This window comes from Bos taurus, chromosome 25, assembly GCF_002263795.3.
Source record: "Bos taurus isolate L1 Dominette 01449 registration number 42190680 breed Hereford chromosome 25, ARS-UCD2.0, whole genome shotgun sequence".
Lineage (NCBI taxonomy): Eukaryota > Metazoa > Chordata > Mammalia > Artiodactyla > Bovidae > Bos > Bos taurus.
The window spans coordinates 38,552,044-38,784,175 of record NC_037352.1 but is presented as its reverse complement, the minus strand read 5'-3'; the positions used below and the strand labels follow the sequence as shown (position 1 = coordinate 38,784,175).

At 48.1% G+C, this 232,132-nt stretch overlaps 5 protein-coding genes, 1 long non-coding RNA gene and 1 other non-coding gene across 18 annotated transcripts; 3 read left to right on the top strand and 4 right to left on the bottom strand.

Moving 5' to 3' along the window:
- Positions 1 to 19,173: 19,173 nt before the first annotated feature.
- Positions 19,174 to 19,889, bottom strand: LOC100196899 (uncharacterized; the record flags this gene model as incomplete). Its single annotated transcript, NM_001143747.1, is given in 2 exon segments — positions 19,174 to 19,639; positions 19,739 to 19,889. A coding segment is annotated over 1 exon segment (357 nt). The 5' UTR covers positions 19,590 to 19,639; positions 19,739 to 19,889.
- Positions 19,890 to 22,316: 2,427 nt separating this feature from the next.
- On the bottom strand, positions 22,317 to 22,389 carry TRNAG-UCC (transfer RNA glycine (anticodon UCC)). Its single transcript has one exon. It is a non-coding gene; the product is annotated as a tRNA-Gly (tRNA).
- A 3,959-nt stretch (positions 22,390 to 26,348) lies between these two features.
- On the top strand, positions 26,349 to 35,825 carry FSCN1 (fascin actin-bundling protein 1). The gene is given in 5 exon segments (NM_001035045.1): positions 26,349 to 27,302; positions 33,401 to 33,557; positions 33,644 to 33,765; positions 34,033 to 34,200; positions 34,512 to 35,825. Coding segments are annotated over 5 exon segments (1,482 nt in total). The 5' UTR covers positions 26,349 to 26,470; the 3' UTR covers positions 34,715 to 35,825.
- Positions 35,826 to 46,980: 11,155 nt separating this feature from the next.
- On the bottom strand, positions 46,981 to 167,675 carry RNF216 (ring finger protein 216). Of its 9 annotated transcripts, XM_059881385.1 has the most exons (19): positions 167,517 to 167,675; positions 161,532 to 161,641; positions 160,274 to 160,377; positions 158,533 to 158,654; positions 152,044 to 152,174; positions 147,924 to 148,778; positions 146,908 to 146,984; positions 141,313 to 141,415; positions 139,504 to 139,668; positions 134,213 to 134,327; positions 130,163 to 130,302; positions 126,668 to 126,718; positions 125,612 to 125,749; positions 124,248 to 124,396; positions 123,675 to 123,753; positions 69,343 to 69,440; positions 62,265 to 62,487; positions 50,535 to 50,604; positions 46,981 to 49,840 (listed from the first exon to the last, which is right to left on the bottom strand). In XM_059881385.1, exons 4-19 carry the CDS (start codon positions 158,597 to 158,599, stop codon positions 49,521 to 49,523), a joined length of 2,781 nt encoding a protein of 926 aa, XP_059737368.1. In that variant the 5' UTR covers positions 158,600 to 158,654; positions 160,274 to 160,377; positions 161,532 to 161,641; positions 167,517 to 167,675; the 3' UTR covers positions 46,981 to 49,520. The 9 variants fall into 9 exon arrangements, with proteins under 9 accessions (XP_059737368.1, XP_059737369.1, XP_059737367.1 ...); XM_059881386.1 differs by lacking the exon at positions 160,274 to 160,377; XM_059881384.1 differs by lacking the exon at positions 161,532 to 161,641 and having other exon boundaries at positions 160,260 to 160,377.
- Positions 167,676 to 183,972: 16,297 nt separating this feature from the next.
- Positions 183,973 to 205,294, top strand: LOC101906717 (zinc finger protein 182). Of its 4 annotated transcripts, none has more exons than XM_059881622.1 (6): positions 183,973 to 184,521; positions 193,854 to 193,982; positions 196,782 to 196,824; positions 199,115 to 199,241; positions 199,663 to 199,758; positions 201,353 to 205,294. In XM_059881622.1, exons 3-6 carry the CDS (start codon positions 196,816 to 196,818, stop codon positions 201,934 to 201,936), a joined length of 816 nt encoding a protein of 271 aa, XP_059737605.1. In that variant the 5' UTR covers positions 183,973 to 184,521; positions 193,854 to 193,982; positions 196,782 to 196,815; the 3' UTR covers positions 201,937 to 205,294. The 4 variants fall into 4 exon arrangements, with proteins under 4 accessions (XP_059737605.1, XP_059737606.1, XP_059737604.1 ...); XM_059881623.1 differs by lacking the exon at positions 183,973 to 184,521 and adding an exon at positions 188,516 to 189,702; XM_059881621.1 differs by lacking the exons at positions 183,973 to 184,521; positions 193,854 to 193,982 and adding an exon at positions 194,033 to 195,338.
- A 2,735-nt stretch (positions 205,295 to 208,029) lies between these two features.
- On the bottom strand, positions 208,030 to 209,007 carry OR10AH1 (olfactory receptor family 10 subfamily AH member 1). The gene has a single exon (XM_002698157.3). The coding sequence runs from the start codon at positions 209,005 to 209,007 to the stop codon at positions 208,030 to 208,032; it is 978 nt and encodes a 325-aa protein (XP_002698203.1).
- Positions 209,008 to 216,566: 7,559 nt separating this feature from the next.
- Positions 216,567 to 224,149, top strand: LOC132343882 (uncharacterized). The gene is made up of 2 exons (XR_009492892.1): positions 216,567 to 217,024; positions 221,803 to 224,149. It is a non-coding gene; the product is annotated as an uncharacterized lncRNA (long non-coding RNA).
- Positions 224,150 to 232,132: the final 7,983 nt, after the last annotated feature.

Here is a 232,132-nt window from a genome sequence, read left to right as displayed (position 1 = left end):
AACTGAGGTCTGGAGAGTACCGGGAACGCCCACCTCTCATGCCCACGAATGCACCATGGAACTGAGCACCCTGAGTCTGGACACCCAGGTAGATGCAGATGAGGCTGAGAATGTGGGTTTATTAGTCTTCCCACTGGTGAAAGCAGCCCCTCCTCCAGCATCTGATGAATCCAGCCTTCTCTGGCTGGAAGGTGCTCCAACACCCTCACCTGAACGGACCCCTGTTACAGGCTTTAGCTCCACCATCCCTGTGGCCTTCGGCCCCAGAACCAGGGTCTGATTTCAGCACGCCCCAGGGGCTCAGTGGTCAAAGTTGACCCCAGAGGAAACAGCTTACACTCCAAGAGAAAGACAGATGTTGCTAGTTTCCATCAACAGGAAGCTTGGGCTCCATGGAGATGGGCTCTACCAGTGTCTGCAGAGACGACACAGGGGGACTGCGCCACTGGACTGGGCTGGATTTACGGACGTGAGTGTGCATCCCAGAGTCAGGATGTAACGAGTCAGCTGGTGCAGCTCAAAGGGCCTCCAACAATTTGCTTGGTCTGTTGTCTGAAGTTAAATCCCATCCCATCAGTGGTCTACATTCATTTAGGCAGGCATGAGAGAATTTCCCAGGCATGATGGGAGGAAGAATCAGAAGAAAGTGATTCAGCACGTGTGACTTGCATGCCTCTGAGAAATACATCAGCAAGGCAATGCTAGCGTGCCCGGGCTCCAGCAACCATCCTCTCTGGGCTGCCGTGAGGGGGCGGCGCTCCACTGCCATGGGCTTCTGATCCCAGGGGCTGATGCCATCCTGAAGGGCAGAGTCCAAGCACCGGCCCTTAAGTGCTAGAGTTAAGTTGGGAAAGTGACACAGAGGTGGGGCTATTTCCAGAAAGTTCTGGCCTGCAGGAATTTTGGATGGCAGCTAATGGATCGTGGTGTCCTTAGGAATGAAGTAGATTTGCCACATACTAACTGATCACTTGCGTTACAAAATTGGAAAACTGGAGATCTGCTGGGCAGAAATCCCACTGGAGTCCATACACCCTAGAGTTTCTAGGGTTGAGGCATGTAAGTATTCAACATATAATAAAGAAATACCTTTGTTGGTCACTGTATCACACATTTGTACTTTCAACTTGTGCTTGCCAGGGCTAAGTCGTTCAGTCGTGTCCGACTCTGTGTGACCCTATGGCCTGTGGCCCGCCAGGCTCCTCTGTCCATGGGATTCTCCAGAGAAGAATACTGGAGTGCGTTGCCACCCCCTCCTCCAGAGGATCTTCCCAACCTAGGGATCGAACCTGTGTCTCTTATATCTCCTGCGCTGTCAGGGAGGTTCTTTACCACCAGCGCCACCTGGGAAGCCCCTCAACTTGTTGACAACTGCTATTGCTACAGTATCCTTTTTTCATTTCTTTGTAATTCTACGCATTTTATTTTATGCATTGAAAGGCATGATTCTTATTGTCTGTGAACGGATAAATGGATCAACAAAATGGGTGTGGTATATATATATATCTATAAATATAAAATAGAATATGATTCTGCTTTTTAAAGGGAAAGAAATTCTGACATATGCCACAAGGCAGATGAACCTTGAGGACATTATGCCAAGTGATTAAAACAATCACAAAAAGACAAAAACTGTACGATTTCACTGACCTGAAACAGCTACATAGTCAAACAGAAACAGAAAGTAGAAGCGTGGTTAGCAGGGTCTGGGGCTCGGGGGCCAGGGTGAAAAGGGGAATTTATTGAGTATAGAGTTTCAGGTTTGCAAAACGAAAAACTTCTGGAAAGTTGTTTCGCAAGTGTGAATGTCTTACTGCTAGGAAGCTGCAGTTAAAATGGGCTCAGTCAGTTCAGTCACTCAGTTGTGTCCGACTCTTTGCAACCCCATGGACTGCAGCACACCAGGCCTCCCTGTCCATCACCAACTCCTGGAATTTACTCAAGCTCATGTCCATTGAGTTGGTGACGCCATCCAACTACCTCATCCTTTGTCGTCCCCTTCTCCTGCCTTCAATTTTTCCCAGCATCAGGGTCTTTTCAAATGAGTTAGCTCTTCGCATTAGGTGGCCAAAGTATTGGAGTTTCAGCTTCAACATCAGTCCTTCCAATGAATATTCAGGACTGATTTCCTTTAGCATGGACTGGTTGGATCTCCTTGCTGTCCAAGGGACTCTCAAGAGTCTTCTCCAAGACCACAGTTCAAAAGCATCAATTCTATTATTATTATTTTTTTAAAGCATCAATTCTTCGGTGCTCAGCTTTCTTATAGTCCAACTCTCACATCCGTACATGACTACTGGAAAAACCATAGCCTTGACTAGACGGACCTTTGTTGGCAAAGTAACGTCTCTGCTTTTTAATATGCTGTCTAGGTTGGTCGTAACTTTCTTTTAGTTTCATGGCTGCAGTCACCATTTGCAGTGATTTAGGAGCCCCAAAAAATAAAGTCTGCCACTGTTTCCACTGTTGGAAATGGGCTAGGAAAAGGCACATGTTATGTGTATATTACCAGTTTAAAAAACACAGGATGCAATAAACACAACAGGAACCCTTAAAATACTTATTGTTGTTTTTTTTAAAGCATGATTCTGAGAAGGATCGCCTCAGTATCCTCAGATGCTAACAGCATCCGCGTGGGTGAAAGGTTAAGAGCCCCCGCGCCTCCAATTGGAGGATCCCGACAGGAATTCCGGAGCAACCAGGGATTCTGGGAATGGTAGTTCACAGCCCCCAGCTGGAGCCTCGCGGAGAAGGGTGGGCTTGGAGCTGGGAGACAAAAGCTCCGAGACCGACATCGCGTGGGCGGGGGGTTCGCGGGATGCACGCTCGGCGTGCCCGGCCCCCACGCTGCCCGCCGGTCTCACATGTTCACACGCGCACACACCTGTCCAATTGCACCGTGCGGCACGTGGCGCTCCCGGGTTGCATTCGCACACCTTTTCCAATACAGGTGCCCATGCGAACGTGTGCAGGTCAAGGCTCACAGATGCTTCCTCGCTCTTCCCGGAGACATCCCCGCTGAAGCAGGGGCCTCGGCAGTGACCGGGGAGGGCTGGGGCGAGGGGTGGGGGTGATGCGCAGGAAGAGTGTGCCAGGCAGAGAGAACAGAGGGTGCAAAGGCCCCGAGGCAAGAGGCTGCGTGGCCAGCGGGATGGCTGGGGGAGAACGCAGGGCAGGAGGGAGGCTCGGCCTTGCTGGCCAAAGAGGGGCGTTTCGACAGGCCAGAGGCCGGGTTTCGCAGGTGAGCGCCCGGCCGCTGCCTAGTGAATTGAATGACATTTATTGTTCTCCGCGTGGGCGCAGCGGCGGCCTCGGAAGTGACTCAGCGGAATTCCTGGGCGCTGGGGGTGGGCGGGAGGGATGCTCCGAATAGGCTGGGGAGGGGGTGTTGCCCGCACAGATGCCCCACCCCCGAGCTCTGGCCGCACCCCCTCCGGAGTTCTCCACCCGCCCCCGCACCCACACCCCCGCTTTGGGCTTCTGGAGGGACCCGCGGGAGCCGAGGAAAGGGGGGTAGCGGTGGGCGTACAGCCCGAGGGTTCAGAGAGAGAGGGAGGGAGCGGGGAGACCGGGCGGGGCCTTCTCCGCATCCTCGGGGATCCCTCATCCTTGAGCCCAGACTTGGGTGGAGGTGGGCATCCTGGAAGGAACCCTGGGGTGAGTGGGGGGAGACGGCTCTCTTTTCAGCCCCGGAGGCCCAGGCCTTTGGCGGGGAGCTGAGCTGGCCCAGTCCGGACTCCCTGAGTGACTCAGCCGGATCAGGGCCTCTCTGGGACTAACTTCTTCCCTGTATAAAGGGGACCATTCAGTAAGCACGCTCCAGCTGGTCCTCGGTCGCTAAGTCGCGTTCCATCATAAAGTCGCACTTGGCATTTGGGTGGGTGCGGGGAGGGGGCCAGGGCAGGCTGAGATAAGGTCTGAGCACTGGGCTGGGGGCCCTGGTGCAAGTATTCTAAGAACTGAGCCTCAGTTTTCCGATGCATAAAACGGGTATATATAACACCCCCAAGAATGAGACTTGTTGGAGGAAGCTGCACACGGTCCACCACCCCGGGTGGCCGGACTGAGAAGGTGAATAAGAGTACTTAATGGCGCAGCTCCAACTTGCCCTCCTTAGAGAAGGCTACCACCACCACCAAGACAAAATGTACGGCCTGTTCCCTCCTAGGGACCTCCTCCCTCGCCAGCCCCCAAGAACCCCACTGCCCTCTCCACCGCCCTACCGGGCTGCGGGCCGCCTGGCGGCCTCCAGGTGGCGCTGGAAACGCGCCTGCCACGCCAAGCTGGGAGGGGCTGGAGGTATCCTTGGGAAGAGGGGCGCTCGGGAGGCCACCCCAGGCCCACGGAGAAGCCCTTTGGATACCCACCCTCTGACCCCGCTAGAAGTACTGCTTTCAAAAAATGCAAAATAAGAGTAAATACACATATGTATTTATGTGGTCAATTTACAACGGAACAGGCCTCATCGTGAATTGGGGTCTGGAGCCGCTGACAGATAATTGATAAGGATGCTTTTCGAAACAGGGCGGTTTAAATAGGGCCTGGAAAGGTGAGTAGGATGTGGAGTGGAGGGGAGGGCGAATTCTAGGCTGGAAGGTGGGACTGGTTCCAACAAGTACAGAATTTTTACAGGAGTTCATTTCCCGGTAAGAGGGTGGAATTTCGCAAGTGGAGTCTAATGGGGGTGGATGATGGTCTAGCCTCACCCAGCTTGGGACTGGCCACGGTTTGTCTCAGACTGGCCTCGGGGACATGGAAGGTGGTGACCCATCAGCGTGGTATCCTGGCGCCACTGGCATTGCACTCTGATGAACAGATACTGAGAAGTCACCCTGGGGACACAACCAGCCGGTCTTCCCCCAACCGCACATCATCCGTAGCTCTCCAGGGCCCTTGAGACAAAATCTGGGGCCTCAGCTTGAAACTGTCTGCCAACGGCCACTGGACATTTCCTGGCAGATGGAGACCAGGAACTGGGTCTGTGGGGTGCCGGACCAGGGGCAGCCTCCCAGCTTATTGGGTCAGAAAGGCATAGAAAGGGACTTTCCTGGTGGCCCAGTGGCTAAGACTCCATGCCCTCTCAATGCAGAGGCCCGAGGTTCGATCCCTGTTGGGGAGCTGGATCCCACATGCTGCAACTAAGAGGTCCTGCATGCCGAAACTAAGGATTAGTGTGGCCATGAGAGAAGGACAGGCATAGATGAGGAGGTCTTAGCACAGGTGCTAGGGCAGGCCGGCAGCGACTCTGGCCTCGGAGTAGTGTGTGTAGGGGGGTGGTGAGCACTGAGAAAGAACCAGGCCTTGACCGCTGCCCACCACCCCCCCCCCACACCGTGCGCAGACTTGATCAAGGTCAGGAGGTAGAATGGCCCTGTGCTGGTAGGCAGGTGTCAAAGTATGATTTCCAAAAAGCTAAGATCATGACTCTCATACAATTAGAAAATGAACATTTGTGAAAGATTTCCTTCAACTCACTGATGAGGGAACAGTAAGGTGGTAACATCGACACAAAGAGCATTTGTGGACCTGGGGTTTATATAGTCACTTAAAAAAAATACTAGGAGATTCCTAAATTCCTGGCTTCCCTAGTGGCCCAGTGGTAAAGAATTGGCCTGCCAGTATCGGCAGGAGACATGGGTTCGATCCCTGGTCTGGGAGGATTCCACACACCCCGGAGCAGCTAGCCTCGTAGGTACCACTACTGATCCTGGACCGTAGAGCCCGGAGGGGCAGCTACTGATGGCCCTGCACCTAGAGTCTGTGCTCTGCAAAGAGAAGCCACCCTAATGGGAAGGTCAGGCCCCGCAACCAGAGAGTAGCCCCCAGTCTCTGCAACTAGGGAAAAGCCCGTGCAACAATATGCAAATACATTTTAAAAAAAGATTCCAAAATTTGATTTCACAAACCACCGAAACATGACTAGCGTCCTAGGAGTAACCTTTGGTGTTATCTTTTGTCTCAGACACAAATCTACAAGTTAACCTGTAACTTCACCAAGTTTGAGCCCTTATGATTAAAAGTAAATAGCAAGGCAAACAGAAGTTTGCTAGAGAATCAGTTAACCCTCGGGTGGGCTCCTTACACACAACGCAGTCCTGCTCCGAGCCTCATTTTTAGGTCTCAGATAATCTTTCCGCCACAGGAGAGATGGGTACTCAGCTGGGCCCTGGCACATACCAACACTGGGAACAGTTTTCACTCTTTCTTGCCTCAGTTTCCTTAACCAAAGGGTTGGACCACATCTTCTTGCTCTGACAATCTCCTCCATCCCCCAAGATTGATTTTACCTTCCAAATATATACCCAAGACCCCCACTCCAGTCCATTCCCACCTGTACAGTAGCCCCAGTTCAGTTTAGTTCAGTCGCTATCATGTCCGACTCTTTGTGACCCCATGGACTGCAGCACTTCCCTGTCCATCACCAACTCTCGGAGCTTGCTCAAACTCATGTCCATCGAGTCGGTGATGCCAAACGATCATCTCATCCTCTGTTGTCCCCTTTGCCTCCTGCCTTCAGGCTTTCCCAGCATCAGGGTCTTTTCAGTCAGATCTTCACATCAGGTGGCCAAAGTATTGGAGTTTCAGCTTTAGCATCAGTCCTTCCAATGAATATTCAGTACTGATTTCCTTTAGGATGGGCTGGTTGGATCTCTCTGCAGTCCAAGGGACTCTCAAGAGTTAAATAGCCCCACTCTGGTCCAAATGTCTTAGGGACCCCGGGAAGGTAGTGATGATTGAGTTCAGAAGGACTTGAAGCAGCCATAGTCTCCAGCTCCTCCAAGGTGCTGTGTGATTTCAGGGCAATTTGGCCCCTCTCTGGGCTTCCAAGTTTCCAGTGGGGCAGAGGGCAGGGTTGAGGTGGACCTGTGGTTGCTTCTGCCTGCTGTTGGGAATTTGGGAATACCCCTCCCCAACCCACCTCCCCCTTTCAACTGGATGCCATTCAACTGAAATGGATTCAGCCCCTGGGGAAGAAAGAACTGATAAGCAACTAGTGGTCAAGAGCTTGGAAAGGACTTGTGATCTCCTAAGAGAATAAGATTCCCAGGTGGCTCATTGGGAAAGAATCTGCCTGCCAGTGAAGGAGATATGGGTTCAGTGGGTTCAATCCTTGGATAGGGAAGATCCCCTGGAGGAGGAAATGGCTCCAGTATCACACACATCTAGCACAATCAGCACTCAAAAAGGATTCAGGAAAGCCCCAATTCTGGTCCTAGTTTTGCCACTGCTCTCCTGAGTGAACTGAGGACATTAGCCACTGTGACCCTCAGTCTCCCTACCTGTAAAATGAGAATTAATTATCTCCCCAGGGTTGATGGGCTAACATGTCAGTGAACATCTTCACATTGCAAGAAATGGAAAATCCCAATGCATCTTTTCTAGAACAGCAAATATGGCTTCCGTAGCCATCTAGAGGTAATGGGATGTCAGGGATGGTATGATCGGGGCTCTGGCTCAACTTCTGACTCTCTAAGCATTGTCTTCTCCCCTGTGGGTCAGCTCTGCCTACAGGATGGCCAAATGCTTGCTGCAGGTCCAAGTGGCACATCCATAGGGCACAGTGACTTGGGGCAGATGGCAGTGCTCTGGGCCAGGGTGCCAAGCGTACCCTGGGGTCGCTCCACATTGAGCAACTGAAGTCGGGCCCATCCCTGAAGCAATGACTGTGGATGGGGAGGTCACCGGGTGGCCCCGGGCTCAGGAATCTAGAGGAAGAGCAGAGTGGAAAGAAAACCTGTGCGCGGCGCATGCATGCTTAGTCCTGTCACGGACTGTCGCCGCCAGGCTTCACTCTCCATGGGATGATCCCGACAAGAATCCTGGAGTAGGTTGCCATTTCCTTTTCCCGAGATCTTCCTGACCCAGGGATCTACCCGGGTCTCCTGCATTGCAGGCAGATTCTTTACCATCTGAGCCACCAAGAAAACCCTCGGCTGTCCTTAAAAAGAAGGGGAGGGTTGGATGTGGGGTAGGAGCCCTGGGAAGCATAGTGGAGGCGGAAAGGAGAGACTGACAAGGAAATCTTCAGGCGGGTTGAGGATGCGGCCATCCACCCAGCCTTGGGGTCTGTCTGGTTGGGAAGGGGCTGCAGTAGCTGAGGTGTGGAGGGTGGAGGACGGAAGGGGCTTTGGATGAGGGTGCTGCTGGAGGGGGGACTCCGGAAACCACACCCAAAAGGAAGGCGGTCAGGCCCTGCCAGGAGCCTCCAAGCTCCCCGCACCTCCAGCTGCGCGAACTGCCGCCTCCGCCAGCAGGAAGCGAGCAGGGGAGGGGAGGCTGTGTGCGGAAGGGGCTGGGAAGGGCGGTCCCGGGACTCGGCCGGGGCGGGAAGCGATCTGGAAGCGGGAGTTGCCAAGGGAGGAAGGACCCGGGGCGGGGGGCGGGGTGAGGGACGCGGGGTCCCCTAGGGTGGGCAGGGACTGTCTCCGCAGCACCTCACGGACCCGGGGGCGCCCCCTTCCTAGTCGCGCCCAGAGTCGGGGGCTCCCCCATCGCCTGCGGCGGCGCCTCTGCTCACCCTGATCCCACCGCTGGATCCCAGGTCCCCTTCCCCCCCGCACTGCCCCCTCTCCTGGACCCTCCTTTTCCCCGGGGGCGCCCTGCGGCCTCAGCAGGACCCCCAAAGGACCCTCAACTACGGCCCCAGGCAGGAGCCCCGCCCCGTTTCCCTCATGGCCACGCCCACGCCCCGGCCACGGCCTCGCCATTGGCTTCCCAGAGCTGCGGCCTCCCCGGATTGGTCCGTCTTCGCTAGGCCACGCCCCCTCCCGCACAAAGACAGGGGCCGGCTCAGCCCATCCCCACCGCAAGACCCCAAGGAATTTGGGGGGCTGGGTCCCCAGGCTCCGAGCCCAGCCTCACCCTGATCTCGGCGGCCCGCATGAGTCACACCCTAGGTGTTGTAATAATAACTGCGGTCGAGGTTGTTGTGAACCTCAGATGTGCAGACTTGGGGGTTCCACCTTGGGGAAAACCTGGGTCTCCTTACCCAGACCTCGCACCCCCTCAGCCCCCAAGCCTGGCTCCGTCCCCGCCTAGGAGCTTACCCTCTAAGCCCCGTCCTTCTGCTGTTTCGTCCCGTTGTGCTGGGGTGGGGATGGGTGGACTCAGTGATCACCGGTTACTTGATTATGAAGCGGATACGATTGAGGAAACTGAAGTTCAGAGAGGGTAGGTCACCTGCCTCAAGTCACACAGCAGTCAAGAGTAGCCAGGGAATAATAATGAGGTGTGGGAAGAGAGGGAGAAGCCTGTGGATGGTGTGATCATCTGTGCTTCCTCCCCACATACCTAAGACTCAGCAGTTAAGTCACCAGGAGGGTCTTCAGGATGAGACAAGGATGACCACAGCCAGGCAGGCAGCCTGCAGGCTGGAGGAGGCAGTTATATTTTATTTGCTTTTTAGGGTCAGAACACGAGCCATTTTAATGCAGCTCTCGGAAGAACTCCAGGTTCTTTGGACACAACTTTCTTTTCTTTTCGTTGGCTGAGCCAACACAGCCTATGGGGGTCTTAGTTCCCCTCCCCTCTATGTGTCAAATCTGCGCCTTCTGCAGTGGGAGCACAGAGTCGGAACCACTGGACTGCCAGGGAAGTCCTAGAATTTTATTTTTTTATCAGTGATTTACTTGCTCCCAAGGAATAGCACCATCCAGCTGATACATAAGGCAAGCCATAAACGCAAATCACATATGTAATTTTAGATTTTTTTGTCTGGAGAAGGGGATTTTAATAAGGAAACTTGGCAGTGGTGTCTAGAGAGCATGTACAGGCTTTGTTCCCACCTCAAGGCAATGGCACCCCACTCCAGTACTCTTGCCTGGAAAATCCCATGAAGGAAGGAGCCTGGTAGGCTGCAGTTCATGGGGTCGCTAGGAGTCCGGCACGACTGAGCAACTTCACTTTCACTTTTCACTTTCATGCATTGGAGAAGGAAATGGCAGCCCACTCCAGTGTTCTTGCCTGGAGAATCCCAGGGACAGTGGAGCCTGGTGGGCTGCCGTCTATGGGGTTGCACAGAGTCGGACACGACTGAAGCGACTTAGCAGCAGCAGCAGCTACCTCCCAGGCAAGTTTAATCTCCTTGAAACTTGCCTTATCTGTAAAATGGGATGATAAGCCCTGAGGATGAGAAGAAACCCTGCCCGGTGCCAGGCACATTCTCGGGGTTGGGTGTGCAGTATCTGCGGGACTGTGAAGAGTGAGGGCCCAGAGTCCACAGAACGCCAGTGGGAATCCTGGAGGAGCAGCTGCCTCGGCTCAAGAGTTCCGAGGGAGCAGCTGATGGGGCCTGTGGGTCTCAGGCTATGGGACTGCTGGAGCCAGGAGGGCAGGGCGGGGTGAGTGTCCAGGCTGCCCCAGGAAGGATGGGTGTGGGGGGACATTCAGGGCATGCCAGGCAGGGACAGACGGCATGGAGCCTCCCTGTGCCCAGCAGGGACCAGCAGAGGGTGTGGGTGGGCGTCAGGACCTCAGACTTCCTGAAAGCACCTTAAACTCTTTCAGAGCCCTAGGTACTCCTGTAGTTCTGGGTGAGGTGAGGCGGGTGGTGGGAACACTGGCCAGGACCCTTAGGTTCAGGCTGGACGCATGTGGCATATCTCCAGGGGAGGGGTCAGGGCTGTCCCTGTGTCCCCAGCCCATGGGTGGCCTTGTTCTCCTGGAGGACCCTCCTCCTGTTTTCTCTGCTTCCCTGGCTTGTCTCCAGGGCCTCTCCATGCTCTCTCCTGAACACAAAAATCCAAATCCCCTGGCACCTCCACGGTCAATGCAGGGCATAGTCACCACTCTGCCACCCAGCTTCAGGCCCCCACTCCTGCACACCCCACATGGGAGCCGTGGAAGCCCACTGTGCTCTGCCACGGCCAGTGGCTTTAGGACTCATTTGTTCCAGAAGGGAAATGAAAGAAGGGCCAAAGGGGAGAGGAAGGAAGATGTCTTCTCTTTTTCTCGCTGTAACTGGAAAACTCCTAAGTGTGCACTTTTTAAAAATTATTTATTTATTTATTTATTATTGGCTGCTCTGGGTCTTCATTTCTGCCCAGGCTTTTCTCTAGCTGGAGCGAGCGGGGGCTACTTGCTAGCTGTGGTGTGTGGGCTGCTCCCTGTGGGGGCTTCTCTTGTTGCCAAGCTCGGGCTCTAGGGCGCACAGGCTTCAGCAATTGCGGCTCGTGGGCTCAGTAGTTGTGGTTTCCGGGCTCTAGAGCACTGCCTCCGTAGTTGGGGCCCACAGGCTTAGCTGCTCTGTGGCAGATGGGATCGTTCTGGACCAGGGATCGAACTTGTGTCTCCTGTACTGGCAGGTGGATTCTTTACCAGTGTGCTACCAGGGAATCCCCAAGTGTGCGGTTTTTAAGGGACACAATTCCTTTCCGTTTAACGTGAGGCAGAGTCCTCCCCACTCATCGTCAGGTGGACCTGCTGCCCTGGGAGGGGGCCTGGGGCTTCCAGGAGCAGCTTTGGGTCGGAGTCTGGTGGGGAAGCTGGACAGGGCACTGGGGGAGGGAGGTGGGAGGGGGTGGCAGGGGCCTCTGGGCGTCTCCTCTTGCTTTTCTTCCAGGACAATGGCTGCCAGCAGAGGGAGATAAGGGGCTTGATTGGGTCCCGGTGGAATCACAGCCTCCTGCTGCTGCCTGGAGGAGGAGAGCTTCCCCGAGGATGCCCCGCCCCCAGCCTCCAGGGCCTCTGATCCCCGTCACTCTGCACCTTCACTGAAGGGCCCTGTCCTGAGTCCCGGACTCAGTCACTCAAGGACAATGTCTTTCTGTCTTTCCTTCCATCTTCCCCCACCCCCTTTCTCTGTCTTTCTTCAAATGCAGAGTGCATCTACCTTCAGTCTGCATCCGTGGAGAAGTTTGTCTGGCCAGGATGGGTGGGGGTCGTCTAGGTGCAGCTCAGCCAAGCGGAGGTGGGCCAGATGGCTTAGTCTGGAGGGGAAAGAGAACCTAAACTTTCTCAGTAACTCTTATACTGATTATATATTGAAATAGCCATATCTGGGGCATACTCCTGGGTTAAATCGGAGAAGGCAACGGCACCCCACTCCAGTACTCTTGCCTGGAAAATCCCATGGACGGAGGAGCCTGGTGGGCTGCAGTCCATGGGGTCGCAAAGAGTCGGACACGACTGAGCGACTTCACTTTCACTTTTCACTTTCATGCATTGGAGAAGTACATGGCAACCCACTCCAGTGTTCTTGGCTGGAGAATCCCAGGGACAGGGGAGCCTGGTGGGTTGCCATATATGGGGTCACACAGAGTCGGACACGACTGAAGCGACTTAGCAGCATGGGTTAAATAGGGCTTCCCTGGTGGCTCAGAGGTTAAAGCGTCCGCCTCCAATGCGGGAGACCTGGGTTCGATCCCTGGGTCGGGAAGATCCCCTGGAGAAGGAAATGGTAACCCACTCCAGTATTCTTGCCTGGAGAATCCCATGGATGGAGAAGCCTGGTGGGCTACAGTCCACGGGGTCACAAAGAGTCGGAGATGACTGAGCAACTTCACTATACTAAACACTTCACTATACGTGGGTTGAATGGGGCTTCCCTTGGTGGCTCAGGCCCCGCTCCAGCATTCTGGCCTGGAGAATCCCATGGACTGTATGTATGGTCCACAGGGTCACAAAGAGTCGGACACTACTGAGGGGCTTCCACTTCATGGGTTAAATAAAACACTATTAAAATCAATTTCCTGGGTTTATTTTTACCATTTTAAGGAGCTACTGGAACATTTAAACTTACATCTGTGACTGATACAGAACATTTCCAGCTCCCAGAAGCCTCCTGGAGTGCCCCCTGGCCAGCACCTCCCCGACTGCTTTGACTGTTCTTGAACTTGATAAAAGGAGTCACTCTTTCCTATCTGTGGGGTCCTCCATGGACTACCCAAGTGGTGCTAGTGGTAAAGAACCCACCTGCCAATGCAGGAGACGTTAATATGTGGGTTCGATCCCTGGGTTGGGAAGATCCCCTAGAGGAGGCATCCCACTCCAGTATTCTTGTCTGGAGAATCCCATGGACAGAGCACCCTGGCAGGCTACAGACCATGGGGTCACAGAGAGGCAAAGAGTCGGACACAACATGCACACACGGGGAACTGAGCAAACCAGACTCTGGACAGGGCCGCCACAACAGCCGGGTCCCTGCCTTGGGCAGCTCGCAAATGGTGGGAATGATGCCGGGGAGTCCAGTCCGAGGGGCTGCACCTGAGCGAGGCCCACATCTGGACTGGGCTGGCTCAAACTGTGACCCTCACCTGCAAATTCATGTCCACCCGGAACCGCAGAATGTGACCTTGTGTGCAAGTAGGGTCTTTGCAGGAGTCATTAGTTAAGGATCTCGGGTGAGATGATCCTGGGATGTGGGTGTTTTTATACGAGAAGGGGAAAGGGAGGGGACGTCCCTGGTGGTCCAGCGGCTAAGGCTCCGTGTTCCCAGTGCAGGGGGCCTGGGTTCAGTCCCTGGTCAGGGAACTAGATCCCACATGCCTGCAACTAAGAGTTTGCCGCAACTAAAGATCCTGCCAGCCTCAACTAAGACCCAGTAGAGCCAAATAAATATGTATACAAATAGATATTAAGAAAGAGAGAGAAAGGAGAGGGAGATGAGATTGGGGGACCCAGAGAGACACCAGGAGGGAGGTCCTGTGAAGACCGAGGCCAAGGACACCTGGGCCCACCAGGGCCGGAAAAAGCGGGCAGGAGTGCCGCCTGGAGCCTCGCACAGCCTGCAGGCACCTCGATTTCTGCCGTCTGGCCTCCAGAACTGTGAGAGAATAAATTTCTGCTGTTTCAAGCCAGCTGCAGCCCCAGGAAACCCTGCACGGAGCCTGTGGGGGCCCTTGGAGCAGCTTTCGGGAACAGAGGGGAAACTGAGGCTCCGGGAGGGCAAGCGAGTGAGGTCTCCACACAGAGCACAGGTTTGGGACCCACCCTGACTAGCTGGGCATCAAGTCCCTGCCCCTCTCTGAGCCCCAGCTTCCTTTTCGTTGAAGGGCTCTGCTGAAGGTGGACAGAGGCTCTGCGTAGGGCTGGGGGGCACCAGGGATGGCAGGGAGGGGTCCCCTATGAGCTTGACTTCTTGGCGACACAGATGCTGCAAGAATCTGCCGTCAGCAGCGCCCCAGGTGCCCAGAGGCAGCGGTTTCTAAGGCATTCCTTGGTCAGGATTTTTGCCTTGCACAAGTTTTATCAGAAAATCCGTAACGAGGCCAGAGATCAGGCTGGGGACACTGCAGTCCTGCGGCCACCGCAGGACGCGGCCAGAGCTGCCGGAAGGGAAGTGGACCCTGCGGGCATTTCCCCGCCTCTGCACCCCACACTCCACCTTCCCTTCAGCTGCCTTCCGGCCTCACGGGGTGGGGGCGGGAGTGGTGGGAGTCCAGGACAGGGGAGGAGTCGGTGGGAGGAACTGTGGGGTCCCCTGCAGTGTGGAGAGGCTGGGGCTGGGGGAGCCTGGATTTGGGGGGCTTGTGATCCCCCCACCCGGGGCCTGCCTGGGCCTGCTGGTGCTGTACCCTCCCAGCCCCTCAGATGGTGGCAAAGTTCTTCCCCCCAAAACAGAAACTGCTTTCTGAGTACATCTGCTCGGTCCTCGTGATCCTCAGGATGTGGGGCTCCTTCCCTCCATCTTCCCCCAGGCGTCAACAGAAGCACTCCCACTCAAACCTTTCATGGCTCCCCAGTGCCCTCAGGATAAACCCTGAGCACCTACCTGCAGGGGCCAGCCTCTCCCACACCCTATCCCCTCCCCTGCACCCCAGACTGAGCCCCAACTGGACCCTGAACTCCTCGATCCCTGCTGCCTCCCATGGACAAGTATCTTTTTCAGAATATTCCCTGATAACCCTGTGAGGTGGGTGGTATTGTACCCATTTCACAGAGGACAATGCTGAGGCTCCAGCGAGAAAGTATGTTACAGGATGAGCGAGGCCCTGCACCCCAGTGGCCGCAGCTGCCCATGGCCCCACTTGGATGCTGTTGTCCCACCTGTGTGCTGGCCTCTAGTTCTATTCTTGGCCGTGCTTCATGTGGAATATTAGTTCCCCTGGTTCAGTTGCTAAGTCGTGCCTGACTCTGCGACGCCACGGACTGCAGCACCCCAGGCTCCCCTGTCCTTCACTGTCTCCCAGAGTTTGCTCAAACTCATGTGCACTGAGTCGGTGATGCCATCTAAACATCTTGACTTCTGCGCCTCCTTCTCCTCCTGCCCTCAATCTTTCCCTACCTGAACCCACACTTCCTGCTGCAGAAGCATGGAGTCTTAACCACTGGACTGCCGGGGAAGTCCCAAGTATCCGAATTTCATCCCTTTTTAAGGATGAATCCTATTTCATTGTAAGGATGAGTCTCACTGTGTTCACTACTCGCCTGTCAGTGAACACTTGGGCTCCTTCCACTTTTTGGCTACTGTGAATAAATGCTGCTGTGAACACAGGTGTGCAAATGTCTGTTCAGAGCCCTGCCTTCAGTTCTTCCGGGCTTTTACCCAGAAGTCGAATTGCTGCACTGAATGGTCTTTCTCTCTCAATGGGCGTGGATTTGGAGAGAAATGTTAGCTTGGCTAAGAGAAATGAAGGAGGGTCTGTGGGAGGGCCTGGGAAAAGTTTTCTTCCGTTTACAAAAGCAGCCCTCTACCTACAGCTGCTGGAGTCAGGGAGTCTGGAGTCTGTGAATGTGCATGAGAACACAATCACATCCTGATGGTCAGCGACTGAATTCAGCATTTCCCTCCTTTATGGGGGTGAGCAGCAAACTCCAGGAGGCCCTGTGGGTTTGCCACCTAGGCTTTCAGAACATACTACATCTATTGCAGAAATTCCAGAATGTCATTTGGACTCAGATAACGGTATTCTAAAGTCTACCCCTAGTTACTATTTAATGTATTAAAAGGAGGCACGTATTAGCACTTCACCATTAAACAACAGGGTTGACAATATAATGCAATTGGTTTCCTTTGTAATCCCATGTATTTTGTCTCATATGCTTAAAAACATGACACTGAGAAGGCGTTTGTCAAAAACCTGGCTTAGATAACACTGGGGAAATGTGATGTCCGGAGCCCTGGTAGCCATTCTGTGACTCTGAGGGGCTTAACCAGAGGGTAAAGCTGACTCAGGATGGCAGTGTGAGGACTACGGGAAGTTCCAGGGTCCTTTCCCAGTTATTATCAGAATTAAGCAACCCAGGAAACTCCCCTCTTCAGGGCTTCTTATATCTTACCATAAATACTGGCCTTGTTATTTAGCCAGTTGAGTCCTTTTTTAAATTTTTTTCTTTTTTCACTGCACCATGGTGGCTTGTTGGGGGCTAAGTTCCCCAACCAGCAGTTCAACCCGGGCCACAGCAGTGAAAGCCCAGAATCCTAACCACTAGACCAGTGGGAAATTCCCAGTTTTCTTTTCTTCTTCTTTTTTTTTTTTTTTGGCCTTGAAGATTTCATGACCGAAGAGGGGTGTGTCCTAAAGAGTCCTGGAAGGGCCTAGTGAAAACTGGGCCTGCACAGAGCCTTGTGTGAATTAGAAGGATGTGCTCCTCTAGGGGGATAAAACATACCCTGACCAGGGGCTTTGACCATTGGCAAAGAGAACAACCTCTTTTCCTTCAGGCTGACACGGCTTGTCTAGGGGGCCTTGAGCTGGCTGTCCCCCAACCTCAGCCTTTGTGCAGCTGTACACGGAGGCCCTGGGAGAAGACCCCAGTGGTGGAGAGCTGGTGGGCTTCGTGGAGGGCAGCGCCTGCAGAATTCAGACTCCCAGGCACTCTTGAGGGGGAGCCTCAGGCCGCATCCCTGCTGGCAACTCCCCGCCCCTGCCCTTCCCTTCCCGCAAACTGCCTTGCAGCTGTGCTCCTCACTCAGGCCCCAAGACTGCCCTCGTCCCCATCCCAGGACCCCCACCATACCCCGGACCCTTGTAAAGGGTCCTGGACAGGCAGTGGGTCGGGCAGAGAGGGGCTATTAGGACCCCTGAGCCAGGCAGGTAGTGGAAGATTCCCCCCTCCCCGTAGGAGGGTTCAGAATTCCCCAGACGTCCTGAAAGGCCATGTAGGCCCCACTCCGGCTCTTTCTGGGAAGCAGTGGGAGGGCCAGGGACTGGGTGCCCACTTACAGAACCATCGGGGTCTGGAGTCTGGGAGGGTCCGCAGGCCAGGGGAGCACTGAGCTGAGAGAGGCCCGGGCTGCAGGGAGAGTGAGCGAGGGTGCAGGCTGTGGTCTAGGCCTCCAGCCCTCCTGCCTCTGGGTCCCTCCATGATGCCCGGGGCTGCCTGGCAGCTGACGGGCCTCAGGGGTGCGTTTGTCAGGGGTGTGTGCAGGGCCTGACAGGGGCACCGCAGCCGTGGCACTGGGGAGGGCGGGGGACGAGGGCGGAAGAGCCAAGGCACCCCGACACCTGGCCAAGGCACTGGACACCTGCCGCCTCGTCTGCTGACCCCTGGGACATCACTCCAAGCCCCAGACTCTGTTCTGGCTTCCCAGGAGGGCTGCCCCAGAAGTGCCCGGACCTGCCTTTTTGACATGTAGATGAAGCACAGTGAAGCAACATGCAAGGTTCCTTGGTGACCCGAGCCTCAGGCTCCCTTATCAGACAGAGCAGATTCCAGAACACTTCCCTCGCTGCCAAAGATGCCTGCTCTGACCCCTGGGATGCCTGGACCTGTGTGAACAGTGTCAGAGTTCCTCTCCACCCCTGAGCGCTCAGGGAAGGAGCCAGGAGCCTCCCCAGAGGAAGTGGGGGACGTTTGAGGTGGGTCTTTCCCATAAGCAGGGGGCTTGGCAGGTGGAGAAGAGAGACAGGAGGAGAGGGAGGCAGGAGACTTGAACAGAGTGGTGGGCCCCCCGAGGGCTCCGAGCACTGGGAGTGGGGAGACGGCCAGCTTCGCCCTGGAGGCAGCCGCCGGGCCCCCCGGCTGGATGGACCGGAGGCAACAGGGGTGGGGATCGAGGCTGCTGTCCCCGTGGAGGTGCTTGTTGCTCTTTCGCTCCCCAGCAGCAGAAAGCAATCAGAGGTGCTTCCCTGGTGACTCAGTGGATAAGAGTCCATCTGCCAACGCAGGAGACACAGGTTCTATTCCCGGTCTCGGAAGACCCCACATGCTGGGGAGCAACTAGGCTCACGGGCCACAACTATTGAACCTGTGCGATCTAGAGCCTGTGCTCTGCAAGGGAACCAACTGCAATGAGAAGCCCACACCCCACAGGAGAGTAGTCCCTCTCGCTGCAACTACAGAAAAATCCGTGTAGCAATGAAGAGCCAGCTTACCCGGAAAAAAAAAAAAGTCAGCATCATGCTCAGAGCCCACTAGGAGAGTCAGCATCATGCTCAGAGCCCACTAGGAGAGGGAGGCGAGGTGACCGTGGTGCCCCTGGACTTATGGACGCGGTGTAGCAAGGGTTCCATGCAGTTTCAGGGAGGACAGATGATCAGGCCACTCAGCAGACGGGCCTGAGGCCAGGTTTCAGGGGCGCCGGCGGAGGGGTTAGGGGAGCCCTGGAGGGTGGGCACAGGCTGTCGGAAGTAGGAGTGGGGCAGCAGCCAGGTGTGGGGGGGAGGCTGAGGCCTGGCGCGGCCGGGGAAGCGGCCCTGCTCCTGGCAAGGATGTCTTGGCAGGAGACAGCTTCTGCCCAGGATGCTAATGCCCTCTTAATTAGCCAGGCCCTTGCCAAGCTCACTCCTCCACAGCCTCACTTTGCAAAGCACACTCGGGCCTCAGAACCCGTCCAGCACCTGCCATACCTCGGACGGATGGGCCAGGTGCGGCCTCTGAGCTGCCCGCTGAGGCCAGTCCAGGCTTTCCCCTCGGGGTGTCATCGTCCAGATGACAGAAATAGAAATGCTTTGCAGGGACACGTGTTCAGAAAGACACGGGGAGGTCAGCCTGTGGACCTTTGCTCCAGCTGACCTGGCTCCACTCTGCTGAATTCCTATTCACCCAGCCTGGCCACTGCTTCCTCCTGGGGGCCCTCCTAGATTTCACAGTGAACTCTGAGATTCCCCACTCCCCAGGACAGCGTACCGCGTGGGTCAGGCCCTGGGCACCCCACCTCGGGTTTGGTTCCTGATTTACATAGGTTACAGGTTAGGACCAGGAAGCGGGTATTACAAACCTCTTGTCACATCCGACAAGATAATCAATACTCCGTTGTAAAGCAAGTATCCTTCAGTTAATAATAAATTAAAAAAAAGAAAAATCTGACAAGAGCCACGGCCTGGGCCCCTGAGAACTGCGTGTCCCTGCTAAAAGCTGACACCGAGCCTCTCTGTCCTGCCTAGTCCAGGCCTCCTTTTGCCGACTGGTAACGTGAGGGCCCTGAGCCCAGATCGGCAGAGGCGTTCCTGCAGACGGGGTGATGGGTGACGGTTGGTGCTGCCCTCCTTGGCTCTGACTCGCCGGTGCTGGGGGTGTAGCCCATGGCCCTGGAAGGCACAGCTGTCCGAGTCCCGCCCCGGAATCGCTTCCTCCCACTGAGGGCACCCGAGAGGGAGGCAGGCCGTACCAGGCTGCCTCGAGGGGCCACAGGGTGGAACAACAAAGACGTCATTCACGGGCTTGGGTCCTGAGGCGGGCGTCCACGCGGGCTGGGCCGTGGACATCTGTGTGTCTGCAATGCGGATGGCACTTCTAGGCCCAGGGCCCCACTCACCTTGTTCAGAGAGAAGGGAGGGTGAGGCTTGGAGAGCATGGGGACCCCCCCAACCCTGAATGATGCTGGCAGGAAACTCCCAGGACGTCACAGCCTGACCTCTTGCTGACGCGGAACTGAAGCTTCAGGGGTTGTGATCTGCCCAGTGCTGCCCCCAAGACCTCCATCCCTGGTCCCTGGACCACAGTCAGGACCTCGGGTAGGGCCCAGGCCTCGAAAGCCGGCAACACCCTGGGCAGGCGTGATGAGAGGTTTCTAGCATCTCGTGGGGATCCCGGGAGGCAAGGAGAGGGTGTGAGACTGCAGAGCTGGTGCGAAAGGGAGAGCCCCAGGAAGGAAGGAGGGGCAGGGCGGGAGACAGCCTGAGGCCTGATTTGACCCCTCCCAGCTTCGTGATTCGCTTGTGTGCTTGTTCCTCGCTAAGACTAATTTTTTAAAATGGAGGTAAAGATCACATAACATAAAATTAACTGTTTTAAAGCACGTGATTCTGGGACTTCCCTGGCGCTCCAGTGGCTAAGACTCTGTGCTTCCACTCCAGGGGCCATGGATTTGATCCCTGGTCGGGGAACTAAGATCCCACATGTTGCGAGGCGCAGCCAATAAATAAATAAAAATTTAATAATAATAATAAGAAAAAAAGCATACAGTCATTGTGGCCTTTTGTTGTTGTTGAGGTTGAGTCATGTCCGACTCTTTTGCAAACCCTGTGGACGGCAGCCCACCAGGTTCCTCTGTCCGTGGGATTCTCCAGGCAAGAATACTGGAGTGGGTTGCTGTTTCCTTCTCCAGGGCATCTTCACCACTCAGGGATCGAACCCGCATCTCCTGCATTGGCAGGTGGATTCTTTACCACTGAGCCACCAGGGGAGCCCCGCTGTGGCCTTTGGCACAATCAAAATCTTGTGCACCCGCCACCTCTACTTAGTTCCAAAACACTGTGGTCCCCCTGAAAGGAACCCCGTCCCCATGAAGCAGTCACCCCCACCCTACACTGGCAGAGGTGTAATGCTTGCCCCCTCACCAGATACTACACCTGATCTTAGCCAAAAGGCCGAGAAGCCAGTCAGTCTTAAAGGAAATCCACCCTGAATACTCACTGGAAGGACTGATGCTGAAGCTGAAGCTCCAAAACTTTGACTACCTGATGCAAAGAGCTGACTCACCGGAAAAGACCCTGATGCTGAGAAAGATTGAAGGCAGGAGGAGAAGGGGGCGACTGAGGATGAGATGGTTGCATGGCACCACCGACTCGATGGACATGAGTTTGAGCAAACTCTGGGAGATGGTGAAGGACAGGGAAGTCTGGTGTGCTGCAGTCCATGGGGTCACAGAATCGGACACGACTGAGCCACCGAATGGCAACAACTCCCACCAGAGACCAGTGCCAGGGGCCTCAGGAGTGGTGGGCGCCAGGGCCCGGGTCTCCAGCCAGGTCTCAGGAGACTTGGGGCTTGGCAAGATTTCCTCGAGGAGAAGCCAAGGGGAGCCCAAGGTGCTGGAGGCCCCCGGGCAGCACAGCGCAGCCCTGGCCCAGGTGAGAGGGCCCAGCGCTGGTACAGGTTGGGGCCCAGCCCGTCCAGGGAGGCATTCGCCCTGGGGATTAAGCCTGAAGCCTCAGGCCTACAGAACAGCCTGGTAGGAATCTGAGGCCCTTCCACACGCCAGAGAGAACAGGTAGATAAAGCCCTGAGGGTGGAGGGGGTGGTGCGCCAAGACAAGAAACACCTCCTATCTAAACATCTACCTGTTGGCTCTCCATCACTACCTACAGAGCACGTTCCTGAACAAACGTAGACAGAGGACCGGCAGGGTGAGTTTCAAACACGACGAAACAGCACACGCAGGACAAGGACTAAGGCAGAGGCAAAGTTCCAGGATCAGAATGTCTGGGTCTATTATTGCTGCGGAAACGTTCAGGTGGACATAAGATTCCTAGTATGGCATCCCTTCTGCGGCCTCCCTGCCGGCACCATCAGTATATCCTCTCTATCCCCGCCTCCACCACCATGATTTTTTGGGAGAGAGGGGACTGAGAGAGGGGTATTTTATTTTTATTCTTAGTATGCCTGTCTAAAACTTTAATTTTTTGGTTTCTTTGGCTGCGCTGGGTTTTCATGGCCCCAGGCGGGCTTTCTCTAGTTGGTGGACAGGGGCCCGCTGCTTGTTTTGGTGTGCACGCTTCTCCTGGCGGTGGTTTTTCTTGTTGCAGAGCACGGGCTGTAGACGCAAGGGCTTCAGTAGCTGTGGCTCCCAGGCTCTCGAGCACAGGCTCGGTAGCTATGGTGCATGGGCTTAGTTGCTCCATGGCATCCGGGATCCTCCCAGACCAGGGATTGAACCCGCGTCACCTGCATTGGCAGGCGGATTCTTATCCACTGCACCACCAGGGAAGCCCTGCCTAAAACTTTTTATTATGGGCGTGTCCAAACATTTATTCAAGTAGAGACTCGGGAATTCCCTGGAGGTCCAATGTTTGGGACTCTCCGCTTGCCCTGCTGAGGGCCTGGGTTTGATCCCTGGTCAGAGCCAGGTTGAGTGGGCCAAAAACAAAGAGAGAGAGACTCACGTAAGTCATCCCCACACACCCATCACCCTGTCTGGAAGAGTTTTAGGCAAAACCCAGGCAGCGTGTCATTTCATAGGGAATGTTTTGTCGCGGCTTGTGGGATCTTACTTCCCTGACCAGGGATCGAACCTGGGCCCTCGGCGGTGGAATCGCTGAGTCCTGACCACTGGACCATCAGGGAAGTCCCTTCTCCTGTGACTTCTGTGGGGGGGATGCACCGGGCATGGGACAGCCCCTTCCTGTCCGTGGTGTGTAGGCACAGAAATTCTCCGAGGCTGTCAGGTGGGGAGGAGTCCGAGTCTCTGTGACTCGGGGACCTGGGCTCAGGCTGGGCCGAGCAGCCCCTCCTGGTGGCCTCGTTTTCCTCCCCAGACCAGGCAGGAGGGCGCCCGGTGGCCAGCCTGGGAGCAGCCCCAGCCAAAGCACGTCCGTTCTCCCCAGGCCATGCCCTCGTTCCAGGCAGTTCAGGTGGCTCCTGGGTTCCCGGGGGGCCCAGGGACACAGTGTCCGTGTTCCTGTCCTTCCCCAGAGGGACCTGAGGTGGAGCCTGCGGACAGGACCGTGTGGCCGCTCTGGACACAGAGGCTCCCATTGTAACCGGCACTCGGGGAAGGCGAGAGGAGGAAATGTGGGTGCAGAGCAGACAAGCAGTTTTGAAAATGCTCTTCGGCTAAACTGACCTAAGATTTTCTTGCTACATTGACATTTCAGCAATAACGAATAAGAATAATTTAAAAAAACCCGACTGATTCACGTTCTTGTACAGTGGATAGTAACATTCCATTGTAAAGCAATTATCCTTCAATTAGAAAAATCCTGTGATAAACCATAATGGAAAAGAATATTTAAAAAAGAAAATATATATATGTACGACTGAATCACTTTGCTGTACAACAGGAACTAACATTGTAAATTAACTGTACTTCAATTCAAAAAACAAAAACCCTGAGATGCTTTCCCTTCTCCTCATCTAAGGGGCTTCCCTGGTGGCTCAGTGGTAAAGAATCTGACTGCAATGTAGGAGATACAGGTTCGACCCCTGGGTCAGGAAGATCCCCTGGAGAAGGGTATGGCAACCTGTCCAGTATTCTTCCCTGGAGAATCCCGTGGATGGAGGAGCCTGGTGGGCTGCAGTCCATGGGGTCACAAAAGAGTCGGACACGACTGAGAGACTAAACGACAACAAATAGGCTTGAGACCCACTGGAGTGTGGGTTTACACAGTTTTGTAAAGCTATTATCCTACAATTTAAAAAAAATCTGAGTTTGCTTGTCTTTGAAGTTCAAGGAGAAGACAACAGTCTAACAGCAGTTATGCAGGTAATGGGGTGGGAGTGGAGAGAGGTGGAGGACAAAGGCCTTTTTAGATTTGGGGATATCTGAACTATGTGAATGTGTTGTCTATTCAGAAAAAATTAAATAATAATCACTCAGCTCCAGACCTGTTGAAATTAACCTCAATTCTTCATATATTGACCCCTCCCCACTCCTCCCATCCCCAGTCTCAGGACTAACTAACCTGATTCCCCGATGCCTCAGTCTCTAATCTGTTCACTTGACCTGCCTGCCTTTGTCCACGGGGAAAACCAAGGTTCCCTTTCCATGTCTCATCCTCCGCATTGCTCTATCTGATGCTAATTTATTCAGCAAACTGGCACAAGGCTTGTGCTCCTGGCCAAGTGATCCTAAAGCTGTGCTCCACCATCACTCTGACTATACGACTAGGGTCCTGGGAATTCCTGGGGGTCTTAGGGGGCTGGAGGGAGTCTGGCCCGTCTGTGTCCCCAGGACCAGCTGGCGTTTATGAGCGCTCACCATGTGCCAGGCACTGTCATCTAGGTGCCTGGTGTGTGGAGTCACCAACTTGTCCCCATCTGCCCAAGACCTTCCTGGTTCGAAAACTGAGTGCCACGTCCCAGGAACCCCTTGGTCCCATTCATGTGTGTGAGCTCCTGTCCTCTAGGCTTCTTCCCGGGACAGATGCTATCATGATGCCCATTTTAGAGATGGAAAAACTGAGGACCAGGATGTGCATTCGACTGCAGGAAGCCCAGTGCAAGAAGCCAGGGCTACCACCCAGCTGGGCTCTCCAGTCTTTGTACCCATCAAAAGCATAACCTGGGAAGCCTGGACCTACTCCCACCCCTGGCCTGACTGAGAGGCAGGAGCCCCCAACTCCAGCCCCACAGCAGGAGCATCTCAGCAGATCCCAGTCCTCTCTGTCAGCACGGGACTGCTGCCCCCAGCCTTCAGTTATTTGGCATCCTCTCTTATGAGCCATGGCAGCTGGCCAGAGAGTTGGCCCTAACTAGAGAGTCTTGGGGATAGCAATGGGTTCTGAGGGTGGCCAGGGACAGGGTCTGATTTCCAAGTCCTCAGGGACCTTCAGACCACCTTGAGATGAGGGATTTGCATCTCTTCTGTAAAAGGCGAAACAGGCTCAGAGAGGTCAAGTAACTTGACCACAGTCACACAGCCAGGGAGACCCTGGGTTTCAAGCCTATTTGTCATTGTTTAGTCACTGAAAGTCGTATCTGACTCTTTGCGACCTCATGGACTGTAGCCTGCCAGGCTCCTGTCCACGGGATTCTCCAGGCAAGAATACTGGAGTGCGTTGCCATTTCCTCCTCCAGGGGATCTTCCCGACCCAGGGATCAAACCCACAGACTCGGGTTCACCTGCATTGGTAGGTGGATCCTTTATCACCGAGCCACCAGGGAAGCACCTATCAGACGACTTCAAAATGAGAAACTTGGCTTCTCAGCTCTCCAGAGCTTTGTGGGAGGGGGTGCTATGGGCAGTGACTGTCTAGGGCTCAAGGCCCTACCGGTTAACCTACCTGATCTACAATAACAGGAAGGTAACACGGAATTAACAGGAAGATAAAAGCCCCTGGAGGAAGCTGCCTGGGGAGAGGCAGCGGCACAGACCAACCAGCTGGGGAGCTAGTTCAGGGCCCTCTGCCTTTAGCCTCGAGACCTTGTGGGCAGCCTGTGGTCACGCTGGCATTCCAGGGGCTTGCCTGGCATGTGGGGAATGTCCCAGCAAAAGTCTTGGCCTTTGGAGATGCTCAGAAAAGGGAAGTGCTCCTCTCCAGGGTGGGGGTGGGGATGGGCATCTGTAGGAATTATCCCCTCCTGGGTACCAGGCTCAGAGTCCAGTGCAGTGGGACCTGGGGGTGGGTACAGAGTGGGAGGCGTGCTGGCCCCTGGGGTTCCAGATGCGGGTTGCCCCCCTTAGGGCTGTGCTTCCTGAGTCCTAGCACATCTCTTACCTGCTCCATAAAAGGGCTCACTACTCACTCTATAGCGAAGAACAGGGATGTCTGGCGTCCCGCAGCCTATGGGGTGGCAAAGAGTTGGACACGACTCAGTGATGGAACAGCAACTTGCTCTATGCCTGTGAACCTCACCAGAACCCTGTGACCTCTGCAGCCTCGGGATGGGAACGCTGTCACTACTCCGGAGACTGATTTGGGCCAGTGGGGCTGGGTGCCTGGACCCCCAGGAAGGAGGGTGCCTTTCTGGTCAGTGTTCTGGGAGGGACGCTTCGGGGAACCACAGACCCCGCTTTGGAGGCTGCAGAGCCTGGGTTGGGTGAGTTGGGGTCGGCAGACCCCTTCCCAGCTCTTGGCCTGCGCCCACCCTTCCGCCCACAGGCACTTAGAGGGTCCCCTCTCTGCTCCTTCAAGGCTCTGCGCTAAGTCCACCTCCTCCAGGAGCCTCCGGAGCGCTCCGCTAGTACTGATGAGCTCCGTGGTTTCCGACGTCTCTAATGCACAACCTCTAATCTGACTCGGGCCTTCCTCCCGACTGGGCTTGGGGTTGGGGGGCCTCCGAGGGGTCCCCTGCTCTGTGGGAGCCCTCAGGCTGCGGCGCCGCGAGGGTGGGGCTTTGGTATTGGGGGAAAGGGGGCGGTGGCCCCAAGTGGGGGGTACTGCAGAGGCCGGCGGTGCAGAAGGAGGGGCCGCTGCGAGCGCAGCTGCCGCCAGCGCCCCTCCAGGCCCCGCGCGCCACTCACTGGCTACGCCGGCGCGTCCCCGGCTCTGCTAGCCCCCGGGAAGGGGCGGGACGGGGGCGGGGCCTGGCGGCGCTGACGTCACCCCGCCTATAAAGGGGCTCGGGCGCCGCGAGCCGGCTTTGTAAAGCCGCTGCTGAGGTTGCGCGCACGGCCTCTGCTGCCGCCGAACAAAGGAGCAGGGCACCGCCGCCGGGACCCGCCACCGACCGCCCGGGCCGCGCCGGCCCGCCGCCAGCCGCCACCATGACCGCCAACGGCACGGCCGAGGCCCTGCAGATCCAGTTCGGTCTCATCAACTGCAGCAACAAGTACCTGACAGCCGAGACGTTCGGGTTCAAGGTGAACGCCTCGGCCAGCAGCCTGAAGAAGAAGCAGATCTGGACGCTGGAGCAGCCGCCCGACGAGGCGGGCAGCGCCGCCGTGTGCCTCCGCAGCCACCTGGGCCGCTACCTGGCGGCCGACAAGGACGGCAACGTGACCTGTGAGCACGAGGCGCCGGGCGCCGACTGCCGTTTTCTCATCGTGGCGCACGACGACGGCCGCTGGTCGCTGCAGTCCGAGGTGCACCGGCGCTATTTCGGCGGCACCGAGGACCGCCTGTCGTGCTTCGCTCAGACCGTGTCGCCGGCCGAGAAGTGGAGCGTGCACATCGCTATGCACCCGCAGGTCAACATCTACAGCCTGGCCCGCAAGCGCTACGCGCACCTGGGCGCGCGGCCGGCCGACGAAATCTCGGTGGACCGCGACGTGCCCTGGGGCGTCGACTCGCTCATCACGCTGGCCTTCCAGGATCAGCGCTACAGCTTGCAAACGGCCGACCACCGCTTCCTGCGCCACGACGGGCGCCTAGTGGCGCACCCTGAGCCCGCCACCGGCTACACGCTGGAGTTCCGCTCCGGCAAGGTGGCCTTTCGCGACTGCGAGGGCCGCTACCTGGCGCCGTCGGGGCCCAGCGGCACGCTCAAGGCGGGCAAGGCCACCAAGGTGGGCAAGGACGAGCTCTTCGCCCTGGAGCAGAGCTGCGCCCAGGTCGTGCTGCAGGCGGCCAACGAGAGGAACGTGTCCACGCGCCAGGGTGAGTGGGGATGCCGTCCCTCGCTTCTTCCGGGCCTTGCACAAAGCGCATCCCACCCCACCCCCGTCCCCACCGCCTCCCGCCCTTCCTCGCCCGCGGCAATCCCGAGCGACGCCCGGTCCGCCCCAGCTAGGCGTGCAGGCCACCCTACCCGGCCGCAGGGCGTGCGCTCCGACCCCGAGGAAGGGGCGAGGGGTGGGGCTTTGCCCATCCTTGGGGGCCGTGGCGCGGCCCCCACTCCGCCTTGGGCTTGGGGCTCCCTAGGCCGCTCTTAGGCCCCGCCCCGGGTGCCACCCTCGCACCCCTTGCTCAGTCTGTGTCTTCCCGACTCGTGCGGATCCCTCGGCTCCGTGGGCCCAGCCCTGGGGGAGGCGACGCCCCTCGCCCGGTGCCTCGTGCCCTTCCCCCCGTTAGTGAGTCTTCAGTTCCAGGGCGGAGCGAGGGGTCGCCCCCCGCGCAGGGCGCTCCCGCACTCCCTAAGGGCCGCCTTTGGCGGGTGGGATGGGGGTCCTTTGGTCTCCGCAGGGTGCGCGTTCACCTCCCCCGGGGCTGGGCCTCTCTCCACCCACTCTGGCTGCTGGGAGGGGTTGGCCTCTGCTGGAGGGGGGCGCCCCGAGTGTCTGCCCTTCCCCCCCAGCCCCTCCTCCCGCGTCCGCCCCGCGCTTGAGGCCGCGGCCTTTGTGAGCAGGGGGCGGGCTCCTCGACAGGGCCCTCCCTCGCCCCCTTTGTCCTGCTCGGTCTCTGCGGATGAGAAAACCAGATGAGGCTGGGCGGGGAGGGAGTCGGCTTTCTGTGGGTCCCCCCTGCTGGGAACCCCCCGCGCCGCCTCCCGGGCCGGGTGCTCCGTCCGAAGCCGCCCCAGGAGGCGGCCTCCCTGCTCGCGCCCAGGTCCAGGGCGGCGTGGTGGGGGTGGCTGCCCGCCAGGCACCCCGCCCTGCGGCTCCCGGCCGGTGCGCTTTCCTTCGTGGGTGCCCGAGAGCGGTCCCAGCTTGAACCGGGAGACCCCAGCCCGGCACCCTCGGAAAGCGCCCCCCCTCGAGTAAACCCACCCCCTAAGACTCCAGCCTGGAACAGCTGGCTGCAACTCGACGCGTCCTTTCCCGGGGCCTCCCGTTGGCCTGGCCATTTCCTACCGGCCTGCGCGCCAGAATGAGCCCCCTCTTTCCCGGCTCAGATTCTACCCCAGGCGGCTTCTCTTCCTTCTGGCGCCCTCGCCCCTTCTTTGGTCCAGAAGGCAGTCTGTTTCTTCCTCCCAGGGGAACCTCTGGGTGTCTTGCTCCCCCCAGACAGGAAGTTGGACCCTGGCCTCTGGAGATAGCTGGGTGGGAACCCCAGGCAATGGCCCCACTTTTCTCCTGATGACCACCCTCCTGAGGTCCGCACTCTGCCCAGGTGGTTGCAGCCCCGTGGCAGCTCCACCCGAAGTTGCCGGCTGCGGACTGAAGTGGGCCAAGCTTCTTCCATCCTGCAGATGGGCGGGTTTAGGCCCAAAGAGGAGAAGCCCTGTGCCCAAGGTCACACATAAGTATGCAGCAGGCAGAACTGGGTTTGAGTCCAGAAAGGGCCCTCATCTGGACCCCCTGATGCCTCCCAGCCTCTGGGGACCACAGGGTCTCCCCTCTCCAGTCTCACACAGCACTAGGTGGGGCAGGACTCCTCACCTACTCCGCAAACACTGAGCCCCTAGCGAGTGAGGCATGCTGAGGCCTGAGTGGTGAGTAAGTGAGCACGTCCCGGCGCCTTCCTTGCTGGGCGCTGTGTCCTCATTGGGACATGAGCCCCATCTTGGGCAACAGAGGTGTCTGGGACTCCAGGTGGTCCATGAGGGCCCTGGGTTAGATGGGAGAGGTCCCTTTCCGGGGAGGACATTTGACCTGACCTGAGGATGAACAGAAGGGGGGCTGTATCAGGTGTGTGGGACAGTGTTGAGGACACAGAGCACAGCTTGTGCACAGGCCCCGAGGCAGAGAGGAGCAGAAAGCCCAGTGCTGGCCGAGAAGCAGCTTGTGAGGTTGGTCCACGGGACTGGATCAGCCAGCAGGGCTGCAGGACCCGGAGTGGGTGCTTATCAGTGAAGGATGCTCTGTGCTTGCCAGCTGCATCCCACCCCTTCCCTGGGAAAAACGTGCCAGGAGGCCCCTGGGCCTGGAAGGGGCAGAGAGAGCCTGGGGTATTTTTGGCAGGTACCAGGTGGCGAGCCTGGACAGACACCCTCTCCTTTGAGTGAGGCTCGCTGGGGGCGTCATGCTGTGATTCAGGCCGATGGGGCAAGAGGAGCTGCCGGAAATTGCAGCTGGAGAGCCAGGGCTCATCTGTGTGTTTAAAGGGGAGGGAGCTCTGGGGGCCAAGATTGGGGCTGCCTTGGCTTCAGGTTCTGGGGTCCGTTCTGACGTCGGGTCTACCTGGCGGGATGGAGGGTGATGGGGGGCTCGGGGCCGCGCAGGGTTGGGGGGCGTGCCTGCAGAGGCCATTTTAGACAGGCCTGCGTGGCAGGGAGGCGGGGGAGGCTCCTCCAGACACATGTTGGGAAACGCGGGCCAGGAAGGAGGAGCCTCCTGGGTTTTGCCGGTGGGGGATGTGAGTCATCCCAGCAGCCAGGGCCCGGTGCGGGTGGGGTGCTTCCTGCTGAAGCTGCAAGCTGCTCTCCGGCCTCAGTCTCCCCATCTGTAAAGGGCTCCACCTGGGCACGTTCTTTGTGGCTAGACCGTATTTCTGGGACGGGGTCATCGCAGCCACTGTTAGAGGCAAGGTCGGCCACCAGGGCTTGGGGGTCCTGAGAGCTGCTGTGACAAAGCAGATGGCATACATCCACCCCAGGTCCTGGGAAGTGGGGTCACTGTGACCACACAGGCAGGGCCGCTGAGTGAGCTGTATTCAAGCTTCTTTGGTGCCTACCTGCCCTGGGCTTTGCTTCCCTGGTGGCTCAGATGGTAAGGTATCTATCTGCCTTTAGTGAGGGAGACTTGGGTTTGATCCCTGGGTCAGGAAGATCCCCTGGAGAAGGGCATGGCAACCCACTCCAATATTCTTCCCTGGAGAATCCCATGGGCAGAGGAGCCTGGCGGGCTACAGTCCATGGTGGGTTGCAAAGAGCTGGACATGATTGAGCGACTAACATCTACACACACTGCCCTGGGCTCCAGCCAGACCCTGATCTCATAGCCCCTTTGCCTCTGACCAGCTGTGCCCTGGGGTCTCCGTGCTCAGGAAGTGCCCAGCCCCAGCGCTCGCAGGTGAGGCTGGCTGGCTGGCTGAGGAAGGGCTGGACAAGCCAGGCTTTGTAGGATGTGTAAGAGTTCTCTTGATAAGGCAGGTCACGTTGGCCCCAGGGAACAGCTCGTGTAAGGATGGAGTAGGGATTTAAGGTGGTTAGGTAGTGGCAAGAGTTGACAGCAAGGAGGAGAAGTGAAGTGAAGCCACAGAAGCTTCTGGGCTCCCTCCCTTAAACTGAATGGGGGTGGTGGAGAGCGCCTGATTTTTGACCACCCAGGGGACTTGGGGACTGCTAAGGCTGCAGGGGGATGAGACCATGGGGTGTGCTGCAGGCTGGTCTGTGCAGGATGGCCCCGGGGCTGGAGACTGGGAAAGCCATGATGGACGGGGCGGGGCCCGGCGTCTCCGGGGTGGGAGGATGTGCCTGTGGGCTCTGGTGAGCCCCCGCATCCCTCTCCTTACTTCCCGGGGCTCCAGTGGGCCTGTGACTCACGCTTTCTGTGCTGCTGTTGATGAAAAGAAAAATCCCAAAGAAAACCCTGTTCCCATAGTAACTCAGCTCTAATTAGAGACTCCAAGGCCGAGTGGGGCCTTTCCCATCAGGGCATGGCCTTGGAGCCAAGAGGGGCCCCCCTGGATGGAGTGGACACTACCCCCAGCCCCTCCTGTGGGGGCAGAATACCCCATGTCTACTTGGCATCGGGCCCCTCCATGCTCTCAATCTCCTGGCAGGACGGAGAGACACCGAGCCGGGTTGACAGAGGGAAACTGAGGCTGGAGGGGTGTGCTGCTCACGCAAGGCGCCTGGGCCCCACTTTGAGTACCTTGCTCGCTGGCCTAGGCCTGTTGATCCACACCAGTTCCAGGACTGGACACAGCCAGGCTGGACGGGGTCTGAGTAGCTGAGTAGACGGCGGTGGTCGTCGTGCGGCCCGGGGCAGGGACCCACCGCTCCAGTCTTGCTTTATGCACCCCAGGGTTGGGAGGGGAGTTGCTGGGAGGAGCAGGGGTTCAGGGCTGGCTGAGCGCTCGGGACCTGAAGTCTCCTGGAGAAGGGCCCCCAGGTGTGTCTGGCCTGAGCCTGGTGCAAGCCTTGTGTACCTGCAGGGCCGCATACCAGCAGGTAGGCTGGCAAGCGCAGGCGGGCTGACTGCCATTTAACGGCCCTCCCCTGCCCGCCTTGCCCTTCTCCCTGGGGAGCCCCCTCTGCCTTTTCTGCTGCCGAGGTGTGCCCGGCGGGGCGTCTCCCCTGTTCTTTCTTTGCCATCAGCCAGCCTCCTATGCGTGGGGTACATGGTGCCCTGTGGCCCATCAGGTGGGGTGGGGCAGGCTGGCTGGACGGGTCTGAGCCAGTGGCCCCAGGACGGCCCACCTCTTGGGGCCTGGGAGCCCCAGCAGGCGCAGCCCTCGCTGCTCCTCGCCTGGTGCTCCGCGGGGGGTGTTGTGGTGGATGGAGTCAGCCCAACCCCCGGGCCTGAGTAGACAGCTGATCCCTGACACTGGGGCTCAGGCGACCCTGGGGGCTGGGGGGTCGAGCCCAGCGGTGGTGAGGGTCTATTCAGGGTGACCCGTGGAGGCTGCGGCCACCAGTCCAGAGAGGGGAGGGAAGGTTGGGGGACAGGGCTTGGTACGAGGCTGGAGTTTGCCCCCTTCTCCCGAGAGCCCGGGGACCCCTAGCTTTTTCTCTGGGTGACCTTGGGCAAGGGCACTATTTCTCTGTCTCCCTCTCTCTTGTGAGGCAAGGTGGTGCTGACATGGGACACGAGACCTGGTCAGCACAGGGCTGACACCTGTCAGGCCCTCTGGGTGGAGCCTGGAGAACCAAGAAGGGGTCCTGGGCCAGGGGCGCGGCGCCAGCCCCCAGCCTTTGCCACCCGCCAGCCTCCTCTCATCTGAAGGGGTGCCTGCCACCAGCCCCGGCTTCATAAAGGCCTGGAGGCCCCTCACCCGACAGTGAGGCTCTTAGGCCCGTGGTGCTTGGGGACCTGAACTTGTGGTTGTGACCAAAGGTCGCACTGCAGGTTTTAGCTGGAGGAGTCCGCACGGGTGTGCAAAAGCAATGGGGCTGCAGCTTGTGGGAACAAAACCTCGGAAGCCACCCCTTTCACAGATGATTTCAGGATGTGGACACACGTGAAGGTGTTAGGCAGGTCGTGTGCAAATCGCGATCTGCCACCTGCGTGCACTTTAAGGTCAAGAAAACGCATGTGTGAACGCAGGGGAAGCGTTAGGAGGCTGTGGTTGCCCAGCGTTCACAGGGGCTCTCCGGGGGTGCGGTGCGCGTTGCGGGTGTGTGACTGCACTTTCAGAGGAGTTTTCTAGATTTCCTGAAAGGAGCGTGTGCAATTGCTCTTTGAACTTTTACACGTACACAGAAGCAGGAGGGAACAATGAACCGCCGAGTAGCAACCCCCCAGCTGCCTTCCCAGCTCCCTGGGCCTCCATTCATTGTTTTTGCTTGTACTTCCGGTAGAACTCAGACATCCGGGCATTTGCCTGTGTCTCTATAAACAGCAAGGCATCCTCTTACATATTGACAACGTGATTAGCAGTAATTAACCCTTCCCCTCTAACCCCGGGCCACGTTCAGATTCTCCCTGTTGGCTCTACAGTATCTTCTTGCATCTGGTTTGTTGAAGAGTTCTATGTCTGTAATCAGAGAAAGTGATGTGTAAGTGGACCTAGCAGGCTCTGGTCCTTAACTGGTCCGGACCGGGGTCCTGGGTTCTCCCTCTGATGTGGAGGCCAAGGGGTCTGAGCCGTGCAGTGGGTTCTCAGTAGTCCCCCCGCCCCCCACTGTACTGGTGTGTGAGGGCAGGGCTGAGGGTCAGCCAGAACTGGGGGGTGCGGGGGTCCCTGGTCCTAGCTGGAGGCTCTCCCCGCAGGTATGGACCTGTCGGCCAATCAGGACGAAGAGACTGACCAAGAGACCTTCCAACTGGAGATCGACCGCGACACCAAAAAATGCGCCTTCCGCACCCACTCGGGCAAGTACTGGACGCTGACAACCACCGGGGGTGTGCAGTCCACCGCATCCACCAAGTGAGTGCCCGCTGCCCGTGCTCGCCCAGACCGGCCCTTCCCAGGGGGCACCTCTCCTGACCCTGTCCCCCACCCCCCTACCCCAGGGACGCCAGATGCTACTTTGACATCGAGTGGCGTGATCGGAGGATTATTCTGCGTGCATCCAATGGCAAATTCGTGACGGCCAAGAAGAACGGCCAGCTGGCGGCCTCCGTGGAGACGGCAGGTAGCCACCTTGGGCACACCTCAAGCCGCAGTTCCCTGGGGCGGGGTCTCGCTGTGCCATGGTCACTTACCAACCCCACTGGAAGCCCGCCCTGTGCCAAGTGTCCTCCCAGGCCGCCCTCACCCCGCCTCCCCTAGGGCTGGCGTGCTGTGTGACCCCAGGCTCTTGCTGTCCCTCTCTGAGCCACACACACCCTGGGCGTCGCACCCCCCCGGCCCCCGCCCGGATCCCCCTGAGGCTCACTGCCTTTCCCACCTCTTGGGACAGGGGACTCGGAGCTCTTCCTCATGAAGCTGATCAATCGGCCCATCATTGTGTTCCGCGGGGAGCACGGCTTCATCGGCTGTCGCAAGGTCACGGGCACCCTGGATGCCAACCGCTCCAACTATGACGTCTTCCAGCTGGAGTTCCGAGACGGTGCCTACAACATCAAAGGCAGGTGCCCCTGTGGGCGGGACTGGGTGGGGCACCTCCCCCCCCCCCGCCTCTGCACCCCACTTGACCCTCTGACATGGCTTGGGCCATTCCAGGCCCCATGTGGGAGCTCGAGCTGGTGGGGAGCCCCTTCCTTCCGCTCTCGTGGGTATAGGAGGGAGACCACACTAGACAGAGGGCTCTGGGAGGGGCTCCGTCCATCCACGTGGGTGGACAGGGCAGACCCCAGCCACACTCTGGGAGCCGTGATTGGAGGGTGGGGGGCAGAGCGCGAGGCAGGGCCTGACAGGGTCCCCCCTGTGCCCCTGCAGACTCCACGGGCAAGTACTGGATGGTGGGCAATGACTCGTCGGTGACCAGCAGCAGCGACAGCCCGGTGGACTTCTTCCTGGAGTTCTGCGACTACAACAAGGTGGCCATCAAGGTGGGGGGGCACTACCTGAAGGGGGACCACGCGGGGGTCCTGAAGGCCTGCGCCGACACCATCGACCCCACCACGCTGTGGGAGTACTAGGCCTGCGCCCCTGGCCCCCTCCCTGCCCCGCCCCCGCCCCACACTAACTCTCTTCTCCTGGGGGCTCTGCTGCGGGTGGCGAGCCCCTTGCCTTTCAAACTGGAAACCCAGAGCAAACGGTGCCCTCACCGGTCATCCCCTGGGCAGGTCGGCACTCTGACCTGGCCCTGGGCGGGCTGTCCCGGCCCCCTGCCCTCTCTTCTGCGCCCTGGGCAAGGCTGGAACTTCTCTCTCCTGACCTCAGACAACTCTGAGCCTTATTTCCCCAAAGAGGCCATGGAGGAGTGGGGGAGCTGGGAGGCCTTCCCGAGCCCCCGCCCCCCTGGAATGGCAGGGTGCGTAACTGGAATCTCCTGTCCCCTCCTGATCCTCCCCCACACCCCCAGGAGCCATGCTCTTGCCCCAGGCCTGTCGGTGGCCTCCCCTTGCAACCGGACAGGTCAGGGCCGGCTCCTGCCCCTGCACACCCTGCTGTGATCCCGGGTCCCTGCCCCTGTCTCTCTTTGCTTTCCCTCTGGCCTGACTGGAAGCAGAAAATGACCAAATCAGTATTTTTTTTTTAATGAAATGTTATTGCTGGAGGAGCCCCAGGCAAGCCTGGTTGTAGCCATGAGTGGGCTTGAGGGGGTCTTGAGACAGAGGACTCTTCTGGCCTCTGCGCCCTCTCCTCCCACTAGTGGTGGGGCAGGCGGGGTGCCTCCCCAAATCCAAACTCCCCCACCTTCCCAGAGGGTTTCTCCAGCCCCACCCTCCCGAGTGCCCACCCCAGGGCCGGGTCTCACCTGGTGGTGCTAGGCCCCTCACCGCCTCACCCAGGGCCCCGTGTGGTCGGTGCTCCTTGTCTGACCAGACTCCTGGGTCTCAGCGGGATGAAGCTGGGCATCGCCCTCAGCTGGGAGCCCCCTGGAAGCCCCCACTGCCCCCCACCCCCGCCCATGGCTCCCAGCCCCTCCCCTGCCGGCTCCCCTCCCTTCCGGTTAGTGTCCACCATGCATCTCACTCTGGGTGTCTTGGTCTTTTATTTTTTGTAAGTGTCATTTGTATAACTCTAAACGCCCATGATAGTAGCTTCAGACTGGAAAGAGCAAAATAAAATAACGCAAGTCTGCAACCCGGAGGCTGTGTGTGTGTGCTCGCGCGTGCGCGTTGGGATGAAGGCAGACAGGAGGTGTGGGCCCGGGAACCCGACTCCTGCACGTTTAGGGGTTAGAGGTCAAGCCCACACAAACCAGCACACCTGAGCAGGTGTGCCTTGATTAGAGCGTGGAGGCCTGGGCTGCCCCCTTTCCATACTGAAGAGGCCTCCAGTGCGTCCATCCACAGCCCCAGACCGCAGGCTCCCACGGAGGTGGGGAGCGGCCCTGAGAGGAGTCAGTTGGGTGGACTAGGCTTGAGGTCCAGGGTGGGTGCCTGGATCAGATATCGCCTGTGCCCAGTTTGCGGAGGGACAGAGCCACTTCTCTGTCTGGCAGATAAGAAGCCCAGGAAGTTTCCGGCCTCGAGGGGTCACCTGGGTCCCAAGTCCACCCTGCCCTTCTTGGTCCCTGGCCGACCACGTGGCTAGCCCTGCGGGGACCTCCAGAGAGACAGATGCTGGGCGGGCCCTCCTGTACAGTCCCTCCTGTTACCCAGAGCCTGCCTGTTCCCATCTTACAGAGGGGCAGACTGAGGCTCAGAGCAGCAAGGCGCAGCCTTAGGAGTGGAATGGGTACCCCACGGGTCCAACTGGCAGGCGGCGGCTGAAGATGGACTTGGGCCTGCGGCCGTCTCGCGGGGGCGGGGGGGGGGGGCCTGAGCGGTCAGCGGAAGCGCTGATTGGCTGCCGATGACGAAACTGGGATGCCTGCGCTGTGATTGGTGGCCCCTGGGGGCGGGAGTCTCGAGATTGACAAGGACAGATGGCGGCCACAAAGGGATGGTGAGCTCCCAGCGGGGTCCTGGCGACCAACCCCCACCGCTGTTCAAGCCAGGCTGGAAGCCAGAAAAGTCTCGGTGACGTGGAAGGAACAGATGAGGATTCCAGAGCCAAGCTCTTACAGACCGTTGGGGGTGGGGGTCCCCAGTTGGGCAGTGGAGCGAGGTGGAGGTGTTCCCCGCGGTGCCCGAGGAGAGGGCTGCTCAGGAGCGGAATGACCTGTCCTGGAGAGATTCCACGGACCCCTGCCCGCATCCTCTGAGCCAGGCCTAGGGGCTGGTTCTAAATTCCACGCATTCTGCAAAAATGAGCACCGGCTGCGCATTCTGCAAAAATGAGCACCGGCTGCGCGCGTTCCAGGGGCTGTTCCCCTCCCCCCCATCTCTGCAAACGAGGTGCAAACTCTGGTGGCAGAGGCGATCACACCTAGGGAGGAGCGGGGCCTAACCTAGTACCTGGGACGGAAGAGCGGCCAGGCCAGGGAACCACAGCGCACGCAAAGGTCAGGAGTTGTGGCTGAGACCTGGCTGGGTCTCGAGGAGGAGTGGATCTGCTCGAGTGAGGCCGTTGTCTCCAGGCCCCGTGGAGGCAATAGGATGCTATGGGAAGGAGGCAGACACTCCCGTGGCGCACAGGAGCACCTGTGCTGACCGGAAAGTGCGCCCACCCCCCCCCCACCTCCGCCCCCATCAGAACTGGCTCTGGGGCCCCACGTCAGATTCCGGGGTGCAGTTCTTCCTCCAGCCAGAAGCATGTTTGCCTCCTCAGCGATTTCCGTTTCACAGGTCCCGGACCGCAGGACCCTGCACACACAGGCACACGGACCTGTGTACGCGAGTGGGTGTGTGCACACAGGAATACATGCAGGCACGTACAAGAGCCCAGTGCACACAACACAGACGCACACAGACACAGACATGCACACACACAGGCACACAGACCCGCCCCCACTCAGCCCACAGGCTGCCACCCTCTGTCCCTGGGGACTCCTTGCCCCACTTCTCCTAGACCCTGACTGGCAGCTCCTCCCACCTCCAGTTGGGTAGGGGGCCAGCAGGTCCCCAGAGTTCTGAGGGTGGGTTCCCCCCAAGCCTGCCGTGGAGGATGAGCAGGAGTCCAGCCTCCCATTGCTCAGATAGGGAAACAGGCCTAGAGAGTGCCCAGCGAGTCTGGGCAGGTGCAGCCGGTGCTCCAAGCTACTCCACTGGGGTCGATTGTGAGCCCAAACGAAGAACATGCAGTTGAACTTGTAAGGAAGGAAGAAGCAAAGAGAGACAAGCTTTCTTCCCTTCCGTGAGTCCTTCCCTGGCAGGGGCAGGACTGCTGGAGGCCAGGCGGGGCAGCTGGGGGCAGCTGTGGTTCCTAAGATGCAGCCTGGCCAGAAAAAAGTGGGATTTTTTTTTCACAGACAGCCATTCACATCCTTTTGGGGTGGGTCTTCCAGTCCCGCTGGGGGCTCCAGCCCCGGGAGGACCCAGGTGGGTCCCTCAGAGTTTCCCAGGGGCATCTCACAGGACACTTCAAGCCCAGCCCCCTGTGCTCCCCAGCTCAGGCTCTTTCCCTGTTCTTCTCCGGGGAGACCTCGTTGGAGGACACGCAGACCTAGCTGGGCCCCTCTTCCTCCAGGGACACATCGGCTTCTGCCAGAATTGGGGAGGGCTCCAAAACACACTGAAGTGTAGAGTGGGTGATGCTACAAAGAGACCCACCCCTCTGGACTCCCTGGGGACCCTCTGGCCTCAGTTTCCCTCCTTCCAGGGACAGCAAGACTGATGGGGGAGGGGCTCCGAGACCCCTGGGGCAGCAAGAGGAGAAGGGGACAGATGGGGGCTCCGGGCAGAAGGAGGCCCAGAGAAGGGGCCCAGGCCTGCCCAGCAGGGGTGGGGCGGAGCTGAGCAATTGGCCTGAAGCCCCAGCCGGTTCGTGTGGGCCCCTGAGCTTAGCCAAGAGGAGGCCGAGCCTCCCTGAGGTGTGAATAATTAAGACCAAAGCTGCAGGAGATGGGGGAGGGGACCCTGCACCCCTCTCCCTGCCCCCACCCCCACCAGACAGGGACGACCCCCAGAAGGGGAGGGAGACACACCTGCCAGGAACCTGGGGCTGGGCAGGCTGGTCAGAAAGAGCTACATCCCTATCACAGTTGTTGCTTTAAGAATTAAGAGGAGCCGGCAAGGGGATCTGGTTTGCTTGTTCTCACTTCCCCTTGCCGCAGCAGTGCCCCAGTAAGAAAGCCTTGCCTGAAAAAAGAATTAAGAGAATAGGGGGCTTCCCTGGTGGTCCAGTGGCCAAGACTCTGTGCTCCCAGTACAGGGGGCCGGGTTTCAATCCTTGGTCAGAGAACTGAATTCCGCACGCTGAGAATTAAGAGTTTGCATGCGGTGCTAATAGATCCTGAAGGCCGAAATGAAGATCAAATTTCCCACATGCTGAACTAAGACCCCGTGCAGCCAAAGAAATAAATACTAAAAAAAAAAAAAAAAGGTATGGTATCTATGTATATATACACACATACATGCAATGGAATACTGCTCAGTCATAAAAGGGAATGAAATCTTGCCTTTTGTGACAACATGGCTGGATCTAGAGGGTATGCTGCTAAGTGAAATAAGTCAAACAAAGACAAATATTGTAGTAACAAGACAAAAACAGACTCACAGACACAAAAAGCAAACAGGTGGTTGCCAGAATGGAGGACTTGGGGCGGGGGATGAGTGAGTGAAATCGGGGAAGGGGACTTAGAGGTACAGATATCCGGGTACAGAATCAGTAGTTCACAAGGACGCAATACACAACATACGGGGTGTAGTTAATACTGTAACACCCCAGTGTGGTGGGTGACACATGGTGACGACTTATCCTGGTAGTGACTGTAGCATTTAGTACATCTCTGAGTAACACTCACTATGAATATGTGTAGCCTACACTATGCCGTGCCCCTGAAACCAACATAACAGTGTAAGTCAGTGATGCTTCAGTAAAGAACCAACAAATGGAACAGGTATGTCCAGATACTGAAACTCATGGGATCGGTTCCCCCAGAAACAAAGGAACACGGGCGTCCAGGCCAAGTGGCTTCTTTGGGAGGTGACCCCAGGATGAGGAGAGACGGGGACGAGAAGGAGAGCAATGCTGCACCGCGGGCGCCGGGCTCCGAGCCCCACTGGGCGGTTCAGGAGAGCAGGGCAGCGCACCGCAGGCAGAGCCGTCCCCGACGAGCAGGGCGCGGGCCTGTCAGCCCCGCGCCTCCCCATCCTGGTGGGCTGCTTTCCAGAGCTGAGGTTCACAGGCAGCACCCCTGTGACGGGGGAGCCGAGGGATATGTTATGTCCTTATTATCATGACCCCCCACTGTATTTATTTTATTCCAATTAATTAACCAAATAACTTTTAACTGTGGTAAGATACATTAGCATAAAGGGAGCTTCCCCCGTGGCTCAGGGGTAATGAATCTGCCTGCCAATGCAGGAGACGTAGGTTCGACACCTGAGTTGGGAAGATCCCCTGGAGGAGCAAACGGCAAGCCACTCCAGTATCCTTGCCTGGAGAATCCCATGGACAGAGGAGCCCGGCGGGCTACAGTCCATGGGGTCACCAAAGAGTCAGACACGAGTTAGCAGCTAAACAACAGTAGCATAAAATCTACCGTCGTAACCGTTCCTAATGGTTCAGTAGAGCCGTCTTTATCCGCACTGTCGGACCATCATCAAATCGCCACCATCGTCTCCAGAACTCGCTCCACCTTGTAAAACGGACGCTCTGTCCCCACTGAACACTGGCTCCCGGTCTCCCAGCCCCTGGCCCCCACCCCTGCCCAGTCTGTCTCCATGAACGTGACACTCAGGACCTCACCCAAGTGGAGGCCTACAGCGCTTGTGCTCTTGTGGTGAGCTTATTTCACTTCGCATAATGGTCCCAAGGGTCACCCACGCGGTAGCAAGTGCCAGAATTTCTTTTTTAAGGCTGAATACTGGGGCTTCCCTGGTGGTCCAGTGGTTAAGAATTTGCCTTGTAATGAAAGGGACACGGTTTCGATCCCTGGTCCGGGAAGATCCCACATGCTGCGGCAGAGCAACTAAGCCCGTGTACCTTAACTAAAGAGTAGCCCCTGCTTGCTGCACCTAAAGAAAAGCCCAGCCCGAGCAGCAACGAAGACTCAGCACAGCCAAAAAAATAAAAAGACTGAATCCTGTTCAGTTGTATTGATACGCCACATCCGTCCACGAGCGTTTTGGCGGCTTCCATTTATTAGCTCTTGTGAATAATGCTGCTGTGAACGCAAGCGTACAAGGCCCTGCTTTCCATTCTTTTGGGTACAGACCCAGAAGTGGACCTGCTGGGTCATGTGGCCATTCCAATTTTAAGGTTTTGAAAAACTGCCATAACGTCTCGCACAGCAGCTGCACCATTTTCATCCCCAGCAACGGTGTACGAGGGTTGTGTTTCATTTTCCAACGCAGAGCATCGGACGTGTCCACTGCCCCTCCCCTCGCTGTCCCCGAACAGATGCCAGTGTTCCTTATCTGCGCAGACAGACCTCCCTCTGTCCTGTCGCGTAGCCTCGTCACGTCCCGTCTTATCTACCTTGGCCCCTGCTCACCGACCTTCACATCGTATCTCGTGTATCATGACTGGCACAGACACTGCTGAACGGAACAGTGGCAGGAGCCTGTTTACAAGTGCCCGGGCTAGATTCCTGGAAGGATAATTCCTGGGTCACTTGACATTCTGATCGATGCGGTCTGATGGCCTCCCCCTGAGACCCTCCCCACAGTCCCTGCCCGGCAGAGGGTGAGTGTTTCTTCACACCCTCCCCAACCTGGACGGAATCGCTCTTGAAGCTTCTGGCCAAGCGGAGAGGTGAGGAGCAGGGTGCAGTGTGCCCTGGGGAGTCTGTGCTCACCGGGAGTGCAGGGGTCTGCCCAGGGGGCTCCTGCCTGCTGGGTTTCCTTGTTCCCCAAAACGCCACTGGCCGATATGAGGGCTGTATGTAAAAGCCTCCCACCCCTCCAGGGCTCCAGATGACGTCTCATCAAAGCACTGGTACCAGGGAGTCCCTGGGTTCCTGTGGCTCCCGAGGTGCCCGTGGGGGCTCAGAAGCGGCTGGGGTACGGCCAGTTCCCCCGACTCACCCGGCCCGAGGCCCTCCTCACAAAGGCCGTCGTCCCTGAGGGTGTAGGGTGGGCCCTGGCTGGCCGTCTTCCTCTTTTCTCTGTGTTTCTTTGTTCGGAATAGTTTCTATTGCTGTCTTCAAGTTCAGTAACAGTTTGTTTTGACCCCCTGCAGCATCTAATCTGTTATGAATTTCACCCGAGGTATTTTTAAAAAGATAAAACATTGCCTAGTTTCACCTTTATTAAGTTTTTAAATTAATCCGTTTTGGGGGCCGTGCTGGGTCTTCGTTGCTCTGCGGGCTTTTCTCTAGTTGCGGCGGGAGGGGGCTATTCCTTGCCGTGGTGCTCACGCTTTGCGTTGCAGTGGCTTCTCTTTTGTGGGGCCCAGGCTCCAGGGCACGGGCTCAGCAGCTGTGGCTCACGGGCTTGACTGCCCCACGGCCTGTGGGATCTTCCTGGACCAGGGATTGAACCCGTGTCTCTTGGATCTCCTGTACTGGCAGGCAGGTGTGCTGCTTTACCACGAGCGCCACCTGGGAAGCCCTTCTTCCCTTTATGACCAAATACTATCCTGTCTGGACAGGCCCCATTTTGTTTGTCTGTTCATCAGACAGTGGACATTGGATTTGGATGGTTTCCACTTTTGGGCTATTTATGAATAATGCTAAATTATTGTTGTGTGAAACACATTCTAGGCAAACATATCTGTAAACTTAAAACTCCAGCTCTTGATACCTGGGCTGTTAGGACACCTGTAAAACCCCAGCCCTTTAGAGTGGGGAGGGCTTTTCAGGCTACCCAGCCAACCTCTCGCACCCCCTGAGCCCACCCGAGTTTACAGACGGGGAAACTGACACTCCAGCTGGCAGATGATCTGCCCACCGTTCCAGTTCAAAGAACACTCACTCACAAACCAGTCAGTCCTAAAGGAAATCGGCCCTGAATATTCACTGGAGAGACTGATGCTGAAGCTGAAGCTCCTATACTTTGACCATCTGATGCGAAGAACTAATTCACTGGGAAAGATCCTGATGCTGGGAAAAACTGAGGGCAGGAGAAGGGAGTGACAGAGGAGGACATGGTTGGATGGCATCACCGATTCAGTAGAGTTTGAGTGAAGGCAGGGACATGGTGAAGGACAGGGAAGCCCGGCGTGCTGCAATCCATGGGGTTGCAGAGTCGGACATGACTTGGAGGCTGAACCACCACAGAGAACAATGCAGGTAAGCTCTGTGAGGCTCCTGTGGGTCAGAGTGCATCTTCACACACGCTGTCTCATTGGATGCCCTACCTCCCCCTTCTGAGGTGGGTCTTTTTATCCTCGTTTCACAGATTTCTTCTTCCAGCAGTTATTTCCTGAACACTCCAGACTGTGAATGAATCCCAGACAGCCAGCACCTCAGCAGAAGAGAGGTCTATGTCCCAGAGGCAGGAAACGGCGGAGCTGGGTAGGAACATCCAGCTTCGAGGTCGCCCTGGGCTTCCTTTTTGGCCTTCCTCCCCATCAGGAGGGAGAGGAAGGAGATGTCTGTGGGGGCGGTGTGGGTGCCCCGGAGGGCTGAGGCTGTGTGCCCCAGAGGGCTGAGGCTGGGAACGGGCTAGGCCCCCAGCATGCCTGGGACAGGGCAGCCGGGCCTCCAGCAGGTCGCAGAGAACTGCCTCTGCCTGTAGAGCGTCCTTCCCTTGAGCTGCGGGCACGTCTCCACCTTCCAGACACACTGACCCTCCTAACTCGTGCCTGTCCACCCGTGAGGTCAAGCTGCCTTTGAAGATAAGGGCGCGGACACCTGGTGGAGACGTGTTTCAGAGCCCTAACTCTTGGCTGTGCTAGTGGTCACTTTGCTTGCGTTCCAATTTGTATTTTCTATTTGTTTTTATATCATGTGTGTTTTGGGTAATTTGAGATCGCTCAGTTGTGTCCGACTCTGCGACCCCATGGACTATACAGTCCCTGGGCCAGAATACTGGAGTGGGTAGCCTTTCCCGTCTCCAGGGGATCTTCCCAACCCAGGGATTGAACCCAGGTCTCTTGCATTGCAGGTGGATTCTTTACCAGCTGAGCCAGAAGGAAGCCCTTCTTTTGGGTAAGTGGCCTTAAACTTGGTAGAAAGGAGGAAAGAGGGAGAGACAGAGACAGAGAGACAAAGAGGGAAACAGAGGGGACCAGACTTGGGGCTGACACAGGGAGGGCAGACAGAGAAGGCTGCGGCCACTGTACCCCGAGAGGCGCCTCTTGCAGCTGAGGTGGGGCGGGGACGAGGCTTGTTTTGGGGTGCCTGGGGCGAGGTGGTTGATGTGCACTGGGCCCTGGAGAGCCTTTGACAGCCCCCGCCGGCCGTGCTGGGGGGAAGCGGGGGCCGCCTCGGGGCTGCCGGCTCAGCCAAACCGCAGGCGGGCTCAGAGCTGCCCCTGGGCCGGCAGCGCGGACGGGGCGGGAGCCCTGCGCGGTGCTCGTCGCTTCGTTCGCTGCTCCGGGCGGTTTCCTGTGGCTGCTGCGGCGGGGGCAGCTGGTCCTGGGCTGGGAGGAGCTCCACTGGGCCCTGTTCAGGGCTTGGAGGGAAGGGGGAGGGACAGCTCCCAGGAACCAGAGGCCAGAGAGGGGGCTCGGCCCGGAGCTCCTCCCTTTCCCTCTCCTCCCCCGTCACCGCTCCCCTTCATTTCCTCCGGCTTCCAGGCTGCCCTCCACCGCCTTGCAAGCGAGCAACGCTGGGTGCTGTGCGGCACCGCCCCCGCCCCAGCCCCGTCTCAGCCAGTTGCCCACCCTGCACGCACAGCCCCGGCCCCGCGCCAGGTCCTACACGTGCTACTGCCTCCACTAGGCCCCGCGCTGATGAACGGACTGAAAATACAGAGCCCCTGGGGGGCAGCCCGCCTGTCCCGTGATGCGGAGGAGGGGCCAGCCCAGGGGGCCCTTCTGGGGCCTCTTGCCTGGAGGCTCCTCCCCGTCACCTCCCCAGCCCCTGGCGGCTCCTGCTGTGCCCCTCTTTCCCACAGTCTGCTATTTTAGTGGCATGTCTTCTGTCACCCGTGCTGGGGGAGCCTGACAGCCCAAGACCCAGTTGGGTGGCACCTTCCTGAAGCCCGGCCCAGGCCTGTCCCCCGTTAGTGGTGTACACACAGGTGCCCACTAGGTGTAGGGCCCAGGGCATGGCCTCCATGCCACAATGGTTTTGACTGTCACCTTCTAAGGCCAACCCCAGCCCAGCCCAAATGTGCTGATCCCAACCAAGAGGGATGACACAGATGGGGTTTAAACATGATCATTACCCACCAGGGGTCATGGGAACAGTGGGCCAGCCAGCTGGGCACAACCAGCCTCCGGGAGACAGACTTTAAATGTCCAAAGAGAACCCGAACAGAGCCTGCGGCAGGAGGTTATAAAAGAGTGAGCTAATTAAAAGCCACCTTCAGGAAGTCTTTGCTCATACCTGTTCCTGCTCCTGGTAGACAGAAAATCTGCACATCTGGTTTACTAGTTTTGTGAAATACACTAGGTATATATCATAGGAAAAAACACACTGGGAGGAAACTTATCAAAACCAACACAATACTGCAAATCAACTAGACTTCAATACCTAACCCCATCGCCCAACCCCTGTCCCAACCTTGATTCACAGCTCCACTGCTAGAAATGTGTCTACTGCGACATCAAAGGGAGTGTCCACTGAGGTGATGTGTGCAGGAAATGGGAAGCACCCAGATTTTCCTTAATGGGGGAATTGCTGGATCACTTGTGGCAAATCCATACACAGAAATACCACAGAAGGCATAAAAGGCACAGGTTAGAGCTATCTGGACCCACACACCTGGAGGGCACGCCATGATGGTGAAGAAAGTGAACTGCAGCCAGAGGTATGGAACCACTTTTGCGATGACAAAGGCCCGGAGCGCTGATAAGCAGGTGCCTGCAGAGACATGGAGGGTGAGCAGGGTGAAGAGGGGGAATGTGACTCTGGTGGCCTGAAGGGAGGATGGAAAAGAGACAACTGTGGACTGGGAGAGAAAACAGGACGTATCTACCGATGGGAGCCGTAGAGCAGTCTAGGATAGTGCTGCTGCTGCTGCTGCTAAGTCGCTTCAGTCGTGTCCAACTCTGTGTGACCCCATAGATGGCAGCCCACCAGGCTCCCCCGTCCCTGGGATTCTCCAGGCAAGAACACTGGAGTGGGTTGCCATTTTCTTCTCCAATGCATGGAAGTGAAAAGTCAAAGTGAAGTCGCTCAGTCGTGTCCAACTCTTAGCGACCCCATGGACTGCAGCCCACCAGGCTCCTCCGTCCATGGGATTTTCCAGGCAAGAGTACTAGATGGTGCTGCAAATATGTAAATATGGAACGTGTACAGGAACGAGACCTAGATGGCATAAGTAAACTTAAAAAAAATATATACCAATTTAGAAGCTGGGAATGCAGATTAAGTTTTGTCTAGGATTTACTTCAGTACGCCTTTTTCAGATGTGCAAAAAAAAACAAAAAACAAAAAAACAAAACACCATTCAGTAAAAAGTTGTGAATGGGGACAAGGATAGCGTGGTCTATTGACGTTCTGAACTGGATTTGAGCCCGAGCGTGCAGTGCCCGCCCGTGACTCAGTGGCCTCCAGGCCTGGCAAACATGGCAAGCGTTAAGGGGCCATAACAGCGGCTCTTGCCTTCTCAAGACTGGCCTTCTCTCTGAGTGAGGTTTCTCCCCTCTGCATCCACTTCCCAGGCCGACTCAGTGGCCTGCTTGCAGAGACCTGGAAGACGGACTGACCATGCTTTGTCAAAGGTGATTCTGTGCTGAAAAGCACACAGCGACTCCCCTGGTGGCCCAGCGCCGAAGGCTCCATGCTCGCTCCCAGTGCGGCAGGCCTGGATCTGATCCCTGGTCAGGGAACTAGACCCCACATGCCGCAACCAAGAGTTTGTATGCCACAACTGAGCCCGGGGCAGCCAGATAAACAGTAAAACCGGACAAAAGTACCCCCTGTGCCCCACCTGACCTGGGCAGCTCCCCAGGCAGGGTGAGTGTGATGGATCGCCAGACCTCCCTCCTGGGCAGGCCAGGCCCCTCGGGGGAAGCTCTGGAATCAGATCCTGCAGCTCTTGTGCAGCCTCCCGACCTCTGCTCTGGGAGAACAGTTAGGTGAGGCGTTATCTGTCCCAGGAATCCATGGGCTTTCTGTCCCAGCAGCCCTGGTAACTTTGCAGGGGGTGGTAGGGCCTGATTGTGCCGTGTGCGGAGAAAAGAAACCAGAGAGCAGTCTGCACAAACATCTATTTACAAAAAAAAACAAGTTACATATAATACAAGCTTTTTACACACAGTAGTTTAAACAATTATGTATTTTTACTACCAGAAAGAAAAAAAAATGTAATAAACTAATCATTTTTGCTGTTTTTATACAATGTGACTGGTCATGCACACTTGTTTTAAAACTTTTTGCTAAGTGCAAATACTAGATTCCTCTCTCCAGTTTTAAGGCAAGAACAGGACTGCCACTGGGCAGTCTTTCGCTCCGGGGAGCAAGCCCAGCAGCCCAGAGGGGAAGGTGCTGGCTGCCTCCAGGACTGCTGTCCCCAGACAGGGGCTCATCTCTGCGGGTGTCCCGGCGTTAGTGTCTTGAGGCCACTGACTGTCTTGTCAGATGAGGATGTCCCGTCTCTCCCCCCACCCCATCACTAGGACAGACCACTTCTCCAGGAGACCGAGACCCAGGTGCTGTCTCCAGGACATGTGGACACACAGGCTCATTTCACAGACACGCGGGGACTTACGCTTGGTGACGGCGCTGTGGCCGCTGGCCTGCCAGCCACTCCACACGCTGGCTGGAAGAGGAACACTGGAAATTGGGTGCCCTGGGCTCAGAGAGGAAGGAGTGGTTCCCTAGCTGCCCTGTGTGGCTAAGAACTGCCAGAACTCATCTCAGAAGACGAGCCTTGGGATTGGCCTTGAGGGGACCATCACTCTGGTCTCCCTGTGCCGGGTGCCTCTACGCGCAGGGCCTAGGGCAGTCACCGGGCCGGCGCTGGGCACACACCTGCCTGAGGTCTCTGTCCTTGCCGCTGCCCCAGGCCCTCCGTGGAGCCATGAACCCCGGGCCACAGGGCCATGGTGGAGGCTGGCTCCCTCGCTGGATGGTGAATTGGGTCAGAGACCTAGCAGGTTCTGCTGGGCTGGGCTGAGACTGTCACCAGCTGAGCAGGCAGACAGCACCTGGGGACACCTGTTGGCAGCTCCTGGCTCTCAGAGCCCTCCTGTGGGGAGCAGGGGGGCGGAACGTGTCTTCCAGGCACAGGGAGAAACCCTGCAGCTGCACCTGAGGGGCGGGGGGCAGGGGCAGGGTTGGGCAGGGAGGGCCCCCTGGCAGCAGATAGCTGGTGTGGCCTCTCCTCAAGCACCCGCACCCCTCAAGCCCAGATCCGGAGAAAAGAGCAAGGACGCACAACTCAGCCTCATCTCTCCAGCTTAATCTCTGAAAAACAGCTGAGGCTGGTGGCAGAGGGTGCCCAGACATGGAGCATGTCCACTGCACTGAGGTCTGTGTGTGTGAGCTCTGGGAGCCCACAGCCATCGGAGTGTCACCCAGAGAACGGAGGCTAACACTGGGGCCAGGCAGGTTCATCCCCAGGGGGGTACGGCTCTGCAGGCGGGATGGAGTGTGGTGACATGCTGCAAAGCGTGTGCTGGGGCGCAGCTGACACCTGGCTGGGGCTGGACAGCCAAAGTCCACGCGCGGCATGGCAGGGGCTCCCAAACGAGTCCTGACTTCAGGACAGGTCCCCTGGCCCTGGGGACAGCCAGCGCCGCCGCCACACCTTTGGGGGAGAACCTGGGGTGGCAAACACAGCTCCAAGCAGAGCCACCTGGCTGTCACAGCTAGCTCAGAAAGGCCCTGTGTTTGGCGAAGATTCCGGGAACCCCACCGTCAGCTGCCAGGCATTCGGTAGGTAATAGGGATTGAGGGAAACTTGAGTAGGCCACGGAAAACTGGAAAAGTGAAAACTGAGTGGACAGCAAATGTTTCTTCAGATAAAACACAAACATCCCATTGCATGAAGTGGCTCCCTGTGGTCTCATCCGATGGCCAAGAGGGGAGACCCTGGAACCCCTGTGGCAGTGGGGGCCTGAGGGACACAGTCCACAGCTCCCCCCGCCGAGTGGTGTTCCCAGGCTTGTGAACATCACTCAGTCACCCCCTCACTAGGAGCAGCTGGTCAGGGCGGTGGGGCACACCTCACGCTGGGCAGGCCTCGGAGCAGGGGATGGGAGAACCAGGCTTGCTGGACCCAGGTCCAATCTCGTGGCTCTCCAAACTGCGCTGTTACGTCACTTTATTATGGGTCACACTGCTGTGGTGAGGAAGGCTTACATGGTTTTAACTGAGAGACTTCTGTTGTCTGCCAGGGGCTGGGGATGGAGGCAAATATTTCCCTGCATCTATTCCCACAGGGATATGAGTGACAGATGGGTGCCCTGTGGCCAGGGCCCCCACCTGGAAGCTAGAATGGCAGGACTCTTCAGGAAGATGGTTTCGCTGCCCCTGATCTCTGCCCAGGGAGTGCCAGACCAATCCTCATGGGCACCCACAGGGTACCACCACCAGCTGGTCGCTCTTGAAGGAGCTGTGGCCCTTCCCAGGAAGAAACTCTGCCCACCCTTCTGCAAGCCAAGTCCACCACCCCTACTGGGCAGGCCTGGCACAGCCATGGGCCTGGGCCGGGGTGGGAGGGAGCATCTACATCCAGCCTCCACTGCCAGGCACTCGACGGGGCTCCCTGGAGGGGCGGGGCCCAGGCATCAGAAGCGATGCCGAGGCTGGGGGCCAAAGTGCATGGGCAGGTTGTGTTCCAGGGGCAGGTGGATGGGGGCAAATTCGTAGTTGACGCGCATATTGGGCAGGGGCGGCACGTAGGGTGCCGGGATGGGGCCCATGTTGAGGGGGAAGTTGTTGAACACGGGCCGGACGGGCGGCAGGGGGAAGGGTGGGTGCACGAAGGCGTAGGCGGGTATCTGCGGCTGGTGCAGGTTCTGGGGCACGGGCCTCGGCAGGGCCTCGGTCCTTTGCACTTTCTCAGGGGGCTTCTCCAAGGGGGGGCCGATGCGTTTGAAGGTGTTCTCTGAAAAGGAGGTGAGATTTAGTCGACAGAAGGGTTAACCTCACTGCGTGCAGACCTGCTGGGGACCCAGCAGAACTGCTAGAGGTCAGGCCACGCACCGCCGACCTGCCTTCTTCCTGGTGGACATAGGAGTGATGGCCAGGCCAGACTAAGGCCGACTGAAGTCCCCAAGGCAGCATGCACGCACGGGTGCAGCCCCCACCCTTCTCAGCAGTCACCAAGGACAAAAGCACATGTTCCTGCGAGCATCACAGCCCACAGGAGTCTTCTTAGGGGAAGGTGGCTCAGATCAGCTCAGAAAGGGTGGAGCGGGTGTGGGAGCCTCTCTCTGAGCCAGCGCCTAGGTGGCCACTGACAGGAGCTCCATCGCGTTCCTCCAGCCTCAGAGGGGTCTCCTGTCTTTTTCAGTTGGCTGTGGCTCCTGTTTGCTTCCTAAAGTTCAATCTCACCAGCTAGGACCTACCTCCCAGCCTTCACGGAGCTGCTAACACTGCCTCTAAACTCTCGGGACCTTTCCCAGAGGGAGCTGGACTTGTGGGTGGGGTAGACTGGGGCCTGCCTGAAGGACAGCCCTCCCTGGGCGTTCCCTGGCGGGTAGGGGGCCGGGATTCCCACAGAGGCAAGCAGTGGGCGTCCTCCCCTCCCCGTGGATACGAACTGCCTGGGCGCAGGGCCTGTCCTGGGGAGAACTTGCCTCCATTCTTTCTTTTCTGTTCCTCTTCGGCCTCCTTCTGGATTTCCTCAATTAGCTTCTCATCATCTTCCTAGAAGAAAAGCAACTGATGACAAGTTTGCCCTCAGCCAGCTCCATGCAGGGCTCAGGCCCTACTGGGACATGCAGGAGGCCATGGGTCTGCACACCCCTCGTTCCCAGGTCTCCAAGAACCTTCTTCCTTCAGCACCAGATGGTGTTCCCGTGAGGCTGGGAGAGAGAGCGGGCCTGTGCAGGGCGGGTGGCCGTCTAGGGGCCGGGTTGAGAGCCTGCTCCGTTCACTCAGCTCAGGGTTAAGAACTTCCAGGCAGAGGGCTACCCAAAGGCTTGGGATGGGCTGAGTCTGGAGTAGGCAGGGCCTGAGGAGCTTTAGATCTTGAGTCTACAAGCTCTGGGCACAGACACCCTTCTGAGTAGAGCCTGCAAGTCTTGCAGACTCCCTGAACTGGGCTGGACAGTTCACTGGCCTGCTGACCCTGAAGCTGGCGGTCAGCTCCTAGTCAGTGGTGGGTGACAGACGGAGCAACATCCTGCCCACAGAGCACTGGCTGGGCCACGAGGAAGGCACAGCAGTTTAGGAAGTCCCGGACAGACTCATGCTCGGGAGGCCTGCTTTGCTAATGGGTGACTCAGATGTGGATGGTCCCAGCCTGGGCACAGGCAGACATGTGGGCTTCACCAGGGACACTTCGGGGTCCCTGCCACGTATGGTTCCCTCACCTCCACCTGGCCCAGGCCTGTCCTGTGCAACGTGCTGGGGTTCGACCCGCTCCTCAGCGGCCCTGCAGAAAGGCTAGGGGCTGAGAGGACACTCACAAGACCCATCAATATGGCGCATGTCTTTGCTGCCAGCCACAGGGCTGCTGCTGCACTGGCACGGCCACGGAGGGTGCAGGACTCAAGCCCACCCCGGGAACTGGGGCTGGACAAGGAGCAGAGCAGATGCTGCAGTCAGAAGCTGACAAAACCGAGTGGCAGGTAGGCGTGCTCCGTCTCCTAGGGTCCAGCAGCAGCCTCTCCAAGAGTCCAGGGCAGGCGGGCTGGGCAGAAGTAAGAAGGGCAGGGGTGCCCAATATGGGGGTGGGGAAGTCTGCTGGACTCAAGTGCTGCCCTAGACGAGGCACGAGGCAAGGCCTGGTGAAGTCTGGGCTGGAAAACTGTCAGTGATAGCTGGATTTTCCACTCCGACTAGACATTGCCTGACATCACCTGCGGAACTCTGCAGATGTGAATGGGGGGATGTGAAGAACACGTGGAACCCCTGGACCACAGGAGAGCTTGGCAGTCTCAGCATGGAGCCGGGCCGTGGGCAGTTACTAAGGTCACAGCAAAGATGGTCACACTGACTTCAGACAGTGACGGCCCTGCCATGATCCTGGAGTCATGAGGGTCACTCGCTCAGTGTGCATCGGACACCTACTCCACAAAAAATCCTAAGAGGTCACCCAGCCTCTTTGCGAACACCCCAGGTGAGGAAACTTACTGCCTTGGAGTAACTGCTCAGCCAATCAACACAAAGAGCTCCACGAGCACAGCAGGTGTTGGTGGGTGCAGACTGAAGGTCTCCATGTGAAGGTCAAGATAAATCCTACTTATCTAGGCTAGGAGCTGGCCAACACCTGCATTTTGTTGCCAGTGGCCAGCCTAGGAAGAAAGGTTAAGAAAAGAGTGATCTAGAAGAATGGAACGTGGGAGAGCTGTTGCTCTGCCCTGCCCTGCCCTGAGAGAGCTGGGCCCGCACATTCCTGAACGCCTGAGTCCCTGCATCTCTTCTGTGAAGTGGGCTGCTCTAGGGACTGCACGGGCTTAGCGTGTAAGACCCAGCACCGCACAGGCACGCCTCACTGAGGGGACGAAAGTTGCCCGAAACGCCAGGGGTGAGATTTCAGAAAGATGGGAAGTCTCAGAAACCCCCCAAAGAGCTACTTTGATGGTTCCCTGATCCTGACGTCTGACTTGAAAACGTGGCGGGTGTAGGAATTCTTTCAGTCGGGAGTGTGTACTGAGCGTGCTGGATGCACAGCTCAGAATCAGGGAGACCTGGCCCCTTCCCCAGGGAGCATATATGGTTGTGCTGCAAACAGTTCCAGCTGGCATTCCACTGTGGTCTTCTCCATGGGCTTAAAGAGGACTTTCACAGCACTGAGGACCGACCCCTGAGCCCTGCCCCCTCTTCCTCCTCAGAGTCTCATTTGTCAGGATGAGGAATGAAGGGTGAGGGGTGCTTTGTGAGTGGACTCCATGCCTCTTACAGCACTGTAAATGGGATGGATGAGCAGGGCACCTGCCGCATTTTTATCAACACCAAGTTTCCTGTGATAAATCCAAATGCTCCTGGTAAAAGTTCGCCCCTGAATAAATAGGTGGGTGGGAGGCACTTGCACAGCAAGTGCGAGCCAAGCTTCCTAAGTCAGGTCTGCCAGCTCCGGACGACGGAGCGGCCTAGGCCCCGCGCTGGCCCAGACTGCTGGGCCGGCACCGAGCCCCTCCAGAGGGTGGGGACAGAGCCTGCCAGGCTAAGCTCGGCACCCTCCAGGAGGACCTGGGCCTCCTCCCTTCCTACCTTTGCGCCGGTAACTCTCCCGATTGGTCAGTGGACTTAGGACCGTTTGTCCTCAAGTTCTGGCATTCATTCCCTGGTTAGGCAGTGCTCTTCAGAGTCTAAATACAGTCTGCATTTCACCAGAAAATGTCAGCACTCAACTATTTTGAGCAGTGATTGTTACCATAAATAATAAGTAAATTAAATTGTCAGTTATACCTAGAATATGGGTTAGGCGTTTCAGATTTCAACTTTCTCCAACTGGTTGGAGTCACAGGGCACTATGTCTAGAAACTAAGAACTCAAACACTTTTTTTTTTTTTTAAAGAAAAAAATTACGTTTTCAGCCAAGTACGTTAGACTCTAAGGGGGAAGATTTTTTACTTCATCTGGGGTGGAATTCCCTTCCACAAACAGTTTCCTTTGAGCCCTTAAAATTCCTCAAGAGTGAAGGCAGGCTGAATTGTACACTTTAAAAATGTACTTTTATACATATTTTACCACAACTTAAAAAATTAATAATGTTAAAGGAGAGAGAAGGCAGTTCGGGGTTGATTCTGATTCTTAACAGGTGAAGAATGGCCCTCATCAGAACACTCCTGGGTTTGGGTAAGCAACATGTGAGGCTACTGAGGCTTTTCTAGACATGAGCTCCCTTGGGAAACACACAGGCGCCCTACGTGTCATCATTCACAGTGATCAAGGACACTGGTGAAGAAGGCTTGGCATTCTGCAAAGCTAGTACACACCTAGGCTGCTGGAAACTGGGAACAATGGGAGGAAAAAAGATGCTGAGAGGGCTGGGGGTGCGTGTGTGGGCTGGATCACAGCATGAACTGCCCTCCAGCCCCCCACAGGGGCTGAGTCACTTACAGGAAATCCAGGTGGGATGGAGGGCTCGCTCACTCACCCCGTCCCCCGCAGCTAGGGAATTTTATCTTACAATAGCATTGGCTTCCTAACAGAAAAGCAGCTGGCGTGATGGAAGAACTCCAGCTTCGAGGTTCCACACACCTTGGCCTGGGGACCCCTCTAGAAGACCCAGCAGGACCCAGGCGGGGGTCTAATCATTTCCATAGCAGGTTTACTGTGAGAAGTAAGTGGATGGACAGGGAGGCCTGGCGTGCTGCGATTCATGGGGTCGCAAAGAGTCGGACAAGACTGAGCGACTGATCTGATCTGATCTGAAGGACAGTGACATAAGGGCATTAATACTTACTGAGTGCTTACTATGTGTCAGCTCCTATTCTAAGCACTTCATGAACATTTCTTAACAATGCCAGAAGTTTGGTACTACTGAGTAATGCCTATACTACAAATAAGGAAACTGAGGCACACACAGTCACTTTTGAATCCAGGCCTTGCAATCTCAAAGCCTGAGCTCTCAAGCACTTAAACCACCCATGTTTGAACAAAAGCTTCTGGAACACTGGGACTGGAGGCAGTGTGACTGCCTGCCCTAAGAACTATCAGAGGTGATTATTTTTAGGCCCTGCTTTGTTCTACAAAGAGTGTCTTGTCTCTTGCCCTCTTTGAAATATAAGAGAGTTCCTTCTCTTTGGGATGGACATAACTCTGAAATCTTCTTTCTCTACTAAATAAAAGGGAACAGGGCAAAATAAAATACCTCTATTCAAGGAGGTGAACAACCAGGACAGCAGAGAGGAGACTCTTCCCTGAAAATTCTGATTTTTCTTGAGGTCTGCTTACCCAGGAGTGCATGTGACACCACTTGAAACATCAGGTCTCTGACTGGCCTCTGAGACCCTCTCACCCACAGCAGGAGCCGGGAGCTCAGGGAGCCCACAAGCCAGGAACCGAACATGCAGGCCAGGCTCCACCACCAAGGCCACAGGACTCACTGGCTCGAGGTAATGGAGTCGCTCACTGCTCCTGACCGGGGTGCTATTCCAGGCCATCTCTGCATGTCCTTGCCTTGCTGACACAGTTCCTCATGAGCCCACCAAGTTACCTGTATACCTTGGGGTCCCATGGGATTTTCTCCTTATGCCACAAAAAGCCAGGGTTTTGATTCTTACACATTAAAGCAATCTTAGGAACAAGAGTTTAAAAAAACACAAGTAAACTCACCAAGTTATCTCAGCAGAGATAACTCCTTGGAAGATTTTGGCCTAATTACCGCTGTTTCTGTACCCATATCTCACATGCAAAACCTGAGGTTCCCTTCTAGAAGGCCTCATGCTGCACGCTCGGGTCCCACTTGCCTGTGTGTGTGCTGCTCTCGCTCACACGCGCCTGCACGCCATGTGTCTCTCCCGGCCACGAGGAAACAGGCTCTGCAATGCAGTTACAGGCTGAAGGTCACCGTGTTAAGCGGTGAGGAGTGAGACTGGGACCGGGGCAGGGCCTGGCTGCTCCTCCTGGGCTTCCTGTCCCCAGGGGGCCCAGGCAGATCCGGACTCTGCAAGCAGGCAGGGGCTGAAGCCTTCTGAGCGAGCGGTCAGTGCTGCTCTGACTGCTCTGCCCCTAGTGGAGGTGGAGGCTGAATCACGCCCCCTCGAGGCCTAAGTGCCCCTCCACACCCTGACTGCCTCGGTCACTGGGGAACTGCGGGAGGAACAGACTGCACTGCCCACATCACCACACTGGACACCTCAACAGGTCCCAGTGAGTGGCGATCCAAGGCAACATGCTCACCCCAGCATTCCTCTCCATGGCCTTTGGCTCACGGCCTAAGATGGACCCTGTAGGCCTTCTCTGCCTTCTTTCTGCCCCCTCCTAACCTTGGTGAAACCTTTCAAACAGATCCACAGAATGGGCACGTAAGCAAGTCTCAGACTGAGTGTAACGAAACAGCAGGCTTGAGCAGAAGTGAGTCCACAGCACTTCCATCACTACTCATGGCCACACTGGGGGAGCCCACACGCCTCCCCACCCCCCGGCCCAAGAGCAATGAGGACAGGGAGGAGAACACGTCTGGTGCTCACGATGGGCCGGCGCACCCCAACACAATGCCGAGGACAAAGGGTCAAAGCAGAGAGGGATACAGCATCTCACCGCCCAGAAGATCTGGAAGAACACTTTATGTAAAGAAACGAGCGGCTGCATCTTAACAGGGGGAGAGTTTTGTTTCCTTCCGCTGAATTCGTCTGAGCTCAGCAAGATACAGAAACGCTGGCCTAACCCGGAAGACTCTGACACGCCTGCTTCACATGGTGGCTGGGGAGTGAGGCGAGCCAGAGCATTCGGGGGCTGGCAGTGGGCGGCCTCTCCCAGTACCAACTCGGCATGCTGGCAGCCGGCACAAGTGAGGGAGAAAAGCAGACAGGCTTTCATGAAGAAAAACCACCGCAAAGCCCAATTCCTTAAAATGTGTCCCCCAACAATGAAGCCCCACAGCTCTGCCCATGGAGCAGGGCCTGGATGGGAGAAGATGAAGAGAAATTGCAACTGGTTAAAGGGAAGAAGAGAAAGTTTCCACCCATGATATTGACAACAATCGCCACCACAGGCTGAAGGTTCGTGAAACAGATGTCTGAGCACTTAGTGTGTAGCTGTTCTTGTGAAGCTTTTAAACGTTCTTTTGAGCCTGTTTCCTTCAACATGTCTGGGCACCAGGGCTGGCCACCCACTTGCCTGCTGCCAGCCTCCTGTGACCACGAAGGGAGGGTGGTGACTTTTCTTCTTCACTTTTTTCCCCTTAAAGAGGGGACTGAGAATTGCAAGTCAACTGCTGCCATTTTGGGAGTGGGGTTGGGGCTGGGATCTAGGTCATGTGTGGCCACAGCTGTTGTTAATAAACTTGCAATGATTTCATAAAAGGCTTCCAAAGAGCTGAGGATTTAGTTTCAAATTATTCCCAGATCGGCTGCAGCTCGCCAAGCAACACCAGACCCTAACCCCCCAGCGCCAGCTGTCCCCCCACAACAGGAAACTGGGGGAGGAGGGTGCACTGCGGCCGGGGCAGCACGTGCTGTGCAGCTGGGGTCTGGAGAGGCAACGAAGGGGCGCCGGGGAGGAGCGCAGGCTGGACGGCTCTTGGCTGGTTCTGTGAAGACTCCTTGGGGCACAGGGGCCTGGAACCCAAACCTTTCTGTCGACGCTCCCTGGCTGGAACCTGGAGGCGCATGGAAGGTGGCCACGCTGTGACTCCTGTCAGGCTCCAGGACGCAGCCTGGGGCCCGCTGGTGTGTGCTGAACGTCACACAGGCCCACAGGCCATGTCGAATGGACTGAGCCACACTGCTTGCCTCCTTGGTGCCGTCCTTGAGTCACATCTGAACTGACTGGGCACACTGTCGAGGCCCCTTTCTGCATCTGCAACTTGCTCGGTGAGGGCCTGCCCCTCTATGCAGGCCTGCCTCTTCACTGGGCTCAGGGACCCGTGGGCCGCTCCTGGCCAGCTCCTATACTTGTGACCTCGCGCGGGACTGCGGAGACTTTAGGACTGGAAGGAGCTAACATCTGCCTGAAGACCTGGGCTTGCATCCTGGTTTTACCAAGTGACTCGAATCCTGTTCCTCATTTGTAGGATAAGAAAGTGGTCCCGCCCCCATGCTGTGATAGAAGCCATTGTATTTAGACATGAGGTTCACCTTACCATCTTGTTTCTTCTACAGAAGGTACATTTTAAAAGTTCAGGGAAAAAACACTGAAACTAACAATTAGTTACCGACTTGAAGTCTGGAGTATCTTTCTGAAGATATTCTCTAAAAGGGTCTCCACCTTTCGCTCCCTGATCCTCTGAAATACTTTCCCCTCCTCTTCTTTCCCCAGGCCACTCAAACAAGAGTCTCAAAGAAGCCCAGTGCCCTCAGTGCCCCTGACCCATCAGGAAGGCAGATGCTGGTCCAGGCTGGACGGTACTGGAGCCAACTGAGGGCAGAGGGCCGGTGGGTAGCTTTGTTTAAGATGTGGAGAGAATAGAAGACCTGAGATCAACACGGGCCACTTTTTTTTTGTTTGTTTTTTAAGTCTGGCTGCACCACGCAGCTTCCAAGATCTTCATTCCCCAACCATGGAGTGAAGCTGGGCCCTTGGCAGTGGGAGTGTGGAGCGCTAACCACCAGGTTTCCCCATGCCACATTTTACTGACATAATCTTCTGCAAGTTTCTACATTTATACAACTGGGATGATACAGCTGCCTTAGAGCATAGTCACAGAATTAAATATATTAACACATATTAACGTCAGGTTCAATCCACTGCAGGTTTAGGAAAAATAAATAAGTCTCCTGACCAAATGGCTAGGCGATAATGGTGCCAAATTGTAAACTGGTTGTAAAAGCCCTAGGGTTTTATTTGAACTGAACATGCCTCAAATTCTTATATTTAAAAAACAAAGAAGTTGTAGAGAACAATTCTGTGCAGTTTCTGGTAGCCAAAACCCAAGATAAAACCAACTTTGTTTTGTATTTAAAGAGAAAATGCTCTTATGAATTTTGTCCCACTTCTAGAATCCAGCCTGCTAGGTGACTGCTCTGAACACAGCTTCTAGTAACAGTAAGGTGTAACTCGTTAACCCCACTAGGTTACCACTCACGGACAAGAAAAAAGCTCATCTGGGTCCAGTAAAGTCCCAGGGCAACCCATCCCCCACTGCAAAATAATGTCTGTTCATTTACAGGTTGTGATCTGTCTGTGCATTCTGACCCCTAAACTAGAAAACTGTAGTTTGTCGTGACTGGCTTGCTTCTGTTACTTTTTTCCTTCCTAAAAAAACATCTTGTTTTACAAGACTCTTGGTTGAATGTTTTGAGCTTATTTTCAACAACTAACAGATAACTGACAGCTCTCTAATATGGAGTTAGTTCAGTTCCCAAGCAATCCGCAGTCATTAAGGACAGAAACTCAACTTCCCTCCAAACCACGAAGGGATAACTCCCTCACGGACAAACGAGAGATTCTTCCTGGCCTTGCTGGTTAATTAAGCCAGAGAGAAGGGTGGATGACAGGGCATGCTTTGTTTCCCTGGACTTCTGAATGGCTTTGTGTTCCCAGAAGCCCCAACAGATGCTCGGGTGGAATTCAATCGGTCTCCTGGTGAGAATCAAGGAGACGGGGCTGATCCCAGTTTTGATGGGAACAGGACAAGTGGAACAAAATCTCTGGCTGTGGCTGCCCGAGGAAATCGCAGGGATTTATGTTGGCCTGACCTTCCTTTCGAACTTTATACTTTGAGCAAATACAGAACCTTTCTCAGGGTAGAAGACGACAGTTCAACAAGAAAACACAGGGAAGTTGCATCTGTGGGCCGAACAAGGCAACAGAAGGAAACCTTTATAATCAACTCCACGTGTGGGAAGAAAAGATGTGGCGGGAGAAGGAAGAATGAGAAGGAGCAGAAAGGAAAGCAGGGCTGAGAGGAGGCCAGACCGCCTGCCGCTCACCCTCCTGCACATGGCCACTCCCACACTGCTCTTTGTTTCCGGAGAGGAGAGCAGCCTAGGAAATGCTTCCTAGGAGCTCCAGCTGAAGAAAAAGACCCGATTTCTTCACCAAGTTCCTAGAGATGAGCAGGCACCCAGCTGCTGGCTGGCTGGGACCCAGGAAGCAAGTCAGCCAACGGCCAGGTCTGGGGCGGGGAGTTTTGCTACAAGGCAGCGTGGGGCCCCCTGGAGAGCACTGCACAGAGCATCCCACTGTGCCTGCACCTCCCCCCACTCAACCAGCAACAGGAGGGTGACTGTCTAGCTCCAAAGTCACCCCTTAGGTCGATTACTTTCTCAGCGACAGGAGGGCAGGCTTGCTAAGGGTCTTGCTGGGTCACGGGGCTGTGGAGTGAGAGTGGCTCCTGGGTTCCTCAGCCTGGTTTTCCACCCGGGAAGGAGACTATTCCTGCTGTGCGGACACGGGATTTTCAAGAGAACTCAGTGCTTTTCTGAGCCTGTGGGGAGCTCTGAGGACGAGGCCGCCTGCCTGGCCTGCCTGTGGCTTCCAGCAGGGGCTGGCCCAACACCCCAGCACCTTTTCTTACTAGAGCTGGTGGAGATGTTCTACACCAGGGGCTAACAAGTCTTTTATCTCTGACTTATACAGTCCTAGCTTGAACAGTGTTTTAGATTTGGACTGATGGTCAATCTTTGGTGCCCATCTCTCCGCACGCCCCATTCCCCACATCCTGCTGTCCCGTAGTCCTGGCCTGCTCAACATTCACCGTCAGTTACGTACTTGCCCCGGGGCTAACTTGGGTCTGTGACCCCATCTACTCGCTATGTGTGTTCATGTAAGTCTTTCCACGTTTTTCTCTCTCCCTCTCTCCATGTTATATATAGATACATGGCATCACTTTCTACAGCTATATACCGTATTGGGCTATTCACCACTGTACTTAGACAGGAGGGAGAGAGAAACATCTGTCATGTCTAAGCCACTGCTATTTCTGGGCTTTCTCTTACCCACATCCAAACTGATCCTTATTACTATAGGGACATTTACTGTTTCTAACTCAGTCATATTACTCTTTACATATTAACAATATATGTATCTACATAATTTATGTGTGACAACTATTTCCTCCAGTTTTTTATTTATCTTTACCTTTGTTTATGGTGTCTTTTGCCAAAGAGGATTTGTGTTTCTCAGCCTGGCCTTGAGGCAGTGCTAAGAAGGACCTTGCCTTCTCCGAGACTGTAAGTCATCTCTCCTGTGTCCTTGGAGCATCTTCAGATGGCTTGCCCAGTGCCCTCCAAACAGCTACTGGATGTTTCCCTGTCCACAGAGCAGCCAGCATGACCTTTACCACTTAAACTAGGCCGAGTCACTTGTGTCCTTCGGGCCTGTGACAGCTCCCGCCAGCCACTCGGTGAGACCCGCGGGCTGCTTCAGCGCCCACCTCTCTCACCTTCCTCCCCTCGTTCACCACCTGCAAGCCACACTGGCCTTCTCTGTTCCACAACAGGCTGGCTTTGTTTGACTTCTTTGGCTTGCGTGCAGGTCTCACTGCAGACGCTGCCTCTCAGAGAGGTCTGCCGAGATGACTTCCTGCTCCTGCTCCTGACACTCTCTGCCACATCACTCTATGACTCTTCCTGCACTGCACCAACCACGGGAAGGGGTTTCGTTTTAAACTTAATAAGACTGTAAACTCCATGAAGACTAGTCCTAGCAATACTGAGTAGTTACAAATGAAAGAATGGATGAATCTATCATTTCTGTAAGGATCTGAATGAAACTTTTATCACTTCAAATTCTCCTGGGGCTATTCCTGTCTCTGCTGTCTCCCTTTGATCTATCTGCCTATTCCTGCATTAGTCTACATGACTTTGATTAGTGCAGCTTCATAGTAAAAATTAAGTCTCATTTTCAAAATTATAGGTAATTGCCTTTCCCTTCTCCAAGGGACCTTCCCAACCCAGGTCTCCTACACTGCAGGTGGATTCTTTACCAGCTGAGCCAGAAGGGAAGCCCAAGTATAATGGAGTGGGTATTCTATCCCTTCTCCAGCAGATCTTTCAAACCCAGCAATTGAACCAGGGTCTCCTGCATTACAGGTGGATTCTTTACCAACTGAGCTATTAGGGAAGCACTTTATACAAGGTAAATGCTATATAAATAGTTGCTGGCACGTGGCAAATTCAAATTTTGCTTTTTGGAACTTTCTGGAATTTTTTTTTCCTTGAATGTTTTCGATACATGGTTGTTGAATCCACAGACGTAGAACCTGTAGATATGAAGGCCGACTGCATTTGTCTTTTTATCATCCAAAGGTATCATATAGTAAACTATTATCAATAGCTATTAATACTGAACCATTTCTGAACATCTGGAACAATCTTTCCTGGTCATGGTTTCTATTTGGTGACATTTTATTTATATTCATAAGTGAGATAAACCTGTAGCTTTCTTTTTCAGGGTTACCTCTGAGAGGTTTTGGTATCAGCATTTGGCTGGCTTTATACAAATACATGTAAAACATTCCTTATTTTTCTATGCTCAAAAATATTTGCTCAAAAATATTTTGAATGGCATATGAAAGTCTATTCTGTAAAGGATCAAAAGAACTTGCTTATGAACTATAGGGGAGTGCTGCTCTCTGCAGAGTAGCTTTTAGCTACTTTTTCAGTTTTCAGGTATTGTTATCAGTCTGTGCAGTTCCCTATCTTTTCAGGGGTCAAAATGCACTAGGTATGTGTAAGACCTCTTTTTGTTGTATCACAGTATTGATACTTGCCCCCTACAAAGTGACAGGCAGCCGTTTGTTCACTTACAGTGGGGTCGGTCCAGAGAGAGCATCGGGAACACTCCTGGCAGGGGGCTCCTGGGGAGCGAGGGTGCTGGCAGAAGTGGTCGTAGCCATTGATGGACACGCGGCAGAGGTAGCACATCTGGGCACCGCAGCGGCAGGACATGCGGTTGCAGCCTTCAGATTTGATGAGGCTGGTCCCACACTTGTGGCATTTCCTAATGCGGGCAGCAGTCATTTTTTCTTCACTTAAAAAAAAAAAAAGGAAGAAACATGATTGGAGAGAGCAGCAAAGATGAAAGAAAAATATGGCTGTTAAAGTATTTCTTTTCATAGATAATGACTGCTTGGCTCTTCTGGTGACATGCAAAGGGTGAAAAGAATCTACGTTTTGGAGTCTCAGAACTGGCTTCGCTTTTTCAGTTGGATGACCCTGAGTAAATTATTTAACTGCTTGGAGACTCAGTTTCCTTGTTTTTATAGTGTTCTGAAAGAGGATCACAGATAAGAACAAAGCACCCAGGGCACAGTGCCTGGTACTGGGTGTTTGGAGGATGATTATTCTGTTTGTTACAGGCGTCCCTAACAGGCTTAAAATAGAAAAAAACTCAGGGTCTTCCTAAAGAATGTTTTTTATATACACAAAGCTGGATAATGGAGAGCCAGTAAACCTTAGTTATACACACCTTGTATTTTTAAATACCTGACATTGGGCCAGGGTAGACATACCTGGGGGCCAGCCAATAGCCACTTTATGACTTCCTCCTGTTGGCAGAGCCCGCCTCCTCTGACAAACTGGCATGTTGGAATCCTATATTCCCAGGTCCCTTGCAGCTAGGCGATGGGCACGCATATGACTCAATCCTGGCCAATGCGAAGCTTGTGGGGAGGCTACTTGCTTTCAGAGGCACTTTAACTGTTATCTACAGTCAAAATGACAGGTCTTGGCTCTTTTTCAATAGCTGGCACTGCTGAATTAGTTATTTCTTACGGTGCTGTTCCTAACTCTAAAATAACACGTGCCAACTTTGCCTGTAATGCTCATGTGTCTGTCTTCCTCTGCTGCACTGAATTCCTGAAGGTAGAGGGCAGAGGCTGTGCTGCCTGTACCCAGCTGGCATGAAGAATTACAGTCCTGATGGGAAGGAGCCAAAGGTGTCCCTGCTGAGACCAAGAAGGGCACGAAGGAGCCCAAGGGTGCACAGCCCTGAAGGACTCATCCCGCTGCTCGAGCACATCTCTCCTCTCCAAGTACGAACCCAGAGTGGTAACCAGGGAACTGCCTCAGTGTAAGGACCATAACTGTCTGGGGATGAGTTCTGATCCACTCTCTCCCTCCCAGAGCTAAGACAATGCAACCTTCTCCCTTCCATCACTCCCCGTTTTTCTGCTAATAAGGAGCAGCAGCCAGGTGAGCATGGGGCAGGCAAGCGTTTTTAAACACCGATGTTCAGAAGACTATTGTGGTATGCTCCTCAAAAGCCAGATCATGTGTTTAAACAAAGAAAAAAATGCATTAGGAAATTGGCTGCTATTCACTGAGGTCTAATTTCTGAATGGTCCAAAATGAAGGCAGAACTCTGGCTTGAAAGAATTTAAATCCAGTTCAAGTTACAGAAGAACAAATGAGTTCTCAGTTTTGCTGAACAGGAAACAAGGTCAAGGAGACAAGGTTTTTAAAAAATGAATTTATTACTGTCAACATGGTATACATGTTCACGATTTCAGGGAGCTCAGCAACTGTGAACACATTTCTCAATCCTCCATGGTAAGACTCACAAGGTTCTGATGAAAAGGTCTGCCATCTGAAAAGCTGTGACCACGACACAACTGCAATTTTCTACAAAGCAGGAGCTTTCTGTGTAAGCACACCCTGGAGACTGCGGGCTGGCCTTAAGCCGCTGCGCTCTAGCGGCCTGGGACTGGCTCACTTCTTACCTGGGCAGCTCCTCAGGCTGTAGTGTGGGAGAGCAGTGGCTCAAGAGTACACTATCCTTTCTAGGAAGAAAGCACAGGCCTGGTCTGTCACCAAGCTGTGAGTCATCAATGTGAAATAATACTGGGTGTGGTGGTGGGGGGAAGTCAAGGCAGTTCTAAATGGATGGAGGAATATAAAGAACACATACAACTCAACATTGTTGTGATGTTCAAACAGCTGTTCACACTGCAGGAGTATTTATTCAAATCCGTTTCTGCGGAACAATAGTACTAGATGCGACCGGAATGACCTTGTCCCAAAAAAGGACTGCTCTTAAGGGATGTAGTGACCACCTATCCAGTAATGTGAAAGTGCAAAATGGCACTGGGGAGAAATCACAGTTTTTTGGGAGGAGGGTGATTTGGCAAGTCAATTCTAAACTAGGCAGGAAGCAAACAGGCCCACAGGATGTGATCGTTTGCAGGAAAGGAAGTGAGGCCTGAGCTGCAGCTGTGTGTGCTGACCTTGTGTCCAAACAGGAAGGCCCACTGCCCCGCTCTACACAGCCAATCAAGAGTCCACGATCCCTTGCTTATCTGTTCTCACCACTACCGAAAAACACTGGGAGCGCCTTCTGGGCACTGTCTATTCCTTGTGGCACATGCTATTTGAAATCTTAAATGGCTTTGCTTCATGAGCATGTGTATGTATTTTTTTGGTGATGACGTGACAAAAAATTAACCATTTTATCCAGTTTAAGGTATACAATTCAAGGACATCCAGTATACTCCCAGTGTTGCACACCCATCACCCTTCTCTGGTTCCAGAACACTTTCATTATCCCCCAAGGAAGCTTGGGACCTATGGAGCAGTCACTCTTCCCAACCCCCTTTTCCACTGCAACCATTAATGTGCTTTCTGTCTCCAGTGGGTTTGCCTATTCTGCACAGAGGCAAATATTCGGATGCCTATGAGTACTTTATATACATGGAATCACGTTAAGATGTGGCGTTCTGAGACTGGCTTCTTCCACTTAGCCTGTTTTGAAAGCTCATCCATGGTGTAGCCAAGTATCTTCTCTCCCTTTCTATGGCTGAATAATATTCTGCTGCTGCTGCTGCTAAGTCACTTCAGTTGTGTCGGACTCTGTGCGACCCCATAGACGGCAGCCCACCAGGCTCCCCCGTCCCTGGGATTCTCTGCAGTGGGTTGCCGTTTCCTTCTCCAATGCATGAACGTGAAAAGTGAAAGTGAAGTCGCTCAGTCCTGTCTGACTCTTCTCGACCCCATGGACTGCAGCCTGCCAGGCTCCTCCATCCATGGGATTTTCCAGGCAAGAGTACTGGAGTGGGGTGCCACTGCCTTCTCCGGAATAATACTCTACTCTATGGCTATAATACACTTGGTTGGCCATTCATCAGTTGGACATCTGGGCTGCTTCCTTCATTTGGCTAACACCAAGAGTGCTGCTACCAACACTTTTGTACAAGTTTTGCTGGAGCACCTGCCTCACCTCATGCCACTTACTATGCTGTATCTTATGACTCAGCAATAAACCGCTCATTACGCCCTGTGTGCACCCTGCTGTTTCTTACTTCTGACAGTAGGCGACTGGGGTCCCTTGGGTCTCTGGTCCCTGGCGTAACGGCTATGGGGGGCGGGTGGCAGAGAAGTAGAAGCCCCTGGAGCACCCTTTCCCCACAAAAGGCGACACCAGATTCCTGTGACCATCTTTGAGACTGGCGCCACCATCAAAAGCTTCAAAGACATAGGGCTGTTGATTCCCAACATATCTCCTTTACTCCTCTGACTGGCCTGTACCGAGGAACAGGTCCTGGAGAACACTGCACAGGCCTGACCGGGTAATAGCTCTCACTGCAGCTGCTGTTCCAGATGTCACCAGAGCAAACAAACAGAACCTCTGGCAACTGGTATGCAGCTATTGATCCGGAAAATGCTTTTATTTTCTGTCCAATAAGCCGAGAACACCAGAAGCAGTTGGTAAGAACCTTGATCATCTGTCACCCAACAGGTAACACACTAGACCACCATTCTAATGACATACAACTAGAACCCAGGGAACAGGAAGCAGCAGGCACTCTAGTTTACTTTAATATGGTATATGCATGCCAGAAAATGGGAGATAAACCCCTTAAAAATACAGATATCTCTAATTTCTATGAATCTCTGGTGGTCTGGAGGTCAAGTGTGTATCTATCAGGCTATTATTCCTCCCAAAGCTAACCACACATTGCTGTATTTTGTATTCCCACCATGAAGAAAGAAGTCAGACATCTGGGAGGCCTTTCTGCATTTTGGAATTAACATGTATCACATCTGGATATGTGGTTCTGATCCACTTACTCCTGAGACAAAAGGCCAGGTTTAAGCAGTGCCTAAACCAAGAGAAGCCTTCCAAGCTACATTCCAAGTGTCTATAGCAGACGAACATGCTGAATGGAGCTGGTAGCAGGAATTGAAAGGAAAGTCAGAATAGGGGCTATGCTTTCAAAAAGTAACCAACTCTGGGAATTCTCTGGTGGTCCAGAGGTTAGGACTTGGTACTTTTACTGTGGGAGCCTGGGTGATCACTGGTTGGGGAACTAAGATCCCAAAAGCCACACAGTGGGACCAAACAAAAAGTAACCAACTCTAAGAAACATCTCTGGGTCTGTGACTGAGTCTTGGAGTAGTTCAAATGCCCGATCAGGGGGCCATCAAGAACCAATTTATTGAGCTGGGCAAAACTCCATCACCAAGTGCAAGCAGAATACATACAACCAGGCCTGAGCAGGCCTTGAATGCAAGAAGCTGTCTGTTTATGTGCTTTGTCAAATTTATAAATCAGGGCCTTCTACTTAAAAAACAACAACAAAGAGCTAATACTTATGGAAAGCATCATGTGGCACGATCCATCATGGACGCTTTAATCTGTACAACTCTACAAGTAGGTATGATTATGCTCTATACCTTACAGGTAAGAAAATTTTTAAACTTAATTTAATTGGAGGATAATTACTTTACCATACTGTGGTGGTTTTAGCCACACATCAACATGCATCGGCCACAGGTATACATGTGTCCCGCATCCTGAACTCCCCACCCCGTCCCATCCCTCTGGGTTGTCCCAGAGCACTGGCTTTGGGTGCTTGCTTCATGCACTGAATTTGCACTGGTCAACAGATAAGGAAATTTTTAGGCACAGAAAAATTTAAAACTTTGCTCCAGGCTCTTAACTACAGGTAACCCCAATCTGATCACATGACTCCTTAAGAGCAGAGTAAGTTTATCACTGGTCAGACAAAGATGGAAAGATGGACAAAAGAATCAGAGAGACATGAGAAGAATTCCACCGCCCTTGGCTGGCTTTGAAGACAGAGGAAGAAGGCCATGAGCCAAGGAATGTGAGAGCTTCCAGAAGCAGAGAATAACCTTCTATTCACTGCTGCTGAGAAAATGAGAACCTCAGTCCTATACCCTCAAAGAACTGTATCCAGTCACCTGGATACTTCAGGATATTCTTCTCAATTTCAAGTTCAATAACCTTACATTTGGAAAGTCCCTTTTGCCATGTAAGGTAACATATCCACAGGTTTACAGATTTCACAAATTAGGGAGACATGGGACACTTCTGAGGAACATTATTCCACCCACTAAACTTGTGGCAAACAGCAAAGCCAGGGAGCTCCTTGCCTGGATTCCAGTTCCTGCTCTGCCAGTCACTGCTGCGTAAGCGTGTTTACTTGGGCTCTCTGTGCCTCAGCTGTTGTCATTCGTAAAATGAGGATCAGATCAAATCAGATAAGTTGCTCAGTCGTGTCCGACTCTCTGCGCCCCATGAATCACAGCACGCCAGGCCTCCCTGTCCATCACCAACTCCCGGAGTTCACTCATACTTATGTCCATCGAGTCAGTGATGCCATCCAGCCATCTCATCCTCTGTCGTCCCCTTCTCCTCCTGCCCCTAATCCCTCCCAGCAGCAGAGTCTTTTCCAATGAGTCAACTCTTCACATGAGGTGGCCAAAGTACTGGAGTTTCAGCTTTAGCGTCATTCCTTCCAAAGAAATCCCAGGGCTGATCTCCTTCAGAATGGACTGGTTGGATCTCCTTGCAGTCCAAGGGACTCTCAAGAGTCTTCTCCAACACCACAGTTCAAAAGCATCAATTCTTCGGTGCTCAGCCTTCTTCACAGTCCAACTCTCACATCCATACATGACCACTGGAAAAACCATAGCCTTGACTAGACGGACCTTTGTTGGCAAAGTAACGTCTCTGCTTTTCAATATGCTATCTAGGTTGGTCATAACTTTCCTTCCAAGGAGTAAGCGTCTTTTAGTTTCATGGCTGCAATCACCATCTGCAGTGATTTTGGAACCCCACAAAATAAAGTCTGACACTGTTTCCACTGTTTCCCCATCTATTTCCCATGAAGTGATGGGACTAGATGCCATGATCTTCGTTTTTTGAATGTTGAGCTTTAAGCCATAACAGTACCCATCTCTGGTGGAGACTTGGAGATTGTTAACTGCCCTAAACAGCCATTTCCCCCTTCATTTTCTTGGTTACAAAACCCACTCCTTACCCTTCAAATTCAAGCTGGACCAAAAAATCAGCCAGCTAGAGACTACATATGGAGTCTGCCTTGGGGCCCGACTGTGAGCATGCGGTTCAGTCTAGAGCAACAGGGTATGAGCAGAAATAATGTTTCTGTCTCTCTCCTCTCCTATGGGCTGGAGTGCAAATATGGTTGCAACTTAGTCACAACCATGGAGGTGAGAACACTCCTCTAGGGAATGACGAAGTGATGAGATAAAGAGAACGAGGTTTTTGAAAGACCTCATGGGACAGATGCGCTCTATCGGCCTGGCAGGGCTGGACTATTATGAGAGAGAAACAGACATCTGTATTACGTAAGTCAATGCATTTATAAAGTTAGTATCTGTAAAGTGCCCAGATACATAAGGAGCACTATACAGCAATGGTTCTGACTGACGGCATTATGTTGCATTCTAGAGGTTGTAATGGGGTTAGGTTGCCCCCTTGAGCTTATTCTAGACTGAAGTAGCTTGAGAGCCTGTTTTTTCACACAGCATTTACTGCCCGCCATGCCCCGCCCCCCCACAAAGACAGGTTAATGGGGGAGTTGAGAATCAGTCAGTAGGCTCCCCAAACCATGTTACTCACATAGATGTTCGGTACTTGATGTCATCTTTTTCAGCCAGCTCCTCACAAGTGAGGCCGTTGTGCTCTTTCCAGAGTCCTTGACACTTCCTACAGGTTTCCTGGGGATAAAGGAGAGACACAAAGACAGCTCTTGGTGAAGAGATACCATATAAGTTTCCATTCAACAACAGGGAATGTGAAACAAGCTTCACTTGTCTTGAATTCTTTTGGAGGATCGCTCTCCCTTTCAGCAGGGATATTTCTTAAGACATCTCTCAACAGAAGAAGAATCATTAGAAGGAACCATGAGGAAATTTCTCTCTCTTTAGATCAAAATACAGCACTGCTCCCATCACCCAATTTGTATAAGGCTTTCTAAAAATTCCAAGAGTCGCTTGAAAAAAACATAAATCTAAAAGGATAGATTTATGTGGTCTTGGGCTTTTAAAATTAAAATGCTGTGAGCTGTTTGAGGGCTGGTTCCACCCACTATTCCAGCATTGGTCTGGCAGACACTACTTGTGTTAAAACTGAACCGAAGGACAACCTAGATTAGGATCACTAGGGGTTGTTAAGGGAAACATCCCCTCAGCCACCCCTCACTCAAAAAACATGGCTATCATCCTCCATAGCATAACTTCATTTATAAATAAAAATTTTAAAAAGTATTACTTTTTATTTGAGGACCCATCACAATTTACAAAATATTCTCATATACGCTGGAAACTATCTTACATCAACAACAAGAATTTAAAGAAACATGAATCAAATGTAATTTCCATAAATGGAAATCACCACCGTAATAAGTACAATGAAGGAAAAGATGGTGTTATCAGCTTTGTTTGGCCTGGGGGCCAGCGAAGGCTTGAGGAAGTGGAGCCTGAGATTAGGAAGATGAGTCAAAGAAAGCAAAAGGAGAATAGCATTCCAGACAGAGGAACAGTGAGAGAAAGATGCTGGCAGAGGAAGTTGGGTAAGTTTGGTCCCTGAAGCTGGACTGCAGATACTGAAAATAGGCCTGGCGAGGCCCACTGAAGCCTGTCTGTGTGAGGCTTTGCCAGTTCAGTTCAGTTGCTCAGTCGCGTCCAACTCTTTGCAACCCCATGAATTGCAGCACGCCAGGCCTCCCTGTCCATCACCAACTCCCGGAGTTTACTCTTAAGTCACGTCCGTCAAGTCGGTGATGCCATCCAGCCATCTCATCCTCTGTCGTCCCGTTCTCCTCCTGCCCCCAATCCCTCCCAGCATCAGAGTCTTTTCCAATGAGTCAACTCTTCGCATGAGGTGGCCAAAGTATTGGTTTCAGCTTTAGCATCATTCCTTCCAATGAACACCCAGGACTGATCTCCTTTAGGATGGACTGGTTGGACCTCCTTGGAGTCCAAGGGACTCTCAACACCACAGTTTAAAAGCATCAATTCTTCAGTGCTCAGCTTTCTTCACAGTCCAACTCTCACATCCATACATGACCACAGGAAAAACCACAGCCTTGACTAGATGGACCTTTGTTGGCAAAGTAATGTCTCTGCTTTTCAATATGCTATCTAGGTTGGTCATAACTTTCCTTCCAAGGAGTAAGCGTCTTTTAATTTCATGGCTGCAGTCACCATCTGCAGTGATTTTGGAACCCCCCAAAATAAAGTCTGACACTGTTCCCACTGTTTCCCCATCTATTTCCCATGAAGTGATGGGGCCGGATGCCATGATCTTAGTTTTCTGAATGTTGAGCTTTAAGCCAACTTTTTCACTCTCCTCTTTCACTTTCATCAAGAGGCTTTTGAGTTCCTCTTCACCTTCTGCCATACGGGTGGTGTTATCTGCATATCTGAGGTTACTGATATTTCTCCCGGCAATCTTGATTCCAGCTTGTGCTTCTTCAAGCCTAGTGTTTCTCATGATGTACTCTGCATATAAGTTAAATAAACAGGGTGACAATATACAGCCTTGATGTACTCCTTATCCTATTTGGAACCAGTCTGTTGTTCCATGTCCAGTTCTAACTGTTGCTTCCTGACCTGCATATAGGCTTCTCAAGAGGCAGGTCAGGTGGTCTGGTATTCCCATCTCTTTCAGAATTGTCCACAGTTTATTGTGATCCACACAGTCAAAGGCTTTGGCATAGTCAATGAAGCAGAAATAGATGTTTTTCTGGAACTCTCTTGCTTTTTTGATGATCCAGCAGATGTTGGCAATTTGATCTCTGGTTCCTCTGCCTTTTCTAAAACCAGCTTGAACATCAGGAAGTGCACGGTTCACATTATTGCTGAAGCCTGGCTTGGAGAATTTTGAGCATTACTTTACTAGTGTGTGAGATGAGTTCAATTGTGCAGTAGTTTGAGCATTCTTTGCCATTGCCTTTCTTTGGGATTGAAATGAAAACTGACCTTTTCCAGTCCTGTGGCCACTGCTGAGTTTTCCAAATTTGGTGGCATATTGAGTGCAGTACTTTCACAGCATCATCTTTCAGGATTTGAAAGAGCTCAACTGGAATTCCATCACCTCCAGTAGCTTTGTTCGTAGTGATGCTTCTGCCTTGTCATACTGAACAGTATGACAAGGCAAAACAATAGGATACTGAAAGAGGAACTCCCCAGGTTGGTAGGTGCCCAATATGCTACTGGAGATCAGTGGAGAAATAACTCCAGGAAGAATGAAGGGATGGAGCCAAACAAAAACAATACCCAGCTGTGGATGTGACTGGTGATAGTTCTAGCAAGGTCAGATGCTGTAAAGAGCAATATTGCATAGGAATTTGGAATGTTAGGTCCATGAATCAAGGCAAATTGGAAGTGGTCAAACAGGAGATGGCAAGCATGAACGTCAACATTCTTAGGAATCAGCAAACTAAAATGGACTGGAATGGGTGAATTTAACTCAGATGACCATTATATCTACTACTATGGGCAGGAATCCCGTAGAAGAAATGGAGTAGCCATCATGGTTAACAAAAGAGTCAGAGATTGGATGCAATCTCAAAAATGATAGAATGATCTCTATTCATTTCCAAGGCAAACCATTCAATATCACGGTAATCTAAGCCTATGCCCCAACCAGAAATGCTGAAGAAGCTGAAGTTGAACGGTTCTATGAAGACCTACAAGACCTTTTAGAACTAACACCCAAAAAAGATGTCCTTTTCATTATAGGGGACTGGAATGCAAAAGTAGGAAGTCAAGAAACACTTGTAGTAACGGGCAAATTTGGCCTCGGAGTACGGAATGAAGCAGGGCAAAGGCTAATAGAGTTCTGCCAAGAGAACGCATTGGTCATAGCAAAAACCCTCTTCCAACAACACAAGAGAAGACTCTACCCATGGACATCACCAGATGGTCAACACTGAATCAGACTGATTATATTCTTTGCAGCCAAAGATGGAGAAGCTCTATACAGTCAGCAAAAACAAGACCAGGAGCTGACTGTGGCTCAGATCATGAACTCATTATTGCCAAATTCAGACTTAAATTGAATAAAGTAGGAAAACCACTAGACCATTCAGGTATGACCTAAATCAAATCCCTTATGATTATACAGTGGAAGTGAGAAATAGATTTAAGGGACTAGATCTGATAGACAGGGTACCTGATGAACTATGGATGGAGGTTTGTGACATTGTACAGGAGACAGGGATCAAGACCATTCCCATGGAAAAGAAATGCAAAAAAGCAAAATGGCTGTCTGAGGAGGCCTTACAAATAGCTGTGAAAAGAAGAGAAGCGAAAAGCAAAGGAGAAAAGGAAAGATATAAACATCTGAATGCAGAGTTCCAAAGAATAGCAAGGAGAGATAAAGATAAGAAAGCCTTCCTCAGCGATCAATGCAAAGAAACAGAGGACAACTAAATGGGAAAGACTAGAGATCTCTTCAAGAAAATTAGAGATACCAAGGGAACATTTCATGCAAAGATGGGCTTGATAAGGGACAGAAATGGTAGGGACCTAACAGAAGCAGAAGATATTAAGAAGAGATGGCAAGAATACACAGAAGAACTGTACAAAAAAGAGCTTCACGACCCAGATAATCACCATGGTGTGGTCACTCACCTAGAGCCAGACATCCTGGAATGTGAAGTCAAGTGAGACTTTGTAGGACATGATTATTGGTCTGATTTTTATCCTAAGAGTGCTAGGAGGAGTCAAAGGTGTCAAGCATGGAAGTAACACAAGCAGGTTGCTGATTTTAAAAGATAATTCTGTGTAATAGCATTTCTATATCAAAAAAGGTGGTGGTGGGAGAATATAGTGATATACAAAAATCAGCCTGAAAGGATACCCAAGAACTGGTAGTACTGATTATCCTGAGTGGCTGGAAAGTGGGCTGTGGGCTCCTTGAATCATATATTACATAAATGCACTACCTAATTGAAACATAAAAAATTTTAAAAAGAAACAGAATGGACTGCATGAAGAACTGAGAACCTGAATAGCTCTTTCTCATAAAAAGGCTTCAATCAACGGGATGGGGTGGGGGTGGGGTTGAGAGGAGCTGGTCAGAGATTGTCTGTTAAATGTTGTTGCTTCCAACGGGTCCTGATGCTGTCTGGTCTACTACCTACATCTGTCAGCAAACAGAAACTAAGTCGGTAGTGACTTCATTATTATACACCCAAACATAAAGCAGCACAAAACCCATTTTTAAAAGACCTTGTGTCTGACTATTCTAGGAAACTGGAGGATAAACAACTGCTGGAGAACAGATGAGCTGGTATCTAGACCCTAACCTTCAAACAATACCAACCTAGCCACCCACCAGGAACAACAGCTTGAAAACAATGCATAGCATCCAGAGTGTGCTTTCCAGCACTCCTGGTGACCCAGTTATTAGTTCATGGGACCTTCTTCACAGGGAAGAACCCACCTTCTAGGTGAGGCACAGGTCCACAACAGTAAGGTGACTCGGCCAAGCTGAGTCAGCTGTGAGTGAGGGGTCACCGAGAAGCCACTGCTCACTTCCAACATCACAGTGGCTCTTCTGTGGGTCCATGCGTGGATTTTCAGGCATGTTCTTCTCACTGAAGGGATCAGGGGTCTCAACGAATAAAACGAAATGTCTTTTGAAGAGACTAGAAACCCACAGTTAAAATATGGCAAGCAAACAGCAGGCTGGGTGGATTTTACATTTGGAGCTTTCTCTGATGTTTCTTCACAACGTACCCTCTCTTCTAAGCACAGTGTGCGTTTTACTAAGAGGTAATCCTCTGAAGTACAGATAGGCTTTGTTCCTAAATGCAACAAATGCTTAAACAGTATTAGAAGGAATGTTCTGGAACACTTCTAATGTGAAGATAGTCAATTCTTCAAAGTAAGGTTAATGAAAGTCCCAAGGACCATTTGTAAGGCAGAGTACACAGCCGACAAGGAACTTCAAAACACGCAGGACGTGCACATCCTGGCTCTCAAATCTAATCAGGGAGACTCTCCATCACCCTTGTGCATTTCCGATCAGGAGGAAGCAGCTGAATTCATCACCATCGCAAACACACAGAAAAGTCAGCTCCTTCCTTTTTGATGAGGAAGGCATGCACATACTGGTTACCTCGTTAAGGAGCAGCTACCAGTCCGTGTTCCTAATGGTATCAGGGAGATTTCTGGTTAAGCTTTTATGCTGCCCTTTAGCGCTTAAGATGCCTCAAGGTGATGTGCCTATTCATTAAGGTCTTAACTCTGCACTATAAAGAAAGCACTCAATGGCTCCTGTTCATCCATTTTCTGCTGCTTAAATGTTTAATGGGTAAGGCAGAAGATCACGTTTAGTTTCAGATGACCCTGTCAGGGAGCTGACATTTCTTCATAGAAACAGCTTTCTCAAAGGTAGCAGACGGTGTCCCAGGTCATCATCTACATGTAGCAGGGCCTCCTGCTGCTGGCAAAGAACCTGAGAGAGGAGACCAAGGGTGACAAGGGTCCAAGTCACCACTCAGCGCTCTGTGCTCGCCCTGGCCCCAGGCCTGCTCTCAAGTTGCTGCGTTCCTTGTCACTCTGCATCTTACCTGCCTGACTCCAGCTCTGTCTCAGAAGCGGAACAGAGTATAAGCTGCTCCCTTACTTCTGAATTGTTCCTTCAGGGAAACTTCCAGACTTACTCTCCTGGGGAGAGATGTCGCAAGCATAAGATATGGGGCATGGGGCATGGGGCTGTGGCCAATTCAAATAGAATCTCTGAATTCCAGGTCTCTGCTCTGCCATCTCAGGTACTCAAAAAATGATGGGGCTGTAAATCCTCAGAACTCTTAAACAAAAGCTGAGGCCCAGGCATGTGGCCATTCACAGATGCTCGGCATACTCTAGAAGCCACAGGGCTGTGGGCATTCAGGCCACATGTGTCTTCCAGTTGTCAAAGTCACTGGTTCTCCCCACCTCAAGACCCAAGTGACACACGGATAATACTAGCCAAATCCAGTCAGAGTTTCATAGTAAGACAGAAAAGCAGACAACGAGATGGATGCTAGAACCCTGGGAATCAATCAAGCTTGGCAAGGTCAAAGCTCGGGCACAACCAGTGGGCTTTCCTTCCTGTCACTAAGGGGATTTGCGAAGTTCTATTTTCTCTATGGTAAGGATGCCGAGGAAGTTAGATACATGAGCAAACCAAGTACAGCACAGTGGAGCTAAGTACAATAGTGTACACACGTGTGCGTGTGCACACACACAAGCACGTGAGAGACGGCAGAGTAGGGGGAGGGGTGAAGTCAGACAAGGATTCTCTGAGGAGCTGGCATCTTCATGGGACTGAATAAAACCAGTATTATGAGTGATGAGAACACACAGGCAACTAATATCCCTTTGGATTGACATCTTTTAGTGAGTCGCCCTTCCCAGCTACAACAGCCTAAAGTATGGAAGATGTGTGAACCAGGGACTTCCCTGGTAGTCCAGTGGTTAGGACCCCATGCTTTCACTTTTGAGGCCATGGGTTCAATCTCTGGTCAGGGAACTAAGATCCCATAAGCTGCACTGCACGGCTAAAAAAAAAAAAAGTAGAACCAGACTCTCAAGCATTTCAACTATCAAACATATTCAGGGTGCTAATATTTTAATAAGCATGAAAGCTTTTATCATTAAATTAAAACAAATTTTAAACTAAAATTATTTAAAAGTATTTATTTCATCCTACCCTTTAAAACTTTCTATATTTATATTTTGCAATGTATGTTACAACAGTAGTACAAACACACAACTTATAAATAAATAAACACACACTCTGGGGGGAATTCTGCTGTATACATTTCTTTTCCCCCGACAGAGAGAGCAATCACAAAGAGCAATCACAAAATCATACATCTACTGCTCTAGAGCTCGGACAGTCATGGAAAAAGGGAACTAGACAGGGCAGCAATCTGCCTGGGCTTGCATTTCCAAAAGCTCTGACAGACTGAAGAGCCTGAGACAAGAGGCAGGAAGACAGTTAAGCAGAAACTGGAAGAGTCTGCAGGACTGGGTTGCTGGAAACATGGACTTGGATCAAGTGTTGCAGAAGGAGAAGCAGATCTGAGTGAGGGTGGGTGGTAGAGGTGAGAATACAAGTTTAATTTTAGACTAGCTTATTTATTCACTCTCAATATTTGCTGAATTTTTATCATTTGTCAAGGGCTATATCAGATGCTGGGCATATAGCAATAAGCAAGTCAGACTTCTTGGGGTTTATGTTCTGGTGAAGAAAACATTAAACGAACAGGATATATAGCTACAACTGTGGTAGGAACATTTTAGAGGAAAAGCACTGGGTGCTGTAAAGCAGGAGAGTTAAGAATCAGCCCAGGGACGAGGGAAGCCTCTCTGAGGATATGGTGTTGAAGCCGAGCCCTCAGGGATGAACAGAGTGAGCGGATTTGGGGGAAGGGTGCTCTAGGCAGAGGGAGGAGCAGGGGTGAGGGCTCTGGCGTGGGGGCGGGGGACGGCCTGTCTCATCTGCGGGGCTGAGGGAGCTGGCATTAGCTGGAGCCCAAGGGGGAGAGCTGAGAGTGGACAGTGGTCAACCCTGGTGCAGCTGCTGAAGCAGGAGGGAGGCATTTGAAAAGCCAGGCTGATGGGTGGGAAGCACAATGATCTAATTTACATTTTTAAAAGACCATTCTGGCTGCTCATGGCGGCAGGAGGGATGCCTTGCTAGGCAGCAGGACCCTGCAGGGACACCCCCCCACCCATACTCCACCCCCCACCCCCGCCCAGCACATACAGGACAAGGGCCCTATAAACAACTTGGAGAACAAGCCCTAGAGTCTGGATTCAGTTCTGGGCCTAACTTCTTCCACTGCTGCTGCTGCTGGTAAGTCACTTCAATTGTGTCCGACTCTGTGCGACCCCACAGACACCAGCCCACCAGGCTCCGCAGTCCCTGGGATTCTCCAGGCAAGAACACTGGAGTGGGTTGCCATTTCCTTCTCCAATGCAGGAAAGTGAAAAGTGAAAAGTGAAGTCGCTCAGTCGTGTCCGACTCTTAGCGACCCCATGGACTGCAGCCCACCAGGCTCCTCCGTCCATGGGATTCTCCAGGCAAGAGTACTGGAGTGGGGTGCCATCGCCTTCTGTGAACTTGTTCCACAGCCCTCTGCAACTTTGTTCCTTAGCCCAGTGGGGCCAGCAATCAGCCTGCAGCAGTGAGGCTGATCTGTGACTGGCAAATGGCTACATGTCTATCATTTCTGATCAGGAATAAGAGGGCCAGTTTCCCTACATGATTTCAGAAAGGGACTTGACTTTACAAAGGAGATTGTTTTTTCAGCTTTGGCTCTTTAGATGCATTTCTTGTTGAAATGTCATCTGTATGGTAGGGACCATCTTTAAAAAGCATCTCGAACTCAGATATCCCACTCAGTTTCCCTGGCTCAAGGTTTCAGACTTATCTTCCAGTACAGGCTGTTCACATACACGTTTTATTCAGTCTTCACAGCAATACTACTTGGCCATTATCCGCCCCCGCCTTTTTCTTTTGGTTAAGTAAATGAGAAAAGGAAGAGAAAACAGAAGAGAGGCAAATTAACTTGCTCATAAGGTTATCGAGCTATGGACTCAAGTCTGCTCAAATCCATTTGTGCTTCCCCTCTACTCTCACTGCCTCCTGGCATGGTGTTGCGAGCAAGAACAGGTCATTGCTCACTGGAAACCCAAGGGCACGAGGGTATGAGACCAGCTCTGAGGTTACAATGGGCATCTTATGTAGGGGAAACCGCAGAGGAAGGGTCAGCGAGGTCATGTAGAACCCTGGGCATCAGGGCACCGAGGTGTGGACACCCAGCTGCAGCTGCACAGGATGCCTGCTTCCCCCGTTTCCTGGAGAGCTGGGAAGGACCCATGAAGAGGCAGGATGGACTAGGAATAAACCTGAGGACATGGTTTCTTAATAATAATGACAGGAATCTGCGAACCACAGGGCAGTCCCTGGCTGGACACGTGAGGAAGCAGCTGCTCCTGCCGCTTTCTGCCAGCTTCACGTCTCAAAGTGTGTCTTGAGATTCCCATTAGATGTACACACATGAGCCTTCCACACCAGAACCAACTACCAACGACCTGGTCCTTCCCTCAACCAGCCCCAGGGCCTTTCCTTACAAATACCTGCCACTCACTTCCCCAAAGGTGGCCAGGACCAGGACAGGTGAAGACCTGCTGCTGACTGTGGCTGAGACCATGACCATCACAATGCTGTTCTGGAGCACTCTGCACTGAGAGGGGTAAGGACACCTCCCCTTTCCCTCCTTCGCCTGAGATCTGCCACGTGGATCAGCACTGTTCTCAGCAAGCCATCGGTGAACAAACGAAGTCCCTGCCCTCCTAGAGTCTACATTCTGGGGGTGGGGGGGGGTGGTGGGAGTGGGCGGACCACCAAACAGATAAAATGTCCACTCTTTCAGAAGACAAGGAACATCTGGGGAACTAAAGCCAGGTGAGGGTCAGGAGTGCGGGGAGGTGTGCAGAGGCGGCGCTGCAGCTCACAGCCGAAGGGCATCTGCTGGAGGAGGGGAAGCAGGACGGGGCAGGAGAGATGCTTAGACAAGCAGCTGTCCAGAGCACGCCTGTTCTGAGCCAGCACTCAGGCTAGCACGCTGGCCTCCTGCCAGGGCTCCACGCCTGACACTTCAGCCTTGCAAAGCTCTGCCGAGGTGTCCTTTCTCTGCTGGCAACACCTACTCATCAGCTCTCATTTCAAATACTAGGGGTTCTGGGAAACCTAACTGACTCAGTCAGAAGCTGGTACTTTTTCTCTGTACTCCCAGAGCCCTTGGCTCCAACGCTATTACAACGCCTTTAATAGTGCCTCGTGATTATCTGATTACATCACATCTCCAAGAGGTCAGGCACTCCTTGAAGGCATAGTCTATGCCCTGCTAATCACTACAGACAGGCTTGGAGTGGAGGGTCCATCTATTCAAAAAAGGTCATCCCCTGAGTGCCTGCTATGTGCCACACGGGGATCCACTGGTGACTAGGCCAGCAGAAATTCCTGATTGAAAGGAGCCTATCTTCTTCCATACTATGTCTCAATTATCTTCAGATTTCTAGGGCCTTGCACTAGGTCTGACATACACAAGGGGCTGAATGGATGAAAAATTACAGAGATGATGGTGGGCAGACAAAGCACATTCCTCTCCATAAAGAGTTACAAATGTAGCTAGCCTACCCTGTTCTGGGGGCTTCTGCATTTTACGTGGGAAAAGGCACATGAAACCTCCAGGTAAACTGATCTCTTCTCCAAAGAACTCTATCACATCTTTTTCTTTAAAATTACACAAAATGTGGTGATAGTTTTACGACAAAGTCAAGTTACATGTGGGACAACTTCAAGTTAGTCCATCAAAGTTTATGCCTTAAGGATATGGGTTATCCTTTCCCACTGCATTCTTTTCTTTGCTCCTTAAAACCTTTCCCCAACCTAATGCACAAAACTTACAGATAGGTTATTATCAAGAAGTTAATGGCCAAATGCCTGCAGAAGGTGCTTGAGAAAGTACTGCATGTATTTAAAGTAAGATATTCTTGGTCAATTTTCTCCTATAGCTTCAATATGTGGAAACAGATCTCTCTTCATTTCCAATGAAAGGGTCTTCATACTGCCTGTGAGAGCCTCTAGTTTAGAGCAATTAGGACTCAAATCACAGTCAGTCAGGCTCTTCCCAGGGGGTCTGGAAGGTCAGTGACCACCTGAGGTCAGATCACAGGTTCCTCCTGCCCACCCCTCACCCCAACAAGACAAGTCCAGCCTGCCTGGGCCTAATTTTCTTAACGATGAACAAAATTCAAACATTAATTCTTTTGGTGATGTCTTGTAATTACTGGATTACATCATGCCTCTACAAGAAGCCAAGCTCTCCTAGAAGATGTCTCTCTATCCTTCAAATTGAATAATCTGAGACAGAAGAACCTTTTGATTTTTGAATGTAGAAATTAAAATCTGGGTGTGGCCAGGCAACAGCTCTGGGCAACATTACTGCAGAATGGGCGTCTCTGGGCAAGATTCCATAGTGCTCCTTTTTTTTGATGGACACACACACACACACACACACACACAACTATGGGAATTTTAAAAAATGTGTGCACTGGATGCACACCCTACCACTTCTATGCAGAGAATGAGATTCTGAAAAAAGAAATCTCCCAATCTCATTCCTGCAGCTTAGAAGGAAGCCAAACACCCCTTTTCTTCGGATTCACCAAGATCAGGTGACAATCAGACCAGGCGGTTCATATCTGGTTTCTGTGCTGCTGCTGACCCCTAGGGACAGGAAGCTGTAAAGGCGCGGAGACTTGTGGAGATAGCTGGGCTGTCTGGAGAGCGCCGGGTGTGCTCAGTTGGGTCCGACTCTGCAACCCCATGGACGGTAATCCACCAAGCTCCTGTTTGTGGAATTTTCCAGGCAAGAATACCAGAGTGGGGTTGCCAATTCCTTCTCCAGGGGATCTTCCCTAGGAGAGGGTAACATAAACCCTGACTGGGAAAGGCCATTATGCCAAGGCCATGGCTGTCTGCTTTTTACTGTACTACGCAGCCAGGACTTCTAAGAAATGGTGGGATGTAATGTAAATGTAAATTACTCCCGGGTGTCCAGGAATAATAGAAGTCCAATTTTACCTTTATTGAAATAACCACAAAAATATCAATTTCCTCATATCATTAATAGTTATTCACGTATGACTTTCTCTAGAATGTCCACTTAACAGAACCCTGGGGACAATATAAGCAACACCCATGGCAATGCCAGCCGCTAAGTCACTTCAGTCGTGTCCGACTCTGTGCGACCCCATAGACGGCAGCCCACCAGGCTCCCCCGTCCCTGGGATTCTCTGCAGTGGGTTGCCGTTCCCTTCTCCAATGCATGAAAGTGAAAAGTGAAAGTGAAGTCGTTCAGTCGTGTCCGACTCTTCGTAACCCCATGGACTACAGCCTACCAGGCTCCTCCGTCCATGGGATTTTCCAGGCAAGGGTACTGGAGTGGGGTGCCATTGCCAGCAGGTGCATACTAATATACTCTGATGACTACTCTCAGTAATGGGGAATAAAATGGACAAATACCAGTCGCCCACCTTTCCAGAAGTTACTGAGGGAAAGGTCAACATATGTCATATAAGTAAAACACACAGTGAGACAAGATTATAGGTGCTCAGGAGGAAAATACGGTGCTGGGTTGCAGAAAGGGCTGCTATTCATAATTTGAAAGTGGGTGGCGGGGGAAGGCTTCTCTGAGAAGGTGTATTTAAGCAAAGACCTAAGAGAGAAGAGAAAGTAGGCTTTGTGATGTCTAGGGGAAGGAATTCCAGGCCATGGGAACAGCAAGGAGGGAGGTGGAAAGGCCAGTGAGCTGAAAGAAGGGCGGGGTGTCTGGGGCCCGTCAGATAGTGATAAGGACTCTGGCACGCACCCAGAGTAAAAAGGTTAAAGAGTGTTCTCTGAAAAAGGACTTAAGTGAGTGGAGTCCTCAAACCCCCTCCACTGGCCCCCTCCCTTGGCAAGCTCACAGGTCTTGGAGCCACACCTCCACCTGGGCCCCAGGTCTCTCAGGCCTCATGCTGTGCTCACAGCTTTGAAAGGGCGGGCGGGCAGAGGCTGTGAAAGGCAAGTCTGGGGAACCAGCTACTCACAGCTATGATTCATACAACAATGGACTAGAACCCATTGGTGGGTTATGAAATTATTTTAGTAAAATACAGTAAGTGGATTTTAAAAAACAAAAACTAGAACAGAAAAGATACAAGAGTGCATTCCATATACCAGGGTATTTATTTTGTAAAACTATTGCTTTAGTTATACATATTCATGTTTATGTATGCATTGATTTTATGGTAAAATACATTCCTACTATAAATCACAGTCAAAACAATCTGAAAGCCATCAACTTAGGATTCAGTCAGTCATTTATCCATTCAAACACCAAAAAGCTTCTTTAGAGGATGACTTACAGATGCACTGTAAACCAGAAAAGCAGAGAAACCAGGCCCCGCCACGCAAGCCTGAGCAGGAATGAAGGCCACCTGGGCACCTCTCCCCCCGAGTCTGGTCCAGCTGCAGGCGGGGAGGTGTACGCAGCTGGGCTTCAGGACCAGGCAGAGGCGGCGCCGGAAGGTCTGAGCACAGGAGGAAGGAGGGGCCTCAGGCCCAGGCCGCTCAGCGGAAGGGCCGAGTCTGAGGTGGGTGCGGTTCCAGGGGGCACTGTGTACAGCTGGCAGCGGTCCCAGCACCAGGGGCAGGACTCAGGGTTCACAACACCTTTGGTGGACACTGGGCAGGATGGCTCACAAAGGTCTCTGATCCCGGCCTTCTGCCTGAGGAGCAGAAGCTTCCAAAGAGGGAGGCCCTGCAGGACCCTCGCTGTGGCCTGTGTCTCCTGAAGGCAGCTTGGCTGCTCCTTGAGCCTGTACCGCCCCCTCCTTCCCACCCCACAGAGGTTCACATGCTAGCAGAGGAGCCCATGAGCTGAATATAATTGTAATAAAATGAACAGTCATCCCCAAAGAGGCCTGGACTGACAGCTGTGCTGCACAGGTCAGTCAGGCTCTCTAAGACAGGGAAGGCGTTGACTGGAAGCCACACCTTCTCAGATGTTAAACCTAACAGAAGAGAATGCAGACAAATACCTGCTCTTTCGTGAGGAGAGGATTTCTTAAACACATCCCGCAAAGCGTACACTACAAAGGCGCACTTAGTGAACTGAGTAGTTTCATCCTAGGGAAGACACCACAGACAGGGTAACAGATGCGTGACTGACTAGGAGAAGATATCTGGAACACTTAAAACTGAAAGCAGATTAATATCTAGAGCGTACAGAGAACTGGCAAAAATTGGGAAGTAAAGAAATAAATCTGATATAAAAATGGGTTAAAGATATGAGAACGGAGAAGTGCAACTTTAAAAGTTACCAAAGATAGATGACCAACAGGCACATGAAAAGATGCTCAACATCACTATTAGAGAAATGCAGATCAAAATTACAACGAGGTATCACCTCACACCGGTCACAATGACCATCATCAACAAGTCTACAAATAATAAACGGTGGAGAGGGTGTGGACAAAAGGGAACCTTCCTACACTGTTGGAGGGAAGGTAAATTGATACAGTCTCTATGGGGAACAGGATGGGGGTTTCTCAAAAAACTAAAAAAATAGCTATCACATGATCCAGCAATCTCACTCTTGGGCATACATCCAGAAAAGACAGGAACTTTTACTTTGAAAAGATACACGCACCCCCAAGGTTCACAGCAGCACTACTCACAAAAGCCAAGGCATGGACGTGACCTAAGTGTCCGCCGGCAGATGGGCTGATAAAGAAGTGGTGCGCACACATATATACGATGGAATACTACTCAGCCATAAAAAGAATGAAGTAATGCCATCTGCAGCAACATGAATGAGAAGTGCCATTTTCACTTTTTAACCATTTGGGATGAACCTCTTAAGAGTGAAGAGGACACAATTCACCCTTTTGTTGGTAACTCGCATTATGGTCTCAGTGTATGCCAGTCGCTCTGAGCTGTTACCAGCAAAGCCACAGGCGTCTACCACAGCCATCCCTACCCTACCCAAGGGCTGCTGGGCCCTTGGAGTCCTCACGTTTCTTTTGGCCAGATGGTTTTTTTCCTTACTGCTGTTTCTATGACTGCCCCACGTACTCCTCCTTTCTCCCCTTCTATGGTTAAGGAGCTGAAGACTAGATAACGAAGCATTGCAGAACTGAGTCTCATGTAAAAATAGATTAATCTGAAGGTCAATCTCCAGGATGAGCCCTGGAGGACAGAGCATGCAGGCTGGGATGTTAACTATCTTGGAGGCTTCAAAGGCTATTCTGATCAGCTCCTGCCACTATTTCAGTATGGAAGATGAAAAAAGGCAGCAGTGGGAAATTCTTCTCAAAAATGGTAATGATTATGAAATTTGCCCTGGCTTGACCTTACGGTCCTTTACCAGCCAGATAATCCTTGCCTACTGGGCCAACACTGTATGGCGAGTGGTACCCTCAGTCCCCAGAGACAGGTGCGAAGGGCTGCAGGGATACCAGGTCAACCCCCCTGACTCCGTGTTCAGTTTCCCTGAGGATGGAGCTTCCAGACCATACAGACCAACACTGGTCTTTAGATACCAGGGTGAAGAAGAAAAGTTCCCACGTCTTCTCGTTTTACCAGACAAGCTTCTCTGACCAGGACATCTTTAGTCAGTTCTCATTAACAGGCTTTCTCACAAAACCCAACCCATGAGATTAGTGCAGTTGGAAAACAGGTATGTTACAATCTTTTTAGATCTAGCATGCAGGTCTCATCATAGTCATCTGAATATTTTACGATCCATGGTTTATGAGAAGTTGTCAGTGTACTCTTATAAAACCCTTGTCAAGAAAACAAGACCTAAAAAGAAAGACATTAGAGAGACGTAGTATCTGCAACTCTAACAACAAATGATGTTTCCTGATGGGATTAATCAAGTGGAGTCTGGATTTATCTATATTCCCATATTTGATGAACTAGCAAATGGGGACATTATTGTAATCATGCTGTTTTTCCCCCAGGACTCAAGAAGAATGGAGTTATTCCTGAAGAAAACAGAAGAGATTTAGATTTTATGTGGTGGATTTGGGGAGTTCTTGGTGGTGTGGTTTGAACTCGTTAGGCTAGGAGCTTGGGGAGAGTTGGGGCTGGAGTCCAGATGTGGAAGGCTCTGGCATGCAGAAGGAATTTAAGACAGCCTGGATGAGGTCACCCCGGGCAAGTGGGGACAAACACGAAGGGGCAGAGGTCAGAGTCCCGGGGTGCTCCAGGGGTGGAGTCCTGGGCAGAGAGAGGGAAACAGGAAGCTTCTGAGTGGTGGGGCCTTTAAGGTGAGTAGACTGGGTTTCTTAAATGGAAAGATGACGGATGAAAGAGTGGGTAAGACTGCTATGCTTGGGGGGCTGGCAGTCGCTCTTTCGGGCTAGTTGACAGCATCACAGCCAGCTCTCTCTATCGGAGTATCGACACACATCCTACTTGCGTTTCTCTCTGGTGAAGTCTTGCACAATTCCTGACAGAATTTCTGGCCTTCTGTAGTCCTACAGGGATAGGAATCCAAAGCCCTGTAGTGTCAGGCTTCCTGGAACCAAGAACTGGCTCAACTCTGAGCCCCATTCACCACTAGATAACACTCAGATAACTCCTGGCTCACATTCTGTTCATTATTGATGCCTTAGCACTGCATCACTCACATAACGTTAAGACCCCACATTGGTAGCAGCGTCCTGGCTGCTACAAACTTTAGCTCCAATTTACAGCAAAGGACTCCTCGTGGATACCCACAGCAGTACCAGCACTACTGTCCAGCACAGCTGGGTTGAAGGCCGGCAGTCAGGCCTCAGAGTGTATGAGGAAGGAGGAACAGCCTCCACACAGCTGTTCCAACTGGCAGTTATAGCTCCTCTGACCATTGCTGGTAACGAGATTGGTAATGATTTCTGGAAAAGCTGGGAGGAGAACAGGTTCCTGGAGGGGCGGCGGGGGTAGGGTGGGGACAGCCAGAGCGCATCGGAGAGGACAGGGAGCGACAACTCCTGGGCCGACTCCTTCCGGGGCCGCCACCTCCCCGCACACCCTCTGCACATCGGCATCGCTCCATTTTCTTGCTCACCTCTCTGCTGACCCCTCAGTCCCACTCTTTCTCCAGTGGCGCTCACTTCCCCTCGCAGAGGTGGGCTTTTATAAGGAAGCAGAGGTCACGCATGAGCGTTCCCCTGTGGAGGCTGCTGTCCCCTTGAATGTGGCCCCCACTCACTCCTTTTTGGACCCCTTGGGACAATGAAGTCTCTCTAGTTTCCTTTTTCTTCCTTTTCCCTGAGACAGACACACAGACTTGCTCTATTGGAGATTTTATGGCTTGCCATGCTGGGCAGACAGACTGGAGAAAAAAAATGACATACAGGAAGTTATTTCAGAAACTCCAGTAAAAAAGAAAATGATGTGGTTTCAGGTATACTTCCAGGCTGGTAACTGTAAAGTCCCATTGGATTTTCCTCCACTTTTAAAGCTCAAGGCCAGCCCCACCTGTCGCCCCAGGTGAAAGGAATAAAGACAACAGCGTAGCAGAACGTCTGGAGAATAAAAGGAAGCGTCTGTTGCTATTTACTGCGATGGGCAGTCTCTTCTCAAATACGACCACTCTTCAGATCTCCCTGGAGGAGCACAAGGATTCACAAGCAAATGCAACACCTCCGGTGGGTGCCTGGCCTGCACAGGCTCTCCTACGGCTGACCCCCAGTGGGGCTCCACTTCTCCCTGGCTCCTCTCCCCTTTGCCATGTGTGTTTCTAAGTCTCTGGTTATTAGAGAGCGTCAGCGCATCCGAATGCTCCTCGGGGCTTGTTTTCTCCATCAGCACGTAGTCAGTCAGCACAATTCAGTCGCTCAGTCGTGTCCGACTCTTTGTGACCCCATGAACTGCAGCATGCCAGGTCTCTCTGGTCTATCACCAACTCCTGGAGCTTATTCAAACTCATGTCCATTGAGTCGGTGATGCTGTCCAACCATCTCATCCTCTGTCGTCCCCTTCTCCTTCTGCCCCCAATCCCTCCCAGCATCAGGGTCTTTTCCAATGAGTCAACTCTTTGCATGAGGTGGCCAAAGTACTGGAGTTTCAGCTTTAGCATCATTGCTTCCAGAGAACACCCAGTACTGATCTCCTGTAGGATGGACTGGTTGGGTCTCCTTGCAGTCCAAGGGACTCTCAAGAGTCTTCTCCAGCACCACAGTTCAAAAGCATCAATTCTTCAGCGCTCAGCTTTCTTTATAGTCCAACTTTCACATCCATACATGACTACTGGAAAAACCATAGCTTTGACTAGACGGACCTTTGTAGGCAAAGTAATGTCTCTGCTTTTTAATATGCTGTCTAGGTTGGTCATAGCTTTTCTTCCACAGAACAAGCACCTTCTAATTTCATGGCTGCAGTCACCATTGGCAGTGATTGTGGAGCCCAAAGTCACAGCACATACCTGTGGGTATGTCTCTTTTTTTGTTCCTAAGGTTTGCAGGGCAGATTCTATGCTGACATCATCCACTTAAAAAATTTACTAAGTACCCACTGGGGGCCAAGCAGAGGGCAAAGTAGCATCAGCAGTGCTTGCTTGAAGTTATCAAACTGTGTTCTCTTTAGGCATCACAGTCTGCCTAAACCCTCCTCTGTGGACCCTGCAGTACTCTGCCTGCGCTACACCTGACCACAAAACTCTTCTCTTTAGAGCTCGGGGTCTTCCTTCTTCACTGCCCAGGGAGAGGATGGACATTTATAAACATCTCATGTGCCCACAGCCATACGGTCAGCTCCTTGAAAAGGGATAGGAATCAATGGCACCACATACTCGCAAAGGTTTTTGGAATGATTTTCTTCCAAAGAACCCAGAGTTTTCCCAAATTCTGTACATCCTAAAGAGACAGAAGGCTCACTGTTTTCCTGAAAAGGAAGGAGCAAACAGTGGTAAACAGATGAAAGGGCGCTGTCACCTCTGATCTCCATGGGCATTTTCGCATTCCCTCTTCCGGTTCTGCTATCAACCAGGGGTGCGATCAGGGCTGCTTGATTCGGAGGAAGCAGGTTAAGAAAGCCCAGAGGGACATGGCGTGCTGACGTGCTGCTGGTGCTGGAAGGAAGGCTCTCTCCTCAGACACAGCTGGAGGCAGTCACCCCGCCCTTCTTTACTGGTTCACACAGCAGGCCTGCACGGAGGGTCTGCTGCTGGGCTAGGCGCTTCTCACACTCTCATTAAAAACAACCAAACAAATCCCCCCCTCAGAGGAAACAGCTCGAGTGGGCTTTCAACCTTTCCCTCCTTGCTCCTAAGTGCGACAGAAAGGAAGGCCTCTCTTGGGCCCAAGCAACATGACTGAATACAAGCATCAGAAACAGGAGGAAGAAACGTCACTCGACACAAGGTCACTCGACACAAGGTCGTGGTGAAAAATGCAAGTGGAAGAGTTCCAACTCACGAGGCACGGGAACAGGAAAACGAGACCTGTCTCGATGCAGAAACAACCAGCTCGGTCTCCCTCCCAATGCTGCACACCCTCCACACTCCCACTTCACATGCTTTGGCCACTCCAGTTGTGGTGTGAATTCTTTCAAATATTTCTGTTACAGCAAACAGTAGAACACTATGTGTTTGGTTAGCACGCCAACCATCTAATGTCTCCAGGCACTGTTATCCTTAGACCCCTACTGACATGCCCACATGGCTCTTTATTCAAACTGAAAACTAGTCCTCTCCCTTAGGAACAAGAGCAGTTTAATCAATGATTTTTAGTTCTGTGGGACAGAATACTATAAAGGACATCAGAGAACACTTTAATGCAGACGAGTGGCTAGATGGCTTCCTCAGGGGATGGTTACCCAGTTACTTGCTCCCCAGAGGAGCAGCAGCACCGTCTTTCCTGGGAGCGTGTCAGAAAGGCAGAACGTCAGGCTCCACTCAAGACTTACCAAGCAGATCTGCGTTTTGACAGGGTTACTAAGTGATGCGAATACACAGTAAAGTCTGAGAAGGCCGGACCTCTCATTACACAGGTCTTGGTTTTGCTGATTCTTTTGATACTTCTGCTCAGACAAGAAAGTATCAGGTAATCTGAGTTCTTTAGGAGATCAGTTTTCACCACTGGCAACTTTTAGGGAAGCTGACTATATACATTATCCATTCTTTTCAACGTGGCTATGGAGAGTAGCACAGTATACTCCATGCTCATGAGATTATCACTTAGTCTTGTCGAGTGAAAGGCCATCAATACATGTAACAGCAGGGGACCAAACCGCATGAGAGAGTGAGATGAGGGCGGGGCCAGCAGTGAGGCCTGCAGGCCTTTATGTCTGTAAATCAGGGTCTGAAAGTATCACATTTGCTAAATATTCTGCTGAAAACGAGATGGTGAGCAGTGCATTTTGGGAAGCACCGTGCAAACACACGCTGCTGGTGCAGGCTCCCCAGGGCCGCATGTAAGCCACCCGCACCGAGCACACACTCGCCTGACCACAGAGGCTGGGTGCTGGTGCAGAGAAGGACCCAGCCAGCGGGCAGGCAGGCGCACCTGACGCCATGTCGAGGGAGCCGCCCAGAAGAGACATTCAGAACCAGGGGAGAGTGCGGAGCTGACTGCCGATGAAGACAAACGGCCCTTTCTTTTCTTGCTTATTCTTGGACTAAAACGTTCAGCGCAGTTCGTCACTCCAGTATAAGCAGACCTTAGGACGCCGCTATCTGTGTGATCGGAGGGACTTAATCGATGGTGTTTCCTCACCGTCTGCCCCCGAAGCATGCTGAACCACCACCCCCGCTGTTCATTCGTTTTCTTCATGTTCAAAAACCCAAAGGTGACCTCTGTGGGCAAAAGTGCAACTAAGGTCTTGAAATGGGTCTCGTAACACAGTATGTTGCAAATGTGACTTCCCTCGCAACTTTTTCAAGCTGTCTTTAGATTTTATCCATGGCCGCAACTCTCAGTTCCAGTTACGTGGCATACCGAAGGGGAACCTGTACTGCTGGCCATATAAGGAGCCCGTCCAGACTTCCCTGAAGGCAAGACGAGCCCAGCCCAGGAAGGGAGAGTGGAAGGTCACCCAGTAGGAAGCATGTCCCTTACCCTCCTTTATGCCCCTTCCCTAGAAAGGCTACAGTGATTGTGTGAACACCTGGCCCTGCAGAGAGCTGCCAGAGTGGTGCACTGGTGTTACCAGCATCTTTGTTTTTCATTCTTAATTCCTTCCGTACAGCAACTACTCAAAACAACAACAGATGGACAGCAGGATAAAACTTCAGCAGAAGCCGTTTGCCTTTTGTCAGGCTTCCAAGCTCCGCTCCACTGGGGCTCAGCAGTAACTGCCCTGTGTGCCTGGATAAATGCCGGACAACCTGGAAACACTGCGGGCGTGCCTGCTGAAGCTCTGAGACCTGTCTGTGACTTACTGGGAGCCCAGTTATAACCACTCCAGTTTTATATGGCTTGCTCAACTGAATCACACAGGCTAAAAAGGACACATTTTTGGGGGCAGCTATTACTGACTGAATTCTGTTTCCTCCTACATTTAGATGTTGAAGTCCTGACTCCCAGTAGTTCAGAATCTATCTAGAGCAGGCCTTCCGAGTGGCTGAACCGAGGCCCTCACGGCCGACCCTGAGCCAGCCTGACTGGAGTGCTCACGGCAGAAGGCTGTGTGGACACAGGGCGGAGGCGGTGTCTGCAAGCCACAGGGAGAGGCCGAGACCAAACGTGCCAACACCTCCATCTTGATCTTTTGTTATGGCAACCCCTGCAAATTAACAAAGTGGCTTTCAATGGTGATCAAACATTAGGTTGCGGTGGATCCAGAGAGGTTCAGACCTTTGTGCACACACTGCTGCCCTTCGACCTTCTTTGTACACGTGGAGACTCTAAGTCATGCTTTTGGGGGAACAGAAGGGAACAGGCTGTGGAGACTGTGACTAAGTCCCAAAAGACGGAGAGTGCCACCAATTTATTTTCCATTCGGATGAACATGTGACTTCCCAGAAGTCAGGCCTCTAAGTACAGTTGGCTTTGGCGGGGTAACAATCCTTTCTTTTGGGCCATGCTGCGTGGCTTGAATGACCTCGGTTCCCCAACGAGGGACTGAACCTGAGCGGCAGCCTGCTCTGGTGCTGTCAGTATCTTTTTCATTCTTAATTCCTTCTAGTAACCACTCACCACTCAAAACAGTAAAGGGCCCCGCAGTGAAAGCACCGAGTCCCGACCACTGCACCACCAGGGAAGCCCCACCAATCTCGTAGTTGTATCAGTTACTTCTGTCTTTACTAATGATCTCACTTCGCAAAATGGTCAGGTTGAAGAGTTGTTTGCTGCACTTAGAAAGGAGCAAAGCAACCAGCCTCAAAATATACTACCTCCCAAGGCAAAGCATGAGGAGAGAGCTTATGCTACTGACCAATTTCAACAGAAGAAAGACATGCAGGAAAGGAACCGGGTGAGGTCACCCTGAGCCAGGGCCATTCACGGAAGGCCTCCTAAGGTACATCTGAAGAGTCACGGGGACTGTGGAGGTTTTACACAGGGAGACAACATGGCCAAGTTTGTTTGGTATGACAACCACTCTGGTGCAGGTACGGAGCAGAGACCAGAAGCAGAGACTTCTGAGGAGGCTACTGTGCTGATCCAGGCAACAGTGCAGGGTGGAGGAGAGCAGTAGAGAGAACTTGGTGACAGGCTGCCAGGAGAGCTGGGAAGGTGGTCCAGACGGGAGGTGAGAGGACCTTCGTGAGTGAAGTTCTCTCTCTGGATTCTATCTGACCTCTGGGGATCTCTTGGTCAGAAAATCTACAGGACAGCTGAGACTTCCTGGGTCTCAGCCCAAGAAGCTGCATTTATAGGTCTGTTCTGTCTTGAAAGGCACGGTGTATGGGGGTACCTATCAGCCTCTACCCGCTTGCAATGGGACAGGGACATGCACGCACAGTGTGGCCGTCTGCTCTGCTCTGCGTGGGCTCCCCGAGACCAGTCTCCTGAACACTCTGCACTGAGAGAGATGCCTTCTCGCCACCACCAAACTCCACCTGTGGGCAGCACTGCATTTGGGGCCAGCCTTACCTGAGTGGGCTTCCCTTGTAGCTCAGTCAGTAAAGAATCTGCCTGCAGTGCAGGAGACCCGGGTTCGATTCCTGGGTTGGGAAGATCCCCTGGAGAAGGAAATGGCAACCCACTCCAGTATCCTTGCCTGGAAAATCTCATGGACAGAGGAGCCTGGTGGGCTGCGGTCACAAAGAATCAGGCATGACTGAGCGACTAACATTTACTTACTTACCTACCTGAGTGGGGGAAGCAGGCTGAAGTTAGAGAGGTTACTGAGATTCTCCTGTGGAGCCCCAGAGTATATAAAGGCCTCTGCATGCTTACCTGCCTACCTGACTGACTATATATGGTAATTCACGTGGAAAGGATCCACAGAGCAGGGTGGACTGGAGAGGGCTTTATGGAGACAGCAGGACAAGAAGGGAAGAAAATGGTCCAGGGGGAGGTTCAGGTAAAAGCATATGTATGAACAGAGGCAGGTAGGTGGGGGACCTGGTCTGGCTTGTGAGAAATCAGGAGGAAGAGGCTCGACTTCTTTCTTCTGAAAGAGCGTCAAAAGCCCGGGCTCTAGAAGCGCTGCACGTTCTGCCTGGGTGACCTGAGGAAAAGCAAGGCTGACAGCACTGTGAGGCAGATGGGAGGACAAGCCAGGGGCTGAGTGCAGGAGGCCAAGGCTACAGACCAGAGACCAAGTCCAGACCAAGCGAAACGGGGAGAGAGCAGATTCTGAAGAAATTCTTCCATATGGCTAGGTTTAGAGAAAAAAAAAAAAAAAAAAAAACCCCAAATAACCCTAAGTCATCACAGGCTACGAGAAAAATCTGCCAGACAAGGAATCCTTGGGAAGACTGTTCAAAAAAAGGCTGACACCCACTTGCAGGAGCACAAAGAAGGGAGCCTTGAATGCAGTGTGGATGTAAGACGGCTCACGTCTGAACATGGTAGCTTCATGTGTAATAGCAAAACTCCCACAATTTAACTGAAAGGTGAGCATTTTAAAATAACAGCGCCTCTCGAACACTTGGCTACAGCACGCTTATGAAGCAGCTGTTATGGGCTGGTCACCACACTGGGTGCTTCCCGCCCAGCAGCTTGTCAATCCTGGGCCCTGCACAGACGTGAGGGAGTCACAGACAGGAGCCGAGGCTCCTGCAAGGGGAGTGGCTTTTCTGGGCTCTACCTTCGCGGATTGGAGGAGAGAAGCAGGCCCGCACAGATCATAAAGCACACAGCACCACCTCTATCTCAAAGAAATTCCTTTCCCCCAGTTTCATACCTTAAAAATTTATGCAAACTTAAACACAAAACAAAGCGGACAGGAAAAGTGTTGATAGCAGGTGCAAAAAAATGAGTACGACTCCAAGTCAAGACGAGCCCTGTCAGGACCTTGCCGCAGCGCCTGCAGCAGGGCCAGTGGCCGCTTCCCGGCAGCCTTCGTGTGTGTGGAGCGAACCTCGGTCTGCTCCAGACCTCGGCCCAGTCCCATCTGCCTGTTTGCACGGCCACCACAGCACCAACAGTGCTCTGGGGACCCAAAGAGAGCCCCGGACACCCTGAGAAGCCACAAAAGGGGAACAGGTGCACAGTAGGCATGAGCAGGCTTGCGCCGGAAAAAGCTGGTCTAATCTAAGTCCTTATTCTTATGGAAGAAGGGCACTTCAGGCCTAACAACTAGGGAAGAAATAAAAGACGCACACAGTGTACTGTGACAGCCAGGATGTGCAGAAAAGCCTCTAGCCTTCCTCGCGCTCTGGTTCAAAGTCCTTCCCCTCCCGCTATTGTCCTGTGCTATTATTCCAAGGCTGACCTTGGGTCTACGGCAGGTGTGCACCCAGCTGGGAAGCTCCAAAGTGGACCAGTGAATGCCGGATATACTCTCATTTGAGGCCCATGTTTCCAGGGGGTAGGGGTTATTGTTTCTTAAAGACAAAGCCAGACAAAAGCAAGCCAAAACAAACCAGATCCTGTGCAAAGATCTTCCTAAGAAAACCTAACTAGCAGCCTAGTCTAAATAAAACACTGACACCTCTCTCTCTCTCATACACACACATGCGTGGAGCCCGCCGCCCAAGTTTCAGGGCACTCTGATGTTACCTAGATGGTGTAAGAAGCTAAAAACGATCGTATTTTGTATTGGTATTATTTCCTAACTGTCAAGGTGTTCATTTCAGGGCAAACATATTTTATTTAGAGACATACTATTAATCTGGCTCAGGGGTGAGGGAAAGAATGAAACGTAACATCCAGGCCACAATTCAAAGGTCCACATACAGGGAACTCCCTGGCGGTCCAGTGGAATGCCCTGCTCTCACTGCCAAGGGCTCAGGTTCGATCCCCAGTCAGGGAACTAAGATCCCACATGCTGCGTGGCATGTCTGGAAAAGAAAAAGGTCCATATACAATTTTTGGTAGATTGTAACAACAACAAGCACTTATAAAGACACTGTTCTAAGCATTTTTTACTACACCTACAGCCAGGATCCAATAACCAGTCTGGAATCTGGCCACTCAATTGCTCCCACTGAGGGCTTCTTAGAGCCAAACAGCTTCACCCTCTGCCGGGTGTGTCTGGTCACTTCACTCTGCGTCCACTGTCCCAGAGAGCCGTTCAAGGCTTCCCAGGAAAGGGTCAGCCCAGAGCGAGGGCCACACATGCAGAGGCCATGCAGGTTCCTGCAACAGCTGCTGCTGCTAAGTCGCTTCAGTCAGAAACCAATACAAATCAGAGCGGGGGAAGCCACACTGTGAAGGGGTTAGATAAACTGCTTCCCATTCCCTTCCAGGTTCCCGCAGGAGCCAGTGGGTTCCTCTTTTACACACAATGGCACACCACACAAGCCTCTGCCCCACCATCAGAGCAAGACTACACGTGTTCCCGACTATCAGGTCACCGGATTCTGTACTGGTACTTCTGAAATTACTGGCTCTAACCTGATTCCAAAACTGCTGGAGTTTATTTCAGAGATGGGCCTGCCAGTCTGGGCTGGCCTCCGGGAGGCCCGAATCTAGGCTTTATCTGTGAGGCTCGGTAGCCCTCTGCTGGCTGCATGCTGTTAATTGTTGGTTCCTCACCCAACCAGTGAGAAAACGGCCCTCAAAAACATTCTCATGTCTCTGCCATCTACAAGGCTTTAGATTTACTGAAAACATCCACAGACACAAAAAATAGGCAATACAACTTTCTGTCATCTGAGCTTGTGCAGCGTAAATATTGTTATCCACATTTCATAAGCAAAATCTACAGAACATTAAGGCTTGAGCTCAGGAAGGGAACGCATACGTGGCCGAGGAGCCGCCCGAGCAGCACTGCAGCCCTCACCGAGGCATCCAGTTCATCCCCTTCTGCAGCTGAGCGGCGGGAGAAGCACACAGGCTCCCCACACAGCCTGCTGGTCAAGAGACTGGCTCTGGGCAGATCTGGGTGGTTTGCCCAGGCCATTCACTCAGTGGTGATGGGAGGCTAGAGGCTCACCTGCCAGCTTCAGTCTCCTGTCTATGAAGGGGCCAGAGCAGAGTTACAGGCCTGAATGAGATGCTGCCCCTGCAGCACCCAACAGTCGACTGATTGATGTTTCAGCTGCTGCTTGGCCATCACTAACGTCACAACTGTCACAGCCTGGCCTCCAGGCCTCCTGCCCTCCCAGCACAGCTTGAGGAAAACCCCGGCTCCTAGCAGGAGCTGGAGAGGCCCCTCATAGAGACGGTGCAGAGCCTACTGCTGGTCACCAGGTTACAGGCGAGAGCTGGCTTCTCTCCCTTGAAAGGTGAAGGGAAACTGGGATAACAGAGTAACGAGTACATAAAAGAACTGAAACGGAGGTCTGCAGCCACTGTTGAGCACACAGACGATGACGCAGGTGAGCAGAGGGTGACCCCCGGAGATGACAGGGGTGGTGTTGCTGGCTTCCAGTTACTTTCCAGTAACCATGACCAGAATTGGAATGGCCCTTGGAAAAGCAAAAGGGAAATTTACGGGAGCCACAAGTACAGCACATTGAAAAGATCAGTGAGTAAAGCTGCCAAATCTAAGAGTAGGAGAGCTGGGAAACAGTGCCGTGAACAACAGTAACAGCTAACATGCATTGAGTGCCTATGGGCTAACTGAACACCTTACTCAAATCAAGCCACTCAGTCCTCAGAGCCAGTCTCCTAGCAGGGGGCTATTCTCCTCCCCATTCTTCACAGTAGGGGAAACTGAGGCCAGGGATGAGGCGGGCTGTGTAAGGCCACAGACTAGTTAGTGGAGGGGCTGGGATGTGAACACAGACACTGCTATTCCAGTTGCCCTGATGAAGAGTGCTAAACGAACAGCCTGGCGGCTGTGGGCAAATTCTTCAGGCCCAGATTGGGGCAGCACAGAGAATATGCTATATCAACAAATGGTCTAAGTTTATCAATACACTGAAGAGACGTATTTGTTGGAACAGACCTTGGAACAGACCGTCGGAAAGTCAGAACCTGGGTGAGGCCTCCCAGTACCAGAGAGCCCCTGGACAGACCAAAGTGCCTCCCGTTCCCAGGAGCCGACATCTTCACCAGATGCAGAGTTATCTGATAAGGTTTCGCTCCAGGCGCTGGGGCAACAGACCACAGAATCAAATCACTGAAGTCAAGCAAGTGAAAGAACATTCCTGTCCTGGAATCTGCAGTGGAATGTGCTGCTGCAGGATACAATTTTAAGAAAAAAAGAAAGGAGAAAAGCCACTGAGAGAACCAGAGTATCTGTGTGAGTGAGTGCATTTTAAACAACCCGTCTCATGGGACTAGGAACAGGAGCGTATTTAGAACAGCCCCTGGTAAGACAGAATCTGAGCAGCTAGACCACCTCACGAAGAGCCAGCCCTCCCATGACACTGGGGTCCGCAGAGCCAGAACCCCCAACGCCCACACGGCGGGCTGGCCCACTCACAGCCTGCAGCCCCGGTAGGCAGCGCGGCGGCTCCGCCGTCGCCCGAGGACGCCAGCAGCTGCTGGGACTGCACCGTGCCGGCCCCCGCCCCGTGCTTCTCACCTGCACGCCTCTTCTCCAACTGCTGCCGGAATCATCTTCTGGAAAGCGTGATTTGACCACGTCACCCCCATTTCCCACCCTGGATGGGCCTCCTACTGTCACCAGGAAGAGGCCCCCACTCTCCACAGGGACTGTCCCCTCCTCAGCTGGCTCCTCACCTGCCACCGCCCCACCCCTCCCTCAGAAACACACCTCAAATACACCGCGTCCTCTGCTGGGAGGCCTCTCCCCACCCCTCTGCCCTTGCTCCCCAGCAGCCTTCCAGGTGCAATCCTCAAGTCCCTTCTAGAACGTCTGCTCTCCACCCCCCACCCCCCGCAGCAGACAGAGCTGGGCAGGACCTGCAGGCAGGCTCCGCGGGGCCTGGCTCTCCTGGGGCTCTGATGGCTTCTCTAGGCAACAGGACGACACATTCACCATTTCCACCTGGAGGTCTAAAAGGCACTACAGACATGCCTGAAACACGAATTTTGATCCCCTTGTCTCCCCAGAGTCGTGCTTAATCCCTTCTGTATCACTGAGGGACACCACCACCCATGAAGTGCCCAAGGAAAACACCCTGGATCCTTTTTCTTCACCCCCCACACTCACGCCACCAGCCAGTCCTCTCTGTGTGTCCAGAGTCACTGCCAGCCTGGCCCATGGAAGGAGCTTGCATTCGCACCCCCACAAGCCCTGAGGGTCCCAGCCTGCCCGCCCACAACATACAGAAGCTTCACTGCTCTGCCTCTCCCCACCCCTCAGTTCGGCCAGTTCTCCCCAGCCCTCTGCTCCCCAGGTTGGCACTCTCCTGCTAGAACATGGGGACTGTAACCAAAGCGTGTGCGGCCACTCTGGGGCATGGAGAGCCAGCTCAGCCATGACCGGAGCTCTAGATGTTTCCTGTTACCACGGCTAAAGCAGACCCTATCTTTGCTGTTTAGCAGATCTACTATTATCTGAATTCTAATCCTGTTTTATCTCCCACTCTTTATCTAGAGTATTTTAGGAAAAAACACAAACTATTGTTAGCTTAATTCTGAAACAGAAAGGCTTCAAACGAGTGTCACATTTCATAGCTCGGATCACCATGTCCAATGGCTTCCCTGGTGGCTCAGACAGTGAAGAATCTGCCCGAAAGTGGGAGACTGGGTTCAATCCCTAGGTCAGGAAGATCCCCTGGAAAAGGAAATGGCTACCCACTCCAGTATTCTTGTTTGGAGAATCCCATGGACAGAGGAGCCGGCAGGTTACAGTCCATGGGGTTGCAAAGAGTTGGACACGACTGAGTGACTGACACTTTCAATTTCACAATGGCTTTTAAGCTTCTGATAGGAAAACCGCTAGCCCTGCTCCAGTGCACACGTCTCTCTAATGGCCAGGAAGCATCCTCAGCACCAAGGGCAGGTGTCCTCTTCCCTCCTCAAGCCCACCAGCTGACCGCGTCCAGAGCCGTTCTGTCCTTTCACTCAGAAAGCATCAGGAACAAACCCTGCGTGTCGACCTGGGGCAGTCTTCTGTCTGGCGCATGGGTCCAGGCCTCACTGGTCACAAGTGACATCTGCCACAGACAGCACTGCCCAGCTCTGGCCCTCAGCCCCCGGCCCTGGCACCCAATCCGATGTTACCACCCCATCCTGATTTTACAATTGGACAGGAGGGGAAAACATCAACCTCAAAAGCGAGTTCAGAGCTGAGACAGAATATGTGTGGCCTCAAAGGGTGGTGGCTCAGGACTCTTCTAAAGGGTGCTACTGAGGAGACCAAGGGAGACAAACTTCCTGAGGTAACAGCAGCCACGAGGGCACATGTTCGCCCACCCTCACGAAGCCTGCAGGGGCACACCCCTCTGTAGTGGCTCCTCTCCCACTGCTTCTTTACCCCACAGCTGCTCTCCTCATGGCAGGACAATCAAGAAATGCCTGCACTACAGTGGGGCACAACTGCCCACTCAGAGAAGGACACTGCGACCGGAGTGGGCACCAGGCTGCCAGAAGCGTGCGAGCGCGCCCTGCTTTCCTAAACTGTGAAGCTGGGAGATTCTGTACCTATGTGCTGGCCCACACTTGCTTCTGCTCAAATCTGGACTCCCAAAATGCCTGTTCTGTTTCAAAATCCTCCGGATTTCAAGTGACCCCCCCCACTCAAACCCGGGGCCTGTGCCTTGGCTGCAGAGCGCAAGGGGAGGGAGGGGCACTAGTGGTATCTTAACAGCTATTCCAACGGGCTCCCAAGCAGCCTGTGAGCAAACGGTACCTCACAAACAGGAAGGAGAAACAGACTTTACTTTTGTAGGGTCCCTCCTTTAACAAATCGAATGATCTGCCTCATTATTATTACTTTTTGAGGTGGTTAAAGAAGGAAAAGTGGGCGCTGCTTTCCATCCACAGACTCAGGCTGCCTGGGGCGGGCCCTTACCCCACTGCCTGCGCACCAGGCGGCCAGGCTGCTGAGATGAGCCCGCCCTGGGTGAAGTTAGCCTCTGCCGGCCAGGCCTGTGCCAGCCAGGCCTCTGCCAGCCCTCCACCGGGCCCTCAGTTGCTCACGCCACACTCTGCTGCTTCCAGGAGGAGCCAGACAGAACAGAAAGAGAGGCGCGGCTTTGGGGGCTGGGCTCTGGGTTCAGGCACCGGGGATGCTCCCCCGATTGTCCTCCACTGCAGATGTGCAGACTAGGTGGGAAGGGTGGGAAGGGGGCCCACTGGTGGAGGTGGCCCGATAGGGAACAGGATACAGTGCCCTTGAACAGCTGCCCCCACTCTGTGCCCCGCTGGGTCCTGGACCTCCTCCGCCTCCAGGACTAGATGGATAAATGTGACTGAAGTTAGGAGAGGGCGACTCCCTCCCACTGATCCCCGTCTCTTCTGTGGGCCTGGGCCTACTCTTCTCCTTGAGGCAGGCCACCAAGGTTGAAGGAACCAGGGTGCAAGAGAGGATTTTTAAGTCTGGGAGAGCAGGGCTGCAGAAACTGTTCTGTTACTGCATTTTCCCGGACACAAGGGAGGCACATTAAACATTATTACTTGGAAAATGCAGCGAGATACAAGATGAATCTCATACAGGCAGATTCTATCACTTTTCCTCTTTCCACCCTGAATGAAAAGGACAAAGCGATGAGCTGAAAACGAGAGGGGAGGGTGTATAGTGGGAGGGAAATAAAAAGCCAAACGCTGAACCTGACAGAAATCATGGTTGAGCCACTCTCCCCTCACAGTCATATCCAAATGGCAAGTCACCAAGGCTGCAAACGTCTATCTCAGGAGTAATTAAACCAAATTAATCTTAGGAAAAGAGCTTTAAATGTTCAAAGCCCCATTAATTCTCATGCCTTGTAATTAAATATGTATGTTAAGAAGGCTTGGACAAAAGCAAAACATTTTCAAATGTGAATTCTTTATGTTCACAGATAGCATTATAATGCATTCTGATCACTGATCTTGCAGAAACCATGTAAAAAGCTTAGTGAAGCGCACACTGTAAACATGGCACAGAGAACGCGGACAATCTCAGTCCATACTGAGCTTTCGAAAATGTGTCTTGATAAACACCTTCACTTTTAAGGCTCCACACAAGTTACTCAATGATAATCTCCACTTGGCTTTTTAACTCTCCCTGATCCTTGCCCCCTCTGCTCCTGAGGCGCGGCCCTCAAATGCATCTTGGAAAAGCCCTCGGCTTCTGCTGCACTGGGATCTGCTTTATTTCCTTGTTCGTGTCAATCTCTCAGGGTTAACCTTCTCTTAGATCATCAACCATGAAAGAGCTGGGTCACCCTGACATGCTGTGTGTCTTGAAGGGAAGGTATCAAATCCTGCATTTCTAAAACTCTCAAGAACACTACTGCTGCCACATGGTCTCTCAACAGCTCTTGACACTCCTTTGTCAAAGTGCTCTTGCCTCACAGAACTTCGAGTGCTTCTCACAACCTCACTACTTCAAAGGAGGTGGGAAAGGGATTACTCGTCAATTTTTTTGATGAGAAGAGTCAGAGTAAATGATCTGCTGACAGACAGTAAGCAGTTTAGAGTCTGAATGTTATCAGTTTTCTTATTATGTGCTACTGGTCAGGATTGCCAGTGCCTCCAGTTAAGGCTGTCACAAGGTAGACCATAACACCCACAAAAAACTGCTCCCGTGATTTGTCTACACTGCTTGGTTCTGTTAGTACTGGAGTTATCAATTATTTTTTTTTAAAGCAATGTGAGTTGGTGTTATGGACTGAATGTTTGTGTGTCCCCATATAATTCACACATTGCAATCCTAATTCCAACGTGACGGCATTAGGAGGTAGGACCTTCGGAAGGCCTTGAGGGTGGAGCACTCATGGATGGGATTCATTCCAAGGAGAGGCAGGAGAACTTGCCCCCTCTGCTCTTCCTCATGTCATGATATATTGACAAGAGGGCCCTCATTTGAACTGAACCTGCCAAGGCCTTGATCTTAAGACTTTCCAGCCTCCATTACTATGTGAAGTAAACATCTATTGTTTAAGCCACCCAGTCTGTGCTAATGTGTTAGAGCAGCCTGAGCGAAGACGGCTGAGTTTGGAAAATTTATCGACAAAGTTTTCAAAGACAGGGATGTTTGTGCTAAAGGAATTTTACCTACAGAAGATCTTAAAAGATAAAAGCAGAAGCCCTGATTATTCTAACTGGATCCATGACCATGGTCAACTGAATGTATTTGTCAGGACTGCTGCTAAGTCACTTCAGTCGTCTCCGACTCTGTGCGACCCCAGAGACGGCAGCCCACCAGGCTCCCCCGTCCCTGGGATTCTCCAGGCAAGAACACTGGAGTGGGTTGCCATTTCCTTCTCCAATGCATGACAGTGAAAAGTGAAAGTGAAGTCGCTCAGTCGTGTCCAACCCTCAGCGACCCCATGGACTGCAGCCCTTCAGGCTCCTCCGTCCGTGGGATTTTCCAGGCAAGAGCACTGGAGTGGGGTGCCATTGCCTTCTCCAACTATCAGGTTCCAAATCAAAACCAGAAATTAAAGGAAGAGGCAGAGCTTTCAAACACGAAGGAAAGGATATACTCATATCTAAGTTTTGGACAAAGATAATGTGGAGAGACTGTTATACTGACACCAGTGGATCTAACTGACATTTTAAAGCTTCTTCTAGGTCCAAAAGTCTGTGTGAAGCTCCTCTCCCACTTGAAAGATCCTGAGGTAAGTAGATCTCATTCCAGGAGAAATCCAAATGATTCAGTACTATCATTTCAGAGAAAAATGAAGTAAAGAAATCAGATGCCCCAAATGAGGGAGAATTCATAACAGTAAAAACCTCGTCTTTTGTTTATTTCCTAATGAGGGGAGGGAGAAGATAATCGAACCTACCTACATTGTCAAGATTAAGGGTGCTGTCTCGGAATTTTACTAACATCCCTTCCTTTGATCCTCAGATAGCCCAGAGTGTCATCATATCCACTCACACGTGAGGAAACCAAGTCACTAAGAGAATGAAGGGCCTGTCTAGACCACCTAGGTTATGCCCAGAACTCTCACGATATTTAATATTACATTTAACTTACTATCATACTCTTTCCCCTGTTTTCTAGCAAGAAAAAAAAACAAAAAAAAAAACCAGCTGTTCTGACCATTTTACTTATGTCTGATGAAAGGTACTAGCTTTTGGAAAGGAAACCAAAGAGATGATTGGAGCAGTAAATAAACATCAGAAAAACGGGTCTGTTCAGTAACAAAGTCTTTGTATTCTGTGTATTGATTCTGTTCCCGAGACAACTTAAAACATTTAATGTCAGAAGTTTTTGCCTAATGAATTTCACTTACTTCTACCAGCGAAGACCAGATACAACTCTAGGTCTAGCAGATGGAGGGAGCACTTCAGTTCAGATGAAGAAGATGGCATTTTACTACCTAAACGGCACAAAGCCCTGCCAGGTTTTCCTGGAAGAGCCACGAGAGTAAACAGAAGGCACTTCCGCTCCGAGTCCTGGATTCCTCCAGCTGACCTGTGAGGACATCAGGCTTTCTATTCTGCTGTTAAAGTACAGAACTGTGTAAAACCAAAATTAATTCAACAAAGATTGTCTTCTTTCAATTATTTTTATCATCTATTAGAGAGAACAAGCAGAATAAGAATGTATGAAAAGTACAAACAGACAGTAAACAAGTAGGGTAAAAATTGTGTGTCATACAACACGTTCAGACATTCAGAATAGAAAAGAGAGAGAAGCAGGAGCTAGCCGACTGGGTCATTCCAAACAGACTGAAGATCAAGGGGAAAAGTGTTCAGCTAAAACTCAGAATTCCATCCTGGAGTAGTTTTTGTTTTTTAAATCTCTGTGGACAATGGTTAAAGAAAAAAAAAAACACGTACGTGCTGAGAAACACAAAAAGGCATAATGAGTGCACGCCTGAGTTTTAGCACAGGGAAAAAGCTTAAATTGCACCCAAAAAGTACCTTGCTTTTTGTACTCGATAGCGTAATTCTTGGAGAGATTTCCTGATCTGTACTAATAGGTTTTTCCTTATTTTAATTTTTTGGAATGGGTTGCAAAATTTTGTTGCTCACTCTTTCTAGGGGTGGGCCAAGTCTCAATTTATCTATCTTACTTTATTATCAACAAAAGGGTTGCTTTTGATAAAGTATGACTCAGGCTCCTAAATGAAGATAACAGCCAACATTACTATGCAAATCACTGCCTTTTAATCTTTTTTTTTTCCCCCTGCTCTGCAAGGCTGGCAGGATCTTAGTTCCCTGACCAGGGACTGAACTCAGGCCTGGGCAGTAAAAGTGCTAAGTCCTAATCACTGGACCGCCAGGGAACTCCCAGATTACTGCTTCTTAAAGTAAAATTTGAAGAAACTCCAAAATCAAGAGTTGACTGAGAGAAGAGAAAAACAAGTGAAAACATTTTAAGAACTGGATTAAAGAAACAACCCTTCTTCCTCAAGTGGGTCTGCCATGGCTCCACAAAACAAAAGTCAAGACCTTAGGACAAAACACCACCACCAGGAGCCCGAGGACCCACTGGGGGTGCCAGGGCCGGGGAGAGGAAAGAGTGCCTGCCCTCCCATTCAGCCCTGCTTCAGCATTTTGCTGGTGTGTGTGATATGGGAAAAACGACAGGACTCACTTTCAGTTTTGAGAATCATGACTCACTCTCCCTACATCCTCTCGATTCTGGCCATATTTACAGTAATATAAAAGAAAAGAGAGGCAGCCCACGAGGCAGGGAACATAGAAGCCCACATCCTTTCAGTTCTACCATCAAACGATTAACAATTCCTCCCCTTTATGAAGCAGTTTTCTTTTCAGGAAAAGTATAAGCTTTGTGTCCTCTCAAAATGGTTTTCCCCCTCCCCCACTCTCCAGAAAAAAAAGAAAAATGAAGAAAAAAAAAATTCAACAATTAAAAAATATTATTTCAAATCAGTTTTTCTTTTCCCCTGGACTCAACTCAGGGCTGTTGATAGCACTCTTCAGTAAAATAATTTAGATGTAAAGAGTTCAAGAAAATGAGGCCCATGCTTGCAGAGTTCAATCGCATCAGTTTACTCATATCTTTAAAGTCCCTTTCTACTTCCTGCTCCAAGAGGACATGGGCAGTGCTTTCCAGAAGATGGACAGGCTTCTGATCAGAGACCAGGTTGATAAGGTTCCCCAGGCAACACAAAGGTGGCTCCAGCAGCATGAAGTTCTCTCCGGGAAGCAACCACGGGAGGACATGCCGCCCTTGCCTCTCAGAAGCCACTACACCAGCTCACATGGGCCTGTCCACCAAACACATCCTCCACGTGGGCAGGGCTGCTGTTACTGTCCCCTGCTCCACAGGGAGGAAGGACGCGCACTCGGAAAGGGTGGGGGTGTGTGGGGACTGGGGAGAAGCGCCCTGCTGCCGCCTTCTCTGGCTGCTGATGCTCTGCCGCCCAACAGTTTGAACGTTAGGTGAGTGCAAGTGCTCACTGCCAAGCTCACGTCTTCCAACAACACAGATGTGTCTCACTCACCACAGAGTGTGGATCTGGGGGCTGGCAGAGACTTGACTCAGGTAAGTAAACTCGGGCCCGGAGGGGAAGGCCTGATGCCAGCACACGTCTCGGCACCCCCTGCAATGCCTCTTCTGCCACCTGAACGCAGTCCCATCTGGCTCACAACGCAGCGCGCAAAGAACCTGCCTTCAAAGGGGTTCTGCCATAATGAGTTCTGGATGCTCCTAAGTTCTGAGAGAAATGAACCCTGTTCTCTGACCCTGCACACAGACAGTGAGACTGGGGTGACCCATTGATGAGATGTGAAGAGCACCTCCCCACCCACCGACAGGGTCTCTGCTGGGTCGGCTTCTGGTGAAGACCCATCTCCACCCTGAACAAACAAGCACAGACACCAAGCAATTCTGCCTGACAGCAGTATTTTATTGTTACGACACCGTCTCGTGACCCACTTCACTCCCTGCTCCTTACTTCTCGGTTATAAGCAGTAATCAGTAATGTCAGTGCTCTGGCTAGATTGCTCCAGGCCCATTAATAATGCACAAGCAGGAACAGGATGAATGTGTAAGTGTACAACAGAGGTTTCAAGGTTAAAAGCAGTAATGGAGAGAGCTGGCAGGAGGCAGGTGGTATTGGTAGAAGAGGAAGGCACGCGCGCGCTCGTGTGTGAGAGAGAGAGACAGAGAGAGAGGGAAAGAGAGGGAAGGAGGGAGGCAGGGAGGGAGGAAGAGAAAGGAGGAGGGAGGGGTGGGGAGTCAGTCTTAAATCTGTTTTTTAAAACGCCCAGCTCCCCTCCAGGGGCAGTGTGTACAGTGAAGCACAACTTCCCAGGGCCCTTCATCAAGCCGAGCGCCGCCTCTCCTCTCGCCTCTCCTCTCGCCTCTCCTCTCCTCGAGTGGACACAGCCTGACCGCCTGGTGGGGAGGGAGTCAGTCTTGTTAGGTCTCAGGCACTGAAGAGCTACTACTGTATGAAACAGGTCAGAGGAAACGGTACCAGTATCTTTCAAATGTATGTTTGGTGTTTTAAACGACTTCTCTCACAAAAGGCAGTGCTTGCTTGTTCAGCCGAACTAGTACCTTCGCAATGAAGCCTACACAGGAAAGTCAAGACCAGTGACGCTGGGCCCTCCTTCAGTGCCCGAGACAAGATGATGCTATAGCTGCATCCCCTTCTCTGCACATCTCTACTCACCAATACCACATCCAGCATTCCTATCCAGAGCTTTGTATCAGAACTGAATAACAGCAAATACGCCTGCATATCATGCCTGGGCAAGGATGAGCCTGGCTATTTGAAAAATATCTGCCTGGGAGATGGGGGCAGGGCCCTGAGGCCAGGTAGACAGTCAGCCCTGAGGCCAGGTAGACAGTCAGCTGTGACTCCTGCGCTGTTCGTATCTACTTGACCTTCTAAGTTGAGACAGCCCTTCACTTCTTGCTCACCAACCAAAACTGAACTGCTTTACTTACTAGGAAAGTAACAACTTCATCTGCTGGTTTCACAACCAAAACCAGACATTTTAAAAGCTGGTCCCAGTGATGCTTGGGTGAATCAGATCCCATCCTTACTTGTTAGTCAGAAATAGTCTCTGTGGGAAAAGGAAGCAGTTGGAAGCAGTCTTGAATCATAATTACTGAAAGCTGTATTTATACCCATGGGGCTCTAACTTCTGTGCCAAGGTTTTCTCACTGTGCTAGAGACAGGGCTCCTGCAGAAAGGCCAGTGAGAAGAAAGGCAGAGCTGTCAGAGTTCTAGCTCTTTCCACTGGCTACAAAATTGCATCAGTCACCTACAACCTGAGGCAAAAAGCTCCCCTTCTGAGGGTGGTGAAGTCAGCCCTCCCAGGGATCCAGGAGGAAGGTCGAAAGGTTTGAAAGTGGGCAAGTATATTTTCAAATTCATGTTTATCATTTTGTTCCCCCTCAAGTTCCCTAAAAGCAAAAAAAAAGAAAAAAAAAAAACTTTTTGTTTTAGAAGTTCAGAGATGACTAGGTTGATGAAAAAACAATTATTTTTTTAATTGGAAAAGTAACACATGCACAGTACTCCCTCTTCCCTTCAGAGAAAGGCTTCCCTAAAGCAATTCCCTGCAACCAATTTCTTATCTCTCCTTTCACACAGACCATCTGCACATGACCACGTACAACTCCTCTTCCTCCTCCTCCCATTTGAGATCCAAATATAAGCGTACAATATCCACTGTTATACAGTTTGTTCTTTCTTTTTTAAACTTAATACATCTTGCTGATAGCTTCAGATTTGCACAACTAGACCCATGTCATTCTCCTTAATGCTATGGTGTCCTGGCTCACAAGTCAAATCTGGTCTGTTGCCTCTTGTTGTAAATATGATCTTAACTAGATCACAGTCCTGTTCGTTTGTTCACGTACTGTCTATGGCTATGTGAAGCTACAAAGGCAAAGCTGAGCATCTGTGACTGGTCCAAAATTCCTAAAATGTTTAATATTTACTATCTTGCCCTTTATATTAAAAAAAAAAAAGCCTGCCCACCTCTGGTGTATGTCCTTGTATGAACACGCACACGTGGTCTGTTCTGTTTCCTGCTGATGAACACGCAAGTGGAAAATGGGTGTCCTTAAGAATGAAACTGACCTGTCAGTGCTGGGAGGCACTAAGGCGGAGCAGGAGGGCAGAGCGGGACCTGGCTAGGGGGCCGGCGTGAAGAAGCAGGCTCAAAGAGGCACCTGCAGGGCAAGCCTAGCCTCCCAAAGTGTGACTTCTTCTTTTTAGAGGAAGTAAGGGGCAAACTGCAGGTCTCTTGATAAAAGGAAATCCCCCTTTGCTGTGTCAAAGCTACTCCCTGTGTCTGTGTTTTTCTTAGTTAGGCAAGGCCGCCTGAAGCATACTCTGACCAAATTAGGAAGCAAGCAGGCTGATGTCTCTGAGCCGGTCACCACATGGCCAGGACGCCCAGGCATGCGTAGACAGTGATGGGTGGGGAAGGGGAGACTCAGTCCAAGAGAGAAGTGCTGCTTGCTTGAGACATCAGCCTATCAAAATTACACTTAATAAGAATTAGTAATTGTTCTTGAAGATGAAATCCACTTCCTGCTTCTCATAAAAAAACAAGGGCTTCCAAGGTTTCTACAAGGAAAGACAGTGTGAGATGCACAGTAGAGAGGAATTCTGTGCAGAATTGTCCTGTTTACTCCAAGGGCAGTGAAGGTCTTGAGAGGCATCAAGGAAAAATACCAATTAGCTCTCTGATAGATTAATAGGATACTCAATTTTACACTACGGAGAAAAAAAGAACTTAGGAAGGTCATACGAAGAAAGACTTGTGTAAATTTCCATTTGAAGACCATTACCTCCTGGAAGGACAAGGTTTTAAACTAGTCCTACGCTTCCCAACGAGGTTGAGGGATGCGATGCTGAACCGTTCACACTGAGCTTGTTTCTGCCACCTCCATTCAGTGATATTCTCCTTCAGGAATGACTTTTGAGTTAACCTCTGGTTCTGAGCCAATGAGCTCAGAATCTACTCTGACCACCAGCACTATCTGGGCAATAAAATTTAACCTTGAAAATCCTTGCTTTCCTCCCAAATTTTCAGACCAGCAAAATTTTTGGACATGATTTTTATTCCCTTAGGAATGTGCTCAGCTCAGTCCCAGCACTCGCTATGAAATCAGATGTGCAGTTAAGAGTTAAGGTAAGTTTAAATGATGAAACAAACCTCAGTTCTCCTCTACAAGAAAATCTTTAAGGGAGCCAGGCTGAAAGATGCGGACACTGCTCCTGACTCAGCCGGAGAACAATGCCCTCTCTGGGGCAGCGGCTGCTCCCCTCGGAGAAGGCAGAGGCCCCGAACAGCCGTCCGCGCGGGTGGCCGTGCACTGGCGCAGGGCTCCTGTTGAAACACTGCTTTCTGTGCTGCCGCTCAGTTTGTGTCAAGCTGGCATCTGGGTTCCTTTGCCAGGTTGTACGGGGCAGGAAATTCGCAATCACTATCTCTGGAGCGCTCCGTATGTTGTCAAAACTGCTAAGCGTTTGCTTTCTATCTACCCTTTACCAACTCTGCACATTTAATTACAATCACCTAAAGGATCCATGAATTTTACTTATGAATTTAAAGGATACATGAGTTGACACTACACAGGTATTTGTCTGAAACCCTGGTTGACTGACATACAAACCCATCAACCAGGAACTGTGTTTCTGTTAGTCAAGATTTCTGTGACTCACCTGAGTCAAACCGTGCACCAGTGGACCGCTGAGGACACAGAGGGATTAGAGCGGTCCCTGACAAGGAGTTCCCATGTAACTCCAAGACGACGATTTGATTGCTTTCTCAGGCTGTGTGAACCGCCTGCTTCACATGCACAGTGAAGATGCCTGGGCTGTACGACTCCCCTCTACCCCTCATAAATCCCGCGTCTACAGTTACAGATGGAGAGAAGCAAATGCCAGTAGGAGAGTCACCTGGGCAGGCCCAGTGCTGTCCCCTCGACAGGGCTGGAACCACACCCTTGTTCCAGACGAGTGTGAGTGTGATGGCACCCAGGGGGCTGGCAGGCCCTCCACGCCCTGCTCCCTGCGATGGAAGCTGCTGCTCAGCAGCCTGGCCTACGCAGGGACGTGGGCCGGGCCACCGAGCCGCTGCGCCTCCCGTGGCGCGGTCCTCCCCCAGCACGTCTTCTGCTTTCTCACTGCAGAAGGCACATGGCTCTACGCGAGCTTCATTGCCCTTTTATGGTAGAAAAATGAATTGCCTGCCCAGCAGTGGAGCTGAGAGATGACAGAACGGAAAGTTGTCATTTGTTGTGGTTTTGGCAGCAAGCAAGTGTTCTCCTCTCAGCCACCCCTGGATGGACAGTGCACGCCTGGCATTCGGCAAGGGAAAAGCACAGCCCCAGCCACACAGCGCCCCAGCGAGAGCCTAGCCTGCACAGCGACACACTTACTGAGGAACGGCATCAAGCCTCATTTTTATGAAAATGCACCTTTTACAAAACAAGGCATCAAAAGGTTTGTGTTTTTGAGTCCCAGGAAACATGGTTCCAATCAGATCACATCTGAGGAACAGACCTCACTTCCTTGTACAACGAGGATGTGGGCCTGGAGCTGGGCAGCGAAGTGACCTCATTCTGGAGGAGGGGCTGTGGCTCTCCCTGCAGCCCAGCCAACCTGGGCCCTGTCTCCTGGATGGCTCAGGGGGACAGGGGAGGTACCATCAGCCCCAGATAAACGCAGCTCCTGGGAAAACACACCGATATCCAAGTCCCTGTGGTAATAACAGCAGTTGGTACCACAGGGCCGTAAATAGTTTGCATTTCTGTCAGGAGGCCCACAGGAAAAAAGCAGGCCTCCCAACAGCTGGGAAAACACGCTGTAAGAGGAAAATTTGGCAAATCTCTGTATGCACATCAGAGTTAGGGAAATCAGGCCCATCTGAGTGAGAAATTAAGCTTAATCCAACATGCTTTCGGCTGGAAAACAAGTCTTTTTAAATGTGTGGGGGAAAAACTCTGATGGTTACGTGGTTTCTTCCACGTTTAAAAAGCACCCAGGACTAAAAACAGCAAACACGCCAGTGTGGAGACACCGCAGAGCAGCAGCAGCTGCTGAAGGACGCGCCTGGCCTCTCGTTGGGCCCCCTTCCCAACACCCCTTCGACCCATGGGGGGCTGTGCACTGGGGAAGCCCCACCGCAGGGAGGAGCCTCCGGGACAACTGGGCTGATCGCGTCCACTGCTGGCCCTGAGCAGGCACCTCCACCGTCCCTCCTGCCCGCTGCTGCCCCTCCCCGGCAGCCCCCGATCAGCCCTCAGAAGACCGTGTTTCTTCAGGCCATCCAACCCCACTGAGACCTCCTGGAGAAGGAAGCACAAGCACTCGAGGCACTACGTAAACAAAGCAGCCTCGGGACTGAAGGGCCTGTTAACTTAGGGCCGTGGGAGCACCGTGTGACCCAGGCCTTGGGTCACCATGTCACCAGAAACGCCACTTTACGATAACACCGTTGACAAGACTGCCCAGATCCCCTAACGATCTGTACTTCAGCCCTCCCCACCTCCCACTCCCTCCCTCATGGCGCTCAAGGTCCACCCTTCTGGCACTGTGATCACTAACATCCGGGCTGTCAACAGCTCCCTGGAGTGCCCAGAACCAGACCCACTGTCCCCACTCTGCCCTGCGAAGCCCTCGCAATCTGGGGTCTGCATCTCTTCCCAGTCCACGTCCTCCTGTTCCGTCACACCGCCTGCTGGCTGGCCACTCACGTTGCTTCGCTCACGTCAGAGGCCCGGTCCCCTGCTCCACCCACTAGGCCGCAGTCAGGCCGAGACCCTGCTCCTGCACAAGCGTTTCCTGATGGTGTGCTCACCCAACTCTGGGAGCAGCTGCCGTCACAGCTCCCATCCTCGCGGGGCTGGCCTCCCCTGCTCAGAGCTCAGGAGGGCTGTGGCTGCCCCTGTTGCGTTTCTTCAGGCCTGGCAGCGCTCAGTCAGTATCTGAATGACCAGATCTGACCAGAGCCCCACAGGGCAGAGTCCCACCTGCCCTGCCACAAGTCTAGGCTGAGGGGGTGGCTCACAAACGTGTTAAGAGAAGAGGGAAAAAATGCCAGAGACGATTAGGGGCAAGACCCTGTGGGGGCTTCTGCATGGTGACCAGACAAAAGTTTTTAAGAAGGACTGAATCCAGAGAAAGAGAGGGAAGGACCCACAAGGGTGCCACCTGGAAAAAAAAGACCCAAGCTGGCAGAGATAAGGTCAGGTCAGAGCGGGTGCTGGCCTCGGAGAGAATTAAAAGGCCAGAGGGCTGTGGTAACAACACAGGGAGCAACAGATGTTTTTAGCAGCAAAATGTGACAGAAGAGGGGAGAGAAAGGCAAAAGGACAAGCTGTTGTCAAAGACAAGAGGAAAAAAACCGTGATCTGTTTCACTCTCTTTGGGCTAAAATGTGGATCAGCTTATCAGACATAGGGAGCTTCTGAAACTTAAAATGCTTTGCATATTCATGCTTCTGATGGGAAATAAAACTGAAAAGTGCTTTTATGGGGCTACAGGGATCTGGTCTGAGAAATTCTCTTAGCCTACTTCTCTTTGAAAACCAAATGTCAATGCCAGTTTGAAAGTCCTCAGTATTCTAGAAATCAGAGCCTCTGGACTGGAAGGACACTCAAAAGGTCATCTGGTCTCCCTCCTGGCCTCAAGAGTGGACTGCAGGTTGCAAGGCATCCCAGAGGAAGAGAATCTGTTGAGGGCTGTGCCTGAGCCTCTGGCAGGGCTCTGCACCAGGCCCCAGGACCCTATTTCACTGGTTACGGGATGGCCCAGTAACCGATTCAGGATTCCTGACAGGCAGCTCAAGTCTGTTTTCCCAGGGAGGCTGGAAAACATCAGGGTTCCACCAGGTGTACAGAAGAATCTCACACCTACAGAGAAACCCCACACACGCAACCCTCACTCCTCGGGGATGATGAGCCCTTTAATCTTCCCACAAACAGCTGCTGACATTGTCCTGTTATGTCACGAATTGTCCTCATCTCTTAAGGAAGTGACTACGCCATGAAATAGAACACTTCAGTGAAGGGTCTCACCCGTTTCCAAGAGTGAGGTACCCTCAAAGCAGCAAAGCAAAGTAGGTCAGAGCACAGACACAGAATTCAAACCCATCTAGATTTCTATTGTTTTTCAAATCGCCTTGTTATGAAAAAACAGAAATACACACAACCATAAATAATATAATGAACCGCATGTATCCATCACTCGTGTTTATAAACTACTAGCTCGTGACCTATCTTGGCTCCCCTAAACTCTGTCTGCTCTGCCATTCTCCCTCTTCCAGTACAATTTCCAAGCAAATCACAGACTATACATCACTTCATTTATAAATATTTCAGTTTGTATCTCTAAAAGACAAGGACTCTTAAAAAAACCAACCTATCATACCAAAAGCACACCTAAAAACACACAAATAATGGTAAGAAAACCCCAGATTTGATTCCTGATGTCGACACCTGCTGGCTACATGACTTTGAGGGGACCAGGGGCAGAAAGCCCCTCAAACCCAGCAGGAGCTCTACTGGCAGGCACCAGGACTTCTGCGGTCTCAACACTGATGCTTCGGGGGCTTCCCTGGTGGCTCAGGTGGTAAAGAATCCGCCTGCAATGCGGGAGACCTGGGTTCAATCCCTGGGTTGGGAAGATCCCCTGGAGAAGGGAAAGGCTACCCACTCCAGTATCCTGGCCTGGAGAAGTCCATGGACAGTACAGTCCGCCGTCACCTCAAGGAGCCCTGGCAGGACGGGCTCTGACCCTCAGCAGGGCAGTGCACCAGCTTTCGCCTGGGCTCCTCCCACTGACCTCGGCGGACTGCCCTTGGTTTCCTAGCGCTGCTCTGAGTTATCAACGTGGTTCCCAGTCCATCTTCTCAAGGGACACTAGCATGTAATACAGACGCAGAGCACACAGCTGCCATGCGGCTTCCAGAGACGGCAGAGCTGGCTCCTTAGCCTGTTACACCGGAGACGAAGGGCAGTGGGTGACGTGGGTCTGCGTGGTCGATCCCACCTGGCCTCTGGGGACAAGAGAGGTCCTTCTCATTCTCGGTATGTTTGTCTCAAAGTCAGGGAGGACACTGAAGAGTAAAAGACCATTTACATTCTCTGCGAGCACAGAGCAATCAGAAAATGACCTTGAATTCAACAGTAAACACAAGAAATTCCACCCAGAGGCAGCTTCAGCAGAGGCTCCATTCTGATTTTGCCTGAACATCCCTCTCTGCTGCCTCGTCCCTTGCCTACATTCCTTCTCCCTGACACAGACACCCAGGAGGGTACGGGGTGTTTTCCTGCTTGTGTTATTACCATAGCAACAATTTCTCTTCCACCTGGAAGGCTGGAAGCCCTGCAGCGCTCTGTGCTGAGAATGCAAAGGGGGGACACGACCGCTCTGCACTCCAACACATATGCAACCCCCTCCCTTCTCAAGGACATCACGACGAGGATCACTAAAATTAAGATGCTGACAGCCAGTAACACACAATGAGTGTAAAGACAAAAAGGAGGCAAGGGACTCTATAAAAGGGTATTTTGTAGATTATCAATTCTTGAAGAATTTTTAACAGGAGGCCTTTTTTTAAAAAAAAACACATGAGATTTCTAAAGGCTCTGACTTGAAATGCATCTTTCCTTTGATGAGGCCACAGGCACAGAAAAATGCATTAAGTGATATTAGCAAAATGTCTGAAAGCACTAAACAAGTACTGTGGTTTCCAGCAAGAGAGGCACTTGAGAGCTTCTGATGCCCAAACGGTGCCTGAACAGAGGGAGGCTGTTAGCAGTCTGATAAGCAATGGCCAAAGGCGGCCAGAAAATCCACGAAAAAGGGTCAGAGTTTCTATTTAATGAAGTGCGCAAACAAACCTGTTAATCCACAGCATCTTTTTAAGTACCACAGTGTATTTTAGTAGAGACCAAAACAACCATAGACAGACAAGGAGCTGTGTCTTCTGCTAAAGGACAGTAAGAGGAAAGGCAAGCAGCCCCCACCTCCAGGCCTGCCGGCCGCATTGCACGTGGGGGTGACGGCCAAGACACAAAGGGCAGCGCACTCCTACAAAGACCATGACCGACGACTGGGCCATGGAGGCGAACCACGATTGTTAAAAATCTTCCCTCTGCGACTAACTGAGTTCTCCAGCAAAACGTACTATCTGTTTTGTCTCCAGGCCTTTCCCACACTCAACTCTTTGAATATCGTTCCCTGGGAGGCCAATCCTTCTGAACAGGGATAAACAAAAAATCAACAAGAAACCTGAAGGGAGGGGACCCGGCAGTGGAGCGGCTGAGACACAGAGGGCAAACCCACGAGCAGCCTGCTTCAAGGCACAGCTCTCCCCAGGGCGGAACGGGGCTCTCCTCTCAACCTCAATGCTGTGGGCTCAAGCGACAGCAGTCATTTGACAGAACAGACTGGTCAGCAAAAAATTTAGCTTCAAAAACCTATCCCCTCTCCACTGTGGCATGCTAGTAAGAAATGAAATTTTATGAGTACATGATTTGAAAAATTAAGTGGTGGTGTTCAGTCGCTACATCGTGTCTGACTCTTAGCGACCCCATGGCCTGCAGCCCACCAGGCTTCTCTGTCCTCCACTATCTCCCAGAGTTTGCTCAAATTCATGTCCATGGAGTCAGTGATGCTATCGGAGGTAAGTGAGGAGTCCTCTTTTGGCCCTCTGACGGGACTTTACAACTGTCCCCATTAGGAGAACTTTGTGATTCTGCGGTAGCAGGTTCTACAAACCTGGGGGAGGAAGCGCCTCCTGTCTAGGAGTTCCTTTGCTCACCTGAGTCTGCCCGTCACCTGCACACACTCGGCATCAGTCTCCGCCTTCCCTGAAGGGCAGCGGCTGCTTTACTGAGACAAGTGACGGCCAGCGGGGCAAGCACCTCAGTTACATTGTGTCGTTTAATGCAAACCAACCCCCCCCACCCCCACCAGGCCCCAGGTACAGATTTATATAGAGATACAACTGACAGCCATTTACAAAAGCTCCATCAAACAGGTGCAACTGTTCTCATTTTACAGATAAAGGAAATGTGGCTCAGGGAGATGACATATCTACCTAGGTCATGATGCCGAAAAGAGGAAGAGCCCGGATTAACCAAGAGAGGTTTAAGAGCAAAAGCCTCGTGTTAACCACTCCTCCAGACTGTCTGCTTAGCTGCCTCATGAACAAAGGCTAGGGCACCCAGCAAAGGACTGGCCCTGGAGCAGGGCGTGGAAGAACACTTCTCATGCAACTGTTTCAAAAAGAACTCTCAAAACAGAGAATTTACCAATACAGCTCAGCAAAAAAAGTACTCATCCCACACAATGCTGACACAGGAGAAAGGAAAGGCTCTTCATCCTGAACTGAACAGGAAGTTCTGTGATCTGTCCCCTAGAAGGTGGCCAACATCTTAACCATTTAAAATGGCTTCATTAAGAAGCGCTGAATGTTCTCCGAGGGCAGGACAGAGCAATGCCCATTTCCTGGGTGCAAGGAAGGTCAGCAAATACCCAAGGCCCAGGCTGCTGTTCAGGCCCCGAAGTCTACCATGAGAGCTCAGTGTCTGGACCACCTTGGCTCTGAAATGCATGTCACCACCTGTTGGAAAGTCAGCAGCTGACTTCCGAGTGTCGAGGGGAGAGATCCGAGGGGCTGTGCCAGCCCCCGCTGAGAAAGCTGAGACGGCAGCGCTGCTGGTGCCCGCTCACCAGGCCTGTAACTTTGGACACCTCACGGGTGCTGTCCCAGCCCGCCGCAGAAGCAAATACGCAGCAAAGGGAGTCTCGTGAACGTTTTCTCAGTGGATGTAAAAGTTATGCTGACACTATACAATGTACTATTACGTGTACAATGGCATTGTATCTAAAAAAGTTACATACAGACTTAATTAAAAAATACTTTATTGCCAAAGAATGTTTAACCATCACCTGAGCCTTCAGCGGGTCATAATCCTTGTGTGATAGTAATATCAAAGATCACTGACCACAGATCACCATAACAAATATAATAATAAAAGTCTGAAATAAGGCAAGAATTATTAAAATATGCCACAGAGACACAAAGTGAGCAAATGCTGTTGGAAAAACAGCAACAGACTTGCTCAATGCAGGGCTGACAGAAGCCTTCCATTTGTAAAAAAAAATAAAAATAAAAAACTGCAGTATCTGTGAAGTGTAATAAAATGAGGTATGACTGTATAAGAATAAAAACTATTTCTGTACAGTTGAGGGGAAGCAAAAATAAATGTTTTATTCATATTGGCATTTCAGTGTAATGCAAGCATATTTTTACCTTTCCCTATTTTGGGTATATATCTATCTCCTTTTAAAATAACTACTGCAAACAACAGCAGAGATGGTATTTATTCAAGTTTTATTAGGGAAGGCAGAGTAGGAAGAGGTAAGCAATATTTGCCTTTATTCTTCCTGGAAACACACAAACACACATCCCTAACTGGAAGATGTGGCTTCTCAAACACAGTGTTTAATGTGCTAAGATGTCAAGTAAAGAAGTGTGTGGATTTGAGACACTATGATGAACAGACTCACTATGCTATTCACTATGGGGAATTTTAAAAACTGGAAGCTGACAAAAATATTAAGACAAAGAGAGTTAAATCCTGAAACCTCGCTGTTTTAATGCCAGCTCTGCTCAGCGCTCAGCGGGGGATGGCTCACAGGGATGGCCTTTGGGATCCACTCTGGGCTGTGTGTGGCGGCAGGGAGGCCCCACTTCGGGTTCTCAGCACCACCACTTTCCCTCGATGGACACTGCCTTGGATGCCTCTGGGACCAATGGGAGACCAGGGCCTCACAAAGCACCCTTCCTGTCACACCTGCACACCGCTGCAGCCTGAGCTCTTAAGTGGTTCAGCCGGAGCCCCCGGGGTCTGAAGGAAGTGACACCTCGGGAGAAGCAGGGGCAGCTGAACGCTGAGGAGGAGTTCCCACCCCACCTCACTCCTGTGCACTTGCATCATGCAGCGTGGACTTCCACGCCAGGAGATGAGCCCTCATCTCGTGATTTAAAAATCCTTTTGTTATCCAGACATTTGGTTCTTCTCAACATTACTCCCTGAATAAAGGTCCTCCCTGAGAATCCTCCTGAACAAGAGGATCAGGCTTCATTCACATCTAGATAAATGTAAAGGCCTGTGCTCAGCACAGGGGTCAGCTGACTGGCTGGGCCTCAAATTACAGTGTGGCCAGTAAGTGCCAACCGTCCACTGTCACAGCTGGAACTGCCCTGGCACTGACAGCTGGTCCGGGTTCATTTACATTCTCTCCACGCAGCCACTGAGCTACTGCAGGCGGCTGCAGATGTCTGTTTTTTAGCAACAAACTGGTTCACTGCAGATGTGAATTTTGGTGATATTCTACTGCTGTCGAGTCAGTTAACACTGAATGCTACCAAGGACAGGATGGGGCCTGGAAAGCATGAAAAAAGATGAGCAGAGAAGAAGCTGGCAGGTGAGAAAGCTACATAAAAACAAGGGTAAGTGACACTGGGAAAAGATGAGAGCTTACACAATCACGTTTACATTCTTGGGCTCCACTAAAAGACATCAAGCAAAGGGGTCTCAATGGTTATTCTGATTAAAGTCCCACCACCAGCCATCTCCTCAATAGCACCAGCTTCATAAGTATTCCTAAACCTACCTTTCCAGAAAGCTCTACTTACACCTCTGAGTTTAGAGAGCAAAGTCATGATTCTAGACCGGTAGAAAGAGGCCCCACAGGGAAATTTCTGACCCTAAAAAATATTCCAGAAGCATCACTTTCAAATCTCTTAATTTAATATCCCACAGTCCCAACTCAAACACATCCAATCCACTCCTAAAAGCAGCATGTTAAAAACAAACTGATGAATTCTTTATCTGAGAATACACAGGACGCTGAGGGCCTTGACAATGGCATTCCATCACATCAATGAAACAAAGACTCTCTCCACATTTCATCAAAGATACAGTGTCTTATTCTTTCAGGATCTCAGGGGAATGATTCCAGGCATTCAAGCCCTCCTCCAGATAATGCATTCATATAAATGCCTCATCTCAGAGTGACAAGCTCCTGGAAATTTAACTGGAGTTCAGATTACTGGCAGTGACAATGCAATAGGGGAGCAGATGCCCTTAGTCTCAAAAGGGCCAAACTGGCTTGTGGCTCATTTATTAAAGAGGAGGAATCCTCAAGGACCAATGGCTGGTTCAGCCATCTAGCTGAAGAGAAAGTACGTCATCAGGAGAACAGGTACAAGTGAAAAAGGTAACAGCATCTGCCCTAACAACAATGACATCTCTGATATTAAATTCTGAATGAGCAGAGAGTGGTCCGCTTTGGTACTAAACCTAAAAGAATTCTGTAAGTTCTCCCAAGACTGTTTCGCTGACACACACACTTTTGAAATGCCCAAGAGAAAACCTTTCCTCGTGGAGTGTTAGTGCCACCTTGTGGCCAATCTCTCCATGGCTCCTGGAGGAGGAAATGGCACCCCACTGCAGTATTCTTGCCTGGGAAATCCATGGACAGAGGGGCCTGGAGGGCTGCACGCCACGGGGTCACGAAGAGTGGAACGCGACTGAGCACGCACACTCACACAGTAACAATTCACTTTTAAGTTCTCCCTTCTTTTCAAAGGACAGGTGGCAAGTTCTTGGTAAGTATCAACTGCTAACTGGCTGTCACTGTCCCTTGAGAGAGCTTTCCCTTCATCTTTCACACTGGGCCAGACGCGAGTCTAGAACATGAATGCGCCTGTGCTCAGGTGAGGGTCGAGTCCTGGAGCACACTGCAGTGGACAGACTGTGTGATGCAGCCTCTTCACTGTAGAGCACCACTGAGGGACGTCAAGAGTTGTGAACCACTGGAGAGATTATTTTCAACTTAGATAGCAAGACTCTTAAGGTCATACTTTCCCTAAACTCACCCATGAATTGCCTCCGGTGACCTAACTCCTACAGGGCCTCACTCCAGCCCCCTCGAGTTTCCACATTCCATTCTGTTTTTCCCCAGGACTCCCTCCTTTCAATGTTTCTTATTCCTGACTCCAAAACCCTCCTACAGCCTAGATCTCCCCTGTGCTCCTGACCGTAGTCACGTTCCAAATAAATACTGAGCACCTGATGTGTGCCAGGCCCTGGGAAAAGGACACTTACTGAATACTTCCACTCTCAAAACTCAACACGTCCAAAACAGAGTTGATCACCTCTCCTGGAACCTTTTTCTAATCTATTTCCAATTCTGTGTGAATAGTTCATCATCCACTCAGAGGTTCAAACCAGAAAAATGAGTCATCCAGGTTTCTCCCCACCCCCACAGTCAAACCACCTCTTTCTAATCCTATCTCCCTACCGTCTCTCCTCTTCTCCACTCCCACTGTTAGCTCTGGTTCTCATGATCTGTACCAGTCAGAATGTGCTAGGTTTGCTGCTGGAACAAACTCAAAATTCAATAGCTCAAAACAAACTTATTTCTACATGTCTATCTTGGCAGAAGGAAAAGACAGTGAAAGATATGCTCTCTCTCCTTTTGAAATTGGGGTAACAACAACATAACATGGATTCTACCTTATTAAGGGCAGATTGAAAGACTGAAGGCAGGAGCAGGGGACGACAGAGGATGAGATGGTTGGATGGTATCACTAACTCAATGAATATGAGTTTGAGCAAACTCCAGGAGACGGTGAAGGACAGGGAAGCCTGGTGTGCTGCAGTCCTTGGGATTGCAAAAAGGAAGCCACAACTAAGTGACTGGACAACTACCTCATCAACACATTTTAAGCATACAGTTCAGTACGTTAACTACACGGACACTGCTGTGTGGCACATCTCTAAAACTTCCGCATTTTGTGCGACTGAAGTTCAGGTAACTTGTGTCTCCTGCACTGGCCTGCAGATTCCTAATCACTGGACTGCCAGGGTTGTCCTAGACTGGCCTTTCATGGGGAAAAACCTTCACCAATCTATCAGGCAATAGATTATGGAAGACTCTCAACCTTCTCTGGATGCCCCTTCTCTAGACTTATGCGTGTACATTTCCAGTTTAGAGAGGTTTTCTGTTTTGGGGAGTCTGCCATCTCTTGCTCCCTCTGGTGTCTGTCTGCAGTACTGCAGGTTCTCTGGAGCTGCTGTGAGACGCCCAGCTTTTTCTTCTTAGCAGCCTTTATGTGAGCTTCCCAGGTGGCGCGGTGGGTGAACAATCTATATGCAATGAGGGTTAGGGTTAGGGTTCAATCCCTAGGTCAGGAACATCCCCTGGAAGAGGGCATGGCAACCCTCTCCAGCATTCTTGCCTGTAGAACCCCATGGACAGAGGAGCCTGGAGGGCTATGGTCCACGGGGTCACAAAGAGTCAGACATGACTGAAGCAACTGAGCAAGCAGCCCTTGGGCATCCAGAGTATGGTGGGTCTCATTAGTGCTCTGAGTTGGGCAAGAGAGAAACGAGCCCTGTAAAGAGCTCTCCACTCCCCAAAACCTGGAACGTTGGATATGTATGTCCCACTTTTCGTTTCCCCTCGAGGCAAAAGCCACAGAGATGTAACGGCCTCTGTCTGCGACACTACGAGCTTTGGGAACAGCAGCAAGCCTCTCAGCTCTCTTTTGTTCCCAGAGGCCTCCAGGCATCTAGAGTATGCAGGGCCCTGTCAGGGCTGAATCAAGTCAGACAGAAACCAGTCCCCTGGGCAGTAACCCAAAAAACTGGAACACTGGATGCACGTTCCAACTCTTCCCCTCTCCAAGCAGAGGCTGGGAACTGGGGTTTTCTCCTGCTCTCTCTACACTAAGCCAAGGAAAGTGGCAAAGGTGAGCGAACGTTTGCTAGCCCAAACCACTGCCTTTGTCCTCGGTGATCTGAAACCTGGTGCTCCCTCCTGGCCGTGCTTAGACTCAGGAAAGGTACAAGCCAGCCCCTTGGGGAAGTTCTCTGAGAAGTCTGAGTATCAGATGTATGTCCCAGTCTGCTCGTCACCTCCCCAAGGGGATGTGAGGAGTTGGGCGTTTCCTCCATGTGTGCTGCATGTGCTAGGGGAAGGACTCTGGGGGTGAGTTCCATTAATTTCCCTACCAGCTGACTGCGCTGTCTGGAGTACAGGAGCCATGTAACTGGTTTCAAGATTTCTCACAAGGGTCTGGTCCATGTATTGCTAAATCAAGTGTTTCTGGGGAGGAGGAGAGTTTGGGGCTACCTATTCCATCCCCTTGCTGACATCACTTCTAAGCGCATGTTTTACCATGCTTCCTGCAAGTGACCTCTCATCCACACTCACACTGCATTGGCCCACAGAAACTCTCCAAGTTCAGCAGGGGGTGTACGTTCCTCCCACAGAGAGGAAGCAAAATACTCGTTTTTTCTGCCTAGGGTCTTAAGAGCCAGCCTGAAGGAGGCTTCTGCTGACATCCCAGGTTGGATGATCTCAGATACTCACGGGGCACTGTTTCAGACTCCCACGTACCCTGACACCTTCCTGTAACTGTCTTTGGCCTTCCAAATCGTACACAAGCACTTTCACTGGCAGAGTCTAATCTAGCATCATACCAGGAAATGTAATTTCTAGCTCAAGCTTAGCAATTCATGGAGACTCCCGAGGTGAGCAGGTGACAGCGATGTGCAGCTCTCACCTAGATCACTCAACAGCCAGACCAACTTCTGCTGTTTCAGCCCCAGCCCCCACCTCAGGATGGTGCCGAAGGCCTGCATGCATGGCCCTGGCCCCTCCCAGCTCATGAGCCTGAGCCCATCTTGTCACACTCGCAGTACCAGTCGCCTCCAGGAGGGGACTGCCTCCTGGACCCAGAACATTCCACACCTTCACTTTCACGTCACTCCCACCCTGCCCTTCCTGCGGCTGCCGCCTCCTTGCTCTCTGTGCCCTAGCTCAGGCCCCGCCTTCCCAAGTGTTCTAGTGGTGGACACACGGGGACCACGCAGGACAGTCAACCACTCTGCTTTCTTAGTTCCAAGATGCCAGAGACTACAGCCTGGGATGGGAACAAATTACTAAATGGATACATCAACTGTAAGAAAATATCCAGATTTTACACAGAAATATTAATGTTGAAAACAAAATGGGTAATTAGTCTGTCAGTCTAGCTTCTTCTTCCTTTTCCAATATCCACTTTCATTTCTTCACTTTCCAAAAGGGCAGAGGGTGGGGGAGATTTTAACATTCAACTCTCCTCATTCTATTTCAGAAAAATGGCTGAAAATATACTTGCCTAGGTAGATGCCAATACAATATTCCTTAAAAACTTTTAAGTGGCTTATATAAACGGTTGACAAATTTCAAGACACTCTCAGCTCACGAAGTAGGAGTCAAAGAAGAAAGACTTTCAGCAGCAAGGTGATTGGACAGCTTTGGTCTCACCCTACACGACCAGTCCATATGAGAACAGCTGAGGAAGTCATCTACCAAATGTGACAGAGATGCCACCATGGTGCCCAGTTCTGTTAATCAAAGAAATACCATGTGGACTTCGAAGGTGGCAGACTGTGTGAATGCACATGTGAAAAGAAGCGTTTGAGCACAACAGGATGGTGAGAGAGCAAGCAAGAAAAATACTAGCACAGTGGAAACACAAAATCCTTTACGTTCTACACTACAGTATCTGCCCTTGAGGAAGATGGCATAAACCAGGGATCCAGAGCTATGTGATTAAATTCTGTAGGTGGCCCCCACCTCTGAGACAAAGTCAACCACCTCACAAGGTACCAAATTAATCTGCTTTCATGCAAAGGAGAGCACTCCGATCCTCCTCAGGGGTCAGCATGCAGAGGACCAGCAGGGACTGTGCCACTAAGGCGGTCTATAATACCAAATTCAAATGTGAGTCTAGAAAAGGCATTTGCCACCCTACCTTTCGACAGCGAGGATTGGGACAACTGAACCTCTTCACGTCACTGTCCAGGAGAGCAGGAAAGCTGCAGGAGGGGCACCTAGAATCAGAGCAGCAGAAGGAGGTTATTCAGAACACTGAAGTCTGACTGTTCATTCTAAGATGGAGTATTCAGCTGGAGAGTCACACCTCCCTTTACTCCTTACTTTTCATTAAAACACAGACGGAGGCTCTCTGTGCTGGCTCTCACCAGGAAAGCAGGTGCCATTCTGAGTCCCGCCTCAGTGCAAACCACTCAGTAAACATACCCTTCTGAGAACTCTACACATGTCACCTCTTTTGGCTCAATGCACAAGGACTACAGCTAGAAGCCAGATGATTAAGAGGTGCCATGGAATGGAGGTAAAAATCTGAATTGCAGATTTTTCCATTAATAAAATTATCCTCTTATTTCAAAGCAAGAAATGCCAGAAAACCTGCAGCTAGGACTCTGCCACAGAATTTCACTGTCAAAATAAAAGGGCCCAGGGCAGTGTAAGTCTTCCTAATGGGGAACGAGTTGACAGATGACATTCTCTGACTCTCAGAACTCACCTGACAAGCTCATCAGCGTAGGCTGCTGCAACTTCTTCCTCTGCTTTTCGCTCATAGTATTTATACAGGATGGTCTGGGGAAGCACCTTCTCCAGTTCACTGGCTGGGAATGAGCATGTGCAGCTGCCCTCCATACAGCTGAGCTCTGACTAGAATGACACCGCCAGGAGAAGCAGGGGAAAAAAATTTAACCCAAGTTTTTAGAAGCACACACACAAATTTCAGTGGTTAAATGCATCTTGCAATGGAAAGAAAATAAACAGTGGTTCAGAACCAGACTCCGAGACGGTAAAGGTCCCCTCTTTGAGAAAGCACTCTCAAAATAAGAAAACCATGAAATAAAAACACAAAGTCCATCTTTAATTCCACCTGAGGACCTCTACGAGCCTAAACCAGAATATATCAAGATGGGAAGTAGATGAGGATGGGTAAATGGCTTAGCAGATTAAGAGAGGAAAGTTACAGCTCAGGTCTGAAAAGAAGGTACTCAAGATAAGCAAGCTGACTCTCTCTCTAGTTCCTGGAAAAGGTGGAGGTCCAAACCTCTCACACGGCAGAGGTGAGTGGGAGGAGGGGCAGGGACTGACACAATGCTACTGCACACTCCAGAGAGGACAGCACAGTGTATACACGACTCTTCTGAAGTGCACCGGGAAATTAAACAGTCGTGTGACTCATTTTATTGTGATATATATTATACTGCAGCGCCCTGGAACCCAACTTGCAATATCTTTAAGTATGCCTATATTCTGCTAATCACATCCACTCTCTCAGTAACTGCTACTCAGCCCCTGATTAAACTACAACTGATTTTAGAATAACTGATGTCAAGTGGTTTGATTATTGGTGGGGCACTTATGAAAAGCAATTGTGGTTTTCGAGTGTTCGTTAAGACAAAACTCTGAATTCTATGTTGTGTTATGTTGGTGTAAAGAGAAATTGACTTTGCACGGAGAAATATAATTTTGCATAAAATATTATTCATTTTAATACAACTGTATAAAATCTTTTAAAATTTTTGTTAAAAAAATACTAATTTGCAGCCTCATATATTCAATACAGGCTGCAGGACTCTCTTTGGGTGTTTATCCTTCATTTTATTTGTGAACAGGAAGAGGAGAAGTTGGTGCTCCTATGAGCCAGGCACGAGAGCATGAAGAATTAAACCATTCCCTGAAAAGAAATCTAGTGTGCTTAGGACTAACATAATCACACAAATCAGAGGCTGCAGAGGAATCACACGCATCAGCATGTCTTAGCAGAGTTCCACCTCACCCCAGAAAAGGCATTTCCATGAGGCATTTACACTTGTCTATAAATGCGGTCTCCACAGATGCTGTATGCACACACTGCACCATTCTTACCTTTCCAGATCCAAAGACTGCCTCTTGGGCGTATCTGATGAGACACTCTTTGCAGAATAAGTGAGCGTCAGCACACTGCGTCAGCTCCTCGAATGGGAACTCCCCATAGCAGCAGCGGCACTCAATCAGCTGGCCATCCTGGACGTGGGCAGAAACATGTGAAATTCCCTACACTCGAGTAGAGGAGGCAGCCATGTTTCATATTCCCCCACCCCAAACACATTCCGAGGTGAAAAGCAATTCCTAAAAGCCATAAAACAATGATGAGCTGTTTTCTGCTGTAGAAATCTAGCTTAAGATGCCAGTACAAATATGAGTACATATTAACAGCTAAAGACAGTACAATTTTCATGTTTTTTGGGGGGTATTCTTTGGCATTATCCTTTGTATAAAGTTACCATATTCACGAATTTCATTGTACTGGCAGGATTATAACATCTATAATCAAATGCTAACAGTCAGGAACAAGTGGCATGTGGGGTATTATCTTAAAACGTTTCAAAAGTTGCATATTGCATCTTGTTATAAGACAAGAGTGCGATGGGGTTGTGTCTCAGTCCAAGCTTTACCTTAAGGGACTACTGAAGCCATATACAGCAGCATTTCAAGTACTGTGAGTACCAGGAAACTTCTCCTTTTTATTAAGGGCAGTGACTGATCAGTCATTAGTTCATTTCTACCATGTCAGAAAAGGCCAAATGTGAGGATGGCTGATACCACACAAAATCCATCTGATCCTAAGGTTAAATATATCTCTTCTTTCTAACTCTGAAGTGACATGTGAATTCTAAATTTTGCTCTAAGAGTCTATCTAACAGATTCCAGGAAATGTTTAAGACAAACAACTCTAACAATATTATCTTCCCTCAAAGTCTAATCCAGTTTGGATTCAATGGTTCAATACCTGATTTTAACTTAGTTGAACCACAAACTCGGCAGGTCAACAGCAGAGGTTAAGGGAACCAATTTGTCATCAAAATGCGTAGGAAATGTGAGATGAGAAAAACAGCTAATGAAAATACCCAGAATAAGTTAATTAGATGAAATATCAATTACCTTTTGATACTGTTCTTCATTCATCTGCAGGGCAAGCAAAAAGTCTTCATGCTGAGGAACAAAAAACCAGACACATAGATGCAACTCTAGTCAAGATGTCATAAACCACTTAGCATTTACTTTCATAAACATACAATGATGATTAATAGTCATCTCTTCAGTTATATAGTTTACTAGTTTAAAAAATTAACTGATAATAAATTTAAAATGCATCAGAGTGCTGTATGTAAAAAAGGAAACTTTACAAGTACTAGAATATATGGAGAAAACATTCTTAAATCTGACTCAAAATATAGAAGGAATAAAAGACTGACATAAAACACTTATGAGTGTAGAATAGCATGTAAGTAAACAAAACAACTGAATGGGTAAAAACCAAGTCTGACAACATACTTTGCTGGTAAGGCTAGTGAGAAACAGGTACTCTTCTACATTTCTGGTGAGAATGCAAAAAAGTACAACCACCATGGAGGGGGATTTGGCATGATGTTAACAGTGACGTAACTATTTATACTCTAACTCATCAATCACACTTATAGGAAATCTATTCCAAAGTTACCCTGGGGCAGAAATACGAAATGATATATGCATACAGTTATTTATAATGGTACTATCTGTAACAGCAGAAATCTGGAAAGCAGCCTGAATGTCCAGCAAAAGGGCAACAACTGAGTCAACTCTGGTACTGCAGACAATGGCACACTAGGCAGTTTTTAAAGGAAGGAGAAGAATCTCCATGGACTGCTGTGGAGTCATCATCAGGACGCACTGTTAAGTGAAAAGGGCAAGGGCAGAACAGTGTGTACCTTTTAGGTAAGAAAGAAATGTCTGAAATATATATATACACACACACATGCTTTTACATAAAAGAAGGAAAGATAAACAAAAAACTATAAAATGGTTATAAGAGATCTGACCTCGCAGATATCCTAAAGAGTCTTGGGGAACTCAGGGGTCCATGGGCCAAATCTGAGTTTCTGGTCTAGAAAATACATACAGGCACACTTCATTCTATTGCACTTTGCAGACAGTGCTCTCCAAAAAAAAAAAAAGAAAAGAAAAGAAAAAAAAGAACCCCACAAAAACTGAAGTTTCGTGACTTGCATCAAAGCAAGCCTACTGGTGCTGTTTCTCCAACAGCAATTTGTTTACTTCATGCGTCAGTGTCACTTTTTAGCAAGTCTCATAATATTTTAGACTTTTTCGTTATCATTACTGTCTTTGTTATGGTGGTCAGTGACCTTTGATGCTGCCCCTGCAACTGTTTTGGGGTGCCACGCACTGCGCCCTAAGACAGTGAACTTGCTTGACGTATGTCATGTGTGTTCTGACCGCTCCACTGATGGGCATTCCCCACTCCTCTCCCTAGTCCCCCAGATACAACAACACTGAAAACAGGCTAATCAACAACCCTACAATGCTCTCTAAGCATTCAAATGAAAGGAAGAGTGGCCCATCTCTCAGCCACAATATTCTCATAAACCAAAGTCCGGATGAAAGACATGAGGAAGTTGTAGAAGAAAAGTCCGATGTCGGCAGAGGCTGGTTCATGAAGTTTAAGGAAAGACACCATTTCTATAACATGAAAGTGCAAGATGAAGCAGTGGGTGCATGATGTTGTAGAAGCTGCAACAAGTTATCCAGAAGATGTAGCTGAGATCATGAATGAAGGTGGCCACACTAAACAATAGATTTTCAAATGCAGATAAAACAGCTTTCTATTGGAAGAAGATGCCATCAAGGACCTTCACTGATAGACAGAAGTCAGTGTCTGGCTTCAAAGGACAGGCTGACTCTCATTAGGGGTTAGTGCACCTGATGACCTGAAGCTGAAGCCAGTGCTCCTTTTACTGTTCCAAAAATCCTAGGGCCCTTAAGAATTAGGCTTTCTGTATTCCGCTTGTGTTCTATAAATGGAACAACAAAGCCTGGATGACAGCACATCTGTTTACAAGATGGTTGACTGAATAATTTAAGCTCGCTAAGAACTACTGCTGAGAAAAAGAGTCCTTTCAAAATATTACTGCTCGCTGAAATGCTCCTGGTCACCTAAGAGATCTAATGGAGAGGAACGAGATTAATGTTTCCATGCCTGCTAACACAAAATCCATTCTGCATCTCATGGATCAAGGAGTTAGTTTTTAACTTTCGAGACTTATTAAGAAATGCATTTTGTAAGGTTTATAAGCCATAGTGATTCCTATGATGAATCTGGGGCAAAGTCAACTGAAAACTTCTGGAAGGGATTCACCATTCCACGTGCAATAAAAAAAACATTTGTAATCTATGGGAAGACATGAAAATACCAACATTAACAGGAGTTTGGAAGAAGCTGATCCCAACTCGCATGGCTGACTTTAAAGAATAAATTAATTGCATGTGTGGTATAAACAGTAAGAGAATCAAACAGCTGCAATCTCATGAATAAAACCTTCAAGTATAAGGAGCTGCTTTTTACAGATGAACCAAAAGAAAAAAGAAAGAAGCAGTTTCTTGAGATGGAAATTACTGGTGAAGATACTATGAAGATTGCTGAAATGACAACAAAGGATTTAGAAAATCGCACAAACTTAGTTGATCAGGCAGCAGCAGGATTTGAGGCGACTGACTCCACGTTTGAAAGCTGTGGGTAGAATGTTATCAAACAGCACAGCGCATTACAGAGAAATCACTCACGAAAGGAAGAATATCGACCCATTTGGCAAGCTGCATTTTGCCACACCTTAAGAGATGTGGACAGCTACCTTCACTCTCAGCAAGCACCACTCTTATCAGTGAGAAGCCACCAAAACTGAGGCAAGACCATCCCCTCCCCACCAGCGAAAAGATTATGACTTGCTGAAAACACAGATGATGGTTAGCATTTTTTAGCAATAAAGCATTTCTTAATTAAGGCTTGGACACTGGTTTTTAGACACAGCACTATTGCACACTTACTAGACTGCACTGTAGTGTAAACATGACTCTCCTACACACTGGGAGGCCAAAGCATTCTTATGATGAGCTTCACTACGATATTCACTTTACTGGCCTGCAACTGAACCCACAATGTCTCTGAGGTCTGTCTGTATTAAAAAACCAAATTTGTATCTTCCAGCTGACTTGCACATTTGACAGTACATTTCTGGCCTGGAGAATTCAATGGACTATATAGTCCATGGGGTCGCAGAGTCAGACATGACTGACTGACTTTGACTTTCACTTTTGGAAGAATTAAAGAGCTAAATGGAATCTGTTTATTCCTCTCCCAGTAGAGGGCGAAGAAGGTGAAACAGATGTGTTTACTAAGTGCCAATTAAAATAACGTAAATCTGATTTGTGAAACTATGAATTTTAGTCAGTATTACTACAAAACCTAGCTTTGTTTTCCTTTTAAAAACTTCATGGCTTATTCATTAATCACTTAAAAGAAAAGGCAAATCTTCAAAGACAGCTTTACACTGAGCCCCACCAGCAAATCAGATCCTAGATACACATACAAACACATCTTCCTACCTCTGCCATCTCTTTGATTTTCTGCTCGTAGAACTCCTGCTCCTGCTGCACAGCTGGAAGGAGGGCACGCCGGTCATAGGACCTACAATGTCGCCGCTTATTTTCCAGAAAGAACATCCTCTTCTCTATTTTTTTGTCACCTAGAAGACACGTGACAATGCAAAATCATGCAGACAACTGTTTTGCTAGGAATCCAGACAGCCATCCCAGTCTTATGTGGCCTGGTCCCCCACTTATTCCTATCAGGATGTTAAGTTACATGACTTTCCCATAACGTTCTTTTTGGGAAAACTGGGCTCCTAACCATTCCCACCATTCCATGCACTTTCTGACATTCTTCCTCTCCATAGCCATCCCTCATTATGATCCAACTGGAAGAGCTCCCCTATCCTGTCCGTACAGCAGTGTGGTATACACCGCAATTCATGATGTGCTTCCTACTGAGGATGGGGGGTTGACGGTTTGGGGTTATCATCCAGAGCTGCTATACCTGTGTCTGCAGTTCAGCAGCGCACACAGGAGGAGCAGAACTGCTGGATCAGCTTTAGAAAACAGAGTTAGTGTTCTGCAGTGCTTGTTCCAATTTACACTCGCCCTCTGCCAGCAATGTCATTAGTGTTTAATCTGAGCCGTCCTGGTAGGTGTAAATTTATGTTTTAAAATTTTTTTATTTTGAAAATGCAGTACCCAGACTTGTAATAAATAACACTTAGAACACAAGCTAAGAAAATGACGAATGTCAGATTTTACAACTGGTCTTATTTAGGTTTTGTATTTCTTTGGTTGATTTAGTAATGTACATTTTTCTAGAAAACTATCCATTCCATCCAGATTTTCTATTTACTCACAAAAGCCTGTTTTTTTGGTAATCTCTATACCCTGATACATTTTTTAATTTTTCTGCTTTCCTCTTGTTCACTCTACTTTTAAAAAACTAAAAAACATTTTTTCATTGACTATTTAGAAAACCAGTTTTTGGTTCTCTGTTCTGTTCCATCTATCTGACTATATTTCTGCCAAGACCACCTGGTCTTAATCACTGTAGTTACGGAGTAAGTTCTGAAATCCAGCAGACTGATTTCTCCCACTTTACTCTTCTTTTAAAAGATTAGTTTAGCTATTCTAGTACCCTGTCTCTCCATATAAACTTCAGGATAATTTTAGGATACCTTGCTTGTATCTGCAAAAAAAAATCTTGCTGGGATTTTGACAGAAATCACACTAGGTATGGGTATTAATTTGGAGAGGATTTGTATCTTCATTGAGTCTTTCAACCCATGAACATAGTACATGTCTTCATGTGTGTATATCTTCTTTGATTTTTTTTCTTCAGTGTTTTGTAGTTCTCATCTCAAGTCCCATACATGTTTTGTCAGATTCACACCTAAGTATTAAGTTTTTTCAAAATGACTTTAAATGGTATTGTACTTCAATCTTGATGCCCATATGCTCACTGCTAGCACAAAGCTACACTGGTTTTGTCGGCTGGTCTTTACCCCGCAACCTGACTGAACTTCCCTGGAGCTGTATGTGTCTACAATCATGTCATCTGCTTAGGAGCGGTTCTGGAAGAATTTTCCAGTGAAACCAAGTGGGGCTGGAGATCTTTTTGAAGATTTAAAACTGCGAATTCAATTTCCTTAACAGCTATACGGTTATTCAAATTATCTATTTTATATAGGTAAGTTTATTGGTAGTTTGTTTTTTGAGGAAACGGTCCATTTCACCTAGGCTGTCAAAATTACGTATGTAAAGACGTCCACATATTCCTCCTTGGATGTTTGTAGGGTCTACAGTGAAAGCCCCTATGAAGAGTAAGTTACCCTATAAAGAGTAACTCCAATTTGCATCTTTTTTCTGTCAGCCTTGCTAGAGGGGACATGCTGCATTTTTACTGATGTTCCGTTTCCATCCAAGTTCTATCCGTACTCCTCATGAGAGGCTATGTGGTGGTCAGCTCATATACAATGAAAAAGGACACTGGAGGGAGAATCTGGTCTCTCTCTTTGCCAGCTGATGTACAGCTCAAACAGTACTGCTTGGATGGAAAACAGTTGAAAAGGTAAAGAATAGGATTCCTGGAACCAATGAATGAGTCTAAGCTTATGTACTTATAAACCCCCTTTAAAAAAAAGACTGCAAGTCATAGATATGAATGTAAATCAAGTGTATTTTCTATTTCCAAACTTTCAGTGTCCTTAAAGATTATCTTGGTAAGACCAAGTTAAGAGTCAGAATCTTGGGACTTCCTTGGTGGTCCCCTGCTTAAGACTCTGCACTTTCACTGCCAGAGGCACAGGTCTGATCACTGCTCCAGGAACTAGGATCTCACATATTGTGCAGTGTGATTAAAAAAAAAAAAAAAAAAAATTCAGAGGTATACCTGAAAGAATGGGCTGAAACTAATGAGGTGATGTTCAGTGAAAAATATCAAATGCATCAAAACTGAGAGGTCTGTGACTTAAACAGCAAGGTGGGTAAGAAGATGAAGGTTTAATGTGAGTCAGTGGCAGGACATAGTTTGATTTTAAGAAGTTAAGGTGTTCTCAGGCTGTATGGCTGAAATTATAGAACCTAAATCCCAGCTGCTGCCTCAAAACAGCAGACCTCATTTGGAGTACTCTGTCCAGCCTTGTACACCCAACCTCTCAAAGAGATAAAGACAAGTTAGAGAAAGACAGAAAGAAGGGCAACTGGGAAGATGAAGAGGCAACAGATTTTAAATCCTTTCAGCGGCAAGAACTACAACCATGTCAGAAAACCTCAGGAGGCACATTCCTGGTGTGATATAAAGGAAGAACTTTCTACAAGACACAGCTAACCAAGAAGGGAGTAGACCACCTTGTGACGTGATACTTCCTTTTCTCTACCACTGAACGTCAGAAACAAGTACTGAATGACTGTGTGTTAGTGTGCCTAGTTAGGCGTGCCTAGTCTAAACAGGGTTGCCTGGTGGCTCAAAAGGTAAAGCGCCTGCCTACAATGCAGGAGACCTGGGTTCAATCCCCGGGTCAGGAAGATCCCCTGGAGAAGGAAATGGCAACCCACTCCAGTATTCTTGCCTGGAGAATCCCACGGACAGAGGAGCCTGGTGGGCTACAGTCCATGGGGTCGCACAGAGTCGGACACGACTGAGCGACTTCACACACACACACACACACACACACACACAATGAAAAACTGCCTTTACACTGTCCTCACTTTCATTCTGCCACAGATCTGTGAGAACATCGTGTCTGGAGAGCACTGCTTCACAGAGCAGCTTGGTGACCTCAGAAGTCAGAACTTAGGACATTTTGTTTTAGATCCTAAAGAGTTCAGAAATTCAAATACTTTCCAACTCTGTAGCTATCTCATGGATTTTCCATTTAGATACACTTGAAGTTATGAAATTAATTACAGGTGTAACAGAAAGACAAATAGGAGAAAAGGGAAACATTTATGAAATAATCCACAGGAAAAGTTGAAGTGTACTCTTCTTGGACACAAGCAACTGAGATTAAGTCTGTTGCCAAATTCAGCAAGTTTACCTTTGGGAGGGTGGCAGTGAGGAGGGGAATTAGACCGAAGTAACCTCTTCGAAAGAGCTTTCAGCAGTTATTTCATCAATATGAGTAACAGAACTTTAAACAGTTTAAGTGGCAACCTAAGAGCTGTGTGGCTTTTGCTGTGCAGAACCCACCCTCTTAGGTATGTACGGGACTCCTCTGCAGTAAGCTAACAAACACTGGTCCACTTTTTACCAAGTAGTCATAAGGTTAATTCTTGTCAAACCTTCAAGACCCATTTTCCCCTCAAGCTTAAAAATGTCCCTACACACAAATCTCTAACACTGCACACAATTTTCCTTTCATGGTGTATCCTAGGCAGAAGGAAGACGACAAATGCAGCCACTTTCTAAGAACACTGCCGTGCCAGCAAAGCAGTCACATCAGTGACACTCCTCAGACTGCTGTGACAGGGCACTCCAGGCAGCCACACCACGAGGCCCCTTTGGGTTGTGTGGGAGGGAACCCCTCACCATCATTAACAGTCACATTTGGCCATTACCTTGTTCAAATTTGAAATCTATGTAAGAATACTGATTCATTTCTTTTCTCTTTTTTCTTTTTCCACTGGTTTCTGGCGATAGCTCCTGCCATTTTTTAATGGCGTCAGAAAAGGCCTAAAAATTGAGAAAGGGAAAGGTTACTGCTGTAAATGGGACACAAGAATAGGTGAAACACAGGCAATCCCAAATATCGTTGACTCAGTTTCAGCTACCTTCCCTATATGGCTTACCAGAAAAGGTAGTGGCAAAATAAGCAGGTAGCATTTCGTGACTTCATTTTCTCTTTCAACAACTGCTGTAATGGCAGAACCAAGATGCTGACTGATAAAGAGGTGCGTGAGAAAACAAACTACGGAAGGTGTCCATGAGTAAGCACAGGTTAAACCACGTAACCAACGGCTACAGGTCCCACTCCACAGGCACCACATCACCTGGTGCTTCTGTGGGCAACAATCCCGCCTCCATCCCCCCACGTTCTTGCTGCTCTCACTCACTTCCCCACTTTGTACTGGAGTGCAAAATGCTTATGCCAGAGATACTCCCTTCTCTTCCACAGCTTTAGCTTCTCCCTCTTTTTATATCTTTCCAATTGGCATTTAAAGGTGATCAAGTCTCTGCTATCTTAAAAGAAAACCTTTCCTCTCAGACCTCTTTCCTCTTCCAACTACCAGCTCTGCTTTCTTCCCTTGTTTGTAGCCAAGCTTATCAAAAAGCCACCTGCACATGACATCACCTCGCCTCCCAGGAGCGCCAGCCCCCTCTGCCCTGGCCTCTACCGCACCTCTCCACTTGCTCACCTCCCTAACACAGGGCCCAGTCCAGGGCCTCAGCTTCGGCCCTCGCCCCCCTGGAGCCCAGGGGTGATGCCACGCGGCCTGCCCCGCTCTCCTGACCTCCTCCTTGCGGCCTGCCCCTCTGCCTCGTGTTTCCACGTGGGGGGTCTTCCAGGCAGCCCTGGCTCTCTTCTCACCTGACAGTCTCTTCAGGTGCACCTCGTCCAGGCTGGTGAGGTCACTTTCTATATGCTGAAGAATCTCAAAATCCCTTCTCCAGTCCGTTATTTCCCCCACTTTTGGTCCATTCAGCCACTCAATGAATTGTTTTTATTCAGATATCTGAGGCCCACCCAGCAGCATGCTGGCAGTTCAGCATTTCCCGGACAGAATTCACTATCTTTCCCTCCAAATTAGCTCTTCTATGGGAATCCCCATCCCAGGAAATGACACCCCTGTCTTTCACGCCCTGCCCTCCCTCCCTACTGCCCTCCTGCTTATGCAACACTTAGGGGTGTGGTTCAATGTCACTTGCTCAGAGAGGCCCTCCTGGAGCCTCTCAGACCACCCTCTAGTTATATACTCTTTCGGAATAGTTATCACAGTTGTAATTACATACTTATTTGTGATCTGTTTCATGTTGTTTCCTCCCCTGAACTCTGAGCCTCTAGGACAGGGACTGTTACAACAGCTCATAGTGTACCTTCAGCAACATGCACAATCTGGATCTAACACTTATTTGGTAAATAAAAGGTTACAGGGATGTGCATGTGTTATAGGAATGTTGCTAATAAATCATATTCTGAACCTGTTTATCTTAAACAGCTATGCATCCCTGTGGTAAAATGGTAACAAAACAAGTATTTTAAGAGAGGATCAGCCCTGCATCTTAACCTAACTCCTATCTCCCTTCCTTTTCAAAGCTCCTCAGTGTGGGAATCAAAAGGGAATTGACATTTGCTGTATGCACCTCCTATAAGCTAGGCACTGCATGCAGCCCTTTCAAGTCCTTAACTTAAGCCCATTTAATTCTCACTGCAATCCTCTAAGGGAGGTTATTATTTATTTCACAGTAGAGGGAAGCAAGGCTACAGAGAAGGGCAAACCTTAATTAAAGCGAGGACAGGACTCAGGCCACTTTTGGAACTACAGCTCCTCTCTTTGGCGTCACTGTGTCCTCAGTCAGACTCAGTGCAACTCCACTGAGTTTCATCTTGCCACCTCTCTACATCCCTGATCAGTGTCCGCCACAGCTGGAGTGCCTCCTCCCTGGCTTCCTTTCTTTCTGGAATTCCCACTATACAAGGTATTCCCCACAAATTCTTAGGCACCAATGTCTGTACTCAACTCCAAGACTAATTGATACCACATTTTATCTACAGGCAAATACCCCGCCCTTCAACTAAGGCTATTCTCTAAAACCCAGGAGAGGGAACAAGACAAGTTACTATGACTTGCATTTTATAAATGAGGTAACTCGCAAATCAAATTCCCAAAGTATTAGTTTTAACAATCAAGGATTCAGGCTGGTTACAATTTTCAGGGCATCTGTGACAGCAGCCAAACTTCTTTTAAGGGATGACCTAAAAACACAACAACTGGCATCTGATGACGTAAAAGCTGAGAAGTAGACAGAGACTCCTCTGTGGAGCCTGGTGGAAAGGTCAACTCCAGAGACAGAGATATGTTACCTGTATGGAGATAAAGGTGACCATTCAAGTACACGGAGGGAGAAACCTAAGAAGCCTGGGTAAGACCCTGAGAATGACCACCTCACACAACAGAAGTTAAAGGATGGGTTAAACAAGATGGCCCTGTACACCAGCATTAAGTTTCTGAGGGAAGAAACCTGTATGTCCACTGTGACATTCCCAACGTGTGACGATGGCAGGCACTCGGCAAACTGCCTAAAAGAAAGAGGTAGTCACACCTGTGGCAGGAGAGGAAATTTTCAATCTACTCGAACCATCAGTCAAGTGTGAGTGTGTAAAGCAAGACACAAAGAGTGGTCAGGATCTCCGGGCTGGCCAAAGAGTTGGTTCATGCTTTTCCGTAAGATGGTACACGAATACCTGAATGAACTTTTTGGTGAACTCAACAAAGTAAAGAAAATTTATCTTTGTCAAAAGGCAAGGTGAAGGAAATCCCAAGATGACAGTCACAAGGCAGGCATGGAGAAAGCAGTGGGCATGAAGTTCTGCAAGTTTAAGACCAACAAGTGGCAGAACCAGAATTAAAATACAAGCGAGAAATCATATCTAAGTTTGATCAAGATTCTGGATGTAACCAATTTATAGGAAACAGACGAACTGTTTATTTATAATGCAGGGGTGTAGTCAGAAAAACTCAAACTGTGGAAGCCTGTAAGATAAAACAACCCAAACAAATAAGCAGTAAGGAAAAACAAAGGACAAAGAGAGCTTGCAGAGATTGAAGAACTCACCAACCACACGCAATAAACATATTTTACTTGGAATTCTGTGACCAAACAAGCTGCTTAAAGACTTATGACATATTCAGAGAAATCTGAATGCTGACTGGACATCTGATAATGTTAATTTTTAAGGTGTGATAATGGTATTTTGATTAGATTTTAAAATACTTTGTCTTTGCCTTTATCTTTTAAAAATTAATACTGAAATACTTTATGGATGAAAAAAATGAAATGAAGCCTAGAATTTACTTCAGGTAGGGGTAGGCAGGTAGGGGTGGAAATACAAGTCTGGGCAGGAGCTGGCAACTGCAGAAGGGGAGTGACAGTATGCAGGGGCGTGTCACAATACCAGCTCTACTTCTGTATGCGTCTGATGTTTACAGTAAACAGGGAAAAACCAGCAATCTGTGGAGAACTGACCCTGCCTTAGTCAGCATGCCTTCTCTAAGCTGTCACCATGTTTGGGGAGTGGTGCAGAGAGGACAGCTACTGCAGTGGCAAGGAAGCCCCTCAGGGTGTGTTTTCTGCCTCCCTGCCTGTGAGTATGACCTCCTACAAGGCACAAGTCTTGTGCACCCTGTGTGTACAACAGGGAGACGTTCTAAAAGGGCACATCAGATTTTAGCTTTTGTCAAACATTATTTCCCCTTAAATACCTGATGTTCATTCAAGTAGCCCAACCCATCTCTTCAAAATCCTGTAAAATCTTAGATTAACTGCCCAAACAGACACCACAAAAAATATAAAGGGCCAGACAAATGAGGAAAAGGATATGGAAGCTATGAACAAGAAATGAGCCATAAAACTCTCCCATTTCCACCCAAATAACGACAAGCTGGGGGATGATCAGACCTTCAATGTGGAGAAGCATCTGCTAGCGAAGTCACTTTTACTGACCTCAGGATGTAGGCAGGGACATTTCTAATGAGGACTATCCCACCTCCAGACCACGGGAGCTGTCTCCTGCTGCTACACTTTTGCTTTTCATCTGGGCTTCCTGGGAGCTCAGAAAATGTGTAAGGCACCACAGGATCAATAAAGATGCCACACAGGGCCCTAAAGATGAAAGAGTCCCTTCTTTCTCAAGGTCATTAATTTGGAGGGGGGAAGCGCATTCATTTTTGAATGACAGTACAGACATTCCCTCTTTAGCAGGGGAAATGAGAAGGCATTATCTATCAGAAATAGAAGGCATTATTTCTGTAATCCCTTCAGAGTATTTTTAACTAAAATGAACCTGTAATTAGGAGTTTGCTGACAGATGCCTGGATCTTATCAAGGTAGAGGTGGAAGGGGCCTAGACTCAGCACATTCACTGATGTTCACCTTCTTTCAGGTTAAGACCCAGTGGGTGTTTTAACAAGTAAAGTAACTCCACATTTGCTTGTCTTCTGGAAAGAAAAGCACACTGTTTGCTAAGAGTCACCAGAACTTCAGCAAGAGAAACCGATTTAAAGGCAGGAGAGAAGAGGAACAGGTCAAGGACCTGCTGGCGCTGCTCTTCCGTCCTGGCTGTTGTCAAAGGGCCTGTACAGTGGGCTGCACTAAATGGAGCATGCCTGCTACTCACTAGCGACCAGCACCTTTCTAAGATCTGGAAGAGGCCCTTAAGTGGAATCTTTATTTAGAGTCTAGAAAGAAAGAAAGAAAACCTTCAGGAGTTGCCCACTCTCTTCTGAAGCAAACCACCACTCCCTGGGCAGTACTGGGCTTCTGGCCCTTTACACTCTGCCTCACGTTAACTGGTAACTGAGGCATCTCGAGGAGGGTCGTGGGACTAGCCCCAAGACAGAAAGCACACCAGGGAGGAACAGCAGGGGAACACACGCTTCCACTCCACATTCCATGGGGAAATTCATGTCCTTATGGTCATACCAGAACTTTCCTGCTTCGAATCTGTGTTTCTTTTCATTCAGTTCCTTCTGATCAGCAAACCCTTTGTCTACATATATTCACCCTGACAAACTCCTTAGCTCTTTGCCATCATAAACCAGCCCAACTTCTGCAAGCTGAACTCTTCATCCTGTTATCACGGGAAGAAGCAGTCAAGAGGTGTGCCCCACCAGAAGACCAAGGAGAGCACCTTTCGGGTGATTGCATAGTGTCCTTTGAGCTCGTGCAGGGCCCACTTGATGTCCTGACTGCTAAGCATTTTGAAGTCGGCCATCAGGAGGTCGGCAGCTTGGATGAAGCAGTGCTGGTCAAGAGGAGCTAATTTAGAATAGTCAAAAAAGTCTACTGTAGGCAACTGAAACGAGAGAGAGGCACAACATTAGTGGCCAGACAGTGTATTTCTAGAGGGAAATCATTTGAAGAATTACTTACTGAAGAACAGAATAATCTGACTTGTACTAATTACTCTAAAGGAGGATACCAGCCCTGAGCAAAGATGAAGAAATGATATTCAGAGAGGTTAAACAAGCTGTCTGGAGTCTGGAGACTAGTTTTGCTAGTTGGAACTATGAAAAAGTATAGTCGGGGGTTTGAACACAAGTTTTTAGCCATTTTCTTTTCACAAATTGTTTAGAAAAAACTGAGGTTTTTTTTCCCCAGCTACAAAATACAGACATACTTCAGGAATACTGGAGGTTTGGTCTCAGGCCACTGCAATGAAGTCAGTATCACAATAAAGCAAGTCACACAAATTGGTTTCCCAACTTTTAGAAAAGTTAAAATTACACCATACTGTAGTCTAGTAAGTGTGCAACAGTGTATGTCTTAAAAAAAATGCACATATCTCAATTAATTCTATAATTTATTGCCGAAAAATGCTAACCATTATTGGAGCTTTCAGCAAATCAATCTTTTTGCAATAGTAACATCAAAGGTCACTGATCACAGATTATCATAACAAATGCAATAATAATAAAAAAGTCAGAAATACCGTGAGAATTACCAAAATGTAACAGAGATATGAAGTGAACAAAAGCTGTTGGGAAAACGGCACTGACAGATTTGCTCAAGGCAGGGTTGCCACAAACCTTCAATCTGTGAAAACAAAAACTGTAACGTCTGTAAAGTGCAATAAAATGAAGAGCAATAAAATGAGTAATAACCATACATGAAAGAAACAGTCAAAAAGAATTTGTGGGAAGTGGAAGGATGGTGCAATAGAGACCAGTGAAGCAGTTCTGAACTATACTTTCCTTCAACCACTGAACATACTAAATGCTGGTCTGGACCACACATGAAGACAATGATTAAGATTTTTAAAAACCAAACTGTTTATATCTTGACACAGGATTTGGTTACACAGGTGTATGCACTGTATATAAATCTTACTCACAAAGAAAAACAGATATTAAACTCTAGGCAACAATCTGCATGCTGAAGTATTTATGCGGCAGAGTACTGATGTTTTCGCAATTTGCTCTGAAGTGGGTTATGATAAAATATAAGAGGGATGCGCTGATGGACAGAGGGATGGATATGGGACAAACTGGACACAGTAAAGTGTTAACTTTTAATAGTACTGGCTGGTATGTATACAGGAAACCAATAGAAAGTTCTTTTGGCTTCACTGTGTGTTTGAAAATTTCTTAATAAAATGTTAAACCCTAAGATGATACAAAGAGTCCTGGACAATTCTTGATTCATGTTAGGAACTTGCTTCGTAGCATTAAAGATATGGAGGATTTGTTTAATTCTTTGTAGGGAATTAAATTCCATCTTCCCACTTTCAAGGGAAGATGGAATTACAACAAAAGAAGTCAAATACAGAACTCAAGGTGACTCAGAGGGGGAAATCCCACTAAAATATGTATTCTGAAAAACCTACTTTCCTGGATAGTCTTAAAAAAATGCATCTTGACAAAGCACTTTATTCCCTTAAAAATGATGAAAAGAGGAGAGAATTTCCAAGTAGACACTGCAAAGCAAGAGCACCACTTGCCTTCATCTCATCCTGGCTGGCGAGCAGGCTGCTACTGGGATTCATAAGGACTCTGTCTTCTCTCTTTGGATAATCTGGATTTTCCAGAAGAAAATTACAAAGTCTGTAAAAATAAATGATGTTACTGTCACTCTGCTTCCAAATGCCACACTTGCTCACTGATTCAAACATAATGTATGAAAATAAAATCTCTAGTCACACTGTAATTGACCTATCAGGAAATGAAAATATTTGCAGATCAGAAAAACAAATGAACAAATAACACGTTACACTGAATTTCTATTTTTACTTGCTAATGTGAAAAGCAATAAACACACCGATAAAGGTAAACTCCTCTGAAATTTCTGTTAGTTCTTACTGGTTGAACTGTATGGAACTGGAGAATTTAGATGAAAGTATCTATCATTTGTCAGGAAAACTATTAACAAATAAGGGATGGGGGAAAAGTCTGTATTCACATTCACAATTAAAAATAATTTTCTAAGAGTTGATAAACGGAACATAAAAGACCTGTGCTAATTCATTAATACTTTTTTTTAACCCTATAGTAAATAAATCCCCATGACGATTTGAGGGATGCTCAGTTTGCTGTATGGCTGAAGGAACAGACCATGTTTGCTTAAGAAAAAACTCTCTCCATTCCAAAATCACAGCCTTGTCTTTTTAATCACTACCATGAAATCTTTCAAAAGCAAGGATAAAGAGAATAAAATAACCCATAAGATGTATCACTGCCCAGATTTACAAATTTAACTAGCAAGGCCCTTCAGCCTATAAAAACCACAGGCAGCAACACTCTGTGCTCTTGGGATATTCCACAGTGACAAGGACAGCTGGGGTGTGCGGCATGAGCCACTTCAGCAGCAAGAAAGCTGCCAGTCAGAGGGCAAGCGGGGCTTTCCCTCCACTCCGGCTTGCTTTCTCCTGCAGACTGCCTTGAAGGCGCCCCACCATGACTCTCCCCAGGTCTTCTCCCGTCCAGTGTCAGGAATACAGCCTCTAATTAAGACAGGTCCAGCAGAAAGAAGTCAGAGAGAAAGTGGTCACCTCCCGCTCCTCTTCTCACCAGGCACCAGTGTTCAGGGACTGAAAACTGGGGAGGCGTGCCTCTTGCGCAAACCCCCTCAGGACCCTCAGCACTGGCCCAACGGCAATGCACCCTCCTTCTCCTGCTCCAGGACCGGTCAAGCACCCCTCAACCTTTTCTTCATCATCACTTGCAGGAACCCCACATGCACCTTCTTGGTAAGCTCTCTTCCTATCACCACACCTATTCTCTGGAACACACGCCAGAAGGCTTGAGAGGAAAAACCCCTTTCTCATATTAGAGCGGTAGCAAGGGGAGACACCCCCCTCAAGAATTCTGAGCACACTGCCCTTTAAAACCATGGCCACTGGTGGGGACTCTCTGTTCCAGTACAAACTGATGAGCACCACAGGTTATACAATCTCTGAAGGGTAGCTGAGAATCAGTCACCATGAAGAACTCAGTATTTGTGGAGAAAGGCATGGAGTTCCAAACAATCCCTTTCTCATGCACACCTGGATATATTATAAACCAGGTGTGGAAGAGCTCCTCCATTTCAACCTTACTTGTTTGTAATGTTCAGATAAGTGCGGCTATCAAAGGCCAACAAACGGGCAAAAACTAGGAATTTGGGGAAGGATAAAAAGGTCAAATAAACAAGAATCTTCTTTGATAGAACAGCCATGCATGAATGAAGCCAGGTGGCTCAAATGGGGTGTATGCAAGATGATCTTGGAAGAAAGCATTAAAACTCCTGTTTCTAGTTTTTAAAATCTCATCCTTTAAAAATTTCTATTTTTATATTTTTTTAAATGCATTTTCTAAACCTATTTTAGAGGTTCTTAGAAAAGAAAATTGAGAACCATCTCAATTCATTTTGTATTTTCAACACTATGAAAAACTTATATCAACATGATGCAAGATGTGGAATTCCACCAGTCGGGTATCAGAGGCTCTCACTTTGAACTGTCAAAATTGATTTCCATTTTAAAATCTCCTCTACCCTCACAAACACAACTTTCCTGGAATTAAATGATATTCAGTGGCACAGATAATTAAGAACAGAGTTTCCTTTCTACAGATATATGCTACAACCAAATACATTAATATTTACAGCCTGGGGCAAAGGCAGCGGGAGGCTTGTCAGAACTCAGATCTGCCCACCTACTGATATTATTCCATGCTTGATGTGACTTGACAAGCTAAAGGGTTTTGAGAAAGCACTCCCACTAAGTAAGCCAGGCTAATATTTCCAGCTTTTGTTCTTTAGTAGTTGTTGCTGCCTTGATCCAATTTAAGTTGCATCATATGTGAGTAAAGTCCTAGTTAAAGAGAGCAGGTTACTATCACAGGAAGCTCTCTGGGTAACAGGCTTCTCCTGCTAAAATGACCAGCTGGTTACAATTAAAGGTGACAAAGACTGGACACAGAATGTTGGAGAGTCAGCCCCACAAAATATCAGCCCGCTCTACTCTGCTCTGGGCCTCCTTTCAGCCCTACATTAACATTTAAGTTAGTTATGAGAATTAACAATTCAGTCTCAAAAGTCCAGGGACAAAAGGAAAACTGAGTCAGGAAAATCAAACAGTAGGACTTCCCTGGTAGTACAGTGGGTAAGAATCTGCCTGCCAATGCAGGGTATACGGGCGTGATCCCTGGTCCGGGAAGACTGCACGTGCCATAGGGCAGCCAAGTCCATGCGCCTCAACTACTGAAGTCTGAGCACCAGAGAGCCTGTGCTCCGCAACGAGAAGTAACTGCAATGAGAAGCCCAAGCACTGCAACGAAGAGTAGCCTCCGCTTGTCAAACTAGAGGAAGTGCCTATGCAGCAACAAAGACCCAGTACAATAAAAAATAAACTAATAAATTATATATATAAAAAAATCAGACAGTAGGTTTCAAAGTATTCAATACAATTACTGAACATTCCCTTTCCTCTGGAATTCATAAGACTTTGCATTAGGGACAGAGTCGATAAGTCCCAAGAGAAAAGGATGTGTGCGAGACTCAGGAGGAAGGAGGACAGAATTGTCACACGATCTGTCAATCTGATCACGTTTTACTGATACTGCAGACAACTAACCTTGTAGGTATTTAGAAAACAATATATTCATCTACAGAATGAGAGGGAAACATTAAAGCATACTAAATTTCTAAAGGGTTACTTTGCTGCTGCTAAGTCACTTCAGTCGTGTCCGACTCTGTGAGACCCCACAGACAGCAGCCCACCAGGCTCTCCCGTCCCTGGGATTCTCCAGTCAAGAACACTGGAGTGGGTTGCCATTTCCTTCTCCAATGCGTGAAGGTGAAGAGTGAAAGTGAAGTCGCTCAGTCATGCCCGACTCTTTGTGACCCGGTGGACTGCAGCCTACCAGGCTCCTCCGCCCATGGGATTTTCCAGGCAAGAGTACTGGAGTGGGTTGCCATTGCCTTCTCCAAAGGGTTACTTTAAAACTAAGAGTCAGACACAACTGAGCGAGTGAGCACAGACCACTGGAAAGCTATTTGGAAATATGTTTCAAGCATCATCAATCTATTTATAATCCCTGATTGCAAACTTTAACTTTAGGGTTTCAGGATCTAGAGTATAATTTTAAAAAAGGAAATTACTATATGGAATAATGTAGAATAACATTTATCAGAACATTAGTGAAACCATGAACAAGGAGAATAACAAAGAGGAGAAAAATTAACAAAGAGGAAAATTCAATAGAATAATTTTTAATTAAAGGTGATCATTAACACCATGAAGACAACAATGAAAAGTATTTTTTACTTAACATTACTTCATTAAAAATCCAAAATTATATTTGCTCTGAAAAAAAGTATGTTTTCATTCCAAGAACTAAAAAGGTACATTAAAAAAAATTAGTTATTTTTTAGTTTAGTGGACGTCTAGGAGATAGTTTTCACTGTAAAACTGTAGTCATTTCTGTTCAATTTTGTCATGACTTTAAAACTGCTCTAAAAATAAAGTTTATTAATTTAAGAGCTCCTATTGGTCAAATTTAGGATAATCCACTATCAAAAAGAAAAATAATTATAAATTATTTAACTTATATAATTATAAAAAAAACCTACTTATAAAACACCACTTATACAAAACCTCTATGTCTACAGTAATTTAAAAAACAAGCAAGTGGAGGAAAATAGCAAAATATTCCTTATAGCAGAATATCAGATAATAAACTGGGTGGTGGATATTGGGTATTCATTTTACAGTTTTTCTACTTTTTATGTTCAAAAATTATAGGGGGGAAAATCTGTAACAAAAAAAAAAGTTAAGAGCGAACTATACTAGATCAAGAAGCTAAAAAGGTCAACAAATACATTATGAAACCTTGATTCCAACCTGGTTTAAAAACCTGAAAGCAGTGGCTGCCCCTCAGTGGAGGGGACAGACAGGGCTACCAATGGCGCCAACAGTGCCTTGGTATGAATCAGAAAAAAGCACCTCCTCTGGGCTGCTATCTCAGAAAGAGGGCCCTTCACTCTTGGTCAGGGCAGCCAGCTCCCACTCACACCCCTGCTGAATTCTACCGTACACAATACAATCTTTGAATACTCTTGTTTAATTAAAATAATCTGTATTAAATAGCCAAAAATATAATTAAATATCTATTGTTCTTTATAAATTTGCAACTGTTCCACCTTTGCAGACTAGAAGGAGGTGAAAGAGTATAAGCAGAAAGAAACTTGCCCAACTCTTTGTGACCCCACAGACTACAGCCCGCCAGGCTCCTCTGTCCATAGGATTTCCCAGGCAGGAATACTGGAGTGGGTTGCCATTTCCTCCTCCAGGGGATGGAGCCGGCATCTCCTTTATCTCCTGCACCGCAGGCAGATTCTTTACGCACTGAGCCACTGGGGAAGCCCCAGCAAGACATATGTTGTATCAATGCTCAGAATTAACTAAACATCTTAATTCTATAACCACACATGATTGTAAGACCCAGAAAACAGTCTGCATACAATTAAAATTAGAACTCTTCTAACTGGATAATTAAAAAAGACATAATGCTAACTGAAACAAGCCAGCCATAAAAGGACAAATATTGTGTGATTTCACCTACATGAGGTCTATAGAGGAGCCAAATTCACAGAGACAGAAAGCAAAACAGTGGTTGCCAGGGGCTCAGGAGAGGGACTGGGGACAGAGTTCCAGTTTAGGAAGATGAAAACATTCTGGAAATGGATGGCGGTGACAGCTGTGCAAAAATGCAAATACACTTAATGCCCCTGCACTGCACACTGAAAAACGGCTGTGCATGTGCATGCTAAGTCACTCAGTCATGTCCAGCTCTCTGGGACCCATGGATTGCAGCCGACCAGGCTCCTCTGTCCATGGGAGTCTCCAGGCAAGAATACTGGAGTGGGTTGCCATTCCCTCCTCCAGGGGATCTTCCCAACCCAGGGATCAAATCCGAGTTTCTTGAGTCTCCTGCATTGGCAGTCAGATTCTTTATCACTGAGCCATCTAGAAAACCCTAAAAATGATTAAAATGGCAAATTTTTACGTTAAGTACATTTTACGGCAATAAAAAAAAAGGCACGGTAATATACTTACACATTCAAATCATAGTAATTCTTCAAATGAATTATTTCCTCAACATACCCATTTGCTACATCAGGAAATCTTACTTCCTAGGAAGGAATAAATACATTATTTATATGTCAACCCCTAGAATGATTTCAAATCGCAATAAAAATCAGATAGCAAAAAGTATACGAAATGACTGAACGCTAGAAAAGGACTATAAAGCAGGTTTGTGTCTGGCTTAAAATTCCACACTAGGTGCCCAGATTTATCTGTCTACACAGAATATGGAAAAAGGTCCCTAGAGACCACCTGGTCCTCTGCCCTCATTCTATGTATTCATTTTTCTCTCTTTCAGTAAATACTGAGCATCTCAGCCCAAGCAAAGGGCACCTAAAGATGAACATGGCACTTTCTAGTGTATATATACCCTTAAGCAGCACACGATCCAGCAGACCAGATGAAAAAAACCCAGGGAAGAATGATTAAAAGACTGTTCAAAGGCAGATGGCCGCCCACAAAGCCCTGCATTCACTTTCTTGGTCAGTGGTACCTAACACAACTTGTTATAAAGACAGAAATGCTCTATTCTGTGTTTCCCAGCATGGTGGCTGTTCAGACTCATGTGGCTATTGAGCACTTAAAATCTGACTGGTGCCACTGGAAATGAAATTGAAGTCTCATTTAAGACATTTAAACAGCCAAATGAGGCTGTCATATTGGACAGTGCAGCTCTAGGTCATCTTATAAACTTGCTTGAAGGGTTTGAATTTAGAGTTAACTCAATTCCTTTTTAAAAACTGTAGGGACCACTCATGACAGCACCAGGGCACCCACAACCTGCGGCGAGAAGCCCAGGGGCGTGCTGAGGGGGTTCAGGCTAGATTAAGGAATCCTGATTTAATTTTTGTACCTTCAGCTTTTCTTCTTCTAGTCTATAAATCTAGGAAATCAGGAAAATGAGTCCACACACACAACACTTTAGTAATGAAAGGAAACAATATATTTAGTGTGTATAATTACTTACTTATCAAAATAAAACTTACTGTCTCTTTCACCAACAGTGCAATGAGTTCCCGGTCTACGTAAGAAGCTTCTTGCCCCCACAGGTTTCCCAAATTGGGCTGCCGAGTTTCTTCTAGCGGAAATGCTGGGCCTGGTTCTTCATCATCTATTGCTAGTTGTTGGTCTTCAAGCTCTCCCAGAGGATGGGCAGGCCGAGGAGAAGCAGGGTCTGGAATCCAATCCTGCTGGGGCTCTGGTCTTGCAAACGCCGGTCTTGGAAAAGCTGACCCCCGGGGCTCATGCTGATACAGCAGTGGGCCCAGCTCTGCTTCTGGACGCCGCTCCTGAGGTACAACCTGGCTTGGTACCTCACGGGGCTGCTGGTTCAGAGACTGGAAGTAAGAGTGGTCTAACCAGCAGTCTTCTTCGATGGCCTGGTCATCGAGGATATCAGATGATTCTCCGAGGTTTGATAAAAGCTCTGTCTCTGACTCTTCAGATGACTGGTTCTGAGTGTCCAAAGGATCAGCTTCTGGAAAAAGATTACCTTCTTTTAAGATAATGACTTTCTGCTCTGATCTGGGGTTGATGAAGTCATTGGTTGCTTGGTTGTGACTTGGTCCAGGCTTAGGTTCTCTTTCTGTTTGGCCACTTGGCTTCATGAATCCAGAAACTCCAGGAGGCCCAAGATCTAGAAATTCACTGTAGTCATCCTCAGAATCATCCTGTGTCCCAGAACCAAACAATGAGCTGTTATACACGGGAAAATAGCCATTCGTATCTGATTCAAAGGCTGCTCTAGATTTTTTAGGCCTTTCTTCTCCCAATCTTTTGAGATCTTGCCATTGGGCAGCTGGTTTGATGAGATTGGGTCGTGATGTCTGAGGTTTGTATGTCTAAGAAAAAATGAAATTTTAATAATAACAATTCAATTTTTTTCCTGTGTCTATACCTTTCTTATGTATTATATTGAGCTTCTGAGGTAGGACAGGTAAGAAACAAAAACACCCTCCCCCATAAGACCTATTCTTCAAATTTATCTTCATACTGAAATCTGATCACACTATAGTAACTGTAAGAATCAAAGCAGCCATTCAGAGATTGAAGCCTGACTTATAGTTTGAATTATAATTTCACTTGCGACCACTAAAACAAAAGTTAACTGCATAGTAGAGAAAATGATGAAAGAATGACAACACAGCAGAGGAGTGAGAAATGGTCAGTAAGCACAAGAACACAATCTAAATCTCATTAGTAATTTAGCAAAATGCAAATTAAAACAAGATTCTACCCTCTTGCCAAGACTGGCAAACAACTTTTTAGTTAGACAACATTAAACACAGATGTGTTCAATGTGGGACAGATGTGGGAAAACTTCCTATCACTCATTCCTGGTGAATTTAGGAGAGGAATTTGGTATTGCTTACTTAAAAAAAAAATGTATATCCTTATAATCTATCAATATCACTTTTCAATATCAATCCTATACACCCTTATGTATCCAAAGGGGACATATATAAGGGTATTCACTGCCACACTGATTGCATCATAAAAAGAGAACACTAGAGACATTCTTAAGTTTGTCCCTAAGCATACAGTTAAGTAAACTATTTATCTGCTTTACAAAACACTCTCCGACTCTCCCCCACCCCCACCCCAAGAGGTGGTTCTCTATGTGATGACATGGAAACTTCACCAACAAATGTTAAGTGAAGAAAAGCTACAAAACACACACAGACATTTCTATTCTTTGGAAAAAAATGGAACATAGACATAAACATCCCATTTCTAAAAGCATATATGTGTATATATACAGTGAATATATACATACATGCATGAACCCACACACGTGTGAATTCAAAGAAAAAGATTTGGAAGGATACATGCCAAACTGGTGACAACAGTTCCTCTGGGAAATCTCTGGGGCAGGAGGGGCTGGTGAAGAGAGACTAGTTTTCTCTGTATTGTATCAATTTCTATAGAGAAGACAACTATGTGTTACTTGTAAATTTAAGAAGTAAAATGCCAAATTTTAATTTAGCAGAATAAATATGTCTCTGACCCTGATCTTTTCTGAAGTCACCCCAGTCCACAGAGAATGAGACAAAGAACTGAAGATCTCTGAATAAACCAGCACACATTTGTGATCCCAAATCACAATATATGTGAGGAGGAGCTGATAAATGCAGTGGGAGAAGTACATCCAGATTTCAGGCAGGCAGAGGAAGCTCCAGAAAGGCAGAGTTCTTCAAAGCAAGTGGTGTGGCCTGCAGAGGGAAAAGCAACAGTCCCTTGTTTGAAACACTGGGAATCTGCACGCTGTTTGGCACCAAGGATTTTCTGAGGAGGTTAGACTGAATGAAGACAGACGTCCCTGCTGAAGGTAGGCTGTCAGTGAGGCAGGACAGAGAGAACTTTGATCTGGGCTGCTCTGGAGGTGGCAATCACGGCTAGGCAGTAAGAAAGAAACAAGTGCACACATGCATGTAAGCACACTTCCCTGCCCCATGCAGCCCCAACACCCTCTGTCATAGGAAGAATTCCTGCTCGCCATGAACAGTGCCTGAGCCCTTCCCCAACATAAATGCCAATGAAGAGCCGGTCCAGGAAAATTTCAAACGCATTCAAAGTTGAGTAGTAATAAAAAACAAACAGCACAGAAACTACACAAAGATATCTAACTACTGAAAAAAGAAGTGGTAGACGAGTGGCACATATGATGAAATCTGTACCACAGAGTGAATGAAATAAGAAAAGAGAGATGCGAGAATACAATGGAGTGATGAAATAATTAGCTATTTTAATATACATATTTTAAATCATGGTTTTGTAGAAATACAGTTACTATCAAAAGTTGGGAGGGGAAATAAGTGAAGCTGAGGATTGAAAGATACACTTAAAGCTGATAAATCAACATGTAAGGACATATGTAAGAACAGCATCTGAAACTATAAAACTAAGTACAGTAACTGAAAAAAAAAAAAAAAAAACAAAGGATAAAAACCTTTCAAATCACCAGCAAGAACAGATGACCCCAATATAAATAAAAACTAAACCTCAAAGATGCAGGGAACATAGTGAAAGATCATTTTTTAAAGCAGTAAAAATGTAAAGCATATTAAACACTATGAGAGAACTAAAAAAAGCATAATAGTCATGTTAATAAACAAAAATTAGATGAATTCACTCACTAAATTTTAGTCTCTTAATTTAAGTAGAACCACTAGGCAAAACCCACCTATATAATCAACTATAGGCATATGTCCACAGGAAAACTTCCACATGAATGTTCACAGCAGCATCATTCATAATAGTGAAAAAGGAGAAGCAACTCAAATGTCCATCAATCAATGAAACAACATGTGATACAGCCACACAACGGAACATTATCAATAAAAAAGGAACTGAAGTACCAATTCATGCTACATCATAGATGACCATTAAAACTTGTGCTAAATGAAAGAAGGACCAAACAGTATATGATTCCATTCATATAAAATGTCTAGAATAGGCAAATGTATAGAGACAGTCCATGGAATTCTCTAGGCAAGAATACTGGAGTGGGTAGCCATTTCCTTTTCCAGGGGATCTTCCCAATCCAGGGATCAAACCTGCATCTCTTGCAGATTCTTTACCATCTGAGTCACCAGGGAAGCCCTATACAGACAAGTGGTTAGTTGTTCATAGGACTGGGTCAAAGAGAAGACAAGAGGGAAAATAATGGTTAACTCATCAAATCAAGAAAAAGGGCAAAAAATCCCACAAGTACACTAAAACAGAAAAGGAAAATTGGAGGAGCCATAGATTCAGAGTAAGTAGAGTAAATAGAAAGAACAGGCTATTTTGTTTAGTTCTATTAAATACATTAAAAAAACACTGAAAAGTATCAGTGAACAAAACCATAAAAAGCAACGGAAAATCCAGACATGTGGATCACCACAGAGGAAGTTGAAACAGTTTCCAAGAACGGTCCTTCATGAAAACAAACAGCCCAAATGCCTTTAGGGAAAATCCTACCAAAACTTCAGAGAACAGGTGACTCCAACATTATTTAAATACTGCTCTAAGAGTACTCGCAGCTATTCTATTAAAACTGAGTGTCCGAAGAATCAATTACTAATTTGAAATATATTTCATCATGGTAAATTTCAGAAAACTCACTTCCGCCAGGATGACATCATCATCCAGGTCCTCATCATGTTGCTGAGGAGCTGGGGTGACCAGCATTGGAACCCCTTCCTCATCAGAGGAGTCGGATATGGTGATGGGTCCATCTCTGAGATTGATCCAGTCTAAAAGTAGGCAGAGAGAAAGAACACTGTTATCAGGAGGTGGGCATAATCATATTCAGTCCTTTAATTCAACTTTGGCATGAAAAGGGTCAAACCTAAAGCCAAGTTCATGGCTACTGGAGTGTTAACTTATCTCCTCAGGCAGCACATGCACCTAAGCATTAAAATGAGCTTTCTGTGCTGATCTTTGCCAATAATTCATTTTGGCAATCATCAGAGAAAATCTGACAATTACTATGATCAAGATTATCAACTTTTTCTTATACTAGATTGGAGAAATCTGTTGATAAAATCTTGACTGGCAACTGAACAGTGAAATCATGGCCTCCCATCTCATCTCTACTCCTCCAACGGAATATAAAACACTGTTTTATTCAAACTGATAGGTCTGAAAAAACTCACTCAGAAACAGTTAAATTTTCACTTAATATTTTATATTAAAGTTTGCTCATCTTACATATAAATCTTGAGTATTTATGCAAATACCCATTTAGCATCTACGACAGTAAGCAAGTTAAGCTTTCTAGTTTCCTTTTTAAACACAACCAAAGTTCAACTAGCCATCTAGATGTAATAATTCTGTTCAAGGTCTCTAACTCCTTTTATTCACTTGAAGATAGATCACATTTGATATGAATTACTGGATAACACAAACTGATAATTCCTTCATAAAGCACAATTATTTTTCTCAAGGTTAATGCCTCATGTACTTTTATGGTACCCAACAATTTGAATAGCAATATAAAACCAACAATCTCATTTCATCCCTGTAACAGGGCTGTGGTGATGCCAAGGACAGCAGTTTAAAATAGGTAAGTCAATGGGATCTAAGGTCAGACTGCCTGGATCCCAATCTCAGCTCTCCCACATACTAGCTACATGATGCCATTATTTACTTCTTTAGGCATCCATTTCCTCATCATTGAAGAAAGGTTAACAATAGTGCCTACAGAAAATAGCTGTATTAGCTTAGAAAACCCACACAAAATGCCTGTCTGATTTCAAGTCCAATGCTACCTACACAGCAGACTGATGTATCTAACAACTGACTGAACTGAGGGCCTGCAGAAGTGCACTGTAGAGGGCTGGCAGAATGAAACCAAGTGACCAGCACCACTGAGTTTGAAACCCCACTTAAATGACAGTAAAGGAACTCGTAAAAAGTGAAAAAGCAAAAAGTGTCCTTCTTTTTAGGACACAAAGAAAAAAGGAAATGATAGCTAGCAAGAGATTTAAACAAAATTCTGGAAACAGCAGATTTTCAGAGGCAAGAAATCTAGAGGAGTGGAGAAGGATCAAACCCACAGTCTGCAGAGGGCAGCTGACCAGAGGCAGCTTAATCCATGTTGCAGAATCACAGATTTCCTTGAAAAATATTCTCAATTATTGTATGCCTTTGTTCATTTCCAGTCTTTAAATGGTTATTTTAAACAATTCTAATTCTACTGTTAATTCTGTGGAGAGGATTTGCCAAGTTTCTCATTCAGCCATTCCAGAAGACCCACCCTGTGGAGGTCCATTTTGAAGAGTCACCAATACAGAGAGTCACCAGACACCAGGCCAAGAGAGAAAAGGCACGTCCCTGAAACAGTCATAGTGAGTGACTCTGCTGCCTTCTGTTAACTGGCCCCTTGAATGCTGGCAGACAGTCTCAGATTCTACATGCAGGAAATTGTAGGTTCCTCTCAGGAAGAACTGGCCCAGAAAAAAAGACAGACAACAAGCCTGGGGCACCCAGCAAAAAAGTTGGTTTTAAACCTATCATCTCACAGTGAATCCCAATGGTTGACAAGATACTCCCCAAAACACCACATATAAACATACAGAACTAAGTTTATGATTCATACAAAAGGCTCCTACCTGTGTGACCATCACCAATGTTGGTAAATACATTTCTAGCACATTAGGAGCCTAACTCCACAGATCAGTTTCTGAGTGTATATTCTCTCATTTCTGGCTTCCATGCAAATAACACATCTGAGATATACCCATGATGTTGATGTTGCATTATGCAGTTTCCTCTGTATGTAACCTACTACATGAATATGTATGAATAAGTTACTTATTTTTCTGTTGACATTTGACATTTGGGCTGGTTCCAGTCTTGGCTATTTTGGATAATACTGTTATGAATTTTCTTGCATATCTATCTTGGTATACTCATTTCAGCTGGGTATATTCCAGAAGTGCTGAGGGAAAGCATATGCTCAATTTTAGTGGACAATGTCAAACAGCTTCCTAAATTGTCTATGCCGACTTACACTACCACCAGTAGTGTAGGAAATTGAAACTTGTTTGTACCTCAAAATATGGTCAATTTTGGAAAACATATTAGGTGCAACATTCCTGTCTATTGTATCAAATTTGTTGATCATGTTCTTCCAATGTCCTATATTCATACAAATGTTTGTATATGTTTGCTCTCTCTCAGTTACTGAAAGAAACATGCTAAAAATCTCCCATTTTGACTGTGGATTTGTCCAGTTATCCTTTCAGTTCTGTCAATTTTCTCTTTGTATATTTTGATATCATATTACTACACACATAGAGATTAGAATTGCTTTATCTTCCCCGACTCTTTTAACTTTTTAAAAACTTTTATCTTCATTGACACTTCTGGCTGAATTGTGTATGTTATCTGATAATTTAAAGCCTTTGACTGTGTGGATCACAATAAACTGTGGAAAATTCTGAAAGAGATGGGCATACCAGACCACCTGACCTGCCTCTTGAGAAACCTATATGCAGGTCAGAGAACTGGACATGGAACAACAGACTGGTTCCAAATAGGGAAAAGAGTTCGTCAAGGCTGTGTACTGTCATCCTGCTTATTTAACTTATATGCAGAGTACATCATGAGAAACACTGGGCTGGAGGAAAGCACAAGCTGGAATCAAGATTGCCGGGAGAAATATCAATAACCTCAGACATGCAGATGACACCACCCTTATGGCAGAAAGTAAAGACGAACTAAAGAGCCTCTTGATGAAAGTGAAAGAGGAGAGTGGAAAAGTTGGCTTAAAGCTCAACATTCAGATAACGAAGATCATGGCATCTGGTCCCATCACTTCATGGCAAATAGATGGGGAAACAGTGGACACAGTGGCTGACTTCATTTTTCTGGGCTCCAAAATCACTGCAGATGGCGATTACAGCAATGAAATTAAAAGACGCTTACTCCTTGGAAGGAAAGTTATGACCAACCTAGACAGCATATTAAAAAGCAGAGACATTACTTTGCCAACAAAGGTCCGTCTAGTCAAAGCTATGGTTTTTCCAGCAGTCACGTATGGATGTGAGAGTTGGACTATAAAGAAAGCTGAGCGCCGAAGAATTGATGCTTTTGAACTGTGGTGTTGGAGAAGACTTTTGAGAGTCCCTTGGACTGCAAGGAAATCCAATCAGTCCATTCTAAAGGAGATCAGTCCTGGGTGTTCACAGAAGGACTGATGTTGAGGCTGAAACTCCAATACTTTGGCCACCTGATGCGAAGAGGTGACTCATTTGAAAAGACCCTGATGCTGGGAAAGATTGAGGGCAGGAGGAGAAGGGGACGCAGAGGATGAGATGGTTGGATGGCATCATCGACTCGATGGACATGGGTTTGGGTGGCCTCCAGGAGTTGGTGATGGACAGGGAGGCCTGGCGTGCTGCGGTTTATGGGGTCACAAAGAGTGAGACGCAACTGAACTGAACTGAAGGCTCTGTTTTGAGGGTTACTATTTGCATAATGTATCTTTTATTCATTCTTGTAATTTTAATCTTTATTTCACCTTCATTTTTAAGTCTACCTTCACTGGGTATAGAATTTCCAGGTGAATAATATTCAGCAATTAAAAAGAACTGAATTACTGATACATGCAAGAATATGGATGAATCAAAAAACTGCTGTGCTGAAGAATTCAAGTATGAAGAGTACATACTGTATGGTTCCATTTATATGAAATTGTATAGTGACAGAAAGCAGGTCAGGAGTTGGGCGAAAACTGCCTGCAAAGGGGCATAAAGGAATCTTTCTAGATATGTTCTACATCATGACTGTGGTGGTGGTTATATGGGTATATTCATTTTTCAAAAGTCACTGAACTAAATATAGTTAAAATGTGTGCACTTATTATATGTAAATTATACCTCAATAAAGATGATTTAAAAACTTAAACGCTTAAGGGGATGACACAATAGAAATTATTAATACAGCTAATAAAAACAACTCTGTCTAAACAAATCCTCACTATGTGTGCAAAACAAAGTTTGTTGAACAGAAAAATACATCTCCAAAGTTAGTAGTTTTCCAGAATTAGTTGTTCTTAAAGAAACTCTATTCAAGTATATTTAAGATCCGATTTAGGAAAAAAAACACCCCACAACATTAATTTGATATGCATGTTTGGAAAATACGGAACTGATCATATATACAAATATAGCTAGGATTTAAAACTTCCTAAACAACAACACATTATGGCTATAATCACTACCAACTTAGAATATGCTATCAATAATAGCTTAAAAAATTGGTATTTCTTCTGTTTTTATAATTTGCATAGCTTAAGCAAATTTATTTTCTCTATTTATCTGCTTAATAAAATTTTCTAAATTTTATTTATTTATTCTTTGGTTGTGTCTCATGACATGTGGGGCCTTGGTTCCCCAAACTTGCGCCCTCTACAGCAGAAGCACGGAGTCCTAAACCACTAGACCACCGGGGAATTCCCTGCTCATTTTTAAATGCTCTGAAAGCCATATATATAAAATTTTATCTTTTGCTGGGAAAAAAAGTCTTCATAAATACAAAGTACTATCAATAGCAAAACATAAAAAAAGGTACAACCTCTTCCATGGACTTTATAATCTTCTCTACTCATCAGCGTAACTGTTTTCCTTTTAGCCTAGGTGTAACTGTGAATTAGGATCTGATAGGAAATTTCACATGCATTTAGAAATCTTTTTTTTTTTCTTTTTTTTTTTTTTTAAATTTAATTTTATTTTTAAACTTTACATAATTGTATTAGTTTTGCCAAATATCAAAATGAATCTGCCACAGGCATACATGTGTTCCCCATCCTGAACCCTCCTCCCTCCTCCCTCCCCACACCATCCCTCTGGGTCATCCCAGTGCACCAGCCCCAAGCATCCAGCATCGCACATCGAACCTGGACTGGCAACTCGTTTCTTACATGATATTCTACATGTTTCAATGTCACTCTCCCAAATCTCCCCACCCTCTCCCTCTCCCACAGAGTCCATAAGACTGTTCTATACATCAGTGTCTCTTTTGCTGTCTCGTACACCAGGTTATTGTTACCATCTTTCTAAATTCCATATATATGCGTTAGTATACTGTATTTCTGTTTTTCCTTCTGGCTTACTTCACTCTGTATAATAGGCTCCAGTTTCATCCACCTCATTAGAACTGATTCAAATGTATTCTTTTTAATGGCTGAGTAATACTCCATTGTGTATATGTACCACAGCTTTCTTATCCATTCATCTGCTGATGGACATCTAGGTTGCTTCCATGTCCTGGCTATTATAAACAGTGCTGCGATGAACATTGGGGTACACGTGTCTCTTTCCCTTCTGGTTTCCTCAGTGTGTATGCCCAGCAGTGCGATTGCTGGATCATAAGGCAGTTCTATTTCCAGTTTTTTAAGGAATCTCCACACTGTTCTCCATAGTGGCTGTACTAGTTTGCATTCCCACCAACAGTGTAAGAGGGTTCCCTTTTCTCCACACCCTCTCCAGCACTTATTATTTGTAGACTTTTGGATCGAAGCCATTCTGACTGGTGTGAAATGGTACCTCATAGTGGTTTTGATTTGCATTTCTCTGATAATGAGTGATGTTGAAATCTTAAAGAAATGAAGGGTCCCTTCCCTTTATGAATCAATGAATTTCCCCGTATTTTAAACACTGTACAGTCAAGGAATACATGTCCTAAAATTCCCTGTAAGGCTAAACCACAGTCTTCTGGAAAAAAAGAAGTTAGGCCTTGTATGAGGGGGCCAGAAATGCATTAGCAGCACCTTAAGTACAATCAGAACATACAGCCCTAGAGGAACTGTACTCCTCTTCGATCACCATTCCTTCAAAAACTGAGAACTACCACTGTTCCCACCCTCCTATCTCTTAAGATTCAATCTTCTTGTAATGGAAGACTCTTAAACTTCACTCATGCCAGCAGGTATCACCATTTGACACAAACTTCTAGTCTGATGAGTCCATTTAAATCTGATGTTCTGAGGTCTGAAAATGAAACATTTCTGGATTCTACATGGTACAAAACAGATTAATTTCAAATATGATATAACAAGACTAAGGGAAAAAGCAATGATGAAAGAGAGAAAACAGGCACACTTACCTTGTCCCCGGTGGCAGTGGAAATTGTTTAAGTGAATCACCTCTTCACTGCTGTTTCCCTCTGCCATTTTCCAACACAGACATACACCTATGTGCTTGCTAATATCTAAACATGGCGACCACCTATTCCAAAGGGTGTGAAAAAGAAAAAGAGAATTATTATGAAGGAGTATCTTCCCACATATCTAGTCAAGATAGCATCCTCAGCTTATAAAGTGAAAGTGAAGTCGCTCAGTCCTGTCCAACTCTGCGACCCCATGGACTGTAGCCTATCAGGCTCCTCCATCCATGGAATTCTCCAGGCAAGAGTGCTGGAGTGGACTGCCATCTCCTTCTCCAGGGGATCTTCCCAACCCAGGAATCGAACCCGGGTCTCCCGCATTGCAGGCAGACTCTTTACTGTCTGAGCCACCAGGGAAGTCTTTATAAAGTGAAAACACCACTAAAAAGAAAAATTTTTTTCAGTCTTTTAAATGAATAACTAAAGTTAACAGAAGAGGAAAAACTAAAATTAAAAAAAAAAAAAATTCCTGCAAAAGAACATACAAAAGATGAACAGAGGATCAAAGACTAGATGGGATATACATTTTTAAAAAGTGAAATTCAACAAAAAAATAAATAAAAGGAAATAAAAGATATTCTAAAAAGTAAAATTAAAAACTCAATTACTACAACCTACTGAATGGGAGACAAATATTTGCAAATCATAACCCCTAATAAGGTGCTAAAATCCAGAATATATAAAGAACTCGTACATCTCAATGGCAAAAATCACAAATAAGCCAATATCCCAAATTAAGATATTAAAAAGTGCTCAACATTACTATACATCAGTGAAAGGCAAATCAAAAACACCTCTGCCTGTTAGAATGACTATCATTCATTCAAAAAGATGAGAGATAACAATGCTAGCAGGATATGGAAAAAGAAAACTCTACACCGTTGGTGGGATTATAATTGGAATAGACACTATGGAAAATAGCATGGAAGTTCCTCAAAATTTTAAAAACAGAACTACCACATGATCCAGCAATTCCACTTCTGGGTATATAACTGAAGGAAACGAAATCACTATTTTGAAGATATCTGCACTGCCACGATCACTGCAGCACTATTTACAATAGTTAAGACTTGGAAACGACCTAAGTGTCCAATGACAGATGAAGGGGTAAAGAAAATGGAATAATATTCAGCTACAAAAAACAAGGATATTCTGCTATCTGTGACATGGTGAACTATTCTGTCTCTCCATAGAAACTGTAAAACATCACTGAGAAAAATTAAAGAGTAAATAAAGGAAGAGACATACACATTCATGGGTTGGAATGCTTGATTATCTTATGTAAACATGTCAGTTCTCCCCAAATTGGTGTACAAGTTTAATACAGCCTTACTCATATTTTTTAAATGGATATGCACTAGATGATTATAAAACTTACAAGAAAAAGCAAAGACCCCAGAAAAAGCAAAGCATTCATAAACAAAAAGACGGAGAATTTATACTATCAGATATTAAGTCTTGTTATAAAGCTATAGTAATTAATGCAATGTAGTATTGGCAACGGAGAAGGCAATGGCACCCCACTCCAGTACTCTTGCTTGGAAAATCCCATGGACAGAGGAGCCTGGTGGGCTGCAGTCCATGGGGTCGCGAAGAGTCGGGCACGACTGAGCGACTTCACTTTCACTTTTCACTTTCATGCATTAGAGAAGGAAATGGCAACCCACTCCAGTATTCTTGCCTGGAGAATCCCAGGGACAGAGGAGCCTGGTGAGCTGCCGTCTATGGGGTCGCACAGAGTCGGACACGACTGAAGCAACTTAGCAGCAGCAGCAGCAGTATTGGCTAAATAAAACCAATGGAACAGATCTGGTTACATGTGGACATTTATGACAAAAGTAGCCTCGCAGAGCAATGTAAAAATACGATTTTTAAACTGTATGACACTGTACTGGAAAGCTGTAATTTGGGAGGATAGGGAAAATCAAAGAACTAGACCTCATCTATATGCCTTAGACAAAATAATTTTTATGTGAACTGTTGATTTAAATGGTAAGGTAAAATAATAAACCTTCTGGAAGATAACATAAAATACCTTCAAAAATCAGACCTGGGAAAGATATCTTTTTAAAAATAATAATTTATTTATTTTAATTGGAGGCTAATTACAATATTGTGGTGGGCCAACTCCAGTACTCTTGCCTGGAAAATCCAATGGATGGAGGAGCCTGGTAGGCTGCAGTCCATGGGGTCGCGACTGAGCGACTTCACTTTTATGCATTGGAGAAGGAAATGGCAACCCACTCCAGTGTTTTTGCCTGGAGAATCCCAGGGACGGCGAGCCTGGTGGGCTGCTGTCTACGGGGTCGCACAGAGTCGGACACGACTGAAACGACTTAGCAGCAGCAGCAGCACTGTGGTGGTTTTCGCCATACATTGACATGAATCATCCATGGGTGTACATGTGGGCCCCCTCCTGAACCCCAGTCCCGCCTCCCTCCCCATGGAAAGATATCTTAAACAGGATAGAAAAAATGTTGTCCACAAAAGCAAAGACTGAAATATTATACATTAAAATTAAAAAAATATTCTATTCACCAAAAAATTATTAAGAGTGGTGGTGTCCAGCGGCTAAGACTTTGAGCTCCTTATGCCGGGGGTCCAGATTCAATGCCTGCTCAGGGAACTACAGCTCACACGCTGCAACTAAGACCTGGTGCAGCCACATAGATAAGCTCTTTTTCTTTTCTTGTAAATGGCAAGGTTAGAGAGGAAAAAAGTCACCATCAGGGGAAAAAAAGAGTGCTTGCCCCTCTGAAACAGTATTTGGGGGTCAAGAGGAGAGGATTATTTAAGTCTTTCTGTAGTTTGATTTTTGAACCATTTTCTTGCTTTACTCTGATGGACATCAGAAGAATGAAAATCAAGTAAGAACCAAAGGGGGACAATTTTAACTGCTACGGCACCTTTTTAGTTCCAAGATTCTATCTGTAACCTACCGACTCAAGGTTTTTCTTCTCAAGAAAATCTGTTTTCTTTGTCTTCCTGAGAGAAACCACGTGCTTCAAAAGAGGTAGGCCCTAAACTATGTCTTCTCATAATATGATGTCTATAAAGAGACAATCAAATAATGTCAGAATTTTTCAACATAAGATACTACAGTTTTATAGCAAGACTGTGTTTAAATATTACAACAGAACTTTCTGGTACCTATAACTGGACAAAGGTATCTCAATGTTTAAAAATTATAAATCCAAGCATAAGCTTAGGTATCTCATCTGAACTAACAATAATGATGTTATTTCCAAACGGCACAGTATAAAGGAAAGAGCTTTGGTGTCCACTTTCAACTGCCTTTATTCAAGTGTTTTTCTTTCCAATACAACTTTCAAAAAGTACTTTGAACACTTAATTCCAATATCCAAATTTCCTATTTCTTTTTTTTATCACAACTAGATTCCTTCAATTTTACACTGGAAAACAAAGGAAAATGTGGTTTATTTTATATCTAATTTGGTTAGACTGTCAAGTTTGTAGTTAAGCAGATTACCAGTGCTGCTTTAAAAGCAAGATTCCTCATCAATGGCATGTACAGTGGTCCCAAGCTGCAGTGAGAAGAGAAGTCTGATAATGAAATTTCTACTCCTGACTAGCTTCTCTGTAAAGGTCATTTAACTTCCTGACATTCAGTCCTCTCATCTGGGCTCAGATCAGACTAAGTATGAACCCAGGTTTCACCAACCAGTCATATCAGTGACTATGCATAAACTGCTTAATCTTTCAGGCCTAACTTCTTTCTTCATGAAATGAGAATACAGCTGTTCTGAAATTGAGTTAAATATATATAAAGTGTTTAGTACAGCACCTGGAACACAGTAAGGGCCACATTATGACTATTATTATTGTGAAATGGAGAGAGCAGATGTACAGTTTTGTTAATAATAAGGGTTGATAATAAAGCCCAACCAGGGTGGGGGTGGGAGGGGTTTATTCTCCTCTTCCAAGCTACTTTTCACTAGTACTGTAACTATTCACATAAAACTTTTACTTCCTTCTTTAGGAAATTTTATTTCCCCTCTGGAAGTTAACAAGAACCTATACATGTCTTTTTACTTACTGATCAGACACCAAAGTGGAGTTCAGAAATAGGAAATGCCTTTCATGAAAGAACAGTTCAATTATTTCTTGCCTTTAATTATAAAAATACATTTATGATTATACTTTATGGTCAAATATACCAGTTAAAGCTTCCAAATTAGAACCAAAAATTAGCATGTATTCATCAATTCATTACTCAGTGGAGAATTCTTTTTTTTTTTTTTTTTTAAGAATCTCATGTGGTAATATTGAAAGAGTTTAAGAAATCTGGATGGTACTCCTTCTATGTTCCTTTCCACTTCCCACAATTGTCGTGTCCTAACGATCTTTTTTTAAACTCTTCTCTTCCTTGTATGAATGAATCAACACATGATGAGAAAGAGTTCACATTTTGTTTTCTCCATATGCCCTTGACTCTGTCTTATTCATAAGTGTACTTTCAGTGTCTCACAGTTGTTGAATGAACGAGTGACTCTGAAAATAGCTTCCTCTGCCAGAGACTGGAGCTGTTCATCACAGCCATATTTAAGTAGTCAAGTAACGTGGCTTATGTGACAACAACCAGTTTCTCATTCTCTTTGTCAGTTATAAAGTATTACACAATGTAGTGTAATAAAAAATTACATCATTATAGAAAATCTGGAAAACAAAGGAAGTCAGGAAAAGATGGGAATCATCCATGGTTCTCATGTCAAAACTGCATCTTTGCTTCCTTGTGACCAGAGTCCTTAGGTCTGTCTTAAGCAAACTATTTCCTTCTTATTCCTCTATTCACATCACTTCTCCGCTTTTCCTTTCAGATGCTCCTAATACTGCATGGTCCTGGGGTTTTGTGGTGTTGCTGCTTTCCAGAATAATCTCCAAAAATATGCCCATCACTTTTGCAACATTGATTTTGGGGTAATTAAGGAAAGCAGGGCAAAGGAGAGCCAGGCCAGGCTGGGAGAAGCCGACATGCCCAGGTTATACCAGCCCCCACAAACCACTTCCAAGCATATTTTTTTTAAATGTCTATAAATGATTACTGCTCTTCATTCAAATACTAGTTTCTCATCTTAATATTTAGATAGCCATTCTTTGTAATCCTGTACTAATATGTAATCAATATCAAATTAACACAAAAAAGTTGATAATGGTTATTTCTAAGCAGTAGGTTTATATTTTTGCTTCCTTAAATTTTGATTTTTCTGCACTAAACTGGTATTATTTACTTAACACTTAAAGAATCTGTGTTATGCCTCATAGGGAATAACAAGGAAAATCCAACATGGATCTTGCCTCACAGAACTTCCATCAGTGAGAGAAAATATGCACACAATTGAGTATACTACAAAGTATGGTCTTTACTGCAATACAAAGACTATTACAGTTAAGAGAGGTCAGGCAGTCAGGGAAGGCTAAGGGGAGACAGCAGTATTTAAGCTAAACTGAATGCTCTGCCAGTTCCATGCTCAGTTTTAAGACAGTAGCACTTCCATCAAGGGCTCTGGAAGCCCAGAGTGACCATGTAAGAAGTCTGACTACCCTACTGGAGAGACCACATGGAAAGCTCTGACATTACATGGAGAGGGAAAGGCAGCTGGGCCGTCTTCCAGCAGCCGCAGACAAGGCATTTGAATAAAGAAGTCATTCTGGAAGTATATCCTCCAGTCCCAGCCACTGTGGCTGACAGCATGTGAATAAAAAAAAAAAAAAGTCCCCGGTGAAATCTTCCCAACTTCCTGACCCACAAAACTGCCAACAAAAAAAACTGTTGTATTAAGTCACTAAGCTCAGAGGTGGTTTGCTAACAGAAAAGTGAAGCAGAGCTCTAATTTTTATTTTCTAACTCAATGGGAAGCAATGCAGAGAGCTGTGCTTTAGGAACAACGACCAAGCTGCAATGTGTAAGACACTGACTGCAAAAGACATCCAGAGGCAGGAAAACCCAGTAAACAAGAGCCAGTGAAGTGGGAACTAAAGGTAAAAGGTAACAGCAAGCAGAGGAAGGAAAAGATGTAGGATACTAATTATAAAGGTTAGACTCAATGGGACTTTTTTTTAAGGACACAGCACATGGCATATTTTAGTTCCCCAACCAGGGACTGAACCTGCACCCCCTGCAACGGAAACTGGGAGTCTTAACCACCGGACCACCAGCAAAGTGCAACAATGGGATTTCATATGTAACTGGTCATCAGGGCAAGAGTACGCAAGGAGTCAAAGTTGACCTCCACGTTGAGATCAGATGACTGGACGATGGTGATACTATAAAGAAAGAACAATGAAGTTGATGAGTTCAGAATAAGAAAATGCAATGCACGTTAATTTCAAGATACATACAAAATGAAAGAACTAAGGTAAAATAGCATCCATAATCAGAGATGATATGCAAACAATTAGTCTGGAGTTCAGGTGGTTTCAAAGAGCTCTAAAAATTCTGTTCTCAGTATCTTTTTACAACACGAAAGGTTTTAAACCAGAAATTATTCAAAATTTTCAGTGGGTAGGCTAACGAGCTTAACATACAACATTAAGTTTTTTCCTCCAATTGTCAACTGAAAATTGGTTCGGAAACTGGGATGGATAAGCAAGCATATCCTCAATCCACAAGGAAGAAATCAATGTTTTCAACAATATTTTTACAGTTGAATCCTCCGTTAACTCATGACATCCTGCCCCTTCTATCCCAATACTGTCTACAAGTTGTACCCCCCAATGAATTTTCATATAGCACGGAGTTTTGTTTTTGTTTTTTAAACCACAAATCTCTTCATGGCAGAACCAAAACCCTTACCATGGCCAATGAAACCCTGCCTCACATGACCTTGCTGACACAGCCAGCCCCACCTCATACTTCTTTCCCTATTCACCATTCTGCACAAACCACAGCTCAGGTCCTAGAAAGTGCCATGAAATTTCAGGCTCTTCTCTCTGCCTCTCTTTGACCAAATTAACTCTATTTATTCTTCAGTTCCTCATCTTAAAATTTCACTTCTCAGAGAAAAACCTTTCCAGACTACCCCCAGTGTCTGTTCATCTGTCTCTTACCCCTTCCAAGTACTACCACAATAAAATATTTAGGAAGCTATGCTTAACATCCACCTCCTTTGCTAAAAAGAGTTCCAAGAGGGTAGGGAACTGAAAAAGTGTTAGTTGCTCAGTCATATGCGACTCTTTGCGACCCCATGGACTGTAGCCCATCAGGCTCCTCTGTTAATGGGATTCTCCAGGCAAGAACGCTTGAGTGGGCTGCCATTTCCTTCTCCAGGGGAATCTTTCTTACCCAGGGATCGAAACCCAGTCTCCTGCATTGCAGGCAGATTCTTTACTGTCTGAGCCACCAGTAAAGCCTCAAGAAGGTAGGACCCTTGTGTAATTCATTTCCAAAGCCTCAGGACACAGCACACAGCCTGGCAAAAGTAAATACGCCAGAACTTCTTGAATATTCACAGGTATAGCAGGATAATTAGGAGTATGAACTCTGGAGCCAAATGGGTTCGAGTCCCAGCTTAGACCCTTACAAGGTAAGTTATTTTTTCAGCACCTCATTTTCTCCCTCTTGAAAATACGGGACGACAAAAGCCACGTTATCGAGGATTCAGAGTTAATATACGGAAAATCCTTAGAACAGTGTCTAGCTAAAGAAAATTATGACGTCTGTAAAGCTCTTACCACAGCCTAGAACACTAAATACTCATTAACATGAGCACAGGCTCTCTCATCCACCCTATTTCATAAACTTTCAGTCTTCCAGACTCATAGCTCAACTTCCTTCATTACACTTCTCCAAACGGGCTGCAAGGCTTCTTCTCTTTCTGCAGTTGCTGCCTGCCTTCAGGAGGAAACTATAAAGGCTCTATTTACGTTAACAGGGAGCTCCGAAAGTCTGGCCCCAGGCTCTCAAGCTATTTCCTTAAATCCAGCCACTTCCTACTCCCAGCTACTATAAACGACTTCTGCAAAAAAAAAAAAACTAACGGAGCAAGGCTGTTTCTCCGCGGTCTTCCTGAGGCCAGCGTTCTGAATGCGGCCATGCCCACTCCCAGCAGCGCAAGCCATCTTCTCGTGGTATCAAAAAGCTTAGGACCAGCCCCCTCCAGGCGCTCCTCACGACGCACCCCGACTGATCACAGCGCTCCACTCGCTGAGGTCGGCACCCTGCCCTGCGGACGTTGCGGAGACCCCTCAAGGCTCTCAGCGAGCTGGGTCACGAGACCGGAGCGGCCCAAAGTTTTCGACAATCGCCCCACGCGGCATTCGAGCCACAACCCACGCGGGAACAGCGCCTTCGTTCGCCGCCCAGCACTCCGGGCACACTGGGGCGGGGGGGTTCGTGTTCCCTGCGCTGCCCGGGGTTCGGGGAATCCTCACGAGGGTGGGCAGCAGCGAGCGGCCGCCTTCTAGAGAAGACCCCCTCCAGAGGTGAGCCGCGAGGGTCTGAGAGCCCGCAGCTCCACCCCCACCCCCACCTCCGGGCGTCGGAGTTCAAAGTCACGGCGCTGCGCCCCGCGCGCGCTCGGGGCCGCGCTCGGCTCCTCGGCCACCGCTTCCCGGGAGGTGCTGCCGAGGAAACTCGAGTCTTTCGGCGCTTTCGAGTCCTCGCGCGGCGGACCCACCGACCGGCCCGCGAAACTTCCCGAAGTAACGGGACCGGCGGAGGGTCCGCCGGCCGCCCGTGCCTTTGTCGCTCTTGCCTGGCCGCCGGCCCCGCTGCTCCGGCCGCTCGGCGCTGCCCGGAGCCGGCCCTGGGCTCGCTCGCGTCGGGGCAGCCGCCCGGCCAGGCTCGCGCCCCCCCGGGCCCTTCACGGTCGAGCCCCCGCCCCCACCCCCGGCTTAATGGAGGCGCCCGGTGAAGACGCCACTCGCCCCACAGAGCCGGCCGAGGAGTCGCGGCCGATACTTACTCGCCACTCGACTCGCCGGCTCGCGAGGCAGGCTCTGGGGCTTCTGAAGCCGCGGGTTCCAATCAGCAGGAGCGGCCGCGACAGCCTAGTCGCCGCCGCCGCCGCCGCCGCCGCCGCTGCCCTCCTTCCGGCCTTGCTGAGGCGTCACCGCGCGCCTGCGCACAGCGCCCCCTCCCGACTAATGACAGGAAGAACCATAGAGGCACGCAGGGGGCTAGGGAGGAGGGGTCTGGGGAGTAAGACCATAGAGAGGGACTCCTGTCCTTCGTCCCGGCTCGGCGTGGGCTGAGTCTTGACTTCGCCACTAGGCGGGAGGACGAAAGGAGCCCCGTGAAGTGTCACTATCACTCTGGGGGTTTCAGCTCCAGGACGTGAAGCGGATGACCGTGGAAATCTCCTGGATCTGCATTTATTTGCACCCATTGCCTTCGGCAAATCATTCACGGAACATATATTCAGAGGGCTTCCTGTGTGCCAGGCACTGTTCTAGGAATTGGAGCAAAAGCAGTACAGAAGGTCCCTGTTCTCATGAAACTTGTATTTTAGTGGGCAAGTCAATAACTGGTGAACTAACGAACCAATTAAAATACTGGCTCAGGCAGTAAGTGTTCGGAAACACGCACACACACGGATGAAAAATAAAGCAGAGGAAAGGACAGAGTGATGGGGATAATTGTTGGTTAGTCACTAAGTTGTATCCGACTGTTGTGACCCCAAGGACTGTAGCCCACCAGGCTCCTCTGTCTATGGGATTTCCCAGGCAAGCATAGTGGAGTGGGTTGCCATTTCCTTCTCCAGGGGATCTTTTCCACCCGGGGGTCGAACCCACACTTCCTGCATTGGTAGGCGGATTCTTTCCAGCTGAGCCACCAGGGAAGCTGCGATGAAGATAATCAGATCAGATCAGATCAGTCGCTCAGTCGTGTCCGACTCTTTGCGACCCCATGAATCGCAGCACGCCGGGCCTCCCTGTCCATCACCAACTCCCGGAGTTCACTGAGAGTGGTCTAAATCAAGTGAGGGAGTGAGCCATGGCGACCACCTGAAGAAAGAGCTCCAAGCAGAGAGTATAGAAAGAGCAAAGCCCTGAGATTGTGAATATGCCTGGTGTGTTAGAAAAAACAGGGTGATGCCACGTGGCTGCAAAGCAGTGAGAGGGAGTGCTAGGGAATGGGCTTGGCAAGCTGGTTAGGAGCCAAATAGTAGACGGTCTTAAAATGTATTTGGATTTTATTTTAAGTGTGATGGAAAGCTGCTGGGGAATTGGGGACAGTTGTGAGTTGATTTCGGAGAAGGCAATGGCACCCCACTCCAGTACTCTTGCCTGGAAAACCCCTTGGACAGAGGAGCCTGGTGGGCAGCAGTCCATGGGGTCGCTAAGAGCTGGACACGACTGAGCAACTTCACTTTCACTTTTCACTTTCATGCATTGGAGAGGGAAATGGCAACCCACTCCAGTGTTCTTGCCTGGAGAATCCCAGGGATGAGGGAGCTTGGTGGGCTGCCGTCTATGGGGTTGCACAGAGTCGGACACGACTGAAGTGACTTGGCAGCAGCAGCAGTGAGTTGATTTGTGTTTTCTGAAAGCACTGTGGTGGCTATTTGGACATAGACTATAGAAAGGTAAGAGCAGAATCAGGAAAACCAGTTAGGAAGCTATCACAGGATTCTAAATGATAAGACATGTTGGCTTGGATCAGCACAGTCAAGGAGGAGGTAATGAAAATGGTCAGATTAGGGATTTTTTTTTAATGTAACAAAGATTTGTTGATGGATTGGGTGTAGACTGAGAGAGAATGAACAGAATTGAGGATAACTATAGGTTTTTGGCTTGTGCAGCTGGGTGAATAGTGATGCCATTCACAAATACGGGAAAAATCAGGAGGAACAGATTTTGGCTGGAGTAGGGAGAAGTGAATGTGTTTTTGCACGTTATATTGCAAACTAGACCCTAGATATGTGAATAGACAAATAGATCTATGAGTCTGTAGCTTCAGAAAGATAAGAACTCAGAGGCTGAGGACTTAAATTGGGATTTACTAAGATACAGATAATATATAAGGCCTCAGGACTGGCTATACTTATACCTGGGGAATGAGTGTAGATAGAGGAGAGAGGGCAGCTGAGGGAGGCCAGGGTCACCTAACATTTAGAATCTAGAGGAGGATGTCAAGAAGGAAAGAGCAGTACAGGAGGATGAAACACAGAAGAGAGTGGTACCCCAAGGCTAGAGAAAGAAAGTGTCCCGAGAAGGGAGTTATCAACAGTGCCAAATGCTGCTCAGAGATTCAACACAATACAACTGAATTTCAGTAAAAGCAGAAGGAGAGCCGTTAGCTGAGAGTGAGGTCAGAGAGAGGGTCTTGGAGGTTTGTGAAAGAAAAGGATGAGAGAGTGAAATGATAGCAACTGCAAAGGGTTGCTGGTCTGGAGTTCCGGGATTACAAGCTTAAAGTGAGGACAGGTAGCAGGGAGGTGGATCTTTCTCCAGCTACTTACATAGATGCAGAGGGAAGAAGGAATCTAGAGAGACGGAAGGGTGTCGAAGAGAGGGATTCTTGAAGCTGAGGTCTTAGAAATTGGTGCAGTTTTGGTAATGATGAAGCCTTGGGTGTAACTATATTCTTTGCAGTCAAAGATGGAGAAGCTCTATACCATCAGCAAAAAACAAGACTGGGCCCTGACTGTGGCTCAAATCAAATTCCTTATTGCCAAATTCAGACTTAAATTGAAGAAAGTAGGGAGAACCACTAGACCATTCAGGTATGACCTAAATCAAATCCCTTATGATTATACAGTAGAAGTAAGAAATAGATTCAAGGGATTAGATCTGATAGAGTGCCTGAAGAACTATGGAAGGAGGTTCGTGACACTGTACAGGAGGCAGGGATCAAGACCATCCCCAAGAAAAAGAAATACAAAAAGGAAAAATGGTTGTCTGTAGAGGCCTTACAAATAGCTGTGAAAAGAAGAGAAGCGAAAGGCAAAGGAGAAAAGGAAAGATATACCCATTTGAATGCAGAGTTCCAAAGAATAGCAAGGAGAGATAAGAAAGCCTTCCTCAGTGATCAATGCAAAGAAATAGAGGAAAACAACAGAATGGGAAAGACTAGAGATCTCCTCAAGAAAATTAGAGATACCAAGGGAACATTTCATGCAAAGATGGGCACCATAAAGGACAGAAATAATATGGACCTAACGAAGATATTAAGAAGAGGTGGCAAGAATATACAGGAGAACTATACAAAAAAGATCTACATGACTCAGATAATCACGATGGTATGATCACTCACCTAGAGCCAGACATCCTGGAATGCAAAGTCAAGTGGGCCTTAGAAAGCATCACTACAAACAAAGCTAGTGGAGGGGATGGAATTCCAGTTGAGCTATTTCAAATCCTAAAAGATGATACTGTGAAAGTGCTGCACTCAATATGCCATCAAATTTGGAAAACAGCAGTGGCCACAGGACTGGAAAAGGTCAGTTTTCATACCAATCCCAAAGAAAGGCAATGCCAAAGAATGCTTAAACTACTGCACAATAGCACTCATCTCACACGCTAGCAAAGTAATGCTCAAAATTCTCCAAGCCAAGCTTCAACAGTATGTGAACTGTGAACTTCCAGATGTTCAAGCTGGTTTTAGAAAAGGCAGAGGAACCAGAGATCAAATTGCCAACATCCACTGGATCATTGAAAAAGCAAGAGAGTTCCAGAAAAACATCTACTTCTGTTTTATTGACTATGCCAAAGTCTTTGGCTGTGTGGATCACAACAAACTACGGAACATTCTTAAAGAGATGGGAATACCAGACCACCTGACCTTCCTCCTGAGAAATCTGTATGCAGGTCAGGAAGCAACAGTTAGAACTGAACATGGGAAAACAGACTGGTTCCAAATAGGGAAAGGAGTACATCAAGGCTGTATACTGTCACCCTGCTTATTTAACTTATATGCAGAGTGCATCATGAAAAACACTGGGCTGGAGGAAGCACAAGCTGGAATCAAGATTGCCGGGAGAAATACCAGTAACCTCAGATACGTGAGGGCTTCCCTGGTGACTCAGAAGGTAAAGCGTCTGCCTGCAATGCAGGAGACCCGGGTTTGATTCCTGGGTCAGGAAGATCCCCTGGAGAAGGGAATGGCAATCCACTCCAGCACTCTTGCCTGGAAAATCCCATGGACGGAGGAGCCTGATAGGCTACAGTCCATGGGGTCTCGAAGAGTCGGACATGACTGAGCGACTTCACTTCACTTTCAGATATGTGAATAACACCACCCTTATGGTAGAAAGCGAAGAAGAACTAAAGAGCCTCTTCATGAAAGTGAAAGAGGAGAGTGAAAAAGTTGGCTTAAAGCTCAACATTCAGAAAACTAAGATCATGGCATCTGGTCCCATCACTTCATGGCAAATAGATGGGGAAACAGTGACTTTATTTTTTGGGGCTCCAAAATAACTGCAGATGGTGACTGCAGCCATGAAATTAAAAGACGTTTGCTCCTTGGAAAAAAAGTTATGACCAACCGAGACAGCATATTAAAAAGCAGAGACACTTCTTTGCCAACAAAGGTCTGTCTAGTCAAAGCTGTGGTTTTTCCAGTAGTCATGTATGGATGTGAGAGTTGGACTATAAAGAAAGCTGAGCGCCAAAGAATTGATGCTTTTGAACTGTGGTGTGTGGAGAAGACTCTGAGAGTCCCTTGGACTGCAAGGAGATCCAACCAGTTCATCCTAAAGGAAATCAGTCCTGAATATTCATTTAAAGGACTGATGCTGAAGCTGAAGCTCCAATACTTTGGCCACCTGATGTGAAGAACTGACTCTTTGGAAAAGACCCTGTTGCTGGGAAAGAGTAAAGGCAGGAGAAGAAGGGGACAACAGAGGATAAGGTGGTTGGATGGCATCACTGACTCGATGTATATGAGTTTGAGTAAACTCCAGAAGCTGGTGTGGACAGGGAGGCCTGGTGTGCTGCATGCAGTTCATGGGGTCGCAGAGAGTCGGACACGACTGAATGACTGAACTGAACTGAGAGTGTAACTGTGAGTGTGGATTAACAGGTGAAGTCTTGATCATTGAAGGGGAGGGATCAGTAAGCTAAGAGCCTGGAGTGGAGAGATAATTTAAAAGGATGTTAAATCATCAAGAAAGATGTCAGAATGGCAGGTGGAGGGCATGGAATAAGACATGTCCTAAAATCATCAATGAATGAGAAGGAATGACCTGCTGGCCAGCAGACAGCAGGAAAGAGTATGGCCCTTGCTTCCAAGGATTCCATAAGTTGTCATATTTGTTGTTGTTTTTGGCTGTTCCACCTGGCTTGTGGGATCTTAGTTCCCAGACTGGGATCGGACCCATGCCGCCTGCAGTGGAAGTGCAGAATCTTAACCACTGGGCTGTCAGGGAAGTCCCACGGTTACTGTTGATTTGATGCTGTTGCCCCATCTGACTGAGATGACACAGGTGAGCCCCCGCCAGCTCTCTCATCGACCCACAAAGCAGCAGAGCTGAGAAGAGAGCACATTCCCAAATCTCAGACATTTGAGCCGTGCCACCACAAACAGTATTTGCCTAATCTACTTGTTGCCCATTAATAATGTTTTTCTTTAGACTGCTTCATTTTTGTTAAAATATATTTATTTAAGATCGATTGGGAGTCTGGGATTCGAAGATGCAAACTATTACATATAGAATGGATAAACAACAAGGGCCAACTGTAGAGCCCAGGGAACCGTCTTCAGAATCCTGTGATAAACCACAATGGAGAAGAATATAAAAAATATATATATACGTATGACTGAATCACTTTGCTGTACAGTAAAAATTAACACAACATTGTAAATCAACTATTCAATATATTTTTAAAATACATATTTATGCAAAAAAGAAACAGACTCACCTCACAGACAGAAAACAAATTTATCATTACCCAAGTTTAGGATTAGCAGATACAAACTACTGTATTTAAAATAGATAATCAACAAGGTCCTATTGTATAGCACAGGGACCTATATTCAATATATTATAGTAAACTATAATGGAAAAGAACCTGAAAAAGAATATATATGCATATATATAACCAAATCACTTTGCTATACACCAGAAACTAACATGATGTTGTAAATCAACCAAAATTCAATAAAAAATAAAAAGGAAACTTTATTTTATTGCTATAAGTAAAAACATCTCACTTTCCATATGCAGAAGGTAATCAGAAAAATAGATTCCATGTTATTAACATTTTTAAATTTATAATTAAACAAAGCAATGAACTACAAGTTAAATCAAGGTGCAAGACATGAAACTTAAAACATGCTTCATTAAGAGAAGAACGAAGTGGCCGTGGTCCGAGCTCCAGGAGGGTTCCCAGGCCCTCTGGGTGTGCTCTCTGGGTCACGGTGAAAGTAGTGGAATTCCCTTATTGAGACTGAGATGATGTAAAAACCAGTGGCTTCAGTTGTGTTACAACATTATGTTCATTTCTGCTGTACAGCAAAGTGGTTCAGATATACATATACATATATATATATGTTTTTTAATATTCTTTTCCATTATGGTTTATCCTGGGATATTGAATACAGTTCCTTGTGCTATATAGTAGAACCTTGTTGCTTATCCATTCTATATACAGCAGTTTGCACCTGCCAGTCCCAAACTCCCCATCCTTCCCTGCCCTGCCCCGCCTGGCAACCATAAGTCTGTTCTGTGTATCTGTGAGTCTGTTTCCGTTTCAAAGATGTGTTCATTTGTGTCATGGTTTTTTTATTTCTCTTCACTGAGGACGATTTATTATAATTTGCTGGGAGCACACAGATACTACTATGTGTCTACACATAGTCCACACAGAAGTGGGCAATAATAGGTAGCCATTCCACGGAGAACTGTGTGCACTTGACCACCGTCATCACGACGTTTTAGTTTCTTGATGGACCGCTTGTGCCGCTCAGTTTCTCTCTTCAGGCAGTCAGTCTCCTTTGCGTGATGAGAGATCTCATTTTCACGGTGTTTCTTCAAGGCTGCGAGCTGTAATTCTCGAGCACGAGCTCGGAAGGAACGCTTCTCTTCTGCCCGCTCTCCTTTTCCAAAGGCCCCACCTGCATCCCAGACCCAGCCAGCACTGATTATCTGCCAGTTCCGAGCTGGAGCCTCGGGCCTTGCAGGGCCCAAAGGCTTTGCACGCGGAGCTGCTTCTGTGCCTCCAACCCCGTCTCTGCCGTCACCGTCAGGGAAGCCCCGCCCCTGTGACCCTGTGTCTTGTCTTAGATTGCGAATGTGCGCTAGCATACGGTATTTGTCGTTTTCTTCCCGACTTACTTCACTTAGTATGATAATCCCTGGGTCCATCCATGTTGCTTCAAATGGCATTACTTCATTCGTTTTTATGAATGAGTAATATTCCACTGTGTATATACATCACGTCTTCTTTATCCACGTATCCGTCAATAGACATGTAGGTTGTTTCCATGTCTTGGCTGTTATAAATAGTGCTGCTATGAACAGAGGGGTGCGTGTATCTTTTTGAATTAAAGTTTTATCTGGATGTGCACCCAGGAGTGGGATTGTTGGATCATAGGGAAACTCTACTTTTCATTTTTTTGAGGAGCCTCCATGCTGTTTTCTATAATGGCTGCACCAATTTACATTCCCACCAATAGTGTAGGAGGGTTCCCTTTTCTCCACATCCTCTCCAGCATTTGTTATTTGTATATTTTCAATGCTAGCCATTCTGATCAGTGTGAGCTGCTACCCCAGTGTAATTTTGATTTGCTTTTCTCTAATAATTACCTATGACGAGCATCTTTTCATGTGTCTGTGGGTCATCTGTACGAATCACGTTTCTATAAGTTACTGACCATGTCCTTAGCTTGGCTGCAATGTCATGAAGATTTACATGGTTGCTATTTTTACTTACTTTACATTATTTGGATTAACACTCTGAGTGGAGAGTCAAACATTCCGTCTTCACTGACCAGAATCGGCTCTTTAACTACAGTAGGAAAAATGAAAATACGAAACAAAACCCATTTTTGTGCGAAACTTGGTGATAACTGGCACTTAAGTTAAAAAAAAAAAGTTCTTTATACTTGCTGCCTTAAAATGCTATCTGTCCAAAGCTCTGAAAGACTTAAAGGCAGTAATACTACAAGATTACTGAGTTTTTGTAGAATGGTTACATTTGATAATAAAACTTGCCTGTTTAAAAAAAGAGAGAGAGAAAAGAATAGTCAGTGATCAGTCATCAATCAAGGAATATTTGTTCCACATTTATAGTTTAAGGGAAAAATGGAGTTCTATATCAACAAGAGGAACTGGGGACTTCCCTGGTCGTCCAGTGGTCAAGAATCTGCCTTGCAAGGCAGGGGTCAGGGGTTTGATCCTTGGTCAGGGAACTAAGATCCCACGAGCCTCAGAGAAACAAAGCCCGAGTGCTGCAACTACTGACCCCATGGACCACAATTGCAGAGTCCATGAACAGTAATGAAGGATCCTGCATGCTGCGGGGAAGATCCCACGTGCCGCAACCAAGACCCGAAGCAATCAAGTAAAAACATAAATAAACAAGAGGAGTCCCTGGTTTTTTGTTTTTTTTTTGCTTTTCATGTTAACCAGCACCACAAATCAGGGGAAAAGATACCTATCTACAGACAAAACTATTGACAACAAATGGTGTTTGAAATCCGGAAATTCCAATCAACCGTACTGGCTATACTTCCATGTAACAGGGCAGGTGGTGTGACACAGACACCAACCCTCCGAACCTTCCAGAGAGCTGTGGTACAATTCGTACATCTCTGTGAGTCATCACAGCAGTGTTCCCTTGATTTCATTTTCTGGTTATAAGCAGTTAATGTGGCAGCGACCTATAAAACAATTTATAACAGCAGAGGACTGCGTTTTCCTAATTTGTGCGTCATCACTTTGTTCCCAAGGGCTGGAAGTCTCACCATCAGCTTTATCTAGATGAGGCTGTGCTCATCTGGCCATGAAGGAAATTATTCCTGAACCCTGCCTGCATTCAGAAGTAGTCATCTCCTCCCATTCAGGCCCAATACAGTAACAGTATAATTTGTATTCAACACAATGCACCTGCTATAAGTATACATTCCTATGAGTTTTGACAGATTTATATGCCCGTGTAACCCTCAGCATAATCAAGACAGAGACCATCTCCGTCACCCCAAAACAGTCCCCGTGCTCCTTCCTTGCCAATCCGCCACCCCCATCCCTGGCGCTAGGCAACCACTCATCTTCTTTCTATCACTTTAGATTAGAATTGCTTTTCCTATAGCTTCAGATAAATGAGCTCATAAAGCAGGTACTCTTGTGTCTGGTTCCTTTTGTTCAACATATGTTCATTTGTTGGTAATTTTATTATAGTAAAATACATATAAAATAGAATTTACCATCTTCACCATTTTTAAGTACACACTGCAGTGGTAGTAAATACATTTATAATGTTGCACATCACTGTCACCATAACTTTTTTTAAAAACCAGCGTTCTATACCCATTCAACAATCACTCCCCATTCCCCCCCAGCCCCTGTCAACCACCATTCTACTTTCTGTCTCTAGGATTTTGACTACCCTAAGTGCATTGGAGAAGGGAATGGCAACCCACTCCACTATTCTTGCCTGGAGAATCCCAGGGACAGAGGAGCCTGTTGGGCTGCCGTCTATGGGTTCGCACAGAGTCGGACATGACTGATGTGACTTAGCAGCAGCAGCAGCAAGTACCTTGTTTAAATGTGCTCATGCAGTATTTGTTTTTTTTGTGACTGATTTATTTCACTTAACACAGTGTCCTCGAGTTTTATCCATGCTGTAGTATGTGTCAGAATCTTCTTCCTTTTTACGGCTGAATAGTAGCCCATTTGTATGTTACCACGTTTTGCTTATCCAGTCATCTGTCAGTGGACATGTGGGTTACTTCCATGTTTTAACTATTGTGAACAATGCAGCTGTGAGCATGGGCATACAAATATCTCTTCGAGATCCTGCTTTCAACTCCTTTGGGTGTATGTTTACTATTCAGAAGTGGAATTGCTGGGTCATATGATAATTCTGGTTTTCATTTTTAAGGAACATACTCTTTTCCACCATTTTGACATTCCCATTAACTGTGCTCAAGAGTTGCAACTTTTCCGTATCTTTGCCAATATTGTTATTTACTGTTTTTTTAAAAAAATATTTCCCATTCTAAGGGAATGAGGTGGTATCTCACTGTAGCTTTGATATACGTTTCCTTAATGATTATGCTTTTGAACTGTGGTGTTGGAGAAGACTCTTGAGAGTCCCTTGGACTGCAAGGAGATCCAACCAGTCCATTCTGAAGGAGATCAGCCCTGGGATTTCTTTGGAAGGAATGACGCTAAAGCTGAAACTCCAGTACTTTGGCCACCTCATGCAAAGAGTTGACTCATTGGAAAAGACTCTGATGCTGGGAGGGATTGGGGGCAGGAGAAGGGGAAGACAGACGATGAGATGGCTGGAGGTCATCACTGACTCGATGGACGTGAGTCTGAGTGAACTCCGGGAGTTGGTGATGGACAAGGAGGCCTGGTGTGCTGCGATTCATGGGATGGCAAAGAGTCGGACACGACTGAGCGACTGGACTGAACTGAATGATTATGATCTTCAGCATCTTTTCAGGTGCATGTTGGCTATTTGTGTATTTTCTTTGGAGAAATATCTGTTCAGTCTTTTGTCCATTTGTGAATGTATTTGTTTCTTCATTATTGAGTTTTAGGTGGTTTCTATATATTCTGGATACTAATTCCTCATAAGATATATGATTTCTATATATTTTCTCCCATTCTGTGGATTCCCTTTTTACTCCATTGCTGCTGCTGCTAAGTCACTTCAGTCATGTCCAACTCTGTGCGACCCCATAGACGGCAGCCCAACAGGTTCCCCCGTCCCTGGGATTCTCCAGGCAAGAACACTGGAGTGGGTTGCCATTTCCTTCTCCAATGCATGAAAGTGAAAAGTGAAAGTGAAGTTGCTCAGTCATGTCTGACTCTTCGCGACCCCATGGACTGCAGCCTACCAGGTTCCTCCGTCCATGGGTTTTCCAGGCAAGAGTACTGGAATGGGGTGCCATCGCCTTCTCCGTTACTCCATTGATACTGTCTTTAAATTTTTTTTTAATTTATTTTATTAATTTTATTGTTTTATTTATTTAATAATAATACATTGGGTCTTAGTTGTGGCAGGATCTTCACTGCAGCACTGCACTTCTCTTTATTTGTGGCACCTGGATTCTGCTGCCCCAAGCCATGTGGAATTTTAGTTCCCTGATCAGGGGTCGAATCTGCAGTGGAAGGCAGATTCTTAACCACTGGACTGCCAGGAAAGTCCCTACATTAGTGTGGTTTAATTTTTGTTTCCCTAATGGTGAATTATGTTCAGCATCTTCTCCTATACTTATTGGCCTTTTTATTTCTTCTTTTGTGAAATTTTTGTTCAATTTTTTTGCCCATTATTTAAATTGAGTGCTTCATCTTCTTACAATTGTTATGAGTTTTTTTTTTTTCAATAAAAGTCCTTAGTATTGTGCATATTTTCTCTCAAATCTCTTGCCTTTTTGTTTACTTGATGGTGTCTTTTGAAGAATAAAAGTTATTAGTTTTCATGTATTTCTTAAAATTTCCATTCAATTCAAACATTTTGTTATTTCCCTTGTGATTTTTCAGTTGACTTACAGATTATTTAGGATTGTGTTTTAAATTTCTTTATTATTTGGAATTAAATTTCTTTATTATTATTAGATATCTTTCTCTAATTGACTTCTAATTTAATTTTTTTGTGACTAGAGAACATATTCTACATGCTGCCAACTCAAAAACATTTTTCAAGAATTGGCCAATGATGTTACAGGGCCAATGATGTGGTCTATTTTAGTGAATCCATGTACATTTGGAAACAAAGTGTATTCTTTCGTTCTTCGGTAGAATGTTCTGGACAAGTCAGCAAGGTCAGTGTTACAATATCCATCTTGATTTTCTGTCTCTGTTCTTCCAGTGAGAGAGAAGGGAAGTCTTGAAATTTCCAACTAAAACCTTAGGTTTGTTGACAGCATATAGCTGGGTCTTGCATTTTTATCTAACCTGACAACCTTTGTCTTTTAATTCAAGTGGTTAAGCCATTTTGATTTAATATAATTATTTATACGACTGGGTCTAAATCTGCTGTCTCATATTTGTTTTCTATTTTGGCCCTTTTATTCTTTGTTCTCTTTTTCTCCCTTCTGGATTTAACTGAGTAATTTTGAGATTTCCATTTTATCTCTACTGTTGGCTAATCAACTATTCCTCTCTGTATTAATCTTTTAATTATCTCATTAAGGTTTCTAACATGAATACTTACCTTATCATAACCCATCTTCTTATAATGTTATACCCTTAAATGAAAAATATACTTTCATTCGGAGAAGGCAATGGCGCCCCACTCCAGTACTCTTGCCTGGAAAATCCCATGGACGGAGGAGCCTGGTAGGCTGCAGTCCATGGGGTCGCAAAGAGTCGGACACGACTGAGAGACTTCACCTTGACTTTTCACTTTCATGCATTTGAGAAGGAAATGGCAACCCACTCCAGTGTTCTTGCCTGGAGAATCCCAGGGACGGGGGAACCTGTTGGGCTGCCGTCTATGGGATCGCAGAGAGTCGGACACGACTGAAGTGACTTAGCAGCAGCAGCAGCAGCAGCATACTTTCATTTCCCCCTCTCCCATCTTTTATGCTTTTTTAAAAGTCTTTATTGAATTTGTTACAATATTGCTTCTGTTTTATGTTTTGGTTTTTTGGCCACAAGGCACTTGGGATCTTAGGTCCCCAATGAGGGATCAAACTCTCACCCCCTGCCATTGGAAAGCAAAGTCTTAACTGGACTGCCAAAGAAGTTCCCACTTGTATGCTTTTACTTCCACATATAATTTGAACCACAATTCTACTCTTTCCATAATCGTGTCCTACAATTTCTGGCTGCCTGAGTTTCCCTGAGTTCTGATCTCTATCTTCTCCACTCAATAAGGCTCCTGAGTTCTGATTAGGTCTCCCCTCCTTGCACCTCTATTCCAGAAATTGCTTCTGGGCAGAAGTTGGGGTAGTTATAGGCCTCATTTCCTTTGTCATCTGTATCTTGGGCTCCAGTCCTGTGCTTCATGCTATCCAATGTTTGCAAACTGCTGTTTCATATATATGTGTGTGTGTGTGTGTGTTATATAATATGCATATATTATATATATATGCTATGAACCATAAGAGGTTCTTGCCATTCAAGGGATGCCATCCAAGCACTTACAGTACCATAAGAGGTAGAAGGCTCAGCACTACTTACTTGAATCTTCTCCTGAGCAGTAATGTTTTTGAAATCATGGGGGTTTTATGGTACTTTTATTGTTTGTATTCAAATGAATACAAAGTTCTGTATAGTCAAAGCTATGGTTTTTGTCCAGTAGTCATGTATGGATGTGAGAGTCTGGACCATAAAGAAGGCTGAGTGCTGAAGAATTGATGCTTTTGAACTGTGGTGTTAGAGAACACTCTTGAGAGTCCCTTAGACTGCAAGGAGATCAAACCAGTCCATCCTAAAGGACATCAGTCCTGAATATTCATTGGAAGGACTGATGCTGGAGCTGAAGCTCCAATACTTTGGCCACCTGATGCGAAAAGTCGACTTATTGGAAAAGACCCTGTGATGCTGGGAAAAACTGAGGACAGGAGGAGAAGCCGGCGACAGAGGATGAGGTGGTTGCATGGCATCAACTGACTAAATGGGCTTGAGTCTGAGCAAACTCCGGGAGACAGTGAAGTGCAGGGAAGCTGGTGTGCTGTGGTCCACAGGGTTGCAGAATCAGACAAGACTTGGCGACTGAACAACAACAACATGCAGGTATGTATCAGTTAAAATGGTTTTGTTACTGCAACTAGAGAAAGCCTGCGTGCAGCAACCAAGAGCCGGTGTGCCATGAGGAAGATGCAGCGCAGCCCAAAAATTTTTTAATGTTTTTGCTTAGCACAGTGATACATGTACCTGCTTGGGAAAACCCTGAGCCAGTCTAATCTCAAAGTGTTATAACAGGTGGGAAATAGAGAGTGAGTGACATGCCCAACATCACACAGGTCGTCAATGTCAGATTCTGATCTGAAACTCCAGAGATTTTTGGGAATTCCCCGGACGTCCAGCGGTTAGAACTTGCCACTTTCACCGCCATGACCTGTGTTTAGTCCCTGGTTGGGGAAATAAGATCCTGCGAGCCACAAGGCACAGCCAACACACACACACACACACACACACACACACACACACACACACACACTATTTAGGAAGTTTTTCATTTTTCTATTTCTAGATGATTCTTACTGTACACTTTGCCTCCATTGCTTTTTCTTCTGCTTCCTCTATCTCTTCCCACATTCAAATTTCAAAAGGAAGCATCTAGGGAAAGAATCAGATTCCACAAACACGTACTGAGTGCCTACCGTTTACTTAGCCATAATTCAGTTGTCAGTTCAGTTCGGTTGCTCAGTCGTGTCCGACTCTTTGCGACCCCATGAACCGCAGTACACCAGGCCTCCTTGTCCATCACCAACTCTCGGAGTCCACCCAAACCCATGTCCATTGTGTTGGTGATGCCATCCAACCATCTTATCCACTGTTGTCCCCTTCTCCTCCTGCCCTCAATCTTTCCCAGCATCAGGGTCTTTTCAAATGAGTCAGCTCTCCACATCAGTTGGTCAAAGTATTGGAGTTTCAGCTTCAACATCAGTCCCTCCAATGAACACCCAGGACTGATCTCCTTTAGGATGGACTGGTTGGATCTCCCGGCAGTCCAAGGGCCTCTTAAGAGTCTTCTCCAACACCAATTCAGTTATCAATCAAATGCTATTTTTCTGACAACTTTCTTTGACAATTAGGGTTAGATCAACCTCCTCTTTGAATTATTCCTTTATAGCCCATTTACAATTTGTAGTTATGTATGTATACAACTAGCTGTGCTCTCCTGGTGGCTCAGTGGTAAAGAATCTGCCTGCCAATGCAGGAGACTTGGATTTGATTCCTGGTGGGGAAGATCCCCTGGAGGAAGAAATGGCAAACCACTCCAGTATTCTTGCCTGGGAAATCCCATGGACAGAAGAGCCTGGCAGGCTACAGTCCATGGGGTCACAAAAGAGTTGGACATGACTTACTGACTAAACAAAACATTTGTATCAACACTCCATTATAAACAATAAAAACAATGGATATGCACAAGGATATGAAGGCTGAGTAGTAAATAATATTTTTTTAAGGTTTTGTTTTGTTTTCATTTCTGTTTTAGAAACGGGTTAGTTAGATCAGTGAGCCCTTTTGCCACTGGGCTTCAAAGGATCAAGATTCTGTGATTCTGTGTTGCTATGGGGATGAGAGTACATGACTCAAATGCACAGCATGTTCCGTTGCTAAGGTAATTATGAGCATCTTCACCCTCTCAATCAGGGCCTGCTTTGTCACAGATATTAGCCATGGGATAAAATAAGCCTAGGGCTTCAAGTGCCATGAAACAGAAGTGAAAAATCAAAAAAACCTGTGGAAGGTTTTAGAGGAAGTGGAAAATTCCACTTGCTGGTAGACTTGGCTGGCCTCATGGTGACAGCCAGCAACATGGATGGCATCGTTACTGCTGTCTTCAGAAAGCTAGCTCCTGGGTAGAAGGGGGATTGCCATTTCACAGGTGCCTGGTGGTGTGAGGGTTAGATGGCTTGTTCAGAGACACACCAGCAAGTAGAGAGACCTACCAGCAAGTAGAGAGACCCAGAAAGCTTGAGTGCTCCAAAAAATGTCAGACTTGTGATGCAAAGAAGGGTGGAGATCGAGTCAAAGGGATCTGAGGGAAACCTCTGTACTGCTTGTTGTTCAGTCGCTAAGCCACGTCTGATTCTTTGCGACCCCATTGCCATAGCACACCAGGCTTCCCTGTCATTCACCATGTCCCGGAGTTTGCTCAGACTCATGCCCATTGAGTTGGTGATGCCATCCAATCATCTTGTCCTCTGCCGTCCCCTTCTCCTCCCACCCTCAGTCTTTCCCAGCATCACAGGGTCTTTTCCAATGAGTCAGCTTTTCGCATCAGGTGGCCAAAGAATCGGAGTTTCAGCTTCAGCATCAGTCCTTCCAATGAATATTCAGGACTGATTTCCTTTAGGACTGACTGGTTGCAGTCCAAGGGACTCTCAGGAGTCTTCCTCAGAACCACAGTCTGAAAGCATCAATTCTTTGGCACGCAGCCTTCTTTATGGTCCAACTCTAATGTCTGTACGTGACTACTGGAAAAATTATAGCTTTGACTATATGAACATGATATAATGGGTTAAAAAAACCTGCTGTAAGGAATGCTCTGGTGGTCCAGTGGTTAGGACTCTGCGCTTTCACTGCATGAGTTCGACTCCTGGCAGGGGAACTAAGATCTCACAAGCCCTGAAGCATGGAAAACAAAACCCAGAAAACCCTGCTATAAATTGGCATTTAATAATATAATAATTCGTTGTTCAGTCACTAAGTTGTGTCTGACTCTTTGCAACCCCATGGATTGTCGCACACCAGGCTCCTCTGTCCATGGGATTTCCCAGGCAAAAATACTGGAGTGGGTTGCCATTTCCTACTCCAGGGGATCTTCCCGACCCAGGGAAGCCTGGTGGCCCAGATGATAAAGAATCTGAGTTAACTAGTTTCTCTGGTTAACTAGTTTCTCCTGAGGGCAGACCTTGTTAAGAAAACCAGAATGCTCTGGTGTATTTAAAATGGCCATGTCACTCCCCTTCCCCTGCAGGAGGTATGAGGCGATTTTTCTCCTATCTTCACCTTGAGAAACTGGTCAAGCTCTGGAGGTAAAACTCACAGAAGTGTGGGGACCTCCCTGGAGACTCTGAGTTCCACACTTGTCCCCACTAAGCCTCCAGCAACTTATCAATTACGGCTCAGGTTTTCTTACCCTGGATTGGTCCACATGGAGATTTCTGCTCTGGTAAGTTGTGTTTCTCTATATTCACCTGTTTTTCCAATTTTGGGGGGCAGTTGTTTGCCCTGTGACCTCATTTTTCTGATGACTCTAAGACTGTTGATTTATCAGTTTGTTTTGCTTTTTACTTGTGTGGATAGAGTGGTGACTTCTAAGCTCCTTACAGCTGCCATGTGTTTTTAAGATAAACAGTTGACTTGTTGGGAACACAAGTGGGAACACAAAGCTTGGGGGAGAATTAGTCCACCTCTGGAGATATTGAAGAAAACATTAATTTTAATGGAAGACAGGGCAGGTTTTAAAAGAAGGAATACAAATTTTATCTAGGCACCTGAGACCCACATGAATGGGATTTTGCAGAGTTTTCTTTGAAATTAAGAATAAGAGATTTAGTAATTTCAATTTTTCTAAGAGGAGATTTTATTATGGGACATTGATTTCTCTGTTGAAGCTTAATGATAACAAGGGGTCATATTACTGAAGTCTGGGACTTTTTTTTTATAGTGTTGGCATTGTATTAACTGTGCTGTAATTGGTTAACTGTTAAATAATGTCTCAAGACCAAAAAATCAGAACATAAACAACAGAAGTAATATTGTAACAAATTCAATAAATTATTTATTAAAAAAAAGATTTACTTATTTTATTTTTTGGTCCCTTCCCCATCTATTTTAAACTACTTTCCATGGAATCTTGATGTGAGAAGGTGATAGCTTTAACAGGTTTATTCTCAAAAGAAAAAAATAATAAATCTAATGTTATCTCTTTGGGGAAAAATAAGTGATAAATCTCTGGTTGTGTTGATCAATACAAAAGAGATACTAATTCTTGGAAAACTCTCTAGAAATACATCTGGAAATTTTAAATAATTCAAAGTAATAGAAACGGTAAATAACATAGTAAAAAACTTGAATGTACTGAATTAAAAGAAGTTTGGAAGGAAAAATATATTACTGAAGTCAATTAAACAGGAAGAGAAAAACAAAAGACATAAAACCCTCAATTATCCTGTAAAAGGTTCTGTACTCAGAAGGCTTGCAAATGAGTCTTTTCAAACTTTTTTAAGGAGATGATTTCTATTGTTTATAATTCTCCCTAAAACAAACCAAAAGCTATTAATAGAAAGCTATGTAGCTGAATCTGCAAAGGACTCAAATCCCTGATGTCCAAATCTAATACAAGAATTAGAAACAAAAGGAAAAGCAATTCCATGTTACAAAAGAATAAGATTACTTTTCTCTTTTTTTCAAAAAGAGCATGAACTGAATCTAATGATATATTTTAAAAGTTCTTATGCATTTTATTCAATAATAAAAACAGGCTGATATGAACCTTACTATTTGAACATATTAGTAAGTAGCTTAAATGATAATTAATAGGTTTTTCATAATCACATCATGACATTCCTTACCCCTAACATCCTCCTCCGATACATACATACTTACAAACACACACACACACACACACACACACAGAGTATATGTGTCATAGAGAATATCTGTTTTAGACCAATATCATATTTGGTTTTTCAAACTCTACAGGCAATTCTAGCAACACTGTAATATAAGTCAAGTTTATTAACACTATTATGTAATACAGGATACCCTAAAATTTTAAGATTTGGTGACTTTAGCAGTATAAATGTTAGATGCATATGAAAAGCATCATTTTATTTTTATTTTTAATTTTAGTAGTTTTATTTAACTCGGTATGTCCAAAACATTGTTCCTTCAGCATATAGTTATTATAAATATGCTAATGAGATATTTTCTATTCATATTTTTCATGCCAAGTCTTCAAAATGCATGGTATTTTACAATTAAAGCACATTTTAATTTAGACTTGGGCTTCCCAGGTGGCACTAGTGGTAAAGAATCTCCTGCTAATGCAGGAGATACAAGAAATGTGGGTTCGATCCCTGGGTCAGGAAGATGCCCTGGAGGAGGAAATGGCAACCCACTCCAGTATTCTGGACTAGCCACCTTTCAAATACTCAGTAGTCAAAGGTAGTTAGTGGCTACTAGTGCTGACCAGCACATAACTACACAATCACAAAGGAAAATTTTATTCCAAAATGACCCTCCACCTGAAACGTATTACACTTTTCAACAGCTCTAGGAATCAGAAAGCTCTTCTTTCTGAAAAGCATCATTTTAAGTTTAAACTCTTCTTACTTTCACTTAGCAAATTTTGAATAATACATTTTAATGGAAAATAATGAGGGAAGCCACACAATACAGTAGCTAGTCAAAATACGCAGAATGTACAGAAAAGTATTTACCATTGACTGCATCTTTGAAAATAAATGAAGACCAACCAGATAAGAGCAGGCCAGGCTGTTTATTCAGAGCTTATCAGAGGAAAGGAGTATAGACTTAGATTACCATGATGTTGAATGGTTTGCCTTGGAAATGAACCAAGATCATTCTGTTGTTTTTGAGATTTCTGTGGGGACAGGACTGGAAAAGATCAGTTTTCACTCCAATCCGAGCGAATGGTAATGCCAAAGAATTTCAAAATACCATACAATTCTGCTCATTTCACATGCTAGCAAGGTAACACTCAAAATCCTTCAAGCTAAGCTTCAGCAGTATGTGAACCGAGAACTTCCAGATGTACAATCTGGGTTTAGAAAAAGCAGAGGAACCAAAGATTAAATTGCCAACATTTGTTGGATCATAGAGAAAGCAAGGGAATTCCAGTAAAACATCTACTTCTGCTTCATTGACTACACTAAAGCTGTTGACTGTATGAATCACAACAAACTGTGTAAAATTCTTAAAGAGATGAGAATACTGGACCACCTTACCTGTCTTGTGAGAAACTCGTATGCAAGTCAAGAAGTAACAGAACCGGACATAGAACAATGGACTGGCTCAATTGGGAAAGAAGTACAACAGGCTGCATATTGTCACCCTGCATAGTATTTAACTTACATGCAGAGTACATCATGGGAAATTCTGGATTGGATGAATCATAGCTGGAATCAAGGTTGCCAGCAGAAATATCAACAACCTCAGATATGCAGATGATACCACTCTGATGGCAGAAAATGAAGCGGAACTAAAGAGCCTCTTGATGAGGGTTAAGGAGAGAGGGAAAAAGCTGGCTCGAAACTCAACATTAAAAAAACAAAGATCATGGCATCCAGTCCCATCACTTCATGGCGGATAGATAGGGAAACAATGGAAACAGTGACAGACTTTCTTTTCTTGGGCTACAAAATCACTGCAGATGGTGACTGCAGCCATGAAATTAAAAGACACTTGCTCCTTGGAAGAAAAGCTGTGACAAACCAGGACAGCATATTAAAAGGCAAAGACATCACTATGCTGACAAAGGTCTGTGTAGTCAAACCTATGGTTTTTCTAGTAGTCATGTATGGATATGAGAGTTGGACCATAAGGAAGGCTGAGTGCAGAAGAACTGATGCTTTCGAACTGTGGTGCTGGAGAAGACTCTTGAGAGTCCCTTGGACTGGAAGAAGATCAAACCAGTCAACCCTAAAGGAACTCAACCTTGAATATTCATTAGAAGGACAGATGCTGAAGGTGAAACTCCAACACTTTGGACACCTGATGTGAAGAGCCAACTCATTGGAAAAGACCCTGATCTGGGAAAGATTTAAGGCAAAAGGATAAACGGGTAGCAGAGGATAAGATGGTTAGATAACAACATCAACTCAATGGACATGAATTTGTGCAAATTCCAGGAGATAATGGAGGCCAGAGGAGCCTGGCATCCTACAGTCCATGAGGTCAGAAAGAGTCAGACAGGCCTTAGGGACTGAACACCACCACCAGCAACAACAAAAGCTAGGGAAACTCAGTAATTGATGAAGTCCTGGTCATTTGGAGCTGACTTCTATAAAGTTACCGCTTAGCTTCCTGGAGGTTGGCTAGAGGTAGTGGCCTGGCTTCCTAGGCTTTTTACTGTAGTTCAAGGAGTTGATTTCTTGGGTAGATCATGGGGATGGTAGGTCACCATTCCATTTTTTTTTCTGGCCCGCCATGGGACATGTGGGGTCTTACTTCCTTCACCAGGGATAGAACCTGCGCCTCCTGCATTGGCAGCAAAGAGTCTTAACCACTGGACCTGCCACGCGACATGCCTCCTCTTGCCACGCGTACCTGCCCACGCCAGCCACCCCCGTGCGCGAAGTGCCTCACTCAGGCTGACCGGAAGGGCCTTGCCGCGGAGCCTGCCGGGAGTTGTAGTTCCATCCTTGTCCAGGGGTGCCTACGCAGTGCAGGGGTAGAGGGGCGGGGGTCGACTCAGATCTGCACATTTTCGGACATGGGTGGTCTTGTGATCTTCAGACTTGAGAGCACCTCGGACCTGGCCGGTTTTGAGGTCTCCGCGGCACCTCGGACTGGTGTTTCCCTCGGCTCCTGGCTGTAGAAGGGACTCACGTGACGGAATCCACGGTTGCAAAACCAGGCGGGCACTGGGAGGGGGTTCTCCGTGCGGGGTCGCTCCATCCGATGTCTTCTTAGGAGGGTCAAGGTTTCTGTCTGGTCCGAGGTAGGGGCCGCAGGCTGGCTGGGTTTCACTGCTTCTCTGATCTCCAGCAGCTCAGCCTCGTCTGAGCCCACCATCCACAGGGAGCTACTCTAGGACACAGTAGTGATAGCATTAGCCCCCCAGAGAGCTGGGGACTAGCTCTCCCTCGCACGGTCGCCCCTTTTTCCTGACGGTGGATTTGTTTCTGATGTTTAACTTGGAGTTTCTCTGCCTACCCAGATCCCTGAACTCCACTTGGGTGCCCAGACCTCCTGTGGGTGAGGAAAGTCTCTTCTGACACCGCTCCCCCGCCCAACTCCTGCGGACCCTACATCCAGCCGAGGGTAGGCGCTGAGCTAGGAGGGCAATTAAGGAAGGCTATGAAATGACTGTTATTTCAGAAGTCTACAGTGTCAGTCTTTAGAGTGTCTGGCCCTGGGGGAACACCGGGTCCCATCCGCGGCCAAAGACTTATGGACATGTCAGTCAGGTAAACAGATAAAGGTCCCTCTGGGTGTGAGTGCCCCGATATCTCTACTGAATGAACGGACCCACCTCCAACCCCCACCGGAGGGAGGGAGGTTCCTACTGGGGGAGGCGGGGCTAAAGATCAGACTTCAGTAGGGTCTGCTAGGTGGAAAGATGCAAAAGGGTATTCCCAGATGAGGGAACAGCATACCAAAGGTAAGAGGCTTAAGCCGAGAGGGTACTGCTAGGTTGGGTGCTATGGAGGAGCCATTGCAAAAATCTTGACTGGAATTTGATTGGATCTAATGTTACTTTGATGGGTGTATTTTTGAGTATGAATACATTTCATGTAAAGTTTAGTGGTTTATTTGGTTTTCTGTTGCTTTGTCAATTTGAGTAATTTATATATTTTCTGGAAAGTTGTCCAATTTAATTTCAGTTTATGGCATTAATTTGTAGTACTCACCTGATTAAAAGAAAACTTCAGTATATCTGTAATTGTCTCCTTTTTCAAGTCCAAAAATTGTTTCTTTTTTGCCCACTCTTTTTTTGATCAGTCCTGCCTGCAGTTAGTCTTTTATTAGTTTAAAATACAAAACAATTATTTTATTAGTGGTAATAAATCATTTCCAAGAGTTGAATTTCGTTTTTTGTTTAATTTTTCATTTGGGCACAATTTCAGAATTAAAGTCATAATAGAATAGTACAAATAATTCCTAAATAGATTTCATCTAAATTCCCTAACATTTTGCCACGTTCGTATAGGAGGTTCCAGAGGGATTTCGGAGCCAGTTAAGGAAAAAGATGTTACCATGAATTGCAGGAGCACAATGACATTACTTATGCATGCGTATGAGGGATAAGGGGGCCTCTTTCAGCATGAGACCACCTAGAGGCTAGGGCCCAGAGGCCGTTTCCCAAAGGAGAGGAGAATAAGGGAACCCCTGGGGTATATAAAGCCACTTAGGGTTATTATATTTTTATAGCCACTCACACGAAGGAGTTTGTGTAACTCAGTGAAGCTATAAGCCATGCCGTGCAGGGCCACCCAAGACGGAGGAGTTATAGTGGAGAGTTCTGACAAAACATGGTCCAGTGGAGAAGGAAATGGCAACCCACTCCAGTATTCTTGCCTGGAAATTCCCATGGACAGAGGAGCCTGGCAGGCTACAGTCCATGGGGTCGCAAAGAGTTGGACACAGCTTAAGCAACTGAACAAGCACCACCAGAAACTGGGTGCGGTTTCACAGGGCAGGTAAAGTGTGCAGCTTCTAAATGACTACAGATGCGCTGGTATCTGGACTGTGTTTAAAACATTCACATGTGTTGATATCTGGGTTTGGGGCTGCTGGTCTTTTGAGCTAAAGATCTCGGACAGCTGTGAAGAAACAACCAACCCAGAGGCCAATCTTCAGAGGACATCTTTGGCTAATTTATATGACAATTTGCTTTATCCTGCTTTTCCTCCCTCCTCTATATATTTGTGTGTAAATACTTTAATGTGCATGTCCCCAAAACAAGGGCATTCTGTCACGTAACCACAGTATAATCAAGAAATTAGCATTGGTGTAATGCCATTGTCTAACCCATGGGTCTTACATTTTACTAGTTGTCTCAGTAGTACATTTTCTAGCTAAAGAAAGTCTAGTATCACACATTGCAACCCTCTCCCCTCTTTGGTCTCCTTTAATCTGGAGACTATTAAAGCATTGACAGTTTTGAAGAATACAGGCCAGTTATGATTGTTCCTTAATTTAAGTTTGTCTGATGTTTGTCATGATTAGATTCAGGTAATACATTTGGGGCAGGATTTTTTAAAAAATATGTGCTTGATTATTTTTCTTCTAAAATTTCTTTTCATACTTGTTAATTTCTTTTTTAAAACATCTTTTGAGTTTATTCTTTTCTGTGCTAGCTTCCTGCATTTGTATGTCATCCATTTCCATTAATTTAATGCCTGTCTTAAGGTTGTAAATTTCCTTTAAATATGTGTTTTTAAATATCCACCAATTTTGGTATGTAGTATTTTTGTAGTCATTGTTGTAAATATCTTTGCATTCTTTTTATTTTCTAATTTTATTACTTTTTTGTTTAGAGAGTAGCATTTATGCAATATTGATTTTTAAAAGGTTTGTTGAGGGTTTTTTTTTTAGCTTGTCAATTTTATGACTATATCAGATGGCACTTTTAAAAATGTATATTCTCTAACTATTGAGTTCACTGTCTGATCCAATGTCAAGCTTTTGTGTATTCATATCGTATGCTATTTTTTTTGTATCCTAGATCTTCGTTTCTAAAAGTATATACTAAAATCTTTTTGCTGTCACGACTTGTCAGTCTCTCCTCGTTGCGTCCAGTCAGTGTTTTTGCGCATTTAACCTGCATCTTGTGCATTTGCTGGGGCGCACTGGACCCGGGATCGAGCTGGCTTCGGGTCATTGCTTTATCTCATTCTGGTGGGTTGTTCTTTCTAGCTTTTTGTCTGTCTCCTAATTTTTTAAATGAATGCCAGACATTGTGTGGGGGAGACTTCTGCTGGGCTGTTTCTGTATTGGAGCTGGGAGGACAGGAGTTGTGAGTTGCGCAGAGCTGGCATTTCCTGTTGCTATGGTTATCGTGGGTCTCTGCTCTGGCTTAGAGCTGGCTGGTTACTTACTGGTTCCCCACTCTACCCACCGCCGGCCTCCCCGCCTTGACTCTCTCCTTCTGCTGGCGCTCTCCGTCTGCTCCTTGTGCTGGCTGACCGGGGAGGAAGGGCAGGGTACTCTTTCCCTCTCAGTTATAGGAGGGGCCCTGGGCCCTGGGGATGTGTCTCTCCCACGGAGGTAGTGTAATAGGGAGTTACTGGTCCTGCTCACCCATTGGTCAGCACAGCAGTGGGCCCCGCCTCCAAGCAGCCAGCTGTCAATGACGGCAGTGTTAGGGGGTGATTCAGCCAATGGTTGGTGGACTGATGCTCATCAGGTAGAGTGAGGTAAGAGTGTATTCTCGCCTTCTCCAGGGGGCCGTCCAGCTCACCCAAGCTCAGACCCGCAGGTGAACTGGGGGGCCCAGGGAATAGGCTCCAGGGCCCTCCCCAAGGCCACCCCCTAGCCAGGCCCAGGCCTTGAGGTGGCAGTGACCCTCTCCCCCATCCCCAGCTCTGACTGAATAGCGTGAGACACAGTCTTCGAGACGTGGTCCTTGCCAACTGGGCAGCTGAGGGCTTGCTGGGTCCTGGGCGCCTGGCATCTTCAGCGATGACAGCTGGGCAGGGTCTGAGGCTCTGGCCCTTAGGGGGCCACCCTCTGAGCTCTCTCTTCTCCTTAGCCAGGACTGGGACCTCGGAGGGCAAGCATTGTGCCTGGTGACCCAGCCTTTTCTTGTCAGGACAAAGAGTAACATTCGTTTGTTAGAGACTTAGAGGAACATGGTTACCTGACCTCAAGGACAAAGGATGTGATGCCGAGAAGTCTGCATCAACTAACCGTGCTCCTTCCTCACCTTTCCTAGGAAAGGGCTTTGCTGAGAGCTTTTGAGGAGTTTGGGGTTTTTAAGGCATAAGCCACCCATCTCCTTGAATGACTTCTCCGGGGCTTCCTCAGTTCCAAACTCTTGACACTTTGGGATTGTTTGCCTCATTGTGTGTTGAGGGCATGGACTTGTGTTTCAGTAACAGTAGGAGGTGCTAATAGTCTGAGCCTAGGACCTATTTCTGCCCCTCGACCACAGGGATAGGGTTTTCTTTTCCTGCTGCTGCTTCTTCCTGCCACATGTGGTAGGTATTACCCATGATCTGGGTGCAACAAAAGGGTTTTACTAACCCTTCCTCCAGCAACATAGGACTTTTGTTCTTCAGGAGAGAAATTTCTGGAAGGATGGGGCTTCCTGTGTTCCCACTGCCCTCCTCTGGCCCAGGGGAGTCTCCGTGTGATCTCCAGCTCCTCCCTGTGTTCCTCCTCTCTATCTGTCACAGATCACCACCAATTCAGTGATTTAGAGTAGCTCACAGTTCTGAGGCCACATGACCCGGTGGAATGGCCAGGTACTCTGCTCGGGTTTCCAAAACAAAATCAAGATGCTGGACAGGCTGGCCTCTTCTCCGGGGCTTCTGGGGAGAGTCCGCTCCTGGTATGCAGAGTCAGGGGAAGTGGGTTTCTGGCCGTCTGGGCTGGAAACCCTGCCCTGCTGCCTGCTCTGGGCTGAGGTCGTCCCTCAGCATCTTCTCACACTCACACCTACCTCCAAAGCCAGAGACGATGGCCGGGCTCCTGGGGTCCTCCCTTTCATGTCTCTCCTCTCCTGCCCCCATCCATTGCCAACTCAGAGATGAAGTGTCCTGCCGATGTTTTTACATGAGTCTCACCACCTCATTTGTTTATTTCCAGGTTTTCTTAGTGTCTTTGCAAAGGCTTAGAATCGGACTGTAGCCAAGGCGGCTTGGTCCTGTCTGCATAGTCAAGCTTGTTTCTACCACTAGAGAGTCTCGGAGGCCAGAGCTGAGCCTCCAGCTGACGGTAAGTTCTCAGCAGCAGAGCAGAGCTTTAGTGCTCAGAACATGCCCCAGGCCTCAAATGCCAGGCGTCCCAAATTAGAATAACTCTAAGAAAGGTGACCCAGGGAGCAGCCTTCTCCTTGGAAAGAGGGATCCCCCTTTTTTTTTTTTGAGGGATCCCCTTATTATCCCACTTGGTAGCTTAGGGCTGAAGTTGGAGGCTCACCATGTGGGGCAGCCGCTGAACCCTGAAAAGGGCCCCTAAGAGCAGCCTGGGACCCTCTTGCAGGCAGAATTGGGTGATGTCATTGCCTTAGGGGATCACCTAGGATTCGGTCTGGGGGGAAGATTTCCAGGAGGAGAGGGGGTCTCCTGCCTTAGCGTGTGAGAAGCATGAACTTGGAGGGAAGGGCCTCCCATGGTTCTGAGAGTGACAACCCACCCCCCTCCCACCCCAGCCACCAATTTCTCTCCACTTATCTGCGTTTACTTCATTGTCTGCTGTCCATCCAGCTAGATTTCTAGCTTGTCATTTGATGTCACCTCCATACCTGACTTCTCGTGACCCATAACCTTCCCTCCTAGTTGAGTCAAGGCCCAGACTTTGCTTTCTTAAATGTATTTCGTTTTTCCTTCTCCTGTTAAAGACGAAAGGAAATAGGCATGAGAGGGGTGTTCAGAGCCACCCAGATCACTAGGGGCCGAGCCAGCACTAGCACCCAGGGCTCCTGTCCGGAGGAGGCCTGGCGGCGCCCTTGCTAAACACTGCCCCTCCCCACTCTCCACCCCTTCAGACTGTCTCAGGGATTTCAGCTCCTCTGGGTGCAGGACTCTGATAGGAGGTCATGGAAAGAGGACCCAGTAAGATGACACATGTAAATTTTTATGAAATACGTAAGTTTTAAACAATGAGCACATTTTACTGTTGAAAAACTTAGAAAACAAATCCTATGATGCAAAGGTAACCACTGTTAACATTTTGCCTGTTTTCTACAGAAGTTTTTTCTTGATGTGTTTATGAAAACCCATTCTATGATAAAGAAGCAGGAAATGGGGTAGCAGGTCACAGGCCACAGAGCATAGAGGGTTTCTGACCCAGGCTTTTGACCCAGATGGTCCTGCCTGCCTTTCCCAGTGGGCTTCCTGGGGCTGCCATCACAAAGCATCGCAAGCCTAGTGGCTTACACAACAGACGCTGAATCTTGCCCAGCGCTGGAGGCCAGCGGGACCTGCCCCAGGCCTCTCTCCAAGCTCCTGGAGGCTTGCCGGCCGGCCGTGGCATTCCTCGATTTCTGCTGCGTCATCGGACCTCTGCCTTCCTCCTCTGTTACCCATCTCTGAATCACATGCTATGTGCCCTGCTTTTTTCCACTTGCTGGTATTGTTGGAAGATCATTCCATCTCAAATATTTATACTATTTTATGTTGATTCATAGCTTTAGCATGCTTTAATTTGTATCATAATTTATCAACCATTCTCTTATTTTTCAGCAGTTCAGTAGCCTCCATTTATTTATTAAAAAAAAAAAAACACCCTCAGAATTCTTTATGGAGTTTCCTGTCATTCTAGAGTTTTAGTATCTCTGCAGAATTCTTGGATCAAACTCCAGTGTGTCTCTGTCCTGAGTAGGAACATACGTAGCACCAGGAGAGAGATAGGTGTGGGGTCCAGTTGATGCTTCCAGCCACAGTAAATTTGCTCCTGAACCTTCGTGTTCCTGTTCCCTGGGAAAATGAGGAAAGGAGGAGGAGGGCTCAGGAGAAGCCATCAGATCTTGTCCCGTATTTGGTAAGTGGCAGAGCCTGACCAGGACCATTTCCTGTGCAGGAGTCAGCACAGTTGAGCCAGGACAGGTCTCAGTAATAAAAGTGACTGTTGACAAACTGCAGCCATGAGAGGAGAACCGAACAAAATGTAGCAGGATCCACAGATAGAACCAAGCACCCCAGGTTAATAGACTTCCAGTTGCTTGGCTGAGTGATACTGAATGGACTCTGCCTTCTAGTATCCATTTCCATTTTTTCCCTGTGGATTTCCTCAACACCTGGTGATACAAGCTTTGGGTTAGGAGATTAGTAGGCTACAGATATTTTTAGAATAATAATTTAAAAGATATGATGATATACGAAATGCCTGTTTGTCATAGAAAAGCTTAGGAAATTCATCAAAGTAAAAAGAAAAAGGTAAAAATGGTTGTTATCCAACTATACAAAGCTAACTATTACTTGCATTTTGTCCTACATCATTTCAGAGATTATTCTGTGTGTGTGGGGTGCGGGGGAGACAGAGAGAGAGTTCAAGATGCTTTCAACCACCTTTTTCAGTTGCCAGTATACTATCATAAATAGTCTTCTATGATTTTATTAGCTACATCATGTTTATTTCCCTTTGGCTGTGGTATATTCATTTAATTAGTACTCTATAGTTGGATATTTAGTTATGTCTGCTTTTTTGGAGTTTTACCAAATTGTAATAAATATCTTGGCCGCTAAATCTTTGCCCAAACTCATGACTGTTTCTGCAGAATAAATTTCTATGAATTAAATTTCTGGGTGATGGCGGGGGAGGGTAGTAAACTGCATGGTGATGACTGCGACGCAGAGATGTATATTCTGTTAAGCAGAAGAAGAGTTCAAATTCAAACCTCAAGGTCAGGTCCCCATCACATTCCAAGGTGAAGGCTTCGCTCTGATAAACGGGGTTCTTGGGAGGAGCCCCTGCCACCCTGTGGCTGGGGTGTTAGAGCAGTTGATTCTGAGGCTGGAGGCAAGGCTGGCCTCTCATGTCCTCTCCTCCCCACCCCGATCTCTGCCTCCACAGGTGTCTGCTTTTCCCAGACCCGCAAGGAAGGACCATGTGCCAGGTGAGTGTGGCACTTCTTTACACCGTGCTTTTCGTTTTCCCGTGGATTTCAGGATGCTTAAAAGAATTCGTCCAGTAGAACACAATGCCAACAGAAATCAGGACCAGTGAAAACAGGAAGATAATGGAAGATCAAGGCCATGGGGAGGGGAGGGCAGGGCAGGCACACTACACAGGCTGCTGGAGTTATTAGCTGCCCTCTAAATTTGCGTCCGACATGTCTGTCACTTTAAAAAGACAGATTCCATCCAATACATGACTTGTGTTGTCTGGGACAGACATATCACCCTCTCAGGGAACATAAAGCTTTCCAGGGTATTTAGACATTTATGTGATGGGTCTTCACACGTCAGATGTAATAGGCAGGGTCCCCAATAACAACAACATTCAAATAAATGCAACAGCAGATCTCCTTTGAGTTTCCCCTGCCCTCACAGTATCAAGTATGTACTATATCAATATAGAAATTCTGTGATTACAGTTGTTGCAGGGAGTCAGAATACTCAGGTCTACATAAACAGCCTTGTTAGGGTTCACACTGACCTAGATAAAACACTCCATGATCCAGAGGAACAAACGGATGAGTGGTATGTTCTTTGAACTGCTGTTTCTGATAATTCTGGACACAGATAGAGCCTGAACAGCTCCAAGCTTCAGCAGGGGCGGGGGAGATGGTCTGAGCTATCCTGCCTCCTCTCTCTGTGACTTTAACCTCAGCCACTGCCCTTAACCCCACCCACTTGTGTCCTTTCTCAGTGGCCATCCATATCTTTCTTCAGACATCATGACATCATGTATTCTATTGCCGGTCACCGTCAAATGCCTCCAGTCCTAAAGGGCCTCCCTCTTTACCCCACGCTCCAAGGATGCTGGTCAGAGTCCCGGAAGTTACAAAGCCTGAGACCCAGAGCTAGTTGAGGACAAAGACAGGCTCGAGGCAGCACCCCAAGCTGTGGGAAGAGCAGGCGTGCCACTAGGACTTGGAACGTTCTGCCCAGGGACCCAGACCTCACTAGGGGTCTCCCTTGTTTCCATGACTCCTTTTCTCATATCAACTTATCCCCATGACCAGAAATAGGGCTCCCACAGCACACATTTACGAATTCTGCCACAGAAAAAAACAGTTTTTCAGGAAACACAACTTTGTTTTCATAGGACTATATTTCACCAAAGTGAAATTGAAAACTGTCTCTAAATGAGATGTACTTTAAGTGGAAAATACACACCAAGTTTTGAAGATGTGATATTTAAAAAGGATGAAAACTGGAGCTTCCTTGGTCCAGTGGTTAAGACTATGCTTCCAATGCAGGGGGTACAGGTTCCATCCCTGGTCAGGAACCTAAGATCCCACATACCACGCAGTGCAGTCAACAAATTTTAAAAATTAAAAAAGAATGAAAACTATACCTGTATACATGGACTCCTTTCTCTGCTTTCCTCTTGTTACCACCTTAACTTTGCCTGTATCTCATGTTGATGATTATAACTGTGCCTGAATTTTATTTATTCTCTCCGTGATTCCCACCTCATGATACAGCAATCATCTACATCAGATTGTCTTTTGTAGCTCCCCTTCTTAAGTGCTGTGATGGAGACCCTCTTGCTTGCAGGAAAAAAAACGTCATTTGTTCCATGATCTGATCCCTCCGCCCGCCACCCCCCAAAATATCCCCCTTATACACACACCTTTACACTATCATTCCCAATTTATTCCTACTTCCTACAAAATTTCCCCATGACTTCTTGGGTCATGCTTCTTGATAGGAATATCTTTCCAACATCAGAACACACTTTATTTTTCATGATTCTGCTCATCTACAAACGCCAATGAAGCTTAACATCAGGATGTTGAATCTGGCTGCTGTCTTCGTGTCCTGTACTTAAATGTCCTTACATCATAGCCTTCAGTGTATTGTTACCATACAGCAGTCTCTTACATTCATCTCATGCCACCAGGCAACAAGCGCCCTTGAACAGGAGCACTGTGGCATTCAGCTTTCAACCCCAAGCATCATGCAGAACACCAGTAACATACCTGGTCCCCCACCGATGCTTGCTCTCTAAATGGAAGGATGGATGGATGAATAGAGATCCAGAAGGCAGACACTTTCTAATGATTTTTTTTTCTCTCCCACAAAATGCAGTACCAAGTTAGGGGCATGCTAAGCTTCCTATGTAACTGAACATGGGGAAACCTGCCCTCTGAAGGTGGTAAGATCTGTCTCCTCTACACCTCTGCCATAATACCCTGTGCCGAGCACTCCAGATTAATCAGGAATGTGCTGTTCCAGGGGTCCTTGTCATTCAGAGACGTGGCTGTGGGCTTCACCCGTAAGGAGTGGCAGGAGCTGGACCCTACACAGAAGACCCTGTACCGGGATGTGATGCTGGAGAACTACAGCCACCTGGTCTCCGTGGGTGAGGAAAGTTTCCAGTTCCCCCCACCCCTGCTTATGTCTGAGCTCCTTCCTTTCCAGTTACATAAGACCCCTTAAGTACTCAAAATGTTTGTCCTGGGGTTTCAGTCATCAACAAGTCCTGTTCTAATCTCACCTGGATTATTGGTGAATTTTCCTCCCAAGTGAAACAGCTATTCTTTGGCTGAGAGGTAAATATTCATTGTGCAGCCTGAGCCTTCAGCTTCCTTGGGTGTCCCAGATGGCTCAGCATAAAACTCTTTTTAAAAATAATCTTTTGGCCATGCCACAAGGCATGTGGGATCTTAGTTCCATAACCAGGGATCAAACCCATCTCCCTGCATTGGCGGCATGGAGTCTTGACCACTGGACCGCTAGGGAAGTCCCTCAGGATAAATGTTGTAACTGTTTCTCGTGAACAGGATGTCAAGTCACCAAACCAGCTGTGATCTCCAGGTTGGAGCAGGGGCAAGAGCCGTGGATGGAAGAGGAAGAGATCCTGAGATGGAGCTTTCCAGGTGAGAGAACCAGTGTGCAGGGGGACAGAAGACATTGGGGTCTCAGAAGGTCACAAAGCAGAATCTCTGATTTTTATTTCAGGCAACTGTGTTAAAAGCCTTGACTCTTTGCAAGGAACTGTGGACAGCTGGCCGAAGACCTTGAGAAGCCCAAATGATTTCTGCTACCTGTACCCATCACGTCACTGCATGATCACTTGCCCTCCCATGGATTTTAGAGAAAGACATTCTTTTAAAATTTATTATTTCTTTCTATTCTGCCACCCTCTTCTAAGACCTTGCCTTCTCAGTCTTTCTCTAGAATCTTTAGGCTTACACTTTCCCTGGTTATGACACAGGCTTTCTCAAGCTCTCAGATATGTGTAGATTTGCCCTATTTTAGGAGAAGGCAATGGCACCCCACTCCAGTGCTCTTGCCTGGAAAATCCCATGGACGGAGGAGGCTGGTGGGCTGCAGTCCATGGGGTCGCTAAGAGTCGGGCACGACTGAGCGACTTCACTTTCACTTTTCACTTTCACGCACTGGAGAAGGAAATGGCAACCCACTCCAGTATTCTTGCCTGGAGAATCCCATGGACGGGGGAGCCTGGTGGGCTGCCGTCTATGGGGTCGCACAGAGTTGGACACGACTGAAGCGACATAGCAGCAGCAGCATTTTTTTTTTTTGGCCATGATGTGTGGCATGCAGGATCTTAGTCCCCAGATCGGGATCAAACCCATGCCCCCTGCAGTGGAAGCAGAGTCTTCACCACTGGACTGCCAGAGAATTCCTGTACCACTCATTTTTATTTTAGTTTTCTAAAATAGTTTTCTCTGCTTCACTTTGAAATGCCTCAAAAAATGTATTTGCTATCTTTTATATGACTTTAAATTCATCTTTCAAGACCATGTATGTAATGATAACCTGTCCCCATTTTGTCCGATAGGTTATAACTAAAGCTTTTCCCCCATCTCAGTGTATTCCCATGGGGAGCCGAGCCCTTGTTTCTGCAGGATACACATAATGTGTATCAACTAACCCTTTCTCCCTTCTAGGACAAGGATCCTTTCTCAAGTATCCATTCAGGGTAGTTGTTTTTAATCAGGGGTGTGCAGCAGAATCACTGGGGAAGCTTTAAAAATGCCCCTGGCTGGTCCCAGCCCAGAAAATTCTGCTGGGAAAGATCAGCCAAGGGAGTAGGAAGTGTGTGTAGTAGGAATAGGATTATCATAATTTAATATGGGCACTCAGGTTTGAAACCACAGTTAATCCTCCTTCCAAACACTACTTTTTAAAAAAAGTTTTACTTTTTATTTTTTCCCAAACGTTTCTGAAATAGTTTAGTCCTACCGTGTGCTCCTGAAGGCTCAGTTGGTAAAGAAACTGCTTGCAATGCAAGAGACCAAGGTTCGACCCCTGGGTCGGGAAGATGCCCTGGGGAAGGGAACAGCAACCAACTCCAGTATTCTTGCCTGGAGAATCCTTGGACAGAGGAGTCGGGTGAACTACGGTAGTCCATGGGGTGGCAGAGTCGGACACGACTGAGTGACTAACACTTTCATGGTGCTCCTGGAAAGATAAACACGTCTGTGACCTTGTTGTTCTTTTTCCTAGAAGTTTCCCAAGTTGATAGGCAACGGGAACACGGAGAGGAACCTCTGAAGCAAGTAGAACTCCCAGACAAGAAACAACTGACCCCGGAAGGGCACCACGCACCTAACACGGTTGGAAAAAACACCTCTCAGGACACAGACGTCGTCCCTTCAGAACAACAGGCCCCACGGTGTGAGTCGTGCGGCGCCGCCTTGCCGGGCAAGGCGGACGTCACTGTCACTCCCAGCGCGTACCTTGCGAGGAGGAGGTTCGAATACGATGCACAGGGGAACCTGTTTCTCTACTCGAAGCTGGACCCTCCCCGTGCCGGGGCGCGCCCACGCCACTGTAACCGGTGCCGAGAAGCCGTAAGCCGTGCCCAAGCCCTTAATGCCGACCAAGGAGCCCACAGTAACGAGGAACCCCGCAAACGCACCGCAGGCGGGAAGGGCCTCTCCCACAAGTCAAGACTCATTGCCCGTCACAGAGTCCGCAGAGAACAGCCACCCTCAGGGCGGAAGTTCCGGGGGGGAGGCGGTCCGCCCCGGCAAACATCCGGGAAATCTGACGGACCCGAAACGCCGCCGAAACAGGAAATGCCTTAGAAAGCTCTTAGGGGAGACGAACTTGCGCATCCCCCAGACCGTTCTGACTGGAGAGAAGCCTTTCAAGTGTTCCGGCTGTGAGGAGATCTTCTCCCACAAGTCGCGCCTCATCGAATACCACAGATGTCACACGGGAGAGAAGCCCTACGGTTGCCCAGAGTGTGGGAAGTACTCGTCCCAGATGTCCTGCCTGATCATCCATCAGAGAGCGCACACCGGGGAGAAGCCCTACGGGTGCGGCCGGTGCAGCAAGGCCTTCTTCCGGAAGTCGCACCTCATCCTCCATCAGAGGATGCACACGGGAGAGAAACCCTACCAGTGCGCCAAGGCCTTCTTGCAGAACTCTTGCCTCCTCATCCACGAGAGGACCCACATGGGCAGGAGGCCCTACGAGTGCTCTGCCTGCGGGAAGACCTTCGCCCAGGAGGCAAACCTCCTCTGACACCACAGGATTCACACCCGGGAGAAGCTGTATGGACAGGGTGAGACAAGGCTTTCATCACGAATTCCCAGCGCACTGAGGAATGAAGACCCTGTGGACTTTGTGAAGGTGGAAAACCCCTTCGCCGGGAAGTCCAGGGCTAACTGTGGGCAGAGCGTCATACCAAAGTGAAACCCTAACAATTTAGAGAATCAGGAAAAGCTTATTATTTTTTAAATTTTTAAATCTTTTTGCCACACCACCATGGCATGTAGGATCTTAGTTGCCTGACCAGGGATCAAAATCGTGTGTCCTGCATTGGAAGTGCAGAATCTTAACCACTGGACCCACCAGGGAAGTACTGAAAAGCTTATTCTCTTAAAACTAAGAAGGGTAATGACTCTGTAGAGGGATTTAGTCTTATAGGATAAACTTAATTATGAAGTGTATCTATGTCTCATAGTAACTATGGCTGTTGAGCTCTGAAGTCAATGAATAAGTTAAACTGTTAAGACAGCATATTGAATAAGGCTGAATGAGGCACAGAACAATCCCAGGGGTATACAGGGGCTATGTTCCTGGACATGTTCCATAAAAATAATTTTACTTATTTTTGAATTGCATTTATATTTGAACACAATTGTGAACTTGTAGATGTAGATACCATAATATGGAGGATGACATCTATCAAGAGTTTCCACACTAATTACACCCTTTTGTCTTTAATATATGTTATAACTGGAACATTCCAAATTTACTACTCAACCAGAAGTCTATACACAGTACCACATACCATTTGGTTTTTTGTTTGCTGGCAGATATTACAGAGCACCCCTTGGATCAGGAAGCCAGCAACTTCATGAGGTACCCTCATCTCTGTCATCTAGTTCATAAGTCATGTTAAATGTGCAAGGTTGGGGCTCCCTTTTCTGGCATTATAGTGGACCATCTAAAGTGAAAAACGTTCCACTAAAAGAAAAGTGAGACTTCAAATATGTATTGGCTCAGATTTAACAAAAGACATGCATTAGCATGCATATATGCGTGCAGTATATATGTGTAAATATGCATATGTATATACAGGCAATAGATGCCTAGCTGAGTAATTAGAAATATTCACATCTAGATGTACTCGGTGTATATCTGTTGAGAGTTCAGCTACATTGCTCGCTGGTATTGCTGCCTCGTCATCCATCATATTTGGTCAAGAGGCTGCAGGGACCTTAAGCTGATAATAGTAGCCCCTCAAACAAGGACATGCCCAATGGCAGCGATAGGCCACAAGCAGATATAAGTCCCTGGTGTGACTTCCAGCCCTCATGATCAGCAGCCTGCCTCCCAATGTCTGTGTGCCTTACACCTCTCAGCCGGCACCCTGTGAGCTCATCAGAACCCTACTCTGTGGGTTTGAATTGACTGATATGGTCCTAACCCAGCAACCCCAGAGCATGTCTCCTGTGGGCCCAATAAAGGCCTGTGTACCAAGTTCAGTCTGTCTGCACTCCATCTTGACCTCCCCTCCAGGCATGCTGTGGACTCAGTCCAGGCCCTGTGAGTGTTAAACAAGTCTATTTCAATTTCTCTGTGGTCTGTTCAACACACTCATTGTCTTGCACCCTGTGCTGCACTTAATGAAGTCTCTTAGTCGTGTCTGACTCTTTGTGACCCCATGGGCTGTAACCTATCAGGCTACTCTGACCATGGGATTTTCCAGGCAAGAATGCTGGACTGGGTAGCCATTTCCTTCTCCAGGGGATCTTCCTGACCCAGGGATCAAACCCGGGTCTCCTGCATTGCAGGTAGATGCTTTACCATCTGAGACACCAGGGAAGCCCCTTAACAAGTGTTAATTTAACAGAGTCTTGACACCTGGGAACAAGATGGTAACAATTGACAATGGGAACAGTCTTGCAATTGGGTACTGGAGAAATGCCTTTCAGCTGTGAGAGCTCCAGGGCTCCCCCAGCTGGGATGTTCCATCTGGGGAGCCCCCTGTGCTGCCATCTCCCAACCCCCAAGTGCAGGCACCCCAGAATCCCCCTGGAACGCTGCTCTTGGGGGCTGGTTTGAGGGGCTAGGGGTGTGTCTCCTGCCTGTTACCGCCCCACAGAGGGTGAACTCCCCCAGCGAATGTTAGACTTGTAGTGTGTTGCCCCGTTTCAGGCGCAGACCCAGCTGTCGACTAATAGCAGAGCTGGCCTCGGTTTTCCGAAAGGTCCTTTCGGGACAGGTGAGGGCTGGAGAGCTCAGTGCCTAGAACCACCAACTCACCAAAGCATGGGTTCCAGGCTCTGAGGTCCTAGCTGTGGGGACCCTGTAGCCTGTGCCCTGGTGGGGGTGACCCTAATCCTGCTGGGGCTGATGGGACCACCCTGAGGGAAAGCAGCCGCCTACGAGTCTGGTTGCCAGGGAGCCCACTGCAGACCTTTATGGCAATATGTGTCACCCAGTTGCTCAGCTGTGACTCTTTGGGATTGTACCCTGCCAGGCTCCTCTGTCCATGGGATTCTCCAGGCAAGAATACTGGCGTGGGTTGCCATGCCTTCCTCCACGGGATCTTCCTAGGGATTGAACCTGAGTCTCTTGTGTCTCCTGCATTGGCGGGTGGATTCTTTACCACTAGTGCCACCTGGGAAGCCCTTTGGTAACACCTCTAAGGCCAAATCGTGGGTGGGGAGTGGGAGTGGCAGGCAATAGAGAATTAGAAGCCAAAATCTGGAACTGGATTGCATCTTTGAAAGCTGCTAAGAGAGTAAACCTTGAACATTCTCATTACTAGAAAATAAAATTTGGCAGCTACATGAAGTGATGTTAACTAGAGCTATTATGGTGATACTTTCTCAATGTATACAAATCTCGAATCATTGTATGCCTGAAACCAATGTGATGTTATGTGTCAGTTATCTCTCAATAAATAAACTGAAAATTGAAACCTGATGTGTCTCAAGATTCAAAATATTCTGAAAGACTTTGTACAGCAGGAGGGGGAGAAGAGGTGCTGCTACTCTGCACCATGGAATTCAGCCAAAGACCCACGAGTGGCTAAGACTCCGAGCTCCCAATTCAGGGGGCCCGGGTTCAATCCCTGGTCAGGGAACTAAATCCCATATGCTGCAACTAAGACCTGGTGAAGTCAAAGAAATAGATATTAAAAAAAAAAAAAGAACCCAGGGATGGAGGACCACCATTAGCAAATGCAGGCTGGCTCCCCACATGGACTCATCTTGGCTCCAAAGCAGCTGCAGCCACCCGTGCTCAGCATCTATACAGCTCCAATACCCTTGACCCCCTGTCAAGGACCCAGGCTTCCTTGGCGGTGGCCAACACTCTCATCTCATGCAGCCTGGATAACAGGCCCGCTGGTGGCCCTTGGGACTAACCCAGTCCCAGGAGATGCACTGAAAGCGATCAGCTGCAGACACCAGGCTGTTAGAATGGCCGTCCCTCCGCATCTCTGGAGTGAGGACCTCCTCACAGCTGTAGGATTTGGGGAAGAATTGTGGGCGGGGGCTTCCTGTGTGCCTCAGGTTCCTGAGCACTGGCCTCAGAGAAGCAGAAGGTAAGAATGGAGCTGGCACAGACAGATGGCCAGGGAACCCTTCCATAAGATCGTTTTGTTTTTTTTTTTCTTTCTTTCTTTTTCAGTCTCTTCCTCATGTCCTCCTCTCTTTTTTAAATTGAAGTAAAATCAGTTTACAATGTTGTGTTTCAGGTGTATAACAGCGTGGTTCGGTTATAGGTCTATTTTTCAGATTCTTTTCCCTTATAGGTTATCACAGAATGTTGCATTGAGTTCCCCTGCTATACAGTAGGTACTTGTTGGTTACCTATCTTATGTATAGTAGGTGTGTATTTGTTAATCCCAAACTCCTAATTTATACCCCCCACTGCCCCCGCCACCACCCGCCCTCTGCTTTTCCCTTTGGTAACATTGTTTTCTGTAATCTAGAGATGATCATACTAAGTGAAGTAAGCCAGACAGAGAAAGACAAATACAGAGCTCTTCGGGGTCTCTCTCTCTTTTTTAAAAAAACATTTTATTTTAAAATTATTTTTATTTACTTATTTGGCTGCATTGGGTCTTCATTGCGGCATGTGGGATCTTTAGTTGCAGCACGTGGAATCTAGTTCCCTGACCAGGGATCGACGAACCTGGGCTCCCTGTATGGGAAGTGTGGATCCTTAGCCACTGGACCAGCAGGGAAGTCCCTGGGTCTCTTTCATAAAGGCACTAATCTGACTCATGAGATTAGTGAGGTCTCCACCTTCATGACCTCATCAACTCTAGAGATCCCCCACCTCCTAATAACAGACTAATAATGGGGAGCAGTTTTCAACATGTGAATTGCAGGGTAGGGGGGACACATTCAGTCTACAGCAGGTATGATGATGGGACTTACTGCTGAATTATACAAGGGATTTTCATAGATGGAAAAAAGCAGCACGAAGCAGTATGAGTACAAGTGTGACAATTTGAAGCTTATTTTGGTGAATGCCTTGAACCAGTCGCAGTTCATCTCACATAAAACAAACTCCACAGATCTTAAGGACGCATCTTGATGAAGTTTTGCACATACATATACCCATGGAATCACCACCCAAGTCGGCATATAGAATGTTGCCAGCATCCAGGCAATCTCCCTGTGCCCTCTGCCAACCCAAACCCTTCCCCCAGTTAACCACCACGACGACATCAAAAGCCACACATGAGCTTGTCATTGGCCTTTACTTAAATGGGAGCATCCAGTATGTGTTCTAAACCCTTCCCCCAGTTAACCACCACCACGACATCAAAAGCCACACATGAGCTTGTCATCGGCCCTTGCTTAAATGGGAGCATCCAGTGTGTGTTCTTTGCGTCTTGCTCCTTACACTATTACATCTGTGTTGTTCTCATTTTTTTGTCAATAGCAGTGCCTCATTCTTTTTTGTTGCTTGTAGTATTCCACTGCATGAACATGCCACAGGCTGGGTTTTTTTTTTAAACATTTTTTAAATGTAGATTATTGTTTAAATTCTTTATTAAGTGTTTTTTTTAATATAATATTGCTTCTGATTAATGTTTTGGTTTTTTGGCCACAAGGCATGTGGGATCTTAGCTCCCCAACCAGGGATCAAACCTGCACCCCCTGCATTGGAAGGCAAAGTCTTAACCACTGAACCGCCTGGGTAGTCCTGCCACAGGCTGTTTATATCTATTCTGTGTTCATGAACATGTGGATCATTTCTAGTTTTTGTCTATTATAAACAGTGCTGCCATAGACTTCTCCTACGTGAGTACTCACTCCTTTTCCAAAGATACCGTGTGGCTATGACTCAGAGCAGTAGTTCTCAACCAGGGATGACTTTGTCCCCAAGGCATGTTTGCCAATGTGTGACAACACTTTGGATCATCACATCTTGGGTAGGGGAGTGCTGTGTGCCACGTGGGTAGAGACAAAGGATGCCATTGAGGGCCCTATAGTGCACAGGTCTGTACCCCCCTCAGAGAGATCTATCCACTCAAAATGTCCATAGAAGCAGAAGAACTAGGCTGGAGCCTGATTTTGGGGTCCTTGTCTGCTGCCTCCAGGTTGTGTCTAGTGGGCCTTGGGGAATCATAGATGGTTCTGGAATGTGAGGTTTCCATCCAGGAGAGGGGATTTCAGAAGAGACCCCTCCTGGCATCAGCATTAGGTGACATTGGCCTGGTGGGCAGCACCTGGCGTCCTGGGGCCCACGGCCCGCCACAGCGCCCCCTGCACATCGCGGTTCCGCAGTGTGTAGATGGCCGGGTAGAGCAGGGGGGTGAGGTTGATGTAGATGAGCGAGACTAGCTTGTCCTCCTCCAGGGAGCGGCTGCGCAGGGGCCGGGCGTACATGGCCGTGGCACAGCCGTAGTGCAGCACGGCCACCGTCAGGTGGGACGCCACGGTGCTGAAGGCCTTGCGGCGGCCTGTGGCCCCACCAACCCCGAGGATGACCGCCAGCACCCGGGTGTAGGAGAGCAGGATGAGGGCCAGCGGCAGCACCAGCAGCAGCAGGCAGGCCGCCAGCAGGGCGCGCTCCTGCAGGTCCCGGTCCCCGCAAGCCAGCACCAAGACCGCCGGGAGGTCACAGAAGACGTGGTTGACCAGGCCCCCGTGGCAGAAGGGCAGCTGGAATATGGCTGTGGTGAGGCCCAAGGCCAGCAGAGAGCCCCCCAGGCCACAGCAGGCCAGGAGGCACCAGCAGAGCCCCATGGTCATGAGCTGGGGGTAGTAGAGGGGGTGACAGATGGCCAGGTAGCGGTCCAGGGCCATGGCTGCCAGCAACAGGCACTCGGAGCCCCCCAGTGCCACAAAGAGGCCCATCTGGGCAGCGCAGGTGGAGAGGCCCACCGCCTGGCCCCCGGGCGGCAGAAGGAAGCCGGCCAGCATGGGTGGGGTCAGCACCAGTGTATAGGCCACCTCCACGGCAGACAGGGCCCCCAGGAAGAAGTACATGGGGGTGTGCAGGGCGGCATCCACCACGGCCAGGCCCACGATCAGCAGGTTCCCCGTCAGTGTGGCCAGATAGAGCGGCAGGAGGAGGGCAAAGAGCAGCGCCCGGAGCTCTGGGGGCCACCCCGAGAAGCCCAGGATCACGAACTCCCATGGGGCGCTCCAGTTGGACTCAGGCCAGTGGCTCATCGTCAGAACCTGGGCAAGAAGCAGTGGGGCCTTCTCTTCTTGGCTTGTCTCACTGCCTTCCCTGGCCCGTCCATTGCTTCCCCTTCCTGCACCCACCCTAGGGATGCAGCGCTTTCTCCCCAACCCAGTGTTTCCCACCTCATTTCCTGCAGCCCAACGTCCTCCAGGAAGTCAAGACACTTGGAGCCACGATCCACCCTCCCTTCTGGCCTCCTGCGCCCCACTGCATTTCCATGCACCCAGGGGTCTCCTTCACACCTGCCTACTGCCCTCTGGTTCTATCCAGACTTCTAAACCCCACACCATCTGTAACCCGGGGCCAGCCTCCCGGGTTCCAGCCTATGGTGATGACAACTCATATGGTGGGGCTGAACCCTGGACCAGAAGACTGAAGCGGCCCCTGTTTCCACCGGCTGACCCTGAGCAGCATTAACGTCTCCGGTTCTCAGAGGCCCCACCTTCCTCCCTTACACGAAGTCACAGCTCCTAGATCCCTGCTGTAAGACTCATGTCCTCCTCTCTGACCTGCCACAGCCTCTGTGTTCTGTTGTCTTTATTTTCCATTCCTTTCTCTTGGCAGGACTCAGGACAAACACCTGGTAGCCCCAGGCCTGTTGTTTCCCTCTGATGCAGTTACAGGGAATAAAACAGGCAGGGAAGATGGCCCATCCCCTCTGCACTGTGATGAGCCTTCCTGAGCGACAGCATCCTGTTCTCTGACTTGAGTGAGTCCCTGATCTCTCTCACGACCCACTCCCTTCTCTTAGCGTCAGGCCCTAGGCATTCCACCAGCACTTCCAACCCAACCAGTCCTGAACTCACTGCATTACTTCAGACCCAAACTCCCTCTCCTTCTGTGGATGGAACTGGTCCAGCTCTGAAACTGGAAACCAGGAAGGCATGGCCGGTGAATTCCCTCTCCTGCTCCTTCAAGTACAACAGGGCATCGTGCCCTGCTGAGCACTACTGACAGCCTCCAGAATCTTTTCTCCCCGGACACCTGTTTTCTCTCCCTTGAATGATCCCAATGGAGCCTGCCTGGCCCTCCTGCTCCTGGCTGCGTCTTTCTAACCACTTTTTTGTACCACCAATGGGAATGACCCTTTGAAAGGATGGATACCAACTCTCCCTTCTTACCTTCAGGTTTAAGTCCACAAAGTCCTCAGCAGTGTGCCATCCAGCTTCATGTCTTGCTCATTCAGGATGCCCTGGAGTCCTGGCATCATCTTCCTAAAAAAGATGGGAGGTTCCATTCTTCCTTCAAGGAGGAACTCACAAGTCACGTCCCATGTGGGTGAAGACTCCTGGCCCCCAGGCAGGCTTGGTGTCATCTTCTCATTCCACGGCTGTTATGGCAACACCACTCAATTCAGCCTCCTGGAACCAAAGATTCGAGTTGTCCTTGTTGCTGGGCCGAACAATTGTTAAGTGATGGAGTTAGTTACTCAAGCCTCATTTCTCCCACACATTTGCTTCCGTGTCCCTACCACGTCCCTAACCTGGGTTTCTGACAGAGAGTCAGAGTCTCCACCCTTTTCACAACACCCATTTGCCCCAACTTCTGTGGCCTCCTCTCTGCAAACGCTCCTGGCCATTTGAAATCCACATTGTGGTTCATCTCAGGTGGGGTCCATGCAGTCAATCATCTTCAAGGTCAATGTTGTCATTGTTGTTCAGTTGCTAAGTCGTGTCCAACTCTTTGTGACCCTGTGGACTGCAGCACGCCAGGATTCCCTGTCCTACACTGTCTCCTGGAGTTTGTTCAGTTTCACGTCTGTTGATGAATTTGGTCCACTGATGAGTTGGTGATGCTATCTGACCATCTTATCCTCTACCACCCTCTTGTCCTTTTGCCTTCAATCTTTCCCAGCATCAGGATCTTTCCCAATGAGTCATCTCTTCATCAGGGCAATGCCCCCCATGCCCCCCCAAAACCTACTAGAATCATTGTTCATCTCCCCACCCCGGTACCAAAGGTCAAGTCAGAAAAACAACGATTAATGCATAAAACAAACAATAATGCATAAAACAAACAATAATGCATATATGTGAGATCTAGAAAATTGGTACAGATGAACCTGTTTGCAAGAAATAGAGACACAGATGTAGAGAACAAATGTATGGATGCTAAGACGGTAAGGGAGGTGGGTTGACTTGAGAGATTTGGATTGACATATATACACTAATATGTATAAAACAAAAAACTAATGAGAACCTACTGTATAGCACAGGGAATTCTACTCAGTGCTCTGTGGTGATCTAAATGAGAAGGAAATCCAAAAAAGTATGGATATATGTATAACTGGTTCATTTCGCTGTACAGCAGAAACTAACTCAACATGTTAAAGCAACTATAACTCATTTTTTTTACAAAAAGGGTCAGTTCTGCCATCCGAAATAGCTCAGCTGGAATTCCATCACCTCCATTAGCTTTGTTCGTAGTGATGCTTCCTAAGGCCCCCTTGACTTCACCTTCCAGGATGTCTGGCTCTAGGTGAGTGATCACACCATTGTGGTTATCTGGGTCATGCAGATCTTTTTTTGTACAGTTCTTCTGTGTATTCTTGCCACCTCTTCTTATATCTTCTGCTTCTGTTAGGTCCATACCATTTCTGTCCTTTATTGTGCCCATCTTTGCATGAAATGTTCCCTTGGTATCTCTAATTTTCTTGAAGAGGTCTCTAGTCTTCCCACTCTTGTTTTCCTCTATTTCTTTGCATTGATCACTGAGAAAGGCTTTCTTATTTCTCCTTGATATTCTTTGGAACTCTGCATTCAAATGGGTATATCTTTCCTTTTCTCCTTTGCCTTTCACTTCTCTTCTTTTCTCAGCTATTTGTAAGGCCTCCTCATTTTGCCTTTTTTGTATTTCTTTTTCCTGGGGATGGTCTTGATCCATGCCTCCTGTATAATGTCATGAATCTCCAGGCACTCTGTCTATCAGATCTAATCCCTTGAATCTATTTGTCACTTTCACTGTATAATCATAAGGGATTTGATTTAGGTCATACCTGAATGGTCTAGTGGTTTTCCCTACTTTCTTCAATTTGTCTGAATCTGGCAATAAGGAGTTCATGATCTGAGCCACAGTCAGCTCCTGGTCTTGTTTTTGCTGACTTTATAGAGTCTTTCCATCTTCAGCTGTGAAGAATATAATCAATCTGATTTAGGTATTAACCGTCTGGTGATGTCCATGTGTAGAGTCTCCTCTTGTGTTGTTGAAAGAGGGTGTTTGCTATGACCAGTGCATCCTCTGGGCAAAACTCTCGAGGAAACAATGAGAACGATGAGACACTTTATTTTTGGGGGCTCCAAAATCACTGCAGATGGTGACTGCAGCCATGAAATTAAAAGACGCTTGCTCCTTGGAAGAAAAGCTATGACCAATCTAGACAGCATATTAAAAAGCAAAGGTCCATCTAGTCAAAGCTATGGTTTTTCCAGTAGTCAAGTATGGATATGAAAGTTGGACTATAAAGGAAGCTGAGCGCCGAAGAATTGATGCTTTTGAACTGTGGTGTTGGAGAAGACTCTTGAGAGTCCCTTGGACTGCAAGGAGATCCAACCAGTCCATCCTAAAGGAAATCAGTCCTGAATTTTCATTGGAAGGACAGATGCTGAAGCTGAAATCCAATACTTTGGCCACCTGATGCAAGGACTAACTCATTTGAAAAGACCCTGATGCTTAGAAAGATTGAAAGCAGGAGGAGAAGGGGACGACAGAGGATGAGATGGTTGGATGGCATCACCGACTCAATGGACATGGGTTTGAGTAAGCTCTGAGAGTTGGTTATGGGCAGGGAAGCCTGGTATGCTGCAGTCCATGGGGTTGCAAAGAGTCGGACACGACTGAATGACTGAACTGAACTCAACTGTCCTGCCATCTCAACAAGAGACACACTCTTCCTCCCCTCTTCTCTCTCCATACACTCCCAATTCTTAAAATGTCACCTCTTTGAAGGCCAATTCAAGCTCACCTTTCCCAAGGAGCCCTACCTGGCTGGGTCCAATCACTGCTCCAAGGCAATTAAGTACATTAACAGCACAGCAGACATCCGTTGACACATATCAAACCACCCAGTCAGGCTGATCCTGATGTGGACACTCCAGCATCCCTGAGCTGTCTCTTCATATCTAACCAGTGTTTCCTCTCCTCCTGCCTGAGGTCACTTTATAGAATCCAGACCAACAGCCAGCACGCTGTGAACCATGAAATCCATGACCATCCACTAAGCTGGTCACAACACGTCCTTGTCTGTTTCCTCACCCCTAACATAACAGAGTTGGACCAGATGGTCTTGAAAGTTCCTTCCTGTTCTGATACTATATGGTTCTATCAAAAGATGAGTTTGTGCTTATGCTTTTACTCCCAAGCAGAGCCATTTTTTGAAAGATATTTTGATGTTTTAGGAATCCATAAAGAAGTTGTAAGAGGTCAGTCTAATTTAGGATCAGTAAAGGAAACATAATGATGTCCCTTTATGGATCTTAGAGGGGCCTGAGGCCAGTGTACTCATCAATATAGCTTTACTTAGCTACACCCGTGTGTTTGTGTGTCCATTTGCACACTTGTGTGCCATGCCTTTTTGGACGTGTTCTGCCTCATCATTCAATTTTGGGGGGCGGTGCTCAGATAACAGGGGTGTAGGCGGGGAGAGGAGGGAGATCTGCCTTCTAGTCCTCTCTGTGATGCTGCCCAAGTCACGTCTTTTCTCTGTGGCCCGAGTACCCCCAGGTATCAGGGTCTAGTTCCTTTGTCCTCCTGAAGCCAGGATGGTGTGAGGACACACACCAGGCTTCTCGTCTCGCCGGTGGAGAGAGCCCAGAGAGAGTTTTGAGCCTCTGGGAGCCCCAGCAGCCTTCCCCAACCCCAGAGAATGGTTTTCACGATGGATGTCAAGTGTCTGGCACAGCAGCCTCTGCCATAGCAGGTGGCATTGGAAAAAATACCAGAACATCAAGACAAGCTTCGTCCTGTCATTTGCTTCCTGCTGCCTGTGTATCTGGCACGTTCGGCCCTGCTGAAGCGCTCTGGATGGGGAGTTACCTGGAGAGGTGGGGTAAGCCGTGGAGAGAGGAGAGGCCGCGTGTGGACCGGGGCGGCAGCGCGTGCCGTGGGTCGGTCAGCATTGCCTCTGCCATCTGCTCTGGTTCTGATTCTGAGGCGGGAAATGCTGGCAAGCCGGGGCCCAGGCCTCTCTTCCCCACCCCCTGGCCCCAGCTCTTCCTCCACCATCTCCTGGGAAGTTGTCCAGAGACCCTGACCCTACCTGACTCTTCACTGGCATTGCCCCCTCCCCCCGACACCATTCCCTGCAAACACAGATGGGTGTGAGGGACAGCATTGAAGTCACCACTGCGGGGGCAATGTTACTGCTATTTGTTGAGTCCTCATGAGGGGCAGGCTGTATCCTCAGTGCTCAGTGTGCACCGTTTAATATTCATGAGACCACCATGGAGCCATAATCATCATCATTACTGCTTATATACAAGGGAGGAGGCCGAGACTCACAGACACTGAGCTGCTGAAGGGGGTCACACAGTGTCCTCTGGAATCAGGATCTGACCCCCGGGGCTGGCTGGTTGCAGTCTGTGCTCTTCAATGGGGGCACCTACTCTTCTCTGGGGCTCTCACCTGTCCCCCATCCCGCCCAACGAGGGGAAATAGAAAGGCACGGAAGGAGGAAGAAAACAGCAGACCCAGAGGCTAAGAGGCAGCCGCAGAGTGAGACGCAAGACCAGAAATGGGCAGGGCTGCACCTGCCGAGGGGCCACAGACGGGTGAGCGGTGAAAATGTGTCGCTCGGCCATGTCCCCAGCTCAGGATGTTCACCAGGCTCTGGGCTTACAGAGAGAGAGGGAGCAGAGAGAAAGAGAAGGGGAGAGTCAGAGAGAGACAGAAAGGAGAGAAAAAGAAGGAGTGATGGGAGGAGACACACAGAGAGAGACAGAGGAAGGGAGAGATGCTAAGAGAGACGGAGCAGAGAAAAAGAGAGGGAGAGATGGAGAAACAGAGACAAAGAGGAAAGAATGGGAAGAGACAGAGAGAGGGGAGAAAAAGAGAGATGCAGAGACAGACACAGAGGGAGGCAGAGCCAGAGACAGGGAGAGACAGAGAACCTCCTACATCCCCAGCTTTCTGGACCTCAGATTCACCTCCTCACCACCCCATCAGGGTTTTCTCTCCACTGCAAGCATGGATTTCAGGTGGTGAATTCTAGCACGAGCTTGGCACTTGGTCCCCACCACCTGCACCCATGAGGTGCCCTCTTCCCTGGCATCCCAGGAGAAGAGACCAGAATGTGGAGACTGATCTAGAGGGGAAGCCCAGACCCCAAATTCCAGCTGCATTCAATCCTTAGCTCCTTGGCTGGCTGGGTGTATGGCCCACCCTCTGATCCTTAGCCATGATCTTAGCCATGACTCCTGACAGAGGGAGCGATCTAGTTGGGATCGTGCAGAAAGTGGCTCAAATTCTGGGTGGAAGAAGCACAACTTCCAACCATCACAACGTGGACCCAGCACAACTTTCTGGCCTCCTCTCCACCATCCTTTGTCCCTGCCCCTTATTCACAAGCTCCCCCCCAGCCACCTTCACGTGCCCCGGCCACTCCGACCTCCCTGACCTCATGCATCCTTCTCCGTGTCAGAATATCCTTTCCCCACCTGGAAATCTACTCATTCAAGGCCAGGATCAAACAGCAGCTCCTCTGCAAATAAAAATGATGGGGAAGCAGCAGAGACTGTAGAGGAGTTTTGTAGGAAGTGAGGCGCCTACAGCCTCCACCTCCTCATTTTCCCTCTTCGCTCATCATCATCCAACTTCTGTTCCCAGGGACTCTCAACAAGACAAAGGACGCTTAATAGATCTTCTAGGGCCCACTTAAGGATCTGGCTGGATCCAAAGCCCCAGGGCCTCATTAGTGATCTTCTCTGCCTGCTGGGGCACCTAAGGAGCCTGATGGTCTCAGAAGGCTGGAGAGGGAATTGGGACCTGGGACTGGGGTAGTCCTGAGAGAGGCTGAAACTGTTGGGCCAAGGGGACAGGAAGCCACCACCCTGATGCGATCAAGAGACTGTCTGCTGCAAGAGCTGGGGGTAGACTTGAACCGGGGGGGATGAACAGCCCAAAGCAGCTTGGCAGATGGCTCCCTGGAGAGAAGAGAGGGAGGTTCCTGCTCCCTCCATGTTTCCCCAGTTTGAACCAAGGGGCGGCCAGGAGACTGAAGATCTCAGGATGGGCTGACTGGTGTAACTGGTGGGGGTAGACATTTTCATCCTTATCCGCATCCTCAGCATCACCACCACCATCCCATGTTCAGCAACAGAAGCTCTGGACAGCAAAATCCAGCTACACAGACTTCTTGTGTTCTTCTGCCCACTTACACAGAAAATCATAGCATTGCAGAATACATGGTCTTCTATCCTGCTGTTCCCAATTAACACTGAGTTACATACACTTCCCATGTTGCTACCTATTTTTGTAACTAAGGGTTAATTTTACTTCTTTTTAAAAATACAAAATACTTGGCTCAAATTTCAAAGGGTATACAATGTTGGGAAGCGTAGTGCAAAATAGCTGTAAAAGGAGAAAGTCCTTGGGAAAATGGTGAAGGGCCAGAAGTACGCGGCTTTGCACTACGGACAGAAAGACATCTCCTGCCTTTGGTTATGCTCGGCGCCAAGAGTTAATAATAATTAGGGATGTTACTTGTGAGAGCGGGTTGTGGGAGAAGCCCATGAGTCATTTAGAGCGCACTGTCCTTGAAATGGTTCTACTGATTATGTTAACTCCGTATGCGCTCTGCTGGCCGCATACTTTGAGCTCTTCGTTCCTGCTTCTATAAAAAATCTTGACTGCAGAAATCAACTTGTCAGTCCTTGCAAGAGACTGTCCAAGTGTCCTTCATTCAGGTTCGTCGCTTCCAAGTCCTGGGGAGAAAAACCCCAACAAGGGGCGCCCGAACAGGGACTTGAGAGAAAGGCTGAACAAAGCGACCAGCCCCTGCAGAAAGAGGTAAGCAGGATGGGACAACATAGCAGTAAAATTCCTTTCATTTCTATAATGCATCATTTTTTGAAACAAAACGGTGTTAATGTTTCAAGAGATCAGTTGAATGACTGCTATCATATACTAGTGGAACATAAACCATGGTTCCCGGAGGAGGGGACGCTTGATCTTGATGTATGGAAAAGGGTTAAAAATAATATTTTGTGAGCATATCGGCAAGGGTTACATGGTCACTCATACAGGCTATCATAGAACAAATTGAAGGGCATAACGTTGATTTGGAAGTAAAAACTATTCGATCTTTACATGAATATGAGCTTAAGGAAGAAGATATGCAAGGTGCTTTGAAATATAAGAATGTTATGCTCAATCAGACACAATCCTTAGAAAAACAACTTAGAGACATATATATACAGGATATGTCAAAACTGAAGCCACTTGGAACGGAGGTCATTTCATTCAACGGACAGCCCAAATCTAAGGTTTTTCCTTCTGCTCCGCCTGTAACAGCAATTGCTAACTTTGCTCATACTAATCATTTCACTCCTCCTTGGGAGATGCCTGCTTGAACTTTCGCTTTCCCAATGTAATTTAATCAACCTGCCCAAGACCAAAATACTTGGGCTAATCTAGATTTTGGCATGTTGTCTAGCTTTAAGAAAGCATGTACCTACTTGTACGGTACATGGTAGGTACATACGGAAAGTATGGACCTACTTCTCCTTACTGTATAGAATTTCTCAGAGGATGGGCTGACTGTTGGATGCCATATGATTTTTTTCAAGTAGCAAAGATGGTTTTAAATCCTCACCAATTACTGCAATGGCCAATGTGGGTTAATGATGAGGCCTGACAGCTGATGATTGACAAGCAATCTCATGGTAACCCTGCCAATTTAACCTATGATATACTCACTGGAACAAGAGCCATGGTGGATATGATTGCGCAACTAGCTAATATTACCCCTTAGATGTTACATTTCATTAAAGAAACTGCCTGCAGGGCATAAGCAAAGGTTGATAGCACTAACTCTGATGGTTCATTTGTTAAGATTATTCAAGGACATGAAGAGGAATATTCTCAATTTATAGGAAAATTAAAGGATGCAATTGAGAAATCTATTAAGGATGTGACTTTACAAAATATTATTTTAAAACAACTTGCTTTTGAAAATGCTAATGAGGAATGTCGATCCGTGCTCAGACCTATTCGAGAGACTGGCTCTCTTATGGAATATTTGAAAGCATGTAGGGACATCGGGTCTATGTCCCATAGAGCAAAATTAGCAGCATTGGAAACCTTTAATGTACAAAAGGCTGCTAATACCAAATGTTTTAACTGTGGGAAGCCCGGCCATATGAAAAAACAATGTCGCCTGCCAACACAAGCCGGAAAAAATACTACTACTTCTAATAGGAAGAGACCCCCAGGAGTATGTCCAAGATGTAAAAGGGGGTTTCATTGGCTGAATGAATGTCATTCTAAATTTGATAAGGATAGAAACACTTTGAACCCCGGTGCACAGCAAAAACAACAGGGAAACTGATAAAGGGGCCATCCTCTAGCCCCACTACAAAAGGAGGACCTAGCGTTATGACGCTACAAGCAGCTACATCTAAGAGTGCTCGCATTGATATACCTAGTCCTTATGACATGGAACTAATAGAATTATACAACCCCCACAAAGTTCCCACTGGATATTATGGCCCGATTCCACCTGGGACAGTGGGACTGATTTTGGGACGTAGTAGCTGCACAATGAGAGGTTTAATGGTTTTGACCGGTGTTGTGGACGAAGATTATGAAGGGGAAATACATGTTATGGTAAATGTTGTGAAAACAGGAAATGCATACTTAAAAAAGGGGAACGTTTTGCACAATTATTACTTTTGCCATATGTTAAACCAATGAAGGCATCTGATAAAATTCGGCAGGGAGGCTTTGGCAGTACCAACCTTACTGCTGCACTATCCACCTTATTAAAGGAACATCAGAAACCCATGCTTACTTTACGCATACAGGGAAAGAATTTCACAGGCATGTTAGATACTGGAGCTGACATTTCAATCATTAGAGCTGCAGAGTGGCCCCTCGATTGGGGTAAGGTTATGGCTCCTTCTAGACTATTAGGAATGGATAAAACTGATGCCACACAAACTTTCGTCAGTGCATCCTATTTACAAGTGTATGGCCCTGATCAAATTGTAGCTTATCTTAAACCATATATTACTAATATCCCAATCAATTTATGGGGACAGGATTTTCTTGAACAAACAAAAGCCACAATTTCTTTAAATGAACCTTTTTAATGGGGGCCATTGAGTTAATAACACTGCACCTCAATTGGGAATCTGATACTCCAGTATGGACACCTCAATGGCCCCTAACTAAAGAAAAACTGGCAGCTCGTATGCAATTAGTTAATGAACAATTACAAAAGGCTCATATAGAACCTTCATTTTCCCCATGGAATCCCCCTATTTTTGTAATAAAAAAGAAATCAGGAAAATGACGAATGTTAATAGATTTAAGAAATGTTAATAGTACCATGTCACCTATGGGACCCTTACAACCTGGATTGCCCTCCCCTTCTATGGTACCAAAAGGATGGTCTGTAGTTATTATTGACTTACAAGACTGCTTTTTTACTATACCTTTTCACCCTAAAGATAGAAAACATTTTGCCTTTTCAGTTCCTTCTATAAATCACATCCTCCTGTTAAAAGATTCCAATGGAAGGTGCTACCTCAGGAAATGATGAACTCCCCTACCATTTGCCAATATCTCATATCTGTTTTATTACAACCCATTAGAGACAAATATCCTACTGCGTTTATAATTCATTATATGGATGATATACTTCTTTCTATGGAATCTGAATTCTGTTTGCAACAGTTATATAATGAAGTTACTACTACTTTTCAAAATCATGGCCTGCTTGTAGCACCAGATAAAATTCACTGGAAAGCACCCTTTAATTATTTAGGACATGTTATGGAAGAATCTAAAATCCAACCTCAAAAAACTCAAATTTCTGTGCAATCTCTACGCACGCTGAATGATTTTCAAAAATTGCTAGGAGATATTAATTGGCTACGGCCATCTGTTGGCGTCCCCACCTATGCCTTACAAAATCTATTTAAAATTTTAGAGGGATCCCCTGACCCTAATAGCCCTAGGCAGCTAACAAAAGAGGCCAAAGAAGAACTGGCCTTAATGGAGAAATGCATCCAACAATCTTTTTCAACTCGGCTAGATTACGATCAACCAGTTTCTTCATATATATTCCCTACTGGACATTTGCCCAGTGCAATTATAGCTCAGCATAGCCCAATAGAATGGGTATATTTACACACTTAACAGTCTAAAAAAATTGTATCCTATATTGAGAAAATAGGGCACTTAATTGTGTCAGGAAGAAGCCGTGTACAAACTTTGACTGGATTTGATCCATATGCAATACACGTTCCCTTGACAAAAAAGGAATTGCAAAATGCCTTACAGTATAACCTGACCATGCAAATGGCATTAAGTGATTTTCAGAATGTTATCTCATTTCATCTGCTGAAAGGAAAATCGTGGGACTTTCTACAATGTACTAAATTCATTGTAACTAATATCATTGCATCCCAGCCTATTTCCAATGCACCCACCTATTTCATTGATGGCAACAAGAAAGGCATAGCAGGGATTGTCGGCCCTGATATCAAAGAGAAATTGCCCACTACCTATTCTTCAGTACAAAGAGTTGAGTTGTATGCTTTATATGCTCTTTTGTCACTTCAACCATTATCCTTCAATGTAGATACTGATTCCAAATACCTTGCTTCCCTTTTTCCTGATTTTGTTACCGCCTTTTCATACAACCTAGATGAAGAATTATATACTCTCTTTTCACAGACTCAAGCTTTAATTCGCTCACATATGGAACCTTCCTTTATTGCACATATACGTGCTCATTCAGGTTTACCTGGCCCTCTGGTCGCAAGAAATGATGCTGTTGACAGGCTCATAGCTCCCATTTTTACATCTACCAGTGACGAACATGCTAATCTTCATACCAATGCTAACAGATTGCACTCTAAATACCATATTCCTCTCACGGAAGCGTGGCATATTATTAAAACCTGTGATGTCTGCGCCCCTCTGCACGTGCGTACTATGATTTCAGGAGTTAATCCCCGAGGGCAACAGCCTAACTCCCTTTGGCAATCTGATTTCACTCACTGTTCCTTAGGAAAGTTTTCTTTGCTTTTTGTCTCAGTTGATACATTTTCAGGCTTTATCTGGGCAGTACCTGTCTCTTCAGAATCCAGCAAACACGCCATTTCTGCACTCTTACTCACCTTCCCCGTTATGGGGATTCCTTCTGTCTTGAAAACAGACAATGGACCTGCATTCACCTCGCATTTGTTTCATTCATTTTTATCAGAATGGAACATAACACACATTACAGGAATACCCTATAATCCTCAGGGTCAAGCCATTATTGAAAGAGCCCACCGCACCTAAAACTCATTTATTAAAACAGAAAGGGGGAATATGGAAGAGGAGATACACTTCTTATCCCATGAACCCTCAATTACTATCATCTTTAACTCTTTATTCCCTGAATTTTTTAAACTTAACAAAAAATAATTCTGACACTCGTGCAGATAGACATTTTGCAGAAGACAAAAACAGCAAATTAAAAATCAATACACCAATATGGTATAAGCAATTTAATCAGTGGCTGCCAGGAATCTTACGACTTCTAGGCAAGGGTTATGGTCTTGTCATTGCAGATGGAGAGGAAATCTGGGTTCCCCTTCACCACGTCCGCTACTGAGAAGGACCCCAAGACCGGACTCCCTCGGGAAGTGACGAAGTTGACACAAAGGGTCTTGTCAATGACCCTGGAGGAGCCAATGAGGAAACGCCATCGTCTGAATCCTTACCCGACATGGGCTCAAGTGAAAACATGACTCATCAGGCTGAGCAGACACTGAAGAGTACTGGAACTCCTATGACTCCAGAGAAGCTGTTTCTGGCAATGTAAACTGTTCTGAAGAGCAGGAGGAACATCATAATTGCTCCTGGTTTAATAGATCAAGCATTGGAGGCTTTCATAAATCTAAGACAAGTTTCTGGACTGATAAGGACATATTGCTGAATTGGTATAAAGGGGGCTTATCACCCCCACGACCCAGGATTGTCGTCCCCATTGTGGGGCCAGAGCGATGGCACACTTGGAAAACTCCAGCAGCCTTAGAGCACTTCGCTAGTGTTTATGAGACTATGGGTGTGTTTCGTCCTTCTAATTATACCTTCCTATATAATAGTACTGGCTATATTCAATCATGTGTTCACCTTCCGTACTTGTTTATTGTAGGGCATTTTGATATTGACTTATCAGCCAAGATTGTCAATTGTACTGCATGTGCATTGTATACCTGCCTTAATCACATCATTTCATATCACAATGCTAGCATTGCACTAGTTAAACAAAGATCTGAGTTATGGCTTCCCGTAAACTTAATTGAGCCTTGGACTGATTCTGTATTTCCTTCTGTATTGTTGAAAATTAGGCTTAGGTGATCTAAGCGCATCATTGGGTGGATTATTGCAGGCATCTTAAGCCTTATCTCCATTGTGACTGTAGGAACTTTGTCTGGTACGGCTTTACATAATTCTATACAAAATCGTGATTTTATTACTGCTTGGCACAAAGACTCTCATGATCTGTGGACTCGACAAGCTCAAATAGATCAGCAATTACAAACACGAATTAATGAGTTACAAACTGTGGTTATCTACTTAGGAGATCAAATGCAGCAACTGACTTTCCGAACACGTATACGCTGTCACTGGAATTTTACTTCTTTTTGTCTGACTAACATGCCCTATAATAGCACTGAATATCCTTGGAATAAGGTTAAGGCGCATTTGCAGGATCTCGCAAGTAACTCAAGTTTAGACATCAATTTGTTGAAACAACAAGTTGCTAATTTTCAAGTTCGGGTACCTAGAGAATTGTATAGCACTCAATTCTACAATACTTTAACCAAAACCCTATCGTCTCTAGACCCTAGAGCTTGGCTTTCAGGAAGCAATATTTTCATATATGTATTATCACCCTGCTCTTTTTGTCCTTGATTATAGGATACAGAAGTCTCTAATCAAGACTCCGTGCCTCCCACAATGGAGTCCAACTAGCCGCCACAGTGCTTAATTTAAAAACAAAAGGAGGATATGTTGGGAAGCGTAGTGCAAAATAGCCGTAAAAGGAGAAAGTCCTTGGGAAAATGGCGAAGGGCCAGAAGTACGCGGCTTTGCACTACGGACAGAAAGACATCTCCTGCCTTTGGTTATGCTCGGCGCCAAGAGTTAATAATAATTAGGGATGTTACTTGTGAGAGCAGGTTGTGGGAGAAGCCCATATGTCATTTAGAGCGCACTGTCCTTGAAATGTTTCTACTGATTATGTGTTAACTCCGTATGCGCTCTGCTGGCCGCATACTTTGAGCTCTTTGTTCCTGCTTCTATAAAAAAGCTTGACTGCAGAAATCAACTTGTCAGTCCTTGCAAGAGACTGTCCAAGTGTCCTTCATTCTGGTTCGTTGCTTCCAAGTCCCAGGGAGAAAAACCCCAACATACAAGAATACAGTCTGCCCCCTGCAAGAACCCTGACTCCAAACTCACCCAATGGCAATGGATTTTTATCAGATTCCTATTTCTCCTCATAGAGATCTAGGTACATACACATACATGTGTGCTATTTACTCTTTAAGATTTTTCTGACCATTTAAAAAATCTCTATTAAATTTATTACATTACTGCTTCTGTTTTATGTTTTGGTTTTTGGCCACGAGGCATGGGGGATCTTAGCTCCCAGATCAGGGATTGAACCTACATTGGAAGGCAAAATCTTTAACCACTGGCCCACTAGGGGAAGTCCCTGATTTACTCTTTCTGATTGACAAAACACGAGCGCTGTCCCCAAACTATTATGTATATGTCGTCTTTTGTTTAGCAATATATCTTGGAAATCATCCTGTATTGGTAAAATTTTAGTTTATTAAATAAACACTGTTGCTATTGCACAGCAACAAAGACCAAGAACAGCCAAAAATAAATAAAATTTTAAAAAGATTTCTTGCCTACATTTTCTTATTAAACATTTACAGTTTGGTTTAAAAGAAACAGTTAAATGTTTAATCCATATGCAATTGATTCTTAAATTCAGCACTATAAATACAACTTTATTCTATTTTTACCAGATGTTGGCCATCATTTAAAATGTACATTATAATCGATACATAACAGACCTACAGAAAAGTGCACAAAATAATGGTAGAGTTGAATGAATGCTCACAAAGTGATAAAATGGAATATTGCCAGAATTCCAGAAATCCTTCTTACCCAAGGAAGACAGTAGTCCAGTTTTTAGCACCTGATATTAGTTTTGCTTGTCTCTGAACTCTACAGTACATATTCTTTTGTGTCTGACATTAAAAAAAAACTTAAAAAAAAGACACTTGGTTAGCTATCAGCATGCTGTTTACTCATATACAACAGAGATCACAACCATGGATTGACTTCTAAGTAACTAAAAACAAAACCCACCAAGATTTAAATTAAAGAAAGAGGGAAAGGAAAGAACAAATACTGCAGACAGTCTTGGAATGGACACTTTTTTTTTTTTCAGACACACCAATTTGCTGTAATCTAGCAAGGAGGTCAGAAAAATCTGTCATTCATTAGGTGGATTAATGAGTGGTATCAGAGAAAACAATTTCAGTGGTTTGTAGATTCACCAGAAAACCTTGAGAGTTTAGCTATGGAAAATAAGTACAAGCCATCTTTCTGTAATGCCTTATCTGCAATCAAAAATTACTCGGCATTCAAAGAAGCAGGAAAATATGATCCATAATCAGGTGAAAAATAAGTCAGAACCAATCCAGAAATAACACAGATGATAGATTTTAGCAGACAAGGACATTACAAGTTATAATAACTGTATTCCATATATTCATGAACTAGAGGAAAAACTGGACATGTTTAGGAGAAACATGGTATATATTAAAAAGGTGAAAAAACAAACTTCTAGGAGGACAAAATAACCATGTCCTAATGAAAAATTACACTGGATGAAATTAACAACAGATTAGACAATGCAGAAGAGATTAGTGAACTTGATATTGAGATAGAAACTATCCAAAATGAAAAGAAGAGAAAATAAGGGCTAAATAAACTTACAAATGTAAAAAAACAAAAACAAAACTAAGTCCACAGATCCAAGAAATTAAAAAAATCCCAAGCACAAGAAATATGAAGAAAACAATGAAATATCTTTAAATCAGTGACAAAATGAGACTTCCCTGGAGGTGCAGTAGTTAAGACTTGAGCTCCCATGCAGGGGGCACAGGCTCAATCCTTGCTCAGGGAACTAAGATCTCACAAGTCGCACAGTGCAGTCTAAACATCCATCAATCAGTGACAAAAAGAAAACATATAAATATCTATAGTGAAGTTGCTCAGTCGTGTCTGACTTTTTGCGACCCCATGGACTGTAGCCTATCAGGCTCCTCCGTCCATGGGATTTTCCAGGCAAGAATACTGGAGTGGGTTGCCATTTCCTTCTCCAGGAGATCTTCTCGGCCCTGGGATTGAACCCAGGGGTCTCCCACATTGTAGGCAGACGCTTTACCGTCTGAGCCATCAGGGAAGTAAATATCTATAAAGATCCATTATATACAGAGTAATAAACACAGAGTTACGGCCAACTATTTGTCATAAACAATGCAAGGCTGAAGACAGTGGAACAACATTTTTAAAGTACAAAAAAAATCCATACACAGTGAAAATATCTTTCAAAAAAGATGACAAAAATTTCAAATTTTCTCTATGTAAAAAAAAAAAGCAGAAAGAATTCATTACCTGCAGTAAATCTTTTAAGATGTGTTGCAACTGATGTTGGCAAAAGTATCTGTAGAGCAGGAAAAGGCTCAGCTTGACAAATATACAAAGCATGTGAAAATATAAGACATTTAAAGTCTATGGTCAAACCCAAAGCCAACATAATACTCAACGGTGAAAAGCTGAAAGCCTTCCCGCTAAACTTTGGAATAAAACAAGAATACTTTTTCTTTCAACACAGTACTGGAAGTCCTAGGCATAGCAATAATTTAAGAAAAATAAATAGAAGGTATTCAAATGAAAGGGAAGAGGTTCAATTGTCATATCCAGGTGAGATGACACTCTATGCAGAAAACCCTAAAGACTCCACACAAAAACTAATACAGCTAAGAAATTAATTCAGAAAGTTAGTAGGATACAAGATTGATAAATATTTCATTTCTTTATACCAACAATGAAATATCAAAGAGAAAGAAAAAAAAAAAAACACCACCCATTTAAAATACCTAGGAATAAACCTAACCAAGGAGGTGAAAGATCTACATCCCGAAAAGTATAAAACACTGATAAAGAAAACTGAAGGTGATTCAAAGAAATAAAAAGATATACCATGCTCTTGGATTGGAAGAATTAATATTGTTAAAGTGGCCATACTATCCAAAGCAATCTACAGATTTAATGCATCTCCTATCAAAATAACCCATGAAACTTTCCAGAGAACTAGAACAAATAATCCTAAAATGTATATGGGACCACAAAAGATCCAGAATTGCCAAAGCATTCCTGAGGAAAAAGAACAAACCTGAAGGCATAACCCACCAAGATTTCAGACAATACTACAAAGCTATAGTAATCGATTTAATTTGTATTTAATACACCTAACCTACCAAACTTCACAGCTTAATCTAGCCTCCCTTAACATGCTCAGAACACTCACATTAGCCTACAGTTGGGTGAAATCATCTAGCACAAAGTTTATTTTATAATAAAGTGCTGAATATCTCATGTAATTGATTGAATGCTATACTGAAAGTGAAAAACAGAACGGTGTCTGTGTCCAGAATGGTTGTAAGTGTATTGGTCATTTACCATCACGATTGTGAATGCGTGGCTGACTGGGAGCTGTGGCTCACTGCCACTGTCCATCATCATGAGAGAGTATCACACTGCATATTGCTAGCCTGGGAAAAGATCAAAATTCTGCAGACTGGGTATTGTTTTCACACCATGGTAGAGGAAGAAAACGGTAAATCAAACCATGATGTGTCAGAGACCATCGGTAAACCTACAGTTAACATGTTAATTTAAAACAATCTAGCTTGGATTAGGAAAAGGAGTACATCAAGGCTGTATATTGTCACCCTGCTTATTTAACTTATATGCAGAGTACATCATGAGAAATGCTGGACTGGAAGAAACACAAGCTGGAATCAAGATTGCCGGGAGAAATATCAATAACCTCAGATATGCAGATGACACCACCCTTATGGCAGAAAGTGAAGAGGAACTCAAAAGCCTCTTGATGAAAGTTAAAGTGGAGAGTGAAAAAGTTGGCTTAAAGCTCAACATTCAGAAAACAAAGATCATGGCATCCGGTCCCATCACTTAATGGCAAATAGATGGGGAAACAGTGGAAACAGTGTCAGACTTTATTTTTTGGGGCTCCAAGATCATTATAGATGGTGACTGCAGTCATGAAATTAAAAAACGCTTACCCCATTGGAAGGAAAGTTATGTCCAACCTAGATAGCGTATTCAAAAGCAGAGATATTACTTTGCCAACAAAGGTCCGTCCCTCGGGAGAGGGAGAGGGAGAGGTCCGTCTAGTCAAGGCTATGGTTTTTCCTGTGGTCATGTATGGATGTGAGAATTGGACTGTGAAGAAGGCTGAGCACCGAAGAATTGATGCTTTTGAGCTGTGGTGTTGGAGAAGACTCTTGAGAGTCCCTTGGACTGCAAGGAGATCCAACCAGTCCATTCTGAAGGAGTTCAGCCCTGGGATTTCTTTGGAAGGAATGACGCTAAAGCTGAAACTCCAGTACTTTGGCCACCTCATGCGAAGAGTTAACTCATTGGAAAAGACTCTGATGCTGGGAGGGATTGGGGGCAGGAGGAGAAGGGGATGACAGAGGATGAGATGGCTGGATGGCATCACTGACTCGATGGACATAAGTCTGAGTGAACTCCGGGAGTTGGTGATGGACAGGGAGGCCTGGCATGCTGCGATTCATGGGGTCACAAAGAGTCGGACACGACTGAGCGACTGAACTGAACTGAACTGAGCTTGGATTACTACCAACCTAATTCGGCAGGATACAAAAACACTCTGACAATACACCTGCCTCCTCTATCACATCCTTTGTGCTATTTTTTGCCAAACAAATTACATCTGGAAGGAAATCTGTCCCTACAAATTACCGTCTCAAGTTCCATGTTCGCCTGGTGGATCCTGTTGGGCCAGAAATTTTATCACATCAGTGAGGGAGCATAGTCCTCCCAGCCCCCAGTGGGTCATGGTGGAGATCAGGATGCTGGGAAAACTCAACTCCACACTTTGACACCAAGGGGCGGAGCTCTGCGCTGTTCTTGGGGGAGGAGGCATTTTCTCCAGATGTGGAAATTAGAGACCTGGAAGGATCCCATTGCTTTAAAATGTACCTGGAGGACTTCCCTGGTGGTCCAGTGGCTAAGACTCCACGCTCCCAATGCAGGGGGCCTGGGTTCCATCCCCGATCAGGGAACTAGATCACACATACTGGCACTAAGAACCTGCATTCCACAACTCTCACGCCACAACTAAAGATCTGCAGGCTGCAAGGGAGATCGAAGATCCTGAACGTGCTGCAAGTAAGACCCAGAGCAGTCAAAATAAATAAATATTTTTAAAAATCTTGTTACAAATAAATAAAATAAAATAATTGTATCTGGGATTAAACTGATAGGTATGAGTGAGTGATAACAAGGAGAGGTCAATGGCATCGACTGGGTTTATTACTCGAAGTTGCCCTCTAAACCAGAGGGACATCTCGCCTTCCCAGGGCAAACCCCAGAACACCTTTGGCGGGTAGTTTAGCCCTACAGTCAGCAGAGGCCAAATCATCTATGATAAAACCTACAAAAGCTGATTAGCACACCCCTTCACGCTCCCAGACTTCAAAATCCCATCAGACACAGCAGCCCAAGACAACCGGGATCTGCCTCTTGTGGGAGGAGCCACTCCTGTTCCCATTTTGCAGATGGGGAAATGGAGACCCAAAGTTCGAGCGGGAAGCAGTTACATCTCAGCAGAGACCATCCCGGGGGAGGACCGGAGCCAGTTGTCTGTGCCTGAACTCTCACCTTCCGCTTTACTCCTGAACTGTCCATGTTCTCCAGCCGGCGGGGCTTCCTCAGGCTCCCAAGTCTTCCCCACGCTTCTCAGGGGGACACCGCCACTCCCCTCAGCCCCCCAACTCAGTCCTTCCTTTCCAGGGGCTTTGGAATTCTCTCCAGGGCGGATTGACCTGGGGGTGACATAGAGATCTCCCGGGCACAGGTCTTGAGGCTGGAACTCTAGCCTTCATCTCGGTCCTGGGGCGGGTCTATGGCATCAGGGAGAAGAGGGTTCAGTCCTTTTGAAACCGAGGGCAGTTTTCAGATACATTAAACTATAACTTGCTTAATAAATAATCAACTGTGTCCTGACTTCAGCATCCAGCTGGCTTTAACTGTTGCTACAAGACGTGAACATCCTCCAAGCGGACTAAACAATAAGATGTTTGCCCAAGTTGTTTCTCAGGGACTTGAAGCCACTGGTTAAGAGCGTTGAGCCCGCGTACCCTCCACGTGGGCACGCAAGCGTGCCTTCTGAAGTCAGAGAGCCACGAGCTCCACCTGCAAAACGTGCTGGAGCCGCCCGTCGGCTTCCGGGAAGCCAGAAGCTCAGCCGCGCCTGCGCAGTACTACGATGATCTCACCTTTACCTTCTCTCCAATCACCTTCCCCCACGTGCCTCCCCACTCCGCAGCTTTATCCCACAAATATCCCAAGGCCCTCCCCTTCAAGCAGGCAGGTCGAGATTTGTTCTCTTCTTCCCCGGAGGCCTCGTGAATAATAACACTTTGCTGTGTGCCTCGCACGTCGCTGTTTGGCCGGTTGTGCATCCGGAAGACGAAGAACTTCCCCCAAGACCCTTTGCTACCTGAACCCTGATCTCTTTCTGGGGAGAGAGGAGCCCAGGCCTTGGGCAGGGGCCGCCCAAAGGCCCCAGCACCAGGGGGGCCACAGCCCAGCACTCAGCCTGGGAGGAGGAGGAGGAAGAAACCAGCATGGGGAGCCCAGCGAGAATCCCTGCTCTCCAGCCCAGAGTGGCCCCGAGGGCAAAGGTTCCAGTCCCTGGAACCCAGAGGCCAGCTTGCAGACCTCATTAATGTCCCTGGTCTTCAACGGCCCCTCCCTTATCACCTCCTTCAGAACCTTGGTTCATTCACAGCAGTAATTGTTTTAATCAAAGTGTTGTCTGTCTCCTTATTAGGTTGTTAGCCCACAGGATGCTCACGACTGGGGTGTCCCCAGGTCCCCAACATGGAGGGGGCCCACCTGGAGAGGGGGAAAGTGAAAAGGGAAAGTGAAGTCACTCAGTCGTGAAGTCAGTCATGTCCGACTCTTTGCCGACCCCATGGACTGTAGCCTACCGGGCTCCTCCGTCCATGGGATTTTCCGGGCAAAGGTACTGGAGTGGGTTGCCATTTCCTCCTCCAGAGGATCTTCCTGACCCAGGGATCGGACCCAGTTCTACCTGCACTGCAGGCAGACGCTTTACCCTCTGAGCCACTAGAGAATCTCGCTAGAGAGAGGGGGAAAAATTCCGTAAAGAATGAACGCGAGGTGGCGGTGCAGTTCCGAGTTCTGCCGCCAGAGGGCAGGGCTGCCCGCAGGTCCCGGGGGACTGCGGTGGTTTCCGCCCCAGGAAGCCCGCCTTCCCCCGTGGGCTCATTTCTCCACCGAGAATCCTTCGCAGTCCTGCCCAGGGTGATCGGCGAGCCGCTCTGGAGCCTAGACGTGCCAGTCACAGGTGACATAGTGATAGATGTCTTCTGTGAGGGGAAGAAGGACCTGAAAAGAGGGGACCCCGAAGAGACCCGGTCGGGTCTGCTCAGTGCACTCAGTGCTTCTTCAAACTCACAAATACTATGAGTCTAGCTGTGTATGTCTGTGTGTGCTCAGTCGTGTCCGACTCTTTGCAACCCCATGGTCTGTAGCCCGCCAGGCTCCTCTGTCCATGAGATTCTCCAGGCAAGAATCCTGGAGTGGGTTGCCATGCTCTTCTGCAGGGGATCTTCCCGACCCAGGGACTGAACCTAAATCTCTTGTATTGGCAGGCGGGTTCTTTACCAGTCCGTGAGCAGGGGGCAAAGGAGGTGGGAAAACATCTTGTGCTTCCTGAGAGGTCTTTCTGGAAACAAGGAGAGAGGATTCCTGCCCACAGCATAAAATTTTTTCACATTTCAATTTATATCCCATGATGGTGAAACCCGCTTTTGGAAATAAAATAATAACATCCTTGGCCTGTCCTCCTCAGATAACTGGGCATCATGCATCCCAAGTATGGTCAATGGAATTGATGGGTAGCAAAAAGTACTGCTCTAGTGAAAAAAGCATACAGAGATCGCTGAAGGCCCAAGTGCATTGAAGAGCTGCTGGCCAGGGACCTAAAAATCATTGATTGTGTGCACCAGGAGGCTCACGGGAAAGACAGAGTTGTCTTTTCTGAGAAGCAGAATGTACAGGTCATATTGGTATGTTTAGATCGGCCAGTGTAGGATTATTTACACCGTAAAAATTGGCAGGACTTCCCTGGTGGTCCAGTGGTTAAGACTCTGTGCTACTACTACAGGAGACACAGGTTTGATCTCTGGTCAGGGAAGATCCTGCATGCCACGCAGCCCAGCCAAAAAAGAAAAGAAAGTTAGCAAGCATTACCAATCAGGGTTGGGTTTATTCAGAGTCAGTTGTTGACACTCGGTGTCACGCCACAGCCACAGTGCAGGCGTGGCAACCATCCCACCTCCGGTAGGCTTCCCTGCTCCACCTGGGACCCATTCTTGCTGCCCGAGATCTCTATCAGGCATGGTCACTCCAGGCCCCTGGTGCACCCCACCTGTGCAAGCTACACCCCTACCCTTGCTGGGCCACTTTATATTCACCCATCTTGCCTTCTGCCAGCCCCAGGCTCTC

Coding starts and splice junctions, on each gene's coding strand:
- RNF216 (XM_059881385.1), bottom strand. CDS start 158,599: ATGGCAGAGGGAAACAGCAGTGAAGAGGTGATTCACTTAAACAATTTC. Junction 141,416..146,907: donor AATTACTATGATTTGAATGT/GTAAGTATATTA, acceptor TTATTTTTACAG/ACTTTGTAATTTTCTTCTGG. Junction 50,605..62,264: donor CTCTCTGGACCGACCCCACT/GTAAGTGAACAA, acceptor CTTTTCTTCTAG/GAAGATGATGAGAAGCTAAT.
- LOC101906717 (XM_059881620.1), top strand. CDS start 195,694: ATGAGGAAAGGAGGAGGAGGGCTCAGGAGAAGCCATCAGATCTTGTCC. Junction 196,825..199,114: donor AAGGAAGGACCATGTGCCAG/GTGAGTGTGGCA, acceptor GTGCTGTTCCAG/GGGTCCTTGTCATTCAGAGA. Junction 199,242..199,662: donor CAGCCACCTGGTCTCCGTGG/GTGAGGAAAGTT, acceptor TCTCGTGAACAG/GATGTCAAGTCACCAAACCA.
- OR10AH1 (XM_002698157.3), bottom strand. CDS start 209,007: ATGAGCCACTGGCCTGAGTCCAACTGGAGCGCCCCATGGGAGTTCGTG.